Source organism: Mus caroli, unplaced genomic scaffold (assembly GCF_978045245.1).
Source record: "Mus caroli unplaced genomic scaffold, Mus_caroli_1 scaffold_19, whole genome shotgun sequence".
Classification (NCBI taxonomy): Eukaryota; Metazoa; Chordata; class Mammalia; order Rodentia; family Muridae; genus Mus; species Mus caroli.
The window spans coordinates 19,536,533-19,824,890 of NW_028227274.1; the positions used below are offsets into that span (position 1 = coordinate 19,536,533).

General features: G+C 39.0%; 1 protein-coding gene, 1 long non-coding RNA gene and 1 pseudogene across 2 annotated transcripts; 2 read left to right on the forward strand and 1 right to left on the reverse strand.

Moving 5' to 3' along the window:
• Positions 1–27,195: 27,195 nt before the first annotated feature.
• On the forward strand, positions 27,196–28,082 carry LOC110284440 (small ribosomal subunit protein uS2 pseudogene; annotated as a pseudogene).
• Positions 28,083–48,423: 20,341 nt separating this feature from the next.
• On the reverse strand, positions 48,424–53,287 carry LOC147000229 (uncharacterized). Its single transcript, XR_015046020.1, has 3 exons — positions 53,080–53,287; positions 51,234–51,303; positions 48,424–48,625 (listed from the first exon to the last, which is right to left on the reverse strand). It is a non-coding gene; the product is annotated as an uncharacterized LOC147000229 (long non-coding RNA).
• A 63,470-nt stretch (positions 53,288–116,757) lies between these two features.
• On the forward strand, positions 116,758–228,728 carry Asxl3 (ASXL transcriptional regulator 3). The gene is made up of 11 exons (XM_085833575.1): positions 116,758–116,795; positions 119,748–119,856; positions 121,325–121,433; positions 145,154–145,275; positions 156,134–156,251; positions 157,339–157,458; positions 169,018–169,181; positions 211,941–212,037; positions 214,897–215,002; positions 218,507–220,460; positions 224,348–228,728. Exons 1-11 carry the CDS (start codon positions 116,758–116,760, stop codon positions 228,110–228,112), a joined length of 6,702 nt encoding a protein of 2,233 aa, XP_085689701.1. The 3' UTR covers positions 228,113–228,728.
• Positions 228,729–288,358: the final 59,630 nt, after the last annotated feature.

Below are 288,358 nucleotides of genomic sequence, written 5' to 3' on the forward strand. Positions count from 1 at the left end.
TGATTCAAAGCTGTGTGTTTAATCATATTTATTTATTTTCTAACATGACCCTGGATTCTTTCATCTAGGAAAGTGATGGCAAAGCTGAGTGAACAATAAGATAACTGTCAGAAATAGATCTGGATGTATCACGTAGACATACACTAAGATAAATGTAAGTAGTTAAACACTTACAGTTTAGTTCTCTTCCGGTTAAGGGATGTGTTCTGAGCCTAGGACTCAAGCAGGATAATTGCAGTGCAATTACTCCACAATTACTGTTCACCATAACACTAACAATATCTAAAACTTAACTTATGTGTGTACAAAGGTAGAATTCATTCAGCTTTGTCTGGGAAACAGTCCTCTGGAAGGTGAAATCCATAAACGTCCAAAGTTCAACTCATTTCTACGACCTGGAGACTGTAGCCCATGAGAAAAGAACAATTTGTGTGGGGTTAATGTACTTGCCTGTTGTTCTTAACTCATGGGTCATAGCTATGGTCATTTTCTTACCTTTGCCTATGTTTTAAAAATAAGTGATGTGTGAGTGTCCAGTGTGACTTATTTCTTGAAGAAAAGGAAACATGTCAGTTAGGAATACTGATAAGTAAAATTCTTCCTTGGGGGGGGGGGGTTGGGATGGGAGATGCTTTGAAAGTGGTTCAGTGGCTATTGTCCTGAAGTACTGATATAATCTGGATACTGAGATTTTGATCCTTCCTAAGATGAAGCATCTGTAAAAACATACTGTCATTAATCAGTAACATTAGCTATATGTCTTTAAGAACTCAAAACTCAGCAACATTATATATATATATATATATATATATATGTATGTATCACAGAAGCATAGAAACATGATAATTATTATGTATTTCCACCAATGTTGTCTTCTCAAGCAAAAGGCTTCCTGGAAGTTAAAACACTACTTCTCAAACTGAATGTAAAAGAGAATTACATGTCAGAAGGAATTTTAACAAGAATTATGGATATTATACTTTCACATGGATGAAAAGATAAAACACTTTGTGCCACAATTTAATTGCTGAAATCAAGTGTTATATATTTCACTAAAGCATTAACATAGAAGTAATACATTAAATGATTTAGATTGTAGCATTAAAGATACTATATCCAGAATTTATAACTAATAGGAATAAATATATAATAAATAAATAAGAAATGAATAAGAAAAAGAAAATAGATTTGCTGGACTCAAAGCATACAAACAGAAAGTTCACAGGGGCAATTTATAGCACTTGATAAATATAAGAGTTCCCATCATGAATTCTGTCATTCATGTTGACAGATGCAAATGTCTGACATATGGATTGGTTAAGAAAGAGGTATATTGCCGGGCAGTGGTGGCACACAACTTTAATCCCAGCACTAGGGAGACAGAGGCAGAGAGGCAGGCAGATTTCTGAGTCTGAGGCCAGTCTGGTCTACAGAGTGAGTTCCAGGACAGCAAGGGCTATACAGAGAAACCCTGTCTCGGAAAACCAAAAAAAAAAAAAAAGAAAGAAAGAAAGAAAGAAAGGAAAGGAAAGGAAAGGAAAGGAAAGGAAAGGAAAGGAAAGGAAAGGAAAGGAAAGGAAAGGAAAGGAAAGGAAAGGAAAAGAAACAGGTATGAAAGGAGATAGGGTTGATATACAGAGAATTAGGAATTTGAACAGAGGTGTATAAAAATGGGAGATAGAGAACTGGGGGTAGCTCCCAGCAAGTCCCAGATGCCAGAAGTGCAAGAGGCTCCCTGGACCCAGTCTGGATGAGATTAGCTGAAATGTCCAACAAATGGGGGGTGGGGTGGGGAGAACCTGTATAAACTAAACCACCAACCAAAGAGTACACATGGAGGGACCCACGGCTCCAGCTGCATATGTAGCAGAGGATGGCCTTGTTGGGCATCAATAGGAGGAGAAGCTGTTGGTCCTGTGAAGGCTTGATGCCCTAGTGTAGGGGAATGCCAGGGTGGTGAGATGCGAGTAGGTGGATGGGTAGGGGCACCCTCATAAAAACAAGGGGATGAGGGCTGGAATATGGACTTTCCAGAGGGGAAACTGGGAAAGGGGATAACATTTGAAATGTAAATAAATAAAATATCTAATAAAAAATGGAAAGAAAAGAGACGAACAGAAAAGAAAAAAACTTGAATTTTTCATATGTGATACTTTGTTTAAAGCATTTACAGAATCTATCAACATAGAAAATTTGCATAATTTTCTATATTCCAAACTGTAGCTGTCCAGTAGCCATGGATCAACTGGGTTATCTGGAAATGAAAAAGGACTTGAGGGGATGTGGGGCAGGGTGTGAGAGAAGGATGAAGCCAAGACAAAGTTTGTGATCAAGGCTCAAAGTTGAATATTCAGCACTGTATTTATATTAGGTGAGTCCACAGACCCATCCTTGGTTTCAGCTGCATTATGTTTCTAAGCAAATTCAGCAGGCGGTCTGTTCCTTAGGAAATTGCAGGTACTGCAAGATGCAAGGTGGAAGGTGGTGAAAGTGCTACTGTGGCAAACACTTGAGGTCTATTTAGCCTGCTGAGGGAAGGGCACACCAAACTTTCAAAACATTTCTATTTTAATAGGAAAATATCATTTACAGTGCTAAAAAGAAATGTAAATGCATTGGTATTTGACAGCTGCTGAGAAGGGGACAGGAGGGGAGGGGAGGGGAGGGAGGGACAGAGAGAGAGAGAGAGAGAGAATGGGAGATATATCTTGGAGCAGTTGAGGGAAGCATGATGAATGATCAAAATACATTGTACTCAAAGAATAATAAAAACTGAGAGCAAATGTATTTTATTATATAATTATTTTAAACTACAAAAGCCCTAACAATTAACAGGGACATGGTTTAAAATGTGTAGATCATTAGCAGAATGGAATAATGTACAGACAGGAGTGAATTAAAATAGATTTGAAATTTGGTAAGATACATTTTAATAAAAACCAGTTGCAGAACAACTGGAAACATGGTATTTACAAATTCAAAACACTCACAAGTTATCTTTCATTTAATGGTGTACATATGCTTAAGTAAAATTACAAAATTAGAAGTAATAGAAGTTAGATTGGATTCATACTAGTCTTAAGCAGAAGGAATGAAGTTGTAGACCCTGAATTTTCCCTATTAGCCTCTTGATTTTTGCAATAGAAATTTTCGACTATACCTATGTTTTTTTTTTCTTATTGAATCAACCATCAGTGGTTATTATCTCCAGGAAGTATAAAGAGTACTTTTATTTTTCTATACTCTTTTTTTTCTGTTTTAACTCTTTTATTTTTAATTGCATTTGTATACATAAGGTGAGGTATTGAGAGTGAACGCTCCAGGACAACCATGGAGAGATCCAAGGGCAACTTGAAAGGAGCCTCCTTTCTCCTTTCCACCATGTGGGTCCAGGGACTGAAGACAGTGAATACAGAACATCTGGCTTTGCATCAAGAGCCTTTACCTGATGAACCAACCTAGCAACGCCCTGCTTAATTAATTAACTAATATTGTGTTTAATTGTAAGATTTATTTTCATATATATATATATGAAATATATATATTTATATATATTATATAAATATATATATATTTATTTATATATATAAATATATATATTTATGAAATATATATATTTATTTTCATATATATATATGAAAATAAATCTTACAATTAAATAAATCTTACAATTAATAATATATATATGTATATATATATATTGTGTGTGCGAGTGTGTGTGTCACTTATTGCACATGTACACAGGTGCTCTTGGGGCTAGAAGAGGGTTCGGTACCCTGGAACTGAAGTAAAAAGTGGTTAGGTAACATTAGTGCCAGTGACCTAACTCTAATCCTCTGAAATAATTCTTAGACATTGCACCATGTTTCTTTTTTTTTTTTGATTTTTAATATTTTTATTACATATTTTCCTCAATTACATTTCCAATGCTATCCCAAAAGTCCCCCATAGCGCCCCCCACTTCCCTACCCACCCATTCCCATTCTTTTGGCCCTGGCATTCCCCTATACTGGGGCATATAAAGTTTGCAAGTCCAATGGGCCTCTCTTTCCATTGATGGCCGACTAGGCCATCTTTCGATACATGTGCAGCTAGAGACAAGAGCTCCGGGGTTCTGGTTAGTACATCATGTTGTTCCAACAATAGGGTTGCAGATCCCTTTAGCTCCTTGGGTACTTTCTCTAGCTTCTCCATTGGGAGCCCTGTGATACATCCAATAGCTGACTGTGAACATCCACTCCTGTGTTTGCTAGGCCCTGGCATCGTCTCACAAGAGACAGCTATATTTGGGTCCTTTCAGCAAAATCTTGCTAGTGTATGCAATGGTGTCAGCGTTTAGAAGCTGCTTATGGGATGGATCCCTGGATACGGCAGTCTCTAAATGGTCCATCCTTTCATCACAGCTATGAACTTTGTCTCTGTAACTCCTTCCCTGGGTGTTTTGTTCCCAATCCTAAGAAGGTGCACAGTGTCCATACTTTGGTCTTCATTCTTCTTGAGTTTTATGCGTTTAGTAAATTGTATCTTATATCTTGGGTATCCTAAGTTTTGGGCTAATATCCACTTATCAGTGAATACATATTGTGTGAGTTCTTTTGTGATTGTGTTACTTCACTCAAGATGATGCCCTCCAGGTCCATCCATTTGGCTAGGAATTTCATAAATTCATTCTTTTTAATAGCTGAGTAGTACTCCATTGTGTAAATGTACCATAATTTCTGTATCCATTCCTCTGCTGAGGGACATCTGGGTTCTTTCCAGCTTCTGGCTATTATAAATAGGGCTGCTATGAACATAGTGGAGCATGTGTCCTTTTTACCAGTTGGGACATCTTCTGGATATATGCCCAGGAGAGGTATTGCTGGGTCCTCCAGTAGTACTATGTCCAATTTTCTGAGGAACCGCCAGACTGATTTCCAGAGTGGTTGTAACAGCTTGCAATCCCACCAACAATGGAGGAGTGTTCCTCTTTCTCCACATCCTCGCCAGCATCTGCTGTCACCTGAATTTTTGATCTTAGCCATTCTGACTGGTGTGAGGTGGAATCCCAGGGTTGTTTTGATTTGCATTTCCCTGATGATTAAGGATGTTGAACATTTTTTCAGGTGCTTCTCTGCCATTCGGTATTCCTCAGGTGAGAATTCTTTGTTCAGTTCTGAGCCCCATTTTTTAATGGGGTTATTTGACTTTCTGGAGTCCACCTTCTTGAGTTCTTTATATATATTGGATATTAGACCCTTATCTGATTTAGGATAGGTGAAGATCCTTTCCCAATCTGTTGGTGTTTTTTTTGTCTTATTGATGGTGTCTTTAGCCTTGCAGAAGCTTTGTAGTTTCATGAGGTCCCACTTGTCAATTCTCAATCTTACAGCACAAGCCATTACTGTTCTATTCAGGAATTTTTCTCCTGTGCCCATATCTTCAAGGCTTTTCCCCACTTTCTCCTCTATAAGTTTCAGTGTCTCTGGTTTTATGTGAAGTTCCTTGATCCACTTAGACTTGACCTTAGTACAAGGAGATAGGAATGGATTGATTCGCATTCTTCTACATGTTAACAACCAGTTGTGCCAGCACCATTTGTTGAAAATGCTGTCTTTCTTCCACTGGATGTTTTTAGCTCCCTTGTCGAAGATCAAGTGACTGTAGGTGTGTGGGTTCATTTCTGGGTCTTCAATTCTATTCCATTGGTCTATTTGTCTGTCACTATACCAGTACCATTCAGTTTTTATCACAATTGCTCTGTAGTAGAGCTTTAGGTCCGGCATGGTGATTCCACCAGAGGTTCTTTTATCCTTGAGAAGAGTTTTTGCTATCCTAGGTTTTTTGTTATTCCAGATGAATTTGCAGATTGCACTTTCTAATTTGTTGAAGAATTGATTTGGACTTTTGATGGGGATTGCATTGAATCTGTAGATTGCTTTTGGCAAGATAGCCATTTTTACAATGTTGATCCTGCCAATCCATGAGCATGGGAGATCTTTCCATCTTCTGAGATCTTCTATAATTTCTTTCTTCAGAGACTTGAAGTTTTTATTATACAGATCTTTCACTTCCTTAGTTAGAATCACGCCAAGATATTTTATATTATTTGTGACTATTGAGAAGGGTGTTGTTTCCCTAATTTCTTTCTCAGCCTGTTTATTCTTTGTGTAGAGAAAGGCCATTGATTTGTTTGAGTTAATTTTATATCCAGCTACTTCACCGAAGCTGTTTATCAGGCTTAGGAGTTCTCTGGTGGAATTTTTAGGGTCACTTATATATACTATCATATCATCTGCAAAAAGTGATATTTTGACTTCATCTTTTCCAATTTGTATCCCTTTGATCTCCTTTTGTTGTCGAATTGCTCTGGCTAGGACTTCAAGTACAATGTTGAATAGGTATGGAGAAAGTGGACAGCCTTGTCTAGTCCCTGATTTTAGAGGGATTGCTTCAAGCTTCTCACCATTTACTTTGATGTTGGCTACTGGTTTGCTGTAGATTGCTTTTATCATGTTTAGGTATGGGCCTTGAATTCCTGATCTTTCCAAGACTTTTATCATGAATGGGTGTTGGATCTTGTCAAATGCTTTTTCCGCATCTAAGGAGATGACCATGTGGTTTTTGTCTTTGAGTTTGTTTATATACTGGATTACGTTGATGGATTTCCGTATATTAAACCATCCCTGCATCCCTGGGATGAAACCTACTTGGTCAGGATGGATGATTGTTTTGATGTGTTCTTGGATTCGGTTAGCAAGAACTTTATTGAGGATTTTTGCATCAATATTCATAAGGGATATTGGTCTGAAGTTTTCTATCTTTGTTGGGTCTTTTTGTGGTTTAGGTATCAGAGTAATTGTGGCTTCATAGAATGAGTTGGGTAGAGTACCTTCTGTTTCTATTTTGTGGAATAGTTTGTGAAGAACTGGGATTAGATCTTCTTTGAAGGTCTGATAGAACTCTGCACTAAACCCATCTGGTCCTGGGCTTTTTTTAGTTGGGAGACTATTAATGACTGCTTCTATTTCTTTGGGGGATATAGGGCTGTTTAGATCATTAACCTGATCTTGATTCAACTTTGGTACCTGGTATCTGTCTAGGAACTTCTCCATTTCATCCAGGTTCTCCAGTTTTGTTGAGTATAGCCTTTGGTAGAAGGATCTGATGGTGTTTTGGATGTCTTCAGGATCTGTTGTTATGTCTCCTTTTTCATTTCTGATTTTGTTAATTAGGATGCTTTCCATGTGCCCTCTAGTGAGTCTGGCTACGGGTTTATCTATCTTGTTGATTTTCTCAAAGAACCAGCTCCTTGATTGGTTGATTCTTTGAATAGTTTTTCTTGTTTCCACTTGGTTGATTTCACCCCTGAGTTTGATTATTTCCTGCCGTCTACTCCTCTTGGGTGAATTTGCTTCCTTTTGTTCTAGTGCTTTTAGGTATGTTGTCAAGCTGCTAATGTGTGCTCTCTCTAGTTTCCTTTTGGAGGCACTCAGAGCTATGAGTTTTCCTCTTAGAAATAATTTCATTGCGTCCCATAAGTTTGGGTATGTTGTGGCTTCATTTTCATTGAACTCTAAAAAGTCCTTAATTTCTTTTATTCCTTCCTTGACCAAGGTATCATTGAGAAGAGTGTTGTTCAGTTTCCACGTGAAGGTTGGCTTTCTATTATTTATTTTGTTATTGAAGATCAGCTTTAGTCCATGGTGATCTGACAGGATGCATGGGACAATTTCAATATTTTTGTATCTGTTGAGGCCTGTTTTGTGACCAATTATGTGGTCAATTTTGGAGAAGGTGCCATGAGGTGCTGAGAAGAAGGTATATCCTTTTGTTTTAGGATAGAATGTTCTGTAGATATCTGCCTGATCCATTTGATTCATAATTTCTCTTAGTTTCTCTGTGTCCCTGTTTAGTTTTTGTTTCCATGATCTGTCCATTGGTAAAAGTGGTGTGTTGAAGTCTCCCACTATTATTGTATGAGGTGCAATGTGTGCTTTGAGATTTACTAAAGTTTCTTTAATGAATGTGGCTGCCTTTGTATTTGGAGCATAGATATTCAGGATTGATAGTTCCTCTTGGAGGATTTTACCTTTGATGAGTATGAAGTGTCCCTCCCTGTCTTTTTTAATGACTTTGGGTTGGAAGTCAATCTTATCAGATATTAGAATGGCTACTCCAGCTCGTTTCTTCATACCATTTGCTTGGAAAATTGTTTTCCAGCCTTTCATTCTGAGGTAGTGTCTATCTTTTTCTCTGAGATGAGTTTCCTGTAAGCAGCAAAATGTTGGGTCTTGTTTGTGTATCCAGTTTGTTTGTCTATGTCTTTTTATCGGGGAGTTGAGTCCATTGATATTAAGAGATATTAAGGAAAAGTAATTGTTGTTTCCTGTTATTTTTGTTGTTAAAGTTGGCATTCTGTTCTTGTGGCTGTCTTCTTTTAGGTTTGTTGAGGGATTACCTTCTTGTTGTTTCTAGGGCATGGTTCCTGTCCTTGTATTGGTTTTTTTCTGTTATTATCCTTTGAATGGCTGGATTCGTGGATAGATAATGTGTGAATTTGGTTTTGTCGTGGAATACTTTGGTTTCTCCATCTATGTTAATTGAGAGTTTGGCTGGGTATAGTAGCCTGGGCTGGAATTTGTGTTCTTTTAGTGTCTGTATAACATCCGTCCAGGATCTTCTGGCTTTCATAGTCTCTGGTGAAAAATCTGGTGTAATTCTGATAGGCTTGCCTTTATATGTTACTTGGCCTTTTTCTCTTACTGCTTTTAGTATTCTATCTTTATTTAGAGCATTTGTTGCTCTGATTATTATGTGTCGGGAGGTATTTCTTTTCTGGTCCAGTCTATTTGGAGTTCTGTAGGCTTCTTGTATGTTCATGGGCATCTCTTTCTTTAGATTTGGGAAGTTTTCTTCTATAATTTTGTTGAAGATGTTTGCTGGTCCTTTGAGTTGAAAATCTTCATTCTCATCCACTCCTATTATCCCTAGGTTTGGTCTTCTCATTGTGTCCTGTATTTCTTGGATGTTTTGAGTTAGGATCTTTTTGCATTTTACATTTTCCTTGATTGTTGTGCCGATGTTCTCTATGGAATCTTCTGCACCTGAGATTCTCTCTTCCATCTCTTGTATTCTGTTGCTGATGCTCGTATCTATGGTTCCAGATTTCTTTCCTAGGGTTTCTATCTCCAGTGTTGCCTCATTTTGGGTTTTCTTTATTGTGTCTACTTCCCTTTTTAGGTCTAGTATGGTTTTGTTCATTTCCATCATCTGTTTGGATGTGTTTTCCTGTTTTTCTTTAAGGACTTCTACCTGTTTGATTGTGTCATCCTGTTTTTCTTTAAGGACTTCTACCTGTTTGATTGTGTTATCCTGTTTTTCTTTAAGGACTTGTAACTCTTTAGCCATGTTCTCCTGTAATTCTTTAAGTGAGTTATTAAAGTCCTTCTTGATGTCCTCTACCATCATCATGAGTTATGCTTTTAGATCCGTGTCTAGCTTTTCCAGTGTGTTGGGGTGCCCTGGACTGGGCGAAGTGGGGGTGCTGGGTTCTGATGATGGTGAGTGGTCTTGGTTTCTGTTAGTAAGATTATTACATTTACCTTTCGCCATCTGGTAATCTCTGGGGTTAGTTGTTATCGTTGTCACTGTTTAAAGATTGGAGCAGAAGCTGTGTTCCACTCACCAGCAGTCTCTAAATCCTGTGGCGGGGGTGGTGGGTAGCTGGCGGTACCCCGGTGCTGGTCCAGCCGGAAGAGGCCTGTGGTCCTACTCAGGCCGGTTTTCTGCTTCCCTAACTAATGCAGTCTCTGGTCCCGCGCGCAATTGGATTGGAGCAGAAGCTGTGTTCCACTCACCAGAAGTCTTAAGATCCTGTGGTGGGTGTTGTGGGTAGCTGGCGAGTGTCAGCCGACCCTGCGCCCTAGCTGCCCCGGTGCTTTTCTGAGCGGAAGAGGCTTGTGGCTCTATGTAGGCCGGATTTCTTCCTCCCCATCCAAATCAGTCTCAGGTCCCGCGTGATTGGACTGGAGCAGAAGCTGTGTTCCACTCACCAGCAGTCCCAAAATCCTGTGGCGGGGGTCGTGGGTAGCTGGAGGGTGTCAGGCAACCCTGCGCTCTAGCTACCCTGGCGCTGATCTGGCCGGATGAGGCCTGTGGCCCTACTCAGGCCGGTTTCTGCTTCCCTAACTAATGCAGTCTCAGGTCCTGTGAGCAATTGGATTGGAGCAGAAGCTGTGTTCCACTCACCAGAAGTCTTAAGATCCTGTGGCGGGTGTTGTGGGTAGCTGGCGAGTGTCAGCCGACCCTGCGCCCTAGCTGCCCGGTGCTTTTCTGACCGGAAGAGGCTTGTTGCACCATGTTTCTAACAACTGCTTTGAAAACAACTGTTAAAACACGTATGGTTAGTAAATACATTCGTACTCCTATACTAAGTCCATGGGGGTGGTTTTAAAGCTTCTTGGCTTACTCTATAAAAGGGGAAAAAGCATTAAGCCATTAAAGAATCGAGGAAGGGCAGAGGGAGACATCCAGCAAATGAAGTTCTAGACACAGCAAGATGTTTACTTTCCTGTTTATCCAAACCCAAATCAAAACCAATAATCTCATTATTTTTAATGTTTTAATGTGCTTCTCTGAACAAGATTAGTCCATTTACACTAAGTACACTAATCTTCGAGATGCCTGTTTCAAGGGTGGGTCTTAAAGAGTAAACACAGGGTTCCTTAATTGGAGCCAGGCAGTGCACAGCTTAAAAACAGGGATAAAAATCAAAGAAAGAAAGAGCAGTAGAGACAGAACAGAAAGAGGTAGGAAATAGAACTTGTGCTAGTTGAGGCACAGAGAGATGGCTTTGACAAGACTCTAGGCAGACAAGAAAGAAACAGAAGTATGTGAAGAAAGAAAGATCAAAAGCAAACAAATGACGAAAACAAAAGAAAACTACTTGGATTTTACTGCACTTGATAAGTGACTAGGAAAACTGCCTTTTTAATTAATCATTCTATTTGTTTACATTGCAAATGTTATCCCCTTCCCAGTCTGCCATCCACGAACCCTCACCCCATCCCCTGCCCCTTTGCCTCTAAGAGGGTGCCCCCACCCACCCACGCCTGCCTCACCCCTCTAGCATCTCCCTTCTCTGGAGCATCAAGCCTCCACAAGACCAAGCACCTTCCCTCACACTGATGCCAGACAAGGCAGTCCTCTGTTGCATATGTAGCTGGAACCATGGACCAGCCCAAGTATACTCTTTGGTAGGTGGTTTAGTCTCTGGGAGCTCTGAAGGGTCCAGTTTAAATAGTCACATCTAATGGTGCTCAAGGGGAGCCCAATCAGATAATCACATTTAAAGCATAATTTCCTTTTTCCAAAATAATGCTCAAATACCAACAATTAGTGGCTTATGCAATATTTGGGAAATGACCAAAAAAAAAATCTTTGAGTTTGGATCCCCAAATTTAGTTTAAAATAACTAGCAGAAACTGTTAGACTGAAGACTCAGAAATTTCTGGAAATGCCCCCTGACACTTTATTGACTTACAAATAAATGTCTTTCTAGCAACCTACATTCAACTCTACCTGCACAGTGTTTAAAGTTGGAGTGCTCTGAGAGCCTCGGAGGCTTCTAGGTTGTTTCAGTGAAATGAGTTAACTCTGGAAACAATTGTAAAAGTTAATGGTTCAGAGATAGATGGCATTTGAAGATTGAAGCTAATAGAGGAAGAAAATGATGAGGAAAAAGGCCCTCTAAACAAAGACAGAACATAAAGAAACATGTTTCTAGGTAGAGAGATGGCTCAGTGGGTAAGGACACTTGCTGTTTTTCCAGAAGTCTGGAGTTTGGTTCATAGAGTCCAGAGTGAGCACACACAGTTGCCTGTAATTGTAGCATGCACATACAAATAGTCACACACAATACACATAGACATACATATATACATATACATGCACACAGACCTACACAATACACACATAACAAATAACTTTTAAAAATACTGTGAAAGAAACAGTTTGCTTATATCTCTTTCTGAAATTTGATTCAAGCCCACGCGTATACACAAACATTCAAATTCAACTTGTTATTGGTCAGCACTGAACCTGTATTAGCATGATGTGGAGAACATCTTAAAGTTTCAGATCCAGTTCAGAACAGGTACTAAGTCCTGCCCCAAACCCTGAATTTCAGGAGCTTTCAGAGTCAGATTCAGTTCCCATGGGTTCCTGTTTAGCTCTTGAGCCTTTGGACGTCACTGGACAATGAGATGCAACTGTTAAACACTGCCAGTTTTGTAATAAAAATAAAAAGAACATTACCTGGATATTTAAGCAGAATTCCCAATTCTCTTTTACCTCTGTATTTATAATTACTGTGGTATTGGGACAGGGGGTACTCCAAGGCAGGAAGGACTGTGATGTCAGAAGTATCTCCTCACTGAGAAACACATCCTAATATATCAGAGTAAGGCATCCTGAGGAAGGGAAGAGGGTAGTCTACAGAAGATTTATCCTCACACCCTTCTGGAAAAATCATCATTCCAAACCACTTGAATCACTCTGGGTCTCCACATGCACCCATCCAGGCACAGTAGGACCCAGTTTCAAGGAGGATTTATGAGCTTTAAGGAGACACTCTAGTTTACACAGCTTGGGTTACTACAGAAACATGCTTTGAACTAGTGTAATCCTGTGAAATACCAACTCCAGAGAAAAAATCAAAAGTGTTCTCTGGTTGCAGGCAATTTTTGAATTTATATAAAGAGAAATGGCAAGAAACAGGAAAGTTTGGAAATGGTTGTTCAATGGATAAGCACTTAGACCTTTCACTGAAGCATCCAGCATCAGTCCTTACTTCTATATCATTCACGTAAATCCTCCTTCCAATATAATCATAGATTTAACTCATCTTTAATCTTTTCTGATTTAAGTAACTAAGGTCTGGATTTGAGAGGGAATTCCTGTATGTGGAATACAAAGATCACCTTTGCTCACTCAGTCTCAGAAAGTACAGACTACCTTGGAACATGGATGTCAATCATATATGATATTGGCCAAATTTTCATCAGCTTACCTCAGAGTTGTGCATCTGAAAGTTTTCTGGCAAAATAGGGAAGGGGAGTGGCTGGCTGATGTACATCACTATGTGTGTATGTTCATGCAGTAGTCCAGTTATAGAGTCAATCCAAAAGCAAGTGACACAATTATTTCAGTCTAAACATATATAGACAACAAGCCTTTCCAAATGACTGTACAACAATGATGACATTCACATTACTGGGGCTGATGCTCACTGGTCCTGAGAGACCGCAGTGAGAATTGCTTTCGATCTGCATCCATACTAAAAGTGTAAAATCAGTCTTAATGTAGATATTTATGTAACAGAAAGAATGAGCCTGTAAAGTAAGATTTCTAGTTTTCTTCAGTGCCAATTTTTATTTCAAACTCATACCAACAAAACATCTCATGTTTCTAGCAAGTCTATCGAGTGTCTATCTAGACTGATTGCCATATGTTATTCTTTTCTCTCTATGCCCCAAAGACTGTGTGATCTGTTATGAAAGCACATGCAATCTCCAATTAATGTACTCTTGAGACTGAACCTCATAGACTATCTACAAAAATGTATAAAACTCTCCAGTTAAACATGGCTACTTAGTACAGATTAGTGCTCCAATATTGAGCTTAAGGACACTAATGTCAAGTGTTTGTTCTTTGCAAGACCCCAGACCTTGTAATAAATGGTATTTATAGAGTGAATGTCTCAAAAAATGTATTTTTTTCCTATCAACAAAGTCCTCTTCAGAGCCTTTGATTCTTTCAATTAAAAAAAGACAAGGATTAATATTTTGAGGTAGGAAGAATGACCCCATCCCTCAACTGGGACAAATTGTGGAACAGAAACTGAAGGAAAAAGGTCATCTAGAGACTGCTCCACCTAGGGATCCATCCCACCTGCAGATAACAAACCGAGGCACTATTGCTGATGCCAAGAAGTACTTACTGACAGGAGACTGGTATAGCTGTTCCCAGAGAGGCTCTGCCAGAGCCTGACCAGTATAGATGTAGATGTACACAGACAAACATTGCATTGAATGTGGGGACCCCAATGGAGAAGTTAGGACAGGACTGTAGGAACTGAAGAAGTTTGCAAACCCACAGGAAGAACAACAATATCAACCAACCAGACCCCCAAAGCTCCCAGGGACTAAACCACCAACCAAAGAGTACACATGGAGGGTCTCATAGCCCTTGATCCTGTGAAGGCCACAGGATGGCCCAGGATAGGAGAACACTAGGGCCCTGAGGCAGGAGTAAATGGGCAGGTAGGGAAACACCTTCATAGAGGTAGGGGGAGGGAGGAGAGGATAGGGGCCTTGTGAAGGGGAAACTGGGAAGGGGGTAACATTTGAAATGTAAATCAATAAAATTACCAATAAAAATTGAAAAAATAAAGAACCACACTCCCCATTAAAAAAAAAAGACAAGGAGAAACACCTCTCTTCTTTGTTTACCTCAAAATTGTGTCAAAGGTATCAAGGGGTAAGGCATGAGACTGCTGTGCAGCCTTTAACTAATACACATGTATTTAGAGTGCCTAGTAGTTTTCAGAAGTAGGAGCAGTAGTCATATATTTTCCCTTACCTGTGAGTTGCATTTAAGTATAACATATCTACCTCTCTGGGGAAAGAATGCAAAGTTTTATTTATATGCTTAAAGATTGTCCACATCTATCATGAGGTTTCCATAAACTGTCATATAATATTTCTATATAGTTTAAAGATACAAGTGAAATCATTTCTGGGTTTAATAAGAATTGGTAAAATAAACTTACCAATTTACTACTCAGTGATATGAGACAGAGAGGAATTTGATTAATGAAAGCAGTTTACAGTTTCACTTGAACAATTTCAAAAACATGTTATAGATGATAAAAGAACCTCTGTTTAACAGTATTTATGCTGTTTATTTTCTTCCAAGTTGCCTCATTTAATGAACTAAGTAAGCTAGTAACTACCTTCCTAAGGCACTTGATTAAATTAACTCTAAAATGTCCTGTTAAATGTAATTTAGCAGAGAAAAAGTTCAATATTCTATTCATTAACATCCATTTATTCAAACAGGCTGTGAAGAATTTACCTGCGGACTAAACCAGAATGCACAGCAGAGATACAAATGAGAGCAATAAATTGACTGGGGGATGAGGCAAGCAAATTTGCTTTTCAAAGCCCGAACCACCTGCCATTTAACGTAGATTCCAGTTGTGGACATGAATGTTGGAATCAAACGCTTCTCAGTTCACTTTGGCAACAGACAGCTTTGCCCGAAGCCCAGTAGTCTTCGGGTCTATGCCATATATAAATGCAAACCAAATAATGAAATTTTATGTCTTGTTTAAAACCACCACAAGAATGACTCTATGCAAAAGACAAGCCTTTAAACAAAGAATTCTCACCTGAGGAATACCGAATGGCTGAGAAGCACCTGAAAAAATGTTCAGCATCCTTAATCATCAGGGAAATGCAAATCAAAACAACCCTGAGATTCCACCTCACACCAGTCAGAATGGCTAAGATCAAAAATTCAGGTGACAGCAGATGCTGGTGAGGATGTGGAGAAAGAGGAACACTCCTCCATTGTTTGTGGAAATGCAAGCTTGTACAACCACTCTGGAAATCAGTCTGGCGGTTCCTCAGAAAATTGGACATAGTATTACCGGAGGATCCCGCAATACCTCTCCTGGGCATATATCCAGAAGATGTTCCAACCGGTAAGAAGAACACATGCTCCACTATGTTCATAGCAGCCTTATTTATAATAGCCAGAAGCTGGAAAGAACCCAGATGCCCCTCAACAGAGGAATGGATACAAGAAATGTGGTACATTTACACAAAGGAGTACTACTCAGCTATTAAAAAGAATGAATTTATGAAATTCCTAGGCAAATGGATGGACCTGGAGGGCATCATCCTGAGTGAGGTAACCCAATCACAAAGGAACTCACATGATATGTATTCACTGATAAGTGGATATTAGCCCAGAAACAGAATTCCCAAGATATAAGATACAATTTGCTAAATGCATGAAACTCAAGAAGAAAGAAGACCAAAGTGTGGAAACTTTGCCCCTTATTAGAATTGGGAACAAAACACCCATGGAAGGAGTTACAGAGACAAAGTTTGGAGCTGAGATGAAAGGATGGACCATCTAGATAATGCCATATCCGGGGATCCATCCCATAATCAGCCTCCAAACGCTGACATCATTGCACACACTAGGAAGGTTTTGCTAAAAGGACCCTGATATAGCTGTCTCTTGTGAGACTATGCCGGGGCCTAGCAAACACAGAAGTGGATGCTCACAGTCAGCTATTGGATGGATCACAGGGCCCCCAATGGAGGAGCTAAAGAAAGTACCCAAGGAGCTAAAGGGAAATACAACCCTATAGGTGGAACAACAATATGAACTAACCAGTACCCCCCGGAGCTCATGTCTCTTGATGCATATGTATCAGAAGATGGCCTAGTGGGCCATCAGTGGAAAGAGAGGCCCATTGGTCACACAAACTTTATATGCCTCAGTACAGAGGAACACCAGGGCCAAGAAGTGAGAGTAGGGGAGTGGTGAGGAGGGTATGGGGGACTTTTGGGACAGCACTGGAAATGTAAATGAAGAAAATACCTAATAAAAAATAAAATTAAAAAAAAAAGACAAGCCGGGTGTGGTGGTGCACGCCTTTAATCCCAGCACTCGGGAGGCAGAGGCAGGCGGACTTCTGAGTTCGAGGCCAGCCTGGTCTACAGAGTGAGTTCCAGGACAGCCATGACTACACAGAGAAACCCTGTCTCGAAAAACAAAACAACAAAAAAAACAAACAAACAAAAAAAAAAGACAAGCCTTTTTGCAAAGAAGATTCCAGAAGTGTGAGTTATTGAAACATGTCTAATTCAAGACACAATGAAGTTGTCTGCAGTTCTTCGTATGCTGGGAACATAGTCTGGAGTTGAGGAAACAGCTCAGTGGATAAGAATACCTGCTACACGTCCCAATTTTTTCTCTGTGACTGTGATAAAACATTGGCTAAAACCAACATGGGGAGAAAAGAGTTTATTACATCTCACAGATTGAAGATTGGAACTTTTTAAGTCTATCCAGGTAAATCCATTATTATGGGAAGCCAGGGCAGAAACTCAAACAGGAACATGGAGACAGTAACTGAAGCAGAGATTGTGGAGATTATAGAGTGCTGAATAATGGCTTGCTTTCTTGCTCATAGTCAGCTGGTTTTCTTATACCATCCAAGACAGCATGCCTAGGATGGCACTGCCTACAGTGGGCTAAGCCTGCCCACAATCATCTGTAAAGGAAACATCCCATTGACCCATGAGCCAATCTGATCAAGGCAATTTCCCAATTGAGGTACTTTGTTTCCTGGTGTCTCTAGTTTGTTCCAAGTTGACAAAACTGGTGTACTATAAAGACCTTGTATTAAAAGAATAAGTTGGAGAGTGATAGAGAATGACAATCAATACCCTTGGGTGACTCCTGTGTGTGCACTAATGTATGACAGAACTCTATACATGTGTATACACATTATTTATACCTGCACCACAGTCTCACACATACATGCAAATACACATAAAATATTCAGGGGGCAGTGCACTGTACAGGTTTTTCTTGTCTGTCATTTGTCTTTATATAGTCTCTCTCTCTCTCTCTCTCTCTCTCTCTCTCTCTCTCTCTCTCTCTCTCTCTCTCTCCAGAAATGTTGTCTATATATAATATATAATTTATTAGAATGACTTAAAGGCTATGGTCCATTTAATCCAGTGATGGCGGCCTTCTGGTCCAAGAATCTCGTATGTGTTTATTATAAAATACTGGATGTCTCAGCTGGTCTTCAGTATTCATTGAAATTCTAAAGAAGTATGCTCTAGTGCCTGTGAAGGAATGGACTTGCTAACAAGGCTTCCTTCTTCCATGTCCTTGTATAAATTACTAGCAGGAGGTGTAGCCCAGAATAGAGGGAGGCCTTCCCACATCAAAATTTCTGGATTAAAGGTGTATCTCCCCACCTCAAAGATCCAGATTAGAAATGGATCTTCCCACTTCAATTAAGCAAAATTCCCTCAAAGGAGTGCCCTGCCATTTTTGGTTCTAGTTCTTTTTAGATGTCAAATTGACAACCATAAATAGCCCTCACAACTAGTTGTTACAAATACCATAGAATCTGTGAGCTTTAAAAGTAATATATGTGGATATTGCCTCCAAATTAGAAACCTCTTCATCTGGGTTGCTGAGTCACACAAATTTTCTCTCATTACTTGTACGTAACCTTAATATTTCGCTCAGTGGTTCTTGTGGAGGGCATATTTTGTTATATGGTATGAGGCATAGACATTTATCTTTTCTATCATTTCTCTTTATAGCTCATACTACTCCTTTTCTTCATCATCTTGCTAATTATTCTTTTATTTTCTTTTTTAATGGTATATTTTATTTCTTTGAAAATTTAGAACAAGAATATCTTGTCAAGTAATTATATGATCTCTAATTGACCTCTTCAACCCCTCCCCAGGGCTCTTTCACATATCTTTCTTTCCCAATTTCATATCATTGACATTTCTCTTTATGCTTCAGAATTTCAAACATGTATTCAATGAAACGTGATCATCTCTCCTCCCTATTGTCTAGATCTTTTACATTCCCTCTTCCAACTCCTTGATTTATTTTAAAGAACCCACTAGGTCCAGTTAGTGAAGCCCACATATGCATGGGTGTTGAGCAATCTATTGGGGATGGACAACTTATCAGAAGCTATGCCTAACAAAATATGACTCTCCCCCACCCAGCAGCTATAAACTGTCAATAGCTCTTCAGTTAGATGTGGCTTCGGAGTGTGTTCTGGAATGAGATGTACAATAGTCATCTAAGGCCAGAGGACAGCATTTCAGAGCATTCGGGCTAATCCTCTGTCTCTTACATTCTTTGTTCTATTTCTTCTGCTGTGTTCTCTGAGCCTTGAGGGACAGGCAGACCTATATAGATGTCTCAACCTGGACTGAGCATTCATAGTCCCTTAATCTCAGCACTTGGAGGAATTACAAGTCTCTGTGTTAACTGACACTGCAGTAAGAAGCATCCCTGGCCCTGGTTGAAAGCAGCAAAACTGTATGAGCATGATCATCAGTAAAAAAGGCAAGTGGACTAGCAAACCCAAAATAGTAAGGTTCCTCCTTGGATCTGTGACCTCCATGACATTTTTTTTTGTTTGTTTGTACCAGGCACAAATTACTTTCTGTGAAGCATACCTTAAGTCCAATCAGATGAGACATTACTTACCTCAGAAAGGCCAGCTCACTATTGTACCAAGGAGCATAGTATCATGGTTACGAGCCAGGGAGGACCAATGATGGTTTTTTTCTCCTCCGACAGCCTTCACAGCAATCCAACACTGCAAAAATTAGCAGCCAGTGAGAGAGCTTATGGTCAGTTCGAGCTCTGCAACTGCAGTGTGTGCTCTCCTTTCTTTTCAGGGCCTCATGGACTTTAGACTAGCCCTGCATAGCTAAGGATGACCCTTGACTACTGTTTCCATTTCCTGAAGGCTGGGACTATCAGTGTGTACCCTATGCTTGGGTTAATCTGATACTGAGGGCTTCATGTATGCTAGGCAAATACTCTGCCAACTGAGGTATATTTTCAGCTGCTTTCTAAATGATTCTTCTGTTAGAATACCTTCACATTAAATTTAATGTGCAGTTTTCTACATGCATGGAATGAATTTAATGGCACTTTTATTGAAATGTATAAAATTTATACATTTCTTTCAGAAAAAAATGATGCTGTCCTTAGGTGGGTTTGTCTTGTTGAAGTAGATGTGTTTTCTCTGTACACAATTTTCATAGTTTCTGCTCACTTTTTTCTAGGTGTTTTTTATTTTCCTTGGCAAAAGAAAATAGAACTGTCTCTACCACTTTATCTTCTAACTGGTTATTGTTGCTATAAAGAATTATTGATTTGTATATATTATTCATATGTGTACTGTCCTACTTACTTTTTGGCAATATCATCAATTCTCTCGGTTCTCCTGGGTACTCTCTTGACCTTTGGCTAACGGATAATTTCTACTTATATTATAATTCACATGTTGTTAGTACATTGTTTTATTTAATTGACTTGAGCAAAACAATGTTAAGTACTAAAATTGCTCTGCCACATTTCCCCTGGGAACTAGCTGTCCTGTGTTAATTGTTAAGAACTTACTTAACAACTTCAAGGCTTTCCTCCTACAGAAACTGGTGTGTTAATGAATTTAATCTTTAATAGAACCAATTTTGTCGAAGAATTTTTTCTTATGAATTTATTAATTGTAACAGGGCTTTAATTGCTTTGTATAGACGTCTTAAAATTGACTTTGAAGACATTTTAAAAATAAAAGTTTCTGTTTCAATGTTGTTATTGTCATATCTTCCTTTGTATGTCAGTTTTCTTTATTAATTATGAAAAAGTGAATAGTTTTTGTTTTCTAAAGAACTTATAATTTCACTAAAAATATCCATTTTCTAGAATTTTTGCTTTTATCTTTATTATTTCCTTCTAATCCACTCTATTTTTCTTTGAATCATTATTGAGTCTGAAGTTCATTTTAGTTGAAAATTTAAAACACTTGGTTAATGTTTTATTTTGTTGAGATTCTCTTATGGCAGTTTTAAAAACATTTTTTCATGAAGTTTGCTAGATGGTATTTCCATTCTCACTGGATTTAAATATACTTTTATGATATTAGCTTTTCTTTCTCTCTCACCTGCTGAAATGGAAAGTTTCTGGATGTTCTGAAATAAAAAGCCTTTTATTATTTCAATCCCAATAATAATTTATGGTTTTGTTATATACTAACCATGTAGATTGTAAGAGTTTTATGAAAATTAATGACATGTATTTGTGGATCTATACATGGTTTATTGTGTGCAAACTATTTGTTACTTTGAGAAATTTTATTTTCTCTTATCAAGGTAAAGTGATTGCTTCATAGGCATACATTACACAAGTCATACATTACATTAAATAAGGTGTGGAGACAAGGGGTATTCTTAATCACACACCAGCCAGTCTAGATGCTGGCCACATATGGCATGATCTACATTGTTGTAAGTTATTTATTTGGTTTCTTAAATGAACACACAGAGATACTTGCACACAGGTATCTTTTGATGTTCTGGTCATAATAGCTAGAAAAGGAAATAAACCCGGATACCTATCTTCATTTCTGTTTCTGCTTCTGTGATATAAAAAAATCCTCTGACAAAAACAATGGAAAGGAAGACTAGCTCATTCCAGCTCATTGGTCAAGGGTACAGTGGAGAAATGAAGGCTGTAGGATCTTTAGACTTGGCCACATTGCATCCACAATCAGGAAGCAGGGATGCTGAATACCTGCTCCTTCTCAGATACCTCTCTCCTTATAGCCCAGGATCTCATCCAGGGAAGGATACTACCCACAGTGGGCAGGTGTTCCCATCCTCAGTTAACACAATCAAGACAATCCCCCCACCTACCCAACATGCTTGACCAGCGACCTGAGGTCTCCACAATTGACATAGTAATAATACAGAGTTTCTCAGTAGGTGATTACTTCCAGGATGAACAGATAAATTTGAAATGTGACATATTGCATAATGGATTTATATAAAGCCATAAAGAAAAATGAAATTTTCCCGTTGAATATTTTTAAAGCAGTTAACATGAGCCTTGGTTTTTCACTTTTGCTTGTGATGCGGATGAGAGACATGTTTTATCACCTCTAGTCCTGGATAGAGGGAATGTTAATTAAGCCATGTCATTTTTTCAGAAATGTTAGAGACACATGCTGCCTCCTACCAGTTTGGTCAGTGATTCAGCATAGAAATCATGTAATATTTTTCCCCCAAACCTGTGAAATAAAACTCATGTGAAGTAGATATTTGCTTTACTAAAAATTTGACATAATATGCTTTTAAATTATGAGTAGAGGGTTTAAAACTCTCTAGAATTATCATTTGTATTCACTTCCTTCCATCTTCTGCTTTCCGAAGGTGAGTGCTGTGTTATCTGAAATGTAAATCTTCCACAGTTATGTTGTAAAATATGGCCTTTAGAGGTAAAATAGACAGATTTTGCCATAATTTAATACTTTATATCTTGAATTCTGCTTTGACACAACACAGGCAGGGAAGAAATAGACCCCTTCTTTCTACTGGTACAGGGTGAATTCCTGGGCTCCCTGGTACTCTTCTCTGACAAGCGAGAGATGCGGGAACCACATCCATGCCCAGCAAGGCAAAAGTTCTCAGATGGTCTCCTTTGGGTATTTCAAATTGTGTGTGTTAAGAACTTTTAAAATACTCTCTTGAACTTAAAGCTAATATTTACAGAGACGAATCACTATCAGTTGAATCTCTCAATGATTAAACTATGTCCTTTAGTTCACACTGTCAGTAAATAGTAGCGTTTAGCTCCAAATATGGGTCAGATTCTGAAATCATGTTCATTCAGTAGCCCCATAATTATCTTTAGGAAATCAGACTCTAGTGACTAAAGATGCATTGGTCACGTTGGACTATGAAACTAGGGCCTGTAAAGTGGTTAAAAGTGCTGATCTCAAACCCAAGGACCTGAGTCCAAGCCTTCAAATACACAGTGTGGAAGAAGATGGACTCCTGAAAGTTGTCCTCAGGCCTCCACGAATAAGACATGACACGTGTTCACACACACACACACACACACACACACACACACACACACACACACACACTAAATATATTGACAAATATAAAATTTTAATGAGGGCTGAGTTAGTAGCATTCATCACAATACTATTCACATTACCTCACAAGTGTTTTTAAACAATATGTTATGAACTTTTAGTGCAAGTATCTTCCATAGCATACTTGATCCACATCTTGACTCTTGTGTTTGTGTGTGTGTGTGTGTGTGTGTGTGTATGACAGTCATAACCAAAGCCACAGATAATCCTGACAAAGGAAAGGAGTCCACAGCAAAGCCTCTAGGAAGATATACAGTGGTCTCAGATCAGTTCAACCCATGCTGAGGACCTAGTGGCTAGGGTTGTATTCTGTGCTTCTTCCTGCTCCTCAGTCCTCTCCCATCAGGTAAACCTTTGTGAGCCAAAGGCTGATTAGGAGCTGGTTTCAGCAAACTGTGCCTCATTCCTCCCATCCTGAGTCCCACCAGGATAAGACTTACAGGCATATAGTGCGGTGCTCTACTACAGCAGGAATGATAATTCCCCCACTAGTCATCTCTTTTAGAACTCATTTACTATAGTATGTGTACATGTCCTTTATGTGTGCCTCCAATAGTGTACATGTGAGGTCAGAGGATACTTTGTGCAGTGGGTTTTTCTCCTTCCATGTTTATGTGGGTAATAGGAACATATTCAAGTCATCTAGTTAGTAAAGCAAGTGTTCTTACCTGCAAAGCCATCCTCCCTCTCCTTCCTTCCTTCCTTCCTTCCTTCCTTCCTTCCTTCCTTCCTTCCTTCCTTCCTTCCTTCCTTCCTTCCTCTCTCTCTCTCTCTCTCTCTCTCTCTCTCTCTCTCTCTCTCTCTCTCTCTCTTTCTTTCTTTCTTATAGATTCTTTTCTCATATGATACATCCCAACCACAGTTTCCCCTCCTTCAACTCCTCTTAGCTCCCTCCCATCTCCCCTCTTCTTCAGAGCCACTCCCCATCCATTTCCTCTTCAGAAAAGAGCAACCCTCCCAGACAGGACAAAGCAAACCAAAACAAACTACAATAAGATAAGGCCAAAGCCCTCCTGCTGAGAGGCAACCCAATAGGAGGAAAAGAGTCTCAAGAGCAGGCAAAAGAATCCACAATAACCCTGCTCCCACCGTTAGGAGTCTCCCCAAACACCAACCTAATCACCATAGAATACATACAGAGAACCTGCTATAGATCCATGAAGGCCCTAAGCTTGCCACTCCAATGTCTGTGGGACTATTGGAACCCTGCTTAGTTTCAGCTACATTTTCCTGGTGCTCTCTATCCCTTCTGATTCCTACAGTCTTTTATCCCTTCTTCTTCCCATTCCCCAATCTCCAAGGGAGGGACCTGACGAAGACCAGCAAGATAGACGCTCTCTTTACAAAGAATCTGGGTGTGGGTTTCTTCACCTGTTCTCATCTGTGCCAGAGGAAGCTTCTCTAATAACAACTGGACAAAGTTCCAATCTGTACATATAACAAAATATCATTAGGGATCATTTTAATGATTGTTTTTACCAAGACTTTTTGGGTCTACCCTAGGTATCTGGGCTATTCAGTCTCAATTTCCTGGGCATCCACATAGCATAGGGCATGGGCTCTTTATCTCATGGGCCTTAAGTTAATCCAGATATTGGCTAACCACTCTCACAAGTTCAGGGCCACCACTGTCTCACCACATCTTGCTCCCAGACCATGCTGTCTTTAGGTGAAGGGGTTTGTGGTTGGGTTGGTGTCCAGGTTTCTCTTTCTGTAACCTGAAGAATAGAATGTAGGGGTGAATGATCTAAACCTGCACCCCTCAATCTCTTTGTGTTCAATAAGCTGTGTGGAAGTTTTCTTAACCTAAAAATGGAACCCAGCTATCAGTTCTCAGAGAATGAGTTTGATGTAAAGCTCCTTCTAGCAGACTATTACCCACTTTTTCCTGCAAGCCCTGAGCTGATCTCTAAGGAATATGCTTTCCTGGATGCTGTTTTGATATAGGGTTAAATTCCCAAGATGTTCAGGGTGTTTGCTACTACCTACGTCTCAGCAGGCTATTCTAAAAAGGATGAATGGCTGGCCCTTGGTGTACATCAGAGCCTCAAATGAGGAGCTTAAAACAAATATTGGATTTTCCACAGTTTAAACTTTCATTTTAATGGGGGAAACAAGTTCATACTTTCCTATTGTTTGGTACACAGAGAGATGCTGATACATATATCATAGAGACAGGAGGGATTATTTTGAAGAAAGAAGACAGAATTTCTAATGTATGGACTGTCCCCTGCAGCCATAGAAATCATTACACTGATTCCCATTTTTTTCCTGATGGACTAGTGAAATGTAATTTTCAGTATTGAAGGTTTTGTAACACTGTATTGAAATCAGGAATATAATAAAAATATTATTTTACTCTATATGACTTGGAAGATTATCTAAGATAAAAGTAGTTTTAAAAATCACAGAGCTTAAAAAATGAACTACATAATGCTTTTTAAAACAATAGTACATTTGTACCAACTTTCTAGACCTTTCCTATGATAGATAGATCATGGTTATCAGCAGTAGGCAGTCTACAGATATTAATACATATTCTTTGTAGAGAGATTGAGAAGTGAGCCACATTTCATAAGCATCTAGGTTGGTCAAGGAACTCCATAAGACTGTACACTGTATAATATAGAGGTGCATACTCATATGATACGCTGTAAACAAATTAGAGCTATTTAAACAAAATTCCACATCACAACTTCCCTAGGGAGGCAGAAGTAGATGCTATGGGACTTCTACAGTTCAGGTAGTGGTGTTTGTCAGCTTATCATGGTCTTGTTTTGTCTTTTTTTTTTTCATTAATATATACTTTTGTGTATTTTACTGGGTTTCATAAGAATAATTTCATTTAAAAATATAGAGTTCTACAGGGCCCCTAATAAAGGAGCTAGAGAAAGTACCCAAGGAGCTAAAAGGGTCTGCAACCCTATTAGGAGGAACAACAATATGAACTAACCAGTACCCCTCCCCGCCAGAGCTTTGTCTCTAGCTGCATATGTAGCAGAGGATGGCCTAGTCAGCCATCAATGGGAGGAAAGGTTCTTGGTCTTGTGAAGATCATATGCCCCAGTACAGGGGAATGCCAGGGACAGGAAGCGGGAGTGGATGGATTTGGGAGCAGGGTGGGGGAGGGTATAGGGGGCTTTGGGGATAACATTTGAAATGTAAATGAAGAAAAATCTAATAAAAATACTACATATATATATATATATATATATATATATATATATATATATATTTCTTTGGCCATGTTTTTCGCCATGTTCCCACTGCTTCTCCCTTCCCAAGTGCCCCACTCATCCTTTTTTTTCTGTTTTGCTTGTACTTTCATGTAATACATGCATACATGACTTAATGTATCCATACATGACTTAATGTATCTACCTAAAAGTCTGCCAGTTACAAATCTGAGAAAATGTTTTTAAAAGAATACATGTTCGAAAAATGTAGCTAAAATTATGCAATGCCTGTTGTCAAAATGAGAAGTATTTGGATTCTAAAGAGAGATTTTTGTATTTGGACAAATTACAAAACCCAGGAGACATTTTTCTAACCCTTGCATATGAATATTTTAATTTCCTTTTCAACCAGTTTGCTAACTTTATCAAAACTCAACAAGTCAGTTGGAAAAAAAAAAGTCAGCTGCCTGGCTCCAGGGATGCTAGAGATAAGGTGAACTTCAACAATTCTTTGTATCACTCTAGAGTGTGCATGAAAATATGTATCACAATTTAGTTCACCAAGGCAAAGAGACTGTAGTTAGTTGCATATATCTTGGGAAGCACCTTTTACAGCCCTAATATCTATTCTGTCTAATAAGGAACAAAATTAGCATTAATTCTAATTTACTTACTCTATTAAAAATAGCTAATTTAGAATTACATTAGCTTTATCAAAAATAAAATATTTTAATTACAATGTTCTTACTAAAATCTAATATGAAATTTTTGACAGAATTCAATGACAAGAGAAATATTTGGTATCGTTAGTAAATTAAAAAGAACTAAAGATAAATAATTATTTATGGAATTGGTAAGTTGTGGATTTTTACATTTACTAAAAGATAAACTTGCCACTGTATGGATGCTTTATGTGGTATCAAGAGAGCACACGCAGTGTGTTTGGATACACCATTTTAATTCTTTGGGATTAATAAAATAAGATGTACAGTAGCCTTTGACCCTGGTCAAAGTCTTTATAATGCTAATCATGCCCTGAAATTCCTTGTCAACATGAATAGAAAACGGGGGCGGGGGGAAGGACTTGTTTCCACAAACTTAAAACTAGTTTGTTGTATGATTTCTTGGAGAGACATAATTTACCTCACATAGAAAGGGCATTAGTCTTTCAGTACTACCCAGGGCGGGTCCATAGGGCATTGTTCTTGGGTCCCATCTTAAAGGGAAACATACACAATGTGTGGAGTCCTTGATGTCCTGCTGATGAGGAGGAATTTTTCCTCAAATTCCTTGCTGCAGGAACCCACTTAGGTGGCACCAACCCTGACTTTCAGATGGAGCAGTACATCTACAAAAGGAAAAGTGACGGTATCTACATCATAAATCTGAAGAGGACCTGGGGGAAGCTGTTGCTTGCAGCTCGAGCTATTGTTGCCACTGAGAACCCTTCTGACAGAAGTCATCACCTCCGGGAAACACTGGGCAGCGAGGTGGGTTGAAGTTTGCTGCTGCCACAGGAGCCACTCCAATTGCTGGCCGCTTCGCACCTGGGACCTTCACTAACCAGATCCAGGCAGCTTTCAGGGAGTCACGGCTTCTAGTGGTGACTGATCCCAGGACTGACCACCAGCCACTCACAGAGGCCTCTTATGTCAACCTGCCCACCATTGATTGTTCTGTGTAACACAGATTCTCCCCGGCACTATGTGGATATTGCCATCCAATGAAACAAGGGAGCTCACTCAGTGGGTCTGATGTGGTGGATGCTGGCCCCGGAAGTACTCTGCATGCAAAGTATGGGAGACTGTGAGCAGGCATGGGAGGTTATGCCCGATCTTTACTTCTACAGAGACCCAGAGGAGACTGAGAAGGAGGAGCAGGCTGTTGCTGAGAAGGCTGTGACCAAGGAGGAATTCCAGGGTGAATGGACCGCACCAGCTCCTGAGGTCACTGCTTCTCAGCCTGAGGTTGCTGACTGGTCTGAGGGTGTGCAGGTGCCCTCTGTAGCCACCCAGCAGTCCCCAAGAGAAGACTGGAGTGCCCAGCTGGCCACTGAGGACTGGTCAGCAGCTCCCACAGCGCAGGCCACTGAGTGGGTTGGGGCCACCGATGAGTGGTCCTGAGCTGCTCTGCAGACACCTGAGCAAAGGTAAAAAAACAGGTGGAAGGAAAATAAAGTTCCTAAAAGCTGGGGGGGGAGGGGGTAAGGCATTAGATAAACAAGAATGGGTGCCATCCAACTTCAACTTGGTGAAGCATTGGTTTATCAAGATTTCTTGCTAGAGCAAAAGTGACTGAATGATAGCTACAGCATTGGGCATGTGCTAGAGAGGACATAGGGAACTGAGTCACCAGAGTCCCCCTCACAGTATGGATGACTCTTGAAATCCATACCACTGAGTCCTTGAGTAACGCCTGATCAGGTACACTAGCTATACTAACTTGCCTACCAATTGATTGATTACCTTGTATATAGCCTTGGGATTTGTGGAGGCCTGTGAGCCTCTCCACTCTATCCAAGATGGAATGTTAGGGGGACAATGTCATGAGTGTCTACTAAAGTGATTCCAGATCTGTACTTCAATGTAGTCATGGTCATGTCTATGTGCAAGGAATCCAATTCACAACAGCTAATTATACATCAACACACCGATGCACACACATAGAACGACTGCATAAGTAACAATGTTTGCAATAGCCTGGAGGGTATGTGATCAGTCTTGCAGCTTTAGGCTTTGTTTAATTATATTCAAGGTAAAATATTTGAGGAAAAAAATCTCTCTGTGCACACATTTAAATTCATTTTCAGTAGTGACATGTTTCCTAAATACCATTTCTATTTAAAAAGTAAATTTGGGGCTCCTGTTAATGTGTTGACATTAAGTTGAAGGATTTTAACAATACTTACCTTGACTTTCTAATTAAATGTATTCACTTGTATGCACTCATACATGCACACACTCTTTTCCAGACACAGTCACAGACATACATGCTCTCATCTATGCACACTCACACATACAGTTCATAATTAGCATAGATCAAGAGGAATTCATAAAGAGTAAGACATATTTTATTGTGACACAGTTCTAGTATAGTAGCAATTCTAGCAGAATTTATTCTGGGAAGAATGTATTTGCAGGTGCTATAAATATTACTTCCTATTTTAATATTTCCCTTATCAACATATAAAGAGATTCTCAAATTTTATAAATATGGAAAACTCAAAAAGGCTTATGTTGTCTGGGGAAAAAGATGCAGAGTATTTTTCACCAAGAATAAAATATAAAAATGTACACAGATCTCTAAACTACCCTTTCAAATCTTGAATGCCATTAAAATTTGATTTTATAGATCTCTCCTGTATACATATTTATAAAGTGAAGATAGAGGCTATGCACAGACACGAGCCTTCTATACACATATCAAATGGTTTTGAGGCACAGTAAGCAACAGAGACAAGCCCAGGCAGTTTATGACAATTTTGGAACCTCAAGACATTTACTCTGTTATAAAATATTAACGGAACAGTTGACAGGCTCACAAAATTATAAAAGAACACATCTCATAAAAAGAGGCATTTGGTGGTATTGATCTGGACACCAAGGAGGGTTCTATGAACTCAGAGTTATAAATGTTCCTACTATTGTGTGCATTGTTCATTTAGAACAGACATGGAATGCTTTCAGAGATAGGTATCAATGTAACCTCTTTCAGTGTTCAAAACTTTTGAGATTCTGGGACAAACCAGATTTTGCATTGGTAACATCATTATTTATACTAATTTTGAAAACAATAGATTTTAGTGTTTGACTAAAAATTTGTCTTAAAATTATTAACTGTTGCAGGAATTTCTGCATATGGTACATTTATCATGAAGTGGGGATTGGGAGGATGAAGACCATGAAGTCATGATGATCAGAAACAATTTCATCCAGGAGATGGTGCAGAAGCAGAAGCTAATATAGACCCTCAGTGGAGTACAGGAAGCTGCCTCCTACTCTACACTCTGGCACTGGAGGCAGCTGCCACAGCCAGCAGTACAAATTTTGAGAGCATTTTCTCTTTATAAACAAGGAAGTGTTTCTGAAAATCAGCAGGCAGGAAAAGTCTGGAGTGCCCTACTCTTGAGAGACACACTAAGACATTGTTTATGTGGATCTATGATTTTGTTTATCTATGATTTTGTTTCAGTGATGGCATCATTATCTTTACCTTTTAAAAATTATTTCCCTTATTTTTTGAGATTATAATTACTTTTTCCTCTTTTTAATGTACTCCTTATATCTCTTCATCTTTTAGACAACTATTAATTGATATACATATGTCTTAGTCAGGTTTTCTATTCCTGCATAAATATCATGACCAAGAGACAAGTTGGGGAGGAAAGGGTTTATTCAGCTTACATTTCCACATTGCTGTTCATGACTTAAGGAAGTCAGGTCTGGAACTCAGGAAGCAGGAGCTGATGCAGAGGCCATGGAGAGATGTTACTTACTGGCTTGCATACCCTTGGTCAGCTTGCTCTCTTATAGAACCCAAGACTACCAGCTCAGAAATGGTCCCACCCACAAGGGGCCCTCCCAGCTTGATCACTAATTGAGAAAATGCCCCACAGCTGTATCTCATGGAGGCAGTTCCCCAACTGAAGATACTTTTTCTGAGATAACTCCAGTCTGTGTCAAGTTGACACACAAAACTATCCAGTACAATTGACCTCTTGTCAACTTGACACACAAACACATCACTATTAAGCCTCAACCCTTACTTTCTTACTCATCCCCAAGATCTAAATAATCTTAAAAGTCCCACAGTCTTGTATATTAAAAGTTCAATCCCTTTAAAATATCCAATATCTTCTAAAATTCAAGGTCTATTAAAAATTCTCTCTTAAATGTGGACTCCAATAAAATACCTTCTTTCTTCAAGTGGGAACAATACCAGGGTATAGTCACAATCAAAAGCAAAATCAGACTCCAAAAGTCCAATGTCAGGGATCCAACTCAAGATCTTCTGGACTCCACCAAGGGCTTGGGTCACTTCTTCAGTCCTTTGTAGCACACACCTTGTCTTTTAGGCTCCAGCTGCTTGTACTCCACTGCTGTTGCTGTCCTTGGTGTTCATCTCATGGTACTAGCATCTCCAAAACACTGCTGTCTTCCACTGTAACTAGGCTTTACTAATAGCCTCTCATAGGCTCCCTTCTTAGTGCCAAGTCTCAACTCCTTTGCATGACCCCTTCAGTCCTCGCCATCAATTGCAACTGAGGCTGTACCTTCACCAATGGCTTTCCATGGCCTCTCACAGTGCTGAGCCTCAGCGCTCTGCATGACTCCTTCCTGCCTTCAAATCTAGTACCATCTGGGTGACTCTTACACATTACCAAGTCCAGCCACAGCACAAGGTACAACTACTTTGGTTGTCTCTGGAATACAAACTCTATGCTCTCAGAAAACACCTCCCAGAAGATTTCACCTCAATGATGCTGGTCTCTTCTTAATTACCACCAATTTCTTAGCTCCAGCTAACCAGCATCAATAGTCCCAGTAAGGCCAAGTTTTTCCTTTAGTAGTTCTGGTATCTTGATAATCACAGTTGATTCTTGAACCCCAGCTAACCAGAACCACAGAATCTTCACAATCAAAATAGCAATCACCCTGATAAGAGTCTTTAAACTTCCCTCTGAAATTTCATAAGCCAGGCCTCCATCTTCTGCACTGTTCTAAACATTATCTTCCAAGCTCCTACACAGCATCCCACAGAGCTCTTAACACTGAATAGATCTTCTAGTCCAAAGTTCCAAAGTCCTTCCACTGTCCTCCCCAAAACATGGTCAGGTTGTCACAGGAATACCCCACTATGCTGGTACCTTTTTTGTGTCAACTTGACACAGACAGGAGTTATCACAGAGAAAGGAACTTCAGCTGCGGAAGTGCTGGAGGGCCCCTTGTGGGTGGTACCATCTCTGAGCTGGTAGAAAGCAGGTTGAGCAAGCCAGGGGAAGCAAGCCAGTAAAGAACATCCCTCCATGGCTTCTGCATCAGCTCCTGCTTCCTGACCTGCTTGAGTTCCAGTCCTGACTTCCTTAAGTGATGAACAGCAATGTGGAAGTGTAAGCTGAATAAACCTTTTCCTCCTCAACTTGTCTCTTGGTCATGATGTTTGTGCTGGAATAGAAACCCTGACTAAGACAACATGTTAAATCATGCTGTGTCATCATTGATTAATTGATGAAAGATGTTTCAGAGGGTAAAATAATATTTTCAACAGCTACTACTTAAGGATATGTATATGTGAGAACAGGGGTGGGAGAAGGAAGAGAAGTGGGTGGAGGGCAAACCTCTTTAAACCTTCATTGGAAGTCAATTCAAGGATGGATCATATATCAAGCTGAAAAATACAAAACTACAAAACATCAGTAAGAAAATGGAGAACCATCCATGACCTTGACTTTAAAGATGAAGGTTTAGCTATAACATAAAAGCTACAGTCCATGTAAGAAAAAAAGGCGGGTGGGGGGGTGGAGGAGGAGGTATTGGTTGAGTTAAAAGTAAAATTATGCACTCTAATGAAGACTATTAAACAAAGAGATAAAACACAGGAAAAAAAAAGACATGAAAAATGCACTTCCAGTAAAGAAAATATGAGCAAGATTTATAAAGAGTCCCAACTTCTACAAAAGAAATTCCATGAATCTGGCAAAAGATTTGCAGAAAACTTACCAACTGACCCAAGATATACAGTTGGCAAAAGGGGCTCTATATCATTTATTAAGTGAATGCAGGTTTAGTAAATTACCACACACCATTTAGAATTCCTGAATCCAGAAAAACTGACCACCATCAGTTCTTGGCAAAGATACAAACAAATACATATTTTTCTTCATAGCTAAAAGAAATGTGAAACCAGAAAGCCTCTTTGAAGACACTGTCTTACAAGTAAAGCGATTTTACCAATGGCCCGGCCAGTGTTTACCCAATGAATTAAAAATTTGTCTTCAGACAAAAATAAAATATTTATAACAGTGTTATTTATTCATTATTGCTAAAATTGAAGTGAGGATCACATTCAATAGGCAAATGAGTAAGTTGATGTGCAACTTTACAATGGAATATGATTCAACAATAAAAAGAAAATATTTATTATATCAGAAGAAGATCTGTATGAAACTGAAGTGCCTGCTTTAAGGGAGAGAAGATCATCTAAATAAGTTAAATACTTTCCATTCTGACTTATATGATGTTCTGTGAAAAGAAACATTAGAGATAATGAAAAGGTACTTTCAAGAGATTTACAAGGAAGAGGTTTGAGCACCTGAGGAAGAATGGATTTTTAAGACAAGAAAACGGCCTAGTGTGTTACTATAACAGGCAATTATAGCATAGTATGGAATGTCAAGTAGAATGCAAACTCAGCATAATTCACATTTGCTACAAATGTGTATGCCAACATCATTGTAAGAGACAGAAGGAAGCATGAATTAATGTTGTAGTTGAGTGAGATTTGTATTGCTAAAAGCAACAAGACCTGTGCATAAGTACATTAACTTTGCTGTTTCAGTCTTTTTTGATTTAATACTGTGATTGGGCTAAATGAATGTTGGAACTGAGAAGTTAAATAAATAGGTTAAAGTTGATGGAAATCTAATTTGTTTTTTATTGTTGGGGCCAGAATGACCCATTTAATACGAAGACATAATATTAGTGGAACTATTAGTATGTAGGAATTTATGTTTTATTTTATTTATACATAAATAATTAGATTTAGAAATTATTGTTAATGAATTATGAATATAAGTGTGGATCATTTAATATTAGTCTGGTCTGACCACACCTTGCAAGTTTTAGAGTCCCATCTGCAACCACACACAAGTCCCTTCTACACAGCTTTGACTGTACTACTTGGATCAGACACCTCACACCCTCCTCCAGGTTCAAGGTTGGTGAATATCCCTGATCCACAACTTTTTTGAAACCCACCAGAGTTATCCTGAGTCCCACAACTACTGTTAAAGCCTAGTGTGACAAATATGGATCTATTTTCATTTTTCTACATGCCAACTGCCAGTTAGCCCAGCACCATTTATTGAAGATGCTTTCTTTTTTCCATTGTCTTTTTTGGCTTCTTTGTCAAAGATCAAGTGTCTGTAAGTGATTGGTTTTATTTGGGGTCTTCATCTCTATTCCACTGATCTACCTGTCTGTCTCTGTACCAATACCATGCAGTTTTAATCACTATTGTTCTGTATTACAGCTAGAGGTCAGGAATGGTGATTCATCCAGTTCTTTTCTTGTTAAGAATTGTTTTAGCTCTACTGGGTTTTTTGTTTTTCCATATAAAACTGAGAATTGCTTTTGGCATGTCTTTGAAGAATTGTGTTGGAATTTTGATGTGGATTATATTAAATCTGTAAATTGCTTTTGGTTTGATGGACATTTGTACTATGTTAATCCTATCAATCCACGAGCATGAGAGATCACTCCATTTTCTGCAGTCTTCTTCAATTTCCTTCTTGAGAAACTTGGAGTTCTTGTCATACAGATATTTCACTTGTTTGGTTAGAGTTACTCCAATATATTTCATATTATTTGAATATTGTGAAGGGTGTTCTTTCCCTATTTTCTTTCTCAGCCCATTTATCATTTGTATAAAGGAGGGCTACTGATTTGTTTAAATTAATTTTATATCTGACAACTTTGCTGAAGTTGTTTATCAGCTATAGAAGTCATCTGGTAGAATGTTGGGGGTTGTTCATATATGCTATCACATCATCTGCAAATAGTGATACCCTGACTTCTTGGCCAGTTTGTACCCACCAGATCTCCTTTTGTTGTCTATTGCTCTAGCTACAATTTTGAGTACTACATTGCATAAATACAGGGAAGGTGGACATGCTTATCTTGTCCCTGATTTTAATGGGATTGCTTTAAGTATCTCTCCATTTAATTTGATATTGGCTGTATATTGCTTTTATTATGTTTAGTTATTGGCCTTGAATTCCTGATCTCTCCAATACTTTTAACATGAAGGGATGTTGTATTTTGTCAAATGCTTTTTCATCATCTAACAAGATGATCATGTGATTTATTTTTCCTTTGTGTTTGTTTATATAGTGGTTTATGTTAATGAATTTTCACATATTGAACCAACTTTGCATGCCTGGGATGAAGCTTCTTTGACCGTGGTAAAAGATGGTTTTGATGTGTTCTTGGATTCAGTTTGCTAGAATTTTATTGAATATTTTTGCATCTATGTTCATAAGAGAAATTGATCTGAAGTTTTCTTTCTTTGTTGGGTCTTTGTGTGGTTTAGGTATCAGAGAAATTGTGGTTTCATAGAATGAATTAGGTAGTGTTCCTTTTGTTTCTATTTTATGGAATAGTTTGAGGAGTGTTGGTATTAGGTCTTCTTTGAAGGTCTGGTAGAATTTTGCACTAAATTCATCTTGCCCTGGGCTTTTTTTTTTTTTTTTTTGTTGGAAGGTTTTTAATGACATCTTCTATTTCCTTAGGGAACATGGGCCTGTTTAGACAGTTTACCTCCTCTTGATTTAACTTTGGTATATGGTATCTGTCTGAAAAATCATCCATTTCATCTAGATATTCCAGTTCTGTTGAGTATTGGCTTTTATAGTAGGATCTGATGGTATTTTTAATTTCCTCAGTTTCTGTTGTTATCTCTCTGTTTTCATTTCTGATTTTGTTAATTTGGATAATATCTCTATGCCCGTTAGTTAGTTTGGCTAGGGGTTGATCTATCTTGTTGATTTTCTCAAAGAACCATCTTGAAATACACTTTCTTTGTTATGTATACCTCCTGTTTTATGGAATGTCATAAGGAGTTTCTTTTCCACTCTTGTCTATGTCATGTGGTCTGTGCTTCTTATATTCATATGGGTATGAATTTCTTTTATTCTTTTTTTTTAAAGATTTATTTATTTATTATACATAAGCACACTGTAGCTGTCTTCAGACACTCCAGAAGAGGGCGCCAGATCTCGTTACGGATGGTTGTGAGCCACCATGTGGTTGCTGGGATTTGAACTCTGGACCTTCGGAAGAGCAGTCGGGTGCTCTTACCAACTGAGCCATCTCACCAGCCCCGAATTTCTTTTATTCATGAAAGTTTTATTCTGTGATTTTGTTGAAGATCTCATCTATGTCTTTGGTTTTGTTTTGTTTTGTTTTTTTCTCCACCATTTCTGCCCATATACACAGGCTTGCTTTTTGTAAAGGCATCTCACATTTCCAGAGTGTGTCTTTCCTGTGATCTGTATTTTGCTTGATTCAGTCTCCTTCCAAGGCTTCCCTTTGAATTTTCTAAGTAGGCTACTGGGTTTTTCAGGCCTCACTTATTTCATCTTGAGTTCTCTTCAGTGTTTTTATCTGATGGTTAAATTCTTTTCTTGAGTCTTGGACTACCTTTGGCATTTCTATCAGCCTTCTTGCATGTGTTTTACTTCAGCATCACTCAGGCATTCGTTCTCCTTACACCCTTTCTTCTTGATTTCACTGAGTTGTTGTATGTGTTTTCTTTAAACTCCTTAATTTCTTTGATGAAGTCTATGATTTTTTTTTTAATTCTGATCCCTGGATTTTATCAAGGTAACATTTATTAGCATTGACAATATTTCACATGGCTGGTAGGATTTGGAGAAAAGATGTTGGCTTGATGATGTTTATATCATTGGTATTCTTGCAATGATATCTGGGCATGTGCCCTTCCATTGTGAAGTGTGAGCTTGGTAGAGGTTGAAGAAGAATAGATATGGAGACGTGTTGGGTCAAGAGGTTAGGGATTATTTCAGTGGAATAAAGTCAGATAGACAGAGATGACAGATTGATATGGTATTCAGGATGAGCTTCTCATGCCAATCCTGGGATGTGGTAGATCTTTCGAAGTAGAAAGATTGGGTATGATATGGGAGAGTTCTATGGTTTGGGGGATGAGTAGGGAAGATTCTGGCCTAAGCCTAGAACTCCTTTGCTGGGAAAGTATGGAAGGCCAGACTAGGTTTGTACAGTTGTTGTGGGACTCAGGCTAACTCTGCTGCGTTTCAAAAAAGCTGTGGATGGGAAGATCAGGTATATTCACCAACCTGGTGTGAGGTGTCTGATCCAAGTAGTACAGTAGAAGCAATGTTAAAGGGACTTGTATGTGGTTGCAGATGGGACAGGGCCCACTTGGACTCTAAAACTTCTAAAACTCTAAAACTAGGTGTGGTCAGACCAGACTAATATTAAATGATACACACTTGTATTCCTAATGCAAAAAGCTCAAGTCCAAGTGGATCAAGGACTTCAACATAAAACCAGATACACTGAATCTAATAGAAGAGAAAGTGGGTAAGAGCCTCAAACTCATTGGCACAGGGGAAATTTCCTAAAGAGAACTCCAATGGCTCAGGCTCTATGATAAAGAATTGATAAATGGAACCTCATAAACCTGGAAAGCTTCTGTAAGGCAAAGGGCATAGTCATAGGACAAATAGGACCAATCCTACAGACTGGGAAAAAGTCTTCACTAACCTCACATCCATTAGAGGGCTGATACCCAAAATATATAAAGAACTCAAGAAGCTAACCTCCAAACAGCCAAACAACCTAATCAAAAAATTGGGTGTAGAGATAAGCAGAGAATGCACAACAGAGAAATCTTGAATGTCCGGGAAACACTTAAAGAAATGTTCGAAGTCCTTAATGATCAAAGAAAGGCAGATCAAAATCTCAGGCAATAGAACATGTTGGTGAGGATGTAGAGAAAGTGCAACACTCCTCTATTGCTGGTGGGATTGCAAACTGGTACACCACTCTGGTAATCAATCTGGAGTTTTCCTCAGAAAATTGGAAATAGATCTACTTAAACACACAGTTATACCACTCTTGGGCATATACACACAAAAAGTCCCAGTATGACACAGGATCACATGCCCCACTATGTTCATAGTGGTCTTATCTGTGATAGTCAGAAGCTAGAAACAACCCAGATGTCCTACAATGGAAAAATTGATACAGAAACCTTGGTTCATTTACACGGTAGAATAGTACTTAGCTATAAAGAACGAGGACATCATGAGTTTTGCAGGCAAATTGATGGAACTAGAAAATACCATCCCGAGTGAAGTAACTCATACCCAAAAGGATAAGCATGGGCTATACTCACTAATAAGTGGATATTAGTCAAAAAAGTACAGAATACCCAGGTTATAATCCACAGAACTCAAGAAGGTCAACAAGCTGAAAGGCCCAAGTGAGGATGCCTCAGTACCACTTGAGAGGGAGAAGAAAGCAATCACAAGAGACAGAGGAAAGGAGGGACCTGGGTTGGAGAGAGGAGGGGAGGGGAAACGGTGAACATGATCAGGTATTGGTGGGGGAGGGGACAGAAGTGAAGCCCTGAAGGCCAGGAGAAAGAATGGAAACAGGCAAACTCGGGAGGTAGGAGATGGGGGTGATCCTCTAGGATGTACCAGAGACCTGGGAGGTAAAAGATGCTCAGGACTCAAAGGGACGGACCTTAGATGAAATGCCAAACAGTGGGAAGAGGGAACTTGTATATTCCACCTCCAGTAGAAAGACAAGGCATCAAGTGGAAAAATGTGGTTGCTATCCCACAGTCAAAAATTCTGACCTATAATTTTTCCTGTCTAAAATAACTACAGGGACAAAAATGGAGAAGAGTCTGAGGGAAAGCAGGTCCAGTGACCAGCCAGATTTGGGATCTGTCTCAAGGGAAGGTTCCAAGGCATGGCATTACTATTGATGCAATGGTATGCTTACAGACATGGTTGCCTTCCAAAAGGCCCAACAAGCAGCTGACTGAGACAGATTCAGGTACTTACACTCAACCAATAGACTTAAGTTTGGAACCCCTGTTGTTGAATTAGGGAAAGGCTGGAAGAAGTTGAGGAGGAGGGCAACTCCATAGGAAGACCAGCAGTCCCAAGTAACCTGGCCCCCCACCCCCACCTGAGATCTTCCAGACAATGACCCACCAACCAGGCAGCATACACTAGCCGGTAAGAGGTCCCTGACACATATAGAGCAGAGGACTGCCTTGTCTGGCCTCAGTGAGAGAAGAAGCACCTAACCCTGGAGAGACTTGAGGCCCCAGAAAGTGGGGAGGCATGGTAGTGTGGGGTGAGGTAAGGTTGGGAACATCCTCTTGGAGACAGGCGGGGAGGAGCAATGGGGTAAGGAAATGTAGGAGGACACCAGGAGGGGGATAATGACTGGATTGTAAAATAAATAAATAAATAAATAAATAAATAAATAAATAAATAAATAAATAAACAGAAACAACTGAACTGAAACTTTGAAAGGTAGAAGAACTAGGAGCAATGGATCTCAAGGCCTAAAAGACTGTGACAGTGAACCTGAAGTAATATACTCAGCAAAACTATTTGAAATAATTGAACATGATAGAAAAAACTTGAGGACATAAACAGCCTACAGAGAATTATATCCAAACCAAACCTAGAGAAATTTCAGGAAGCATTGTTTGGTACCAAAGAGAGAAATGAGCATAGTAGAGAGATTGTGAGAAAATTGTACAAAGCACAGACATTTCGACAGTAACTTTAGATATCAACAGCCCCAATTGTCCAGTCTAAAGACACAAACTGACTGAATGAATCATTAAACAAAATCTATTTTGTTGCCTATAAGAAATACACATGAGCATTAAAGGTTGACACTAACTTAAAATAAAGTGAAGGATAAAAGTACTCCAATCAAATGGGATCAAGAATCAAGCAGACTTCAATAATCTAACTCTGACAAAGTAGAGTTCAAGCTAAAACTCATCTGAAGTAAGAAAGGACACTTCATTCTAATAGCAGAAACAGCTAATAAGAAGGCATTACTATTATACATATATATGCACCAAACACAGGGATGTCTAGTTTCAGCAAAAATATTATACTGGATTTAAAGACACAGATTAACATTAATCCACTAATAGTAGATGATTAAAATACTCCATGTTCTATGACAGAGGGTTCAGCTGGAAAAACGTGAATAAAAAACAAAATAAATGGGTGACATCATAGTAGACTTAGCATAAATATTCAATTATTCTATCCAAACATGAAAAATACACATTCTCCCCAGCAGACCACATCCTAGGACACAAAACAAGTCTTTACAAAATAAAAAAGATTATAATCACACCTAATACCCTACCTGAACACAAACCTTGATATTGAAAGCAAAAACTCCTTTTGGAGATTCAACAACTCATTACTGAATGATGAGTGGGTCAAATATTAGATAGATAGATAGATAGATAGATAGACAGACAGACAGACAGATAGATAGATAGAACTAAACTCTGGAACTAAGTGAATTCAAAAATACAATACATCAAGACCTCTAGAACACATTGAAGTCAGTCTTCCAAGGAATAGTACAGCTCTAAGCAAGTGTCTAGATTAAAGAATCAGGAAGAACACGAATAAATGGCTTAATAATGAAATTCAAGAGGTTGGCAAAATAAGAACAAACCAATCCAAAACCAGTGTATGGCAAGAAATAATAAAAACCATAGCAGTAATCAAACAAAGAAACAAGGAAAACAATACAAAGAACCAACAAATCTGAGAAGGTTCTTTGAGAAGATAAACATAGTTGGCAGCCCCTTGTCCTAACTAACCAGAGGAGAGAAGATGAAAAATAACAGAGTTAGAAATTAACAGGAAAACATTTCAACAGACACCAGAGAAATTCTCACTATTATAAGGGAAATTTTTCTTTTAATTCTGTACTCCATTAAGTTTTAGAAAACCTAAAAGAAATTAGTGAATTTCTGGATTCAGCCAAACCTCCAAAATTAAACCAAGAAATCACCATTATAAACAGACCTATAAGAAATGAGATTGAAATATTAATAAAAAATCCTTCCAGCTAAAACAATGTTCAGGACTAAATGGATTCACAGCAGAATTCTATCAGACTGTCAAAGAACAATAGCCAGATTTTCTTCAACTAATCAAAACAAATTGAAACAGAATGAGCAACTCATAACATCTTCTACAAAGCCAACATCACTCTAATAAACCAAACCAGATAAAGACTCAGCAACAACATCAACAACAACAGCGACAAAAGCTATAGTTCCTATGAAAAGAACTAACAAGCAAAATGCTGTACTAATGAGTCTGTGGAGGAGTTGAAAGTGGTTCTACAAATAGGTGATAGAAGCAAGGGTCAGCTCTACAGATGAAAAAGTGGAGTTTGTCTTTTATGTGGATAGTCTCCCCCGCCAGAACAATGGTTTTCAACTTAGGGGTCACGACCCCTTTAGGTTGCATATGTGATATCCTGCACATCAGATATTTATATTACTATTTATAACAGTAGCAAAATTACAGTTATGAAGTAGCAACAAAATCATTTTCTGTTTGAGGTCACTATAATAGGAGAAACTGTGTTCAAGGACTGCAGCATTAGGAAGGTTGTGAACAACTGACCTAGAACATGCTGCATATACTTTTCTTTCTTTGAGAACGTGTACTGGGGATAAGATTGTTCGCTCAGTTTGCAGTCTTGCCATAGGCCATTTCTAATGCCAATATATAGGTAATAGCCACAGAATGGACCCAATGCCTGTCGAAGTGGGAGCCAGCTTCCTTGGCAATTAGGAGCATGGCACTGCTCCTTGTGGGCCTCAACTTGTGCTGAGAACTGCAAGATAGCTGCACAAATATAACAGAGGCAGAAAAACCAATACACAGAAGCCCTGTGGAATCATCCTAAGATGGAGAGGGCAGATGGCTTGTGGAAAATGATTGGTTTATTGATATCTATAAGAATAATATCCACTCTCCATATTATTGTTTTGAAAAAAAGATTTAAGCAATAGGAACTCTTTAAGCTGTTTAGCACTTGCTAACTTTAAAAAAATATTGACAAGCCAAATATTGTGCTATAATGAGCCTCTGGACACTGAATTCTAAAACCAATTAGCATGTTCATGGAGTCAATGACAGTAGACTTCCATATATCTAGACCACTCTCTATACAAAGACTTCATTAATATTAATTTTTGGGTCTTGTGGATTCTGCAAAGCACCGAAAAGAACAGTAAGGGCAATAGTTGGAAGACTTTGAATGAAGTGAGTGACCCATTGCATGGGTAGGAAAAGTTATCTACAGGGGCCTAAAGGTTTTCAGGTGAAGATCATTAATACAGGTAGGCCATCTCCCAGTAAGTTATGGGCCAGAGAGATTGTTGTCACACAAATAAGGGTTACTGTCAATGAAATTTCTTGAATGCCCGACTAGATGGCAAGCCTGGTTGATAGATAGGACATGCTATGGTTGAAAAACAAAGCTGGGAGTGAGCTGGAACAGTATGAGAACTGAATCACTAGCTTCCTTTTATGTGCTAGAAGATAGGCTGGTTGCAGAGAATTGGCAACAACAGTACTGTATGGTTATGGTTACCGTGTGCTATGCCACTAACATATGAGGCAAGGTGTGCCTGCTGCTACAACAGTGGCATGACTGTTAAAGTTGCAACCAAAGGATTTCTACTTACTTTTAAGGCCTCATAGAAAGGAATTCATATTTGGGATTGTAAGCCATGGTGGTGGTGGTGGGGGCACTGCAGGGGGGATGTAAAATTGATCCTGGGTGTTACCCAGAATGTAGGGGCCTCTTACTAATATAATTTTGTAGAAAGCATGTGCCTGTCTTCTAAACATTTGTGTCTGCATGATTACTGCTGTTGTCTGTCAATTAAGGAGGGAAATTTTGTAGTAAGTAGTGGTTACTGATGAAACTCAGTCCAAAATTGTTGAAAATAAGTGATTGTTGCTGTGGTTCAGTTATTAAATGCTTAGCCACAGCTGGAAGAAAGCAAACATTAATATATCACGATAAAAAAATAACATGAGCAAGTAGATTGTGGTAAATAAGAAAAATTACAAAGGCATCCAGAGATAACATGGCTCCATTTTTGAACAAAGGAAAGACAAAAAACCTGCAGTTTTCCATTACAAGCAATGTAAAGGAGAAGGCAGGGAGGGAGTTGCCAGACAATGATTACCAAAAGCTGCCATCTCCCCCTCTCTATGATAGAAACTGACAATTGATTATAACATTGAGTCAAAGATCATATATAAGAGCTGTAACAACATCAAAAGGTGGAACACAGTCAGAGATCCTACTTGGCTTCAAAATTTTAAATATTGTGAGGAGCCGCCCTCACTGTCCAAGTGTCCTTCCCTCAGGAAAAACGACACGGGACCAGACCAGGACCCCTCCGTGTGATGAGCCTGGGAGGAGGTTTTGTGTACGGCTCCTTTACCTGCACACTGGGGATTTGACCTCTATCTCCACTCTCATTAGAATGGGTGGCCTATTGCTCTTAAATAAAAGAAAAGGGGGAGATGTGAGGAGCCGCCCTCACATTCGCCATTACAAGATGGCGCTGACATCCTGTGTTCTAAGTAGTAAACAAATAATCTGCGCATGTGCCGGTTAGTTTTCCCCTCCATGTGCTCTGCCTTCCCCGTGAAGTCAACTTGGTCGATGGGCTGCAGCCAATCAGGGAGCAACACGTCCGAGGCGGAGGACAATCCTCCATAAAAGGGACGGGGTTTTGCCATTCACTCCTCTTCTCCTCTTGCTCCTGAAGAAGTAAGCAATAAAGCTTTTGCCGCAGAAGATTCCGGTTGTCCTGAGCGTGTTCTTGCCGGTGGGGACAAAAGCTCGGGATAAAATATAATACGTTAATCAAGATATTTTATATTGTTTGTGACTATTGTGAAGGATGTTGTTTCATTAATTTCTTTCTCAGCCTGTTCATCCTTTGAATATAGGAAGGTTACTGATTTGTTTGAGTTAATTTTATATTTGGCCACTTTGCTGAAGTTGTTTATCAGTTGTAGGAGTTCTTTGGTGGAGTTCTTGGGGTCACTTAAGTATACTATCATATCATCTGCAAATAGTGATCTTTTGACTTCTTCCTTTCCAATTTGTATCTCTTTGAGCCCCTTTTGTTGTCTAATTGGCTAGTATTTTAAGTACTATATTGAATAGATAGACAGAGAGAAGGCAGCTTTGTTTAGTCCCTGAATTTAGTGGGATTGCTTCAAATTTCTCTCCATTTAGTTTGATGTTGGCTATAGGTTTGCTATAAATTGCTTTTACTATGTTTAGGTATGGGCCTAAAATATGGATGTTTCAGTGTTTCTTAGAAGGGTGAACAAATTACTTACAGGAGGAAATATGGAGACAAAGTATGGAGTAGAGACTGAAGGAAAGGCCATCTTTAGACTACCCCACCTGGGAATCCATCCCATATTCAGCCACCAAACCCTGATATTATTGTAGATGCTGGGAAGTGTTTGGTGATGGAAGCCTAATATGGCTCTCTCCTGAGAGGCTCTGCCAGAACCTGACAAATACAGAAGTATATGCTAGCAGCCAATCATTGGACTGAGCTCGGGAGTCCCTGGATGGAGGAGTTGGAGAGGGACAGGAGTTGAGGGGGTTTGCAGTCCCATGGAGGGAGCAAAAGTATCAACAGGTCAGACCTGCCCAGAGCTCCCAAGGACTGGACCACCAACCAAAGAACACACATGGAGGGACCCATGGCATTGGCTGCATATATGGCAGAGGATGGCCTTGTTGGACATTAGTGGGAGGAGAGGGCCTTGGGCCCGAGGTTGATGGATGCCCAGAATGACAGAGCAGGAAGACAGGAAGATGGGAGTCAGTGGGGGAGCACCTTCATAGGAGCAGGGGGAGGAGGGATGGGATAGGGTGTTTTTGAAAGGGAGATCTGGAAAGGGGAAAACGTTTTGAATGTAAATAAAGAAAATATCCAAGAAAAAATACATTAATCAAGAAAGCATGTGATTGACATCAGAATAAACACATGGTCAATGAAACTGAGCCAATGACTTACAAAAAAAATTGAGTTTTTGTTCGTTTTTTGACAAATGTACCAAGAGATTTCTGTAAGGGGAAATCTTTTGAACAACGTATTTTGCAGTGACTGACTCTTCATATGTACAGAATAGCAAGCTGGGACTCTTAACCTCACATCATATACAAACTCCATACAATAACTCAAAACACATACACTAAGATTCCAGAAAGAAACATAGGTGAAATATGTGGCCTTGTATTAGACTGTTTTCTTAGATATGATACTGTAAACAATTTACAAAAGAGCAAGAAGGCAGTCAGATTTTATCAACATAAAAAATGATCTTTCCATTTCAAAACTACTGTCAGGAAATTAAAGATAAATCACAAAAGAGAAAATATCTTTAAATCAGATATTTGATGAAGAGCCTATGTTCAAAGAATATGAAGAATTCTGTTCAAAGTATATGAAGAATTCTTAAAACTCAATAATAAAACAACAAATTATAATAAAAAGTTAGGTAAATGTTTTAAAAATAAATTTTACTGAAGCATAAGGTATCAGTTTGGAAACATGTTTAAATGAGGTTCACCAATTTGAAAACTTAAACATACACAACATAAAACAGGAATTTCACTTGTGGGTATTTACCAAGGAAAATGAAAACATATGTCCACATAAATATTTGTGCACAAATGTTCTCAGTACTATTTATAATCATCTGAAAGTAGATACATTGTCTGGTGTTGTATAGACATATAATTATAGATAGAATACTACTTATAAATAAAAAGAAACAAACTACCAATGCCTACAATAACATTAATAAATGAAAGCTATATCAATATATTGTCTTAAGTGAATGAATTCATGTGAGGAAGACCAGTCATATGTGGTCCTGTACCCTGGTGATAGGAGCTAGTTTTGACTTCGAATAGGTTGAGGGAACTAGTTTAGAGATTGGTCAAAGAATTCTAACTCTAGATAAAATTTATAGTTGAATACATCATACATTCACATATATAATAATTACAGTATCTTAATTTGCCATATTGAATTTGTTTAAATCACAAACTACTACCAATAAAATGTACAAAGCTTTAGTGAAAAACAGATCAGAGGAGAGAGAACATTGACAGCCTTTTATATAAGAAAATTAATTTGTTGCCAAAAGCCTTTATGCACACAATTGTAATTTTACTTCTATGAAGTTTACAGCAAATTCTACTCATTATTTAAGGAAAAAATAACATTCTAGTAAAACATCATTTCAACAAAAATAGGAATAAATATTACAACTTACACAATGAATTCATTGCTATTACATTCACATATTTTACATGCATTAAAAGAAAATTAAAGTTTAGTTTTGCTTCTGAGCATGAGGATTAAACCATCAACAAAATAACAAAGACAGCAACTTCTCAAAGTATCTTTATATTAAATATGATAAATTGCATTATTGCAAACATGGTTCAACTGTAGCCTGCATATTATGTTTACAGAAGATTAGGAAAAAACCGTATCATTTGAAGAAATGCTTTTAATATAATTTAACACCTTCATGCTGAGAAGAGCAGTAAGAACTGTTAGTTTTCTTAGAAAAGAGAAACGTTTCTTCAGTCTACAGACAGCATCTTCACCACCACACAGCTAACACAATGCTTAAATAAAACACTTACTTCTTCACTCCAGAGGATAGATATTTGGATGTGGTTTTCCTTCATATGAATTCATGCTTTTTTTTTCAAAATGTTAGCTAGTGTAATAAAGCAAGAAAAATAAATAAAATGTATTAATTCAGAAAAATAATACAATACAATGCTTTCAAGTAAGTTATTGCAAATAATAAATAACACCAATAAATTAATTTGGCAAAGTTACAACATGAAAGATACTCTTTTAAAAAGTATTAATCTTATACAATATTAGTACATAAATCAAAACACAAATTAAAGTAACATTTTAGATTATAGCAATACTCAAGACTTGAATATAAATCTAATAGCCTTGTTCAAGAGTTCTACTTTTAAAATTCTAAAATATAACTGGAAAATAATAGTTCAACTTTACAAATATACCAGTTTTAGTACTTTCCATTTGAGTCCTTCAAATGATCTTTCACTTCATTAATATATTCATTCTACTTGGCTAATGTGCTATTCTTTTTAAATTGACCTCTAAATTCACGTCTATCTCTACCAAAATTGGCTAAATCTTTAATGTGTATAGAAGAGCAATCAGCTATAAAACGCATACAAAAGCAAGAAACCCTCAGAATTTATGTATTTTATTTCAACTTCCCTGCAAAGCTTCAACAATTATGATGGTTTTTCATTAGTACATGTAATATAAATCAAACAGGCAAATAGAATAAAAATGTAAAAGGCCAGAAATAGATCCAAACAGGTCCTTTCTTTGGTGTGATAACAGGGCTAAAGAAATTCAATGAATAAATGAAATAATAAATTTCGTAAAAGGTTATATCTCATCCTAGTCCCAAAAATTAATTATGTTTCTACCACAGACAGAAGTGTGGCTCTTAGGCCAGAATGATAATTGACCTTGGCTCCTAAGAGATCTTCCAGTTAGCCATGTTATTGACCTTGGGGTATACAAGGATTTCTTGGCAAATGCCCCAATCCTTAATCATAATAGAAAGTTAAATACATATAACCTATATAACCCTATATAACACTTATAGGTGTATAATACATATACACCTATATAACTTGATTAAGCACAGTAGATGCCACTACAAGCACATATAGACACGTGACTGGCAGGAGAATATCAAGAGTCTAACAGCAGGTTAAAATCAGTCTGAAAGTGCTTCTTCCTGCGGAGTCCAGGTAGTGACTGCAAACAGCAGGAAGGAAGCTCTAGGTGGTAGAAATATTTTATATGATAGTTCTGAATGATAGTTATAGCTGAATATAAAATTGTCAAACTCAGCACTTTGAACTTGAGCCTTTTGCATGTTGTAACAATTATAGATTCTAAAAGAACAGAAATTAAAAGAGTAAACAAGTTTTCCAACATGAACTAGTCCTTTGCTGCATAGAGACATAGCGAACCAGCCACAAAGACAAAGTGGGGGGAGAGTCAATCTTATGATGTGAAAACAAATGAATGCTGGCTAGACAGAAAGGTTTTGATTGACATTTGGGTGTTCTACAGTATTGATCACCTTTCGGTTTAAAAATGGGAGTCTCTCGAGAAAAGAATTTTCTGCTAAAAAATGTGCATTGATAAAAATTCTTACCAGAATATTCTTACCAGGTATTGTTAAAAGGCATGCCTCACTATTTTGACATTTGAATGTCATAACTAGCTTTGATCCCTTTCCTTGGGGACATCTTGCCTAAGTGTGACAGAGTTGTGGAAAGCCAGAGGAAGTAGATGAGCAATATCGTTTTCTGTATTTCTCTAGTGTCACAGGAAAAAATAAATATGCTTTGCTGTGCCATCACCTCCAGCCCTTGGTGGGGCTGATAAATGAAAATCCTGAGGGACTGACACAGGGAGGATCTCTCTCCCTCTGCACCCCTGAAATGCAGCTTTTCCTCTTCCCTTGGTGGTTCTCACCGGAGTGGCGGTTCCTGCAGGGTCTAACTTCTTTTCTTTCATCGCATGCTTGGTTGCAGGTTTGGATGGCATTTCCCTGCCACAATGGGCTCCTAAGAGATCTTCCAGTTATCCATACTTTTGCCGTAATCAATCAGGACACCCCATGGTTACTGGAAGTGTGTTGCCTAAGATGATCAGTGCCGTGTCCCCTGCAATAAAACTCAATGGGAAAGCAATAAGAATTCTTCTGTTACAAAAGGACTTGTATTTCCCATCCTTTCAATCCATCCTTGTAAAAGTAGCAAAATAGCTTTATATTGCCCTTTGAGCTGTCAATGCTATGGATACAATAAGGAGGAAGCTACTGTACAACTTAAAACAGCAGACAGTGGGAAAATTATCGGAATGAATTACTTGGTGATTCCTCTGAAGTTCTCTTTTGTGAAGTCTCAATCACAAAAGCTGTGCATTTGTTCAACACAGAGTGAAGCAGGCCATGACCAACATGCCATTGACCTGTGTGTAGCTTCTGAGATTTAAGTGTGAATCAGAATTCTCATCTTCTTTCTGAACTCAGAATGTTCTTTTCACACAAAGATGAATTTAGAAGCATGTGATTTTCCTTCTTAGCTAGTAAAAGTGGGATTGAATTAGAGTTTACCTAGAGAAATGTAATTTGTAGCTCTGAAAATAAGCAAAAAGCTGTTAGACTGCAGTGTTGAAACTCGAATCACATGGCATATGCATAAAAAGATACTATCAGCCAGAGCTCTATTTACATTTTCTAAGTGGTTCCTTTTTTCTTTTTTCCTTTTTTTTTTTTTTTTTTTGTTCCTTTCATTTTGTATAAACTAATGAGAGCCACTGTTAGGGAGTATGTGTAACCCTTTTGTGTAATGGATTAAGTGTGAGCCTGTTAAACACCAGGCCATAAATCACACTGTGTTCTCTATGCCTAATTAAGGGTTTAAAGGGGGAAGGTAAATTCTTGAATGAAGGGCCCTACTCAGAAGCTGGGTTTGTTATTGCCCTAAGGAAGCAGAAAGATAAAAACAGGAAAAAGGGAGACAGAGAGAGAAAGAAAGAGCAATTTAGGAAATTGCAAAAGAAGAAAGCTATGAACATATTTTAGCTTCTGTTTCCCCAATTCTCTCCCATTTAAAGAACACTTTGGCACTAAGACTCTAGAGCCATCATGAAAATGCCCTTATAATTAGTGGAGTGAAGGCTGACAGTAAAACCTGACTAGAGAATTAAAAACAAGTCTCAAACACCCCTAATTAGCTAAAAACTGAAACTGACACTGGTTAATGATGAAGATGAAATCAACTGAGGGAGAGTTTGCAGAAAAGAAAAACCTCTATTGTTCTTTGCTTTATTGCCACCTATAGTGAAAAAGACTCAAAGTATCTGAAATCCTAAACTGCTAAACTGCAACAGATCTGAAAAATAAATAATTTCAACAAATTATTAATTAATAAATAAAGTAAAAAATAAGTTCAATTAATCCACTCATTTCCTTCTAAAAGCATTATCTCGAGTCTAGACAAAATCAGTTTCTGATAGGCAGTATTGCCACTTTGTTCCCAAAGTTCATCTGATGCTTCGATTTGTAGTTTAATTTTAACCTGGCTTAAAATGGATACAGCAAGAGACATAGAATTTGTTGAAATACTACACAGGAGACCTAGTATTCAAATATTAGATACAAGTCAAAGTTCATTAGTCTTCAGGGACATTCACTCTTCAATATCTGAGTATAGATAGTTAATGAATATTGTATTTGGTTGTATATTACACCTTTTATGTTACACATAAGTGAGACCTGGAAGAGATAAAATTGTTGTTAAGGAAAAAAAGCATTGAAATAAATCTGGATTCACTGGAACTTTTATTGCATTCAGAATGAAAAGAATGATTTTAGTAAATTTCCAGTACTTTAATTCAGGAAATATTTGTTATGCCCTACGAAAAGGGCATACTTTACTTCAGGTTGGAGCTTCCATGGGCAGAGGAATAGACACAGGAAACAGGAAGATGACATGTGTGGGCTTTCCAGAGGCATTTGAGCTTTATGAATAGCAAATGGTACTTAGGAAAACAGAGTCATTAAATATTCTTATTTTAGAATTCAGAAGTCCCTACTTTGGCCATAATATATTTGTGAGACAAAGAACAAGCTATTTGAATTGTAAAGGTGACTCAGCCCTGGCTATGTGACTTGCTACTCTGGCTTAATGCTCTCATCTTGTATTGACTCCCACCCTTTCCACTCTTTCTGATGTATCTACTGTTTTTATGTGTGTTTCTTTTGGTGTGTGTTGGGTGGGGGGCACGGTGCGCGTGCTTATGTGTGTGGAATAATGGTGTTTCCATTCATTCTAGACTGTCTCCTGTGATGTCCAACTAAGGAGTCTGTAACTGTCTATACATATGCTTTAAATACCACACAGTAATTCTACTCATTCCATCCAGAAACCCAGAAACTTTTGGCAAAGTCTTTGCATAGGTCCATGATGAAGCCTTGAATTTTCCAAGAGACCAGACACATAGCTTCACTTCTGGCCCCAACATTTTTGTCTTTTTTTGTTTTTTGTTTGTTTGGTTTTTTTTTTGTTTTGTTTTTTTTGTTTTTTTTGTTTTTTTGTTTTGTTTTGTTTTTCGAGACAGGGTTTCTCTGTATAGCTCTGGCTGTCCTGGAATACACTCTGTAGACCAGGCTGGCCTCGAACTCAAAAATCCACCTGCCTCTGCCTCCCAACTCCCAAGTGCTGGGATTAAAGGTGTGCGCCACCACTGCCCGGCTGGCCCCAACTTTTTAAGTTTACTTTTGTTTGATGTTGTGCTCTCCTATGACCTTTGGCCATTTTTTTTCAGTGTACTGTTATCTCTACATTCCTGTAGATAAATGAATAGTTATTATAACTTATTTGATACTCACTGGACAATCACTGTTAAATGTGTTGCAATATTTTTACTTACATGTATGTGTGTGTCTATGCGAGTGTATATATGCCATGTCTTTGGGTATTCACGGAGGCCAGACAGGACATGGGATTTCCTAGAGCTAGAGTAACAAGTAATTGTATCTGGCTTGACTTGGGTGTTGTTCTATAGGAATGAAAATTAGATGGGGGCCACTTTATAGGCAGGCCCTTCTAGGCCCTGGCTTTGAATTATTGTTTCTCATAAGAAGGCCCTTGAGAAAACACAGGAGCTAATGAGAGTTTGGCATATTAGTATATTTGGTAGTTGTCATCTGCCTGCTTAAACATTCCCCTAGGTGTTAACTGTCCTGACTGACATTTCCTACTCTTGCTTGGAAATAGTTTCTGTTGTTGTTGTTGTAGGTTTGTTAAATTCCTTCTTGCAAACGTAAATATCCTTACATGTTGCAAATCCCACTTCTGTCTAATGAAACCCCTTTATTAAAGGTTCCCATGATTTTTCCAGTGGAGAATTATTTTCCTATTTTTCAATTAATTCTACCTGCATATTTCTTGGGAAATTTATCATATACTGTTTTAAAAGCTATCCAGAGAGGAGCTGGAGAGATGGCTCCATGGTTAATTATCAGCAGTTATTATAATTATGTTGCTTCTGCAGAGGACCTGAGTTTGGTTCCAGCATGGACCACATCAGGCAGCTTGGCTCTCCACTTCCTGTCACTCTAGCTACAGAGGCTATGACCTTTTCTGACCTCCATGTACAATGCACTCACTTTTGCATATCTTCAAACAGACACACACACATACACATATTTTAAAAATGATATTTATATTATTTACAAATAAAAGGTTTATATTTGATTCACATAAAATCTTTCCTCTTCCCGACTGCACTCAGACATTGAGAAAAATAAATGCATCTCAGGAAAGCTGATGACTAAATAGGCTGAAATACAAAATAAAGGACTAAATCAGTGACCTCTCTGAAGTGGTGGCTTTTCTTATGGTCCACATCTGAAGTATTCTAGGTTGGCATAGATACTCACGAGACTTTAAGCAGACTTACCTAGTCTGTGTCATTAAAACACAATACCCCAAAGGGAAATGGTATGCAAGAATCAGCTCTGAACTGTGCTTGCCCAAACTTCGCTGTCATCGGAGGCATGCAAGACTGATAGCTTCTTGAACATCAACTTAAATCTGCTTAAGTGGGGTGACACATAGTCTCTTAATATTAAATCAACATAATACACAAAGTAGGTTGTCTTATAATGGGCTCTCAAACTTCTTAGGAAGTACTATGTTACAGAAAAATAACAAATTCCATGCTATGATCTGCTTGCTCAAAACTTATTTCTATATAGAAGAAAAACCATTACAATTAAAAAAACCCTTGGTGTATCAATTACTGTACTCATAATGATAATTTTTGGGAATAAAGGCAGATGTGAACAAGTCTCAAATTTAATATATTTGAGATGGAAGATAAAACTGTGACACACCTGGTTAGAATTATGCAAATTGCAAGTGTAAAGTTTTTCCCAGGGGATAGTATCAGTGTGTTCTTTAAATCCTATTTTTAAACAAAAGGAGAGAGAATAAGTCTTTGGATATTTCTTTAAGCTGATGGATAGCATTTTTATTATTCAAATAAATTAATAAAACAAATATTTTAGAAGAATTAACTGTCTCGGCTTAATTGTTGGTCATCAACCAATTTTATTACCTCAGACACTTGACAGGGCTCTCAGGAGATTGCTCTGGCTGGTCTCATTTTCAAGGAAATGTGTTCTTTCTAGACTTGAGTGTTCACTCTTCAGACAGGAATTACTTGTAATCATAATAGTGCAGAATAGCACAAAGTAAAATTAGGACCAAAATCTTGCGTTCCTCCAGCCCAGTTTAGGAAGAGCGTACAGCTGTTCGGTGTTCTTGGTTTCCTTAGGTTATACAGTAGAGAGAAAAGTGTGTTAATTGCTTTGCTGAGGACAAGATGAGATGATGACCAGGAAGAAACCCACACCGTTCTATTTACATATCATTACCTTCAGGACATAACTTTAGGTAAATAATCCGGTAGGCGTGACCTTTTGTCTTTACCTACTCAAGACAAATACACGCACGATTAATGAGGGGTTCAGGCATCGTCGTCTCTTTCTCTAATTACAACTTTATCAAGCGAAACAGCTCATGAGTGGCATAAGAAGTTTTAAAAGGTTACCATAAACTTTGAAGTCTTAGTACTTTTTATGTAGTTCGCTAATAGGGATACCCCCCCAACTCTCCATATATTCAGAACCCAAAAATCAAATGTAATTTTGAAAATAGTCAAATGCTAAAGGTCCGACTGTTGTTGACACAGGCACCACCTTAGAAGCTAGCAATAATGGCTACAGAGTATTTAGAAGGTAATTATTGCCATATATACTACGGGCATAGAGAGACATGAATCTTCGAAACCTCTTTTGGTCTCGCATTGTTTCAGACCGCGTAGGTGGCTCTGTGCAGTATCAAGTTGCTCTTTCAATATTAGTTCTGTGCCAGAGGAGGCTGATTCCGTTCCGCAAGGCTCTGGGAATCCACCCCTCCAAGCAGAGGCAGGGTTAGGGGAGCGCAGAGCTGGGGGTGGGAGCAGGAGGGATTGGGTGTGTGAGTGTGTGTGTGTGTGTGTGTGTGTGTGTGTGTGTGTGTGTTGGACGCGCACGCGCGCGTTCTCAGGACCCGGCGCCCAGTTGCGGAGCGCAGAGCCCCCCAACTTCCCAAAGCCACCACGGCTGCGTGTTTTTGGCCCTGATGGGACAAGGTAGACTGGAGTGGGTCGGCCTGCCCCAAGCCTGTCCGACCAACTGCCCCGGGAAGGACCGGAGAGGAAAAGGGTCCGGTCGGGGTTTCAGGGCGTGGCCGGAGGAGGGGGCGCGCGGCGAGTGTGCGCGGGGTGCGCGCGCGAGGACGGTGTGAGCGCGTGTGAGCGCGGCGCCATTCCCCGTGACGTCAGAGTGTATTGTTGTTCGCGGGGCCGAGCGGAGCATCCCCCGAGCTGTCACCGCGGCCGCCGCGCAGCGCGAGCCCCGCACGAGCCAGCCCGGCCCGCGCCGCCCCCGCCCCCGGCCCCGCCCCCGCCTAGTCCCGCCACCCCCGCCCGGCCCCGCGCGCCGCCGCCGCGCGCCCCCACCCCCACCCGCCGCGCTCCGTCCCTCCCGCCGCCGCCCGCGCCTCCCCCCGCCGCGCGAGTGCGGGTCACCGGGTCACTGGGTCATTGTCTCGGCGCCCGCACCCCGAGCACCCGCGGAATCCCCCCCACGTCATCCTCAGCACCATCAATGAGATGCAAACATGAAAGACAAGAGGAAGAAGAAGGACCGCACCTGGGCCGAGGCTGCCCGCCTGGTACGTCCCGCCCCGCCCCGCGCCCCGCGCCGCCTCGGCCCTCGACCGGAGCCGCCGCCCGCTCCCCCGCTCCCCGGCTCTGGCTCTTTGTTATTCCGCGGGAGTGGGCTCGCCGGGGTCCCGGTGTGCGTGCGCGCGCCGAGGGGCGCAGGATTAGCTCGGGGACCCTGCGCCCTGCGCACCCGGGACCGCCCGGGACACTTCTTCACGGGACTTGGCGCTGGGAGTCCCGCGGCGCCTCCCGCGAACCGGTGAATCTTTCAACGTTTGGCGCGGGGCACTTACTTCCCTCTCTGCCGCTCCCGAGACCTTTGTGTGGCAATTACCACTCCCTCCCCGGCCCTCCACCCCCTGGAATTTCATCAATAACTCCGGGAACAGTCCGGGTGTCTGTGTGTGTGTCCCGCGTTTGTGAGTTCAGATCTTCCACACGTGCATGCCCCGTGTGTATCCGACTCGGACTTGGAAGGCGTGTGCATGTGGGCTAGGTCGCTGTGTCTGTGTGCCGTGTCGTGTGCATTCCGTGAGGACACTGTGCGAGCATGTTTTGTGTGGACCCGGTTCGCGCTGTTTGTAGGTACTGTGCTCTGCCATGGTGTCTATGCCTTATGTTTTCTGCACGTGTGCAATTCCTGTGTGTGTGTGTGTGTCTGTGTGTGTGTGTGTGTGTTTGGTGAAGTTGGTTCAGTGACATTTGTCCTGGGAGATTAGAAGTCTGCAGCTACGTGTGTTTCACCGCTGGCTTGCTGGGCAGCTTTACTGGCCTGGTATTCTTTTTCTTTAACGTTTCAGAGCTTAGGTTTTAATTATGTTAAGAATGTCTCTATAGAAATGCTGGTTGGCAGAGGGGCGTCGGCGTCCTGGTTTAGGTGAATGTGTATGTATATGTATGTGTGTGTTTATGTGTGTGTTTGCATGGGGATTCTCTTTCCCTATTTTCACCCTTTCCCCATCATTTAAAAAAGGATAGCTGTAAACGTGTGTGTGTGTGTGTGTGTGTGTGTGTGTGTGTTTAAAAGGATATTTTGTACAGAGAGTCTCATGGGAACGAAAGGCATTGCATTCGAAGCTCAGCCTTTTAGAGCTTTGACTGCATAAATTAAATATTTATTCACCAACTTGCTATCTGTTATAAATTGGCCAAAAAGAAAGCAGTTTGCATGCCTTGGGATTGGAGGGTGAGGTGTGGTGTGGAGACTCAAAGGTGGTTATTGGGTTGACTTTGTTAAAGATTGTTTAGCATAATTGTAGTCATTTTAAAAAGCTTTTGAGTAACTCTTAAGCTCAAGGAGAACATTTGTCAAAAGTAATTATGTGAGTTTCCTTGAAGGGCCTTGCTGGTATGTCTATGGATTCTAGCAAAGGGTTTAGATAATTGGCCCTATTGCCCTGCCAAGAAGTGACAAAAGTCCTTTTTAATTGCAATCTGGTCATTGGGAGCGGGAGTGGCCAGACTCTTTTATTTCTTCATCTCTTAATTTGGCCTTGGTGTATGTTATCATTTCTGCCCTTATCTGTGATTGTGTTAATCACGAAATCACTCTCTGTGGATGAATGGACAGGTGATAGCCACTCTGCAATGAACTGCCTGGGTGAGAAAACGGAGTTGTAGTGGAATATATGTGAGGAGAAGCAAGCACTGAGAGCTAAGTAGATGCCAGTTTGACTTCTCACTGGGATTTTTTGCCTAGCTTTCAAGTACATTACTTATTGTTTGCTTGGCCATTAATTCAGAATTGTGTGTGGGTGTGCAAGGCTTCTGAAAACGCATTATTCGGGTTCCTTGGAGTAGCAATCAAGGGCTATTATAGAGTTTCAGTGTATACGTTTTAAACAACCGCACAATGAGTTGATTTATAAATATTTAAAAATAACGATTCATGAATTAGCCATGCCTGCAGAGAATTATTTAATAGATATCATTATTCTGATGGAATTCAAAACCAGACATTTGTATTCCAGCAGTCTCTGCAGAATTCTCAAAAGAATTATGCTTCATTTTACTGAACGGTACAGAGATATTGACACATCTTGCAATAGATTTCATAGTCTCAGATTTTCTCTTCTTTCTTTTGTTTTGGAAAGTTGGCTGCTTCTTCTCCTTCTTCTTCTTCCTTTTTTGCAAAGTTTATTAATGGGCAAAGACACATTGGAAGTCATCAACACAAAAGATTTAATGATAAACCAGATGTCTCTATTTTAACCAGACATATTGAACTAGTAGTTATGGTAATTTTTCAATTTGGTTCGAGTTATTTTTCCCCTGGTAGTTGTACAAATGTTTCTGTGCTCAAAATGTGACAGTTGAAATAAAATACTGGATAAAATAGCAAGCAATTGTAATGGAAATATCATCTTTAGAAATTTGTGATTTGTAAAAGTGAATTATGATAATCCGTCACTTACTTAAGTGACTAAAGGAGAGAACAAGGATCCCTTTGCCCATCTCTTCTCTCAGTGATTGCATGAATGCATGTGGGCTTAAGCCATCTCCCAGGCTTACATGGTAAAGAATCTTTACTTTCATACTTAGTAGTATTACTTTACAGGGTTTAATTATTCGAGAGAAAGACACAGTCATTCAATATTTTACTACACTCCTGCTGTTTTACTGTTGTTTGGGACTTTGAGCCCTTTCTCCATCAAATTTTAAACCAGTTATCTGATTTGAAAAGTAAAGATTAAGAATGAGATGAAGAACAAGCCACAGAGTTTGTGGTTCTTCACAGTGGATAAAGATGAAATACTCCAATTAACTTTAAGGAAAGTCTTCCAGTTTGTGCCTTGTGTGCATATAATCTACTGGAGTATATGTGTGTTCTTTATGAGAGAAAACACAAGGAGAGAGACAATGCAATATAAGGTATTAAACGTGCCCCAAAGCTTTGTGTTTTAAATGTAGCTTTGCCTCCATTAGAAACAAAACATGTGCAAGATGAAGAATTCTTTCTGCAGTGAGAAAGAATTTCTAGTTGACACCAGAATTTTTGGACTGCTTTCTTTGTGAGAAAAGTGTGCAGTGCTCCGGATCTGTAACTCTTGAGTGACAGCTCCAGGGATTCTGTCTTAGATAGAGATATACTGGCCAGCTGTAGGATTTCCTCCGGGCGTGTCATGCTTGTGTGTGGTGGGCTTGCTTAGCTTTGGAGGGAAGGGATGGGGTCATAATTTGCTGCCTTCTGTTTTCAGGAATGCAGTAGTTATAAACAGACTGCCATCTTAAGACAGTAAAGCCAGCCCCCTCCCCCCTTGTTTCCCTTTCTCTGCCTGCCCCACATCAGTTGCAGAATTTCAGCCTTTAGCCTCCTCCCCTCCCCTCCCTTCCCTTACCCTCCCCTCCCCTCCCCTCCCCCAAGGCCTTCTGCAGTTGTAGTTGTTACTTTGCGCATTGCCATTTAATATGGAGTCTGCTCCCAAGCCAGATGCGTTTTCATCTGTCTCATGTGCCCTTCTGAGGTTGTAGAGTCTCAGAGGATCCCACAATCAAATGGAAGTGTTTTCTGTCTTAATATTTGCAGACCAGAATAAGGATAAAAATCAAAACCATAACCCATGTCGAGCTGGGGCTTTGACTTTAATTCTTTCGGCTTTTATCTCAACCTTTCACTCTGTTACTATAAATACAGTTTCTACCATTGTGAAAAGATCTTCCTGCTATTTTGTAAGAAATGGGGATTTGACAGGACTTTGTTTTACTGCTCTGAGGGGTTTCTTTGTTAAGGGCTTAACACAGAACATACTGTTATTTATATATTTGTTCAAGCATAATTCTTTCTTTTTGACATGCAAAAATGGAGGTGCTTTGAGGATTGCTTTTTGATAATTCCTTCTACTTTGTTTGGAGGGGAATGCTGCTTTAAAGATAATGATTCAATTTACTCATTTGTTTCAAGCGTACTCCTATTTGTTTGATTGCTTACAATCTTTGTGTAATCTCAGTGGCACCTGAAAATAGGTCTGAACTTCACAGCAGCTCTGTGTTTGGCAGCATGGCTGGACAATTTACTTATAGTTTATAATTTACTTATAATTTCATTCAGATACTGGTCAAAACCCCCCCCCCCCCGTTCTTGTAGTTCAAGGTGACCTTTGGTGACATGATTTCTTTAAATTACAAATTTACCTCATTGTTGGAAGATAACAAGCACATGCCCTAATACTGAAGGTTTTGAATATATTGAAGTTTGATAAGTCCTATCGTATTTAAAGTTGCATGGAGGGTGTTAATGTGTAACAGAACTTTATATATGAAGAGTCTTTTGGACAACATATGACATTCTAAATAACTTGTTAGTGTTCTTCTAAACTAAAACACTTAAAACAGAAGACAGCATTTTAACTGTTAAGTTGTTGGCTACTTGGTCTTTTTCCTTGGTGATATGGAAATAAATACAATTTCTCTGAGATGTGATACAGAGTGGTAACTGGTCTTGGAGTTTCTCAGTGTGCCGTTGGTGTTTGAAGTCACAGAAAAACCGTTTTGCCTTATGATGTAGGAGCATCCCCATGGGGTATGATATACACTGTATTCATAGGAGTAGGGTGACCGTGTGCTCACCAGCTCCGGGCTCATCTAGTTCTGCAAATGGAATTTTGTTTTCAATCACTGCGATGCCTCTTGGTTTGATTCAGCTGTTTTTCTGAGACTCTGCTTAGTACCACCCGTGTTTGTCTGTCTCTCATCCTCTCTTCTTTCAAATATGTAACTTAAATTTCTCACCAGAATTTAAAAGCTAGAAGAGACTATTTTTCCCTACATGCCTAGTTAGAAAGAAACCAGCTTCAACTTTACAAGAACCAAGCGTACTTAAAATTATGAGTTATGGGGAGCTCAGGCCTAGTGTTTAGGTACTCACTTTTCTTCCCCTTTGAACATAAAAGTGGGTTTTAAGAAATGATTATATTTTATATTTGTCTCTTTTTTGACAAATACTTTGGTGGCAGATGATTTATTGACTGTCAGAAATGGTCTGTCTTCTCTGTGCACCTTAGATTTGGAGAACTGGACCTGAGAGCCACTACTCCGCAGAAATACTGAGTTACACACAGCACGCAATAATACAATATTTTTTTTTAAAAAAAAAAAACTTCCCAAAATGCATTAAAATACAAAATATATCTGGCAAGTTGTATGTTATGGGCTTCTGTTTAGAAGCTTCAAATAGTGAGAGGGTTTGAAATATATATTCAAGGAGGATAAAGTTCAGTGGATGAGTAAGGGACAAAGTAACATGATGGGACAAATATGTGGGTGGCACATGAAGGAGCAGGCAGATACAGGCTGACAGGTCCACAGATGAAAGAAGTGGCGTGGTATCTGGCAGTCTTGGGGAGTTTGATGGGTTAGTTGAAACTGGGCTTGGCCATGTTCAAGACAAGCTATTCCTTATAATGTATCATCATCATCATCATCATCAATGCAATTAAAGAAGGTGCACTAGCAGCCAGGCAATTCTGCATGTACTCAATAATTGGTCCTAAAGGGGTTTGAAGAACAATATTCAATGATACAACTTTATTCTGTCATGTTTCCTTTACCAAATGAAGGAAAGTAAACTTCCATGAATAATGCGCACATGTAGACTTGCCGCTTGCTCCCTAAAGTATGCTTTCGAGATCAGTAAGGTAGCTAGAGTTATATCAACCACTGTCCAAGGACATGTTCAGTGTCACCTGTGGATCCTCAAGGGACATGGATGAGCAGCAGCATTTCAGAACTGTTCCCTTCTAACCTACATCTCTCTGATGTTGTTGTTTGACCACATGGCCATTTTAACTTATTTGCTGCTGACAGGCATGGCGAGGGTTTGTTTGAGCAGGCCAGGATGCTTCTTCCTTGTCCTTGAGAACTCCTTTTCAGTCCCTCCTCCATCTCCTTTCCCTCTCACTGGTTTACCTCCCTTCAGAGGAGTCTTCTCTTACTACATCAGAATCTGCATGAAGTTGTTGCTACTGAGGGATAGACATTTTCCTCTTTTCCTCTAAGCTGTGAGTCCAGCTCCTGACTCCTCCCTGGGCTTGTCTGCAGAACCACTGTGAGCTATTTGCCTGCACCAAGTGCCTGGATTGCTCTTCTTTTGTCCCTGCACAGTTGGTAGCAGCTGAAATCTAGCTGGGACAGAAACTTTCTCTGAAGAGTCCTTAGGGAGCAAATAGAAACATTATATGATTAGACACATTGTTTTCATTACTAAACAAATCTACACAGAAGGGTGGCAATTAACAGCTTTATCTCCTGAACCTAGACACCTTCCTCCTCTCTTCCATCAGTATTTCCACTTGAAGTGTTAACAATTAACTGTTGCTGGATTTAATGTCTGCAGCTGACAATACCAAATTGGGACTAGGCTCTTCTTTAGGTTGATTGACATATAGCCCTCTGACACATTCTTATGTCGGTTTAAGGCAGATTCATGCCCTGGGATCCGAGCCAAAGGGCCTGTCAGAACATTGACTTTAATAGCTGAAATATATAACTTAAATGACATCTGAGACCTTAGCTTTAGCAAGATTTTGGGAACTTGAATAATTCTCCAAGGCATAGCAGTTTATACTTTGTGGACAAGATTAAAAATTGTAAGAATTTGTCTAAGCATATGTACATATGCATTTAATTTATGATACAATTATTTATTACGGATTTATTTTGCACATCAAACTTACTTTAAAAATAATTCTGCAGTTGGTATTTTGGGGTTGAGTATTTTATTCTTCCCGAGCAACTGTTATACAATTATTTATTTCCAAATAAATCAGAAATCTAAGATTGAGTTCCAGTTTTCTGTGACTTAGAGGCGATTTGGTATAGACTTTGGTCACTGTAGTCTCAAGAGAGGTAGTGTGTCTAGATTTCAGTGATAAAATGCAGAACCTTTGTTAATTACAGGGAATTATAGATTAAGGTTTCATATTATTTGTCAGATTTGTCATTATGAGCTCTCAATGTAGTAAAGAGATTTCTTATTTTTCCAATTTTAATGTCTAAATAAATGCAGTGCATATGTTCTTTTTTCCTATATCAAAACTCTTTGGCCAGAACCATAGAATAAAATTATTCTCTGGGGTGTCAAAATTCTTTGAGCTTCTGTATTCCCTTCCTCCTCATCCTGAAGAGAAACTTATCTTTAAAAACTATAAGAAAAGCCCTACTCTTTAAGAAAAAAAAAGAAAGAAAGAAAACTGAAAAACAAAAAAGCATGTGGTAATATCCTCAAGCTTTTGTAAGCAGAGATTGTGATAATGTGTTTCCTATGTACTTTCCCTTCCATTTCTTTCTCTCTCTTTAACTAATTCCAGATTTTCAATTAATTTGCTTAATCAAATATTGTTGCTGCTGTCCTGGTTCTTTTCCCAACATTCTTCTTAGTTTCCCCTGCTAGACCCGTCTCTTCTATGCATTGCTCCTTTATTTATGACATGTTTGGCCAGTTTTCTTTGCCCCTATTTTATTCCTATTGTTCAGCATCTCCCAGCTTTCTCACTGGTCTCATTGGCAGGTCTCTCCTGATGGAAGTGTCAACCCTTGTCTTTTCCCTGAATTCCAGATTTATATGAACAATTCCTACTGTCTGTCCCTAGGTACTGTGGACACTTCAAATGGAATTTGTCAGATACATTGAAACGTTTGTTGAATACTTCCTGCAAATGTGTCATGCACACAAGGAGAATGTGACAACATGCTGTCTTAAAGGGACTTATATTTGTGTATGTATCTAAGCCTCAGACCTCCTTTCATTCACTATGCTTTAGGTTTACCGAGTTCTGACATTGCAAATAGTTTTTGTCTTTAATCTCTTTTCCAATCTCACTGATGCTGCATGAAAGTCTTTCTGGAACAGATCTGCTGTTATTCAGTTTTCTGCCTAAAGACTTTAATGATTAGTTTCAATCGAAAGCTGCACCAGCCATAAGGAGCCCTTTTCAGTATAGCTGGGCTGTTTTCAGAGTGATGAATGCTTGTTTTTCTTGACAATATGTAGAAATTAGCATACTCTGCCTGTTATACACCATATAAACATTTTTTTGCATTCTTTGGTTTATATCTTTTTAACAATAAAAATTAGTTTTTTGACATTGGTTATGTTTAGTAGCTTATTCTTAACTTCTGTGATCAACGTAGTCTCTGTGCTACATTTTCTCTTCTTTCTAAGCCCTTTAACGTAAGTTTTTATTCTTCTCTTAAGAATTAATCTGAAGCCTTCTGGGTCTAAACTATAATAGGTAAAGACTTAAAATATTTATTGAACGTTGTCATTTTGCTGGTTTAAAAATTAATCATTTATTTTGTGTTTATGTGTGAGTTTATATGTGTCCTCAAACATGTGTGTTCCTGTGTATGGTGACTGGAGATGAATGTATGGTATCTCTCCCTATTGCTTTCTACTTTATGTTTTTAATTACTTTTTTTAAAAAAATTGAGATTATAATATAATTACATCATATCTCATTTTCCTTTCTTCCACAAAACCCTCCTATATAGTCTCTTGCTTTCTTTCAAATACATAGTCTTTTTCATAGTTAACACACATACACACACAAACACACATATATTCTTTATATGTAAATACATCCTGATACATCTTTTTTTAAAGAAACAATCTATCACTGAGCCTGCTCCTTTCTAGTTTGACTAGATATACTTAAGTAATGGGAATTTAGCTTATGTCTTCATGCTTGTGGGGTAAACAGTTAACTAACTAACTGTTTACCCAGTTCCCTCATTTTGAGTCACAGACTCACATGACATTATAACAATTAGAAGAGAATGATTGAATGGATGCCTTCTCTTTGGATCACTCATACCTGTTTCTAAAATCCTTCCTTTCACTATAAAGTGATTTTGAATATAGCCACAATTTGACACAAATGTGGGGCAATAGGTGCTTTGAAACATTATTTCCCAAATATATGAATTGAATTGCAATTCAAAAAGAAAGGCATTGTTCTATAAAGCGCACATTGTCTCTCATTTTAAAACAGTAGAAAAACTTAGCAGATCTCATGTTTTACACTTCTGTGAGCGATAGTTCAGCTAGTTATAAAATCCAACAGTAGTTAACCTTTGTGGTAGAGATATTCCTTGTGTTCCTGAAAAACTGAATGAGATACTTGATATTTTGTGTACATGCTATGCTTTGTTAGGTAATATTCTTTTTGTATCTGATAGTTGTTCCACATTCTTTTCATGTTTTCATTTGCATTCCTTAATATTCTTCCTTTAGTGTTATTCTGTAGATTTTTTTTATTCAGTTTGGTACTTGTAATGTATTAATTATCACTAACTTCCTATGAATCATGATTTCATATATAACTTACTGAATTGTGCTCTTAGCAGAGTTTAAGTTCTTTTAAGTCTTGTAAATTTGCTCTTAACATGTAGTAAGTTTAGCATTTGTAGACTATGAGTGAAAGCTTATGTAGGAACAAAAGAAAAATGACTTTCTTAATCCTGTACAGAATGCACTGATGAATGTGTTGATTTTATCATGTGTAATTATACATTGCAAATCAATTTTGACAGTTGAGGTAGAGAAATCAGCATTGGAGGGAATATATCTCTATCTCTAATACCTGAACTACATCTTCATCTACATCTACATCTACATCTACATCTACATCTACATCTGCATCTGCATCTGCATCTGCATCTGCATCTGCATCTATCTATAGCCCAGTTAGTGCGGTATGTATGTGTGCTTAGGGCTGACCACTTAGGATTAGATCACCTGTCACAGGGATCATCACTTGAGAAGACCGATTTCTTCCCATGTCAGCAGTCATTCATTATCTCTAGTTCTGCATTTTGAAGTAGAGTATTATGAGATTTCCCCCTTCTATGCTGTCATGTCAGCTAGTGTTACCTTGTTCAAGCTATCATATTATGGAGATTTTACTAGTACAGCTTCCCTGTACTATATAGAAGGCAGAATTTCATAACAGATATCCTAAACCTTACAATCTTTCTGCCATTTCTTGAAGGTGTTGCCCTAAGCCTTAGGTGTAAGGGTTATGTTGTAAATTAACTAGGAGCTGTTGTGTACCCACAACATCTGAGGTTTTCTACATTTTGACCAAGTGTGGATTTCGGTAATAGGCCCCATCTCCTGCAAACAGTAATTTCTTAGATGTAAGGTACAGTGCCACTTATCTTTGGGAATAAGGATATAGTATTTGGAATGCAGTTAAAAATTATGTGGGTTTAGGAAACATGGCAATAGTAGTTTCTCCTTTAAGATCCATGACTTCATTAGCCACAGAGAGTTTGCTAGACTTACAGTACCAGGCATAAATTCCTGTCTGTTGAGAGGGCCTTCACTCCAATTAGACAGCTTTGGTTACCTCTAAGATATATGTATTACTATCACACCGTTGGGAATATCTTGCTAGATTATTCATTTTGGTTCATAGGCTTTACAAGTAGGTAGGAATATTGATTGCTTTCCCCCACTTGGCAGTTTTACATACTACGAGACTAGTCCTCAAGAAGGAGGCTTCTAGATCAGTTCCAGATTGATTCCTTGAGTCCTGTGTCTAGAGTAAGAGGTGGCTTCCACAAAAAAACTTCCCAGGGGCATTTACAAACATCCTTAGTATCATGTATCTCTCCTTTGTCCCTTCCATTTGTATCATCCTGCCTCCCCAGTTAAAAGCTCCCCTCATTCCCATTTCCTCCTTTATATCACTCATTTTAACATTTCAAATTATTTTTAAACGTTTCTATACTTATTAGGTATGTGTTTTATACTTACATGAACACCCATGCATGTGTATATTTTTGTGCATTGCATGCATGCAGGTGCTCATAGAAGCCAAAGAATGATGTCAGACCCTCTGGAACTGCAGTTACAGGTGGTTATAACCCATGCAATTTGTCTTTTTATTTATCAATTTTTCTCTTTTTATTTCTTAACCACTTATTTAAAGGGAAAGTTGCTTCATGGTACCTCCCTTGAGTCCAACTTAATCTCTGATTGAAATAGATGGTATTATTTTAAGGAGATATTAAGAAAGTTAGTACACAGTAGAAGAGGATAACCATGAATTGTGAACATGGGGATAGATAGCATCAGGAAGTTGTAATCCTCAGACTTTCAGGGCCAAGAAAAGTGGAGTGGTGGTGATTGACGTGAGGTGAAGTGATATCGCTAGCACAAGGCTGTGTGATGAAAACTGGGACCTTGGCTTGTAGAGCATAGCCTTCTTCATGTGAGGACGAGCTGTATAGGGGGACATTCTCTTAGTAATTCTGCAAAACTATCCAGGAGTTAGAGGGCAAGGAGACTCCACGAGAAGACATCAGGCTGCTGCTGCATAGAACTAGATAAAGAAGGGTAGACAAGGACTCTAGAAGTTGCTAATGAGGACTGCTTCCATTTCAAGGCCTTCATGTCTATCTCCTTGTACATTCCTGGTGTCATTGTTGCACCCTCTGGCCAATGGCGTTCCAATTCACTAGTGTGCAGGAACCACCAGATCTCAGAACCGGGCATGTTCTCCATAGTTCATTCTGACTTTGGTCACTTGTTTTGAAATTCTCTCCTCCCCCCTCAACATTTTTTACTTCTTTGGTAAAAATTTACAACACCTTCTTAATAGGAGAAATTCTTTCATATCCCCAATGCATTTTGTAGTTTTTATAATAGGTTGTCATTTTCTTCTTTCTACTTTCCTGTTTTTATATTTTCCCAAGTTGCTACTGGCTGAGTTGGTTTTGATCACATTTGAATTCAGTGACTAATTCAAAGAAGGTACTTCTAAAGAGCTTATAGAGTGAGCTTTTTAAGTTTCCAACAGAACTGCTGGCTCCATATAATATGTCTTCTCGTTGTGTTCCTACATGCCATGGCTGAGTTACTAGTGTAGAGAACCAACAGATCAGATCTTCCAATGACCAGTTACCTAATGTGTGGATTTAAACTGTGTCTATATTCATCCCGCTAGGAGTGATTCTTATTTCAGAATTAGTGTAACTTGATGGTTTGATAGTTTTCATCCCACCATCAGCATAATAGGTGTGATTGAATGAAATAAGCTACAGTCCATGACCATTGATTAATTGACTTAAAAAAAAAAAAGAAAATAACTTTTAGGTCTCAAATGAGATTCTTTTCTGTAAATGTAAATTTGGGCAGTTCAATTGAAATTCTGTAACCAAAACTAAAATCCTATGTGTGTTATTTTAGTAAGATACAGTTAAGTTTCCCAGCTACCCCATGACTTCTGGATGAAAATAATTGTGTAGTATATCAGATACAACATAAATTAGGAGTATTTCCAAAGTTAAAGAGAAAAACATTTTTACATGTGTAAATAAAATACCAACAACTGTAGTTTTGTGCTCTTCTTTGAGAATCTATCATTCAGATTGGAAGCAATTTCTTACTTTCAATTACTGCAAAATATTACTGTCACTATACTACGGTGCTGTTGTTTGACATAGAACATTCTCTAATGGACCGTGTATTGGAAGCGTATCCCCTAACCTACCAGGGAATGGTAGGGTTTTTAAGAAGTAGGGCCTAATGGGAGTCCTTAGTCCATGGAAAGGCATACTCTCAAACAGGACTCTGGTTCCATCCCTATTCCCTTTCTTCCTGTCACTTTAAGAGAATTCTCTGTCATGCCTACTACAATGACAGGCTACATGGTCATAGGCCCAAATGTCCCAGGGACTGACCATTGGTGGATTGAAGCCTTTAAAAAGAATGAGCCAAAATAACTCTTTTTTTTCTTTTTAATAAGTTAATAACTTCTAGAATTTCTTATAGTAATGAAAACTGAACTAACTCATGAGCCACCAGTCCACAGTAATGTTTCATGAAAACCAGTTATTATTGGGTGTTTAAAAGCAAGACACTGAAGTATACAACTTACATGTATTATAATGCTGAATCCCATAAACAAACCCAGGAGACATTTGTCATATCACTTGTAATCCAAAAGAAAAAAAGAAGCCAAAAGGAAAACAAGAGAAGCTGAAGAATTAATTGGTCTGTCATATTTTTCTGAGTTGCAACTGAAGTAAGTTTAACTCAATCTAATAATGTACCTCAGTAAGTGGCTGGATGTTGGAGGATGTCACCCATGTATTTGCCCATCTCCCAGTGTCTTGGCGAGGACCTACTGTTCTAGGTTTTCTGCACCTACATCCTTCAAGCTGAGCTGCGCTATGATTAGGCACATCTGTGTTCTTGCCCTTTCTTCTCCTTTACTTTTTCTTTTCTCCTCGTGTCACTTTAAAATGTCAATTTCAGAGAAGGTTTCATATCCTCTTTACTTGGTAGAGAGGCCAGTGGCCAAGATTAAGGTAGTCTGACTACCTGGCAGAGAGGAGAGATTGTATGCAGCAGAGAGAAATGTTCCTGGTATCAAGGAAAGGCAAGCGGCAGGCACGCGTAGGGAATGCCGTAGGAGTACCATTTCCTTAGTTACAGGGATGGTGGATGCACTCACTCCATTGGAAATGGGACAGGAGTGAATTACATGTAAAGTCTACATGACATCACTCAGGGTTTCCGGTATTGTTTCTATGATGGTAGAGTTGAGGCTTTTCTTGCAGAGACACTAAACCTCCCTCTGGTAAGTTCCTACTAAAGCCCACTTTCCTAATGTAGAGCCAAACTTTGCCATGAATGGTTTCTGTTCTATTTTCCCCACAGATGGATCGCTTTAGAGTTACCTACAAGTGGTCTCTGTATAGATTTATAGCATAATTTAAAATAGCTCAGATCTGGTCGATTTAGGTCTTAACTCACTGAAGTATGTATTACTAAAACTTCCAGGCACTTTCTGAATACAGTAAATGTTTTTATTCATTGTTGAAAATGCTGCCCTTTATTCCTGAATTGGCCGTGAGCATTAGAGGATGCTAAAATAACCACAGAGAATAGGCTCCATTTTCTCCCTGGAATGAATCTGTGCTCCTCCCTGTGCACGCTATGATGAGGTCTGATGAATCAGCGAAGGGCTTTTCATGTGGGAGTCTGTGGATCCTACACAGACTCTACACCTACAGTGTATAGCTGGCGTGTCCTACTGCTCATTTAACTACACTTCTCTTCTTCCATAGCCTAGTGAGTCAGATACAGTGTGATTCAGAACATTTCTGGCATTTCTTCACCTTCTTAGAAATTTCCCTCCGTTTGTGGAAATTTCCCATCTTCATTTTTCTCGGAGGGAGAGAGAGAGCGCGCGCCTGGAAGGGCTCAGGGTTGGTATTGATTCACCGAACTCTGGGCAGAAGTGCTTAGTATATCTAATCATGAAAACACCTTGATTCTAGATCTAACTGGATCTTTGGATGGGAACAAGAAAAAGAATCACATAAACAGCAGCATAATATGGATGAAAGTATTAGAAAACATTATCTCTGAAATTCTTACTAGCCTTGCCACTCTTTGTTCAAACCTTCGTTACCAGCCAAGTAAAAGAACTGAGGTGGAACAACATGTTTGTGGTCCTAGGAAAAAGGCAAATATTTGTGGGTAAGGGGGCTTACTGCATTGTTTTCAGTCTTTAATGAGTACACTGTTTTAGTTTTCAGAATTCACAGCTCATTGAGTTTAGTTTCTATGTATGAGATGAATTGTTGAACATTAAATACATTGTCTTTGTTCTTTGTTAAAAACTTTTGTGGACAATGAAGGCCTTCCTCCATAGACTCTAATCACTCAGTTGTTTTCATGAACTTCTATAATATTAGTGCTAGATATAAATGATAAACAGTTATAGCACAATGAGTGACTAATCTCATGTGGGTTATCATACAGAAAATAGTAATGATGCAGAAACTAGCAAAAGAGAAACATAAATTCACCATCTCATAATTTTTACCCACATGTGTTTGTGAACACACAGTTATGTTGACCAAAACTATATGAAAAAGATTATCTTCTACTAAGTCACTAGGGAAGTCTTTGTCTTTAATGCATGGGCAATGAAACCTTTTTAAGGGTCAGCAAATCAGTGTACAGTTCTTTTATTTTGCCTCCTTGGCAGCCGAGCTAGGGTTATACTTCTTTGCTGTCTTGAGGCTGGGTATGACATAAAGGTGCTTTATTAACTCTTACTTGATCTTCTAGGGCCATGTATGATTTGTCCACTTCTTCTCTAGCTAGGTTAACTGGAGGAGCCAGTGTCTATCCTGGGTCTTTGTTAGAGATAGACATATGTGCAAACTAATATTTCTTTAGAGCCACAGACAGTTGGGAGTTGGTCTTCACTGTTACATATCCTGGCCTATAATGATAGATACACAGAATTTGTAGCATACCAGTTCTTATTATAGGCCAACTTTTACCTTTGTTTAAGATACAGTAAACATTTAAGTGTGCATTTAACAAGTAGATTAGATATATAAGGCCAACCTCTTTTTTTCCTTCCTGTGTCATGTTAAAACGATTTTCAGTATTTCTGTCTAGCATTTGCACTGGGATGTTTTAAGCCAGAAAATAATAGAGAACTGTTTCTTCCTAGGAAACTGCTTCTGTGTTCCTTCTTAGATAAATATGTTTATATTTTTGCCTTATAAAATAATTGCTTGCCTTCCCATCTGTCTTTTGAAGAGGAACAGTTTTGATCCAACAAGAATAGAGCAATTATTGTTAACCAGAATTGAATTCCAAGATATTTGAGATAGAAAGGGGCTCTGGGACATTTTTAATGTATTCAGGTTTCCAAGAAAAGAGAAATTGTGTCTCATTTAAAAGGTGCAGCCAGATAGATCTTCATGCCAGAAGAAAGAGGAAAGCAAGCACTGTCAGTCTTCCCTTCCTCCCTCGCTCCCTCGCTCCCTCTCTCCTTCCCTCTCTCTGTTTTCTGTTTTCCCATATTCATCTCTCAGCCTTCCCAACACCCACTCACTTTGTCAAAGGAGAGTGCCGGTAAGAAGCGTTCCCACTAAAGGGCTTTGTTTCCTTATCAGGCTTCTTTAGAGACCCATGTCCACTGTGGCTCAGATATCTGATGAGATTCTTCCCTAGACAGTAGATAGCAACAACTAACTACTAATAGACTCCCTATTGTCCATATATATTTTAACTCAGGTGAACAGTCTCTACCCATTCAAGAGGCCCATAGCCAACCCTAGGACTCTACACCGGAAAACTTCCTTAAGTGGGGTGAAGTTATACACAACCCCTGACTTTAGTTTAAAAACTGGCATACTTTATCTGCAGAAGACATTCATTTTCAGAGCAATTTTCTTTTCTATAACAGTTTTGGCCTTTATACATCAGTGCAGGTATTTAATCATAACTCTTACAAGCAAGGCCACCTATCACTGTGGGGGAGCAGACAACGAATTTTATCTCCCCACTTATGTTTCTCATCATAAATACTTTTCACAGATATGGGCACAGATAACCATATAATATGTTCTATATGCCTGACAATCGGTACTTATGGTCTAAGCTTGAAACAAAAAAAGGTAGTTTCTATTACTAGCAGAGCTTTCCAATGGATGTCTTATACTAGGGGAACTGGTTCCTTGAGAAACCAACTCCTGCTGGTTCTAGTTGATTGTGTGTGCATAAAAGAATACTGCCTGATACCATTTACCTTTGCGTATAATTGAGTAATGCCAAGTGGCAAGCTGTAGAAGTGAGAGGAAGACATCCTGCAAGGGCTGATTTCGAGTTGGCTTATCAGTGCCTCATCTATACAGCCCCTGCTAAAGAAGATAAATATTTTGATCACATCAACACATTAATACTCTTTCTATCCTGGTGCTAAAATGAGGTCTTATAGAATAATTAGCTCTTAGTCTGGTGGTAAGGAGAACTCATCCTGTAAAATCCGTTTGGGGATACTTGGAAGCACTAAGGACTATTTGATTTCATAAGGAATCTTGTGTTGGTGAAGTTAAGTTTTGATATTTTGTTGTTCTGTTAATGAGATCCAGCCATGTTTCATATCAATAAATATTGATTGGTTGGACAATTGAACTCAACTCTGCCTGCTGTGTGCTCTGATCGATGTAGTCTTCATATTTCGAGCATACAGTTTAAACTGATGGACCAGAAAACAGCCCGGAAATCTAGGCTAGCACTGAGGTAGCGGAGGTTGCTGGTACCATATGTAGCATGCAAGCATTGTCTTCTGAAATTCCCATTGCTGACCACACTGTAGACTCATCTGCTGAGCCTCCTTTGCCCACAGAGAGAGGAACATTGCCATAAGGATCCCATTCCCTAGCCTATGACATTATTGACCAAAAAGTTTAGACTCACATAATACCATGGAGAAGGTCAATGATTGGCCCTCCTCTGGTACCCAACTCCAGCCACCTCTCTTTTCCACCATTACTCATCTCTTCAACACACAAGCATGTCTGGGAACAGGCTAGGCAGACACCGTTTTTCTACATACATGAGAGCACATTTGAGTGAAGTTGAAGGACAGACAGCTTTGTTTCTTTCCTTTGACAATCCCTTCTTTTTCTGACTCTTCTTTGGCTGGAATCAAGTGTCTGTACAGATAATGCTTTATCTTATTTCATTATGGTGTATGAATATACTTAGTAAATATTTGTTGGTGAATTGCTTGAGGGTGGTAGGGATGCAATTGTTGGGATAAAACTCACTGTGAACTGCGACATCATAAGCACTATTATCTTTGCCCTCTGTCAACATGTAAGTGGGGAGAATCACATAATTTCTATAACAGTCATTATATATAATTATCTAAAGATACATTTTACAGCTAATTCTTTCAGGCAGATAAAGCTAAATGCTGTGTCATTCAGACCAGTGCTCAGGAATAATGCTAAGAAGTTTTCTTGACGTAGATTGAATGATGATTGATGTTTGCTTTAGAGGAAGCCAGTCCATCTCTCTCTTTCCTCTATGCTGCTGTATATATAAAATATGGCATATGACTGTTTCAGTTCCAGTATTCATATCTCCTTATGTTTACAACTGAGGTCAAATTAGTTATTAGTCATAATAAAGTAAATACAATATACATAATTAGTATGGTATATGAATGATGTGATAAACTTACTTTATTATAATTTTTATCAATTATTTTATTTATTTATTTATTTATTTATTTATTTTAAATTCCAGATTTTTATTGGATATTTTCTTTATTTACATTTCAAATGTTATCCCCTTTCCTGGTTTTCCCTCTGAAAAAACCCTCCCCCATCCCCTCCCCCACCCCCTGTTCACCAATCCATCTACTTCTGCTTTCTGGCCCTGGCATTTCCCCACACTGGAGCATAGAACCTTCATAGGACAAAGGGCCTTTCCTCCCACTGATGTCCAACTAGGCCATCCTCTGCTGCATATGCAGCTAGAACCATGAGTTCCACCATGTGTGTGCTCTTTGTTTGGTGCTTTAGTCCCTGGGATCTCTAGGGGTACTGGCTCCACCCTCCAACTGTTCCACATCCCATACCTCCTCCCAGTCCCCCTGTCTCCATGAGGATGGTCCCACCCCCCACCTGACCTCTAAACTCCCTGGTGCCTCTAGTTTCTTGAGGGTTAGGTGCATCTTCTCTGACTAAACACAGTCCGGGCAGTCCTCCTCTGTATATGTGTTAGGGACCTCATATCAGCTGGTGTATGCTTCCTGGTTGGTGGTCCAGTGTTTGAGAGATCTTGGGAGTCCAGATTAATTGAGACTGCTGGTCCTCCTACAGGGCTGCCCTCCTCCTCAGATTCTTTCAGCTTTTTCCTAATTCAGCCACAGGGGTCAGTTGCTTCTGTCCATTGGTCAGATGCAAATATCCTCATCTGACTCTTTCAGCTGCTTGTTGGGTCTTTTGGGGGACAGTCATGATAGGTCCCTTTTTGTGAGTGTTTCCTAGCCTCAGTAATAGCGTCAGCCCTTGGGGACTCCCTTTGAGCTGGATCCCACTTTGTGCCTGTCACTGGACCTTATTTTCCTCAGGTTTCTCTCCATTTCAATCCCTGCAGTTCTTTCAGACAGGAACAATTATGGGTCAGAGTCTTGACTGTGGGATGGCAATACCCTCCCTCACTTGATGCCCTGACTTTCTGCTGGAGGTGGGCTCTGTAAGTTTCCTCTACCCACTGTAGAGCATCTTGTCTAAGGTCCTTCCTTTTGATTCCTGAGGGTCTTTCACCTCCTAGGTCTCGGGTACATTCTGGAGGGTCCCCCCAACCTCCTACCCTCCCCCTCCCCCATGTTGCCTGTTTCTACTCTTTCTGCTTTCCTTCAGGGCTTTAGTCCTTCCTTCCCTGCCTGTCTGCTTTCCCTCTCAGGTGCCTCCCCCTCCCCTCTTGTGGTTGCTTTCTTCTCCTACCCAAGTGGGACTGAGGCATCCTCACTTAGGCCCTTCAGCTTGTTGATCTTTTCAAGTTCTGTGGACTGTATCTTGGATAGTCTCTACTTTTTTTTTTTTTTTTTTTTTTGGCTAATATCCACTTACTAGTGAGTGCATACTATGCATATCCTTTTGGGTCTGAGTTCCCTCATTCAGGATGATATTTTATAGTTCCAACCATTTGCCTGCAAAACTCAAGATGTCCTCATTCCTAATAGCTGAGTAGTATTCCATTGTGTAAATGAACCACGTTTTCTGTATTCATTCTTCTATCCTTGGAACATCTGGGTTGTTTCCAGCTTCTGGCTATCACAAACAAGGCTGCTATGAACATAGTGGAACACATGCCCCATGGAATAGTGGGGCATCTTTTGGGTATATTCCCAAGAGTGGTATTGCTGGGTCTTCAGGTAGATCTGTTTCCAATTTTCTGAGCAACCTCCAGATGGATTTCCAAGAGCGGTATACAAATTAAAGATTTTAAGAGCCATTTGTAATTTTAAACACACAAGTCATAGTACTGGAGAAATTATTCAGTGGTTAAGAGCATTGCCTACTCTTCTAGCAGATCTGGGTTCAATTCCTAGTTTAGTGGCCTACAACTCTCTGGAATTCCAGTTCTGGGAGATCCAATGGCTTTGGGCTTCCTTGGGCATTGCATGTAAAGTGGTATACCCATTCACTTAAAATAAAAAAAAATCTTTAAAATATATTCAGAAGTCAGAGAAGACCATGCGTCTCTGCTTTCAGCTTCTTTTGTCTGCTTTCCTTGGTAGTAATGCAGGGTATTTTTATGTAGCATGAATATAGACTTGATTTATGGGTATGTGCATGTGAACACTATAAATATTTGGATGTTTGTCTGAATGCTTATTTGTGTTGAGGCCAGAGGTTAACATTGGTTAGCTTCCTTAGTTACTCTCTACTTTATTTTTGGATGTAAAGTTCGGTTTGTTTTTCTGTTGCTGTGATAAAACAGCCTTATCAAAAGCAACTTAGTGGAGAGAAGGGTTTACTTCAGCTTAAGCTCCTAGGTCACAGTCCAGTGTTGAGGGATGCAGGGCGGGAACTTGTAGAAGAAGCCACAGAACAATGCTGCTTGCTTACTGAGTCATTCTGAGCTAGCTTATAGCCCAGACATACCTGTCACCAGATAGTGCCAACCATAGTCATTTGGACATTTCCACATCACCAGTCCAGACAATCTCTCTCAGATATGGCCATTGGCCAGTCTGTGATATGGCCATTGGCCTGTCTCAATGGGACAATTCTTCATTTGAGGTTCCACTTCTCCAGATAACTATTAACTACTACTGTTAACACTAGTACATTTTAATGATTCCCAAAATACCCAGAAATTGCTGCCTCAGACTATTACTTGTCCAAGGGCTGCCTTTGAACATGGATTCCACTGTGGTCTATCTCCACAAGCACAGGGTTGCATCTCCTTGTAGGCAAACATAGTTGATAAACACCTAAGCTTGTCATCTGTGTACCTGGATTTTTATAATTATAGTTAGGAGTATAAGTTAGGAATACAGTTCAGAATGTAAGTAAAGTGTCATTAGGGAATATAGTTATCATTCAATCATATTAGATCTTGGGACAGTCTACCTGGGCTATTTCCAGTGATTATATTAAGTGTTATGGGAGAACCCATCACATGTCATCTTATATTCTGTGCCTGATTTATGAAGTATTACTGAAGATACCATTTCTACCCAAGACTCTGAATATTTTGTTATGAGGCAATTCTTCTATGTTAGAAATATAAGACATTTAGTTAGTCTGACAGACTTATTCTTTCACTCTGCTAGTTTGAGTTCTCTAACTGTACATTTTAGAATGGTCTTGATATTAGGACAAGGCTATGGCCTAGTCAGAGAAACTCCATCATCTGGCAGTATTTCTGCATTTGGACACATTCTACAGTATGTTCACTTTTTTTTGAATTGGTGAGGATTCTTTAAAAACTTGTAGGACAGAATGTGATGCTGAGAAATAAGACCCCCTCCCCCAACTGCAGAGTGAAGAAGAAACAAAGATGACGGTGCTTAGTGACAAGCCTTTGAAAAACGTCTGCACATAGGCCTGAGAAGAGAGGTTAGTTTGTGAGACAGGGTCTCTCCCTGCAACTGAAGTTCACTGACAAGACTGTATAGCCAGCAAGCCCCAGGAACCTCCGTATCACTGACTCTGCACCGGGGTTCTAAGTGCATACAACCACACTCCAAATGAAATGCTACTGGGGGTCAATCTCAGGTCCACAAGATGATTCAGTGGGCCACTTACCAATGAAAACATGTGGGATTTTCACATGCTATGTAAAAGGAAGGTTGATAATGGTCCCTGTGTGATGGAGTTATTACTATGAGGAGTAAATGTGCTTATGTACATGGTAGCATAAGACTTGATAGAGAGCAACTGATTGTCAGTATTTGCTGTTAGTTTATAAAATATATGTATCTGTCTTTCTGTTTCTCTTTGTGTTATATGTATGATATATGTGGGTATATATGACATACATGAGTATGTGTGTGTTCGTACTTATATGTGTGTATGTATAAGCTTATGGGAATGAGTACAGAATCACATGTTCCCATGTATACTTATGGAAATCAGAGAACCACCGGAGTACTGGTCCTTGCCTTTCACCTCACTTTAAGGCATGATCTCTTCATTGTTCACTGTCGTATACAAACTAGATTGTCCATAAACTTCTGCAGATTCTGCTGTCTCAGCTTCCCACCTTTCTTTAGGAACATTGGAAGGACAGACATGTATTATATCCAGAACATGGGGATTTGAACTGAGCTCCTTGGATTTGTATAGCAAACACTTTACCCACTAAGCCATCTTTCCAGACCTCTGGTACTTTTTTTTTTAAAGAAGGTAAGAGGGCCAAACCTTTAAAATCAGAACTTTTGAGCCTTATCTGAACTCTAAGTAAAATTCTAGAAATTACAAAACAGATGGCTGTAAGCATTTACAAATGGAATTAAGATCCCTGGAAGGCATGATGTATTCTTTCAGCTAATTCATGTCAAAGTAAATTAATTTACTTTTGATAGGATTATTAGACTTACACATCAGGAAGAAATGCCTGTTAGAGCTAAATTTCTGCCACTCATTTGACTTGATTCTATTGTGAAACTCTTTTAGAAGTGATGTACAATTATGAACTGGCTGATAGTATAATTAAATGACTCTGTAGCAGATTGAACATCTATAGCCAAGAATATTGATTGAGTATTCATGATCAGTTTGGAACTGGTTCCCACTGGCAGCCGCAGACTTTGTTTTCTATCACCCAATTTGAGTGTGTTGTGAAGATCGTGGAGACATGCATCAAGATCACACTTGCCAAGCATGTGGGTCTGTCAGAACCAAAAGGGATCTGAACAGCTGGACCATAGAATGACTGCAGATGAACTTTATAAGCTTAAACCAATAGACTGCAGTTAAATGGATAAAATTACCCAGGCTCACTGGCTGTTTTTATAGATTTTTGTTCTGGGCTCTGTGGAAATCTGATGAAGGAGATTTCTGGGGGTATTAAGCAATTATATTGGAAAGAAATATTTGTGACTGGCAAGATTTGAGAGGCTATGTTAAAATGGATTTAAACGTAAGTGGGGTGGAGAAAGATGTGTATGTGTGAATGCATACATTTATATATATACACATATAACACACACATATGTGTTAGTTTTGGAAAACACACCTCAGATCTCTAATTGTAGCATTAGAATTTTAGATGGAAGTGTTGAAAGTCCTGGGAGTGCTTTTATGAAGTGGCTAATAACAAGAACAGGCGTTATATTAGCTTGTTGTCATGTGCCTATAAGAGACAGACGGCAACTGATATTTTCCCTCTACTATGTACTTATTAAAGGAAACAATTTCTTTCCTATAGGATTTAGTTGATATATTTAATGAGTATCATTCTTAAAGATGTGCATTTTTGTGATGCTAGAAAACTGAAGACTGTACAATGAAGGATGATTTGTATTGTTGAAATTGAAAATCTTTTATTTGTATTTGATGAGGGAATATGAACTAAAAGCTATCGGAGATTTGCCCCCAGTCATGTTAAAAACTCAATACCACATTGTGTGACTATATAACTAACGGAAGTTATTTGTGAATTATTCAACATAGTTTATTCATTTGATACTAAATATCTTGTGTGTATACATATGAGTACAGATACCCACAGAGGCCAGAAGAGGTCATCAGATCCCCTGGATTTAGAGATAAAAGCACATGCAAGGTGGGTGGTGGGAACCAAACTTGGATCCTCAGGAAGAACAGCAAACACACTTGACCAATGAGCAATTTCTCTGCCCCATAGTTTGTTTTTATCTTATCTGTTTAGTCAAAGATTTCAATTTCACATGAGATAATCCTTGTATTTTGAAATGACTATTAAGAATATTTGGAAGTAAGAAGAAAGCACAAATTTTCCTGGATGCACAGAAGAATATGTTTCAGCAAGTAGTGGATTCTGCATGAGGTAGACTGACTACAGAGTTCTGTTACAGGAAATTCCTTCCTGTGGGATATTTATTTTTTCATGCAGACTACATATATGGGCATGTATCTATGTATATATATATATATATATATATATATATATATATATATATATATAATATATCTATATATATATATTTTATAACACTTAAGCGATGATAATCACTTTTAATTTGGGGGGTATATGTATCTCTGATGTGTCTTTACCTTTTCATTCTTTTTCTGTATAATGAAAACATCACACTTGCCAGGCCGACTGGAGGAACTATACAGTACAGGTTCTCTTGTGGAATATATTTGGCCATGGCCAGTGGATGAGGACTGGTAATATTTGGGTAGTATAATAATACCTACTGCCCATCATTGTCTTAAAGCTTCCCCTTTTTTAGTGATGGGAAGATATTGACAAGATTTGTGTTTCAAGGCTAAATACAAAGTGCTTCCCACTCAATGCTATTAGCTTATTAGCTGTCATTGCTGTAGGAAGTCATTTGGTTCATTGAGATAATAAGTTCTTCCTATTCATTTTCTCATTCAGTCCTCAGGACACATTTATGAATGATGAAGTGAAGAAATTGCGACTCAGGGTGTTAAGCATATTATCTAACATCAGACAGTGGCTTAGGGGCTCCTGGTTTATCTGACTATGAAACTCATAACCTAAAATCATTATTCTATAAAACATTCTAAATACAGAATTAATCACACTCTCTCTCCAAATTACCTTGGTCTTGATTTTTTTTTTGAAGTCCATTTAACACTGCTGCAGTCTAGGAATGTAGACATGAACGAGGGCCAAAGTCCTTGATCTCATGAGGCCTTCAGAATATTGTAAAGAATATCATTGAGCAGGTACACTAACTAATGACAGGTTCGGCAGGTAATACTGCGGAAGCATACTGTTTAAACCATTCTCCTGTAGTTCAAGGAAATGGTGGATGTTAAGTGTGAGATTTCTGGAGAAGGCTTGAGAGTTAGATCTTATATTTAATATCGCAGTTGTAATGCTTTGGTTTTGGAAAATGCTATTTGCTTGTGGGAATCTTAACTGGGTATAGAGAGTAGTCACCCGCATCTGGGTGGCTTTGTCCAGCCCCTTCCCCTTGTGGGATCTTGAGATATATTATCTTCATGCTGCTTTGGGGTGAAGTAGGGTTGATTCTCAGGGATGTTATCATTATATTTTCCGTGTTTTTAAAGTCACATTCTCATGAATACTGCTGCAGCATGTAATTTTCCCATAAAACACATTCAACTAGGACAGAAAATTGTAAGCATCATCTTTAAACCCTTAATTAGGAACCAAATATTCTAGGAGCTGAGAACAACCTAGTTTAACTGTGGAGATCAGGCATTTGGCAGAGATCTGTGATGTTTGATATGATTTATTTTATCATATGAATAGTGCCACAGATCTAAATCCTAGTTAAAACAAAATCATTGGTACCTCTGAGCTTTGGAGCAGTATAAATAGGAAAAGACTGGAAGTCTTTCTGGGGTCTGTTGTTACAGAATGAAGGATCCCTTGAGAATCTAGCACACAGGTGTTCTTTGGTAAGTTTAGCTGCCTTTACTAAATCAGTCACTTTTGTTATTACTGTTACTGTGCATGCTCTGTTCTTCCAAATGGTAGTCGTATGGCCCTGTTAATGCATCATATCAAAGAATGTAAAAATGAACCAAATAGTATATGCTATGTGAAAGTAGCCTATAGCTCCAGCTCCATAGTCCTTTATCCTTTACCAGGATGCAAGGCCTCTAACATCTAACCCCTGTGATGAGCTTCCAGATTGGAGCAGAGGAAGATGCCTGAATGTTAGTAAAAGTAAAGTAGCTTGGCCACTGATACCCATTCAGGTTCACACAAAAGTCAACTCTGAAATGACTTTTAGACTGTGAAGCTTTGTCTCTCTTCAGTCAAAGAAATAATGGCTCTCAGAACATTTTTATGTAGGGATCAAAGGGTCAAAATGTTAACCTTCAAGTGGACACTGGTCTAATGTGTTTATCTTAGATACATTTAGGATGAGTTTTCTATTTGAGAGGCACTAAATAATTCTGGAGGAAACCTTTCAATGGTGGACTTGGGATCCAGGATCAGGAAAGTAATTAAGCACAGTTTTGTATAGCTCATGCCTTTAGTGGATGTCATCCTCCTGCTCCTTCAATATAGAGGTGCCCTTTCTTGAAGGTGCATTTCTACTGGATCCTGAGGGGTCATTGCTGGGTTGAGATTGTCTTGCCTTGGCGTTGCATGAGCTTAGGGGGAGTCCAATGGCATAACTTCCAGTTCTGTGAATTTGTTTACTTCTGGTGAAAAATAAAGAGAAAGTGTAATTAGAAATGATGGATAATGCTGTGTGCGTGCTTGTGTGTGTGTGTGTTTGTGTCCTATATTTCTTGTCATGGAGGGCATGGAGAGTCACTTTTCTGAAAAACCATTCTGTATTTGGAACTTTTCGTGCTTAGCCATGTGGACAGAGGGGCTGAGGAGTAAAAAGATTCTAGAGAGAGGCATGTTAACTAAGCAAACTGGAATCTCAAATATAGCTTCACTATGGGCCCAACGTCCACTTCACAGAGAATTAGAAGAACACGGATCTAAACATCGACCACTGAAACATAGTCTGATTCCTACAGAGGAGATGGGGCATCTGGCTAAATTTTTTCTGTCCTTTCTTGCAGGGCTGATTCTAATAATTTTTGGTACAGGTTTCCCAAGTAGAAATGTAGTGATATCAAGATTTTAGGACATGTTGTTTTGGAATGGATTATAAAGGTTCACTTTCTAGCCAGGGTAAGCAGTGTTGGAGAGAGAAATAAAACAGAAGCATTCAAAAGAAGAACAATTAATATTATTTATAAAACACAAACAAACAAACAAACCCAATCCATTTCTGTTATACTGTTGGAGCTATTAGGAGTTCAATTACCTGTTCATATTGATAATAATTAACACTATTCAGTGGCTTATGTAGTATTAACAGTAAAATATGAAAATAGTTTAGAAGAGTTACTTATAGTTGTAGCTGAAAAATAAGCCAATAGAAAGGCTATTAATGGTTTTAAGGTAAATACCAAATAAAATACTGGGCCTTAACTATTTTCAATGTTTAATAGTGTTTCAATTTCAATCTCAGTTTCCCCTAAAGAGGTGAGCCGTTAGGCACTTAGAAGAGATCAGAAGCTTCTAGTGCTCTGTGACACCAAAGTCTCTTGAAGTGTTACAGCTCTTCCAGCAAATTCATGGGTTACTGGAACCAGCATCAACCCTGGATGAGCCCCAGAGCACTGGTTTCGTTATAGGCCTTCAGGATTCTAAAATCTATGAGTGAGCATGAGACTGTCATTGCTTCTGTCCAGCCTATCACGTACATGTGTGTATGTTTGTGTGTGTGTGTGTTTTATACAGGATGTCTATGTTGGAAATATACTGTTCCACATGCTACATGGTAGAGGATGTCTTACTATAACCATGTGCGTTATGAAATAGATCAAATTGGAAAAACAGGGATGACTAATAATAAATGGTGGAAGAGGTAAAGTTGGAATTTTACCTCCACGCCATACTAAAATGTGAATTGGCTTGATCGTGTGCTGGTCTTGCATAGGCAACAATAGTTGCTATGTAGTCACAAGCACATTGGTACTGTCGTGTGCAGAAGACACTGGTTTGCTCCAGTCCTCCCCACCCAACCACAGATGTTTCAGAATTCTGTCCATCTTCAAAGATGGTCACTGAACTTTAGAGAGTGGTTGTAATAAAAATGTTTTTATTGTGGCTGAGCACCTCACAGTCACTTATTCTCAGTCATTCTCCACTGGACACCCCCATACCTTTGACTATATAGAGACAGCACAAATTGGAATAGATAAGTTATTAGAACAAGAAGAAAAGAAGATTGGAGATAAGAGATGGGAGGTGCACCTGGGAGGAGATAAGTGGAGGAGTTGGAGGTTAATACGATGAAAATGCTCTGAATGGAATTTTCAAAGAATTAATAAAATAATTATTAAAAGGAAATCAAACAGAAAGTATGCTTTTATGAACTAATAAGAAGACAAGGAGTACCCCAATGCCAAGGGCCTGTGGGGTAATGGGCTGCTTATACAGTACACTGTGTGGGCCTGAGATCTTGGGATGGACTTGCATTCTGTGTAAGGCCTCCCCAACTCTTACGTACAGCCATCTTGCCTGTGAGTCTGAGTGTGTCTCTGTGATGTGATACAACATTTAGATGATGCCAATGTTGGGCTCTGTGACGGAAATTTCTCCCTATCTTGGGCTGATATTCAGTAAAACTTGTTCACACACAGGAACAGTGTGTTCTCCCGTCTCCTCTTTCAGGGATAGAGGGTGGCTTCTAAGTTCTCTGTGGCTTCATCTCCTTCCTGTTCCTCTTCAACTTCCTGATGTAATCTTTGGCACTTTTCCTTTCTTTCTACAGTAGGAAGTGACATCATAGAGAAGGGAGCAGGGCTATCCAATTTTTCTCAGTTTCTTGGAGGAGATGCCCATGTATGTGGAGGGTCCTGTACTCAGGAAGACAAGTCCTCCACAGTGAGTCAACCACACTTGCAAATGCACCCACATTTCAGCTAAGACATTGTCTAGGACAGGATGGCTTCTTCTTCAGTCCTTTACCAGACTGAATGAGCTTGCCTTTACATGATGCCAGTTCAGCTCAGTTTTCCTCCCTCCTACCTTTCTGCCTTTCCTCCTTTCTCCCCATTCTGTCCTCTCTGTTTTCCTTCAAATATGTGTGATTACTGTTGCTCTGCCCATATCTATTGTGACATCTCATTAATGTTCCCAGCATCACATGGCATGTGGGATGACTCCACCCTTTGCAGAGTTCCTATGACCTCAGCATGTCCTTTCAGTAATTGATAGTTCCACACTGTTCTGCTTATAATTACTGTTTTTTTTTTTGTATCTATTTACTCTCTCCACTTTCTGTATGATCAAGTCCCCCTTTTAGCTTTGTCATGTAGTTTCCTTATTGCCTTTTCTCCTAACGTTTCTCTACTTTACTCTTCCTCTTGTATAGCTTCCCCTAAGGCCCCTTTCTCATGCTCAGTTTCTCATGCTCAGGGCTGGCTCTCCAGTACAAACCCTCATGGGGTCGATTTCCCTTGCTATTGTCATACTGGTTTCCTTTGCTAAGCATAGCTAATATTTCTTTATCCTTTCAATGGCTTATCAGCTGTTAGCAAGATGATCAAGAAATAGGTGATGGGAAACTTGAGAAATACAAATAGCAGACTGGGGAGAGGCTCGAGTATGAAGAAGGACCATCTGTTTACCATGCACTGATTAGTCTTTGCTAGTGGGATAATGAAAATTTGGTCATTGATAGGAGAAGAAATTACTATTTTGAAAAGATTAGGAAGGCTGTTAGTGCAAACCTATTATTTTTAGTAACCATGATCCATCTATTAAATAATAAGAAATGAGAGAATTTTAGTATCATTAAGCTGCATGGGGCCATGGCTTATGCATGAAGCTCCAGTGTAAGAGTTTTAAATGGCTGTCATCTTCCCTTGGAAAGAAGGTCATTGTAAGGTTATGCATTTCCAAATATGGTCCCTATGGTTTCTGAGGAGTGAGCAGCATTCATTCTGCTATATCCCAGTCTCCCCTTCATGGACCCAAACCCCTGAATAAATAGAAGAACTTGCTTAGCACACTGGTGCCTATGAACTAATCAGGGGCCTCAATGTGTTTTCTGCCTCCTTGCTTAAGACAGGAAATTCCCCAAAGATAGAGTATGGCAGAAGAAGAGGGAATGAGAATGGCACTGAGCTCATAAGGCCAAAGGGGGCTTGATGGAAGGCGGGAGAGGCTCACTTGACATTAATTGGAACAATGGCAAAGACAAGGAAAGTGAGCTGAGCCAGGGTGTCCCATGGCAAGGAGGGGCATTAGAACCATTAGGTTTTATCTTTTCCTCTGTAAAATCCTATGAAGGTTTGCCAAACTGAATCTCATATGGTTGTTTTCTGACTGTCATTTTATACTTTGTATTACATCTGGGCTGTATATTTCCGTGGCTCTAGGAATGGAGCAAACACTTTATCATCTTAAATATGTCTTTCACCATAGCACAACTGATATTAGGAAATGTTAGTAGTTTTGTTCAAAAGTCGAGCATCACATGCTTTGATTGCCTTGTTTTCTTCCGGTATGGACTCGCTTTTTATGACATGTATGCTTTTGTGACATTTTAAAAAAGGATTCCTCTACCTCCCAGTCTTACAGAAGTTGTTGATTTAATAGTCCAAGTGGAACAGAAATTCTCCCTTTGTTCTCCTGAGTTGTGCAGTGAGGGCTGACTTGGCCTGAAATTCTCTTCTTTACAAGTTAAGGAGGAGAGCATGTGATTCAGGCTAGCTTTAATTCTGCATGCTTCCATGTATTAATCTGAGAGTCTCATGCTCATTTTCATTTCTTTTAGGCACTAGAAAAACACCCCAACTCCCCAATGACAGCAAAGCAGATTCTGGAGGTCATTCAGAAGGAAGGCTTAAAAGAGACAAGGTTAGTAGCCATTTTCAAGTCGTCTTTTTGTTTGCTGGCATTAGTAACCTCCGCTAGTGGAGCCAGAAGCATTTCTATAGTTAACACTATAGTTGATGGTGAACTAACTCCCCCCAAATTCTCTGATGATTGCAAAACACTGTGTGACCTAAGTTCTCCTCTGAGCTGCCTGTTAACATAATGCATCACCTTTGGTGGATTGATAAAGGATGGTCTTTGGTAACAAAGAAAGCCCTTGTGGTTTAGCCCACAGCAGAGTTACTCCTCTTTCCCTCAAGAGGAGATAATGTTTCTGAAATTAAGTAATAGAAGAGAAACACTTTTACAGGCTTAATAGATCCTGGGATATAAAGATGAGCAGACTCTGATAAAATTCAAAGGGCCAATAAAATGTGGCTGAAAATTTAGTCCTCTTATATTGAAGGCTTCTACCCTGAGTGACTTTTATCAGATAGTGAGCCTTTCTATTTATTTTTAAATGGTGGCTTTATTAAGATAGAAGTCGCATATAATAAAATTTGCCCTTTGGTGGCGTGTATCTGCAGTCATCCTCACTACTGTAAAACATTCCCATCATCCTAAAATGATGCCTTGTACTTACATCCTAAAATGATGCCAGTCTCCACCTGCCCCCCCCCCACTGCTTTAGCCACTAATATTAAATGTCTCTATCAATTTGCTATTCTGGCATTTTTCTATAGATAGAACTCATGTAAGTAAATATAGCCTTCTAGCTTCCCCTCCAGTGTTATGATTTCAGTAATGATGGTTATTGTAAAATATACTAAGAATTCATTCCTTTTTGTTGTCAAATAATTTTCTGTTGTATAAACATACAACAGTTTGTTTACAATGTGACCATTTATAGGTATGTATTAATTTTATAGCTTTGGCTTTGGCCAGCTGTTGGGGACCGTACAAATGGCACCCCTCAATAAAAAACAAAGGATATTTGTCATATGACGTGGTAGTCATGTTGATGTATATGTCTGTCGTCAGCCATCTTATATCAGATAGACATCTGGGCGAGTCAGCCATCTGAAAGCTATGGAACTAACAACATTATAGTCACAACAGTTATAAGTTGATTGGAATTAAACCTACTGAGATACCTTTTAATGCTCTGATGTTAAGATAGACAGGCAAAGAGGACTGAGTATCCCTGAGTTCAGCTTTTCTTCCACATGGGTTTCACCTATGATGCCTATTAATTCTGAAGTGTAAGTACTATTAGTCTGCAGCTGAATGAATGGCATCTTTTTCACGTTAGCTCTATAGACATCACAAGTCAGTGGGATACAGGATACCAGTGCTCAATTTTCCATTTCACTTTGATGGATTTTTTCTGGCCTCCATGAAGAAGTAGAATGAGATGTTATAAGTACACTGTGTTGCCAGTCTGTTTCCACAGTGGAAACCATGGGAGTCCATTTGCTCACAGTGCCCGGAAGCCCCTCAGTAGGAAATCTGAGCTTATGCTGGATTTCAGCATGAGAAATTAGAGACTATGAGGAGGAAAATTGACAGTTTTCTGTTTGCCAACCTGTCAATAATCCTAAAACTACTTCTGTTATCAAGAAAACATCGAAAATGTTCATGCCACAGTCAAAGGGAATAGAGGGAGTCACCATCTAAACATTTTAAATGCATGAGCCTTGTTCCAGGGAAATCTGCTAAAACAGTTAAGAATTGTATTCCTAAAAGGAGGTGTTTGAAATGCATCCACTAACACATATATATATATATGTCAGGGCTGGGGAGAGGGCTCCATGGGTAAAGTGCTTATGGCACAATCATGATGAATGGAGTTTGTATTCTCAAGAAACATATACAAGCCTGGCATGGTGGTATGTGCCTATCATCCCTGTGCCAGGGAAATTGAAACAGGAGGATCCTTCAAATTCACTGGCCATAGAGCCTAGCTTATTCCTCTCTTCAGAGAGAGATGATTTAAAAATATAGAGAACAGCAGAAGAAACTCAAAATTGACCTTTGGATTCCACATGCATATTCACTCATAAATGCATTCATTCATGAGCATGTACACGCGTGTACACCACACACACACACACACATATTCTCACACACACATTCACATACACACATTCTCTCTGTCTCTGTCTCTGTCTCTGTCTCTGTCTCTGTCTCTCTCTCTCTCTCTCTCTCTCTCTCACACACACACACACACACACACACACACACACACACAGATATTCTTATCCAAAGGCATGACTGCCACTGTTATTTTGAGCTTGCTGTACATGGTTACTGCAGTGTGGGTCTCAACAGTATTTTAATTGCCATTATGATCATAATACTAACATGTCATGTTTTCAAAATGCTCCTTTTTGCAGTTGTGCTCAAACATATTCCTACATTTAGGCAGTTAGCAAAACCAGTCAAAACTGTAAAGCAAAATTGTCTTTAAAGAGTAATTAAGAACTCTGACACGGAACACACGACTTCCGATGTCCCTAAATTCATCTTCCCTTAGTGCATCATTAGTGTATCCTTTTGTGTGAAAATTATTGTGTTATAAGTCCTAATAGACTGGTCCTATTATTAAAAGGACTCTGACAGGCAGCTCCCAGGTTGGCTAGGAAGGGAAAGGCAAGGAGGGAGACTGCCATGGTTGATCATCTATAAGTCCAGCTCTGTTTTGAATGGCTTCAGACCTGCATTTTATGTTTCCATTTATTTCTTCTGTTTCTTTCCATCTCTGCTTTTCTGTCAATCGTGTTCTGTTACTGACTGCCCACGTGTTTCTGTCCAATCTTCCCTTGATTTCTAGTTTTAGTTTGCCTGTTAGAATAACCTCTAAAGCAAACCTATGTAGACACTTTATGTGTGTTCTTTTAGGGAGCAGGTGCTGACATTTATTTTATCTGCTTAATGAACCATTTTGCTACTTTTGAAGTTCTTAGATGTTTCTAAATATTTGAAGTAGCTGATTAAATGAAGTGTAGCTGTATGTATTTTTCTTAGGTAAAGTTTACAAATTCCATCATCAGAAGGTCAACCTTGGGTGATTACTTCTTGTTATTTATTAATGATGTGTTTTCCATGAAACACAAACAGGTTACATATGCCTGATACAGTTCAGGGAGGTGATCCTGGGGTTTCTGATGTGTCTGTAGTGCCCCAAGGGTTACAGGTAATGCTAACGTTCCCTGCACTGTCCTCCACTGTCCCACACATTTTCAAGGAAGTGTCTGCAGGGTCTCTCCCACATCCTGAGCACTTAGTTAAGAACATTCATATAAGGCTCTATGGGGTCTTTCCATGTCTCTGAGCCAGGCTCACCTCTGCAACTGGTCTAGCTGTTCTGCAGTTTTGCACTGGGGTTTTCATTGGGCCTCCTGAGCTGATTAAGGGCAGAGAAAGATCCCAACTCTCGTGGCTCACAGAAGATTCTCAATAAATAGTTGTTGAGTAAATAGTCTTCTCCCCCAAGATGTTCACTTGCTGGCTCCCAGCGGCGACTTTGGCTTACAGTCAGCATGCGAAGCTTCTTGCAAAGCAGCATGCTGTGGTTTAGTCCTATTCAATATTGTTTTGAAATCAAAAAGAGGGTGCCTAGTCTGCAGCAACCATTCAATACGTGTGCATCCTGACAGTCTGCAGATGATCACCTGTAAACAAGGGAAGGAAGCAGGGCTCTGTGGCTTCCTCTTGGATATTGTAAGGACCACTGGTTTAAGGAAACTGGAAAAGGGGAATAACAGTTGAGATGTAAATAAATAAACTATCCCATAAAATTTTTAAAAGTGTAATTTAAACAAAATATCAAAGCCAGCTATTCTGACACAGCTAATGTGGATATTAGAATAGATTTAACAGATGAAATAGTGTTACCTTGACACTTGTGACATTTTTATACTGACTTTCCCTCTTTGCAAGCTACACTTTAAATTATATATTTTTATATAATTATGATACAAGCTACACAGATTTTGTGTGTCATCTCCATGTTATTTATGAAATATGTAGACTGTGATTAGATTCTAACTGGAAAAGCCTGAATGAAATACTCCATGTGTGAGGGATTTTTTTTTTTTTTTGGTTTGTCAAGACAGGGTGTCTCTGTATCGCTCTGGCTGTCCTGGAACTCACTTTGTAGACTAGGTTGGCCTTGAACTCAGAATTCCGCCTGCCTCTGCCTCCCGAGTGCTGGGATTAAATGTGTGCGCCACCATGCCCGGCTCAATGAGTTTATTTTTTAAAATCTGCAGATAATAAATTGCCATTCTGTTGTTGAGAAGTTGGTACTGTGATTGATCACAGTGCAGTTTCTGTAGACCAGGTTGTCTTTTCGAGGACGATATCTTTGGGAACCTTTCCTCTCCCGTCATATACTGGTCTGAAGGAACGTATGGTATTGTTTTGCTTTTGTAAAACATCTGGTCCATCTGTGCTTATGTTTTACTGAGTCTGATGATGCTTAGACTTCAAGTCTTTCTGGCCTATTGGTTGTCACAATCGATCGGTCATAATTGTTTGGATGGCTGTTCTGACGGTCGGTCTTATAATCAAATAGTCATGCTGTTTGGATAGGGGGGACAGTGGGCACATTCTACTGTGCTGTGCTGTGGATGGATATGGGATACTCTTTGAGTTCCTCGGCTGGGCATTTCCTGGTCATCAGGACAGAAGGCTGATGGGCTTTCATCTGCAGTCAGAAGTAACATTTGTATCCAACCCACATGTTTGGAAAGGTGGCAGACAATCTGACTGATGACTTTCTGTATTTGACTTGCTTATTCAGAAGTTGCTTCTGTAGAAGGAACACGGAGGGAGTTTTGGTACCTCAAGAGGTTTCTTGTCCTTTCTCATCTAACTTTAAAGGTGATGCTCAATAAGTAAATAAATGCTCTGTTTGCACAACATAGACAGAAGCTCCAAGGTCACAAGGTCATGGATTTAGGCTTGTCACCCAACAGGAGCCAAAAAAAAAAAAAAGCAACCATTCACCATGAGTCCCAGTGATGTTCTGAGCATCACTGTTTTAAGATTCCAGTAATTAATGTGACAAAGGCTTTAATGTAGTTTTGTTATTATTTAAGTGATTAGGTAAATAATTTCTAATAAGGACAATAGGGTCATAAAGGATCTACAGAAGGATATGGACATACATGTGTATTCATATACCCATATATACATACACACACGTACACACACACATACACCAAAAAACAATACATTCATACCTTCCAAACGACACACACACACTCACTCCCACACAAAGAAAGTATCAACTTAGTGTCTTGAGGGTTAGAGACAGGATAGTATTTATAAATATGTGTTTTACAATGCTATAGATGTAAATGCCTTACTATATAAAAATGTGTTTAAGATTTCAACAAAATTTTACCAAATAGCAGCCTGTAATCCCACATCCCAGCAGGGGCACTTACACAATTTCCTAAACAATGTCTGTTTGTTTTAGTGTTCCTCATAAGGCAGAAACATTCTAGAATTTTCAATGTGAAATATTCATTTGACAAATGAAGGTTTTGTAATTATTCTAGCATGTATGAGACTCCTTTTATCGCCACTGATCATTCTCTGAATAAATTTGTTTTTACCTCCTACTTTAAATGCATTTTATGTTTTTCTGTCTGTGAGTCTTGGTGATGATATGTGGAAATTGGGATCTCCACTTTAAACTGTGGTTTATTAAAGATTTTGCATTTTTAAAGGATAAACTGTCAGAAATTCAATTACCACATTTAGTGACAAACAATAAAGTCTTTTGACATTGCTCTCGGTGAGATTTATGTTGCTAATTAGCACTATAGGAGGTGATTCTTCCTGGGTGCAGAAATGTTTTGTCTAGAGATAAGAAACACAAATAATTTCTATTGCAAAATCAATTCTTATCTCCAGTGGACACGTTAGCAGTCTTCCCTTCATGCTGAAATGGCGGTACAGTTTGTTTGTGTCGGAACATTCTTGGAATTACAGTGTTAGTGCACGGTGTCAGCCCCACCATTTGTCAACATCTAATTCTCTCATTGTGGAAATGCTGTGCACAGTCAGCCACCGAGAGAGGGATGTGTGCGACAATGGCGTGATTAGACAGAAACACAGCCCAATTTGCATATGGTTATGTGCATGCAGTTGTGTATAGGCAAGCATTTAGAGTAATCTAGTTCTTGGTTGGTGTGTAATTTTTCTTACTCATTGCTCAAACCAGACATTTGCATGAGAGTATTCCTTGCCTTTCTCCCACCCTCTATGCCAGGTTGCTTCATGAGGCAAATCAGCCTTGCTTTCTGATTACAACTCTCTTTGTTTGTGTTCCAGCTTTTCCATTATTCAAACAGTTATTTTTGATATAGATTATTGTACCATTTTCTTATCTAGACACTAGATCCCAGAAAACACCCTTTCAAATCTATTTTTCCCTCCAACAGTTACTGTCCTCTAGAATAGCATTTCTTACCTGATACTGCAAATTATTCCGGGGCCAGTATGGGCCAGTTTGTGAGATAATGAAGTAATAAGAACTAAGTCTGATTCTGTGATAATTACATGAAATTAGGTACAGCACTTCATTTCTAATAATATGTCATTGAGATAAAGCCATGGCATTCTGAAATATAACTCTTAGGCATGAAAGGAGAAAGCAAATTTTATATTTTACTAGTAAGTAAAAATTTGAATTTTGAAAATTTATATATATGTACGCTGATTTCCAAAAATATATCAATTTAAAAGTTTTGTTGACATTTTAGGTTTTATGCATGAAAATAAATTTTCTATTAAGTGATAAGAATATGGATTATGTATGCAGCTTAAGCATGAATATCACTATTTTAATATGACTATAGTCTATCAAAACAAACAACAAAATTGCTTAGTGATAGAATGATTGAAAAGATTCTTTAAATTTTAATTCCACTTATTTACTTATTTATTGTGTATGTGCATTTGCATGCGCGCACACACGTGTGTGCGTGCACATGCCACAGTGTACATGTGGAATAGAGAGCAACTTGCGAGAATCAATTCTCTCTTCCTGCCAGGAGGGACCCAGGGACCAAACTTAGGTCATTAGGATTGGCAGCAATTGCTTTTACACACTGAGCCATCTCACTAGCTCATGAAATGATTCCCAAGAGAGACATATTACATATTACTGGTAAAACACTTTGCAAGTTAACACACAATTATGTGGAATGTTTCTCTGTATGCTCAGAGCTTCTCTGAATAATTCTAACCAACTTGGACTTGGGGACTTGTGAAGCCTTCAGAGCAGGCATCTGATATTGCTACTACAGTTAATTGTTTACCTTTTATTATGTAATTTCCTCCAGTGTTCCTTTAGATTTAGAAGATAGGGTTAGAGACCAGGAGTATCTTGGCCTATATAATGAGGGCCTTACATATTCATATATATTCATAAATACATATTCATATTTATATATGAATATAAAGCCCACAAGGTGTTCATAAAGTTCAGAGTGTTCATGTATGTATTTGTATGACATGTTTTCATCTCCATATATGTGTGTGAGTATATGGTAAATGAATTTATGTATATAGCATGGGTTCATGCATGCATATGTGTGTCATGTAAATGTGTATATGATATACATGTGAGCATATGTGTGCATGCATCACATGCATGTATATGCTCATATGTGTGTATATGTATTCAGTGTTCATGTGTGCCTTGTGTGTATATGTGTATGCTTTGTGCATGTGTGTATATATCTGTGGTTGTGTGTGTGTGTGATGTATATGTCTTATACCCACACACCCACATGTTCCTCTGTCATCTTTCACATTGGTGCTATGTAATTGGCCTTCTATACCTGTCACAGGCTGTGCTGCACACTGATGCAGTAAGTTTCCAAGCTAACTTTTCCTATTCCAAGATGAAGTTGTATCCAGAGTAATTCCGAGTCTGCTGTTGCTGCCAAGTCCCAAGTCGAAGTCTGGTGATCTCTTTTCTGGAGACCTCTATGTCTTGCATTTTCTCACATTTTTGCTGGTCTTCACCTAGCCTTTCTTCATGAAAGCCACACAGAAAGCCACATACTCTTCAGTTACTCTTTACAAAGATAACTACCAATGCTATCAGATCAGAACTCCTCGATCATTTGCCCTTACTACTCTCAAAGAGTTGTAGTCACACTGAGGTCAAAGGTTTCGTCCTATGAATTTCTGGGAGGCAGAAACATTCAATAAGTAACAGTGATTCAGAATTTGGAACATTAGCAGAATCTCTGAGACACACTATGGCTGTTTCCAAAGGCTTGATTATCCGCTTGCTTTAGAAAGAATCCATAAGCACAAGTTTAAGCATAATGCTGCATCTCCATCGAATGCACTGCGAATGTGTGTATTCCTGTGCTATTCCTAACCAATGAAATACTCAGCTTAAGAAGGTTCGTATTCAGTATAATATGTATATTTAAATAATATGAATTGATTTGGATCTTATTTGAAGATTTTGGTAAAAAAATAGCTATGGTGACTGCCTGCAACCCTGAAGGCATCAATATCCACTAAGCTGTGCAATTACAGCTATGAAATGGCCGTTGCTTAATACATCGTTTTATTCTGTCAAGCTTTCGTTCTCCATTCTTCCAAGTAATTGAACAAAAAAAGGTAATTTAAGTGATTTCAGCTTTACCAAGATCTAGGTATAATTTACTCCAGAAACACTGAATACCCTATAAATATTTCAGTGCAGAAATAGAACCAGAAATGGATGTAAAAATTACTCTGTTCATGAGTCTTTCCAAGTATCCTGTTCAAGTAAAAATCTGTAGGAAGGAGATGACATTTACCTGGGATATCTTATTTAATTCTTTTGTAACTGTGTTTTTGTCTTCATCTCTCATTTCATCACACTCCATTCTTAACTGTCACATGTCAAATGGAGTTTCAGTTTTGCTTCAGTGTTTTGAACTTGATGGTACAATTCAAATGCAAAACACTTGGTATGCTGACATACAGACTTCTTTTTAGCATTGATTTGTTTTTACAGGCAATAAAAAGGAAGAGAATTTTGTGGAGCAATGATTTCTAAAAGCTACAGTAAATTATTCCTAGTAAGTCTTAGTCTTTTAGGTAATAAGACTATCATATACGCTCTCCTATATAATTAAGCAAAATCAAATTGATACTTGTTGTCTAGAGTTCTGGCTCAAATTCAGGACATTAGCACATACATGCATGTCTGTATACGTGTGTGTGTGTGTGTACTACATGCAATGAAGTCCAAAGTTCAATTTGTCATTAATCCTCTGCCCCATGGGCTGCTTCTTAGTCTGCAGTTATGTGCGACTATAGTTCTTAGATGTCAGACTGGAAGGATATTATAGTGAGAGAACAGAGGAACATCACAGGGCAACAGAGAAAAGAAATTCACAGAGACACAGATCATCATACAAGATGATTCAAGCGAGAGTAGTATTTACTTTAAATGTGCATAGAATTTGAGGACATTTTAAGACAAAAATTGGTTCTGTTCACACTTCTTAGGCTATTGCTGTGTTCTCGAGCCTGTAACTGTTGTGGTAAACAGATGAGCAAAATAAAGGTCTATTCTCTAAGAGTCATCCTTTGTAAAGAAACCTCTGTTTTTGCAAGTAACTCAGAAACACATTGCATGCTATCTTTTAAGTTTTAATGTTTGGGAACTTTTAATTTTCAAACTCTTCATAAATGTATGATATTTCAACATACCAGTAGGTATTATCTAACTTCTGCATTTATCAGATCACTAAGTGAAGGCACTCCCATGTTTGTATCTATTGTTTGTTTTAGCATAGGACTGAGATGGCTCTGTTTCATGTAGTTGTTGCAAGAAAATTAATGTTAGGTGTTCAATAATGAAATGAATATTAACATTTATTAGGCTTTCCTGTTATGCCTAATGCTAAGAACATTTTACACAAGTTATTAATCACTTCTTAAAGTAAGCTGTGATTGGGTAGATAGACTGCCACTTCCCATTTTGGCAATAAAGAACTAGAAGCAGATGAAGAAACTTCAGAACATTTATTCAGTAACAAGTGATAAACATGGGTTTTGAGTCACAGACACATTCCTTTAACCCCTTTAGACACTTGGAGTCTGACTCCAAAGTGTAGTTTTTTTGTTTTTTTGGGTTTTTTTTTTTGTTGTTGTTGTTTTTAAATCTGGTCTACAGACATAATTCAGTGGATAAAGTGCTGAACATGCAATAGTTAATACTAGACGTCAGATCTTCAGAAATAAGTAAGCCAGGCAGGGACGGTAGCCTGCCTGTAACCCCAGAGCTTAGGGATGGAGCTAGGATTCCCATGGCCCAGTTGGCTAGGTAGACTAGGCAAGTAAGCTCCAGGTTCATCAAGACTCCGCCTCAGGAAATAGAGTAGAGAATAATTGAGGAAGACCAGGCAATCAACCTCTGGGAACACCCATACACACTTTTGCAAATATACCCACATATGCGCATATCCAAATATACAAATGCACGTGCATGTGTGCACACAATACCACACATACACATTCAGATGTTGTCAATGATTTGATTTGATTCTATTTTGCACACACACACACACACACACACACACACGGTTCTATTACATACACACACACACACATATATATGTATGTACACACCCATGAATACATATACATACATACAAACATACCATCCTTGGAGGCAGTTTAATGCAAGAAATATGCCTTATACATATTAGATTATATATAACAATGATATTTATCACTAATTTTAAAGTCTGGCTTGAAATAAGCATGTTCAGATAACTTCATAAGTTAATGGCTTTATTATTATTCTGGTAGAGGGATGGAGGATGGACAGTTAATGGCTCATATAGATTTGGTGGATGCTCAAGCTGTGGGCGTGTGCTAAATGCCATTCTTGATGGAGGCGAAGGTGGTGACTAACACTGGAGATCTGGGCTACAGAACCAGAGTACACATTCCAGATACAGCTTCTTACTGTTTTAGAAAAATAATGCTGCAAAGGTGTAAAATATGCTAGAACTCTGTGAAACAATCACCTTTTCCTCTTAGAATTGTTTCTAGGGAATGGGCAAATTACGGGCAAAGCCTGGTTGCTAACAAAATGTATATATAATGTAAAAATGATCTTAGGTGATTGTAGTCTATATTATTGTGCAGGAAAATGAATGAAAAAGGGTGATTCTTATTTGAACCACATGTAAGTGGAAGTATAAAGGGATGAGTTCTTATGTTTTCTTCTCAGGGCTGTGGATAGGAAAAGAAAAGAAGTCCCAAGTGAACAATGAGTATAATCGTAGAAGTGACACCACTGCCTTCTTCAAGACAATTCCTTATTCAAAGAATCATCGTAGTTTCTAGTTTTATAATCTAAATTAGGACCATTTGGCAATGCTCCTGCTGCCACCCATTTACTTTCTGTGGTTATCTAGGATTCATGTCTGTGTTGTTCATTACCATTCCTACATGAAATATAACCATTTGTGTAATGAATTTTGTTCAGTTTGCTATCCAGTGTGTGCTCATTGAAGGTGACTTGCTAAATACTAGAAATAGAATAACAACATTCACTAAGAGTCACTGAAACAGCTTGTCGCTAATGAGTAGTCAAGAGAGTGGCTCAAATCTGAAGTTGTTCTCTGCTGGAGTTGGCACTGAAGCTCCCTTTGGAATCCCCAACCCCCTCCTTCTAAGAAGGGAAATGATGAGTCAGGAACACAGAAGTTCTGTTAGGAGTTACTAAATTCACTATCACTGCTCACTTTTGATTTCAATTTTTGGCTTTTCCTTGTGTTTATTTGATTATTATTATTATTATTATTATTTTAGTTTTGTTCTGTTTCTTTTGATGAGTCCACAGTGGCTTCAAGCTTGATCTGTAGCCAAGGCTCACCTTGTATTCCTTTTTCTTCTCTATCTCTATGCCAAATGCTGAGGTTAGCAGGTGTGTGCCACCACTCCTAGCTTATTGCTCCCAATTGAAGCCCAACTGTAGTATTGGATATGTTAGCTTGATTACTGAGATTAATATTAATTTATTGTCTTCCTGAATACCATATTACAAAAACCAATTATAATTTTGCATTTTCAGCATCTCATAAATTACCTTGTATAATAGGGTAGTTATACAATACTTTTCAGTATTGTGTGTAACAGAGGAGAGATTTTGAAAAAGTTCTCAGAGACATTTCTGAACAACCTTAAATAATAATTGCCTAGAATTTAAAAGCCACTATTCCCTGTTCACCTACTCAAGTAATGTCTAGCCTTTTTTAGAAACTGTCCCCCTCACCCTGAGGATGTAGGGGAGACTGTTTCTGGATGATGGAGTTGTGTCTCTATATGAGAGAGGAAATTAGGACTGATTTCTACAGAAGGCCATTTACTGAGGTCAGCACTTTTACAGCATGAAAACAGCTTGGGAACTTAATGTAAGCACAGCCTTCCCTTTAGTCAGATCATTCAAAGTTCCCCTGCTTCAGGACAAACTAAGCTGTGAGTGGATTTTCAGTTGGAATTATAGTGTTTTGTTTCTTGTCTTGACATATCATATAGCCTTTGGCTCTTGTGTTTACAGACAAGTAAACTTGGCCTTGTAAAAAGTATATGCTCTGTCTCTTCTGACAAAGTTGGTGAATGTTCAGATTTTCTCTCCACCTCAAAGACACTGATCATTTTGGAGTAGGAGGCCATTCTAAAACATCTCTCTAGTGGAGACAGGGAAGAACTGTTCAAGGAAGAAAAGACAAATTATTAAGTTCTGGTTGGACAGATGTGCCCTTCTCATGTTTTGCTTCCACTGATTTGTTTCCATTGACAAGCCACACTGACCTGCAGCTCATTGGATTGACCTCCAGCAGAACATGCTTGTGAACTGGTTGACAGCAGCTAAGATAAAAGAGATGTAGCATTGAAAATTTATATGTGTAACTAAATTCTTGAGTTGGTTTTGTGGGCTCTTCTTTGGCTTCAAGATCTAACCCAAGGGAGATTCAAAACCAATGTGGATGGTCCTATGTTTCCTCCACGAGCTTACTGGAGAGTCGGATGACCCAGCCAGTGTCAGTGAGTCTACAGAATGGAAAGAACATTTTTCTGACCATCCTTAGCCCATTTTTCAAGAATGTAAGATAAGATACACAATGCCCTATGGGGATAAGATACATGAGGCGAGGGACAGAACATGGTCTTGCAGAGTGATGGATTCCAAAGTGTTCTACTGCACACATATTTTTCTTTTTCTCAGATCTTCCCAACAAATGTTTGTGATTTTTATGTATTCATGTTTTAAAATATAGTGCTGTTATTTTGTTTTACTTATATCTCCTCCTTACTGGCATATAAACAAACTGAAGACCAATTACATATTAGATAAATTGCATATATTAGATATGATTATACTAAAATATTGTGTGTTTATAATATGACATGAAGAGCCTAAAAGGTGGATGGAAGTTTGTCACCTACTAACAACTGAAGAAAAATCATTTATCAGGTTTTCCCAGTAACAATAATCATTTGAGTCATCTTATGAGTGGATTTTTAATCATCAATGTGGCAATGGGGCATAGGTGTGTGTGTGTGTGTGTGTAATTTGATTAAATATGGTTAAATTCAGTTTCATTTGAGGCTATCAAATCTCACTCATAACTAATTTGTCATATACTGTTTAGTTCCTCAATTTTAGAATAGTTATCTATAGTCAATATAAATTGAAATTTGAAAATAAATTTTGAAGCATATTCTAAAGATGCATCTCTGAGTTTGTGAAGACATCTATATTTAGTTGTTACTTTCAGATGGTTTTTCTTGAGTTTTGAGAATTGAGACCAAACAAATGACTTCTGACTGCTTTAAACTATAACTAAGCAAATGCATAGGCTTTTTATGCTATTGTGGGCAACTAGAACAAATGGGTTAGTCACATTTAAATTCATTTCTCAGGTCAATATCTACAGAGGGAATGCAAGGAGCAATGAGATGGATAGCTCTGCTCTTTCTGAATACAATGCAGCCAGGCCCTTGCATTGTGTCTCTTTTCCATCTCTTTTAAGACCAATAGTCTGAGAGGACCTACAGCTGAAAATAGGAAATATCTCAAAAAGCATGTTCTGGAAGCATATATCCATTTCCCTTTGCCCCATTAGCCTGATCCACATTTGTATTGATCTAAAAGGGAAGCTGGGGGATATATTTCCCTGCACCCAGGAGGGAGATAGGTGTGTTTCCAGATAAAAATGATGGCGAGGAGAGGAGGGAGTCTTAAGGAAAGACCCTAAAGTAGGAATAGCACCAGCTGTGCTTACATCTTACTTTTGATTCAAATTTACTTTTCAGGTTTGATTTCTATTAGACATGTATCAACATTTAACATTTAAAAAGTCACCATTACACATGACATGCACTTCCACCCCTTTTAGGTCTATCTGGCTCTTCTTGGCTTGTGAGAGTCCTTTCTATCTCCACCTTCAAGGCCCTATTCAAATGTGATGTTTTTTGTCACTAGCCTCCATTTATCATTTTATCTTTGCTGTTTCATGCTAATGTGATGTGAGTGTTCCTCTGCTGTGGTGTCTAATAAGCTCTTAAATTTCCCATGTTGTAATAGGACTGCCATTTCACTCATGCAGGAATTTATGTCTCATTGATTTTTCTTTCTCCCGTGATTCCCTTCATATAATAGGCTGATGAAATTTTCTGATTGACTGAATGGAAATGTGAATTCTAGCTCTATTTCTGCTTCAAACATAATGTGTTATCCTAGATAAGTCACTCAGTATTTTTCTCTTGTCTTTTCAGTAAAATAGGTTAAATTCAACTTTATTTGCATCATAAGGCTGTTACGAAGATAAAGTAATTTGGAAAACCTTGGAAAATGTGCCGCCAAGTTTAAGATATTTAGTACAGAAAATTTCACTGTTGGCTGCTTTGTTTCTAACTTGGAAACAGTTAATCATGATGGAATGGGGTCCAACTTGTGTTCTGAAATAGTATGCAGTAGCATTTTGGCAGCAAATGCCTCAATTTTCAAAAAGAAAATATAATAGTTTATACAGCCTATTTTACATAAAATTTTGTTAGCATTTAAAAGGGGGATGCTATTTAGTTTGTATTCTTAATTAAGATTCCACAACAACATTTGAAACAATTGTTTCTTCATGGAACAGAAGCCAAGTGCTTTGAATTCTAGGAGAAGGGATTTCCCTGATGGGCAACTTAATGACAAGGACATCTTGCTTTGAACCAGATTTTTAGAGTCATCCAAGTTTTATTAGAGATTTGAACATAAAGCTTTAAACACAGAAAGTGAAATTTAGGAGTATAGATTTCAAGAGTAAACCAGAACAGCATCTTAAGAAGTCTACCTCTATATGTGTAAGGAATCATTACTTAGTAAATCTATCCAGTTACCTGTGTTCTGTCATTTTGTCTCACATGCTAATATTTACTGAATGTTCACAATGTGTTAAGTGTTTTTCTTGATACTGAAGTAGATTTATTGCCCAGGAAACTGCACATAGCATAGAAAATGTTTTAGTTATGTGCAATGCCTTTTAAAGTTCTTGTTAGTTGTATAGATCTAATGCTTTGGCTGGCTGTTGTGGCCATTAACAGCATAATTCCTGTTTGCCATTTAAGGTCCAGGTTGTCACCTCCTCTGGGATATCTTTTCCATAGGACCTTGGCAGAAATTAATAATCTTTTTTTCTGTCCAATGAGAAGTCTTTAAAGTGTTGTTGTTATAGTTGTTATTATTTTATTTGCATGTCTTTCTAAACCCAGCTGATATATGACTTTTAGAAAGTTGCTGACACACCCTTTCATAATTGCAATTCTCCTTGCTATTCCCAGATCATGGGGTCATTATAGCAGACACTTATTTGATGAAATATCTCTTACTCATAGGCACCTATAACAGGTATCTGCCTATGAGATGTTCAGAACCCTGGGTTGTGCAGCCAGAAATCAGTGATAGATCACACAGAGGATATGCAATGTGAGTGACATGTTGCTAAGTTCCCACTTTATTGTAATTTTGACCTATGCCACTAATAGATTATTCCTTTATTTTTATATCTCTATGAATATAAAATAATATTTTATGAATTTTTTCCATCTAGAGGAGCCAGTAATTCTTGACATGAATCTTAATGAAAGATATATCACTTCCTATGAGATGTCATGATGTTTCTGAAGAACATGTAGACAAATATAATGAGTATTATGTTTGGTAGAAATCTCAGGCCCAGATAATGTCTAAAAGATATCTGGATATTCAACATATACAGGACACTGAGCTATGAGTGAATGCATATATGAAGTGGGCAGCAGAGGCAGTATAGCAGATGGTCATTTTTAAGCTCTTTCATCTTAATGTAAACTGAATATTACTCAAATGACTGAGATGAGCCTGGCCAGTAGAGGAAGTAAAATGGAGACAGAGAGTCAGGATTTTATTAGCTTTAAATGGAATTGTTTATAACAGACAGTTTGTTCATCACAATTTATTTTATGTTTAAAAAAAATGTAGGGTAAACACATAGACACTGAAGCTGAGGTGATCCATATCATTTAAGTTTCTTTTGAACATATCCTAGGAAGATAGAGATTGAAAAATTCTTGTGGTGGGATTGAAAATTATAGGTAGTAGTTAATATTGCATGATTTTAGGCTAAGGGACATGGTAGAAAAGAGACAGTCTTCTGTCTTTCAACAAAGGACCCAAGAAAATATGACTAGATGGCTCTGGCTAATCCTTGAGAATTCATGTAATGTCTTTCATATTGTTTCAGAGAAATTTATTCAGTAAGGAGAAAAATAGATTTTGTTTTAGTTTTAGATTTAGTTCCTTTTAATTTTTAAGATGAAATGGCTCTTGGGGTAGCCCTCAGTCATTTATGCCTCTGAATCTCTTGCTCAGTCTAAGATTCTAAGCTCTGTGCCCATGATAAGTCTAAAGCTCTTCAAAGTGGACAGTCTAGGAGTGCCATTGAATGAGAGGCTGCTAGGATTATGACCGAGTTGCTCACAAGGTGAGATTCAGTGCAAGTTAAGAGATGCTTAGTAAAAAAATGGAGCCTCAAGAATTAATCTGCCATGGCTATTTCCTGGGAAAGCTAAGACTTCTGAAAACTATATAAGCATAGTTTGATCCTGTTTAACAAATTTAGAAGAGCAGGCTTGGAAACCTACATTGTGTTTTCTCTCTTCCCTTCAGGACAAAGTATGTTCCATTTGGGATCACCTCAAGAACCTTACCAGGCAGCACCAGGTCTTCCTGGGCTTATTGCTTCCCTTCTACTGGAAAGAACCTTTCCTTGAATGTTCATATCTCCACCCTGAAAAGGCGATACATAGAGATGGGTTCAGTGGCTATAAAGAAATATGACAAAGTAGAAGAGTGGTTTGTGGGAGTTTTACTATATATACACATATATAATATTTTCCAGTCTGGTTTCAGACCCCGGCATGGCTTGGAGACAGCGTTGGTGTGTATGAAGGCTCTTCCTGGAATGAAGGATTTGGGACACCTTTCCATGATGATTGTATTAGAGCCTCAGCTGCTTTCGTGGTGGTCATGAGGTGATGCTGAACCGAATGCTTGAACTAGCAGGAGTGGCTGGGATTGCATTGGAGTGGTTCCGTTCATTCCTTCCGGGTAGGTACCAGGTAGCATTGTGGGTGAAATGGACATTGAGGGACTTCCTGTATGGAACCCCACAGCAGTCACTCACTTCCCCTTTTTATATATAGTGGACATGAGAGAGTCACAGGGTGCCCAAAGGCCAGGCAGTGAGAGCTGAGTGATTGGATCAAAAGGTGATGAGAGAGATTCCTCAACATAAGTCACTCATATCTGTAATTTCTGCTTCTCCAGTGTGACAATGCGGACTAGCATGGAAAGTCAGAAAGTGGGATGTGTTGGGAAGTGAAAATATGAAAAGCTATAGTGTACTTTTTAATATCTCTGCTCGAATTATATCTTTGTCAACTATGTGTGGCCCTATGTTATACACAAATTTATCTAATCATGAAAATCATACTGTAATATTAGGTACAAATATTTATTCTTCTCTCTGGAATTATCTCCACATCTTCTTCCCTGTAAATAGTGACTATATCGCCATGGTCTTCTTTGTATAATTGTAGTCTGCTCATTTCCCATTTGTTTAGGACTCTTTGTAGGATAGTAACCTGAATACATTAATAATTACCATAGAGGCTAAGGGTACATGTATTGTTTTTCTCTTCACTAAAAGCACATCATTATTCTGGCTGCTATATTAAGAACCAAATTTAATTTGTACCTCTAAGGTATATTGTAGCATACATCCTGCCTTTAATATGTCTTGTGTTGCTCAAACACTGTAAGTTTTTACAAAGAATGTTCTAGAATTTCTTCCACATCAGATATGTTCCTCAGAAACTCAGTGCTTCTTTTTGGTTGTTATTTATGCACATAATATTATTTTGGTTATTTTCATTTAGAGTATGACATGTGTGTTGAGTGTTGAACATCGGGGAAGTTCAGGTAGAGACATGAAAGGAAACACAGATGTGTGTGTCTGTAAATATCATTAGAGCCGCTGGTTGAATGTCATCCTGGCAAAAGGGCAGGAAACTCACATTTGTGCAGTGACTGATCAGTGTTGGGAGGAGGGCCAAGTCTTTCTATTTTTTAGTTCATTAAATCTTCACAGAAGCGTGGAGGAGGAGGGTGCTGGTTCTTCATTTTATAGATGAGGAAGTTGAAGCTAAGCAAAGTCAGGTATGTGACCCAGCTTCTCACAATTTCACTAGGAAGAGATGGTATGTGAGCCTTGGCTTGTTTTTCCCATCACAATAGGCTACAATCTAATGTTGGATTTCAAGTCCAGATCCCCAGAGAGGGGGAAAAGAGAAAAACATGCCTATTAGGAGGCAAGAACAAACTAAAGAGGAAATGGGAGACACAGGAATGTACGAGCTTACTGTTTATTCTGAAAACTTCCAGAGCTTGCTTAAAACTCCCTTTTGACAAGCCCTGACAAAAGGAACCATTTTAGGTTCAGCAAATGTTTCCCTTTTGAGAGGAACAGGTTTAGAATTTGGATTTATGGCTTTGCTCTGACACTTGTTCACTCTGTGTCCATTGAAAATGAAGTAATGATGCTGTAGGTTGTATCCTAGGAAACTAATAATCAATGTGTAAAGTCATTATTTAAGCCAATGCAGTGCTTGAAGGCAAACACCAGGTGTTTACAGTTATAATAGAAGTTTTTTTTTTTTTTTAAAAAAAAACCTATCTGCACATTTTTTTCCCATGTAGAGCTATGTGGAACAAAGTATAGAGATTTTGGATATTCTGTTTGCAGTTATTATGATGGTTCTTTCCATTCCCATGAAGTTTGGGGCTCTCCAGGTAGTTTCTGTTTTGATATGGCTGGAGCTCTCAGCATCAAAATGGATTTACCAACCTCCTCACCTGATAAACCCAGACCTGATACCCCCCTATACTTATTTATAAGCTGTCATTTGGCGTTAGAAAGGTACACAGAGGGTATTTAAGTTGTTGCAGTTAGCCACTCACAATATGCTGATGCTGCGTGTACTACTGGCACCTGAAGGTACAATTGATTCACCCCAAAGCTCTTTAAACTGAGATCTGCGCAGTATCTATAGTATCTTGGCAACCTAAGAAGTGGTGTTTAGAGATGGACACAGCACCTTGAGACATCCTGACTTAACTGTAGTGAAATATTGATTTCGTGGAAGTGGGTGGCAAGTGCATAAAGGAACTATTTCCTGAAAGCTTAAGTAACTGGCAGTGTGAAGCCTCTGAGATATTAATTCACGTTCAGTGAGTACAGTGGATCTTACTGTACTCAATGTCTGACAAATAGCCAAAAGCCATGACATCCCAAGTTCAAGTGTTTAGGAAGATTACAAGATCAAGGCATATAAGAACATTTATCCTACATTTATATAAGGAGGTAGTAGTCTAGAACATTCACAGCTATTAAATCAGCTGCCAACGGTCACTGAAGTGGAAGTGCAGGTATGCTGTGGTTTTTCTTGCATTCGCACCTCAGCCTGTCATTCTCTTGCTTTCTGCACATTCTCTCCCTCATCCTGGCTGGAGTGAGTTAGCCTCTTGGGAAATTCTTTGTGAACCTGGTTGGAATGGTATTGCTGTCAAATTCAACATTCAAAAGTTTGTGTGTATACATACATATGTGTGTATATATATATATATATATACATATGTATGTATACACACACAGTTATACCCTCACAATTACCAATTACACACACACTCATACACACATATCCGTGTACACCTGCACATGTATACACACACACATACACAATTACACACACACACACACACACACACACACACACACACACACACACACACAGTATTTGTACTGATCTTCTCCATTCTCCTCTTTGTCTTACTGGGTACCCATTCTCCACCTCTCAGTTAAGATTATTCCTTTGGTTTGTGCCATGCCTATTAGGCAACTTCTGTCTCTTCTGTATCTCTTTTTCACAATGATAGACTTAAAGCAAGAATCATGTGAACTATACCTTATTTAGATCTGAACTTAATTGCTGTGTTTATGTGTTACATACTAAGACTGAGGAAGGGAAAGGACACTTGACTTCACATGTTTTTGGATTAATACTTCCTTTTCAGAAGGTAATTTTCATAAGAAACCTTATCCTGAAGTTAGCACTTTTGTAAAATAGTTATTATACAATTCTATTCAATTTTTACAGATGTATTTTATACCAGCATAATGCTATGACACTTAAATTTTATCAAGAATTTTGTTAAGGTATGTTTATTAAATACATCTAATAAAAATTAGGTCAGTAAACAAAGTATCTTGAAAATAATTGGTCATAAAAAGAAAAAAAACTAACTTAAATCATTGCTATAAATGCCAGTCTTAAACAGCAATGGCTGTTCTAATTATTTTTAGCTGTTTCCTTTATCAAACATTTAAAGGTAAAAATTTTCTCATAGCCAGCAAAATTCTGAGCTGAGTTCTCCTGACATTCTGCTGATGAAGGAATTTTAGATGAGGACAGCCAGAGAGAGAATGCTAGGAGGGAACAGATGGGAAGAAATGGACAGGGGAGCGCCTCTCTTCCTTTCTGAACTTGAGAGCCATGACAAATAATACATTCTTATTGAACTATTGTACTAGTGTGTTTGATGTTGGCAAAGATACAAATATGGTAGAAAATTGAGATACCAGGAAGCCATACTATTGGTGAAGAATTATAAAATATGTCTTTGATAGGGGAATGACTTTTAATGACTGTGAAGTATAAACAGAAGGACAAACATCCCCAGGCTTCTCATGCATTAGTGTATAAAGAATTGCAACAAATGGCAATTTACTCATTAGGAAGACCTACTGATGATATTCTACATGTGTTGGAAGAAATTATTAAGATAATAAGGAAGAACACAATGACCATGGAACTTCATGGCCCAGACACATCATGCACAAAGGTATTCTAATGTATAATACATAGGAGTAAACAGGTATGTGGGTCACCATTTGGTATTACTACTACTAATAAAAATTAGATAAAGCCATCTTTGGCTATTTTTTGTTTGTTTATGTGTTTAATTAGTTAATCCATTAATTAATCTAATTAATTATTCTATCCATACACTTTTATCTGCAAATGATACTTCATTCATTTGTTATTGGTAAAGGTGGAACAAAATAATCCTCTTTAAAACTTCTTGGTACTTTTCACAGAAGAATCTTTACATAATTTATATCCTTATGAGTTAATTATTTCATATCTACAAAAATTAAGAACATCAGATTAGTTATAACAAAAAATGAAGATTGAGCGATTCCAGTCATCACTTATTTCAATGGTGTATACATTTAAATGTTCACAGGTGTCATAAGTGGAATAATTAACTGTATGCAAAGGTCATTTAGAAAGGTCAGAGAGAACACTAATTCTTGGAACTCACTGGTATTTTGTTGTTGCCATGGTATAGTATATATAGAGCCCTTAAGTTGGCATTTTAAAATTCTCCTAAAATTCTAATGTATAGAAAGGTTGAAGACTACTGAATGAGAAACAAGCAGATAGGATATTTAACCAATCAGTATTTTAACATTTAATTTATGTTGCTTTACAGAAAGAGTGTGTTTTAAAAGTGAAATATTCTTGTGCAGTACTTAGGTAAAGTATGACTTTAAAATGGGAGAAAACAAAATAGGCTAGAAGAAAGTTTGCGAAATGCAAAGTTTAAAATATTTGAGGTATTGTTGTCTGGAGTGATTTTTCTCTTTTATCCATTGGCAAATGCTTAGCTACATGCTCGTATTATTATGAAACCAAAATGATATTAATATCTTACTGGCAAGATCTTCTCTGTTACTTCCTATGCATAGGAAGTAACTGTACTGGCAAATTGAGATTTATTCCAGCTTCTAAAATGACTGTGTATTTGATTAGGTATATTTAATAATTTTTAATGAAGTCTTTATATTATTTTCCATTTTCTTTGTTGCCAGGAAAATTTTAAATTTGTTTTTTGAATTTTGGAATATAATTAATGCAAGTGAATAATTTTTCTCCTTTTTCCTCTATCTGAAATGCCCTCAGGTGTCCCCATCTTAAATGCCTTCTGTATGTCGATGTCCAATCTATAATTCCAGCATCAACTCTGATGTGTATTTATAAATTTTGTTTGCCTATTCTTAAAATTCAGAAGTAATTTCCCATTGCTTCAAAACTTCCTCTTCTGTGTTGTCCACCTTAATTAATAATACTGCAGTTTTCCTACAGTACTGGAAACAATCCTAAATCTCACCCCTAACATTTATCTTGTCGGAACCTTTTGCTGAAGATACAATCCAGGGCCTCATTCTTGCTAGGTATGTACTCTAGCACAGAGCAAAATGCCCTCTCTAGCCACGAGTTCTTTGAGTTGTCCTCCAAATCTCTGCCCTAATACATCTCTACCATGGTTGTGGTGGTGAAATTCTTTGCCATCTCTAATGCATTCCAATAGTATGGGTTCCTCATTTATCTATCTTCTTCTAGGTTTATCTAAGTTGAAATCTGTCCTCATGCTGAAATCCTCTCAGTTATACTGTCATCTTCTGCAATAAGAGGAGACTGTTTTCCATGATTTTAAAAAGATTACATCATCTTAGTTGGGCAGGGTGGATCATAACTTTTATCCCAGCACTTGGAAGCAGAGGCAGACAGATCTCTGAGTTCAAGACACCCTGGTCTACAAAGTAAGTTTCAGGACAGACAGGGATATACAGGAAAAAATGTCTTTGAAAAAAACCAAAATAAAACAAAATAAAAAGATTATACCATATCTTCATGAGCCCCTGGTTGGCTAAGTTTCCACACTAAGTCAAAGTGCTTCATGGGTATTCTGTCCTATCTGTTTGTTTCTCCCTTATGTTTTTCCATTTCTCTGGAGCAACCTCTCATTCCCACTCTTTATTATGTTAGCATAGTCTTAAAGATTGATATTAGCCATCTTGACTAGGTACTTTTGTTAGAAGGGAGCTTCCCAAATTTTTAATGGACACTTCAAATAAAAAACTCAACTTTTGAAATTTGTTTCTGAAAGAAATCTATACAATAATCGTCAGTGTTTGCAAATCTCTTTTTCACTATGTGAATGGTTAAGATGAAAATGCACACTAAGTATTCTATATTATTTTACTGTTTAAGTGTTCTATGGTAAATGCTTAAAATGTTACTCACTCTGTCTACATAATAAGATATTTTAAAACCACCAAAGATTCTATTACTTATTAAATCCCCAAAATAAGACATTTCTATTGGAAAATCTCCCAGTCACAACAAAAAGACAAGCCTGTTAAAAGGCAATAACTAGAAGAGATCCCTATTCCATAGTCCTGACTGATTGTATGGATTTCAATAAAAAGATGTTGTACTCAGTCCTCCTGGAACAATGTGTGGAATTTATTTTGGGGGTTTGGAAGTTTTGAGAGGAATTTTAATTGTTTATAATGAACTACCTATATACTTCCCACAGCAATAAATACTTATTTTCTTGTATAAAATAACCGTTAAGATAACATCAACGGAGAATATATGATATAATTTTAGGAAAATTTTTGAATAACAATAAAATCAGACGTTTTCTATTTTGAAAATAAGTAGATGCTTCTGTACTAAAAACAAACAAACAAAAAACCCAAAAATCCTGATTTGTAATTCACATGTTGACATGTTTTCATGCTTGCTTCTGATCTGATTCATTACAGAAATTCCAATTGAAACAGCTGACTTCTCTTTGATTTTTTCTTTTCTCCTCAGAGGCAACTTATATCAAAGATTTGCTAAGTAGTAGTATACTGTAGACTCCATATTTTTCTGTGATTACCTATATAAATATTTATCTACATTCATAATTATATGTACTAAACATTTAGATTATTTATAATTTTTGTCCTGCAGCTACTCTCAGTAAAAATACGATTTTTTTCTAGAGCTTATACAAAAATATAGGATTGTTGATCTATAGAACATGTAGATTCTTTTCACTGGATATTGCCAAACGTTTTTCCAAATTAGGTTATACCAGCTTATATTCTCAGAAGAATGTTTCACAGTCTCCATGTCTGGATAGCCTCAACCAATTTTTGGAATCTCTAAGCTTCCAAATTTGTTCTTCTCTGTAAATTGTGAAATGTTATCTTATCAACAATTCCTGAATGTGCAAGGAGCATAGAGAATTGTTAATAGAGTCAGACTGCCAGCAGCAGCAATGTAGTGTCAGACTGGCCAGAAGCTGACACTGTCAGATCAGCTTAAGCTGTAATGCCTGTAGTGGGCAGGAAGATCATGATAGACAGGAGAAGCCATTAGTACTTTTGCTAACAAAGAACACTGACATGAGAGAAACATACAGTCAAGTAGCCAGTTGGAATACACTTTGAAAAGCTAGCAGTATAACAGTTACAGGTTGATTTAAAACGTTAGCTATACATATATTAAGTGATCCTTAAAGCACTGGTTGAGCTAGTGAGATGTCTCAGTGGGTAACGACACTTCCAACCAATCCTGATGCCCTGAGTTCAGTTCCCAGGACTACCATGGTGGAAAGAGAAAACCCACTCTTAACAATCATCCTCTGACTTCCACACTTGTTTAATGGCACACATTCACACACATATACCTATGCAGAAGAAGTTAAAAGTAAACGCAGTAAACTAATTTAAAAGACCCCACACCTGTGTTCTTTTATGTGAAAGATAAGGAAGTCATAGATTGGGTGAAGTTATCTTGTCTGAGGCTTTCTGTTATTCAGGTAAAGATGTAAGCAAGCCAATTTTGCTTATTTAACTTAGTCATTCCATGGTTCATCTTCAATGTTTGATGTAGGGGATTTTGGGAACTTCATTTTCTACCCTTCTCTAATTCCAGGATTGGTTTCATTTTTGCTCTGGCTAGTTTTATTCTCAGCAGGCTCTGAGGAGGCTAAGCATATACGAGTTATTTCTGTTTTTTCTGTTTTCACTGCTAATATTCCAACTGAAAGTTACTTATGTTGTCTCTATATTTATATATTAATGTTGCAAAAAGTATGCAAAAACTCCCAGTCACTATGACCACAGAGATAGATGGTTTCATCCAGCTGTCCTTCCTGGTGAGGAAACCAAGACTGTCTTCATGGATTGCTGTGCTGGAATCACATTAATAAGACGTAGGCCAACCTTCTACATAGCAAGCAGACTAGGGTAGATATGTTAGGTTTATATGTATAGCAGTACTTTCTTTTAGGCTCTATATGAGATTTTCACACTGGTTGGAAGTGATGAGGCTGGGAAGGTAAGCTGTGTAAACAGCTTTGGAAGACAAAGCATGAGAACAAAAGAAAGCTTTGAGACTGTCCCAAAGGAAGGGGGATCTCCTTGGAGCACAAAATTATCACTATGTTTGTGGTGGTTTGATTCTCCTTTAGAATTTGTATTTTGAATGCAAAAACTAAGCATTGTTGATGAGAATGAGGATTCCCAACAAATGGCTTCCTATGGACCAAAGCATATGGAGAGCCACAGAAGCACAGTAAACTCCTGAGCATAATTGAGCAGTTGGAGAGGTGGAACAGATGAACCTGAGATAGGTGTGAAGTGCATCATATGAGACTCAATTGTATTTTGTACTCAATTGGTATTTCCTCTAGTACGGAAGGGAAAGTCACCAATTAGCAAAATCAGTCCCTGATTGCTATGGCTGCAGGAGGAGAACAATTGCATTGACATTGAGAGACAATGGAATGTTCCTCTTGTGAGTGAGGGATGGAGTGATTAGAATGTGTGAAAGTAAAGAATGTGAATTTAAGATGAGCTTTAGTAAGGCTTCCTACAGGGGAAAGGAATTAAATAACCCCACACCTTAGTTACGGGTGGTGAGAAGGGACCATCAGGAATCAGGAGAAGGGGGTTTCCTTGCCCAGTATATCTTCTGTAAAGGTAAGTCTGTAAACATGCCATGCTCTGTTTTGAATAGGTAAGCTTTTCAAAAAGTTCTTGGTCATATCTATCTTGATTTTTAAAATCTGCACAGGGAGAAATCATCACATTGCATCATGTTTTGTGATAAAATAGATGTTTTAGGGAGTGGAAACACTGCTCATTGGCTAGAGTGTAGAGGTGGCTGAAAGGTTAGGGTTGGAGAGGTGGCTCAGTGGTTAGAGATAGAGAGATGGCTCAGTGATAAATTGCAGTTGTTGCCCTTGAAGAGGATCCAAGTATGGTTCCCAGCACATACATGGAGATTTACAACTATCCCAAACTTTAGAATTAATAGACCTGACATTGTCCTCTGGTCTCCATAGGCACTAGGTACACATGTAGTGCATATGCATAGTTTTTATTTTTTTAATTGGATATTTTATTTATTTACATTTCAAATGTTATCCTCTTTCCTGGTTTCCCCTCCACAAACTACCTTCTGCTTCTATGGGGGTGTTCCCCACCCACCCATCCACTCCCACATCACCACCCTGGCATTCTCCTACACTGGAGCATCAAGCCTTCACAGGGCCAAGGGGCTCTTCTTCTATTGATGCCAGACAATGCCATCCTCTGCTACATATGCAGTCATTGGTCCCTCCTTGTGAACTCTTTGGTTGGTGTTTTAGTCCCTGGGAGCTCTAGGGGCTCTGGTTGGTTGATATTGTTGGCCTTCGTAGGGGGTTGCAAACCCCCTCAGCTCTTTCAGTCCTTTCCATACCTTCTCCATTGAAGTCATACACATAAACTTTTTAAAAATGCATCTTTTAAAATAGATGTTTTACATGCTTTTAAAAAATAGTATTGTTTTGGCAATAAAACTAAATGTTCCTGTTAGTAAATATTCCTAAGTACTTTTCCTAGTGATTTCAATCATGTAAATATAGATATACATAGAATAGCTCATGTTTTGTCATCCCAAAATGTTTTGAGTATTCTTTTATTATATGGGTAGAAACAATGGTAAAATGTATTTTTTTTGTAACTTTGATGTGTATTGTTGATTTATTTGATTAATTTCAAAGAAATAACATAAAAAGTCATGTTCTCTATTACCATTTTTCAGTATTTTTGGAGCACGGCTTAGTATACCATAGATGGACATGGGGTTGTTGCTGTGTTAGCCATTTGTCACAGTCTGAAAGGATGAGAACTATGGGTGGAGCATAGTATGTTTACTATGACACCAGTCTATCATGCTGGCTTTAATGTCTGCCCACTGGTATATGGATTCAATATTTTATTTTTCGAAGACCCAGTTTTATAAATCTGTCTTTGAGAACATGGCATTTGGCCTGTCATGAATGGAAAACGGTACAAAGTGTCCGTGGGCTGATTGTAGGGTGCATTTGGATTAAGGGCAGTCATCCCTTTGGAATACACTAAAGGCAGTATTTAAATTCCAAATGATTTTCCTTCTCTTTGAAACATGCCTTAAGGCTGCCTCTCTTGAGTCTCCTGTCCTTTCATATGTACTCAGAAAATTCATCTCAGCTCAGCATACATTTCTATTATGTGCAAAGCACTGTCAAAGTGTAAATTTATTTGAGGATTAGCTTGACTTATATAGGGTTTGTGTAAATGTTTGTTCAGTGAATAGAATTTTTTTCTTTAATGATCTAGTTCTACAGAGGCATCTCAATTATGGGTCTGGATTCTCTACTCTGTTTTCCCAAAGCCTTTTCTTCCTTAATTTTCATGACTAGCATTACCTAAGGAAGACAAGCAGCCATTACCTCCTACAGGCCGGCTCATTATAACATCTGAAATGAACCCTTGGGAAATGGTTGTCATATGCAGTGTTAAGTGAAGACAGGCTCAGCTAACTTAACATCCACAGTATTTGGCTTTTGTTTGTGTCTTTCCTTTTTCCTTTCCGTATTTTAGGGAAGGGGTAATTCTGTGGTTTGAGCACCAGATGGTTCAGAGAGCATGGGCCTGGGAATGAAGTCAGAATTTTGGTCTAGTACTTGGCTGTTATGTGATGTCTTTCTTAGTTTTCAGGCCTCAGGTCACAGCTGTAAAGCTGAGAATTGTGTTGACACTCTATTGTGACTGTAAGGAATATGGAGAATAATTGGAAAGGCCTAGACATACTATAGATGCTATGACTATATGATAGTTATAATAATAGATATCCATTTCTATCTTCTCATTTATTTTCTATATTATGTAGAATAAGCTATTCACCAAGTTCCCCGTGTGTGTGTGTATGTGTGTGTGTGTGTGTGTGTGTGTGTGTGTGTGTTTTACCTTAATTTTTACTATGACGGTAAAAAAATAGAAGTTGAATAAAAATTTACCAGGCCAAGTTTCTACATGAGCTCTGAAATGTCAATTTCTTCCCAGTTGATATTGTTTAAACATTAAGCAGTTGCTCACTTTTAGTAGTAATGGTAGGCTATATAGTAAATAGCTCAGATAGCCCTTGGATACTTACAGTTTACCCACATAGTCCTCAAATCTATCTATGCTTTAGCTCAGTCTCAGAGTAGTCCTTATGATATAGTAACTTTTGCCAATTCCATTTTGTATTTGAAGGACCTAGATCAAAAGAGTCTGATTAAATATGATACATTTAGCAAATAGTCCAACTTCAGTTGTACCTCAACTGACTATCTCTGGAGTCTTATGTGTTATGTTTGACTAGTTTTTTATAGCAGTCCTGGTGACATGGCAGTGTGTAGCAGTTGTATGAGAGTTGTATGAGTATCAATTTGCCCTTGTGGAATATACCCCACAAAATGTCTGTCATTGGTAGGAACAACCTTGCCTTATGTTAGGCAGAGTCTTTGAAATTTATGGAATAGATTGTATCCTCTTTTATATTTAGAATGAATTTAGAAGATTTCTTGCTGTCAATATAGATACTAAGTTAAAATAGTAAGTAACCTCTTGTCCTGCCACAGAAGAGTCTGCTTTCCATGATGACACATTAGCGCAGTAGCTGTCGCTATGGATTTCTGCACTCCATCAGCCAGTGACTTGTAGGCTTTATAAAGTGGAGAAAATTCTAGCTTTCAGTACTAAGAATAACAAATACTCTAAGAAGACATCTTTCCATATAAGCCAACAGGCAATCAGAGCTGGGTGTTGAAATTTTAAATATGAAGTGTCTTCCTAAAATGTATGCATTAAGTTGGAACACAGTTAATTCACACTATTTGATAGTTGTCCCTTGCCCCAGTGACTCTACTTGATAAAGGAGCATTAAGACTATATTTGTAACTTTTCTTTAGAGATATAATGAATACTGAAATTCATGGAAGAGCTGGAAATGTAACTCAGTGGTGGAATCCTTGCCTAAAATGCACAGAGCTCTGGGCTTGATGTCTTACACTGAAAAATTATGATGTAGATATGTTCCCATATAAATTTACAACATGTCTTCCTTTGAGCCATCTCACTTTGGTTCCTATTTATTTTATACTTTTTTAAATTCCAGTCTTGTTATTCCCCACCTCTCAGACTCCACTGAGCTCCCTGGAGACTTTCTTCCACAAATCATGTAGATTCTGTTCTCAAAATCCAAATGTCAGGGTTATTGCAGTCCTCTGAAATGCACATTCTGTGGTGGGGTTATTCATCTGTCATTGCCTAGATATTTTACATGCATACATTAGTCACATAATGTATTCACAGGTATCTAGTTTTGAAAGTATTTCAGTTTTTACTGACAGTAATATTTCACAGCTGCAAGTTAGTGTGTTATTGATTTTCTAGGGTATTTTCAATCATCTATGTTACTGATGTATCACCAACATGCCCTGTGTTAGTCAGGGTGCCTACAAGGCAACTCATTCACTGGCAGTACGACCAATTCTTCTCCATCGGCAGGCCTATGTCTAGTAAGCATACAAATAGCCAAAATAACCAAAGATGTGTTATTCATTCTTTAATATTTCATGAATATGATTTGTAAAATGTAACATGGAGTTAACTGTATACTTTCTGAGCATAAACAGTTCAGTTTTCACCAAGTAAGCCAAAAGAACCCCTATCTACGTTTAAACTCTAACATGTATCAACAGATATAGCTTCACTTATTCTTAAAAATGTTCTTTATAAGATGATGATATTTTCTCAAACCTTACAGTGGACATATTTATAAGAAGTTATTATTCATTCATTTCTGAAAGCAGAGTGAGCATATAATTATTTATATTAATGGCACTTAGCATACTTTCTTTCCAATAACTGCTTATTGAAGTTCTTGAGTTTTTAGAGTTGTTGCATAGCATTGATTTTTCATAGTCATATATTTGAAAATTGAAATTTAAAAACATTTACCAGAAGCAGATTCTATCATTTTATCAAAAAACATATTAATATAATAAAATAGTTTAAGATTTGTGTGATTTAAATATTCTTTTGAAATAGTATTTTTATGCGTGAAGGAGTGGACACCTCTGATTGAGATAGTCTTTGTCAGAGCTGTTAATATTCTTTCAATCACACTTCTCAGCATCCTTCCTGGTTTTTAACATTACTTCAATAGACAAGCTGGTGCCCATTCTTAGCACTCAGAATTCACTGTTAGTAAATTTTATGTGTTCCATCAGCAATTCGATGATAGAAAGAAAACGGTTTTTCTGTATTTCACATAGCACTGGAGCTCTGCAAAGTGTCTCTGGGGGGTTCTTTGATGTCTAGACAGTTTAAATTATGCCTGCTCCCTCCCTCCAAATTCCACCTCTGTTCTGCTTCAGGGGTTGTGGGAAATGAAACAAACCAGAAGGGTTCCACAAGCCTTTAGTCCAGGGGGAAAAGCTAGCAAGTCGAGTAGGTCTACTCTGGCAGGTGCATAGGAAACAGCCCAGTTACAGGCCTGTAAGGCAGAGGCGGGGAGCAAACACCCTGCTTATTTATCTCTTCTTATATTTTCCATATGGAAATAGATGCACATTGTTAGTAAAATGGAAACATCTTAGAAATAGCGAAGGAGTCACAGTCATCCTATAGCCTAATGTTTCTATTTTTCTTCCCAACCTCCCCCAGGCAGCCAAAGACATAGTCGCACTCTCAAACATTGTCTTACTTACTGGCATGGTGAAATAAATCATTCTTTGTTTGATAAAACTAATTTTATTTTCTTTTTTGTCCTTTGTTTCCCTCTCACAAATGGATCTTGCCGTTCCTCCAACCTGTCCTGTTAGAAAGTAAGTAGCTCCTGTTATTTCTGAGCTATTTGGTTAAAATGTTGATGCGTTATGATTGATTCCACCCACAATATATGTTCTATTTTGGAGTTCATGTGTTCAATTATGATGGTCAAGATTAATGTTTGTCTCAACTGTACAGAAACATCTGGGGATGCAGATGTGTTTTAACATCCTTCATAGCCATAGTTGTGTGTGTGTGTGTGATACTCTATAAGTTTTATGAATATAAAATAATAAAATTGTACAAAAAAGGCTTTCATTTATTTCTTTTGTACAGCAGTTAAGTGAGATGACACACATGTTTTTCAAGAAAAGAAGGCTAAGTTATCTAGAATATTGAATTAAGATGAAAAGTCATAAATAAAGATGTAGGCTAGAATACTTTAACCATGTATTTTCCAATGAATATATTACATTGGGTTTATTGCTTTCCTTTAAGAAACATTGGTACCTTTAGATGAAAACATTTTATTGTTTTAAAATGAGATAGACCAAAATAGTGATATATAGATCAAAATAATGATATATAGATAATATTTTATATTGAAATGCAATTAGAACCTTAAATAGGGATGACTAATCAGATTGACTTGAGTTGCAAGAATATTTTAATTCATCCAGAATGTGAATGTAATTTTAAATCAAAACATTTTATTTGTTTCTTTTGGGAAATTTTTGGGGAAATTAAAACAGTTGTTGAAACCTTTAGAGTGCTATTATCTTACAATTGTGAATTATATATTTTAAATTTTTTCCACAGTAAATCTTGAGCTTATTAAGTTAGTAAATAATATAACTTACTAATGTACTTGTGTGTTTGTTGAAGCTTATTGTCTGTGTGAGATGAAGTCCTTAGCTGATATTAAGTGTAGCATGAAGCTGTTACTAAACAGCCAATTTATCATCTGCAATCATGTTTACCTTAGAAAATGTAAACTGTAGTAGTGTCATATTTGTCCTGTATTCTCAGTTGCCTTTAAATCTACATTCCTCTTAAATGTTCTAAATCTACATACTTGGAGTTGAGTAATTAGTAATGTCATATGAAGAACAGGAAGGCTATTGTGGAGTTCAGTGTTAGCTGGACAATTCTATTAAGTTATGGTTTTCAAGATCGGCAGTATGTAATTTTTCTGGATTGCATTCTATGTGACTTGTCATGTTAACATCTTGTCATGTCACTGCAGAAAGTCTGCATTTCTGACAGTTTTGCTAATTTAAAACTCCTGAAATCTGGCACAGTCATTCCCAGCATCAATTTTTTCTGTGCTTTTTGTCTGGAGAGCTGAATATAAAAATTACATATTTTGCAGTGTTCGGTATAACATGTTGCATTATTTATCTGGAATTCATTTGTAGAGAGAGAGTTCTAGGGAGTTGAATCTATTTTGTCATTATAGCTATGGCTGGGCCCACTTACACATGAGCAAACCTCGTTCATCAGGGAAAATAATGAAATGAGGCCAGTGATGTAGCATCTTCATGAGGAGAGACCTTACGTAAGGCCATAGTGCTGTTCCCACATGAGTCAACTGTTACAGCTACATTGTCCTCCGACCAAATTTATATTAGGACTCTTGTTTCCTGTCAAACCCAATGGAATTATGTTTATACATTGGCACAGAAAAACGGCTTCCTAAAATAATAAAGAAAAACTCACATTATTATAATGTTTCTAAACCTTCAGGACACAATGCATATCCATGCTGACTTGCAATAATGTGTTCCTGCAATTCAGCAATTTTGGCTTTTTTATTTTTACCAGCAACCTTCATAGTAAATAAGAGATTTGATCATCTTGGCTTTTAGAAAAAGTTAGAAGCATACAACTTTTGTTTAACCTAATAATTCCAAATTTGAAAGTTCATATCTTAAAATGCTCCTTTGTTTCAAAATATTAGAGGTTAATACCTTGTCTTAAGGGGCCTATGGCGTAGGGCAGGGCAGTTCTAATAAACACTGATTTGACCAAATACTGATCTTTTGGTATAATGGGAAATAAAATGCACATAGTCACATACTCTGTGTACACATAGACATTAAACCAAAGCAGTGTTTATATCTTTCACTTATAGCTTGCAAAGGCATTGACTTGCAAGCAAACTGCAATACATGCACAGTACATTTTATTAGCATCTTTGTAAGGAACTGAATACAATTCACAAATGTCTGTGCGTGTGTATGCTAATATTTTCAATTATAAATGTAACATTGTTTTCTTTTAAATATTGCTGTAACAACGCCTTTTATCACATCATTAGTACAGAGGTAATTGTTTCTTGCTCAGAATGCTCAAACACACATTTCTTTACTCCACATATGACATTGTAGAAGCTATAGGAGAGAGATGAACATAGATGCAAATTCTTCATTTGCCATGTGAACAATTTGATGCTAGGAGCAGCCTAAATACTTATAATTTCAAATCAGTTCTCTGCTGCTTTCTTATTATTCTTTTGTTATTTTTCAGGCTCTGAGAAGGTGCAGGCCTTGATTTTTTTTTTTTTTTTTGATTGTTCAAGTGTAACGACTAAGTTATCTGAAATATTTTAAAACTGAGGCTTCATCGTGCTATTTTACAAAAATAGCACTGCATAAAAGTTTGAGACTTGGTTTCTTTAAAGTACAATGTTGGTTGCCTTGTGAATAAAAACAAAATTTGCGTTTAGGAGACATTTTGCCTGAAGCTTGTAAAACAGATGAATCTGATTAACTTTGGGGAAACTGGCCTGGCCCTTCATTGTAATGTAGATGTTTCAAGGGTGGGAAGATATTTTAGGAAGGCCTGTAAAGAGATTTCTTTCTGTTTTTCTTTTCCTTTCTTATTTCTTTTTCTCTTTTCTTTTTTAAAATTATTTTATTTTATTTTTTTGACTCAGAGAATGCTTTTGCTTATTAATCAGTTGTGTCTCAGCTGGGCTCATGTTTTGCATGCTTTTCTTTTTCCAGTGGCACCTCTCCCTTAGCCTGTCTGAATGCCATGCTTCACACTAACACGCGCATAGGGGATGGAACATTCTTCAGAGTCCCGGGGAAGTCGGGCCTCTATGCTCTCAAAGTAAGTTCCATGGCTTTGCACACTTCGTGTCACACAGATTTTGAAATATCTGAAGGTAAATACGATTGGATTTTTATGAATGACCTCTGTGCCCAGAACGTTTTCAGATGCCACAGAAAGGGTTTTGTACGAATAATAAACGGTGACAGATTTCTCTAAGGAAAACCTCAGAGTTTATGTTATAACATGGGGGAATGGAAAGAGCTGTGGCTTCCGCGGAACCTCTCCATTCTGTGAGAATTACAGGGAGGAAAGTCCCAGAGCTTCAGTTGTGTGAGATGAGGAAGGTTGCCAGGCGCCTCTTGACCTACTGCATCATTTCTGTACACTTCACACCTGTATGAAATTACAGTGATTAAAATCAGGTATTCAATGTGGTAGCAAATGATAAGCTGGAGAAAGTCAGGGGTTTTGTTTTGTTTGTTTTTGTTTGTACCAATCATGAATGTGTGTGTATAACATATATGTATAGAAAATAAAAATTTAAACTATGAGGTATGTAGATAAATATTAGAAGAAGCTTTGGATGAATGCTTTTTAATTATTTAGTGGACTCCATATTGCTTTTGAGAATGGAAAGTGATGTATGAAATAGAAAATTCCCCAGGACAGCAGCTTTTGCCAAAATAATTAAGAATATGATCTACCAGGATAATAATAATCCAGTATAATAATTGGGTTTAGTGTGTTCTACTAGATTGGCTAAGTTAAAAACAAGTTATTGCTTTAATAACTGATGGGTTGTTTTTAAAGTTCATTAATTTCCTTTGAGAAGTTTGTTTTTAATGTCAAGAGTTATACCTGGCAAAGTAATTCTTCCTTAACTAGTAACTCCTCCAATTTTTCTTACACTGTATGTTATAAAAACAACACAAGAATGTTAAAATTACTTGTATTTTTCCAGTTGTTTTTTATAGCGTTCTGGTGTTTCATTTATTGGTCAGAGTTCTGAGATGTTTTCCATTGGTCTTCATCAGATGGAACATAGGATTGAAAAGTGGAAACTATATATCTCAAGAGGAAATCTTGTGTCTAGATTTCTTTCATATTTATGTATGTGTTTGTTTTATGTATATAGGTGTGTTATCTGCATGCACACACAACAGAAGAGGGCATAGGATTCCATAGGACTACGTTATGGGCAGTTGTGTGCCACTGTGTGGGTGCTGGAAATGGAATCGGGACGTCTGGAATAGGAGGCAATGCTCTTAACTGCTGACTCATCCCTCCTTCCTGTGTATAGATTTTAGAGACATTTACCACAGTGACGGTGCTTTTTCAATGCTTTACTTTTTGCCTTCTTTTATCCTAAGGACTAATTTTTCCTTTAAAAGTCAACTGATACGATAGTTCCTACACATAACTCTGATGGTACCTCAGGACTCTGAAAACATTATTCAGTTGTATTCAGTTGCTAAAACATTTGTAAATCATTTTCGTTGTTGCTGTTGTTTTCAAAATCATACAGAAAGAGGAGTCATCATGCCCAGTGGATGGAACATTGGATCTAGTCTGTGACCCAGACCTGGATGGCGCTGAGATGGCAGAGGCCAGTGCCAATGGAGAAGAGAACAGGGGTGAGTGTACCTGACTCCAGCATACACACCTTCGCTCTTTTAAAAGTAGCATCATTTAAATGTTAAGATACTACTTGGTTTACTCTGCCATTAGAGATGCAATTTTATGCTACATTTTTAGCACTTAAGACTTATTGTCAGTCATTTTTGTTTTAAAAGCTTAGCACCCAAGAAAACTATGACACTCTTTCCCCTTATGCTTATTTTGAACAATATTTTTCCCTGAATAATTTTCTTGGGGCTCACCAGAATCTGTATACTCCTCCCATGTAGTAAGAGAGGGGTCCTGGGTTCTGCTTCTACTTTTATTTCTGTGGTGGACTAAGATCCGCATTGTTTTATGCCTAATGGCTCTAGTTTTTGGTATTTCTTTTTTTCTTGTAAGTTAAGGTTAGTGTTGCTATTCCTCAAAGAATCAAGACGATGTAAGGTAGATTTTCAATCCACAGAAGCTACTATGCTGAATCTCAGCCAACTCTCTGGTCCCACAAATGGCCACAGATCATTCCTGGGGAGGAAGACTATCACGTTAAATTCTCATCTGTGTACTCATGGGAACTAGTAAATTATCTTTCAGCAAGCAAGCCTTGCAGAAATAAAGCATTTTAGGAATAATTCTGAGTCATCCATTTAGCTCCTAGCACAGTGAAGACCCCGGCCTTTTACTGTTATGTACTCTTCATAGCCTGAGAAGCCAAGTGCTACTTCATTCCTAGTTGAATGGTAAACAAGTTTGTGAGCTCAACATTTGAAATAGATTCTGTCTTTACTAGAATGGCTACAGTGTTTAATACATGTTCACTGTGGTGCACTTGACTTAGTGTCCACGTTCCTCTCTTTTTGGAACCCTCCTTCTGCCACTGGCATAGTATTTTGGCTGGGTAGAGAGACAAAGCATTCTAAATGGACTGGCTAGTAGGGCCTCCTTTTGTCTTTGTACACATTGGAGGAGTGTCTACTTGGGTCAGTCTTGATGTTATGCTGACTGTATGTGTGAGTAGTCAGTACTCTCTCTCTCTCTCTCTCTCTCTCTCTCTCTCTCTCTCTCTCTCTCTCTCCCTCTCTCTCTCTCAACATATGCTCTCGTCTTCTGTGAGCCAAATACTACAAATACTGTTCTCATCAACATGAAACAGAAAAAACTTTCTAGTGAAAATTGAGTAATCTGACAGACAAGTACACAAGAAATATGTAAAGATTGTTGCTTATTCAGTGGTGACAACTAATATGAAGAAGTGAAATAAACAAGTTTCTACTGGGGAATGAATAATCTCCTTCATAGGATGAGGGAATAGGGTTTAAGGACAGAGAAGTCTGTAGAGGGAACAACAATTATAAAGACCTAGAGGTAGCAGAGTACTGGGAATATTACAGAAATAACAAGAGATGGATACACAAGGGAGATTTTAGTAAGATACAAAGTCATACAGGCCTATTACATAGCATCTTGAGGTATCCAGATATTATTTTAAATGAGATACTAAACCATCACACGGTTTTCAGATAGAAAGAAAATGGCCTCTTTGGGATTCTACTAAACTCACCAAGTATAAAGAAAGTGAGATACAAGTACAAACACCAGGGAGGCGAGCTAGAGAGCTTTGGTCATGATCTAGTGGGAAGGGGACAGCGCTGACACGGAAAGAAAAGCAGTGGGTGGGATGGCCATGCCTAGTTTCTGGATATATTTGAGGGATAATCCAATGGAGTTGCTGACAAATGTAGAGTTAAAGGTGAAGGGCTTGAGTTTGAATCTAGACTTTGGGTGGTGTGGGTAATCACAGAATAGCATTGTTCTCAATACCATAGCTTATGGATTAGTTACCTTTCTTGTTGCTGGAACAAAATACTCAACAAAAGGTTAGGGGCCTTTTGGAACACAGTTTGAGTGAACAGTTCGCCAAGGCAGGAGAGCATGGTAACCGGATTCTGAAGCAGCTACCACATGGCACCTGCTTTCAGGAAGCAGATGAGGTTTGGCTTGCTTTCTGCTTTTATTCAGCCTGAGACTCTAGCCCCATGGGATAGTTTGAGCCATTGATTTGAATGGGTTCTCTCACCTCAATTAAGGTAATCAAGAGACTTCCTCTCATACATGCCCAGAGCCATGCCTCTGAGGTGGTTCTAGACCCTGTCAGCTTCATGATAAATAGTAACTGTCCCAGCTAGAATGCTGAATTTCCTAATGAGGATTGGTTTGGGGAAGGTTTTGTGAGTAGGAGTTCAAGTTAGGGTGTGGACCATGAGATTGTGTTTGTGACCCCAGATGGGTTAAATGGTTACTGACATGAATGGGAAACCCAGGGCCAAGAATGGACACCTGGAGATTTTTTGTTTACTGGAATCATTTGTAGACATGAAATTGGTTGAGGTCACTAAAGGTAAATTACAAAGAAAAGACAGTCAAAGACAGCCTGAGGTTAGTTGACTTTCAAGAGGTTGAAGAGACTCTAACAAAAGGTGAGTGAGATTACAAATAGATGGATCTAGGGTAAGTTTTTTGTATAGGAAGCTGAAAGAACAATGTGTTTCTCTGAAGAGAGATTGAAAAATGACAATACTTCCTCTCATGTAAGAACTAACCAGTCTAACCCTGCATAGCTCTGGACTCAGACAAGAACAGGTGCATTGTCATCCTTATCTGCACAGGATGTTTGATGCCAGTCTGGGTTGGCAACCTTGTCCCAAGATGGGAGGAGGTGTACAGGGAGAAGGGGAGAGAGAGGTGGGAACAATGGGGGAGTCAGTGCCTACTGGGCTTATGTCTTTTTGATGAACATAATAAGGAAAGAGACAGCTTTGAGGTCTTCAAGCATAGCTTGCATGTGATGGGCATATGAAAGTTAGAGAAAAGAAATCAGAGAGGAATACAGACAATTTCAAAGATTTAAGAATTTTGGAGGTGGAGAAAAAGAAGTGGGAAATGCTTAGGAGTGGGGTGTAATCGAAACAGTTGTTTGTGCTTAATGAAGACCAATTATTAGAACCATTATTTGTTTACTGGTAGGAAAATTCCAGTAGAGGATAAGCAGACACCATGAGAAGGATGTTGTACTGCCATGTGCCTAGTAAGGTGCATGAGTGATATCTAGGCAGATGAGGAGGCTGGCTTGGTTAAGGGCACAGGCATGATGGAAAGCAATCAGCAGGAAACTCAGACTTTTCCAGTAGAAAGGGAGGTGGCTGTGTAAACATGTATAGAATGAACCTAAAGAAGTTGACTTTTCCTGTTTCAGCATTTTCTATCAAGAGGATGTCAGTTTAGTAGCCAAAGTTTGGATAGGAAAAGCACTCTCACAGAAGAATAATTAAGTCTGCCTATGCATCTGAAACCATTAAGGCCATACTCCTACATTTATCAATGTTGGGTATGATAGAACGGCAGCCATACTGTGGTTTCTCCAGAGTTAACATTCTGGACCACAGGTAGATTCAATGGCTGTTGGGTCTTGCTAAATGTGGCTGACAGTGCAACATAAGAATGAAGGAATGGTCATCCCTTTGATCTCTGCTCCAAACTTTGTCTCCTTAACTCCTTCCATGAGTATGGAATGACCTGCCAGAGACTGCCCCACTTGGGGATCCATCCCATAAACAACCACTAAACCCAGACACTATGGCAGATGCCAACAAGAGCTTGTGAACATGAGTCTTATATAGCTGACTCCTGTGAGGCTCTGCCAGTGCCTGGCAAATACAGAAGTGGATGCTCACAATCATCCATTGGATAGAGCACAAGGTCCCCAATGAAGGAACTAGAGAAAGTATCCAAGGAGCTGAAGGGGTTTGAAGCCCCATAGGAGAAACAACAATATCAACTAACCAGTACCCTCAGAGCTCCTTGGAACTAAACCACCAATCAAAAAAAAAACAAAACAAAAACAAAAACAACAACAACAACAACAAAACACATGGTGGAACTTGTGGCTCTAGCTGTATATGTAACAGAGGATGGCCTAGTTGGTCATCAATGGGAGGAGAGGCCCTAGGTCCTGTGAAGGCTCTATGCCTCAGAATAGGGGAATGCCAGGACCAGGAATGGGAGTGGGAGGGTTGGGGAGCAGGAGGGGGGGGGGGGAAGTGAATAGGGAATTTTTGGAGGGGAAACCAGGAAAGGGAATAACATTTGAAATGTAAATAAAGAAAAGAATGAAGGAGTGGAGAATGTATGGAAGGGGGATTTATAGTTTGCACAGTGGTTAAGCTAGATGTTGCTAGTACATTTGATGGATGGCTTTACCTAGAACAAAGATTACTGTTTTTAACTTGAAGAAAGATTTAAAAACTGACAGAGACCCTGGATATGGAATTCAAGAGTGATCTTCATGAATATTGAAGCTGAAAAATATAATAGAAATAATATTAATAAAGATTACCAGGTAAGAGCTAAAACCTTCCAGAAATGGAGGGTAACCCAAGAGTTGGACAGAAAGTACAAAGCACAGCTAGGGACAGAAATGTGTAACTAAGCACGCTTGCCTTACCTGGATTGGGCAGAGGCAAGGGTGCCTGGAAGTAGAACAGCTGGGATAACACCATGAGCGATGCCCACCAGCTTAAGCATAGTCACAGGAGAGAGAGGGGGCTGATAATGGCCCCTCTCTCTGAGAGTCTGGCAGCCACTAAGAGGAAAATGACTCACTGGGAGGCAATTGTTCTGTGGTCTAGCTGCCTTTGGGTCATGTGTGTTCTTGTAATGGATTACAGTAAACTTATTGGTTCACCAACTTGGATATGGACTGATCCATGAGTAAATGAACCTTTTTATGTCCCCAGAGTAAGTCACACTGATAAATATGCTCTAATGACACAAAACACAATACTGGGGCATCCAATGATCAGGGACAAAAATTGGTCCAAAGGGACAGTGAGGTTGCATATATCACCTACAACCTACTACCAGGCCCAAAAGTACAAGATGTATGCAAAAGACAAAGTCTGCCACGTGGCAGTATCTTTGGGTCCTGATACACATGGGAGAGAGCCAATATTTGTCAATCGGGATGCAAAGTAATGATTCAGAGAAAATGTTGAGATTGTAGAAGGTTTGCTAATGACTGACCCTGAATTCCAGGGAAGACAAGGATTTAACTGATTGGGCAGGGATAGAAGATAGGGGAGAAGCCCTCAACCAGTAATTAACCCAAAGCAGGGATAAGCAGACTTCCCTAATTTGACATGTGATTACTTACTTCACAGAATAACTCAGACCCACACATATCCAGCAAATGTGACCCAAATTAGATTTCCTGGCATAGCCTTTGAAGTTGCATTAGGGAAATTGCTTTGGGGAAATCACTGAAAGAATAGTAAATAGCTTATTTCCTTGAGTACTCCTTGGCTCACCCTCTTTTGTATCTTATTGCAAACTATAATTGCTTCTTGCAGGACAAGCATATTTCCTATCCAAAAAAGTGCCATGTATAGTGTGGAAAACCTAGAGAGTGAAAAATCTATTGAGTGTGGGTTATGTTCAACCTTTGCAAACAGCCCACCTTGCATGTACTTCCACATATTAAAATATTTTAAAATTTACAGCTTTTCCTTGATGCAGACAGTCATTAAGGTTTTGTTACTTGATTTGATCTCAAAGAAGAAACAGTCTTAGGAACCTCTCTCTCTTCTTACTGTATCCAAGCCCAGGTGTATATCTGACACCACAAGCCAGTTTCAAAGGTGTTCTGAAACTCGGACTGAAACAGCAGAGAACAGTTTTCAGCTAGTGACAAAGATAATTTGCCCTTCCAATGTGAGCACTGATGTGTTCCCATCCTCTTCCTCCTGAGAAAGTTTTCTACGTGTGTGTGTGTGTGTGTGTGTGTGTGTGTGTGGATGTGAGGGAGAAGTGGGAAAGAAAAGCAAAGAAGGATGAGGAGAGATGGGCCTACAATCTCTTCTTGTCTGTAGCCTCTCATATTGCCTCTTTGGTATAGAGACTAAAAGGATCTAGGCAGATAATTATCAGTAATTGGTAAGATACCCTTAGCACAATTGAAAGAATCAGCCTAGCGTCACTGAGTTATTTAAAGTTAATAAGGATAAATTGGCATTTGTTATTCTGTCAGAGAGAGAAGCAAAGATGTATAGGAAACAACAGTGTCTGCCATTGCCTGATAGTGAACTGGGCCTAGAGAGGTGGCTAACTGCTTAAGAGTGCCTATTGATCTTCAAGAGTTCTTGTCTCAGTTTTCCTGAGTCCAGCTTCAGGAGATCTGACCCCTTCTTCTTGCCTGAATTAACATGAATAGATATACACACATATGCTTACCTTTAAAATAAAGTAAATCCTAAGGATAAAGCTATGTCAACCAATATATATATATATATATATATATATATATATATATATATATATTGCTATAATATCTGAATGCCAGTCTTTTAGTAGAATTCAAAGCACTGAAGGCCTTCCTTAACCTTCTCTTGGAGTCAACTGACCACAAGAACCAATTCTTAGAAAATGTCAGCTTCCTTTCCAAAATACGTTTATTAAAGTTTTGTTGAAACGGTCTACAGTGTGGAAAAAGAGATATATTTTTGACAGTAGAATTTATGTGACAAAGAACTATAGCTGTGTCCATGTTTCTTTGACTTCTGTGCAGTCTTTGAAGTGAGCAAGTATTGAACACATAGACTTGAAAAATTAAACTGCTCAAATTTTATAAGCTAAGCTCTGGAGATCAAAGAGTGATTTAGGTGGATCGGCTGATATATCTGTGTTGACAAGCCATGACAAGTTATGCCTATATAAGTATAGATCTGTGTCACACAAAGAAAATATTACAAATTTTATGGTCTAGTTTAAGCAGAGATTTATGAGTGTGTTTGTGTCTGAGTTGTTTTTTGAGCATAATACACAGGTATATCATGGTTTTTCTCACATACTAAGTTGGTTTACAATTCATTACTCTCTTGCAGAACTCATAATATTTTATATTAAGTAACACCATCAGTATACAGTCTTTACCCTCTTCATCCTCTACTTAAAAATTGTTATTAATGAGGAAAAAATGTCACTTTTATAGCCATAATACATTTCATGCTTAAGATAAACAGTAAAGCACTCCCTTTAATGAAGAAACTGGAAAATATAGAATTTTCATCTATAGAGATCAAAAGAGGAGTGGGGGAAAGAAAAGAAAAAGGTTCTGCTTGCTATTAACCCTAATGGCTACAGGGAGGAAGCCACACTCAAGCCAGGGAATTAGTATTTTTGAAGTTTCCATTTACAGAAAGGGAGAGGAGAGGGCAGGGGAAGATAGGAGAGGGAACAAACAGGGTGAGAGAAAGAGAAAAAGAGAAGAATGGTGGACAGAGGGATAGAGAGAAACAAACACTTATCCATTATTTAGACCTTAAATCCCAGTATGTATAATGATTTCACCATTTCAAGAATTTTATTTGACCCTTTTTCATTATTCTTTATGGCTAGTTTTATAAGTGGGTTTTTGGTTGTGTGATTCTTGGCAGGGTTGTGTTAATGTAATGAAACATTATTCAAGTCACTATTTTCTTTGGCTCAGAGGTTACACGTTGAGGGTGTGTGTGTGTGTGTGTGTGTGTGTGTGTGTGTGTGTAAAATGAAACTATTAAAAGTGAAAGGTGCTTTCAGATGGCTCAAGTGTATGGGTAATATCTCTGCTAATACATCAATTACACAGAAACCAAGAGCTTCATGGATTATGTGCAACCTTTCTAATGAAAGCTCGGGCTCCCTGCAGGCATGCTCACAATGTGTACTTATTCAATAGCGTATTCATGTTGGAAGGGGTAGGGATAGAGGTAGAAGGTTATAAAGGGGATTATGACTTGAGCTCACTACATCAGTTACCCTTTCCTACTGCTGTGGCAAAAATACCTGGAAAGGGCAACTTAAGGAAGGAAGGTTTTAGTTTTTTCCTCCCGGTTTGAGCAAGCGAGTGCATAGCACAAAGCAGTGTTTCATGTTCCCCTCTGTCAGGCAGCAGAGAGAGAAATGCTGGTGCTCAGCTCAGTTTTCCCTTTTTATTTCACTCCAGATTTCAGTCCTTGAGATGGCCCAGCCCACATTCAAGGTAGTTTGTCCTTCTTAGTTAATCTCCTTGGAAACAGTCATACAAATTACACTCATATGTCTGTCTCCTAGGGGAGTCTAAATTAAGTCAGGTTGACACTCAAGATGAGCCACCATAGCGTCTTGTTTTGCTATTTACTTGCAGTGCCCCAGTGTGACATGTTTAGAGGTGCTACATGTCCACACAAATGTGTTTGGGGTGGGATATGTAGGATGTTTTAAGCAGGCTTCCAGTTGCCCATTGAGGAAGAGATAGCATGGTTATGATCTATCTGGCATCACTTCCTAAGAACTTTGTGGGCATGTAAAAGAAATTCCTTCTGGGTTTGTAGCAGGCCACCTGTTTTTTTTTTTTTGGGGGGGGTGTTAAATAAATTTGTCCCTTTTCTAGCAACTCTGCATTTTAGTCAGCAGCTTGTTAACTAATGGAGACACCTGCTCTACTTTGGTGGGCTCCAGGAACTTATGTGAAATTTTGTTGTGTTAGTTACATATGGAAGAGAGTGCAGAGGAAAGAGAATACTTTAAAGAAATGACCATGGGTGGGATGGAAAACTTCCTCTGCCCACGCCTTCCCATTCCTCTGGCTTTCATCTCTGCCCACGGATTTCATAGTTCATGAAGAAATAAAAGAGGTTTCCAAAGAGCATTGTGCTCTGACTTGTCTTAAACACAATCCATTTAGGAAAAGGTTGGTTTTTGGTTTTGTTTTGTCTTTCTTTTTTTTCAACATATCCAGGGAGAAAAAGAATCTTCCAGTCAGTCCTTACGTTTTTTGCTCTGTGCTTTTGATAACCTTTATAGCAAAGAAGGCTTTCCTTATGCTGAGTCTCTTGTGCTTTTAATTAAAGCAGTTTTCTCCTTCCTTCTGCTGCCCTGTGATGGAGAACAGCTGGTTACCATCTCCTCCCCACCCCCCTTGTCTTCTCCAAATGACTCACTCCCCCTCTTTCAAACATGATTTAAATATTCCTTCCAGTTCTTTCATCCATCAGGGGCCTCTTTTTCCTAAATCTCCCTCCTTGAACTCTGAACTCTGTTCATGTATAAATGGGTTTTAGTCAGTTTTAACAGCTCAGAGCCATGGAGGAAGAGAAAGTTTGCTTTTCAGTGCAGATAAAGTTCTCCCATTACATATCATTTCCCAACCTCTCTTGTGTTACAAGAGGGAAATTTTCATAAAACAAGAAAGATGAGGAATGTGATCACATAAGAAAAACAAGCTCCCTCAAATAAAAATACAATTAAAGGTATCCCCCAATTACTCATCTTAACGAGCTAATTTTGATTTATATTGTCTGAGACATACATCAGAATAAGGCAGCCATGCTCTTTAAAGATTCTATTCTCCCTGGTGCCAGATAATCCATTTTCTGTCTGTAAAGTGACTCTTTATACGTGTTTCTCAAACAGCTATCTGTATGCCTTGCCTGATTCTTTACATACTGACATTCAAGGTGATTAGCAATAAGCTCCTTAGTGAAGTCTTGCCTTTAGCCCACACTCGCCCTTTGCTCTTATATTTTCTGTGGACTTTCCTGTGTTTGATTTTTCTGGCCTATTGTTTTATGCAGCTATGCCAAGAAACTGAGTAGCATGGAATTCTGAGGGTATCATGCCAATATAAAAGAAATAATTGGGGAGGCGGGGTGATAGCTCAGGTGGTAAAGTATCTGCCCCACAAGTGTGAGGACCTGAGTTTGACTCCCATCACTCACATGGAAATCTGTGTGCAGTGACAAATACTTACCATTCCAGCATTGGGAAGGTAGATTTGGGGGAATCGCTGGTCAGCAAGCCTGGCAGAATCACTGGATCCCATGTCCTGGTAAGATACTTGTCTCAAGAAACAGGTGAGTGGGCATTCTCTGAGGAAAGACATTAGAGATGTACATACAAATGCATTTAAACACATACATGTACACACACACACACACACACACACACACACACACACACATTCATACCTTGACAGAGGACAGTCTAAAGTGAGTTTACCCCATACAAACAGAATCTGCTGTTTCTTTCTATTCTGAGAAATTCTTCCTCTTTGTATGATAGCTTGAGAGTAATACAGAGAGAAACTGGAACTTCTTAGGTATGCTTTTCTTGTTAAATATGTCATTTTAGGTTGATGCTTTTTCTTTGTCTAATCCATGTTTAAAGGGATGCTTTGACAGATGCTCAGAGATATTAGCAGAATTAAAGTTGGAATGGCAGACTAATCAGTACTTGAAAGGAATGATTCCTGTCGCCACATCTGTGTGGGAAATATTTAGTTACCATTGGAGCTTCAGTGTTTTGTTCAGTACAAACCAAAGTGTTTATTGGCCATTGTTTGACATTTGGAATCAGTTGTAGTATACCCAGTTCTGTGATGGGCAGCTGCAATTTGCTAGTTGATATCAGTCACAAAATCATGAAGGAGAATGAGGCATTTGTCTTTTATGATAATCATGCAGGTAAATACACACATGAAACAACTTATGAATATACACTCATATACAATATATGCATGCAATCACACATATGCACAGTGTATGCATGCACAAACATGCACAGAGGTATACATGCGTACACACACATGGACACGTGTAGGTCCTTATTAGATTTTATCATTAATTTTTATTAATTTGTCACATCTGGGAAGAAAGAACCTTAAATGAAGAATTGCCTCTTTTGGATTGTATGTGTATGAGGCATTTTCTCGATTGCTAATTGACATAGGGAAGTCCAGACCACTGTAGGTGGTGCCATCCCTAGCAGGTGCTCTAAGCCTGAACAAAAAAGATGTCTGAAATAGCGGGAGAACAAGCCAGGAAAACAACATACTTTCATAGTTGCTGCTCCAGATTTCTGCCTGTAGTCGATGCCCAGACTTCCTTCAGTGATGAATTATGACCTGGAAGTATAAGATACAAAAATCCTTTCCTCCTTGGGTTACTTTTAGACACGAGTTTATCACAGCAATAGAAAAGCAAAGTAGGAAAATATATTAACATCTTATTCACCATTACTTTTGGTTTATTATGTTGTTTCTTTTTTCCTGTTTTTGTTTTGTTTTGTTTTGCTTTGTTTTGTTTTCTGAGATAAGGCCCCATAGAGTCAATGAAACAGATTTTGAAAACATAGTAAGAATTTCTTTCTCTAAGCTATATTTTATTCATACACATTATTATGTTGAACAATATCAAGATTCTCAATAGTTAAAGTGTTGAGACTTCTAAAGGCTTCTTTGGAAATTTGCTATTTCTGTTACTTTATTGCTAGCAGTCTTCTGTTGCTAGTTTGTTTTGGCATAGCATATCTTTGGAGTGTTTTTTTTTTCAACAAGAAAGCTTGCTTAGGTCCAGTTGACTTCCCCTACCTTGGCACAGGATTCATTTAGAGCAGACTTCTCTCCATAGGCTGGATCCAAAAAGGATTAAGGAATTACCTTTCTCTGAAAGAATTGGAGTCCAGGAAATTTTTAATTGGGGTCAACTGAGTTGCCTGTTCTTTTATATGTCAGTTTTTATACTTTCTGGCATGCATTTAGTTGCTGCATCGATCCAGAATATCTGCTTACACAATTTCAAATGTAAGTATTATGCACAGAATACATTGTAATCCACCCTGAGACTATTGGGCAATTTCCCATGTGGCTGCTACTCTGGAATCACTCACTTATTGATCTGTCAAGACAAAGTATAGTTATCACTATTATGTTTCCACTGGCAGAGCTATCATTTGAATTAGTTATTCTACACCATTGTTCTTTGAACAAAAGTATTTCTTTTTTATAACAAAAGCACTTTGGTTTTATAATGTGTACATATATGTTTGATCAGCTGTATGTGTGGATAAAATCTATAGATCTAGAAAGGAGATCAAGAAGAACAAGAGTAGGTGATAAGGAGGGGTGGGGTAGGCATCGGAGCCCATGGGACATGAGAGAAGAAAAGTGTCTATCTGTGTAGAGCCATGAGTGGATGATAGGTGCAGGAGAGATGAAGGACAGGTAAAGGAACGATAAACACATATGACATAATGGCATCTCACGCATTTTATGATGATTTAAATAAAGATAAACCTCATGCTCCCACAATAGAATCATGGACATTTTTTTTTATGTCTATTAGCTCCTTGTTCATCTTTTGAGAATGGTTTATAGTTACAAATAGAGGTTATCATATCAAGCAAATTAAATGTATTCAGGAAACAAATATCTCTCCATTTTCAATCCTACCATACATACCATACATACATACAGCTAGCCATCAAAATAGAAACATTACTATTTGGAGAGCAAAGAGAGCTAACAGCAAGGGCTAAAGGTGGGGAAAGAAAGGGGAGTTTAAGGGTGTGAGGAGGATCTGCTCAAAGGCTAATGTGTGTGCATGGCAGTCAATATGAAACCATCACTATCATAGCTGTTTACTGTGTTCTTTTCTGCATCTCATATCATTCTGCATATGAAGAAAAGTGTTTAGTAAAAGCTGAATGACTGAACTAACAATTAATAAATAAACAATAAGACCTTATAAGACCCAACTCACTTTTAGAGAACTACTGAGACCACGTGGGTGGCACAGTATTGTCTTCATTTCTCTGGTATCTTTTCATTGCAGTCTTTTTCAGCTGACGTATCAGTGGCTTTTCTATAGGAACATGCTGGTAGTTGAGGGTATCAACACTGGTTGTTTTAGGAAACTAATAGGAAGCGTTAGAAGAAAATGAATAGAAATGAAAATGGTTGAGGTCAGCACCCTTTCCTGTAGGAAGTGTTTGAAGTCAGATCTCTCAAATGGGCTGTTGCTTGTGGAGGTGGTCTAGTGGGACATATGGCAGTGACAAAAATGAAAGGCTTGCATGACAATGGCTGAATACAATCCAGGAACCAGCATGCACTGTGGTTTGTACCCACACCACTCTGCCATTTTGTACAGCTTAATGACTTTAGCTTTGAATTTGAAATTTTGATTTTATTTTCTTATATAAATAAATAAATAAATAAATAAATCCCTCTTAAAGTAAGGCACTGAGTAAGGACAGCACAGGGAAATGCATCTGTGCTTAGTGCCTGTCTGTGGAACTTCCAAGCCTTTTGCAGGGCACATTTTTTTGAGTTTGCTTTCTTATGTGTCTTAATTGACTTTAATATACATATTTTTTCCAAAGACTTGTTAATTAAAATGTTTTATATATAAATTTCTATCATACAAACTACCTTTGTTTTCCTCTCCTTCAGTTCTTGATAAGCACAGCAATTAAAAGCTAACTGTAAAAATAGATACCTTGAATGAATTTAATGAAAATGAAATTTAAAAATCCAATGTAATAAGCTTGTAAATTAGCCCTGAATTGCTGAGCTCAGTCAGGGCTGCTGTGGCAAGCATGAGAACACATCCCATCTCTGCAGGAACCAAGAACTGTGTCCACTGACTTCCAAGGATGTATGGTAGGAAGAAGCAAGGCTGCCTCAGAGGCAGTAAGGGAATTTATGGAGAACCTGTTGGAGTTTGATCTTCTAAGATAAGCTTACCTGACAGCATAATGAAGAACACTCTTTAGGGAGGATGCAGTGAAAGCCAGAGCAGCAAGTAGTGGAAAAGTTGTGTTCTTGCCCTCTTGACTACTTAGAGGTGTTGGGAGTTGTAGAAGCCAGTGAAATGTGAGACCAGAAATACATGCAAATTGAGCCTACTTTCTAATTCCTCCCTCATTTGTGTCTTGGGTTGAAGATCAAAGCTAGCTTTATGGGCCTCTTGTTCCTCTGTCAGTGAACTAACATGTGGATTAGAAGGGAATAGTCATGGTCCCATTCAACTGTAAAGGAATGACATCAGTTATTACAATAGCATGTTCAAGGTCAATGGAATGACAAAGAGGCTAGAGGACAACTTGGAGACACCTAGAAAAAGAGTGAAATCCAGTTTGTTGTCAGATTGTCACCTTGTCTCTGGGTGTTAAGAATACTTTATGGTTCGCTATAATATTTGCTCTCAGCGCTTTTTAAGGAAGGAGTGGGAAGCTTGTGTGTGGAATGATGGTTGAGGAGGAAGTTTAAGAGTAGATCTAACTTAAACCATGCTTTCAATTTGCTTAATTTGGGGAGGAAAGCAACATGTTGCAAAATGCAACAAAATGCGGCAACATGTAGCAAAATATAGCAGCATGTAATGAAATGCAGCAAAATGCAGACACAGTAGTATCCCTGTTCCTCCTTTTCTGTGTGCTCATCGATGCCATCATGAGATTTGGCATACAAAGATCTGCTCGTAATTCTATGACCATACTGATGTAGTTTTTTTTAAAAAAGAAAATTCCCTGCTCCCACTCTGTCTTAAATGCCAAGAAGGTATCAGGTTCTAAGCTCTGTGTCAAGGTTTAATATTTATTGGTTAAATCATCTGTCCCAGTTGTTCGATTTTCTACCTCCTGTTGTAATTCCACTTACAGGGAATTCCCTGTGATCTCTCCTCTAACATTAACTTACCCTCAATTTGCAGTTCACAAAACAAGCTACACGTCCTAGATGAATATTTACACCTCCAATTATACATCACATCTACTCTTAGGACAGCTATAAAATAAGTATAACAGATGAAAGCCTTGTGTTTTGTCAGAATATGAATCTGTATAATGGATGGGCATTTTCAATTCTATGACCCTCCTGTCATATATTTGGCAAAAGTATGAGCAAACTAATTGAGATGTTCATATAAACTTTGTGTTTATATTTAACCATACTTTAAAATAATATATGTTTACTATAAGCCACTGCTTAGAGTCTATGGATGAATATGTCCATATCAAAGTCAAGATACACTCATTTATTTATTTTTTATTGGATATTTTCTTTATTTACATTTCAAATGATATCCTTTTTTCCTGGTTTCCCCCTGGAAACTCCCTATCCCATCCCCACCCCTGCTTCTATAACTGTGTTCCCCTACCTACCCACCAACTCCCACCTCTTCACCCTGGCATTTCCCTACACTGGGGCATCGAGCCTTCACAGGACCAAGGGCCTCTCCTCCCATTGATGCCAAACAATATACTACATATGTGACAGGAGCCATGGGTCCCTCCCTGTGTAAATTTTGGCTGGTGGTTTAGTCCCTGGGATCTCTGGGGAGTCTAGTTTGCTGACATTGTTCTTGTTCCTATGGGGTTGCAAACCCCTTTAGCTCCTTCAGTTCTTTCTCTAACTCCTCAACTGGGGAACCTGCACTCAGTCCAGTGGTTGGCTGTGAGCATCTGCCTCTGTATTTGTCAGGCTCTGGCAGAGCCTCTCAAGAGACAGCTATATCAGGCTCCTGTCAGCAAGCACTTCTTGGCAACCACAATAGTTTCTGGGTTTGGTGACTGTATGTGAGATGGGTCTCTAGGTACGGCAGTTTCTGGATGACCTTTCCTTCAGTCTCTGCTCCATACTTTGTCTCCATATTTCCTCCTGTGAGTATTTTGTTCCCCCTTCTAAGAAGCACCTAAGCATCCACACTTTGGTCTTCCTTATTCTTGAGCTTTTAATTTTTTTATTTTTATTTATTTTTTTATTTTTTCTTCATTTACATTTCAAATGCTATCCTGAAAGTTCCCTAACCCTCCCCCAACCCTGTTCCCCAACCCACCCACTACTGCTCCCTGTGCCTGGCATTCCCCTGTACTGGTGCATATAATCTTTACAAGATCAAGGGCCTCTCCTTCCATTGATGACCTACTAGGCCATCCTCTGATATGCAACTAGAGACACAAGCTCTGGGAGGTACTGGTTAGTTCATATTATTGTTCCTCCTATAGGGTTGCATACCCCTTTAGCTACTTGGGTATTTTCTCTAGCTCCTTCATTCGGGACCTTGTGTTCCATCCAATAGATGACTCTGAGCATCCACTTCTGAATTTGCCAGGCAGAGGCATAGCCTCACAAGAGATAGCTATGTCAGGGTTCTGTCAGCAAAATCTTGCTGGCATATGCAATAGTGTCTGGGTTTGGTGGTTGTATATGGGATAGATCTCTGGGTGGGGCAGTCTCTGGTTGGTCCTTCCTTCCTTCTCAGCTCTGAACTTTGACTCTGTAACTCCTCCCATGGGTATTTTGTTCCCCATTCTAAGAAGGAGTGAAATATCCACACTTTGGTCTTCCTTCTTCCTGAATTTCATGTGTTTTGCAAATTGTGTCTTGGGTATTCTAAGTTTCTGAGCTAATATCCGCTTATCAATGAGTGCATATCATGTGTGTTCTTTTGTGATTGGGTTACCTCAATCAAGATAATATCCTCCAGATACCTCCATTTGCCAAAGAATTTCATGAATTCATTGTTTTTAATTGTTGAGTAACACTCCATTATCTAAATGTACCACATTTTCTGTATCCATTCCTCTGTTGAGGGACATCTGGGTTCTTTCCAGCTTCTGGCTATTATAAATAAGGCTGCTATGAACATAGTGGAACATGTCCTTATTACAAGTTGGGACATCTTCTGGATATATGCCCAGGAGAGGAATTGTTGGATCTTCCCGTAGTACTATGTCCAATTTTCTGAGGAACCTCCAGACTGATTTCCAGAGTGGTTGTACCAGCTTGCAATCCCACCAACAATGGAGGAGTGTTCCTCTTTCTCCACATCCTCCCCAGCATCTGCTGTCACCTGAATTTTTTATCTTAGCCATTCTGACTGGTGTAAGGTGGAATCTCAGGGTTGCTTTGATTTGCATTTCCCTGATAATTAAGGATGTTGAACATTTTTTCAGGTGCTTCTTAGCTGTTCGGTATTCCTCATTTGAGAATTCTTTGTTTAGCTCCATTTTTAATAGGGTTATTTGATTTTCTGGAGTCCATCTTTTGAGTTCTTTATATATATTGGATATCAGTCCCCTTTCATATTTAGGATTGGTAAAGATTCTTTCCCAATCTGCTGGTGGCCTTTTTGTCTATTGACAGTGTCTTTTGCCTTACAGAAGCTTTGCAATTTTATGAGGTCCCATTAGTAAATTCTCGATCTTACAGCACAAGCCATTGCTTTTCTGTTCAGGAATTTATCCACTGTGCCCATATCTTCGAAACTTTTCCCCACTTTTTCCTCTATAAGTTTTAGTGTCTCTGGTTTTATATGGAGTTCCTTGATCCACTTAGACTTGTGCAAGGAAATAAGAACAGACCAATTCACATTTTTCTATATGATTACTGCCATTTGTGCAAGCACAATTTGTTGAAAATACTGTCTTTTTTCCACTGGATGATTTTAGATCCCTTGTCAAAGATCAAGTGACCATGGGTGTGTGGATTCATTTCTGGGTCTTCAATTCTATGCCAGTGGTCTACCTGTCTGTAGCGGAACCAGTACCATGCAGTTTTTATCACAATTCCTCTGTAGTACAGCTTGAGGTCAGGGCATGGTGATTCCACCAGAGGTTCTTTTATCAGTGAGAATAGTTTTTCCTATTCTAGGTTTTTTGTTATTCCAGATGAATTTGCAAATTGCCCTTTCTAACTCAGTGAAGAATTGAGTTGGAACTTTGATGGTGATTGCATTGAACCTGTAGATTGCTTTTGGCAGGATAGCCATTTTTACTATATTTATCCTGCCAATCCATGAGCATGGGAAATCTTTCCATCTTTGATTTCTTTGATTTCTTTGTTCAAAGACTTGAAGTTCTTATCATACAGATCTTTCACTTCTTTAGTTAGAGTCACACCAAGGTATTTAATATTATTTGCAACTATTGTGAAGGGTATTGTTTTCCTAATTTCTTTCTCAGTCTGTTTATCCTTTATATAGAGAAAGGCCACTGATTTGTTTGATATCCAGCTACTCCACTGATAAACCTGTTTATCAGGTTTAGAAGTTCTCTGGTGAAATTTTTATGATCACTTATATATACTATCATATCATCTGCAAATAGTGATATTTTGACTTATTCCTTTCCAATTTGTATCCCTTTGACCTCCTTTTGTTGTCTAATTGTTCTGGCTAGGACTTCGGGTATTATACTGAATAGGTAGGGAGAAAGTGGGCAGCCTTGTATAATCCCTGATATTAGTGGGATTGCTTCTAGCCTCTTTCCATTTAGTTTGATGTTGGCTAGTGGTTTGCTGTATATTGCTTTTATTATGTTTAGGTATGGGCCTTGAATTCCTGATCTTTTCAAGACTTTTATCATGAAGGGGATGTTGGATTTTGTCAAATGCTTTCTTAGCATATAATGAGATGATCATGTGGTTTTTGTCTTTGAGTTTGTTTATATAGTCGATTACATTGATGGATTTCCATATATTAAACTATCCCTGCTTCCCTGGAATGAAGCCTACTTGATCATGATGGATGATCATTTTGATGTGTTCTTGGATTCAGTTTGCGAGAATTTTAATGAGAATTTTTGTATCGATATTCTTAAGGGAAATTGGTCTGAAGATCTGTTTCTTTGTTGGGTCTTTGTGTGGTTTAGGTATCAGAGTAATTGTGGCTTTATAGAATGAATTGGGTAGAATACCTTTTGCTTCTATTTTGTGGAATAGTTTGAGGAGAATTGGTATTAGGTCTTCTTGAAGGTCTGCTAGAACTCTGCACTAAACCCATCTGGTCCTGGGCTTTTTTTGGTTGGGAGAATATTAATGACTGCTTCTATTTCTTTAGGGGATATGGGACTGTTTACATCATTAATCTGATCCTAATTTAACTTTGGTACCTGGTATCTGTGTAGCAATTTGTCCATTTCATCCAGGTTTTCAAGTTTTGTTGAGTATAGGCTTTTGTAGTAGGATCTGATGATGTTTTGGATTTCCTCAGGTTCTGTTGTTATGTCTCCTTTCCATTTCTGATTTTGTTAATTAGGTTACTGTCCCTGTACCCGCTAGTTAGTCTGACTAATGTTTTGTCTTTCTTGTTGATTTTCTCAAAGAATCAGCTCCTGGTTGGGTTGATTCTTTGAATAGTTCTTTTTGTTTCCACTTGGTTGATTTCAGCACCAATTCTGATTATTTCCTGCCATCTACTCCTCATGGGTGAATTTGTTTCCTTTTGTTCTAGAGCTTTTAGGTATGCTGTCAAGCTGGTAGTGTATGCTCTCTCTAGTTTCTTTTTGGAGGCTCTCAGAGCTATGAGATTCCCTCTTAGAAATGCTTTCATTGTGTCCCATAAGTGTGGGTATGTTGTGGCTTCATTTTCATTAAACTCTAAAAAGTCCTTAATTTCTTTCTTGATTTCTTCCTTGACCAAGTTTTCATTGAGTAGAGTGTTGTTCAGCTTCCATGTGAATATTGGCTTTGTATTATTTATGTTGTTATTGAAGATCAGCCTTAGTCTGTGGTGATCTGATAAGATGCATTGGATAATTTCAATATTTTTGTATCTGATGAGTCCTGTTTTGTGACCAATTATATGGTCAGTTTTGGAGAAGGTACCATGAGGTGCTGAGAAGAAGGTATATCCTTTTGTTTTAGGATTAAATGTTCTGTAGATATCTGTTAAATCCATTTGTTTCATAACTTCTGTTAGTTTCACTGTGTCTCTGTTTAGTTTCTGTTTCCAGGATCTGTCCATTGATGAGAGTGGAGTGTTGAAGTCTCCTACTATTATTGTTTGAGGTGCAATGTGTGCTTTGAGCTTTACTATAGTTTCTTTAATGAATGATGATACCCTTGCATTTGGAGCATAAATATTCAGAATTGAGAGTTCATCTTGGAAGATTTTACCTTTGATGCATATGAAGTGCCCCTTCTTGTATTTTTTGATAACTTTGGGTTGGAAGTAGATTTTATTTGATATTACAATGGTTACTCCAGCTTGATTCTTCAGACCATTTGCTTGGAAAATTATTTTCCAGCTTTTTACTCTGAGGTAGTGTCTGTCTTTTCCCTTTAGATGGGTTTCCTGTAAGCGTCAAAAAGTTGGGTCCTGTTTATGCAGCCAGTTTGTTAGTCTATGTCTTTTTATTTGGGAATTGAGTCCATTGATATTAAGAAATATTAAGGAAAAATAATTGTTGCTTCCTGTTTTTTTTTAATTATTATTATTAGTTTTGCGATTCTGTTCTTACTGCTATCTTCTTTTAGGTTTGTTGAAGGATTACTGTCTTGCTTTTTCTAGGGAGTAATTTCCCTCCTTGTGTTGGTGTTTTCCCTTTGTTATCCTTTGAAGGGTTGGATTCATGGAGAGATATTGTGTGAATTTGGTTTTGTCATGGAATACTTTGGTTTCTCTATCTATGGTAATTGAGAGTTTTGCTGTGTATAGTAGTCTGGGCTACTTATATGTTCATGGGCATCTCTTTCTTTAAGTTAGGGAAGTTTTCTTCTATAATTTTGTTGAAGATATTTACTGGCCCTTTAATTTGAAAATCTTAATTCTCATCTATATCAATTATCCTCTAGGTTTGATCTTCTCATTGTATCCTGGATTTCCTGGATGCTTAGGGTTAGGATCTTTTTGCATTTTGCATTTTCTTTGATTATTGTGTCCATGTTCTCTATGGAATCTTCTGCACCTGAGATTCTCTCTTCTATCTCTTGTATTCTGTTGCTGATGCTCACATGTATGATTCCTGATTTTTTTTTTCTTTTTTTTTTGGTTTTTAGAGACAGGGTTTCTCTGTATAGCCCTGGCTGTCCTGGAACTCAATTTGTAGATCAGGCTGGCCTCAAACTCAGAAATCCACCTGCCTCTGCCTCCCGAGTGCTGGGATTAAAGGTGTGTCCCCCACACCCGGCCTGATTCCCAATTTCTTTCCTAGTGTTTCTCTCTCCAGAGTTGTCTCCCTTTGAGTTTTCTTCATTGTTTCTACTTCCATTTTTATATCTTGGATGGTTTTGTTCAATTATTTCCCTGTTTGGTTTTGTTTTCCTGTAATTGTTTAAGGGATTTTTGTGTTTCCTCTTTAAGGACTTCTACCTGTTTAGCAGTGTTTTCTTGTAATTCTTTAAGGACTTGTATATGTTAACAGTGTTCTCCTGTGTCATTAAATGAGTTATTGATGCCCTTCTTAAAATCCTCTACCAGTATCAGGAGATATGATTTTAAATCCAAATCTTGCTTTTCTGGTGTGTTGGGGTATCCAGGACTCGTTGTGTTGGGCATACTGGGTTCTTATGATGCTGAGTGGTCTTCCTTTCTGTTAGTAAGATTTATATGTTTGCCTTTCGCCATCTGGTAATCTCTGGTATTAAATATTCTAGCTGTCTCTGGCTGGAGCTTGTTCCTCCTGTGATTATGTTAGCCTCTGTCAGCACTCCTGGGAGTCCAACTCTCTCCTGAGTCCCAGTGGTCAGAGCACTCTCTGGAGGCAAGCTCTCCTCTTGAAGGGAAGGTGCACAGAAGTCTGGAGCTAGAATCTGCCTCCTGAGTCCACGGGTCAGAGACCTCCCTAGAGGCCAACTCTCCTCTGTCGGGGAAGGTGCCCAGGGTTCTGGGTCTCAGCTCTGCCTCCTGGCTGAGGATGAAAGCCTGAAGGGACCCTTTCCAAGAAGCTCTGTTGCTTCTGCTGCCCACATGTTCTCCTGTGTAAACTGGTCTCAGTGATCCCAAGATCCTGGGTGTGCTAGGGCTGGGTGGTGTTGCTGCAAGCCTTTAATCCCAGCATTTGGGAGGCAGATGCAGGCAGATTTCTGAGTTCGAGGCCAGCCTGGTCTACAAAGAGAGTCATTAGAATACAAATTGATCTATCTTTGGAGTATGATCCGATGAATATTTATTGGTAAAGAAGCTTTTGTGAAATGTTAGCAATCATACCAGGAAAGAAACCTGGTGACCATTATACAAAGGAGTCTCTGCTGGAAAATTTAGACTGTCTTAATGAAAACTGTCACATCATATCAGGTGGAAAGAAAGCCATCTGACCTTTAATTCAAAGACTCTGTCCCTATATGTGCATCCAAATCTTTTTTGTTTTGTTTTGTTATTATTTGTGTGTGTGTGTCTGTGTCTGTGTGTGTATTAACATGCATGAACACTTGTCGGTAAGGATAAGAATAGGTCATCAAATCCCAGATGCTGGAAACCAAACTTGGGTCCTTTACAGAGCAAAAAGAACTCTTAAGCACTGAGTGATCTTTCCAAGAACATGTCAAAATACGTTTACTGTAGCCCTTCCATTGCTCTGTTACTGAATACCCTAATCCTTTAAGCTCTATGAACTTCCCACTTAGTACATCCAAACTCATATTGCTAAATGATACTTATTAAAATGTGGAAATTTCTGTATCAGATCTTCACTTTTGGGACCAGTACTTTCTGTGGAAGACAGTCAGTCACACTTGGCTAGCCTGGGATCCCCAGTGTGAGGTCATTATCTGTAACACTGTGTGACTTTCTTAGCCTTTCTGGGCTCTACTTTTCTTTCTTCCTTACACCAAGATAATGCTTTTCCCTTCTTACAATAATCAAACTGTAAGAGCTGATATCCCATATGTAAAATTTCTAGAAAAATAATTAACAGTAATTAACATTTTTGCTAAATATGTTCATTTGGCTTCCAAATTACTTTCTGTATTAAAACAAAACTTAATTAACACTGATTTAAACAAAACTTTCCAATGCATTACATGTTCATTTGTAGGTGAAATGTGCTAAAGTCTTTCAAAAGCAAATATTATATAAAGACTCTATACATTTTGCAGTAGCTATTTCTTTTATTGGGGGTATGTTTTGGTTATTGATAACTGAACAGTCTCTATTCTGTAGTTTTCTTAAAACGTCTATGCAGAACCTCCTCCCCCAAGTTGCCTTCACTTGGAAAATAGTCTTGACTTATCTTGTACCCAGTGCCCTTAAAAAGCTTTGTTTTGAGCTTTGACAATATGTTCTCAAGTTATTTTCTTCCATGAAACTTCCTCTGCCTCCTGCCTTTGACATATGCCTCCATTCTGTGACTTGTCTTGCTACTTTCTCCTCACTTTGCTTCTGCAAATCTCACTCCTTCCTCTGGATAGCAGGGTCTTCTCTGTATCCCTGGCCAGAGCCTCCTAGCTAGGAGAGGGCTGTAGGAGGAACTCCCAAACAAATGCGTCACAGAGCAGTGGACTCTGTGCTTCTGGATCACTCACTTCAGAAAGACATCAGTTCTCAGCAGCAGTGTTTGGAAATAAAACTTTCCATGTGCGACAAGCCAAAGGAAAGCACACATCTGACAAAGTGGACAGAACACATTGCTATCTGCAGAGCAGACAAATTGTTTGACAAAACAGTTATCTTGAGTTGATAGCAAGAATAAGAGATCTTAGCCCATAGAAAAAGAAATTCAGCCTGGGCCTCCATGAATTCTCTAGGGACCAGTTATTGAGTCCAAGAGTCATTTTTAGTCTATGGACCTGGGTTTGTTTAAGACAATGTTATTCACTAAGATTGTTCCAATTTAGGATCTGCATATGCAGATAGACATAGTGTTTATTGACCCCCAACTTGTATGGCACTTACATGGCTGTTTGTATGTGGTCCACTTGCCCTAGGGCACAGACCCAGTTGTCAGTGGGAATGGAAGCTGGGATGTATACAGTAGTCAAGTGGAACTGCGGCACAGTTACTAACTGATCCCTTCTCTTGGAATCCAGATATGCTTCCTCACACTGTGCTATTTTGCTGTATTTTAAGTATCCATTTTCAACTGGAGAAAAGCTCCAAGTGAGTTAATTACAGTGGGTGTAAAAAAAGGAATTCAAATTAGTAATATCATTATCTCTCTCTGCTTCTAGTGTGTACGAAGCAGGTAACGGATGAAGTAACTTCCACTCGAGATTGCAGCCTTACGAACACGGCAGTGCAAAGCAAGCTGGTATCTTCCTTCCAGCAGCACACCAAAAAGGCCCTGAAGCAGGTAAGAGGCCTCCTTCTGCACTTACCCTTTCAGTTCTGCCTACAGAAGGTTAAGGGTTTGGTGGGGACCAAGTAACATAACTAGGAACCTAAACTCAGAAAATAACAGGGGTACGGTTTCTGTAATATTTGATAGAATAATTTTACTCTATATTGAAATTAGGCAAGAATTAAACTGAGAACTCTGTTGCAAAACAGAATAAGAAATGGGTTTAGACTTATGCAAGAACATGCATGCGTGTGTGTGTGTGTGTGTGTGTGTGTGTGTGTGTGTGCTTGTGTTCCTTATAGTAAATCAAGTTAAGGTCACAATTGTGGTAAATAATTTGAACATTATATCTTGGTTTATGCTGTGTATGTTCATCCTGTTTGTCTGGGTCTTACCACATTATCTATCAGTGGATATTGTTTGATGCTGAATGGAATCTCCTTTTTATATCATAAAAGGTACTTGACCTTGGTAGCCTTGACCTATTCGGACTTGTGTTTGGATGGTGGTGGAGGTAATTGTTTTAATATTGGGTTTGGGCACTGACACAGCCTGATTTAAATAATTGTCATTCTGAGAATCTGGGCAAACCACGTTTGTCTCTGAATCTCTTAAATCTCATTGACACTGGCTTAGTGAGAATACTTTTCAAGTAGGATTGACCTCGGGAATAGTCAAGGTAACCTATAGGAAGCTGTGATGGAGAATGGCTGCCTCACAATCCTCACTAAGTGAGTGTGAGCTGCCTGCCATCACCACATCAGCAAGTGCTGGACTATGCAGAGAAGGAAAGGTACCATGGTTACATGGGGCTGTGAATAATGGTTATACTGTGTAAGCGGCACCCTGCACTCCTGTATGACCCATCCATGGTCAATGCATTCTAGCAGTTACATCAAGTCAGGAACAAAGTTCCCCTTCCTGTAATGTGTTTATAACTAAGAAAAGAGAAACCATCTTTTCCAACTGTCCCCATCAGCCAAGGCCCCCCTGGATGATCTTGTGACTTCTTCCTCCCTTTCATCCTCTCTTCACCATGCTCACTCTGGTTGATTTGTTTTGTTTTGAGATAGAATCTCACAATTTACACTAGGCTAGCCTAGCAACCCTCCTCCTCCTGCTGGCTTAACATATGGGATCATCATAACCACTCAAGCTCACATGCACTCGGAGATTTCACATGCTTCTACTCACCTTCTCTGTCTCAAACCAGGAAATACTAGAAGGAAGTTGAACATCTTAATATTGAGCTATGTTACTTATCTGTTCTGTATTAATTATTGAAGTTATGGTGCTTCCATCCATATTTAAGGTATTAACAGTGCTTTTTCCTGTGTAGATTCAATCTCCTTTGGATACTTACCATTCATATCATGATTTTTGTGAAGCATTTTTAGATGCTGTAGAGCACAATTGTGATTTGCATTGATATCCCTTTTTAATTTAGGAAATAAAAGATGGAGTGGGTAGGTAAGCCCAAGCAAATGCTCATTCAAGCAGCAAATAGGAAATAGAATGTAGGCAATAAAATACTAAACAGCACAGAACAAAGGGTACAAAATTAGACACTTGTAGCTGTGGCATTTAAGAAGCATAAATGGGATCATAAATGAAATGCATGCTTCCAAAGTGTGTGGTCTGGAGGATGTGCAAACGGTGAGGCCTGCTGGGCATGAATGGGAAGAGACTGATTCCGATGGCTCTGGTGCTTAGTGACAGTTTTTTCTCACTTTCTTTACACCTCTGAACCCTATACAATTATTAATGCTATACAAACTTGACTCAGCAGGGAGTTGCTGGGCACTTTTCTCTCTCGCTCTCTTTCTCTCTCTTTCTTTCTTTCTTTCTTTCTTTCTTTCTTTCTTTCTTTCTTTCTTTCTTTCTTTTTTTCTTTCTTTCTTTCCCTTCCTCCCTCCCTTGCTCCCTCCCTCCTTTATTTCCTTTTCTTCTTTCTTTTCTCTTCTTCTTTCTCTTTCTCTCTCTCTCTCTCTCTCTCTCTCTCTCTCTCTCTCTCTCTCTCTCTCTCTCCCTCTCCCTCTCTCCCTTTCCTTTCCTTTCTTTTCTTTTCCTTTCCTTTCCTTTCCTTTCCTTTCCTCTCCTTTCCTTTCCTTTCCTTTCCTTTCCTTTCTTTCTGTTTTTGTACTGGATCATGCATCCATGAGAAACATAACTTCATTGCATGTAGCTTAAAGCTTGTTTATAGAAGTGTGTCATGTGAGCGTCTCAATTACAGGACAGAGTTGTTTATTCCTTTCTTTTAACTTCTGTCTTGTAACCAAGTAGCAAACTAGTAACCAAGTAGATGCAACTCAATAGAGATCAGATATGCTAATGTTCCTTTAATAACTAATTCATATTGTATATAATATTCAGGAGAATGCACCCTCTACAGAATTTTACCTGGATCCCTGGTTATTGATTGCTGGATGCATTAAGATAGCAGTTAGAAACTTGCCTGAACCAAATGCATTTATGTTATAACTCTAGCAATGTGCACCTTCATTGTTTTTTGCACATTGATGAGTATGATTAGATATAACTTTTATCAATGATTGCCATGCAAACATGTACATATATGCCTATACATGATTTCATGTGTGAATATATGTTCCTTGTGTTTGTATATACACATAAATCATAATCATAGCCCCTAAGCCAGCCAAATCACTTGAATGATGGTTGCATACGCTGATGTTTACATTATGACATATCCTTTAAACTATGAAAACACTCAATGTCCATTTTTGTTTTTCTTTATTGCTGCTGTTTGTGAAAGGGTCTCATACAGTCTGAGCTGAGTTTGAGCTTAGCTGGTAGCTAAGGATGACCTTGACCTCCTCATTCTCCTGCGTCTGTGTCTCACATGTGTCACCATCCCCAGCTATATTGCCTGTTTTTCAAGTAAACCAAGGAATAAAGAATCAGCATAACTTGTACAAGACCATCAAGCCAATGACTCTCAGAGAGGACATTTGAATCTAAAATTGCAGTTTTAGATTCTATCTTCATCATTAATACCTCTTTTTAGCATGGAGTATATCATGCTGCTTTGTAACTGTGGAAAATTTCAAAAACAATTTTATTGGTTATTTTATTTATTTACATTTCAAATGTTATACTCATTCCTAGTTTCCCCTCCCAAAATTCCCTATCCCACCTCCTTCTCCAAGCTTCTATGAGGGTCCTCCCCTACCCACCCATCCACTTCCACCTCACCACCCTAGCATTCACCTATCCTCTGGCATCAAACCTTCATAGGACCAAGGGCCTCCCCTCCCATTGATGCCAGATAAGGCCGTCCTCTGCTACATATGCAGCTGGAGCCACAGATACCTCAATATGTACTCTTTGGTTGGTTGTTCAGCCCCTGGGAGCTTTGGGAGGGTGTGTGTCTGGTTGGTTGATATTGTTGCTCTTCCTGTGGGGTTGCAAACTCCTTCAGCTCCTTCAGTCCTTCCCTTTACTCTTCCATTGGGGTCCCCATGCTCAGTCGATGTTTGGCTGCAAGCATCTACATCTTTATTGGTAAGAATGTTGGCAAGCACTTCTTAGCATCTGCAATAGTGACTGGTTTTGGTGGCTGCATATGGGATGAATCCCCATGTGGGGCAGTCTCTGGATGGTCTGCCCTTCAGTCTCTGCTCTACTCTTTGTCCCTGTATTTCTTTTAGACAGAAGCTATTCTGGGTTAAAATTTTGAGAATGGTGGGTGGCCCCATCCCTCAACTGGGAGCTGTGCCTTACCTCTGAATATGTTCTCTACAGGTTCTCTCTTCCTTTGTGGAGTATTTCAGCTAATGTCATCCCTGTTAGGTCCTGGGAGCATCTTGCTTTCCTGGCATCTGGGACTTTCTGTTGGCTACCCCCAGTTCCCCATCCCCCATTGCTACACACCTCCGATCAATTTCCTGACCCTCTGTACATTTCCCCCATCTCCTCCACACCTGATCCTACCCCCATTTATTCCTCTCCCCTTCCTCTCTTCTTCCCAAGTACATCCCACCCTCTACCTCCCATGATTATTTTGTTCCCCCTTCTAACTAGGACTGAAGCATCCACACTTCTTTTTGGTCTTCCTTCTTCTTAAGCTTCATTGGTCTGTAATTTGAATCATGGGCATTCTGAGCTTTTTTCCTAATATCCACTTATCAGTGAGTACCTATCATGTGTGTTCTTTTGTCCCTGTGTTACCTCAGTCAGGATTATATTTTCTAGTTTCATCCATTTGCCTGTGAATTTCATGAAGTCATGGAAATTTACAGACTTGAGCCTTCTATTACATCAGGAAGGCAACAAAGTATGCTCCCTAGGATACCATTCCCAAAACAGATTGCTTTTGTTACCTGCTTGTATTGGTGGCTCATGCTCAGTTGCATTCACCACTACAAACTTATTACAACTACATTCTCATCCTTGCCCGCTATGGTAAAGCATCTCTGAAACTGCAGTTAGTTTTCCCAGCTTTATTAGAAACCCAGGTGCCAGGGGACTTTATCCATCATCACACATATGTACTAAAAACAGTCCGAATCCTCAGAGGACCCCGGCTTTATTATGTCATTTGCATTATGGTTTAGGTCTTCCTTATAGGCTTTTCAAGAGGATAATGGGATAAAATGCCCTAAAATAGAGTCTGTTCTACCATGATTTGGGAGAGACGATTACCTTATCTCCATGAATATCTATCCACTTCATAAATATTCATGTAAACTTAAAACAATCCCATAACACTACCCAATGTGCTGCTAGTGCCTCCTTGGGTCAGCATGTTCCAATAGCTCTCTGGGTATATGAATATACTTTTAATTTGCTTTTTTAATAAACCTCTTCTGAGAGAGAGAGAGAGAGAGAGAGAGAGAGAGAGAGAGTTCTGATTCAATATAACTATGATAGAAAGTATGTAGAAAGAAGCAAGTGAAAACAAATTCCTAAGAACACAGACACCTTTGCATCACAAATATATAAAAACAATAATTAAAACAAAGTTCTCATAAACAAAGTCAGATATAACATCCCAGGTCTAAGCTCAGACTCTTTGGTACAGGATAGTACTATAGCAAGCATACTTTCTGACCTAAAAACTGCTGATCACAACTGTAGGCTGAACTATAGAGAAGCTGTATTGCCATAGCTATTGGGTAGAACCTTTTCATTTTTCCAAAATATCTGAATTCTTTTTACCTTTAAATCATCACAGGATTAGTTAATGAGATGGACTTAATTTTATGGATAGCATTTTATGTCCTTGAAATTTCATTGTTGTTCTGCATAAGCATTCTCAGAATTGTCTAGTGATTCTTACCTTGTGCCCTGTCTCTTTTCTACTGTGGTATAGTTGGTAAGATCCTAAGACCATGTGGAATGATTATATTTTTGAACTTTTGAAGAAGCTAAGCAAGGATTTTGGAATCTTAACCTGCAGAAGAAAGTGATAGGCAAAAGAAGCGTGTGTTGTGTTCTTGAAGTGGTGTGGTACTGACCATAGCTGCATGATGCTTCTGCTGCTTTGACTTCTCTCAGTCTCCTTAGCATGGTTGTAGATCCTTCACCCTTGGGCCATAGCAGAACAGATGCAGTCTTGATACTTTCTTGTGTTGTGGTGGTGGTAGTAGTTTCCTATCACTGACTTTGACATTTAGTGTTCCAGTCACAGTGCTTGCTGTTGGTCCCTGATGCAGAAAGCTGTCCCCCATGTGTGCTTACATTTCTATTTATTTTAATGTTAGCATTCATTGTCTGTGATATTTTCATATTTTCAATAAAGGGATTACTGTATTCTGCACATTCTTAAGTTACATTGTTGCTGTTGTGTCTCAATTAAAATACAGTGAACATTTATTGTTTAATGTGCCAAGTCAACACAAAAGCTCCTGGTTTTCAGCTTCATTTCATTTGCTCCCATTAGAGTAGAGAGGAGGAGGATCCCTCCCCACTTTTAGAGAGAGAATTGTCTGGAAAGCTTTCTATCTAAAATGAAATATTTATACATAAGTTTTTCCTTTCTTTTTAATAAGAAAACATCACAGTATTTCTCTGTAGAGAAAGCTTGTTCAGTCAGCAATTTCCATTCCCTTTCATAGAAAGACACAGCTATCTTGAAACTGGTATGATATTATTTTTACTTTGTACAGAGACATTTTTATTTAATTTTGTATTTATGTATATTAATATTGTGCCTACATGTATGTATGTGCACCAGTTGTATGTCTCGTGCCCCTGGAGTCCCATATTAGAGTTACAAATGTTTATGTGCCACCATGTAGATCCTGGGAATTGAACCAGCACCTCTGGAAAATGTAACAAATGGTCTTAACCATTGCTGTATCTCTCCAGCCTGTTATGTCACATCTTGACCCAAAAGCATGAAGCAAAGAGAGTAACTAGACACATTACAAGGCATCTAGTGATACACTTCCTCCAGCCAGGCTGCAGCACCCAAGGCTCCCCAACAGTGCCACCAGATGTTGGCCAAGTGTTCAAATGCCTAAGAATAAAATCAGTTCTCATTCAAGCCACTGCACCTCCTATCATTGACACTGTGAGCCAGATGTAGAACTTTGTACATAGCACCAGCTAGAAGGCACATTTAGTGCTAGGCTGTTCTAGACTTGCCGTCTCCTTATTTGTTGAGGTTCTAGCTTTGCTTCCTTCTGGATTTAAAAATGAGAGGATGTAGAGTTGTTCAATAAAATAATCTGCTTGCATTCCAGAGGAGCATCTAGCCTGACAATGAGAGGTACATCATTGGTACTATACTCCTAAAATGGATGTAGACTAAAGATGTAAGACCAAGAAGCAAACACTGAGGTCTGAATCTTGAATATAGATGAATAATTAGGGTCACCCCTGAGCTAATGGAGAACAAAACAATGTCCCCAAGATGTCCCAATGGAAAAGCATTTTCCATCATTTAGAGAACATATATATGTGTGCATACACACACACACACACACACACACACACACACACACACACACATACACACACACACACACACACACACTTATAGGCACCAAAACCAGTTTCCTGATCCCTTTCCCATGATCAATCACATAGATGTATTTTTCAAGTTAAGGGAGATTCATATTTCAATAAATTAAATGAAAAAATAAATTCTATCTTTAGGCTACATCTTCTTTTATTTTTCCTTTTTCCCCCCAAAATTCCAAGAAGCTTGCTCTTTGAGCAAACACTCCTGATTTGAATGAGAACCACCAAGACCTCAGAGGACTGAGTGATCCTGATGAATTTATGGAGACTCTTAGTGCATATCACATGCTGCTGACCTCAAAGCCTCAACTTGGATGGAGTCTGTTCCTTTTTTTTTTTTTTGAAAGATTTATTTATTTATTATATGTAAGTACACTGTAGCTGTCTTCAGACACTCCAGAAGAGGGCGCCAGATCTCGTTGTGGATGGTTGTGAGCCACCATGTGGTTGCTGGGATTTGAACTCTGGACCTTCGGAAGAGCAGTCGGGTACTCTTACCCACTGAGCCATCTCACCAGCCCCTGTTCCTTTTTTAACACACTATTTAAAACACAAAAGCAAGACTTAAAAATTAATTTGAGTCACACATTGTTAACAGGCGGATTACAAGTCTGAGATCAACCTGGGAAATGTAGTCACACCTTGTATCAAAATATAATCTACAAAGGGGTGGAATGTGGCACAGTATTAATTTGTATAGACTGTGTAGAGGGCCCTGGGTTTAATCCCAAGCACTTACAGAGATAAGCAAACAGGAAATAGATTTGCTGAGGCAGCTTTGGGACCTTCAGTGGAGTATGTTGGTACTTATTCACTTCAATCTCTTCCTCTCTTCTTCTCTTGCATTTCTATATCGCCAATGTTCTTCAGAGAACTGGGAAGAGTTGACACACAGCCAGTTTGAGTTTCTGGCTCTAACATAACTGCAGACACTTACATCCTGATTCTTTACCAAAAGTCAATCTGTGTTTCCCTGCAGGGTATAAATTGTGCCACCAGAGTCCCAAGTGCCGAGTCGATATGAGGCATGGCCAAGTGCTCTTACAGACATCTGAAATATCTAATGATTCAAGATGGAATCAAATTGTTTGATCTTCTTTTGTTAATGTTGTGTTCTGGGTGGAAGGTACCCAGTGTCCACCATCAAATAAACTCTTGCTCCTGGAGAGTAAGTTGGATTCTTCAGGACAGCCACTGATGGGGTCTAAAGAGATGTGTTGTATTTTGTGACATCAGCTCTCCAGTTTATAATCTGATGCTAAAGGAAACAGATGTGATCTCCTCTTTGTTATCTGCCCATCCTAGTGTTGCTTGGAAGTAAATACAATTGTGTGTGTGTGGGGGGGTGTGTGTGGGTGTGTGTTATACAGGGCATGTGCCTGTGTGCATGCATATGAAGGCCAAGGGGAAATGGTTTCCCTAGTGTTCTCTGCTTTCATCCTTTACAAATACATCTCTACCATACAACACTGGGTTATTGGCACGTGTGTGGTCATGACTGGCTTTTTATCGGTGTTAAGGATTCAAACTCAGGTCTTTACACTTGCATAGCAAGTACTCCTACTTACTGAGTCATCCCTCCAGCCCAATAGTTGTTTTGCAAGAGCAGAGCAAACGACCACTTATGCTTCAATTCTACTTAAAACAATTTTGTTTCTTGTGTGGTGGGTATCTAATTTGTGTTGCCTGCAGTACATAGTAGTGCATTTCCTCATTTTTTAAAGTGTTGGGTTGAGAGGTATTGCTCAAACTTACATATTTTTGAAATATTATTTGAATAGACTATTTTAGTATTTTCTTAATTCTTACCTGACAGTACTTCACAGTAGTTAAGGTTTTTATTCTTGTATTTTATAATTTCTACCCAATTGTTAAATCTTTAGTTGTAGCATCCTTTCAGCTCTAGAAACTGGGGGTAAAAGTTTATCATCGCCATCACCATCACCATCACCATCACCATCACCATCACCATCACCATCATCATCAACCACAGATATTAAAAAGAAGCAGGACATCATTGACTTTCTAATTGAAGGTCTAGGCCATTAGTTAGTTGTTTCTTTTGAAGTTAATCAACACTTTCCATAAGCTCGTACTTTCACATGCACCACACACACACACACACAGAGGGGGGGGGAAGGAGAGAGAGAGAGAGAGAGAGAGAGAGAGAGAGAGAGGGAGGGAGAGAGAGAGAGAGGATATCTTAAAAGGTTAATATTTTGCCAGGAGGAATTGAAATTGGTGGTACACGGACTTGTAGAGATTCATTGCTATATTTACTGGCTGCCTTTATTCTTTTATGGAGATTTACACAGTGGGTGAAGAAGGCTTTAGTTATAATTAGAAGCGCTGCTTTGCCTGATTCACTTGTATTGTTAAGTTAATGTCAATAGAGTGCTTTGAGTTCTTATATAAAAGATGAGAAAGATTTATGCAAGTATGTTAGACAATTTATGTCTAATTATATATACACGGCTTGAAGAAAGAGAAAATTCTTAAATACTTTATAGCACATGTGGCCTCATTAAATATAATATTGACAGCAGGCTAACAGTGAGAAGCATGACAGACTATTAATCTTTCTATCTCAGGTTCCTCAGCAGTGCTGGGGACGTCACAAAAACTCTATACATATAAGAATCCTAGCATGTTATCTGTAGTAAATGTATCATTTATAATAAATTCCTCAACTACTCCTTCTGTCATGTAGCTTTAAATTTCATCTGAATTTGCCAGCTCTCCCCTAAACGAGGGTTAGATTTTCATTCCTCTAATTAGATGACTTCTAAATCTTATGGTCAACAAGCCAAACATACAGCTCATAGCCTGTGTAAATAGAATCACACTGTTTCTGACAGCCAAGTAATATGCAGTCAATGCATTATTTTGGAGATTGTAACAACTGTTGCTCAAAGCACATTAATCATATGACTGAGACATTGTAAAATGAGTAGAAAATGCACAGAATCCAGGAATAAAAAGGTTTGAGACAGTCCATGACCAGCCTTTTAACCTTTTGAGGAATGTCAGCATTCTCGCGGCTTCAGGTTTTAATGGTTCTTCCTGTTTCGTGTGCTTAAAACCCTTTTTATTATGGGTAATTTTCTGCATAAAGTGATCCACTAGATAAAACTGTATTTCAAACTTTTAAATACCTTTTATTATATCATCGTCGCCATGGCAGATTCATTTATGAAACACAAAGCATTCCCATTTGAAGAGATTTATTCTTCTATCTATTTTTTTCTTGGATTTGCCCAAACCCCGTCCTGTTCGTGTTCTGAAGGTTAATGCCAAAGTCAAGCAGACAGAAGCCAAGGGCTGCAAGCTTTCCAAGATTAGGACTGATTCCCTTCACAGAAATAAATGATTCCTGCCATGTTCGGTGATTTTGTGCAGCGCTCCCCACGGCTGAGTGAATGCATCAATACAGTAGTTCTTACATGCCTTACATACTGATGACACCCGGTGTTAACTGATTGACTGAGCAGCGCACTGGAGACGAAGCACCTGCGAGAGAATTGCAGACATATATATTTTTATCCTGGTTTCGAAACATTTATTTTACATTTATTTTACTTGGGAGCCCTAGTATCAAGTTCCAACGGCTTTCAAGCCACTCTGCTAAGGTAGAATAAACCACTCTGTGGTGTTTTGTTATCAGAATTAGACCGAAAATGGTCTCAGGCTTAAACCCCTTTGCCAAAGCTCAATTTTATGCTTTTGAGGGAAAATGGACAAAGGTGATTACCAAGAATCCTAACAGATCAGGGGCTCTGTGGAATTGAAGATAGTCATAAGCAAGTGGATCATGTAATTCAATCACCAGAAAACATTGTGGATACGTTTTTATGTTATATTTTATTATCGTGTTTTATAGGCTTTGAGGCAGCAGCAGAAAAGAAGAAATGGAGTCTCAATGATGGTGAACAAGACTGTCCCTCGTGTTGTTTTGACACCATTAAAGGTGTCTGATGAGCAGTCGGATTCGCCTTCAGGTAAAGAGCTATAATATTGTATGCTTGGCCACTGTCTCCCCCAGAGATGACTTCCTCACGAACTGAGAAGGCTTCATGGTTTGCTTTTTTTATTCTTTTTAATCTCTTGAAATTGAAAAGATACTCTCATGTGAGGTTCTGTTTTGTACATATGTACATATATTTATAATGTATATATGTATTCTATATGTGTACCCGCCTTTGTTTCTTTCATTGATTTAAAAACCAGTATTTCCCGGTTACTGTGTTTAAGAAACCAGCCTATTCATCCTGAAATGACTTAATTTGCTAATGTCAGTATGTGTGAGGAAGTGAATGCTGATGCTGGTGCTGGTGCTGGTGCTGGTGCTGGTGCTGGTGCTGGTGCTGATGCTGATGGGTTTGTTTTCCTTGCTTTAGCTTTTCCTTGAACGTTGAACTTGAGTTCTGGACCACATGCTGGTGCTTAACACCATCGAAAGCAGTTTTTCTCTGTGTGTGAGTTTGCTTTTCAGCACTTGCTGCAAAGCCCAGAATCCTTTATGAGTGTTTGTGTTCCTGCAATATTCCTCTCACCTCCATGCAGTGCTGGCCTGCTCTTCTAAATTACCTCCTGTCACTGTGTCAGCTGTGAACTGTTGAATTCATTGTGGATTAGTGTTTGCATTTTCTGTTCCTGTTTCAGCATAAAGCTATTGATTTCTTTTTCTTCTCTCTCTCTCTCTCTCTCTCTCTCTCTCTCTGTCTCTCTCTCTTGAGTGTGCGCTCTCTCATCTCTGATATTGTCTCTGAATGGTATTGTAGTGTTGAAGCTTATTCATGTATTTTTACAAAAGATCCAATTCCTTTATTTAAAAGCTATTCGACCAGTGACTGCATGTCAAACTCTGCTATTAGGCCATCTGCTCTTGCTTTCTCTCCAAGCTGATTGATTTATTGGCCTTTTCTCCTTATATCCAATAAGGGAATCAGATTGTGGGTATGGTAGTATATTAACTCGGGAAAAGATAAAGGAGATTATATCTGTGGTTCTTAAAACAATTTTAGATGTTTCTTGTCAAGGACATGGAGAGAAAGATAATGGCATAATAACTATTTCCTTTTTTAGGATCCGAGTCTAAAAATGGGGAAGCAGACAGTTCAGATAAAGAAATGAAACACGGGCAAAAATCTCCCACTGGAAAACAAACAAGTCAGCACTTAAAACGCTTAAAAACGTCTGGTTTAGGTGAGTACCAGTTCACATTTTAGAGATGTGTGTCTTTAAAAAAAAAAAAAAACAGAACTTTTTCTTTTTAGCATTTAAACAAGGAAAAAGAAAATATCCTTCATTTCTCTAAGAAAAAAAAAATGCTGACTTGGGAACCCTTGTTGTAGTTGAGTCTCAAGCTTATGCTAGAATGTGATAATGTTGGATAAAGCAGAGATAACAAGCAAGACTAACATGAAATGTCTACTCCAGTAATTACCTGTCTAGTTAGGATGCTGTCTGGTGTGCAGTATTGTCTTGTGAACTCCCTTTACTGGAATATTCTACATGAGGGTAGGGTGGGGATAAGGCTCTTAGGAAGGATGCATTGAATTGGAGAATTGGATAATTGGGGCTGCTGCATTGGGGCTGTCCTGCCTTGATTTTTGTCTGAGATACTTGAAATATTCAGTAGTATCTGTCTATAAAACAGAAAGAGTATACAATCTCTAAAAGGTTTGGGAAACACTGTCCAAAAATCTTGCTGTTAACAGTGGATTTTATTCTGAATACTTTGATTTAGTAAGGACCTGCTGGTAGGGTGGGGATAAGGGTATGAGGAAGGATGCATTGAATTAGAGAATGAGTAAAAGTACGAGAATTGAGACAAGCATGACTGTTTCCTGGGCTCACTACTGTAGCTTGCTCACCCATGAACACCTTGTTTAGAGACATGGACCCAATGAGTTCATCTATAAATAGAGATAATGATAATATAACCTATAGCATAGGAATATATGACAGATGGACGAAGTGCATAAGTTTCTCGGTAGCTAAAGTTCCCAGCACAAAAGGATAAGGATCCGAGTTTAGATCTCCAGTGGCTACATTAGGTCTGGTCATGGTTGTGCATGTCTGTAACAATAGAACTGTGGGGTGGAGGGCGAGGATAGAGACAGATACATCAGAAACTTGCTGGTCACCCTGAACTTTTACTGTCCCTGCCACCTCTTTGGCAGTGTAGGATTCTTTATTTGCAGATATTTTTTTTTCTTTTTTGTTAAAGCAGACAATATTTATCTGGTTGATTGTTTGGTTTTGGTACTTTTATTAATTGCCTACTGTATGGTAGGAATTTTGCTAAATGCTAGAACATGCTTTCACTAAAGAGCATTGGAATAGGACTGGTGGATTCTTAGATAAAATGTGTATGGGAAAGAAATAGCAATTTTTAATTTAACTCTTTAATATTGCATGGTTATTTATTTTCCATCATTTCTAAGACTTTTATAGTTATTCTCTCTAACCCCAAATACACCTCTGTGTGTTGGGTAATTACCATACATGCATACACACTGATAGTTTCTCCTGTCTGAGGGTTTTAACTCTTAAAATGAGGATGACTTGTTCAGAATGGCATCTGTGCTATATCTACACACAAGTTATTCATCCAGTCTCATGACCAACCCAGTTATGATTTAAAGATGAGTGATATTTCATTGAGAGGAGTGTGCGAGTCAGGAAGGGTGACCCACCTATGCAATCCCTGCACTCAGGATTGCAAGTCTGGAGCTTTGCCAGGAACTCAACTCTAAATGAGAACCTAGCCATCCATGACTACCTGAACAAGACCATCTCCCCAAACCTAATTATCCATGGCTACATGGCAAGACCATTTCCCCAAATCTAGCCATCCATGACTACCTGACAAGACCATCTCCCCAATCCTAGCCATCCATGACTACATGGCAACACCATCTCCCCAAACCTAGCTATCCATGACTCACCTGACAAGACCATCTCCCCAAACGTAGCCATCCATGACTACCTGACAAGACCATCTCCCTAAACCTAGCCATCCATGACTACCTGGCAAGTCCATCTCCCCAAACCTAGCCATCCATGACTACCTGGCAAGGCCATTTCCCCAAACAATGCAAAGCTGGGTGTGAAAAGAGAAGGACTCTGATCCCAGTACTACTGAAACAGAGGCAGGTAGATCTTTGTGAGTTTGAGGCCAGCCTGAGCTGCATAGTTCATAGTAAGACATTGTCTCAAAATTAACTACTTGGTAATTAATAATCGACTACAACCTCAGGAACTAAATGACATGCAAGGACAGTGTGCCGCCTGAAGGCCCAGAATACTCTTGGCATGCCCAGCTTTGGTCATGCTGTGGTATCAACAGCTCCAGGCCTGGATTTTTGTTATCTGGATCTCATGTGTTATAGTCATTACCTTGAGGTCCACACTGAATTCGTGAGAATCAGAATTGCTTTGATGTTTATTTATTTTTTTATTCTGAGGGTCACCTGAAAGATAGGGTAACAGGAGGCGTCTCTAGATAATCCTGCACACCACGGGCTATCTCACAGGTTCAAACTTAGGCTGGAGTAGTGTTGTAGATGGTTTTCTGGCCTGCAAGGACAAATTAGTAGAAATAATGATGCTGATTTTTAGGAGGAATGCAGAGAGTCAAAGTTCATGTTAATGGATTGGAGGCCAGGTGTGTCAACCCTTGAATGCTAAGACAGGGCATTGTCCTCTACAGAGTTTAAACTTGAGAACTTCATATTCAAGGATCAAAAAATATTCATAATATTTTAACTGACTTTATGATTTCGTGTTGGGCTACATTGAAAGTGCACCTGGACTTCAAGTATCCTCATGTGGACCTTTTACTTGGACTCATCTGGCTAAATCTTGATATAATTTGTGTCACTTAATTCTTTAATTTTTAATTTTTTATTAGATATTTTCTTTATTTACATTTCAAATGCTATCTCGAAAGTTCCCTATACTCTCCCCCAACCCTGTTCCCCTACCCACCCACTCCCACTTCTTGGTCCTAGCATTCCCTTAATTTTATAGAATAAAATGATTTCCATTTTACAGTTAAAAAAATCAGTGTGAAGCCCAGAAAGTAAGAAGGCCCCTCGTAAATATCGCAGCCAAGATACAGGCTAAGGCATGGATGTGTCTAATTTGAACCACTTGTCTTAGTCAGAAAGTGAGCAGCAGATTGTCTAACCTGCATCCAATGTATGTCATTCTCACTGGAGAACAAGCTCCTTGTATATAATATTTAGAGTCTGCCTAAGTGTTAAAGTGCAGGCACTCTGGCTGCATGTGGAAGGAGAGCTAGAATTTCTAAGGACTCTGGGCCAGCCCTCTATCAAACAAAAGAAAAAAGTAGTGGGATTTAAAATGAGTTTGCTAAAGCAAAAACCTGTAAAATGCCAATAGTCGGTGGTGACTGGGAAGGAACTCGGACTGACTAAGGTAGTAAGCAGCTAAATAGTAGCTTATTTTGTGCAAATGAAGTTGACAGTGCTCACCAACCTTTTAATATATGCCAATGATATAAATGAAAAATGGGGAGACATGGAGGAGAAAACCTCCAACCTAACCATCTGCAGACAAACCAGCTCATCCAGTATTTTAAAAATATATTTTAAATTTTTGTCTTATATTTATTAGTTTGTTGGGGGATGGTGGGTATGTGCACACAAGCCATGATGTGCTTGTGGAGGTCAGAGGACAACTTCTAGTAGTTGGTTCTCTTCCAGTTGGTGGTTCCTGGAGCTTGAACTTAGGCCTTTAGGAATGTTGGCAAGCATCCTGACTTGCAGAGTCATTTTCCCAGTTCAGATACTGATTTTTAAAAATATTCCCAAAGAGTCGGGATATTTGGTGCTCTCCTTGTCATGGTGCTGTTGGGTAACTGAGGATAGAGATTGTACTACCCATCCTTGTCGTCACCTTGCACCTTTTGTATAACTTCTGTTTGTCAGCTGCTGTCAGAATACTGGATAAAGGAATGAGTGAGTCTGTCAACTGAACATCTCAACTGACTAAGTCAGTCAGTTGAGATAAAGAAGTAATTTCTGTATGACTTGAGTCTCCCTGGATGAGTCTGTGTCTTTAGAGAAGAGCATTCTTTATGAACCCCAATATGAGTGTATGCAGTAAGAAGATGACAGGTTCCACTGCCCTTCTAATAGATGCCAGCAGGATAAAGGAAAATGAGAAGATGTGAAAGAAAGACCTCAAGACCAAGCATCTTCAGATAAACCGCAGCCCTTCAGATTTTAAGAAGATGTTTCTTAAATTTGTTTACAATTATTTACTTGTTGCATGGTGGTGTATGGATGAACACAAGCTCTCACATGCACAGGGAGGTCAGAGGGGAGGAGTGATTCTCCCCACTTCCCGAAAGCCCTAGGCCAGCCAGCTGGGTGCACTGTATGGCTCTGGCTCTTAATCATTTCTCTCACCTGACTCAGATGCACTTCAGTCTCAGAACTGGTTTGAACTTACTTCACCTTCTCTCAGTAGGGGTGGCATTATACAAGTCCTTATGTGCTGAAACCATTCTAAATTAGAACATATACCATAAGTCTCTTCTAATTTAAATTAGTAATGCTGAAACAAAATGCAGTCAAAATTAGACTTCATAGCATAAGCCTAAATTTCCATTCTCATGACAAGATTTTCCTGGTGGGATAAAGAGTCACTTCTAATTATCTCCCATGTGCTTTCTCTGATTCTGTTGCAATTACATATATATAATTATACATATATATGTATATATATAATTAAATGATAATCGCCCTGTTGAAGGTATGGAATCTAATGAGTTAGCCACATTGCACCCATGCACCTTTTTCTAAGAATTCTGAAGTAAAGGATCCAGTACAGGTCCGGGTGTCACATCCTATTTTCACGGACCCTGGGAGAGGGTTTGGATTACATAATTAGATCACAGTGCCAGCAATAAACAATAGCTATGGGCTTTGACAGTCCTCAATAGTCTTAGCACTTGAGAGAGTTGTGACGTCATTATGGCTACCCACTACTGTTGACACAGCTCTCTTGTTGCGTGACTTTGCTCTTGGCATGGGTTATATATGCGTGAAGACTGTGAGTATTTCTCTGTGAAGTCTCTCTGACCAAATCTGTCTGGGAACATGGTGTAAGTCAGTGCAACTAAAAAGAATAATGGTCGAACTCCTGTTTTCCTGATGATGTTATAGTCAAGACAAAGCAAAGCTATGTTGATTCTTCTGCTATTTCTAAACCAAGCATGGTAGAGAACAGGTGTCTGATATACTTTGAGCTAAGTGTTATCAGTATCTGCAAGAGCTGTTTCAGTGTTGTGGGCCTTGATGCTGATTGGGACAGTTCATGGTAGGCTAACAAATGTCCTTTCCCTGTCTCAGCAAAGGATAAACTCACTTCTAGCCTCTCCTGTGAGTCTTCGGAGACTACTGTAACATGTCAGCTTACTGCCTTGGTACCCATTAAATCAAGTCACTGCATAGTACACTCTCTTGCTGCTTCTTTTGTGTTTCTTTTAGTTAATAAACAATTTCAGAGGCGTTTGGGGTTCACAGGTGAACCAGTGGAAACATTCACCCCCTGACACTTATGCCACCCTCTTCAGCATTGCATGGATCATAGTTGTCTATCACAGGTGGGATCAGTGAAGCTGGGTGTGTGGTTACTGTCCCCCAGTTCTCTCTGGCTGCCCCAAGATGAAATGATGTTCTTCTACCAATATCATATTCTATGGAGTGTGCTCCAGCTGGCCTATCTTACACGTTGGTTTTTATCCTTTCTCTCCTTTGTGTTTCTTAATTTCTGACATCTTCCCCCTAGCTAAAACATAAGTGCTTAAATTCAGGGTCACTGACCTAAACCAGTTTTTAATTGTTCCCTCCTACCCAGTCACACAGTAGGAGTTTAAAACTGTTTGCTAAACAAGCCCAAGCTTTTAGTGGATGTCTCTGAGGGAGTTTTAATAATGTCCTCATTGAGCCCAAAGTCTGGGATTCATTCCAACATTATGTTTTTTGTTTAACTTTTTGTAATAAAGAACTAAAACTCTGCTATTTTAGAAAATGTTCCATATTTTAAAAAATAAATTTATGCAGAAAGTAAAATTGAAAATTGGATAATAATTCTATATCTCATTCAAAATATTATCAGTGTTTTCTGAGGGTTATTTGGCATTGCTTAATACTACCTATTTTTCCAGAGACTATATATACCAAGACTCTATTTTAATTAAAAGTACTAAGTATAAATAATTTTAAGATAAATAAGAAATAGAAGATGTTTTCATTCTTTCATTAAAATTAGATTTTTTTCAGACAATATATCTTGATTATGGTTTTCCCTCCCCCAACTCCTCCAAGATTTCTCTCTGCTCGCCTCTCATAGGAATCCATACCCTCTCTGTTACCAGACAGTTATTTACAGAATTACGATAAAATAAAACAAAACAAATTGCAATTAGGACAAAACATACAAGTGAGTGGAAGAAATAGAGCCAAAGAAAAAGCAGAAGACACACTTGTTCTTACATACTTGTTCTTACACACAGGAACTCCTCAAAACACAAAATCAGAAGCTATAACATGTATGAAAGAGACCATAAGGTTTAAATTTTTTTTCTTTTTGCTCTGTCAAAACCTTATGAGACAAAGAAACTGCCAGTGAGTTTGTTTTGTGTTGGTCATCCACTGCTGGGCATGGAGTCTGGCCTCGAGGGGTTTGTATCTCTGTTGGAGAGAACGGAGTTTTCCTTTTGGAGTGTTTATCAATTAGACATAGCTTGGAAGGAAGGAAGGAAGGAAGGAAGGAAGGAAGGAAGGAAGGAAGGAAGGAAGGAAGGAAGGAAGGGAGGGTTAAACACTGCCTTAAGATTTATCTGTAGTTCCCCAAAGTCATTAGAACTGTGAAAATCTGGGCCATCAAGATGGCTGAGCAAATCAATTAGGCTTTTGCAAAGGATGGTGGCCTGAGTTCAGTCCTGGGAACCCACATACGACAAGGGAAGAACTGACTACTAAAGATTTGGTTATAAGGCCTGTACTTCTTAAACCCTGGCTCCTCATTCAGTGGGTTTGTAGCTCCCCATTAGATTATTCATACAGTTCATTTATATAGGCTTTGTTGGTTTGGAGTTTTTCTTACTCTATTTATGTCACCAATTATAGTGTTTTCTGTAAAACTATACTCTTTGAAAAAGGACCTTTCTCCTCAGAGGCTGTTTTGAGGTTTATTTAGACATAGGATGCACTAGAATTGATTTTGAGTGTGTGTGTTTCCTCCCTGTGTCTTTCTCTTTCTTGGAATATTTGACACCTACTTATTGTGTATGTTCCTCCCAGGAAATATGAGTCCTAAAGCCAGCACACTCCTCCTGATACACAAATGCATATATCAAGGTGGGATGTGGCTGTAGACCTCTTTGAATGCATTACAACAGAGGACTAATTATGAGGACTTGGCTGGACACATGCCTGTGACTTTTATCATGGAATGGACCATCTCGTGTCATCTTACTATGGCTTCACCTGTCTTCTCTGCCTGTCTCTGCTGCCACAACTCTCTAGGCTAAGTGTCTGGGAATTAGGCACTAAAGCGACTTCATACTTTTCCTTCTGTGGGCACTGTAGGGAGATGTTCAGCGCCGGCTTTAATGAGATAAGACAATCATATATAATTGGATTGTTCTTAAGCCAATTAAGAGTACATGTGTAAGGATAATTACAATGGAATTAAATATTCTCTGTAAGAGCAAATGTAGTTAATGTGTTCAGTCTATTCTTGAGAATTATAAAACATAGCTTTGTCTTCGGTGGACAATTTGGACACACATCTTTATTTGATTTAGTCATAAATGACTGTGTGCCACTGGGGATGGTGGTGGTTCCTCCTCCCCTTTTTCTCCTTTCATTAAGAGAGTTCAGGACAAAGGTAGAGTTATCTATAGCTACATTAAATTAGTTATTAAATTATTTATATTTTGTTTCTATGTATGTGAAAGAAAGCTTACTGATAACATTTTCTTTTTGCTTAACTTTGTTTTCTATCTTAAAGTTAACTTAGGAAATTTATAAACTTAACATAGTTTAGGGGATTTGGTTGAGTAGATATAATACTTCTTGCACCAGCCTGAGGACCTGAGTTTGGTTTCCAACACTCACGTTAAAAGCTAGCCATGAAGGCATACACATGCAATCCCAGTTCCCAGAAGCGTCTGTGGGACTCACTGTCATGGAGTCTGGCCAATTACTGATTCCTTTTCCTCATTGAGAGACTCTGTCCTAGAACAATTAGGTGAGAGCAGTCGAGGACTCCCTGCGTCACCTCTAGCTACCCACAGATGCACTTGACCTGCACACATGCACCCACGTACATTCTTACCCCCCCCTACACAGAAATATGTGCATACAACAAATCAGTTTATCTTTATTTAGTGAGGATCAAACATTCAAAATACTCTATTTTTCCTTTAAAAATCTGCTTTTAATTTTATCTGCCCATTAAATGAGATATGTATCAAGAACCATGTCCCTGTTTTTTTTTATTACTATTTATGTATATGCAGTTTCTTCTCAGGAATTCCTGATTTCATTAGCTTAATTTTAAGAAAAAAATATCTTTTTTTATATTGATAGATATCATTGCTCTTTCTAACACATTGATCTCTTCTTATTTTTTAATTAATTAACTCTTTTGTTGAGTTTTTATTCAATGATTGATTTTTTTTAATTCATGACTTGAGCTTTAAACTCATAAATTTTCAAACTTTTTTTCTCTCCCACTCTAAAATAGGAAATTTAATTATTAAATCAGTTGAGAAGCATTTTTATAAACACTGGCATTATTTTACTTTGAATTCTGAAGTACCATGGAGCCCTGGGAACGTCTAAACATATACTAGATATGTGGATGGTTAAACTTTTTCCCTTTGGACAGAAAGATGTGGCGTATGATAATAGATCAGTATTTAGTGAGACTCACTACCCCGTTGTGGTGTAGTCCCTTGGTATTTCTTGAATAACAAATAGCACAATGCCTGCATTTAACAGTTTAGTGCAGTTCCCTGTGTTCAATTTATTGCAAGAGAGTGGGTGTTGCTTTGTGAAAGCTTTCTGTGCTTTTTAATTAAGTTTATAATTTAGGTTTTAGCCACATCGCTTGAGACATCTCCTACCATTGTGAGGATGGTCTATTTTCTTATTTCTCTCAGCTTTATGTTTTGAGGCTGTCTTGTGTATTCAGAAGCTCAGGTCATAATTTCTTACACATGGACTAGATGGTCAGTTTTATTCTTTTTGTTGTTGTTTTAAATCTGTTATTAGTAAATATTTTTCAACTTATCTGGGTGAATTTTTAACTATCTCTTGAAAAGAGTAGATATCTGGACTTTTTCCATTTTAAGTCTAATATAAAATTTTGGTTATGTTGATTGTGATTTTCTTGGTCTTAATTTTAATTTTTCTTTCTTCTTCTTCAATGCCTGCTCTTTGGCTGATATTTCTCTTCTGTGCACTAATTTGGAAATGTGTTTGCTTTGTGCTCTTCTGAGGCTACTTATAGAGTCTTTAAAAATATTATTCTCAGTGACCACATTTTGTTCATATTCTCGTTTCCCATGCACCTTCTTAGATTCATACATGTAATTTATTTCTATGTTGCTTTAACTTCTATTAGTTCTTGACATTATTCTCTACAATTAGCACTTATATAGAAGTAGCCATGATTACACAACTTTTAGTTCACCATTGCTGCTACAGTTTATTCCCTTCTTTGGTAGAAACTCTTAGTCAATAACAACTTGTAGTAGCTTGATGAGCAAGATTTTCTTAGGAATAGAATTTCTCTTTGGGATATTTAAACATTCTTAGATGTTGACATTTGAAAATCCCAGCTAGGATGCAATTTCAAGTTTGTCTTTGTCTTCTCTTGGTCCTGTGAGGATACCACACTGTGTCTGTTACTCATTACAAAGTTTTTACGCATCCTGTCACTGTTCCTGATGATTAGTTCTTGGACAAAATGGCTGCAAAGAATTCTTATTTTTTTGATGTTTGGACAGATTTCAACTCAGATGGAAATTGGAATGAGTACATATCTTTCATGACATTTGGTGTTTTGCTTTAGCTGAGAGCACTTATTTTAAACATATTACCCTCAATGGTTTTAGATATTGCATCTCTGCCGTCCACATTCTTAAACCACCGTAGATGAGCATTCTGACTGTGTATAAGAGTTCCTGTATTTCTTAGTTTTAAATTTATTCCTTGAGAATTTTAATATATGTATCATTGTTTGATTAAATCCATTCAGATCCTTCCATCTACCTTCAATGTGCCCCATACAACATTACTACCACTTCGCCTTCCCAATTCGTAGGCTCTCTTTTAAACCTGTTGGGTATACTTAGTGTTGCCTACGTACATATGGTTCTAAGGCCATCCATGGGAACATTAAAAGCCTATTAATGGTTACAACCATTAAAAGAAAGAAAGCAAAAAGCAAAACAAACAAAACAAACACAAAAACTTTCTTCTCAACAGCCATCAATTGCCAGTAGCTTTTCAGCCCAATCCACAAAACAGAATTCACATGTAGTATTGTCAGTTGTGCTAATCACCTATGGCTGGGTAGTCATAGGTGCTGCTACTATTATTTGCTATATTAACATAATATTAGACTGCCTTCTAAATGCTTGTCTTTATACCCATAGATTATTTCTGTTCTCAACCTCTGTCAGAGAACTTTTTGTAGGCCTGACTAATGCTGAGACTCACAACTGACCAACATTACTTGCATTTTTGTCTTTAGCCTTACTTTTGTTTTTAATCATTTAAAACAATGATCAGCACATTGTTCATTTGTTTTCTGTAAACGACCAGTAAATAAATGGTAGCAGTTTTACACTACCATTCTGCTACAGCTCTTCTCTAAGCATCATGTTACAGAAGTAGAACAGAACAATCGAGAAAGCACTGGGAATGTTGTGTTCTAGCAAAACTTTATTCAGCAGCACAGGCATTGGACTACGAGTAGCTTAGAGACTATAGCACACTGACCTTTGAGTCAAAGTGTACTCTATAATCATAGGTAGCTCAAGTTCCAGACAGTTGTCCTGTTGTAAATATCAGCTGTCAATGCCTAGAGTGTGTTTCCTGTGTTCTGATTGCCAGTTAAGAAGCCTGCACATGGATTGCAGTGGACACCAGAGTGCCTTGAATTGGGGAATGGTTTGGAACAGTATACTTGCCCCTCAGATCTTACATCTGGAATTTTTATCAGTATTTGTTTATTAAATTACCATTCTAAAAATATACCTTGAATGGAAATCTTATAGAACTATCTGTTCTCACTATACTGCCTGAAACGTGGTGGGAACACACAACTGATATTGCTGTCATCTGCTTGTTAAAATTATGAGTCCTAGGCATGAGGATTGCCACAAGTTCATGGCCAGTTTGAATTCAAAGTGAGCTTCAGGCATGCCTGCATTGCAGTGTAAGATTCTGTTGTGGAAAAACAAAACCAATAAAAAAAAAATCCTGGTACTGATTTGACTCAAATAAATATTGATTGAAATATAACTAAGGTAGACATAAACCTTACTAATGAAGATTTTATTTTCTAATTTCTTCTTCAGAAATCATTTTAGAAGTGGTAAAAATAAACACATGACTGGATATATATGTTCAGTGATCACATGTTCACATGTATGTGTTTCTTCACTCTGTAGTAAACTCCTAACCCTTGCTTTATTCATCACAGGACACTTGAAATGGACCAAAGCTGAGGATATTGACATAGAAACCCCTGGCTCTATTCTTGTCAACACTAACCTGAGGGCACTAATCAACAAGCACACCTTTGCCTCCTTCCCTCAGCACTTCCAGCAGTATCTCCTGCTTCTGCTCCCAGAAGTGGACAGGCAGGTAAGTGACTTCCCACCCAGCCCCTACCAGACAGAGCAGTGGCTGGTCCGTTGTCAAGGCGACTGCTCAGAGCAATGTAGTATATAATTTATTTAATCTGTTTAGTGATGGCTGCTGTTGGTTAAGTTCTTTAGTCTGCCAAAATAGAACTATTATTTTTTAAATTCATAGTAATGAGCCTATTCAAAATTCCCATCACAGTACACACTGGTAGAATAAAAACTCACATTGGGAAAGAAAAAGTAGAAATCAAACATTTCACTATCAAATAAATCTTTAAAGTAGCTGCTCCTTTGCCTGGAGGGAATATTGAAATTTGGTAATAAAAAAAGCCAGGGTTTCTGAGAAATTATGTTAATGTTTTTACTCTGATTCTTTCCAAAAGGCATTTAAAATTTATGTTTGCATTTTCTTTCTGCAAGCCTGTCATCAATAATATGATGTCTAAAAATAATCACCTTTTATCTTCCTGGTATAACTACAGATGTCCTAAATATAATTTTAGAAAGCTTTTAAAGTAAAGAAACACAAATAGAGATATGTAAAAGGAGGCATCAATCAACGTCCAAACTGTTCTGTCAGGGAAGAGAAGGGGAAAACTCTTCATATAAACTCTTATTAAATGTCACAAAAATTATTATATGCTATCTTTAAAACATTTTTCTGTAATTCTTTTTTATTGGCATAAAATATTCATTGCTCTGTAATTCATATCTCAGTAAACTCTAAGACAGTGCATTTTTCAGTTCATTGTTCAACTAGCATATGTGTGCTTATGAATTCACATGTTCCAGGTCCATCTGTGAATTGAATTAAGCAGCATTGATTCCATACTTCTGTACCACTCTGCATAATTTTGATAGCTTTCTGAATGGTTTAAATTTCTACTAGCTTCCCCATCTTTTTTATATAAATTTCATTATGGTAACTAATAGTTTGTTAAAATTCTTACATAGCTCTTTAATATATTTATCTTTCCAAAAAGATTAATTTGACTACAGATACATTTCATTGGGGAGTTTGCCACTATCTAACAAAAAAAGTTCATAATCTTTTATGGTAAATCTAATAGGTTTTAGAAGCTTTATGAGTGTAGACAGTAAATTCTTAATCAATGACTATGTCATGAGTGATTAAATACACTCTACTTGGATCATGTACTTTTTACAAATTCCCAAAGCACAGAGAGAAATGGACAAGCTGAGATGGATAAACGCCCACAGTGCTTCTCTAAGCACAGATGCAAATGAAAATATCAGAGACAAATTTAAGATTCTTCCTTTAACCTGCCGATGCAGGCAGAATTGGAATCAAATGGGTAGAAAAATACCAGGAGAAGGGAGATGCAGAATTACAAAAATTGAGAGACTGGTGGGACTTCCTATTACAGGAAGAACAGTAGAAATGATTGTGTAAAGACACCAGGAATGCATTCTGGAAGATTTCTAAGTATCAAATCAGGGTCTGAACTTTTTTCTGGGGTGTAGGCTGTGAAAACTGAGGTCTTTGAGTAGAGTGTAGTCTAGCTTTTAAAGAATTTTCCATGTAATTGACTTTGTTAGATAACATTTCCTTCCACCTCATTCCTAGTTTATACTGACTTATAGAATGATAAAAGTTTGTTTCCTTATGAAATTTTTATACACACGTGTAATATTGCTTATCATATTCATGCCCCTGCCTCTGCCAGATTCTTACCTCGTACTGGTGGGCTTCCTCTTCCCAAAGAGTGTCCCTTCACTGTCATGTCATTTGAAGAACACTGTTTTTTTAAGACAGTAATTTCCCAGTACTGAGAAAGAACCCCAAGCATGCATGGGGAACATGAAAGCAGGAGTCATCAGTATATGATGGTCAGGAAGAATCAGTTCCCAGAGTTTAAGAATGGAGGGTTTGAGAGGGATAGGCACGGAAATTAAAAATGAAAATACAGTCATCATTCTCATCCTCTCCCTCATACTCCTCCTTACTCTTCTTCCTGCTCTTCTTCCTCTTCTTCTCTCTTGCCCTCATCCTTTTCCTCTTCCTCCTAAAATATATATAATTTCAGATTTGCTTCATAACCTTTGAAGGAAGATAAAGGGACTAGCCATGGATAGTGTTTTTATTTGTTTAACTGAGAATTCAAGAGTCAAGAAAAACTCTGGAGATTCATTTAGTGGCATGTACAGTTGTTTTCTACACTTTGACATGCATGTGATTTATCTTGTTTACACTGAGATGCTACATACTCAGTAAGTACTAGTGGAATGAAGAAATAACAAATTGTCCTAGATTTACCCAAGGATGCAGTAACCCAAGAGACCATGGTGTGAGCCTGATATTTTATTCAAACTGCAGCAGCAGTTTCTATTACTCCATTTTTTTTAGCTACTGTAAGAAAGAAATATAAATACATTTGGCACAATACCTATTCTTGAATAACATTTAGCCCTTTGGGAGATTATTTATTCAAGAAATACAGAGCATGCATTGGATGTTGTTTGCTTGATGAATGCAGAAACTGGGAGAGAATCAGTTGTGTGGCTTTCTTTATAATTAGGGAATAAGATTAATGCCTGCATAGGTGCACACTAAATTTAGTAAGATGACTGGGTCGCATAAGTGTCAAAACAGAAGCACAAGGTCCTTTGAAATCATTGCAACTGAAAACAGTCCATCCAAACGCAGCTTTAGAGGTAGCTCTGTAGTGAGGAAGCATTAGGGAGCTAAGCCTGAAAGCACCGGACCGTGCTTTTTAAGTAAAGAGCATCTTTCAGAAAGAACATATGACATTACAAACTGCACACAGGAAGGTCCAGTCCTTCTGTGTGATTAATATCATCTCCAGAGAAATTCTAAGACACTCTGAAGGAGAGCACTTTGCCCAGCAAACTTCAAGACCTGGTTGCAGGCTACACAGACTCTTAGAACTTTGTGTGAACCATTGGGAACCATATAAGATTTTTCAAATGAGAAGCAAAACTCATGTACAATTACTTACTTAGATATTTTAGTGCCTCGACCTAGAGGAGGACAAGAGGGCTAATAAACTAATTGCAATGTGTATTTCCCTTAAGGATCTAGTAGCCCTTTGTGTGACTGACAGGACAGGCAGAAAAGTGAGACAAGGGGGACTGGGCTGCAGACAGCGCAGCTGTGGGGATAAGAGATAGTGGCCTGACCTTGCCCATTAAACTTAGAAACACAGAGGACAGAATTCTATTCATATTTTCACCCTATAATGAGTAGGTTTAAATGGCAGATTGCCTGTGATGTGGGGTTCTTTAAAGCACTTAAAACAACTGAGATTTCATCTTCAGGAATTTGGAAGGACCAAATTGGCTTTGTCAGCATTTGGAAGAGAGAAATCTGCCTTCTCCTCTTCTTTCTTTCTTTCTTTCTTTCTTTCTTTCTTTCTTTCTTTCTTTCTTTCTTTCTTTCTTTCTTTCTTTCTTCTGATCTCCCTCTCCTTCTCTCCTTTCTCTTCTAAACCAATTGGGCTTTACACTGTCCACTGGGAGGCTAATGTACAGGTGACTTGATACAAGCTGCCTAAGGTACTGCTGTCTGAGTATAGCTAATAAGTTTCCAGATTGCTGCAACCACCAGTTTCCTGGCCTAACAGGAGTAGGGAAGGCCTGGGGATATGCTCTGGTTGCATCTGTTTATTTGAGCCCATGGAAGGGTCATAATTATATGAAACCCCTGGGAGGTTTACTGGGTTAAAAACTTCCACCCAAAGCTTGACATTCCTAACTCTCATGTTTTTCTTCTCCAAATATTCCAAGTGTCTTCCTTTTTACTAGCCTAAAACAACCTTGTAGGATCCTTAACTTCAGATATCTGAAAAGTGGAGGTCATTGCATGATTGCATCCTTAAATACAAAAGCAGCATCTCTCCACTCATCTTGCTACTGCCAGCTGCTGGGAAGATAAGCTCTCCACCCTGTTCTGCCTTTTCTCCACTCTGTTCACAGGCCTGTTTGCCTCCAATCATGAATTATTTACTGCTAATTGTTTGATTACACTGTTATATCTGGTTGGACATTTGAAGTGACTCTTCATATATTATACAGCAGGTAACAGAAAATCCATCTAAAACTGACTAAAGCCTAAAAGTGATTTATTGGTTCAGGTAGCTAATGTGACAGGGGTCAGTTTATTAGCATATGTCTTTGGTTGTTCGTTTTGAGATTGTTACTGTGAAGGAGCTGTTCCATTATTTGGCCTAGTGGATTTGTAAGTGAGTTGAGGTTTTTAATATGAGTCCCTTTGTGGTAGGTTCACTCTAATCAAGACCTTTACCTCTGGCCTCACCTTCATGACGAAAATGAATCTCTCTCCGTATTCACATGCATGGCTCCTGCTGAGCTCGCCTGCACTCGGATCACACCATGATTCTAGCCTAGAGAATGGAAGCCACAGACAGGATTAAGTCAATGAAGTCCTGCTCTTGGAAAGGTGTTCTCTTTCAGTTCTCCTGCCATGAAGCTGTACGCTTATATTAGGGTCAGAGTCACTTTGAAGTTTTTTTTTTTCTGAGAAGTTTTGTTTGAGGGTGCACAGTCAGGATGAATGGATGGTTCCTAGTATACCTTCAGAAGAGAGGGTAAATTGAGTTTCACAGATCGCCACTGCTACCCACAGCAGCCCAAGGGTTTCCCCTGGAGTTTTAAGAGAATTTACTCTGGACAAACTGGATTTTGTGGTGTGGACTGTGAAAAGACCTCAGAATTAGCTGGTTTATTAGAAAGAGTTGGGGATTATATTAAAGATACCTAGATACCATAATGCGAATGTAAGCAGGCTGCGCTCAGAATAAAACAGGACGCAGAGCAGAGGTCATTGCTTTCACTGTGGTCATTCATAGGAATAGACAGGAGTGTGGTGGACTTTGAGCACTGTCTTATCACTGAGTAACTCCTAAGTAATTGATAAGATGAAAGGGCTCTTTAAAGATCACTTACCTTTACTCTAAACAAAATGAAGTTTGAGATTCTCAGGACACCTCTATAAGAAGTGAGGCCCAGCCTAAATCATGCACCTCAAGCCTCGAGCTTGAGTCATTGCCACTTTAGCATAAATATCTATATAGGAAAGGAATCTTAGTTCTGCGTGGGCAGCCTTTGCGGCAGATGTTAATCATGCTAGCGTTCTTGTTTCAGCCGATGAGAGGTCTCAGTTGGACTCTGGGTTAAGGGACTTCCTTTCCCTTCTCACATGTGTTTTCAGTGATGAACCCCATGTGAGCTCAATCCTGGCCTTTTTCATAAGCCTGTCCTTTCCCTGGCTTTCTATCCTACATCAGGACCAACTAGTTAGTCTTTGGATTGACCTTCAGATTGGCACCTCAACCTCCTTTACTCTGATTTGTTTCATAAATAAATGAGAGCAGAGACACTGCAGTTCTCAGGGGCTGTCACTCACTCCTCCTCTTCCTCTTCTTCCTCTTCCTCCTCTTTGTCCTCTCCTCTATCTCCCCCTTTGCACCCTTCTACAATGTTCTCTTGGTTTTTTTCTTCCTCCCCTTCTTCCTCCTTCTTATTCTCCCTCTCCTCCTCTTCCTGTTTTCTAAAATTGCCATAAACTTCTAAAACCTATAAAACTTGCATTTCCCAGTGTTTCTGACCTAGCAATTTACTCTTCTTCCCACCACATATATTAGCATATTAGAGATAGTGGAATATGTGCCACAGAAAAACAGAAAGAGAACTACTTAGGTAAAGGAAGAAGGGTAGTGAGAGACAAGGAGGAGGAATGTAGAGGCCAGTGGAGACTGATAAAAATAACCATGACATATCTGTATGATAAAACACAGAAGCTACGGCCTTCCTTTCCATAAGCGTAAAACAGTGGATACCAAAGACGAGAAGTAATGGTTTCTTTATGATCTGAGAGCCAGCCAAATTTAACCATGAGTCCCAGCAAGATCCCTTTGATCAACAAGGTCATATACAGATCTGTGACTCTATTCAATGTTGTTGCTGCTAATAGACATTAGTCTTACCATGACACCTTTGAAGACTGTAAGCCAATCTGGGTTCGTATAGTATTTTCCTGGTCAGAATCAAATTATGGACCTTGGGGAGGAGGATGGTAAATGAATCTGTGTCCTTGCATGTTGCTGCTCAATTTCACTAATGAAAAGCTACTCCTTCCCTCTTTGAAATTAAATAGTATTTTTAGGAAGTTAATTTTAGCCATGTAAATATCTTGTTAATCTTCAAACATCCCACTTACTAATTTATATTTGTTTTTAATAGGTTATTATGCTTACATTGTCCCACACCAGGCAGCAGGAGACCATTAAAGGTGGCTCCTACACATAAAGACTTGTCCTGAGCTTTCTCTTCTTTACCATGAGGCACACCAAGGTCAAGGTATTCTGATCTTGTTTTGTACATTCTTGGTACCAGTCCAGGATGAACCATTTCATCAAGAAACTAGGACATTCTTTTTGTTTGTTTGTTTGTTTGTTTGTTTGTTTGTTTGTTTTCTTTTTTCGAGACAGGGTTTCTCTGTGTAGCCCTGGCTGCCCTGGAACTCACTCTGTAAACCAGGCTGGCCTTGAACTCAGAAATCTGCCTGCCTCTGCCTCCCAAGTGCTGGGATTAAAGGCATGTGCCACCACCGCCCGACTCAGGATATTCTTTAGTGTAGTTTGGAACCCAGAAATCCAGACTTCATGAAAGATGTGTTCTTCACTCTTGGGGTATTGCTTCTTCCAGGTCTATGACAGATTTGGGAAATACATGTTGTCACAAAATGCACCTGCCCCTACACATGTGTGTACACAGTTCTTTAAGGCTGTATTGGCTTCAATGAGCATCACGTAGAGAATGATGAATCTGGTTTGTAATCAGTACACAGCACATAGCAACATCTGTCTCTAGATGTTGCTGTCTACCTTATAAACAATGAATTCAAACCGGATCTATGTGTTGTGAGTCACTTCTAGTGTTATTCTTTCAACCTGTCTCTTCTCTAATTCTTCTGAGAAAAATTGGCTTCCATTACACTTAATATATTTAAATACTTGACATAATCTCTCAATAGGCAGCCAGTAAGCTTCTCCTGTGTGGATGAATCCTCATCACATTCAGGCCCTGACTAGAGAGGACAGACCCCACCTAGTCACCCACCTCTCTGAGGCTCCTTCTCTCTCCTAGCCAACTGCACACCGGGACATACCCCCATGCAAGTGCTTCTTCACCAGTCCCAAAATTGACATTTCTGTCCAAGTGCTTCTATTGACTGCTGCCTTACTGTGCATTAACCTGTAATTCTGTGCTATGCCACACAGACCCCTCACCTCACTACACACACACACACACACACACATGTGGGGTAGGGGTAGGGGTAGGGATCTTATATCAATCTAAACTTCAGACCTGAATTATTCAGAAGCAAAAGAGGAGGCCCTCTGCTTTCTGATTGTTTGGGATCCACAGCTGTGGCATAAGGAAAGAAAGAAAAGTGACTCTAATCTCCATACTGTCCCTCTGTGGCCAGTGCAGGCGGGATCCCTTGAACACTTCTGCAGGGAGGCCCTCCCCACAGAGGTTTTTCTCTGCAGAATTCTGTTCTGGAAGCATTCTTCTTACCACATCAAGTCATATACTACTTTGTACTATTAGTCCTGGCTTACTGTACCTTCTTTTTTTTTTCAGTTTTCTCCCTCTTGGCTACAGCTTTTATAAATTGTAGCTTCAATCTTCTCTCCTCTTATGATCCAACTTGAATAAGCTGTCTATGCTTGTTGGCACTCTTGACTGACCAAACTCTTAAGTATATGGGTTGCTGGCTATTGAGCCCAGGGCCTCACACATGCGAGACAGATGTGCAACCACTGAGCTGTATTTTCAGGCTCTTGACAGGCTTTTTTTGTGAAGTTGAATCATTTGGCCATAAGCCAATCATAATTTTTGGAGTAGGAATAGGATATATATTTCAAATAATTATTCATACAGTTTTAATTTGATATTTATTTATGTAAAATGCTCTGCTAAGCTCTGGTAATATAATGTTTAAAATTTACACTTCCTGTCATCCTGGACTCAGGCTGTAGTGGTGTTGTTTTTTTCCCTGCTCTGGGGACCTAAAGGAACTAATTATGGTCTGAGGGCAGAGAGCTCTAGAAAGTATCAGGACATGTACCAAAGAATCCTGGAGGATGACCTAAGTAGAGGCAGCACTGTATGTCAACGATAACGCTGATCACTCACAGTGTCTAGCTTTCCCTCTGTGTAATCATTAACCTTTGCAATAAAGGGTCTGTGTCTTTTATCCACAGTTCCTATGCATGTAACTCAAGACCAAGGGCAAGACCCAGATCAATCTAACTTCTTCCAAGTACAATCAAGGGAGTCAGAAGTTGAACACCAGATAATGCACTTCAAGTTCATGCTATATCCCCTCAGCATCTTCCTCACCCCTAGTACACAAAGGCAGAGAAGGCTGAGAAATCTAGCTGTGCCCAGGAAGGTTGAGATATCAGGTGAGGACACAGAGGCTACAAGGGTGAATTGGGAAACTCTTGAGAAAGATCTCAGGACCCCTAAGCAGCTTAAATTTGACAAGGATATTTTAGTGGAGGTATGGCATGGATAGGCTCATGTTTTATAAAGAGCTGTGGTCGAAAACTGAAGTCTGAGGATAGAGGACAGAGGTTCTTAGCCTTGCTGTGGTCAGCCATTCTCTCTTCCTTCTGATCCTCTGGCAGTAAGCCTGTGTACCCTGTCTTCAACCCTGGCCTTTGTTTGCTGCTACACTTGGCAAGAGCAGTTCACTCTCACCCATGAGAACCCAAAGATATTGTTTCGCAAAGGTCTTTCTTTTTTATTTATTTAAATTTGTTCTTTGACAATTTCCCTCACTACATCATGCATTCTGGTGACTCACATTTTCTTATCTCTTTCATATCTGTTTTATTGTATGTTTCTTATCTGTCTTACCTATGGGTCTGTCTCTTCCCCATGATCATGACTTTTTGTCTGTTTTGTAACCCAACCCACTGAGTTTCTCTAGTGTCTTGAGTAGTCACAGGTGTGGCCTATAAAGCCTCCCCTTCCCAGAGAGCCATCAGTAGACAATAATTTAGCAGGCAGAAGTTTAGCCTTTTAAGCTCTTCCTTTACCCATGACTGGCTGTTAGGTATAACCTTAAGCAGACCCAGCATGGGCAATCACATCTGCTGTGAGTTCATGGGTTTTTTTTGTTTTTGTTTTTTGTTTTTTGTTTTTGTTTTTGTTTTTTTTTTTTTTTTTTTTTTTTTTTTTTTTTTTTTTTTTTTGCCTAGAAGATAACATTTTTCAACTACAGGCCTTTCTTAATTCATCTGCCTTTTAAGGTGCTCCCTTTAGTTATTCTGTCATGTTTCTATTTATTTTTGCATATATGCATTGTTTGCCTTCATTTGCATAAAGATATCAGAGTATGACTTTATTTGTTCAATGTGTGTGGTAAATAAGAAGAGGGTCAATAAATTAGGATGGAGGGTTGGATGAATGGATGGATAGAAGGAAGGAAGAATGGATGGATGGATGGATGGATGGGCAGATGAGTGAATAAACTGGATGAATTAATGTAAAAATAAATAGATGTATAAATAAGTGGGCTAATGAATAAATAAATGAAGGGATGATGTGAAGAACTTTAGCCAGAGACATTGTAGAATTTAAAAAAGGCCAGATTCACGAGGTTTTGAATTAAGTGGTTGCTTTGCTCTACTACAAACCAACAGACCAAGAGTCTCAAGGAATGACAACATCTTAGTCATGGTTCTGGAGACTGCAATCCATGGCCAAGGTACTGGTATAAATGATTCTCCTAATGCCTTGGTGCACACATAGGCCTACATGGTGAGAGTGCACCCCAGAATTTCTCCTCCAGTGATCCCAGGCTAGAACATCTCTGTGGTGACCTCATTGTTCCTTAAAGACATGTCTTTAAATAATAGTCACATTGCAGAGCTGGAGAAATGACTCCATGGTTATAAGTGCTTACTTCTCCTCCAGAGCACTTGGGTTCAAATCCCAACACTCTCATTGGGTAGCAATACTAGGGTATCCAATGCCACCTGCTCTCCTCTGTAAGCACTGCACACATGAAAGACACATATATACATTTGCACAAATAAGAATAAACATCTTTAGTTTTAACATAGTCACACTGTAGTTACAACCTCAGCATTTTTAGAAATAAAATCATGAGCATTTGATAATCAAGTTTAGAGAAGAAGATGTATATCAGATGTGACCTCTTGTCTGTTTGAGAAAGTAAACTTCCACATGTTTTAGCCTAAAAATTGAGGCTATTTGTGAGCCCTCTTCCATCATTCCATATGCATTCTCTCCAGACTTCCTTTATTTATTTATTTTTGAGACAGTCTTGTTTGCTGTATAGTGTAGGCTGGCTTTGGATCTGTGTTCCTTCTGCTTTAACCTCCTTGTAACTGAGATTATAGCCCAGAATGCAGAGCAGCTAAAAAGAAGGCTCTTGCTAATGAAAGTAAATGCATATGTGTGTCGGGGTGGGTGGGTTGGGTGTGTGCATATACTGATTCCAAAGCTCAAGGGGGAGCAACAAAAGAGTGAGAACATAGTTAAGTGTGGAAGAGCAGAGCAAACTGAGTCAGTTTGCTCAGAAAATGAAGACAGTCTGGAAGGCAGCATGAAGGACCAGGATAAGAACTCATTATACAGAAGGAAGTGACAGCTGAGTCTTGTTGATGAGGTTAAATGATGGTTGACAAAGCTCCTCTCCTTACCTGTTTACACCCTAACAATGCTAAGGATTTTTTTTGTGCTGTTACCTTGGTAGCAGGTAAGCTGAAACTTAGTTTTCTCAGGAGGAAGATAATTTTCTAAGTCTTAAGCAATGGATTTGCAGAAGACTAGAGGAGCTTTGTGAGAGGCTTCTGGGCTGACTGTAGGATGCAGGCTCGTAAGGTTGAATGGATGGAGCTGCCCCAAATGGAGGTTTGGAAAGAAGTAGGTATAGGTCTCAAGGAAGAAAAGTATCTTACCTGTGCAGTGTTAATGTCCAGCAGAGCACAGTTTGAACATGCTCAGCTAGGAAAACATGAAACAAAATTCTTTTCAGTTACAGAACTTTGATTCTGACTTCAAGTGAGAAACCCCCCCCCCAAAAAAAAAAAAGAGAAAGCCGGGCGTGGTGGCGCACGCCTTTAATCCCAGCACTCGGGAGGCAGAGGCAGGCGGATTTCTGAGTTCGAGGCCAGCCTGGTCTACAAAGTGAGTTCCAGGACAGCCAAGGCTACACAGAGAAACCCTGCCTCGAAAAACAAACAAACAAACAAAAAACAAAAAAAAACAAAAACAAAAAAAAAAAAAAAAAAAGAGAAAACCCCAGAGGATCAGGGTCAGGGTAGTACTGACCAGGGCAAGTGAGGAGGTAGAAATCACCCACCCTTTTTCAAGTCTCCACATGAAGAAGAAAAAAAAAATGCCTCCAAAATTTCAGCACTTGGCTGTTGGCCAGCTGTGCGGTTGTGCCTCTCTGCAGATGTGCTGGTTGTGCGGTTGTGCCTTTCTGCAGATGTGCTGGTTGTTTGTTTCTCTGCAGATGTGCTGGCTGTGAGGTTGTGCCTTTCTGCAGATGTGCTGGTTGTTTGTTTCTCTGCAGATGTGCTGGCTGTGAGGTTGTGCCTCTCTGCAGATGTGCTGGTTGTTTGTTTCTCTGCAGATGTGCTGGTTGTGCGGTTGTGCCTTTCTGCAGATGTGCTGGTTGTTTGTTTCTCTGCAGATGTGCTGGCTGTGAGGTTGTGCCTCTCTGCAGATGTGCTGGTTGTTTGTTTCTCTGCAGATGTGCTGGTTGTGCGGTTGTGCCTCTCTGCAGATGTGCTGGTTGTTTGTTTCTCTGCAGATGTGCTGGTTGTGCGGTTGTGCCTCTCTGCAGATGTGCTGGTTGTTTGTTTCTCTGCAGATGTGCTGGCTGTGAGGTTGTGCCTTTCTCTGCAGATGTGCTGGCTGTGCGGTTGTGCCTCTCTGCACATGTGCTGGCTGTGCGGTTGTTCCTTTCTCTACAGATGTGCTGGCTGTGCGGTTGTACCTTTCTCTGCAGATGTGCTGGCAGAATTTTAGAGGCTCCCTGATGATGCACGGCAAATCTTCCTTTAAGAATTTGCACTTTATCAACGTGTCTACATAGAACAATTTTGTGACCTTTTAAAATATATGGCAGCTGGTGGAATAAATGTCACCTAAAGTAGAGTCATATTTAGGCTTTTATTACACTTTCAAATTGAACCTCACTGATGAATATGTTGTTGCCATGCCTGTCACCTGAATCATTTTTAAGTGATGATCTTCACCACCTCCATTTGGTGGCATCGGGGCAAACAGGGCTGTCTGCAAACGTTTATCAGACCATCCCCCAACAGCATCTCAATAAATGATACCTTTTATTTTTGGCCAAGTGGTAATTGCAGCATTTCAGACCATTCTGTCTCCTTGCAGGTTTTTTTCTGGGTCTGTATTCAGTGTCTATGGTCTGCTGAATGGCTAGCTGCTGAAGGATATGTACAGTGTAGGCACTTTAAAAACCTATCTGCACTCACTGGCAGTAATGCACATAATTTTAACTGTGGAGAATGTCATTAAACTAAAATGGAACATTTACACAGTCCTTTTACAGCGAATTTTGGACCAGGAAAATGAATGTGTGTGTCAGGCATTTACTACAGCCGCGAATGTGATTTATTGATTTCTGATGGCTACGTTGGCATCAGTGTATATATTTAAAGAAGCCTTTATAAATGCAAATGGGAAAGGGCTTTTGGTTCTTTTTCCTCCATGGAAATAGCTCATACATTTTCAATAAGCCAGGCTCCTCTTAGAGATCATTCCATGTACTGTATATATTGATTTAAAAATTATACTGTTATTTTATTCTACAAATAGCATATATAATGAAATATCAATTTACCTAAAAGATGATAAAATTCAAATTTATAAAAGATATGAAAAGTACTAGTATCTTAAGCCTTTAGGTAAAAGTAAGTGTGTACTTGAAATGTAATTATTTTAATGGAATGGACATGTTGGCTTTTCCCCTGCTTCTGAAAGCGTATCTTAAAGTACTTAAGAAATCCATTATTCCTTCTTGCCTAAGTCACTTACTGGCGCTACTAAATCATACATACCCAATAATATCTTTGCAATCTGAGCCTTGTCATTTCCATGCTTGCCATGCAGACTGTAGGGGAAGCATGCAAGTATACATAGCTTATTTAATAATATGGAAATGACTTATGGAAATAACAGATTTTATCTAAATTATTCACCTCATAGCTCACTCATGGTTAACATCAAATTGTATTAATCAGTATCTAGTCTCAACTTATGTCAGATAATGTATAGGTTAGACTGACTTACAAATAATGGGCAATTCAACAAATCAAGCTTCTTTTCTTCCTATGGTTAATGGAGGAACACAAACTCATTCAGCCTGAAAAACATGGCTCCTTATCATAAACCATGCTCCTTTTCTTACATACAACTGCTATATGGCAACTGCACAGCCTGCAAGGGCATTCTTGACCATGTATAATTCACTACCGCTACCGTACTTTACTACTGATGTTTTATGTTGCCATGTGAGATTTACATATCTGCCTTTTGCTTTCTAATTCCTTTAATAAAATATTCATGGATACATGTTTAACTTCTAGATTTTTCAGGAAGGAAGAATGGGAGTCTTCTATGAAGAATAGACTTCCCCTAGCTCTTTTACAGAGTTTTGGAAAGGAACTGCACTGTGGTGTGATGGTGAGAGTTAATTCAGATGGCAGGTTACCAATTGTTTTAATGGGTAGGAGCATTGTCTAAGAACACTAGTGTTCTCAAGCATAAAGCACAGCAAATACACTCCAGGAGGGAAGTACATCCACCTAAACTTAGATAGGGAACTCATGAATTTTGCACCTAGTGCTGTTGCTCATTCCTATGAATTCTGGTTACCTGACACCATCATTCTTTGTGTTTCCCAGTGAATGAGTGAATGATGCAGCTTTCTGTGATAGGTAAACTTGGGAGAGAAGTGTGTGCTCTGTTTGAAGTGTATGTGTCCATCCAAGTCCATACATTTAAACCTGAACTCCATGATAACAATGGTCTTGTGAAAGAAGTGTCACAGAGCTTATCTACCCTCACATCTCTTCTACCAAGGAACTACAGAACAACAAAGTGCCATCTTGGAAGCAGTACTGTCTTTGCTGATGCCTGGTAGAACACTTCTAGATTCCATAACTATAACTACACTTATATTCTTTATATATTACCTAGTCTCCTGTAGTTTGTTACAGAAACACCAATGGATGAAGAGAGGTGGTTTTCAAATTTGAACATAGGTCTGAGTTGCTTTTGGGAAGTCTATGTAGAGTTTGGGAATAACAAATTAGATATAGACATTTAGATGCTAAGCTATAGTTACAAGGTAGAATTTAAAATAATTGGTACAAGTGATAGATGTTCATTAATTAAAACCATAGATCATGTCTGGGGTTATAATTCAGTAATAGGCTATTTGCTTTGCTTGCATTAGAATTTGAGTTCAGCCCCTAGAACTAAACAGATACATTTGGATGTAAATGATATAGGTTATAATGTAAGAAGTCAGGAAGATTATAACCTGAGTCTTCTATATCTTAATGACTGAATAAAGGTAAATTGCCTTTCAAAGAAGACTGAACAGCAACAGCCAGTTAAGTGAGGAGGAGAAAAACCAAAGAGGCCATCATTGAAGCCAAGAGAGATGGCATATATTCAGGAGGGCATGTCCTCATTCCTATGCAAACTGTCTACTGAATGTGGTGAGGTCCAAGAACTAGCTATCAGCTCTCACATACAGCTTGCTGGAGATATGAACTAGTAAGAGCAAATTGGAGTTATTAAAAGGGGAAATAGAATATTTTGAATAAGACTCTTTAATATTCCCCATGTAAAGAAAAATACGAGCATGAAGTAATAGACTCTAGATTTCTTATTGAGGCTATTGGGGTGTGTGTGTGTGTGTGTGTGTGTGTGTGTGAATTGCTATTACAAAGGAACCTTTCTTCCATATTATGTTATATTTGAAGTATGTTTTTATTATATTTGAAGTATATTTTTTAGGCATTTTGTTATATTATTGATAATTCATTACTTTTTATTTTATATACCCAAGCTTCAAGATAAAGAAATAACCACATAATTAACTTACGAAGGATTATAATTTTTATGTATTTCTTTTTAATATGTGTATGTTTTCAAAGACATTTAATTTATTTGATAGGAGAGAAATCACATGAGTGTTCAATGAGATAAAAGCATTATTTAGGGTAGATCCCTCATGACAAGTCACCTTTTACAAAGACTACCTCTTGGGTGTTAGAGAGGTGTCCCAAAGGATAAAAATACTGGTTGTTCTTGCAGGGACTCCAGGTTCTATTCCCAGCACCCACATGGTGGCTCACAATTGCCTATAACTCCAGTTCCACAGGATCCAATACTTTCTTCTGGCCTACATGCGACATAGTACATACACAAGATGCCCATAAATGTGACAAAGCACCCTTACACATAAAAAGGACATAAAATGTAAAAGCTACCACCTCCTAGTATCACAGCAACAAATTCAGCGTGAGGTTTTGTTTGTTTGCTTATGTGTTTGTTTTGTTTTGTCCTGGGGGGGAGGTGGCCCAGCCCGAGTACATGCATAGTACCCATTGTTCTGTCTCCAGTGTTACTATTTCTTCTATCAGACTGTTCACATTTAATATTGAGCTCCTACAGAAAATTTTTCATTTTGCTTATATTACATTCCAGTCTAAGATTTCTATTTGGTTATTCATCATAGGCTCTGTCTCAGTATGACTATTTTGTATATATTTATGAGACTCAATTATTGTGGCTCACATAGTTAAACATGACTTGCTTTAGTTATGTAAAATTTTTAATTTATTTTATATGTATGGTATCTTGCCCACATGTATGTGTACCACATGCATGCCTGGTATACACAGAAACTAGAAGATGGCATCAGATCCCCTGGAACTAGAGTTACAGATGGGTGTGAGCTATTATGTGTGTGCTAAGACTAGAACCGAGATCCTCCAGAAAAGCAGCCCAGGCTCTGAACTTCTGAGACATCTTTCCAGTCTCTATTTTAAAAGAGAAAAGAAAATAACATTCAAAATGCTTGTTTCAGTGCTCTGGTAAGTCCCACGGCAAGGCTATTCACACTTTTCTTGCCTGGTTGTTTTCTTATCCTGAGAACTTCCTATTTCTGCCTCCTTTCCTCTCAGCCTCTTATCCCAGCTCTCATGGCCTCACTTCTTTATCTTTTTGTCCCATATTTGTTTTTAACAGTAAGCATTTAACATTATATCTCATAGCCCATGTGTATATTGATGTCTGACCCCTCTCAGGGCTTGTGGTCATTGCTATCCTCTTATTATTTTTTTCCTCTAAAGATTTGTTTTAGTTTTATGTGTACATGTGTGTTTGTGTGAACACATGGCACATGTGTGAAGATTCTGACAAAAAGCAGGCAAGAGGTCCAGGTCCTCTGGAGCTGGTGTTATAAGCAATTGTAAGCCACCCTGTGTGGGTGCTGGGAATTGAACTCTGGTCTTCTGCAGAAGTGCCCTTAGCCTGTAAGCCCTTATTTCTGAAGATGCAGTTGGAGTAATTTCGTGCAGTGGGTTTCTCTGCTGCGTGAGCCTGGGCCACTGCCTCTACTTCTTAGCAATTACATCATCCATAGCCCTGGCCATTAGCATGGTCATCCTCACATTCTTTCTCCTTTTATCTGATGTCCTGTTAAATAATTAGCAACAATTATGATAGATGTAATGACTACTTAAGTTCCCCCTTCCTCACAAGAGGGGGATGTTTCTTTTGATTTTAACTTTATCCTTATTTAGAAGACATTTTAGGAGTTTGATTATATTTGTTTGGGGAAGTGGAACGATTAATTGATGTGAGGATGTCAGTAGCCCCAGTGTCATTTCATCTGTACTTCACAAACATTGCAACCCTGCTGTCAATCATTCTCCTTCCTTGGCAGGGAGTGGGGATAAATTACTGGGTTGATAGGACTGGGCTCAAGATTTTATTTTAATTCTTCTTTGATACCATACCCAGCTCTTAGGGTCCATTAATTGCTTTCTGCTTTCAACATGCTGTGCTTCACACTCTCATTCCCTTAAATTAGGGCTCTTTTGCTAGATGACTCTGGGGCCCATTTTGAGGTGGCTCCAATCCCAGAAGATTTCTTCTGGATCCTCTTTAACAGTCTCTGGAATGTAGCTTAGGTCTCTGCTCTAAGCACTCTGGCAACCTCGTGCTGAATGTCTCTTACTATAGCAACCACTATATGAAGAGCACACTTTGTCACCAACTTCCAGCATGCTAAGAACTAGCTTCTGGGGGGACCAAAGAAACTGTTAGTAAGGACACCTTCTTTTTTAATTGGATCACTGAGAGTGACAGCAGTACTTTAGAGAGGGGGCTTTCAGTGGGAGAGATAACCTTGACTTTGCTCAGTGTGACTTTCCTGTCGTATTAGAGCCTCCACTCAGTGAACAGGTTAGGGTTCTAGAATGAAAGGAACTCCCCGCTACTTGGCTGAAACAGCTTTTAGCTTCTGTGACCATAAACTGGAGTTGATAGAAGGGCTCTGGAGGCCTTTCTCACTTGCTCCCTCTCTTCACTGTAACGGAGAGGAGCCCTCCCAGACACAGAGGTCTACAGCAGACCTGTCCTTGGGAATCTGCCTGACAGAGGGTGTGGCCTAGGATTTGTGGACATGGACTGTAGTGGTTACCAAAATGTAGCTGATTCTTTGGCTCTCTTTCTTCACTTGCTGCATGCCAGCAGCACACATCTATAACCTCTAAGTGCTTATTCCTTAAAATAGATCTCACCACTCAGTGGTTTGCCTGAGGCACCTCAGCTTAGAGTTCCTCAAGCCACAAATCAGTGAGATTTGTCATGTTACATTTTATTTTTGGTAAAAAATATTGGTTTAACTTTTTATAAAAGTACACCAAAGCCATTTGCTAAATAAACCACTCTTTTCCCAAAAGCAACATATTAATAATGAGTGCTTATCTTCTATATATGCAGTAATATAGTCAGTAGTCAATATTATTTTTGAAAGATACTCAGAATAACATCTTATTTATAGTAAATCCACCCAAAGCTGCTCTATATTCTTCACATCATTTTAGATGATAGTTTTCATTCAGATGTCACAAAGGGGCACTTCAGTTTCACTAATATATTTTATATCACAGAAACCTCTAATGTCAGTTATTAAAGGGAGGGTGATGTGCAAACCATCTCACGAGTGTGATGCTTCCCATGATAAGTACCTGTATGAATGCTGTGCTAGTTTTGTCGAGAAGAACATTTTTTTTAATTGTATGTTTATTGTGTCATCAGTGGCAATGATTTTGAGAGGAAATTTCTATTTTTTCTTTCTTACAGCTTAATAGTTCTGTTAGATTTTCAGTAGTCACAACATAATTGCACATTGCTAATGATAACTATTCAGCCTGTTAGTTTTGTGGTTTCTTTGCTCTCAATGGGTAGAAAATTAATAACACATCTGGAAGGAGAGCCAGAAGCTGGTGTGGTAACTTATGAGAGGGAAGCATGCTGCCTCTGGTGATAAACCACATCAGAAAGGCTAATGGTGCTGAGCCGGGTTTCCTTGGGACGTTTTGAATCTGGCCTCTACAGTTTATTACTTGGGTGTTAATGCCAATGCTTTGCTTCAGTCTTGTGTGTTGTTTAAGGAGCTATGAAATAAAGGCTAAGTGAATGAAAGGCAGGGTGTATTGACAGGGAAATGCTTTCAGGACTTAGATTCCCCAATTTCTTTAATCTTTCTTGGGAGCGTTTCCAGAATGGCACTTTCTGTACTCTGTGTTTTCATTTCAGTTCTTCCCATAATGCTTTATCCGTTGAGAGATTCCACTAAAAGGGAAATTGTTTTTAAAAAGAATATATTAAAAAGGATCAAATGAACTATTACCAGTGCCAAGGTTACGTGGTAAGGCCCATGCTTCTATAACATTAATAAAAATAATTTACTTTTATATATGAATACATTTGATTCTTAAAAAGACAGATTTTTTTATTTCGGAATATTTTAAAATACTTGTGAAACTTTTATACCACAGAGAACAAGGTCAGTTTATAACAACGCTATGAGTACTATGGTTTCAGATGTCCAGCTTAGATATATTTCTTTGAGAAAGGGGGATTCTAGGATATCATCTGATTCTACCAACTTTAGACAGACTTATTTCCCAAACTAGAGAATATATTACAATAGATTTTTATTTAATTAAAAGTGCTTTCTTGCTGGCTGAGCTGGTACACACATTTAAAGGAAGCACTCAGAAGGAGGTAAGTAGATCTTTGTGACTTTAAGGCCACCCTGGTGTATATAGTAAGTTCCAAGACAGCAACAGTTACATAGTGAATACATACCCTGTCTCAAAACAAATGGCAACCACCAAAAAGAAAAAAAGAGGAAAATATTTTCTACCTATGTGATATATATGGTAACTTTATTAAATTTAAATCATGATCAATTGTGTTTTATAAGCCTTCCACTTATATTAATGAGCTATATTAACACCTAAAACAATTTTAGATGTTTAACATATGCCAAAGTACAAATGAATGCATCATACATTAGAAAAACTTAAGTTTTCCTTTTGTTCATCCATGTATTTGTGAGTATGTCTGGACCTGTACCACATGTGTGAGAGTGCCTATAGAGGTCAACAGATCTGCTGAAATTCAAGTTACAGGGAGTTGCAAACCACCTGGTATTGGTGATAGGACCCAAATTCAGTAAGACAAGCAAGGGATCTTAACCACAAGCTTTCTTCATAGCAGCAGAAACGTGTTATTTAAAGTGTACACTGTGTAAAAGTAGAACCTTCTTTTCTTCTTCCTCCTCCTCCTCTTCCTCTCCTACCCCCTCCTCCTCTTCTGTCTCCTAAAATAATGATCCAGTTCTCCCACCAGAACATTCTGTCAGTCTTGTCTAAACACAACTGACCCGGTACTCATGCTTGCATTTGTTGACACCATTTATTATTATACCAGAGTCCATATTGGAAGCTTGTGGTCATGTAGAGAGAGCTCACCTGTTCTGCTTGCTTTGTCTGACTAGTAGTCTTTAGTGTTTTCATGGAACCTTTGGGATAATTTAAAATTGTTCTATACAAACACACTGGTCTTAGAAAAACCATCAACATAGAATTTTAGGGGGACAATTTAAACTTAGGCCCAGTGCATCTATGAAGCCATGAATGTAAATTGCCTTTCCATTTATTGAGATTTCTCTTCATTTCTCTCTGTGATACTCCATAGTTCCCTTGGGGTAAAGTCTTGGGAATCTTACAACATCTGTCCTAATGGATTTGCTGTTTCCTTATTGTTACTCCATGTTGTTCCTTGTTTTTCTTACTGGAGTCACTAATTTTTGTACATTTATTGTTTCCTAGGGAATTTTTAAATCCATTTACTTTAATAGTACATATTTTGGTTAGAAATTCTCTCAGGAGATCATTGTAACTGCGATAATTGTAATTTTATTCATAGTCTGTATTCAATACAGTGTTAAGTAGAAGTATTGAATCCTAAAATCCCTCAAACATTTAAATTTTTTATTATTGTTGCTGTTTGCTTGTACATGTGAGTATGTATGATTGCAAGTTCAGGTGTGCTTTGCATCCAGGGAGGCATCAGAGACAGCTACTGAAATTTTCCGTACAGAATATGGATCCTGGAGCTTTAACTTATACTGTCAGCCTTAGCTTCAAGTGGCCTTACCTCTTGGACTTTTCACTGGATTCTGACCACAAACTTAAGTCTCTGATATAAGTAGCCATATAATCATTTTGACGTGCTATTCTGAAATCAAGCTCTATTAATAGAAACTTTATATTATTAATTTTTATCCTATTCCTAGTCAGTTTTTCGCATCTAAGCATAAATATTTCATGCATCTGTTTGGATGGTTTTGTCCTTTATTATAAACGTTAAGAAGGTGTAGTTGTTTTTAGGTGTTGAGCGAACCTCTGGTTCTTCAGAATAAGGAACAGTCTACCTCTATATGTGATCTGATAATATTTTGTTCATGGGTTTTATGTTTTTAATGGAAGAAAGATTAGTCCGTAATATTTTCTTATGTCCTTCCTAGTTTCTGGCAATGAAAATGTTGACTTCTTTCCATTTTCAATTATTTTCTTTCAGTTCCTGGCGATTAACCTAGGTCTCAATGAATGCTAGATAAGTTTTCTGCCACTGGGCTAGAAACCACACTCTCTTTGAATTTTTTTAAATTTTGAAACCATTCTGAGCACATTCTGTAGGGTGGCTTTGAACTCCCCTCAACTTTCTGTATTCCTGCTTCATCCACTCAGACTGTGGGGATTACAGGCCTAGGCTACCGACCTTAAAATGAGTTATAATATATTATATTTGGTGGTTACATTTATATAATATTTATATCATAGCCTTTAAAAATCTTAGAAGAAATATCACTTGAACCATCACCAAGATCTATATTTTCTGAGAACTTGAAGATGCAGATCCAACAATATTGGCAGAACTTTGATATCTTTTGTTACATTTAGTTCATTTAAAAATAATTTTGTGTGATGTAACCCAATCACAAAAGAAGTCATTAGATATGTACTCATTGATAAGTGGATATTAGCCCAGAAACATAGGACACCAAGATACAATTTATAAAACATAAGAAAATCAAGAGGAGGAAGACCAATGGGTGGATACTTCATTCCTCCTTAGAATAGGGAAAAAAAATACCCATGAAAGGAGTTACAGAGACAAAGTTTAGAGCTAAGACAAAAGGATAAACTATCCAGAGACTACCCCACCGGGGGATCCATTCCATAATCAGCCACCAAACCCAGACACTATTGCACAATGCCAGGAAGATTTTGATGAAGGGACCCTGATGGCTCGTATGAGGCTATGGCAGTGCCTGGCAAATACAGAAGTGGATGCTCATAGTCATCTATAAGATGGAACACAGGGCCCCCAATGGAGAAGCTAGAAAAAGTGCCCAAGGAACTGAAGGGGTCTGCAACCCTATAGGTGGAACAACAATATGAACTAACCAGTACCCCCAGAGCTCGTGTCTCTAGCTGCCTATGTAGCAGAAGATGGCCTAGTCGGCCATCACTGGGAAGAGACACCCCTTGGTATTGCAAAGTTTATATGCCCCAGTACAGGGGAATGCCAGGGCCAAGAAGCGGGAGTGGGTGGGTAGGGGAGTAGGGCAGGGGGAAGTGTATAGGGAACTTTCAGGATAGCATTTGAAATTTGAAATGTATAAAAAGAAAGTATCTAATAAAAATAATAAAAAATAATAATTTTGCAGAATTGAAAAGTAGCCCTATTGATAAATAAACCTTCTTGTCTAACTTTACAGTTTTATGAGGTTTGTAGGCATTTTACCCTCAGCACAAGCACTTTGTTCCAGGGATTTCTTTGGTGTAGGTTTGGGCTCACTCATCTGTGTGTGGCAGGATACATACTAGTATAGTTGTGTTCTCCCTACCAGATGACCACAGTATCCCCTTCCTGTGTCCCTAACAGCCCAACATGTTTCCCAAACACCTCCACATGCACTCAGGAGGTTACAAATTCCCAGAGCTGAATGGTTAAGAACCACTCGTAAGTATTTATGCTTTACATCATTTTCATTTCAACTCATTAATTCACAGCTATTTTGTACTATAATGTATAATATCTTACTCAAATTTCATTTCCTGTGGATACTGACATTTCTCAAATGAAACCTAAATGAAATCACAATGTGTTGGGCAACTTCCTAGGCAGGTGGGATGGATGTTGTGGAAGCATGTCATTGTAGGGGTACCAGTGAAAGGGACAGAACTCACAAGCAGGTCAGGGTCATGGGAGCTTTGCAAGCGCTTTGCAGTGTTTACTACAGTGGAGCTTTCTCATGCCCACACGAATCATATACATCAAAAGAGTCAAGCAACATTGTACCATACATACCAATGTTGTAGGCAAAACTTGAAACTCCCCAAATGCCCATGATCATCAAACCAGATAAACACCATCTGTAGAATATTTCTTTACTTGCATTTGCCACAATAACAATGAGTAGGCTCATCTAGGCAGCACAGTGGAGCCATCTCACAAACACAATGAGGACGTTCATGTTGGCTCTAAACATGTATGTGCCACAGAATTACTTTACTAAGGTTTAAAAGGATCAAAACATATATGTGTCTAAATATATAAATGCAAGCTGCTCAGGCTTTTTAGTGTTAATATAAAATTGTATTTGTATGATTTCAGGATTAACTATTTGGTTTTGGATAACCAACTAGGTGCTCATCTCTGGAGAAGGCTATTTCTCCTATACTGTCAGCACACCTGGGTTGATGGTAGTTCTTTACATAAGTCCCCCGAGTTTTACCCCCTTCCATATTAGCATGTCTATTGGTGTTGTACTTCTTCAGGTCTTGTTTCAAAAGCCCTACCATTAAAATTTTCAAGTTTTATTCCATTTAGATTTTCCATTTGTTTTCTGGTATTTTTGCCTAACAGAGCAATTGTGTCAATGTAAAATGAATGCAGATATAATGGTTTCCCTTGAACTGATTTCTAAATAGCTAAATTACATTTAATTTTGTTAACAGATGTTTATATTTCTTTTATTGATATGACTTTTCTACTCCTTTGAGGACATAAATTAGTTTTTATTTCTAATGTCCATGGCAGACATTCACAGTTGCTATCCTTTTTATACTTTATATGCAAATTTGATGAATATTTTTTCATTATAATATTTCTTTGATTCTGTGCCATATGCCTAAAACCTGCTTTCAAAATATATACAATCTTCCAAAAGTTCATTGGCCTCCCAATTATGCATATTGTTTATATTAATTGCATTATATTCATATTACACGATGAATGTCATACTACGGAAAATTCAAATTCCCAAATGATGAATGTTTTACTTGTCTGAACATGGTTATTATTTAATTAAATGGATGCAGTTTTTAGTTATTGTGATAATGAATTGTGGTCTGGTAACTGATTTTTAAACAGCTTGGATTCTAACAGCCATCCCCCAACTTGATTGTTTGAACAAAATGAGATGTTGACTTGCTTGCTTGCACAGTCAGGTTATTGTGTGTGTTCTGTGGGTGAGAGCACATGGCATGGTTAGATACCTCCAGCCCTCAATCAGGGAGTGAACTGAGTATCAGGGCAGGACTGCATTGTTCAGAGATCCCTGACCCAGGAGGTCCTCTGAGGACTCACACTACCACATTTGCAGTGCAAAACTTCTGTCAAAAAGATTAAAATTCTACACATTCCTGCAGCTGCGGGAAAGACCGGCAGAGAAGGCAGAGCAGACGCCACCCCCACATCCTTACATTTTTATTCTCTGTGAAATAAAGCTCTCTCCACTTCTCAGATTTCTATTATGTATGTGATAGATGATTCTTTAGATATCTTTTGCTTATTAAACTGAGATATATAATTAAAATGGAAATATACAATATTTTGGCCAGAACATAAGACTCACTGGTAAGCCTACAGTCACCATCTTCTTAGTAGAATTTTCATATTCCTTAGACATATTTTCATGGTATTTAATCATAAAGAATGTCTGTGTCTTTTGTTTTACATATCATCCATTTCTTATAAAAAATGTTGGCTTTAGAAAGCTACTTTTTAATTAATGACAGAAATAGAATATGAATAATGGTATTTAACAATTTCTTTCATTTACAGGCAAATAGCATTATAGTTTTAGAGTCTAAATGATTGTTGCCCCTGGTATTTACAGCGACACACTTAAATAAGCTTTGACATTCATTAAGATTGCTTGCTTGCAGGCCTAAGAATGGAGATGGAAATATGAAAGGATCTAGGTCACTGGGGAAAAAGCCACTCATTTAATCATGTTCCATACTATACAGTGCTCCCCTGTTCCACCTGTGTGTTATAATCTTAGCTGACAAAATGAGGTTCCTTGTGACTGCTTCAAAACAAAAGCCCCTTTCCTGAGACATGCTAACTTACTCAGATTACCATAAAATGTTTATTTCTGAGTATTAAGAAATAATTCAGAGCTTCAAAAAACTTCTGAAATGGTAACCAGTGTGTGTGTGTGTATGTGTGTGTTTGTGTATGTGTGCATGTGTGTGTGTATGTGTGTGTGTTTGTGTGTATGTGTGTTTATGTGTGTGTATGTGTGAGTATGTATGAGTTCTATGTGTGTGTGTGTGTGTATGTGTTTGTGTGTATGTGTGTGTGTATACATTTACTTGATGGTTTGTTTTCTGAGTGCATTTAGTTAAACTGCAGATTATGTTGCTATAGCAGAGTCCTCTCAAAACCTGTCTAAAATGTAGCAACAATTTTCCTCTCACTTTTAGCGCACAAGTAGACAGCATGGCCATGGTGCTTTTGTACCTTACCTCTTAGAACATAGACTTCTAAGTCTTCTCTCTTAGTAGCTCATCATCAGCTACACTGTTGTCCTCTAGAATTCCATTAGAAGTGCCACCACCTGGGCTAGGGAGATGGTTTACTGGGACAAGTGCCTCTTCTAAAAGAGTGGTGCCTGCTTTTGGACCCCTGTACCCATGTGAAAGCTGGGTGTTGTAACAAACATGTGTAATTGCTGTGCTGGGAATGCAGTCATGGCAAATCCTTGAAGTTTACTGGTCAGAAGGTTCATCTGACCTTGCAAGCACCAGAATCAGGAAGAGACCCTGTATTAAAAACTGAGGTTGAGAAAGTTGGAGGGGACCCCTAATGTAGACCTCTGGCCTCCACATGTGCATGCATAGGTGAGTGCACTTGGACACACATATGCACATGAATTCATATAGAACATGCACACATAGATACACAGACAGACAGACAGGCACACAGAAACATATACCTATAATGTTACAATGGTGTTTACTGCAGGTACATTATTATCCATGAACTTTTGTGCAAAGTTTCTGAACATATGGCAAAATACATTTAAAAAAACTACAGATTACATTCATTCCTACCATAAAAATTCAGTATATATCAAACTCATGCAAAACTATAGATTCTATTCTAGTTTCTAACCACAGCAGGCACTTAACTTGCATGCATATCTCCTGAGTCATTTGGAAGGCATATGGTGCATGAAGCAATTCCCCCTGGTATGTGACTGTGTGCTAAACACAAGTCCTCTCTCGCCTTTCTCTTTACCCACCTTAACCCTGGAAACTGAGCCCTCCCACAAATACCTCTAAGTGGCATTTCTCATTTTTCTAAAGCTTTTTTTCCTCAAGGTAATTGCCTTTTGGGTTTTCAGTAGAAATTCATTTTGGAGGCTTGCTATAGCAATGTGCATTGCATGTTTTAGTATAAGAACCAACTAAGGTCACATTTCTTTTCATCGGGTCACCGAATCACCTGAGTTACGCACTTGGCTTTGACCCTGTGCATAGCCAGTTCTGTTCACCATTTCTGTTAGTACTTCTTTGGACCAAAGGGTTCTCATTCGTCAGTCTCCCTACATCTTAGGACTTTGGATCTGGAAGAAATATTAGGGCCTTGTATTTTAATTTCTTCCATATTGCCAGAACAACATGCTTAAGGAGACATGGTTGGTGCTAGCTCTTATTACTCCAATATTTCCCTTGAAAAACAGACAAACATTTCACTCTGTCCAAGTTGCCCTGCCCTTTCTTTCAAGACAGTAGTCCACTCTGGAAGCATGACAGACAATGCCCCTGGCACCCTCTTCACTCTTCTCTTCCCTCCTCTTTACTGGCCTTTCTACCCATATGGTATACAATAGACTCAAGAGACACACCCCTGTTTATTTCAATTGTCTTTGTTTCTGTTGCCTTGAGTCAGTTTTATTCTAGGAAGATGGGAACCTTTTTGAATATGTTTTTAATCATTGTATTATTTAGGGTTTCTACTGCTATAAAAAGACACCATGATCATGGCCATTCTTAAAACAAAACAAAACAAAACAAAACAAAACAAAACACCCAGCATTTAATTGGGGCTAGCTTACAGTTCAGAAGTTTAGTCCATTATTGTCATAGTGAGGAAACATGGTGGCATGCAGGTTGACAGGGTGCTAGAGCAGTAGCAGTAGCTGAGAGTTTTACATCTGTATCAGCAGGCAGCAGCAAGAGAGTGCCACACTGGCTTGAGTATGTGAGTCCCCAAAGCCCACCCCCAGTGACTCACTTCCTCCAACAAGACCACACCTCCTAAAAGTACGATTCCCTATGAGCCTGTGGGAGCCATTTTCTTTCAAACCACCACAGTCATCCTAGGTCTGTTTGAGCCTACAGAGACTTCCTAAGTTCTTGTTTTTATTATTATTAAAAACACATTCTTTGAAAAACATCTCAGGCAGCTCAGGTTGTTCTAAACCTGCAATGTTGCCTAGGATCACCTTAAGGTGTTGTTTTTTTGAGTCTTTCCGTGTAAACCTGGCTGGCCTTAAACTCACTGGTAAGTGTTCCAGACAAGCTTTGAATTCACAGATCCACCTGCCTCTGCCTCCTGAGTGCTAGGAGTAAAAAAACAACACATGAGCAATTCTGCCTAATCTAAGGATGGCCTCAAAGTGAGCCTCCTGCCTCCCTCCATCCTACAGCTACTGGGAATATGGATATATACCACCATGCTAGTTGAAGAAGAATTTTATAGAAGATTTTTGCAGATCAGAAGTAGGAAAGAACAACAACAACAAAAAAAAATTCCTCTAAAACCTTTCTTAGATGAGTTTTTTTCTTTCTCCTGCTTTTGAAACTTTAAGTTCCCTGAAGATACTCAATTCCCTGACACATTGGCTTGCCCAGTTCCACCACCCCACAGGAACATGCATGTATTAAAAGAGCCTCAGCAACACTTCTTTCCTGTCACATTACAATTTAAATGACATGTATAGATTAGTCCCATCTTCTGCAGCCTTCAGTTATAGTTGAAGCCATAGCATCTGGATAGAAGGGTGATCTTGTTAGAGAGGGTAGTCCATATGCTGACTTGTAATTATTGCAAACCTTAGTGTGCCTTATGATTACTCACTTTTGTTCAATACAAATTGTAATTTTCTATTATTATCTTTTTAAGAACAATAATTTTTAGCTAAATTTCAAAGAGCTACATGTACCCTCTTGACTCTGTGTCTCAGGTGCTGGGATTGCACACATGCTACCATGTCCAGGTTTTTTGTTTTGTTTTGTTTGTGTGTTTGTTTTGTATTTTTGTTTTTTAATGAACTTGGGTGATTTATTTATTTTCATTAATTTATTCTTCTCTCATACATTACATCCCTTCCTTCTTTTTCCCTAAAGACAGGCAAAAGAGTCAGGGTCAACTGTGCTTCCACTGTTATGAGTCCCACAAAACCATAAGGCCACTCAACTGTAACATATATGCAGAGGGCCTAGGCCAGACCCATGCAGGCTCCCCAATTGTCTCTTCAGTCTCTGAGAGCTCCTATGAGCCCTGCTTAATTGGTTCTGTGGGTTCTCTTGTGGTGTCCTTGATTCCTCTGCCTCTGTTCTTTCCTCTTCTGCAGGATCCCCACGTTCACCTTATGTTAGGTCACCATGACCAGGTTTTTGACATGGGTGGTAAGACATCTGCTTGACCCAACTTTGGGATATGCTATCAGTGACATTTGTCATGAAAGTTCCTTATCTCTTGGGAGTATCTCTCCTGTATGCAGTTCCAGAATCAGTTTGGAGAAATGGGGAAGTGAAGGAACAATGGCCTGACAACATGTTATCATTGTGTTAATTGTGACATAGTATCAAATCAGGTATTTCTATTCCCAATGAAAGCAGAGCTTATTACACATGAAAGCCACCCATTAGATGCTTGTTGCTGGCATGTTTGGCATTTCATTTTGTGACTTTAAAAACGTATTTTGAGACAGAATGTTTGTGTCTATAAGATTCTTAGGTCCTTGGTTTGTTGTTAGTCTGTAGTCCAAATTTTTTGTGGTTGTGAGTTTTCTTTGCAAATGTAATTCCTTACTCCAGTGAGCTGTGCACTGTCTTTAAAGTGGTAAGCTTCGAATAGCTTATTTGTTGTACCCCTTACTGGTTGTGTTACTTTGGTCTGGCCAAATTGCAGGAAAGAAACTTGCTGAGAGGGAAGGTTCTAGAAGTGCACTAGCCTCTGCTCTGCAGCTGTCCAGTTTTAGGACCTCACTATTGCTCTCCTGACCTGTGTTCTGGTATTGAGACCCTGTCACTTTCTCCAGCACATGGGGGAGGTAACTACCTGGTAACCTAATATTATAGAGTTCCTCTCTAGAATAACTTTGTCCTGAAAACTGACATCAATGCCAGTCCAGTTCGTTGTAGCATGAGTGGTAGGACAGAGTTACTCAAAGTTAAGGAGTTTAAAACGTAACAGCAGAAATCATGATACCAGGCAACATTATGTCAGTAAGTGTTTATGGAGGTGTTCAACCCACAGATACTGCCATAACCGCCACTGCCATAGCCAAAAACAAAATAATAAATCCACCTTCAATGTTTAAAAAAAAAGTGATTTTTTTCATTGTTACTCAGTTATACAGTTCCTAAATGTGAACCTTGTACTTGATAATATTGTGTATCAATGTCAAAGTTAGAAACATTTGATAGACTCTCTGGCTGTACTCTTTAGATCCATATAGTTTCTTACAGTGTTGGTTGTTTACATAGTATTACATCTCTGTTGAGATTCATAGACATATTTAAGAATTACGAGATTTAAGGAAAACAGACTACCTCAGTGTGGTCGTGCACGCCTGTGATCTTGGCATGCTAGAGACTGACTGACCCTGGAGAGTTACTGGGAGAGGATGGCTTGTCCAGGCTATAAGGTGAGTTCAAAACCAGCCTGTGATACATGTAACAATGTTGTTGTTTTAAGAAAGGAAAGACCTGAATGTGGTGCACATGCATTTAATCCAAGCACTTGGGAAGCAGAGGCAGGAAGATCTCTGTGAATTTGAGGTCAGCCAAACCTATAAAGGACATTGCCCTTGGGGAAAGAGGGGAGTTAGAGAGAGATAGAGTGACAAAGACAAAAAGACAGAGACAGGGAGATGGAGACAGAGAGACAGAGATAGAAAGACAAACCAACAGTTATTCATTCAATGAGTCAGACAGACAGAAGAAAGAAAGAAAAGGAAGGCAGGCAGGTACATTATAAAAACAAATATTGTTCATATCAATATGTCAGTTCTGTATCTGCTGCTATGACAAAATGACTGACAGAAATGACATAAAGAAGGGAGGTTGTTTGGGCTCAGAGTTCAGGTGATCATGAAATTATGGCAGCTGAGGCACCTGCAGTGGCTCCATTCCTAAGTTAAAATACATTTAAAGGAAAAAGAAAAAAGACAGAGATCACAAAGCAAGCCTTTGCTAAATGACTACTAGTGATTTTGCTAGTATAAAATTTAATACTGGTGTGTTATTTATTGGACAGGATGCTAAATTCTTTTATGTTTATTAATATTAATTCAAACTAATTAACTTTGGAGTTGTGTATGTTTCAATAATGAAACAAGGACTAAAACCTTGTCTTAGTTAGGGTTTTACTGCTGTGAACAGACACCATGACCAAGGCAACTGTTATAAGAACATTGGATTGGGGCTGGCTTACAGGTTTCAGAGGTTCAGTCCATTATCATCAAGGCAGGAACATGGCAGCATCCAGACAGGCATGGTGCAGGAGGAGCTGAGAGTTCTACATCTTCATCTGAAGGCTGATAGTGGAAGACTGACTTCCAGGCAGGTAGGGTGAGGGTCTAAAGCCTGTGCCCACAGTGACACACCTACTCCAACAAGGCCACACCTCCTAATAGTGTCATCCTCTGGGCCAAGCATATACAAGCCATCACAAACCTGTTAAGAAACTGGGTCTTCTTATGGTGAAAATATAGGAGTGGGTTTGGCAGCACATGTTCCTGACTTTAAACCCAACTCCAGTGTGACAGCTGAGTGACTAAGCTGTGGAGAACACAGTGGGGTTGGAGTGGCTCAAATACGTCAGAATTTGTTCTCCCTCTCCTCTCCCCTCCCCTCCCCTCCCCTCCCCTCCCCTCCCCTCCCCTCCCCTCCCCTCCCCTCCCCTCCCCTCCCCTCCCCTCCCCTCCCCTCCCCTCCCCTCCCCTCCCCTCCCCTCCCCTCCCCTCCCCTCCCCTCCCCTCCCCTCCCCTCCTTTCCTTCCCTCCCTTCCCCTCCCCTCCCTTCCTCTCTCTCTCTCTCCTTTCTCTCTCTCTCTCTCTCTCTCTCTCTCTCTCTCTCTCTCTCTCTCTTTCTTTCTCTCTCTTTCTTATTTTTTAGAAGATTAGAGGAACTCTCTGGTACATAACAATTAAATTGTTCTAGGCTTAATAGAAGGAATGGTGCCTTCCAATTTCAAGATTGGCTGTTGTATTAGTTAGGTTTTTACTGCTGTGAACAGACACTATGACCAAGGCAAGTCTTATAAAAAACAACAACATTTAATTGGGGCTGGCTTACAGGTTCAGAGGTTCAGTCCATTATCATCAAGGTGGGAGCATGGCAGTATCCAGGCAGGCATGGCGCAGGAGGAGCTGAGAGTTCTATGTCTTCATCCAAAGGCTGCTAGTGGAAGACTGACTTCCAGGCAACTAGGGTGAGGATCTTATACCCACACCCACAGTGACACACCCATTCCAACCAGGTCACACCTATTCCAACAAGGCCACACCTTCAGATGGTGCCACTCCCTGGTCCAAGGATATACAAACCATCACAGCTGTAGCTCATTGACCTACTTTGAAGACATGGATGCTCCATGGAGGAAGGTTGTACACAACAGCAGCAGCAAGTGTTGATGATGGAGGCAGAAGCTAAACCTCATTTTCCCTTTTTTCTTTCTTATTAAACATAAAGGGCAGTAGGTAATAGTATCATGGTATCTGGATGTTCTTTATGGGATCATTTAACCAAAGTACCCAGTAGGCAGGATTGCACAAACACTGGGTTATATCACATGATGTATCAGACAATAACACATTTTAAACACACCAAAGTGAATTTATTGAATGATATTGTTAAAGCAGCTAACCTTCTAGAGATTAAAACCTGCTGTTCATAACCCATAGGTCATGACATCCTATATTCTCTCTCTGCATTCTTTAAACTGAAGCATGTGTGCCCCCAAACAGACTGGTTTTCAACAAATAGCGTGTGCTCACTGAAAAAGAAGTAATCACCCGAGTTTTCCTCACCTGCCTAGAGTTTTGCCTTGTATGCCACAGCATATGAAACTGGACAGCCTAAATGAGCGTATGTTAGTTTCTGTAGGGCTCAGAATTTAGGCTGTGTCTCTGGCTCAGGAGAGAACTGAGGCCACTGTGCAGCATTTACCAGGCAAGCTCCTTTCCCCCTTGAGCTTCTGCCCCTGAGTTTGCCTGTTTTATTCTCCCTCCAGTTGTCCTATTACAGGTATTTGCCCTCTGTTTCCCTCCTCTTCTAAGATCTCTCACTCACTTTCATGTCCTATACACACACACACACACACACACACACACACTTCAAATCTAGATTCCTTACATGATACTAGATGTGCACTCTTTGTTTTTCTGAGTCTATGAAACCCTCAACACTTAAATGGCCACTCCTCTCCCTAGGAATTTAATAGTATGTGTGGGTTTACTTACAGTAATTAAAATAATTTTATGTCTGGGGTCACCATAACATGAGAAACTGTATTAAAGGGTCACAGCATTAGGAAAGTTGACAACCACTGTTTTAGAGGCACTTTACAGTGGTACAGAGGTCTTTCACATCCTCACACAAATATTAATTAATTAATAGACAAGGTCTCATTATGTAGCCAGTGGACTCACATTCATACTTCTCCTGCCTACCCTCCCACTAAATAGTTATTATTACCCTGAACTGATACATCAGGATTGATGGTATACATACAAATAAAAGAAAGCAGGTCGAATCTCCACAGGCTGACTGCTCTTTAATCGGGACAATGAGTGAGTGGTACCAGTCTGACCTCAGGAGTTGTCACATGTGGTACAGGGGACTTGGGTTTTATAGGACAAAAAAGTTCTGCTAAAGGATCCAGATGCTTTCTGGATACTGACAGTTTCCACAGGTGTGGTCAGTGACATCAACTCTCCTGTCCCGAGCTCCTCAGTGTGCCTGAAGCTTTTATATCGTTGGCCCTTCATCAGCTTCCTAAGTGTGGTGTCTGTTCCATTTGATGGAATAAACCAGTACTATTTGGTGCATTTTGTGTGTATTTATTCATTTACTCCTCACTAAAACTCTTGAAGTAAATTACTAGTAATTCCAAATTTACTGATGATGGAATTGAACTGTGGAGAGATGCGCTTCATGGGCTAAAAATGTCCAGCCAAGAAGAATTAAAGGAACAGCAGAAGCATGGCTGCATCCTTTCTCTGAATGACCAGAGTCCTCAGCTCCCTGCCATGTCCGACTGCTTATTCCCAGATCCTAGCACATCCATCCTCAACCAAAGGAATACCTACAATACTACATGGTGACCGAAAAGAGCTCTTGAGTATAATACAAAAGGAAGCTTTTTGGGACTAGATCCTGCCTTGATGCTTGGACTGAACGTTTGCATCCCTCCTGTACATTTATGTTATATAGCATATATGTATATGTCAAATGTGTGTGCGTGTGTGTGTTCACATATATAGCATACATGTTGAAACCCAAACTCCAATAATGACGGCATTAGGCGTGGCCTTTGAATGCTGATAGGAGGATAATCAAGTTAGCTTGACTGATGTTAGATAGCAAGGTAATGCAATCTGTGAACCCAGAAATGGTTCTTTCTAGACCCCACATCTACAGACACTGCATACTTAGACTTGCGGCCTCCAAAACTGAGAAATCAGTTTTGGTTGTTTATAAGCTCCCATGGGATTTTGTTATAGGCATGAATACAAAATGAGACTGGGGTTGTTGCCTGCATTAAATTAATGTCAATTGTTATATTATTGGTTCTTGGTTTTATTAAACAATAAAGAGACAGGGACATCATTAAATGGGCATAGGCTGAAACAGATTCTGTAGGGAGAAAATGGTTTAAAAGCCTCAAAGAAGGAAATATGGGCAGAGCAGAATCAACGTCGGGAGCTTCTTCTAACATCCATTCTGCTCCAAGGACTTCTCTTGTACTGCCAACATCGAATCCTTTCCTCCTCTCCTCCCAGGCCCAGGCGCTTGTGGAAACAGAAGCCGTCTGTCCATTTCATGGTTCCTGGCACGTAGTTGATGCTTATGAAGTGTTTGCTAAAGAAAGGAGTGACTAATAGATAGTCCCTTAAACACAGCTGTTCAGAGCATTACAAATAGAAACAGTGACTCACTGGTTCTCACTACATTATAACATAACCTTATTTTATCTCTGGGAGAACATGAGCTTACGTTTCACCAGTTAGAACACTCGTGTTCAGTTTAATGGCTGAGTGCATTGAACATCTGCTTTTTCTCCATCTCCTCCAACAGAGGGAACACTGGAAAAAATTAAAAGGGATATCGCCTTTTAGTAAATATGCACAAGCTACGTGTGGTTATGTAGCCTGTAATCTTAGAACTCTGGAGATGGAGGCAGAAGAAGCAAGATCATCCTTGGTTATATATGGGATTCAAGGCCAGCCTGGACTACATAAGAAACCCTATCTCAAAAACTAAATAGAAAAAAGTTATATGTATACATTTTCACATTTGCTAAGACTTGTTCAGATTTTGTTATCTGCCTTTAGGTTATTTTGAAAACACCACTTCTCATAAATGCTTGTCAGATGTCCCCAAGGTGTGGGCAACAACTGCCTACAAATTTGTTGTGAAGTGGATGTTCCATGAATAGCAAAGCTTACTATTCTAATTTACGGCTAATGCTTCATCTGTCGGAGGATTTATGTTTGTCTTTAGTTGCCTTTATTTTATTTTATTTTTCACTGATTCTCCCATAGGCGACTTTTCATCTAAACTGGCTGCTGAGGTACTATTGAAATTAGCACACTCTGTGTGGCAAATCGAGGGCAGACAACTTATTTAAAGGGGGCTCAGAATATTAAAAATATAGGACCGTGTACTAGGCAGTATTTGTTGTTTCTGATAGTATTGCTGCGGAGAGTAGCTAAACCTCATGCAGGCATCTTAGTTCAGTAACTGAGCTTCTTTACAAGGCAATCGTGAGCTTTTCCTTTGCCATTGACTTTCTGTAAGTTCCTATGTTCTTCAGATAATCATCTCCCTATTACATATGTGCTGAAATTTAAAATTGAAATTATGAGAAAAACTTTTGATAGTCCTGTTAGAAAAAAAATCCATTTTCCTTGTCACTAAGGCCACAAATTGCTACCCCACGTGTCTTATTCTATGGGAAAGCTTCCCCAATATCTGGTTGATCATCATAAGAGAGTTGAATGCATGGATTGGATGCCATAATTTTATCAAGGTGCTTAAGTTGTTTACAAAGTTGAATTTCAAAGGGAAAATAGGTATGTGTGTATCCATATAATATATGTTTATAAATGCATGCACACATATAATACACACACACACACACACACACACACACACACACGTTGTTTATTATAAGGAAAATCATTTTCCACAGGTCTCGTTGCCATTATGCCACCTGAGAATCTTTGTCTGTTTCAGAGCTCCTTTTCAATGCATTTATTCAGATATCACTAGTCAGATGCCCTGTACTGCTGCCCACTCCCCTGCTGGAATTCCTTCTGGTTCAAAATGACATGTGGCCTCCTCCTGGGCACAGCAGATCTAGCTCCCAACCGACTCTGATGAACTTTGTACCTTGTGAGTTCTTCCTGGTGGTTAGTGCCTATCACAAGAGCAGCAGGCTGTGGGAAGAAAAGAAATCATCTAGGCAGGGAACAGGGGAGGCTTTTATTATGAAAATCAGCTTTGAAACTCTGTCATAACAATTATGACACAAAGCCTTCCACTTTTCCATTTACATGTTGATTTTTTTCATAATATTTTCTCTCCAAAGTCTCTCTTTTGTTCATTTTAGTTTGACTCTGTGCATTATTTTTAAATTGGGTAACAGGATGAAAATTACATAACTTAAAAAATTCTTCTCTATCTTTATGTCTGTATAATGAAATTTTCATTTAAAAAAAAGTTGTTTGTGCACATAAAGATTGGAAAAATAGAAAATAATTGAGTTGCCTGCAATGAAATTTAAGTATTTTTATTTATATGTTGAGAATTTCATACATATGTACAATGTCTTTTTATCCCATCCACCTCCTAACCCCTCCTCTGTCTCCTCCACAACCCTCTCTCCAACATCCCTCCCTCCTAACTTCCTCTTCCCTTTATGTATAACCTGCTGAGTCCACTTACTGCTGCCTATATGTGCACGAGTTGGAGACTACCCAGTAGAGCATGGGTGGCCTACTAGGGCTCACATCCCTGAAGAAAAGTGACTCTCCACACTGTACCTGTATACCCATCAACTGCCTCTGTGTATAGGGGTGGAGCTTTGTGACCCCTTCCCCTGCCCATGCTAAAATGTTGATTGCCTTGATGTTATGCAAGTCTTATAGTCTTCCCCTCTAGTCTTCAACACTGTTCTGAGCCTGGGGACAGGGATGACTAGTTTGAATATGAGAACTCACTAGCTCTTACTCTCAGTGCTCTGACAAGTTGGGACCATGGGAGCTTCCATCTGCAGAGGGATTTTAACTTGATATTCTTTGGTGAATAGAGTAAGGATTATTATATCATTTTTTCCAGATTCTATTTTCTGTTTCATATAATTACTTTGGTTATTAAATCCTGACATTCTGGTAATACCTTGAACATTATTCCAAGTCCAGATCTTAAAATGTTTTCATTTATTTGCTAAATAAATTCATATGGGATTTCATATGAAGCATGAACATATTCATTAGACTTCAATGGTTTGCTCCTGACTGTTCTCATACATAGCCTTGTGTGACTGTATCCACAAAGAATAATTGTTCCATAAGCTACTGATAATTGCCGTGTGAGAGGATTGCAGGCCAATAAGTTTTGTAGACAGTGCATAATTCTTTCTTATAAGAAATTCCAGTATATTACAAAATGCTTATAGTAAAAAAATAATAAAATTTAATAGTAGGCACAAACTGTATTTGTTGGAAGAAAAGGTTTTTTTTAAAGATTCATTTCCCTAAAGTCATCTAATATATTATTGCTTTGGGATGCACAGTTTGGGGAATAATGACTTAGTCTAATTTTGAAAATCATTCTCAAACATCACTTTCAAAGCATTCTTTAGCACATTCTTATCCTATTCCTGGATCCTATTTCTTTTACTGATTCCTGCTCTCAGTCTTTCAACAGCCTCCTTTCACTCGTATGCCTCTTTATGTAATTTGGAAGAAAAAGCTCCCTCTTGCAAGTGAAACCTGAACATATCTAGTCAGTCTCCCGACCTGTCTGTCTACTAGATTGCTTGGGTTTAAAACTGAAAACTCACTTTTTAGAGAAAACTGAGTGCTCTCACTTTAATACATACACCAGAGTTCTTAACTAAATCAGATATAAGGGAGTCAGTACAACAGCGCATCAGAGCTGGCCACTTTCCATTATGACCCTGTATTAGAATCTTACTGTCCCGCGGTCTGTGCTGCCTTTCCTCTAAAGAGCATATTGATTATTTTTAATGGAAGCAACAGCTTGCACAGTGTTCTGCATACTATGTTGACCTAAGTAATTCTAAGTGGTTTGATGGGTGTTACCACATGTACAATACAACATCACTTCCCCAAAATTCCCCCTTACGTCTGTGGTAGCACATTGTTTCCCCAAGGCTCCCCTTAAGACAGCCATGGTGCTGTTTGCTCTGATTTTCTGACTTCACTGTAACTTTGTTTCATCCCCCAGCAGTATCTCCTACCCTCCTCACTTTTTATCACAAGTGCTCTTCAGAAGCCCTCGTTTATTTTTTGTAATCTTCCTTGGATATTCTCATACCTAACTGTTTAAAATTAAGGCTTCCTTGTTTAAAAATCTCCAATCTAATTGCTTTCTAACTACTGAGCTTTTATACATTTGTGTGTATCTGTGCATGTGTGTGTGTGTGTGTGTGTGTGTCTTTTATCCTGGAAACAAAGTCACTCACGGAACCTGGGTTAGTTAGGTTGGCAACAAGCCCTAGTGACCCTTTTGTCTGTGGGGTAGGGGTTGGGGTGGGATTATAGGTGTGGACAACTACACCATTTATCATATCGAGTCACAGCTTTTATCATCATTCTCATGAATTATAGCAATCACTACATATTAATGATTCTGAGTAGTCCTTGTCTAAAGCTCCACTGTTCGTTATAGTGGCCAATAGCCAGTCACACAGCTGCTCATAACTGGAGATGTGGCTGCTTTGTGTTGTGTGTATGTGTTTTATATGTAGACCGTGAACCAATGAATAAATGAATAGCAAATAATTTTCAGGGAGAATATAAAACATCTCAAGAATAATATTTGAAATTAGATGTTAAAATGACATTTTAGATAGATCAAAATAAATAAAATGCATTCTTAGAAATAACTTCATGTTTCTTTTTTCTTTTCCAATGCAGAGACAAAAATTAAATTCACACAGGAAAGTTGTTTTTATTGCTGTCAGTTCTGCTCTAACATATTTACACACACAAAAAAAGTCTGACCAGTTCCTTTGAAATATCAGATGTTATCCTGATTAGCTTTCTGACTCCATCGGTGAGCAGTTTTGTTGCCCAACATCCTGCCCATGATGTTGGACTGCCTCTTTCCTGCTTCCCTAGCTCACTAAGTTATCTTTTATTCGTTGGCTTGCTCTTCCTCACTTCCTCCACATGTGACCACAGTTAGTTCCTTATTAATAGTGAGTTCCAAGGAGACTACCTTGACACTGTCTAAACAAGCACACTACTTACCTACAGACACTAACTTGGTTCTTTTCATCACGTTTTGACTTTACGTTGAACCACTCTCTGCTGTCTGTTGAATGGCATCTAAGTTGATTGTGTTTCTAGATGCAATGCTGTTGCTTGGCCAGTTTCCACTCTCAGCATACTCTTCTCTCTTCTGATAATACATGTGCATACTATGTAGGGAAACCACCTGGAAGAGATACAAAATCAGAAAAAAAGAAAAAGAAGATAATGTGAAAGACTGTGTTAAGTTTGGTAGTCTATGGTGTCATCACCTGGATATTGAAGGAGGAAGAACAGGAATTTAAATTCAGCATTAGCTACAACTTGAGGCCTGCCTTGACTATATGAGATGCTGCCTTACCCCCACTTCCCCCTGCCCCCTCTGTGTGTGTGTGTATTTCTCTGTGTATGTGTCTCTCACACACAAATAAATTAAAAGATTATTTGATCAGATATGAGTTTGAATATTAGTTTATATTGCAGTGTTTGTTTAATGCTTTGAATTCTACTTGCCACATACCCATTCCTAAATATCTTTGTCACTGTTTTAAGTGGAGTTATTTTGTTTGTTTTGCTTTTCTTTTTGTTTGTTTGTTTGTTTGTTTGTTTGTTTGTTTTTTAAATGGACTCTCACTTTGGCAAAGAGGCTGACCTAAAATTCACTGTGTAGCTTAGCCTGTCCTCAAACTCACAGTAATCCTCCTGCCTTTCAAGAGTGTGATTACACAACCAGCTAAAGTGTTTTAATAACCAATGGTAAATTCATCAAGAAAGAATTTAAATCTTTGCATCATCCCAGGATCTGTACACAAATACATTTCTCTTTACTCTTATTATTTTCCCTTGAGAAATCATTTTGGTCAGGTTTTTTTTTTTTCTTGATAATTTAAAGGGAAGCACAGCTGATCAATAGCTTAGCTAGACATTTCATCATGAGAGAAGATTTTTCAGAATGAATGTTTCTATCATGGCTAATAAAAAACAAAATTTATAGCCCATCAATAAATAACTAACCTTTCAGAAATGTTTATTGTTCTAGTTCATTAAAGCGTTATATCTTTCAAACAGTATTTTTAAAGGCCATAAAATTAATAGTGTATTTTAAAAGTTTTATTGGCACATATTTCTTAAGTCTATTTTAGCTACAGTGTTTAATTGTGCTGTCTCACATAGGTTGGGAACCTTAATTTTCATGTTCTTTCTATTTGAAAAGAAGATGATTTTCCTCCGGGGCTAGCTTCCATGGTCTACAGTGTGTTTATAGCACACTTGGATTTTCATGTGCTCAGATCTTGGGAGTCTGTCAGAGTTAATCTGGATCTGCTGTTTCTTTATGTCTTAAAATTAGTAACCAAGCCCCCAGCCTGGCAGAATATGTGAAACAGAAATTCTGTATATTAGCTGTCAGAGAGAAATTTCAAATCTTTTCGCTAACCAAAATAAGGGTAGCAAGGAAACCGTTATGGAGAACACTGGAGACTCTGTGTGTTGTGTAGGCTGTTGCTGCATCAGCTGCATTTGTGTTCCTAAACACAGAACACCTCCTACCTTTCCCACTGTGCCTAATGCACACGGACCCCTCACTACACAGGTTCTTTTGCTTTGTGGGGAACTTGCCCTGAACCTGCTAAATTTGTTTTAAATCCACCTGTGAAGCAAACGTCCCACTTCCATTCTCATCTCTCTCCATGCAGTAGCTTTTCTCCGACAACCTGGAGATCCTCTTTCAGCCTTTGCCCACATTCCAGGTTTAGAGACACATCACTGACCATACTTGGAAACTTACCTGGAAGATGTGCTTGGCGACAAGGGCAGACTTCTTTAACCTACTCTGGGGAATTGGGCTATGCACAGACAGGCTGGTCTCCAGTTGAGCTGAACCCAGAAGGATGATAATTCATCTACATGACACAGTAGGTGTTCCCTCATGCTCCTGGAACTCTGGCTTCTGCCTAAGTTATCGACCCCCACCAGCCCCCACAAGAGAAGCATGGCTAGAAGTCCCGTAGGCAATGGCCCAAGCTTCTGACCTTCAGGCTAAACTCCTCCCCAATTACCTAGACCATAAAAGGGGCTGTTAGTCCCCCACCTTACTCTCTTACTTCTTGCTCTCTTACTTCTTACTCCTCACTCTCACCCTCTCTCTCCTCTTCCCTTCCTCTTTGTCTTCTCTCCACTCTCCTCTCCTCTCTCCCTCTTACTCTCTTTCTCTAGCTCTCTCTCTCTCTCTCTCTCTCTCTCTCTCTCTCTCTCTCTCTCTCTCTCTCTCTCTCTCTCCTTCTCTCTTTCCTCCTGCCTTTTTACAATAAAGCTCTAAAACCATAGAGAGTCTCTGCTCATCAAGACCCGCTGCACTCACTCTCACTGGTGTTGGGAACCTCTCTTCCCTCATCCCTCTCTCCTATGACCCCTGGTGGCTTTAGCAAAGTAGAACTGGTGCTCCCCGGGGCTCTCCCCAGGCTTTAGGAAAGTAGCTCCGGGACTCCCAGGTAGGGCTGCCCCTTGCCACCACCCTTCCCCAAGAGTGGGTCAGAGGCTTAGATGCCCACCCTGGATGAGTGGAAGGTAGATAGCAGCCCTCCCAAGCCTGACAGACGTGGAACTCTGGTGGGGTATGGGTCTTCCCTTCCCCCTTTTCCCCAGGCCCCCCTTTTTAGTTCCCAACAACCTACACCTGCTAGAATGATTCTGGGATGTACTAGGGCTTCTTCAGACATGTTCACAGTGTATTTGCCGCCTTGACCCCAAAGACCTTCATCAGTCCTGAAGAGCACCATGAATTATGTCCCTTTAATCATCTGTCCCCTAAATCTTCCAATACCATTCAATGATTCCACATCTTCCTTTCCTTTTCACCTTTACACATTCCTTAGATCACCTTTGCAGGTGATCCTAGGCTATCTTTAAAACTCTTCTGTTTAGAGAGTTCTCTTTTACCTAGAAAATTAACTCTTTAATGCTTACTATTTATATGGCTGAAGATAAATAGATAGAGTGTGGAAAGAAGAATAAAAGTATAGATATATCATATCTAAATATGTAAGGTAAGATGCTCCCAGAAGTAAAAACACTTGTTGATGCCATGGGTTTGATCACCAGGATCCACATAGGGGAAGCAGGGAAACAACCATGCAAAGCATTCACTGACTGTGACATCCATACCACAGTATTCACACATGTACATACAAGTACAAATACACACATGTACATACACACATACACTCACACAAACTATTTGACAGATTTTTGTTTTGTCACCTATATGAACTTCCATGCTTGCTCCTTGTATGGGTGCTGGCAATATGGAGAAAGACCCCATACTTAGGTTGTTCACACCACAGCCCTTCCACTTCTTGCACAGGTTTGTCCTTCACTACTCATGCTTAACTATGCATTCCCTCAGCCTTCATTTTTCAGACTTCTTCGTACCCAGCCACTTAATGCTTAGCTGCCTGACACTGCTTTATCTTTTTATCTTCTATAGTCAGCCCACAATTACAGTCAGGGACAGCACTCATTGTCTCTGCAGAAAGTCAGCAAGCAGAATGCATGTGATTGATACCCAAGAGTCACCTTTTGCTGAGTTCCTTTTCCTTTCCTTCCTCCTTTATCAGTCCTTAATACACACACACACACACACACACACACACACACACACACACACACACTACTGATCAATTTTTGTTTCTCTTTTGCATGCTTTTACTTTGAATTATCTCTGATGGAATATTGTTTTGTCGGCTTATTTCCTAGATGGGAAGTGATGGAATTTTACGCCTCAGTACTTCAGCTCTAAATAATGAATTCTTTGCATACGCAGCACAAGGGTGGAAACAGCGACTGGCAGAAGGTAATTTTCAGTTTCCTGTTATTATGTGACATGCTAGAGCGTGTATAGAGTATTAGTACACGGGTTCTGCATTAGCGTGTACAGACTGTGCTAGAGCAGCTGGCGTATTCTAGAGTACACACACTTTACTACAACACACTATCCTGAGTGCATGTGCTCTGCTAGGGCACATGCATGATATTAGAAAAACCCACATTTCTACAGTGTCTATATTATGTTAGTATAGACATGCTCTGTGGGAACACAATACTCACACTGCTACAGTACATATACTACTGTCTTATTAGTTAGGGTCTTATTGCTGTGAGACACCATAGCCAAGGCAATTCTCATAGAGGGCAAAGATTTCATTAAGGCTGGCTTGCAGTTTCAAAGGTTTAATCCATTATCAACATGGTGGGATGCTTAGCAGCATGCAGGCAGACATGGTACTGGAGAAGGAGCTAAAATGTTTACATCTTGATCTGAAAGCAGGCAGAAGGAGACCCATCTTCAGCAGGCAGCCAAGAGGAGGCTCTCTCCCACACTGAGTGGGACTTGAGCACAGGAACTCAAAGCCCATCCCCACAATGACACATTTCCTTGAACAAGGCCACACCTACACCAACAGGGCTACACCCCTAATAGTGTCACTTCCCTTGGGCCAAGCATATTCAAACCACCACAACTATGTACGGCATATGTACTGCATTAGAATTTATGTACTGTGCAAGAGAAGACATGCTATGCTAGAGTGCATATACTGCACTAGAGGACATATGGCAGTGATGGACTTTGTTAAGGAACACATACTGCAGACACAGCTAGAGTGCACATATACTGCTAGAATACACACACACACTGTGCTAAAATACATAAACCATGATGGAGTAAATGTGCTATTCTAGAGCACACACACTCTAGTGTGTACACACTCTGGAGTATACACACCAGAGAGTACACACTGTAGAGCACACACACTCTGTAGAGCACACAACACTGTGGCGTTCTCACACACTGTAGAGCATGCACACTATAGAGTACATACAGTGTAGAGAACACACACTGTAGAATGCACACCCTTTGTGGAGTGTACCTGTAATGAACTTTATATATTTCTCTGACTTCCAGGTCTTCTCCCCTCCCCTCTGAGACATGTTTTCACTTATTACAATTCCCCCCCTTTTCTGTTTTTTTGAGAGCATTTCTTTTTATTTTTTTTTAAACTACCCCCCTTTTCTAAAGCAACACAGTAATTCTTTGATGAGGAGGAGTGCTTTTAGTATGGGACATTTTTGAAGAATGTGTGACATACCATAGATTTTGCATATACATGTTCATATATAATTTCATTGAAATTACAGTAGTTTGAACCATTGTGTTTTTCCATGCTCTGGATTCTAAGGAAACTTGGACCCCCTTATGCCCCAGAGCTTCTGTCATCATTTCCTTCCTTTGAACTCAACCCAGGGTTTTGGATAGACTAAGATCCCAATGTAGCACATGACTCCCTCACTTGGAGTTGCTGGCCCTGGTTGCAAACCTGAGCTTCTCCTGGGACTGTGATCCCTCCAGCTCATATGTTCTCAGTCCTCACGGGTCACATCCGTTTCTCATACTGCCATTTATTCTTAGTATATTTGTACTTTTTGAATACTATTTTATACCAAACAACATGCCTAAGTGGTCTGTAGCATATTTCAGATTATTCCTTAAGCCTGTATTCTCACAGTCTTCTCATAGCTTCCATTGGGATCTCCTTTTTATAGTAAATAATGGCATTTTTAACATAACATTTTCTTTCCAACAGTACATTTTTCCAAGCAGCCTTGTTCAACCCAGATCTGTGCTACCATCTATAAGCTTCAGGTTCTGACTGGTCCCTTCCCTTCACCCCTGGTCTTTTTAAACCGTTTATAAATCTCACTAGCTTGTTCTACACATTCTAAATTCCAAATGCTACGTACTAAACCTAGAATTTCCCCCTTGCTTTTCTCTTCTTCCTTTGGCTGTCTCTGAACTGCCATCCTACCCTCACACTTGGGGACTCTAAAACTTGGACAGTACATGTGACTCTACTTTTAATCTGATACCTGTTAGCATCCCCACTGTTGCTGGCCCACTTGTAACCTGCATCTTTCTCTCCATGCTGTTCAGCAGCTTTCAGGCAGGAGACCTTTGGTTTCTCCACCACTTTATCACCTGTCCTTCCCGACGATTTTCCTGTCTCTGCTCTTTCCTCATGGGATACCATGAGGTACTCATCTATCTCCTGAAGGAAATTTTTATCTCTCTTTAGAGTGTGCATTGGGTAATTAGCTTCAGCCTTCCTTTCTTACTTAATTTCATCCTATATTCTGCTAAGAATTGGCCACTCAAAAGGACATAAATATGCATATTCATGTCTCTGTGCCTTGTGATTTAATCACTTACATAAGCCTGATCATCCTTTAAAAGCTAACTCAAGAGCCAACTCCTAAATGTAATCCTCTTTAATTGACTTAGGGAAAATTAAGTGCTGTCCTGTCTCTACGTTTGATGCATATATTTTTATTATGGCCTGTACAGGGCTTTGGACAATATTTCATAGTCCGCTATGCACCTTCTACTTCCATCAGGATGATTTCCTCCAGGACAGTAGGTATGCAGTTTCATTTCCAGCCCATAGTATGTAATAGCTATGCCAAATTTTTAGAGTTGGTCTAACGTGAAATGAGCATTTGAGCGATGTTCATAAAATGGACAATATTAAAAATGTGATCATTATACTTCTTGCTTTTAACATCTAGTGAAGTTTACTCAACTGAATGGCACGTGGTCTTTCCGAATTGACAGAAGACATGAGCATTTTAATTCAATTTATTGCCAATTTCTTTCTAGGAGAGTTTACCCCAGAAATGCAATTACGAATAAGGCAAGAAATTGAGAAGGAAAAGAAAACAGAACCTTGGAAAGAAAAATTCTTTGAGAGGTTTTATGGAGAGAGGTAAGTACTAGAGATTTTCTCTTATTTCTCTTAGAAGGAAATGAAAATGTAATTCTCTGCTTCCCATGGCGCCCTCAGATGCTGTAAAACTTAATAAACCTGTGAGAAAAGGCAATGGTCTCCCAGTGAACGAAATTGAAGGTAAAATTATAGTGGCATATCAGCACTTAAATCTTAAAAATGCGCTATCAGGGTCTATAACATGTAGATGAAAATTCATCTTAGGTCTAAAATTACAGGTGAAATCTTGAAGAAGTCAATTGTGGTTTTCTTAAGTGGATTTTGATAAAATTACCTTAGTTTTTAATCCAAGTATTTTCATTAATAAATATTCTGAAGACATGTAATCGAGGCACATTTAATTCACATGCTTGTCCCCTGCAAATATTGAATTGAGGTGTCCATTCTAGTGTGTGCTTAGTTCTTGTGTTGGAGAGAGCCTGAGATATCATCTTCCACTCTATATGTATAGAGTACAGTTTGACTTAACATTTTTAGTCAGCATGCATGTTGGTTTACTTTTTTCAACTAAGTGTGTATATGTGTATGATGTGTATGTTCATGATGAACGTCCTGATGCAGCACCTGTGTAGAGGTCAGAGAACAACTATTGGGTATCATCCAGGGTCTCTGCCATTGTACTGTATACTCTAGGCTAGCTGGACCTGCAGCCTTCATCTGAGTCTCCTGTCTTTACCTCCCATCTCACTGTAGGAAGGTTGGGATTACAGGTGCTCCCCATTCTGTCTAGCTTTCTGTGTGGGTCTTTGGTTATCATGCATGTCTGGCTAGGGCTTTTACCTGCTGGCTAGGGCCTTCTCTCTGACTATGCTTTTCAAAAGTAAGCAATAGCAACCGTATGTATATATGGTAGAAACTGAGCCTGAAAGCAGTTATGTCTGCATCCTGTTTAGCAGGCAGACATTGTCTAGGAAGAATCTCAGTCTCAGACAACCAGATTTCTAGAAATGGAGATCAAGAAGCTATTAATTTGTAGCTCCAGGTCTTTGTAGAGAAAAATGTGCTGACTAATATTTTTATAAAAGGTACAGAGATGGTTCCAGGGAATTTCTTCTGTTTCACTCAGTTTCATTTCATGAACATCTCCTGTTAGTGGTTAAATAAACTCTAGAAATCTCACTTGAGCTTTTCTGGAAGTTCAAGGAATATGTCTTAAAGGGGCTGTCTGTATATGTGCAAAGGGGGATAGCCTGGTTCATAAAGTGCTTCCTGTGCACACAGGAAGAACCCAGTGAAGCTCCAGAACCAATATTGTTTGCAATGGCACATTTATAATCTTAGCACTGGGAAGGCGGGACAGTTGGTCAGCTGGCCTTACTTGTTTGATAAGCTCAAAGGTTAGTGAAAAAAAATCAGTATCAAAACCCAAGTTACATGCATACACAGCTTACAAACACACCACCAGGGGGACACGGGAGTCAGACAGATGGCTCAGCCATTAAAAGCACTTTCTGTGTAAACATAAGGATCCTAACAACCACATGACAAAAAACACATCCTGAAGACACCTGTAACTCAAGCTCCAAGGGATCAGATGTATTTTCCTGGCTTTTATATAAGTATGTTCTTATTGTCCTCATTCACAGGACTCCTAAGCAGTGAGGTCTTTGATTTCTCTAGCTGGGTTCTTTGATGCACATACACATATGGCAAACTAAATAGAGATAAAGTATTATAATTTATTTAAGCGTGCACACAGATTTGAATATCCACTTGAAATGTATTGATGGAGCATCTCTAGGAGTTGAACCCAGAAATTTACTTTGTTGGAAGATTTCTACGTTATCCTGAAGCTTGGAAGCATGAAAAAGTGTGAACTACATGCCTGAAGCCTACATTGATGTTATAAAAGGTTAGGTAGGTAGCAGGAAACATGAAGATCAATGTTATGGTCTATATTATAAAGTTCAGTAAGTTGTTTAAAATATTAATTCCACAAATAATTCTCATAAAAATTCATAAACATGCACATTTTATCCAAGAAGTTTGGATACTCCCAGATTCCCAAGCACATTAGATAGAGAGGCATTGTCACTGAAGATGACAACTACCATACCACAAGTAACAACTTTCTACAACCCTTATCACACTCTGAAACACAAGATCATATCCTAGAGACTTTTCTTGTTGTAGTCTGGTGAGTCTCAACTTGTGGGTCATAACTCCTTTGGTGGTCAAATGACCCTTATAGGGCGGTCGAATAGCAGATATCCTGTGTATCAAATATTTACATTATGATTCATAACAGTAGAGAAACTACAGTTATGAAGTAGCAATGAAAATGATTTTATGGGTGGGGATCACTGCAGCATGAGAAACTGTATTAAAGGGTCATAGCATAAGGATGACTGAGAACCAGTGCTGTAGACTAGATTGATTTTTTTGTTGTTTTGTTTCTTGTTGTTTTTTTTTTTTAACTTCATGACATCATGTAACTTGTCCTTTGATCTTTACTATCTTATTAATTCGTATTGGAGAGCTGACACACAACAGTAGCAGCTTCTACTATTTTGCAATTCCTGTGTTACTTAGACTCCCCACTATTTGGGAGATCCACCAGAGCACCAGACCTCCTCTCAGGTGACTGACACCATTTGTCTTTTCATTGCTCTGAGGTTTCCTTAGAATATTGCTACCCAAACCTTTTCCTTGCCTGCATCCTAATTTGGATTCATTTATGATGTTTTTCTCTGCTATCTGCTGCTGCAATGTAATATGAAGAAAACAGTAACTCACTGCATATTTCCCTGTGTCTACTCACTTCATATTTCCCTGTGTCTACTTAGCCTTGCTTGGGCATTCAGCATTAAGAAAAATAATCTTGCAAATACTCTGTTATCCTATATGGAACATCTTCATAGTAAAGCATGCACACACATTTGATTGACACCAGTATCATCTGGTAGAATAACTTTAATAATGCAAATTATTTTATTATCTTCATATTTAATTAGACACTTAGATAGTAAGATAAAGATTAAGTGCATTTCTTAGATTGTTTCTAAGATTCCCATTCTTTGAACATCATTTCAATTTTAAAATTTGATATATTTATCTAAACTCCCATTTATTTAATTATTTCCATTCTATGCTTTAAAGTCTCCATAATTTTTATATTACAAAGACATATTTTTGCTTGATTTTAAAAAAACTTAGGTTTTGTTTATTCTTTGATTTTTCTATCCATATTCTCTGATTCATTGTTTTTTGTAACATTTAAATTCTCTTTACTAATACTTGGTAAGATCCATAACTCATTACTTATAAAACAAAAAATGCCTTTCTTAATTAGCTATAGCTTCTTTTAGGCATAATGGTAGCACTAAGGCTATATGAAGAACTACTTAACATAAATTAATCACATAGCTTAGTGGTTGTATGATTAAATTGATACATTTACTTTTATTGAATACTGAACTTGTAAGAGCCAATCTGAGCCTTTTATTTCATGACTATACAATGATGTCTCTACTTCTTCCTCAGATCGGGCATGTCCAGAGAAGAATCTCTGAAGCTTACTTCTGAACCAAACCATGAAGGAGCTGAAGGGAGTTCCTCACATGGGGACTCTGGCATTCCTGGTCCTTCTGCTCAGAATGCATTAGAAGAACAGCAACCAAAAATCATGAAAAGCTCAGCTTCCTTGGAGCCTGAGTTCTGCACTACCGTTTGCCCTATGTTAGAGGTCCCAGTGAAGGATGTAATGACAGAATCAGAAACAGAAGACATATTTATCCCGGAGGAATCTGTGATTCAGGAGGAAGTGGCAGAGGAGGTAGAGACAAGTATCTACGAATGCCAAGATGAAAATCTTAAGACAATTCCTGAGTTTTCTGAGGAGTCTGAAAGTCCTGCCACCTCTTGTGAAGAACCCCAGGTAGCAGCCCCTGAAGATAGCTTGGAGTCCTGTGTTGTAATGAATGATATTTTAGACACTTTACCTCACATCGAAGTGAAGATAGTTGAGAAATTAGAATGTCCACAGGAAGAAATGTCAGTTGTTATTGACCAACTAGAAATCTGTGACTCTCTTCTTCCTTGCCCTTCATCGGTCACCCATGTCCTTGAGGTGGAACAGAAGGAGCAAGAAACCACCATAGAAACCAGTGCCATGGCCCTGAGAGAAGGGCCATCTTCTCTAGAAAGCCAACTTCCAAATGAGGGAATTGCTGTAGATATGGAGCTGCAGAGTGACCCTGAAGAACAGCTCTCAGAAAACGCTTGCATCTCTGAGACTTCTTTCTCCTCTGAAAGTCCAGAGGGAGCATGTGCCAGCCTTCCATCCCCAGGTGGGGAAATACAGTCCACATCTGAAGAGTCATGCACTCCAGCCTCTCTGGAAACAACATTCTGTTCTGAGGTGTCCAGCACTGAGAATACAGATAAGTACAACCAGAGAAACCCCACTGGTGAGAGCCTTCATGCATCTCTGGTGTCAGAAGTATCTCCACTGGCCACCTCACCTGAAATCTCAGAAGCATCTCTTATGTCCAACTTGCCTCTGACGTCTGAGGCATCACCAGTATCCAACTTACCTCTAACATCTGAAGCATCTCCAATGTCTGATTTACCACCGACATCAGAAACTTCCTCAGTGTCTTCCATGCCTCTGACCTCTGAGACACCTTTTGTATCCAGTTTGCCAATTCCTGCAGAGACTTCTCCAATTTCTAATTCTTCCATGAATGAAAGAATGGTGCATCAACAGAGAAAGTCACCTTCAGGATCTGAAGAAGCTATCTCTCCACAGAAAGAGGAACCTTCCATCCCCACCAAGCCTCTGGGAGAGAGCCTTGTCTCCCACCCAAAGCCTTTATCCACCATTACAGAACCCATCAACATGAGTTCTGCCATGGTGCCTGAAGCACTTCCACCTGAAGGATCGCATAGTCAGACTCTGAGTCAGGAGCCTTGTAACGCTCATGTTGAAATGGAAAAGCTCTATGCCTCTTCCATCCCAGAACTTCCTTCTACAGAGATGACAAAAGTTAAAAACCATAGTGTTCTGCAAAGAACTGAAAAGAAAGGGGTGTCTTCACCATTGGAAGTCCCTGTTTTTTCTGAGGAAACGGAGACCAAGGGAATCGAGCTTCCTCCAGCTAAACTACAGGACAAGCAATATGTGCCATCAGTAGATAAGGCTACATTTTTAGAAGGCTCAAGAAATAAAATACATAAACAGAGCAGTACACTAAATCGATTGGAGACCTCACATACTTCCAAAGTATCAGAGCCCTCCAAGTCCCCCGATGGGATAAGAAATGACAATAGAGAGTCAGAGATATCAAAAAGGAAAACCGTGGAACACAGCTTTGGAATATGTAAAGAAAAAAGAGCCAGGATAGAAGATGATCAGTCAGCCCGCAGCCTAGCATCCAGCAGTCCTCCTGAGAAAGAGCAGCCACCACGGGAGGAGCCCAGGGTTCCCCCTCTAAAGGTATGGTATTTTACATTTTAAAACAGGAAAAATTATATATATATATATATATATATATATATATATATATATATATATCCCCTTATTTAGAAACTTAATTTCCAAAAGTTAGGTGCTTCTCTTTTAGGGCTTCACATAGCAAACTGTAATCTAATCTACTTATATTCACTCTAACATTAAATTGTCTTTAAAAAACTGCATAGAGGAGACTTCAGAGATGGATGAATGGTTAAGAAAACTTACCACTCTGGCAGACGACCCATATTCAGTTCCAGCATCCATATCAGGTGGCTCAACAGCACCTTTAACTATAGTTTCAGAGGCTCTGTAGCTTTCTGATGTTCATGGTACTTGCAAGCACATTGCAACACACATACATACACACACATTTTTAAAAATCTTAATAAGCTATACAATGAGTCCATGAAAGAAGATCTGAATTATCCATGTTTAAAAGCAGTATTTAGGAACAATGTAGAGAAGGGTGGGGCCTGGCAGACCCTATACAACATGGAGAGGTCAGGAATTTTGTGGATATCATGATACGGACGAGGAACTTGGGAAGCTGTAAAAGATGAAATTTTACAGGTTTGAGTCAGGAGCAGAGCTAGCACTGAGAGATGAAGACCCAGCAAACATTGAACATCCACTGCCACAGATAAAGAACATGACTTATGGGGCACCTTTGAATATTTCTTAAGCAAACTTAAAAAAATTCATTATAAACGGAGAGAGAATACAGTAGATGTATCAATAAATCAAAGATTTTGTTTCCAAGATATTAAAGAGGCCTCAGATGTCACCAAATTATAAAGCTTTTTGGACAGATAATCCTCTTTAGATACTTAGATTTTATCCTGGATCAGTGTATCTTTTAAGAAGATGCTTATGTTAAATAAGTTGTAGGTAGGTAAGAAAAATGAAAATTAAGGTTGTTTCAAAAGAAATCTCTGATTATAAATTTTACTATGCTGTGTCATTTATTTGTGTCCTTTGTCTAGTTCATAGATCACTGTAGAATTAAAAATCATCTTAAGCTTTTTAAAAGACAGCTTTTTTTTTATTTTGCTCTGTTATACCCATTTTTATAGGTGATTCAGGATCTTTACAAGGCTGAGTTTTAAGAGTGTGGTTTTAGTTATTTTACTTAATAAAGCAGTGCCTATTAAATAAGATTCTAATATGTAAAGGTCTGTTGCAAACACCAATTAATAAATCACTCTCCTGTCTAATTTATAAATATAGAAAAAATGCATAAATATCCTTTTTACATCTTGTTAGCGATGCCAGCGTTATTTTTCTAATCCAAAGCTGATGTTCAGACTGCTGTGCACTTTAGTTACATACATATTAGTAGGTCAAGTAGATACGTATGTGATAGATATGTGTTTTTAGGAAGTCAGAAAGCAATTTATACCCTTAGTTTTTGCCTTGAATTTATATCTTGGTTAAGCTGACTTAGATAGAATTTTATTATTTTAATTATTTAGACTAAGGGAAATATTAGATATAAAAATGCAATCCCTCTGGAAGATAGGTGATTCTTGGATATGGATTGGAGGACATGATTTATAAGCAGGTTTTACATAAGAACAAAAAATTGCTCAAAGAGAAGAGAAGTTATCTAGAGGCCCAGAAACTCATCCCAGGTGGGAAGATTCTGTAGCCATCCAGGAATTATAATGCCAATATACATATATGTTTTGGACAAATATATAAATATTCTGGTGCAGTTTTGTTCTAAATGGAGAGGGTAAGGACACAGAGCATATACTCTGAATAGCCAAATTAGGTATTTACAGACTCTCTGCCACTATATGATTGTCAAATCCCTGGGCAGGTAACTTCCAAGTTTGAAATGAGGACAGAAACCAGAGCCCTGCCAGCCCCTAAACTGTGACTCTGAGGGTGTTCTTAGTGACTGGTTTATCAGAGCCTTACCATGGGAGGCTGCACACTAGCTCTTGTGCCTCCCACATGAGATGATGACTTTTTGAGCTATTGACCTGTATTGATTTTTTGTCTTATTAAATAGCATGACTAGCATTATAGACTGGACTGGGACAGGTACAATGTCCCTGTAGATGACCAATGTTAAAAGAAATCACCCAACTCATTTGTTTTGAAATGCAAAAGTAGTCAAGTCACCTATCCCTGCTTCTATTAAAATACCAGGGTAATACACAGCTTAAGTACAGCATCCTCTATCTACATGAAGCTGCTGACCAGAAATAACTGACTTTCTGAACAGTAATAGTATTCTTACTGCACACATTAGGCAACATGCCAAACGTTTATGAGAATCCACCAAAACCATACCACCCTCTGATCACAGAGCCACTGAGGCACACAGTGATCTTCCACAAGGCCAGGATGAGAACTGTGGTTTCCATGCTTCTTGGCCACAACTGTTTGCTTTGGATTAAATGAAGGAAGATTAAACTGAGAGTAAACGTCTCAGTTGGTTTGTCTTTCTCTAACAGGGAAGATAATTTTAAAAGTAAGTATCTATAAGTCTTTCCAACTTTCTATCTATCTATCTATCATCTATTCTCCCTCTGTGTATATATATATATATATATATAAAATCCATCTATCATCTATTATCTATCTATATATGTATCATCTATCTATCATATATCTGTCTGTCTGTCTGTCTATCTCTATTTTGTGTGTGTATTTATACATACACACAGAATAGAGATAGATAGATTTATATATATATTATATATATAATAGAGATAGATATATAGATATTATATATATAAAACACCTATCATCTATCTATATATGCATCATCTATGTAACTATCTATCATCTATTTTTAAAACATGGTCTTTCTGTATTGCCCATGCTGACCCAGAACTCACTGTGTAGCCCAGGCTAACCTCAGATTCTCACTGGCCTCCTGATTACAAGAGTGCCCCACCATAAGCTAATCTCATCCTAAGAAGCATGAGGTTTGCCTTTATTCATATGTGTATTTAAGAGTAGTGTCTTAGTCAGGGTTTCTATTCCTGCACAAACTTCATGGCCAAGAAGCAAGTTGGGGAGGAAAGGGTTTATTCGGCTTATACTTTCATACTGCTGTTCATCACCAAGGAAGTCAGGACTGGAACTCAAGCAGGTCAGGAAGCAGGAGCTGATGCAGAGGCTATGGAGGGATGTTCCTTACTGGCTTGCTTCCCCTGGCTTGCTCAGCCTTCTCTCTTATAGAACCAAGACTACCAGCCCAGAGATGGTCCCACCCACAAGGGGCCTTTCCACCTTGATCACTAATTGAGAAAATGCCTTACAGTTGGATCTCATGGAGGCATTTCCTCAACTGAAGCTCCTTTCTCTGTGATAACTCCAGCTGTGTCAAGTTGACAGGCAAAACCAGCCAGTACAAATAGTCTTCATATTTTGCTAAATGAAATTATTAGTTGATGCCTTCATAGGTTAAAAACTTCATTGTCACATTCACACTGCACATTTTTTTATGTCCTAAATGTACATGCAGGCATTGGGACATATTTCAATCCACATTATAACTGAATGCAGCATACTCCCATCCCACTAACCACTTTTTATTAAGGCAGATGTTGTCATGGAGTTCCAACCTGCTTCAAGCTCAGTAGATAGCCTAAGATGAGATCAGTTCTCACTGTGTAGCCTGAAGCTAGTTTTGTAGGCCAGATTGGATCCAAGATCATAGAGAATTGCCTGCCTTTATTTCCTGTTAGTATTACTACTACAGAGATATAACCCAGGACTTCATGCATGTTAGACAAGCTCTGAACCGACTGAATTCTATCCATAGTCCTTATCCTCCCCTTAAGTTACTATGATCCATCACCCTCCTCACTGGTTGTATGCTAATATCTTTTTATTCTTTCCTCTTACAGATACAGCTTTCTAAAATTGGGCCACCTTTTATCATTAAGAGCCAGCCAGTCTCCAAAGCAGAGTCCAGGGCATCCACTAGTACATCAGTCAGCAGTGGGAGGAACACAGGAGCCAGGACCCTTGCAGACATCAAGGCCCGTGCTCAACAAGCCCGAGCCCAGCGTGAGGCTGCTGCAGCTGCTGCAGTTGCAGCTGCAGCGAGCATTGTCTCAGGAGCCATGGGAAGCCCAGGAGAAGGTGGGAAGGCAAGAACCCTAGCCCACATCAAAGAGCAGACCAAAGCTAAGCTCTTTGCAAAACATCAGTCCAGAGTCCACCTCTTCCAGACCTCCAAGGAGACCCGGTTACCTTCTGTCAGCACAAAGGAAGACTCTCTCAATATGGAAGCCTCTCCTACCCCTGAGACAAAAATGGAAGGCTCTACAGGAGTCATCATCATCAATCCAAACTGCAGATCTCCTAGCAGCAAGCCTACACACATCCGGGAGATCACCACTGTACTACAGCAGCCTCTGAACCCACCTCAGATTCCAGAAACTGCCACTGACTTGTCTGTGCATAGTTCTGATGACAACATACCTGTTTCACATTTAACTGAGAAAATTGTTTCATCTACCTCTTCAGAAAATAGCAGTGTACCCATACTTCATAATAAAAGTCCCATCAACCCCATCCCTATGTCTGTCTGCAGCACTGCTATGTCAGGAGCAATTAAAGAGCATCCCTTTGTGAGTCCTGTTGACAAATCTTCTGTCCTCATGTCTGTTGACAGTGCAAACAGTACAATTTCTGCTTGTAATATAAGCATGTTGAAATCCATCCAGGGATCTGATGCTCCATGCATAGCCCTTGTACCAAAATGTATCAACAGGACTCCTATACCAGCTGCTCCAGAAGGTACTGGACAGTCAAACTCCATGGATGGGAAGGCCCTGCTTGTACCCAGCAGCAAGGCTGTTAATGTAATGTCCAGTCAGTACACTTCTGTGCCAGCTCCCACCATTGCAAGTAATTTGCCAAACCATCTCTGCACTAGCTCTGTCTTGATTCCCCCCACAGGGATTAATAACAGATTTGTTTCTGAGAAGATAGCCATGCCTGGGAGTGAAGAACAGGCCACCGTGTCCATGGGTGCCACCGTGTCCATGGATGCCACCGTAAGAACAGCCCTCAGCTGTGGCAATTCAGTGGCTGTCACTGATTCACTGGTTCCACGCTCGCCCATCGCAATGTTTGCAGGAAACATGCTCACTGTAAACTCTTACAACTGTCCACCCAAACTAAGTGGGGAAAACTTGGACAACAATTCAGGGCCTCTAAACAGAACAGACAATTCTGAGAAACCTCAGCAGCCACCAGGGGGCTTTGTCCCAGCAACCATAAACAGATCAATTCCGTGTAAAGTCATAGTGGACCACAGCACCACACTGACCTCCAATTTGTCTCTGACTGTCTCCATTGAAAGTGGAGACTCAAGTTTGGATTCCCAGACTAGGTCGGTGAGGACAGACGTATCCATCCAGCCCGTGGCATGTCCTCAGGTGTCTGTCATCAGTAGACCTGAGCAGGCCACAAGTGAAGGGCTTGACCATGGTTCTGTTTTCATTGCTGCTCCTACGGCCAAACAGGACTGTAAGACACTGCAGTCCACTTGCACCAGTCTCCGAGAATTGCCCCTTACTCTTCCAGATAAACTAAATGAAGTGACCGTACCTAGTCATGGCTTTGCTGAGCAAGCACGAAACTCAAGTACTTTCAAGAAAGAAACAGACACAGCCTGTAGCAATCAGTATAACCCAGGAAACCGGATTTGCTGGAGTGAAGACCCAATGAGAAACACAGCACCGCCTGTGGTTAGTCATTCAAGCTCAAGTAAACAGAAAGAACATCCAGAGCAGATTGGCCTGAAGGCTGTGAAGACAGAGCATGTCAGCTATACACACGTGTCAGATCTCCACCCTAGGAATCTCATCACGAATGTCAGTCTTCCTGTGAAGCCCGAACCTCATGAAGTAGACAAGGGCTTTAGAATGGACACTGAGGACTTTCCTGGTCCCGAGCGTCCTCCTCCAGTCACAGAGGTGACAAGCAGTGCCAGTGTGCAACCAACACAGACCATGAAGCCTTCCACCACAAGCCCTGTGGAAGAAGCTATTTCCTTGGCTCCAGACACCCTGAAAAGAATTCCAAGTGCAAGCAGCTCAAGCTGCCGCCTGTCTTCCGTGGAAGCTAATAACCCACTGGTGACCCAGTTACTGCAGGGCAACCTGCCTCTGGAAAAGGTGTTGCCACAGCCAAGATTGGGAGCCAAACTTGAAATCAACAGACTCCCTCTGCCCCTTCAAACTACCTCAGTGGGTAAGACAGGGCTGGAAAGAAACATGGTTGAAATGCCATCCAGCTCTCCAAATCCAGACGGGAAGGGCTATTTGGCAGGGACTCTAGCACCAGTCCAAATGAGAAAGCGAGAAAACCATCCCAAAAAGAGAGCAGCCAGGACAGTGGGAGACCATGCTCAAGTTAAATGTGAACCAGGGAAGATGGTGATGGAGCCCGATGTCAAAGCGGTACCCTGCGTCATCAGTCCCGGCATAAGTCAGCTAGGACACAACCAGCCATTTAAGCAGGAACGGCTTAATAAGCCCTCCATGGCCAACAGGATCATGCCCAGCCCTGAGGTCAAACAACAAAAGCGGCTGTTGCCTGCATGTAGCTTCCAGCCGAGCCTGTTCCATGTGAACAAAAATGAAGGCTTCCACGCTGACACTGGTACCTCACATAGACAGCAGTTCTACCAAATGCCCATGGCTGCCAGGGGACCCCTTCCCACTGCTGCTCTGTTACAGAACTCTCCCAAGACCCCAGTGGGCTGTAATGCATTTGCCTTCAATAGGCATCTTGAACAAAAAGCATTGGGAGATGTGAATCTTCCCACAGCACCTCACCAGCTAAGACTAGCCAATATGTTGTCCCCCAACATGCCTATAAAAGAAGGCGAGGATGGGGGAGGCACCACACACACAATGCCAAGCAAAGCAGTGGTCCATGCTCCACTGCCACCTCCACCACCCCCACCACCACCACCTCCTCCACCCTTGGCCTTGCCCCCGCCACCCCCTCCACCCCCTCCACTACCTCCACCTCTTCCCACTGTAGAAGTCCCATCCGATCAAAAGCAACCACCAGTTACCATGGAAACCACTAAGCGACTTAGTTGGCCCCAGTCCACGGGCATATGTAGCAATATCAAATCAGAACCTCTTTCTTTTGAGGAAAGTTTAAGCAGCAGCTGTGAACTGGGCATGAAACAGGTTCCCTATGACCAGAACGAAGTGAAAGAGCAGCTGAAGGCATTTGCATTAAAAAATGCAGATTTTTCTTCCTACTTGCTCTCTGAGCCCCAAAAGCCTTTTACCCAATTAGCTGCTCAAAAACTACCAGTACCCCAGCAACAACCGCTCTGTGGAAGTTACCCGACGATTCACTTTGGGAGCACAAATTTCAAAAGGGCAGCATCTGCCATTGAAAAGTCCATTGGGATTCTGGGAAGTGGCTCCAGCCCCGCCACCAGCACGGGTCTGACAGGTCAAAACACTCAGATGCCGGTTCAGAACTTTGCAGACAACAGCAATGCAGATGAGTTAGAGCTGAAATGTTCTTGCCGGCTCAAAGCCATGATTGTGTGCAAAGGCTGTGGGGCCTTCTGCCACGATGACTGCATAGGTCCATCCAAACTTTGTGTAGCTTGCCTGGTTGTCCGATAAGAGCTGGGTGAAGGATTCAGTACCCCCACCCTGCAGCCCAAATTTTAACATGAAAAAGTCTTAACATAATTAGCAAGGAGTCAATTAGAGCATTGGCTTCCATGCCAACATATTTTCATTGAAAAGTAAATCATCTTGGGTTTTTCTAGGTGATTATTTTCTTACGTTTCTCACACAGGGGATGAGGCAAAGCACGGGGATGAATGGCTTTTGCCTGTTCAGTCACGATTCACAGCGTGGTGTGTTTCTGTGTATACAGGTCACTGCCTCTTTTTTTCATTTTGTCATTTTTTTTTCAGTTAGCGCATCATGAGTTGTCTAATCAGCAGATATGCAGCTGTTGAAAACCTAGGATAAGCATGATGTGGCCTAGCCATGTGTCCCTCCATAGTTTTGATATCACAGCAAGCATTTCTGCAGTGATTCAGGGGGGCGCCTACCCTTACCCACTGGTTCAAGTCATAATAGGAATGGGAGCCTGCTTTAAAAATGTGATTCCTTCTGGTGCCTCTAATCACAGAAGGTGCACGAAGGATGTGTCTGTGGAGTCTACTGTCCTAGCTCTCTTTCCTCCCTTCTTACTCTTTCTCAGAGACTGGCAGAAACCCTAAGTTGGCTTTGGATTTTGCCCACAAATTGTGATTGAATATATGTTGCATCTGAATTGACAACTGGGCTTCGTGCGATAGGTAGTCTGACGGTAGCCCTTGGATAGTCAATAATGTAAGATCCTTTGACTGATAGTCATGGGCCAAGTGTTGTGGTGTTCCACATGTGGCTTTTCAGAGAAAATCTGAAAATCTGTGCCCTACCTAATATTAAAAGCAAACAATAAAGTCCTGTACATGCATTATTGTGAGTTGATGAGATAGAATATTAGCCATTCTACTCACTCTGTTCCAAATACCACATGGAAATTGGGGACACGTGGAGTGGATGCAGCCCTCAGTCATGCCAGGGTACCCTGGCCTTTCCAGAGACTGGCCACCTCTTTTCACAGGTGTCATATATGACAGTGACTGCAGAAGGCAGTATGAATGGTGACCTTTTTCAGAACCATTTATTCCCTCTTGATTCACAGTCTATACAGTTGTCTTTGACTCTGAAATAACTCTTATTTTTTTAAAAAAAGTGCTCCCTCCTGCATGTGTTGCTGTTTCATTCCTCATACCTAAGAGAGTGGAACTGGAAAGGGGATATTGCATCTCACACAGTTCCCTTCGAAGTTCATCCAGTACATACTGAGGATTTAAGCTCCTTCCATATGCTGACTCCTTGCATTCCAGAGACAGCTGTGCTTGAGGAGAGGCTTGGTTCCCAAAAGCAAGCTCTAAAGCACAGGCTCACAACTGGAAGATGAAAGGAAGGAAAAGTACACCCATTTAACTCCAGTTTCAGAGCACAAAACGCAGTGCCATTAGCCTATTGGTTGTGCCTATAGAATTAAAAGAATTCAGAGTGGAAGAAAATTACGTGTCCAGGGTAAGAGTGAAAGATATTTTCACGTGGGATCACCTTTTCAATGCAAACTCTTTCTGACATTCCTTGAAAATGCATCTTAAAAATTAACCAGAATGAGTAGAAAATACATTCCTGAAAGAAACAAAAGTCACGTTTAAAAAAACATAACCAACTATGGTGGGGATTTTTTTCCCCTTCTAAATTTATTATTGTGATGTTGCCAAATTTCTTTAGGTGACAAAGACATTGTTTTAACAAATCACTGAACGTGAAAGATCCTTTATCTTAAGACAAGAAAGCAAAGAAAGGCCTGCCTACAGCTGATTCAGGCCTCTGGTCCTGTTTCTGCCTTTCCATATTAAATAAAGCTAACAGAATTGACAATGGAGAAAGCCAGCGGTGGGCTTAGCCAGCTACACCCCAGGACTGCAGTCTTAAGGCTGGGATGGTGAGCTGCCTGCCTTGCCAGGGTGTATATGCATGCTGTGCTTATCAGTGATGCCCTTATGGTCTGCTTGGGTATGATATCATCTTAATTTTGAAGACTGTGCTCTTAGCCTCACAGCTGGGCACCCCAATACACAATGACACTTGCATGCCAACCCCATTCCTATTTAATCGCTGCTATTCCAGCGTCAGATACTGTCTACACCAGCAGATTCTGAACTACAACGTCAGTACCTGACACCTATTAAAGAAACCCAAGTCTACGAAGCCTTTGCACTCTGTATGAGAGGAACAGTTGAGGCTGAAGGGATGTTGAGCTCACTGTCAGTTGCACCTTTGTTGAGTACTGCCTGCCAATTGCTTCCTGGGAATAAAGAAAAGTGTCCTTCTGTATGTTTGGATTTTTCACATAGTAAGTTTGGAAATTCAAATGTTGATAGTGCATGGATTCTGTCACCCAGGTCCAAAGATCATAATTTTTCTACAGCCTCCTCTTATCTGCCCCAATTCAAATTCTCGATGTTCTCTTATAGCTTATTTTCCCGAGTCATTATCTTTGGGTGAATATAATAATGAAATTCAGAAGCAAAATGTCGGCTAGGTATTTTGTAGGTATGCATTTCACCTTTATATGAAAGCCAGCATATCTGAATTAAGCGAGCAGCTTCTCAGCTTCCTTATTCTACATGTTTCTCCGTGTGTGCAACTTGACAATGTTATTGACTATGCGATTATGGTGATGTAATGTGCAAACTTCATATGTGCGGTTTCCTGATCATTGGACATTATTAGTCCCCTATCAGGAACAGAACTTGCACATGTAACATGTATTTATTTTTAATCACAAAGGATGTATTTCTCAAAATAGCACTTTTGGAGCAGGGGAGAGGGAACTGCCGTGCTCTATTCCCCTCCATGGGATATGCATATGCCTGAGGTGTATAGAACATTTAGCTAGTTAATGGGCATGTTAATAAAAAGCATTCTGATGCAAAATTCATTTTCAAAATGAAAAAAAATATTTATCCTTCCCCAAAGTAAGATTGCAAAATCCAGTGACCAGAGCACCACAGTTATGTAGAATATTTCCATGTGAAGGCCTAACATTAATGAAACAAACTTGAAAACCTATGAGGCTGAGCCAGGTTCCTAGAAAGACTTCATAGCGATGTCTCTTTCCGAGGTGAGTTACAGAGGCATAGCTTACTTCTGGTTCCTGGATATTCCTACTCAGTTCAAAATAAGCATACAGAACTCGCCTGTAACCTGTGGTGCTTTATAATGTAGTCAGAAATGTTGTTTTGTAAAGTACACGATGCTGCAAGCCTGTTTCCTTTACAAACACTCGCACAATTTCGAAAGAGGGATTTGCTGTGGCCAGTCTCCCTGCTTCTCCAGGTGGGCTCTGATGCTGAAGCCAAGCTTAGCCCTGTATGGTCCTAGTCTGGTGTAGAAGCTCAGTGCCCTAATAGCTGCCTGGGGATACCTACCCCACCGAACACACACAGCTCAGACTCCAGTCCATCTGTGTTCCCCGAGAACAATGTGAAGAGTCCTGGAACAGAACTCATCAACTGTCAGGGGCCTATATAGCCAAAATGTCACTGTAAGAATTGTGTTGCCTCCTGCTCTCATGTTTGTCACAGTAAGGCAAGCAAACGGCATTTCTACTATAATTTAAAGGAGCTGCTTTTTTTTAATAGCATACAGTATTTAGCTTTGAACTATATTTTATAGTTACAAAATAATCTAGACTGTAGAGAGAATTCGTTGTGTTTATACTATTCACGAATGTTCTAGCAAAGTGCTTTCCCTGGTTCCTCTCACTTCCTGGCTCTGCTGTATTCCCTCCTTGCTTTGCAGAAATCCGATCTCATTTATGTTTTCAGTACCATTTATTTTTTTAAAACGTGTTCGTGTGTATTGTTCCTTCTTTGGGTCAGTATTCTACATGTTTACATCTGTTTGACATTAGCCGTGTAATGCCTTTTTTTTTTCAAAGGCGGAATTTACTCCTCCAGCATGACAGCAAAATGTGAAGTCAACCAGAACACACCACACATGGCACACGCAGACTGGGGGCCAAGGCCCTGATTGTACACAGACATTTGCTATCAGCATAGAGAAAAGTGAAACCCTCCTTCAGTCCTCTACCAAAGAATATATTATTCCCACAGGAAAAACTCAGAAAGGTGTGTAAAACCCTCAGGAGGAGGTGCAGTTGATCCATGAGACTGCTACAGCGGAATAGCGGTATGCTTGCTTTGATACCTGACTAAATGTGACTGGCTGCAACAAGCATTTCAAAAGAAAGTTTTAGGCAGTGTTTGGTTTAGAATTCAGGGATCATGCATTCTTTAATGGTGCTGTTTGTTTTTTTATTTCTTCTTTTCTACAAAGAATAAAAAGTGTTGCCTACAAAAGTGACTGCTCATGATGATGTAAGTGAAATGGAACATCCGTCTCTATGTTTCTATGTTTCTCCCTTTCTCCAAGTAAGAATTTGGTTTCAGTATCAAAATATTCTGGAGAAAATAAAGAAATGAAAACACGAAACACTTGTCGTTTTCATTTGTGGATGTTATGAGGTTTGAACGTTCTATTTGGGAAAACGTGCATATAGTGTTGAATTATCTACTCTTATTCTTGGTATAAGGAACTGTCAACATACAATTGTAACCATTGTTAACAGAGTAAAATCAGCAATTGATGATGTCTGCTGAGCATACAGCCTACAGCAATATTTGGCCCTTGTCACGAGCATCTTAATTTCTTACATCAGAAGCATTCATGTAAATAGATGGTTCCTGCAAGAATTAACTTACATTACAAAATGAAAGCAATCTTAAAAGAATTGTTCTGGTGAATATTGTATCCGAGCTGAACGATTGGAGCTGTAGTTATTTGTATCCAGTGCTATGAACAATTAGAACAAAACTACCCCAGTCATGTTTATCAAGGTAAGAAAATATGTCTATCTTTCTGGTCAAATGAATCAGAAACCATTAAATGTAATTGGCTATTCAGTCTGAGTGCCAGGGAAATTACGCACATAGAAATCGTTGTGTTTCACCACCAGAGGGCAAAAGAGGATGCTTGCTTTTGGAGCTCGGGTCTAAATTGCACTTCATTATTTTCAGCAACTGTTAAACCAGTTAACATAATTCATTTTACTTACAATCATGGCCCTTTGTAAGTGCTTCTGTTGCAGTTCTCTACAGACCTAATCTAGTTCAAAATCCACTATATCAAATTAAACAAACTATGGGGCTGGAGAGACAACTCAACTGTTCAGAGTCCTCCATGTTCTTGCAGGGGAACAGGGCCTTTCTTCACCTCTCTTCACCCATACTGCGTGACTCACAACCACTTGTAACTCAAGTTTCAGCAGACCCAACACATCTTTTGGTTTCCAAGGGCACATAAACATGCACACACGCACACTTCCTTAGAAATTGAACTGCTTATTTCTTAGGTTGACATTTATTTAAAACAACTTGAATGTTTACATAATTTAACTTATTCATTCTCATAAGATGGATATGAATGCACAGTTTTGTGTAAACATTCCCTTATTTTAATTATTAATGGGCCTGATTTTAGTAACGATCTTTCTTAGGATGTAAATTATTTGTGTCAAATCATGGCCTTTATCTGTGTCTGGTGGTTCCTTAGTTATAATGTGCCTATCTCACTATAATCAAAGGTAATTAAGACTCCTAGAAGCATACTCACAGCGTTAGAAAAATTGCTCAGTGTCTAAGAATATTTTGTTCTGCAGAGGACCCAGGTTGATAACCAGCAATTATAATCAAAACAAAGTGTAGCTTAGAACCAGGGAATCTCACCCTCACTGGCATCCACAGGCACTGCACACATGTGATACACAAACACTCATGAAGGCTAAACAGTTGTACACACAAAATATAAATGCATTTTTTTAAAAAACAGAAGCACCCTCACTAGGTATGTGTTTAGTACAATGATTTGTGAGCTCTCTTCTATATAAAACAATTGGATAGAACGCCGAATGGATGTTTTTCAGTCCACAGAAGTAATTGGAGTCTTTTTGTCCTAAATTACTTAGATCTCAACTTCCAAACACACAGTTATTCAGAATGATTAGAAAAACGAAAAGTTGTGGTCAACAAATGTCTAATGCAGAAACTTAAGGTGAGCGGTGACTGTTAGTTCCACAAAACACTTTTATCCAAGTTTCTCATGTAATTAAATATTTGGCCATTTTACTTCAAATAAAGTTTTGTAGCTATATTGAGCGATCTCCCATCATGGTACAAGTTCATAAGGAAAACTGATGGGAAACGTAACCATTAATCCTGAAAGGAATTGATTAATCCTAGGACGTCTCAAAAAAATTTAAAAATCAATGTCTCTGAGATAACAAACCTGTGTGATTGGCTGGGAATCTGTGTAGACAAAGCTGTCCCTGTGTCTACACTTCTCAGTAAGGAGACCTTATGCTGTGTGCATTGTATGTTTTAATGGAAAAGTTAATGTCTATACTATTATTTTAAGTAACAATTACCATTTACTATCTCACAACACAGATGTCTTTCACACACAAAGGCACACATATGAGAGAGAGAAGTACATATGTGTGTGATATGTATGTCTGTGTACCATTTTTTTGCATGTGTGGAGTCATGTGTATGTAAGTATACACATATGTACATGTACTAGTGGAAGCCCAAGCAATTATACGAGTCCTGAGGAACTAGACTTGGGGCCTCATGCTCTCAGACTAAGCCCTCACTTCTGAAGGAAATCATGTCTGCATGATTCAAAGTAAACTTCCTAAACCATAATGGTATGTTTTGAAACTTCTCCTTGGGCTTTTTGTAAATAGAACAGTGGGCACCCTCATAAGAACAAGAATACTGGCTACTTTCAGAAAACATCATGGACACTTGAACGTGACATATGGTTCACCTATTTTTCTAAATTTACCACAGGCTTCTTAGTTGAAAACAGATTCCACTTGTGACCCAAATATCCATCTCTGATTCCAAGACATACTCTTACTTGAGGAACACGGTGTTGAGAATTCCTACTCCTCATTAATAAAGGAATACAGGGAAATCCAAGCAGGACCAAGACTCTACTAAGATTTTGCTTAATGTTTTGGTGTCTGGTATCAAATTCTTCCTGACCTAAGAAAGTGGGGTCACCTGAGTAATGAGGAAATAGGAACTTCTTCTGAATGGACCTAACCCATGAAACCTGCAATGATTGTGTGCTTCCAATTAGACAGAAGTGTTAAACATTGCGAAGATCTGCCTATCATTTCAAATCTTAAAATAAATGAAAGGCCTGGGATAGTTCCCCAAGCAGCTACTAAGGTGAGCCCCTATAGTATTTCATACCCTTTCTTCCTTTAAAAGACTGCTTCCTGTGTAGACTCAACATAAATATTTGTGTTTGCTTTCAGTGCTATACATTTTAATATAAAATCTATCTCAAAGATTTCTCTGTGGAGAAAGGGCTATGGGAAATCAGTTGGTAACTTGAAACAGAAACATTCAACATTAAAAATAAAAACTTTAAAACTTTTTGAAAAATCTTACCATTCGAGTGCTATTTGCATAATAGTTCTCCTTACCTTATTGCATGTCAGACAAGCACCAGGAAGACAGGGTGGGGCTGAGAGTTGGCTCATTTGGTGAAGCTCTTGCCTTGGATGTATGAAGAACTTAGTTAGATTCCCAGAACGTATGCCTTTAAAAGGTCAGGCATGGGAAAGTACCCTTGTAATCCCAGTGCTGCAGAGACAGAGAAAGATCCCTGGAAGCTCACTCGCCAGCAAATCTAACCTACTTACTGACATTCTGGACCAGTGAGATGCCCCTTCTCTTCTTCCAGCTTCTCTGCACTTTCCACCTAGCCCCCATCGCCTCTCCCTCTCCTTCATCATCCCTCTTTTTTTATTTCTTCTAACTTCATGGTAAAAGAAAGATGTTTTTGTGCAAACTTTTCTTTACAAAAGCTTCGCTTCAGAAGCATTGGGACTTATCAAGGATCTGGTTTCACAGGCAACTGAGTAAAGCTGGCAGCAGGTGATGAAGTGGCCAGGGTAGAGCACATCAGTTCATTGTCCCGGGCTATTGTAAATGGCCAGGACTGAAAACTTACACACGATCCTATGGACACAATAGGTTATAATTAGGGATGTATATGTTGTATATGCATATACAAATATACATATGTACTCAATAACAATCCTAAAAAAATAAAAGAGGCCGGGGACCCTTATGGAAGACTTAGAAAGAACTGAAGAAGCTGAAGGGGATTGCAACCCAATAGGAAGAACAACAGTATCAGTTAACCCAGACCCCTCAGAACTCCCAAAGGTTAAGCCACCAACCAAAGAGCATACATGACCTTGTCTATGGCTCCGACTACATATGTAGCAGAGGACTGCCTTGTCTGGCTTCAGTGGGAGGGGATGCACCTAATCCTATAGAAACTTGATACCCCAGGGAAGGGGGATGCTAGTGGGGTGAGGTAGAAGAAGTTGAATGGGTGGGGGAGCACTCACTCAGAGGCAGGGATGCGGTGACAAACTTGAGGAGGAGGGACCAAAAAGGGGGACAACATTTGGAATGTAAATAAATAGAATAACAAATAAAAATTAATTTAGTGTATGAAAAAAAGAAAGAGAGACCAGGAATTTGAAGGAAGGCAGAAAGGCGTATATAAGGATGCTTGGAGAGAGGAGAGAGAGAGAAGAAATATTGTAATTAAAATACAGTCTCAAAAATAAATAAATCTTATTCTCTACCCATAGATATTTATCTTTGTATAAATTTTTGAAGTTTTATCTACATACACTAACAAACACAGTAATTTCTCAAGATTACTCCTACAGAGCAAACTCCATTTTATTTTACTTTTAATTTTTAAAGGAAAATACTTTTAATGCCCCTTCGAACTATATTCATCATGTTATAAATAAAATCGTGGAAACCCGATCTTTAGGCTGATATGTGATCAATTACCCAGAATTTTATGCTTTACATTAAGAAGAGAAGTAACATACAAGGCACTTACTGACTGAGATCCAGTCACCATGTTAAGCACTCGGTAGATATCGATACATTAATGCAGCAGCCCTATGGGAAAGCTGCTGCTATTCATACTATTTCTAAATAAATGAACTAAAGACACAAAGAAATTAAGTTGACAATGATACATAGCCTTTAAATACACGGCAGATAGTATGACTTTGAAAACCATGCTTTTAGTGAACATTGTTTAGTCGATACTATCTATTAGTAGAAAATATTTAGGAAAAGATACTTCATTTTAAATTCCAAGAGAATGACGTCAGGATGCTGTTTGGAAAGACAGTGCCAGCTCTGACTCTTTTACACACTGAGTATATAAATATCTCATTTAAGAATCTCAAAGTTAGAATTGAAGACCCAGAAATGAACCCACACACCTACGGTCACTTGATCTTCCACAAGGGAGCTAAAAACATCCAGTGGAAGAAAGACAGCATTTTCAACAAATGGTGCTGGCACAACTGGTTGTTAACATGTAGAAGAATGCGAATCGATCCATTCCTATCTCCTTGTACTAAGGTCAAGTCTAAGTGGATCAAGGAACTTCACATAAAACCAGAGACACTGAAACTTATAGAGGAGAAAGTGGGAAAAAGCCTTGAAGATATGGGCACAGGGGAAAAATTCTTGAATAGATCAGCAATGGCTTGTGCTGTAAGATCGAGAATTGACAAGTGGGACCTCATGAAACTGCAAAGCTTCTGCAAGGCAAAAGACACCATCAATAAGACAAAAAAACCACCAACAGATTGGGAAAGGATCTTTAACTATCCTAAATCAGGTAAGGGACTAATATCCAATATATATAAAGAACTCAAGAAGGTGGACTCCAGAAAGTCAAATAACCCCATAAAAAAATGGGGCTCAGAACTGAACAAAGAATTCTCACCTGAAGAATACCGAATGGCAGAGAAGCACCTGAAAAAATGTTCAACATCCTTAATCATCAGGGAAATGCAAATCAAAACAACCCTGGGATTCCACCTCACACCAGTCAGAATGGCTAAGATCAAAAATTCAGGTGACAGCAGATGCTGGCGAGGATGTGGAGAAAGAGGAACACTCCTCCATTGTTGGTGGGATTGCAAGCTTGTACAACCACTCTGGAAATCAGTCTGGCGGTTCCTCAGAAAATTGGACATAGTACTACTGGAGGATCCAGCAATACCTCTCCTGGGCATATATCCAGAAGATGTCCCAACCGGTAAGAAGGACACATGCTCCACTATGTTCATAGCAGCCCTATTTATAATAGCCAGAAGCTGGAAAGAACCCAGATGCCCCTCAACAGAGGAATGGATACAGAAATTATGGTACATTTACACAATGGAGTACTACTCAGCTATTAAAAAAATGAATTTATGAAATTCCTAGCCAAATGGATGGACCTGGAGGGCATCATCTTGAGTGAGGTAACACAATCACAAAGGAACTCACACAATAAGTACTCACTGATAAGTGGATATTAGCCCAAAACTTAGGATACCCAAGATATAAGACACAATTTGCTAAACGCATGAAATTCAAGAAGAATGAAGACCAAAATGTGGACACTGTGCCCCTTCTTAGAATTGGGAACAAAACACCCAGGGAAGGAGTTACAGAGACAAAGTTTGGAGCTGTGATGAAAGGATGGACCATCTAGAGACTGCCATATCCAGGGATCCATCCCATAATCAGCTTCTAAATGCGGACACCATTGCATACACTAGCAAGATTTTGCTGAAAGGACCCAAATATAGCTGTCTCTTTTGAGACTATGCAGGGGCCTAGCAAACACAGGAGTGGATGCTCACAGTCAGCTATTGGATGTATCACAGGGCTCCCAATGGAGAAGCTAGAGAAAGTACCCAAGGAGCTAAAGGGATCTGCAACCCTATAGTTGGAACAACATGATGAACTAACCAGTACCCCGGAGCTCTTGCCTCTAGCAGCATATGTATCGAAAGATGGCCTAGTCGGCCATCACTGGAAAGAGAGGCCCATTGGACTTGCAAACTTTATATGCCACAATATAGGGGTATGCCAGGGCCAAAAGAATGGGAATGGGTGGGTAGGGAAGTGGGGGGCGCTATGGGGGATTTTTGGGATAGCATTGGAAATGTAATTGAGGAAAATATGTAATAAAAAATATTAAAAATTAAAAAAAAAAGAATCTCAAAGTTAGAAGGCCTTGCAAGTTCAAGGGCAGAGGAAAACCTGTGAGCTCCAAGCCAGGTTCTCACTCATTGTGCTGGTGAGGGCTTTTTCTTTTTTTCTTTTACTTTTTATTATTTAAAACATTTTTAAATTTTAAATGTGTATTTTTATCATATTCAAATATATTTTCATATTCTTCCCTTCCCCAAAGCCCTTCCAGATCCTCTCCTCTTCTCTATCCACTCAACATTAAAATCAATACAACCAAACCCCCAGTTCAAGAAAAGAAAAAAAAAAAAAACCCTGCAAATTAGAATTAAAGAACTGTGACAAAATAAAAGAGTATAAACACACACACACACACACACACACACGATCTGTGGAATCCATCATATGTTAGTCAAATGTTGGTTGCTCCTGAATATGAGGTCTGCCCAGAAATAATTGATATGCCCTGTGTTACTCTATTGGAGAAAACAGATTTTCTCTCTGCCAGAAGTTATATTTGACTGTTGAGTTATTAAACTTTTCCCCACTGTCTAGATTTTCTTTTTTGCATTCATTCATTCATTCATTCATTCATTCATTCATTCATTTAAAAAATAACAAAATAAAATATAAGATAAAACAAAAACTATCACATTGAGGTAGGACAGACTAATAGAAGAAAAGGAGCCCGACAGAAGACACGGGAATCAGAGACTCACTTGTTTGCTCATTCAAGAATCTCATATAAACATCAAACTGGAAGCCATAATAGATACAGTGATGCCGTGGTGCTGACCTGTGTGGCCCCTGCATGCTGCTTCTTTCGCTGTGAGCTCATATCAGCTTTGCTCATGCTGACGTAGAGGGCCTTGTTTTCATGGTGTGCTCCTTCCTCTCTGGTCCTTACATTCTCTCTACTTCTGTGCTCAGGAGAGGAATTTGATGAAAGTATTCCTGTAAGGTCTGGGTATCCCAATGACTTTTTGTCTCTACATAGTGTCTCAGTCTTAGTCTCTATATTTGTTTCCCTCTGCTGCTTAACAAACCTTCTCCAATGGTGGCTGAACAGACACTGATTTAGGTATAGCAGAATGCCATGAGGAGTCATTTTATCACTGTGGATTTATTTCTTCTTCGTACATGAGGATTGTTTGGCTCTGCACTAGGTCTCTGGGCTGTGTTGATTTAGAGGGCTCAGTCTTAGGTTGTGGTTCACCCAAGCAGTGTCAGGTATGGGTTCCATCTTGCAAAGAGTATTTTCTTTTTTTAGTGGAGAACTTTTTAAATTATTATTACTATGTGAAGAGTGTCTTAAGTCAAACAGGAAACTGGTTGGTTGACCCCACAAGCTTTCTACCACTATTGTCCTAGTGCCAGGAGCCATGGCCTCAGCCATGGCATTGTGGAAAATTTCTAGCTTATATAAACATTCCTGAGAGAATATTCGTGGTCATAACAGTAAAAATGTTTGTGGGTAAAGAGGACACTGTGACCATTGGTCCCAGGAGCTGAAGATTCCCACCTGACCTTCAGAGATCCCCCTGGCTCTTCCCCCACCCTCCCTTGAAGCCTTCTCTCACTTATGCTTATATTGCCAGTCCTGAATAAAGTTTTTCAGAGCTTGATCAGTATGATTGACTTGCTTTCATTCTTCATGTCTCTTTTCCCTCCCACTCTCTCACTCCCTTTCCCTGAGTTCCCACTGATTAACCCTGCAGGTCGGGGCACGCTGGCATATCTTGCAGGCAGGATATGTGGTAGATCAAAGGTTTTGTGGCTGAGTTGGTGTTTATGTTTCTCTTTGGTAGCTTGCAGTACTTTTGCTACCTTTCTGTACCAAAAAAATGCTAGACCATAGTGGTGGAGGCTCTATTAGGCACGTGCTCCACATCTTCATCTCCAGCAAGTTGTGTGTTATGTCTCTCTCTAGCAATAGTCCCTTGCCATGAGTTTGTAGAGGACAACCTATTGTCTTGCCAACAGCTTAGGTTGTTTGGACATTTCTTTCTTTTTTACTTTCTTGAATATTTTCTTTATTTACATTTCAAATGTTTTCCCCTTTCCAGGTCTCCCCTTCAGAAACTCTCTATCCCACCCCACCCCCCATGAGAGTGCTCCCCCACCTACCCACTCCTATCCTCCCTCCTTGACATTCCCCTCCTCAGCTGGGGCATTGAACACCCTCAGGCTTGAGGGCCTCTCCTCCAACTGATATCCAATAAGGCCATCTTCTGCCACATATGTGGCCAGGGCCATGGATCATTCCATGTGTATTCTTTGGTTGGTAGTCCAGACCCCGGGACCTCTGGGGTGTCTGGCCTCTTGACACTATTGCTCCCTCCATAGGGCTGTAAACCTCCTCAGCTCCTTCTGTCCCTTCTCCATCTCCTGCATCAGGGACCCCCGAGCTCAGTCCAGTGGTTGGCTGCTAGAATCCTCCTCTGTATTTGTCAGGCTCTGGCAAAGCTTCTCAGGGGACAACCATATCAAGTTTCTATCAGCAAGCACTTCCAGGCATCCACAATAGCGTCCAGGTTTAGTGGCTGTATATGGTATGGATCCCCAGGTGGGGCAGTCTCTGGATGGCCTTTCCTTCAGTCTTTGCTCCACACTTTGTCTCCATATTTCCTCTTGTGTGTATTTTGTTCACCCTTCTAGAAAGCACTGAAACATCCACATTTTGATCTTCCTTCTTCTTAGACTTCATATGGTCTGTGAATTGAATCTTGGGTATTTCAAACTTATGGGCTAATACCCACTTATCAGTGAGTACATACTGTGTTTGTCCCTTTGTGACTGAGCCACCTCAGTCAGGATGATATTCTCAAGTTCCATCCACTTTCCTGCGAATTTTATGAAGTCATTGTTTTTAATAGCTGAGTAGTACTCAATTGTGCAAATGTACCACATTTTCTGTACCCATTCCTCTGTTGAGGGACATCTGGGATATTTCCAGCTTCTAGCTATTATAAATAAGCCTGCTATGAACATAGTGGAGCATGTGTCCTTATTACATATTGTAGCATCTTCTTGGTATATGCCCAGGAGTGGTATAGCTGGATCCTCAGGTAATACTATGTACAATTTTCTGAGGTACTGCCAGACTGATTTCCAGAGTGGTTGTAGCAGCTTGCAATCCCACCAGCAATGGAGGAGTGTTTGGGCATTTCAATGGGATCCCTTTGGACAACAACTTAATTAGATGTAACCTAATCTTAGTACTAGAAATTTCCTTTGGTGACAAGAGGTGGCCACTTGGAACTTTCTCTCCCTTATTATGTGAGAATGTCATTTAGATCACTCCCATAGATGCGCATAATTTAGAAAGTTTCTACTGTATTCGTTTTCTATATGACCCTTAGTTGTCTCTCCCCTCATCTCACCTAAAACCCCCTCTCCTCTCTTCTCTGCATTTGATCCTCCTATTCCAAGCTCCCCTATCCATAATTATCTATTTAATTTTCCTTTCCTAATGAGATGTCTCTGTATTTTTTCTAGTCCCTTACTCTATAATTACCATCTGTTGTTCTACAGATTTTACATTGCTTATCGTTGAATTAATAGCTAGTATGCACATATAAGTGAAATTTGCCATATTTGTCTTTCTGGGTCTTGGTTACCTCACACAATATGATTTTTTTCCTAATCCCATCCATTTGCCTGCAAATGTTATAATATCATCTCTGAGCCATACTTCATTGTGTTCTTTTTAAATGCATTTTTTGTCTATTGAAGGACATCTAAATTGTTTTCAGTTTCTGGCTATTATGAATGAAGCAGCAATCAGCATGGTTGAACACATATCCTTGTGTTAGTTTAGGCCAACTTTTGCCTATATACTCAAGAGAAGTATAGCTGGTTCTTGAGGTTAATCTATTTCCAATTTTCTGAGGAACTGCCATATTTCTTTCCATAGTGGCTATAAATGTTTGCACCTCCACCAACAATGAGAAGTGTTCCCCTTACTCCACTTACTTGTCAGCATGAGCTGAGTTGCTGATCTTCACCATTCTGACAACAGTAAGATGGAATCTCAAAGTAGTTTTGAGTTGCATTTCGTGATGCTGAAGGATGTTAAGCATGTATTTGTTTCTCAATCATTTGATTTTCTCTGTTGATAATTCTCTGTTTAGATCTCTACCCCATTTTAATTGTATTATTTGTTTTTAATAGTTAGATTCTTTAGTTTTTTATATATTTTGGCTATAAATCCTGGATCAAATGTGGAGTTGGTAAAAATTACTTTCCATTTTATAAACTGCTATTTTGTTCTTTCTACCATGTCCTTTGCCTCATTACATGAGGTTCCAATTTCTAATTATTGATCTGAGTGCCAGTGTTCTCAATTTTCTGTTCAGAAAGTCATCTTGGCCAATGTGTTCAAGGCTCTTCTCCTCTTTCTCTTCTATAAGGTTCATTTCGTCTGGTTTTGTTTTGAAGTTTTGAACCATTTGGATCTGTGGTAAAATATGGATCTATTTGTATTTTTCTACATTCATGCACCCAGTTTGATAAGTACCACATGTTTAAGATGTTCACTGTTCTCCCATGTGTATTTCTGACTTTTTATCAAATGTCTACAGATACATGGATTTATGTGTGCATCTTCAATTTCATTGATCAATGTTTCTGGTTTTGTGACAATACTATGCTGTTTTCATTACTATATCTTTGTAGTGTAACTTAAAATCAAGGAAAGTAATATTTCTAGGAGTTCTTTTATTATTTAGGATTGCTTTTATTATTTAGGATTATTTAGCATTTTGTGTGTCCAAATTAAGAAGAGAATTGTTGATGCAAGTTCTCTGAAGAATTGTGTTGAGAGTTTAATGGAGATTATTTTGAATCTGTAGATTGTTTTTGGTAGGATAGCCACTTTTAGTCTATGAATACTCCCTATGCATACACACAGGAGATTTTCACACTTCTGTTATCTTCTTCAATTTCTTTCTTCAATGACTTGAGGGATTTATCATATAAGATTTCACTTCCTTGGTTAGAGTTACCCCAAGATATTTTATATTATTCAAGGTTATTGTGAAAAGTGTTAATTTTTTTTTCAGTCTGCATGTCATTTATATATAGGAATTTTATGCATCAATCTTATTTTCAGCCACTTTGCTGAAGGTATATATTAGCTATAGGAATTCCCTTGTGAATAAATTTGGTAACTTTTGTATACTATCATATCATCTGAAAATAGTGATACTTTGATTTCTTCTTTCCAATTTGTATCCTCTTGATCTCTTTCATTTGCCTTATTGCTCTATCTAAAACTTCAAGTGATACTGAATTGATTCTGAATAGATGTGGAAAGAGTAGATAACCTTGTCTTGTTTATAATTTTAGTGGTGTTGCTTTAAGGTTGTTTTTTTTTTTTTTTTCAGTTTAATTAGATGTTCATTATCAGCTTCTTGTGGCCTGCTTTTCTTATGTTTAGCTATGTTTGTGGTATCACTACTATCTCCACGACTTTGATCAGGAAGGGGTGTTGGATTTTGTCAAAGGCCTTTTCAGCATCTAATTAGATAATCATGCTTTTTCTTTTCTTTCAGCTTGTTTTATATGGTAGATTACATTTTTTGATTTTCATATATTGAACTATCAGTGTATCTCTGGAATGAAACCTACTTGATAATGGTGGATGATCTTTTTGATTATTTCTTGTTTGGATTCCATTTATAAGTATTTTATTGAAATTGTTTACATCTATGTTTGTAAGGGAAATTGGTCTATAATTCTCTTTCTTTGATAGACCTTTATGTAGTTCAGGTATCAGGTAACTATGGCCTCATAAAATGAATTTGGCAATGTTTCTTCTGTCTTTACTTTGTGGAACAATTTTAGGAATATTGGCTTTGAAGCTTCTTGAAAATCTGGTTGAATTCTGCCCCAAAACAGTGTTTGGAGTTTTTTGTTTGTTTATTTTTGTTGTTTGTTCTTTTGTTTTGTTTTGAAATACATTTAATGAATGTTTCTATTTCATTAAGGGATATAGGCTTACCTGATCCAGCTTTAACTTTGGTTAGTAGTATATATCAAGAAAATTTTTTTTAAGTGTTAGTTTTTCCAATTGTACAATTTTATAATTCTCTATATTTCATTGCTTTCTGTTTTTATGTCCCGTTTCATTTCTGATTTTGTTAATTTGGATTTCTTTCTCTGATTTTAAATTAGTTTAGGTAGGGTTTAGTCAATCTTTTGATTGATTTTTTTTTTTTGAAGAACCAACTCTTTTTGACATTGAATTGGTAAAGAGGAAAAAATGGGGAAGGGGCACATCGATTTTCCTGGGAGGCAAAATTAAAATAGATTTTACGTGGGGGCTGGAAGCTGGGCAGAAGGAAAACGCAAAAGGATCAGAGGAGGAGGAGGGGAGGCAATAGGTTTAAGGGAAGGATTGTAGCTAGAGACAGCTAGAATTGAAGGCCATTGGAGGGATGATATGGAAACCTAGTGCAGTAGAATCTTCCTAAAATATATGAAGGTGATACAATGAGGTCTTCTAGTAATGGGGTAACAGAACCCCATTTCTTGTTATATCTTTCTGTCCATAACGTGTCACCAAAGGATTCTTCCAGTATTGGGACTGGGTTGCATTTAATTGAGTCATTGGCCAAGGGAGTCCTAGATAAATCCTCAAATAACTCAGGCTGTTCCTAAGACAATGGTTTGCTCTCTGCTCTCTGTTAACTCTGAGGCTTCATTGCTAAGAACAATACCTACACAACTCATTGAACATGGAAGTGTACATGGAGTCTTCACCCCCATGTTCTAGTGTCTTTGGTGTTGGGAACTGCTCTGCAGGCTACCAAAAGATAAATTTAAATACCAACCCATCCATAAAACCTTTGACCTACAGTATGTCCTGCCCACACACTATGCTAGAGCAATGATAACACAGAACTTGTGGGAGTAGCCAACCAATGTCTGTTTTGATTTACAGCATACTCTTTGAGATAGAACCCATGCCCAACACTATTTGGGTGATCAAGAACCAAGATTAGAGAGCCCAGAGACCTAGAATAAAATCAAATACTACCAAGAAAAAGGCAACAATAAAATGACTCCTAATGATATTCATAGATGGCCTTATTCCCCCATCATCAGAGAAAACACAACCATTATCTTTCTGTGGCATATAGGGATCAATTACAGAGATTCACAGCCAGACATTGATTGTTGAGAGAGAGAATTCAGCAGAAGAGGATGGAGAAAGAGTATATGAGTCAGAAGGAATGAAGGATACCAGAAAAACAAGGCCATCTAAGTCAACTGAGCAAGGCTCATATGAACCCCAGAAAAGGAAACAGCAAGAGCAGAGCCTCCATGTGCTCTGCACCAGGTCCTCTGCACATATACTGCAGCTTTCACATTAGTATTTTTATGAAACCCCTAACTATGGGAAAAAGTGGATTTCTGATTCTTGTGATTCCTCTTGGGGACTTTTCTGTCGAGTTGCATATCCCAGGCTTGATATGATTTTTTTGTTTTGTTTTGTTTTATCTTGTTATAATGTATTTTGTCATGTTTAGTTGCTATTTCTTAGAAACCTTTTCTAATGGGAGACAGAAAGGGATTAAGAGAAAGGGGGAATTTAGAGTAACTGAGAGGAGTAGAAGGAGGGGAACTGTATTTAAGATATTTTGTATAAGAATCTGTTTTCAATACATGAAAAAATTCAAGACAAGTAGACAGACAGCATGAAAGGTGAAAGAAAGGCAGAAAAACAGAAAGTTGGGTGAAATTCTAGTAGGACTGCATTTATGTTACTTGAAGTGTTTCTCCTTTTGAAGTGTTTAATATTCTTTGTTCTGTACATTTAGTGTTTTGACTGTTATGTGCCAAGGAGACTTTCTTTTCTGGTCCAATCTATTTAGTGATCTGTATCCTTTGTGTTCTTTGATAGGCATCTATCTCCTTTTTAGATTAGAAAATTTTTCTTCTATGATTTTGTTAAAAATATTTTCTGGTTTTTTGATCTGGTTTTCCTGTGATTCTTAGCTGTGGTCTTTTCTTACTGTTTTCAGATTTCCTGGATGTTTTGTGCCAGGAATTTTTTTAGACTTGATTTTCTTTGACAGATGTATCATTTTCTTCTATTTTGTTTTCAACTCCTGAGATTCTCTCTTCCATTCCTTGCATTCTGTTGGCAAAGCTTGCCTCTGTGGTTCATTTTTGAGTTCATACGTATTACATTTTTAGATTTTCCTGACTTTGTGTTTTCTTTATTGATACTGTCTTAGTTAGGGCTTCCATTGTTGTGAAGAGACACATAAGGCAATTCTAATAAAGGAAAAGATTTAATTGGGCTGGCTTACAGTTTCAGAGGTTCATTCTGTTAACATTATGGCAGGAAGAATGGCAGAAACCATAGCAGCAGGCAGGCAGACATAGTTCTGGAGGAGGTGAAAGTTCAATATTTTGATCTAGAGGCATCCAGAAGAAGACTGACTCTTCTGCAAGCAGCTAGCAAGAAGGTCTCTTAAGCACAGGGTGGAACTTGAGCATAGGACCACAAAGTCTGCCCCCATGGTGACACACTTCACCCAAGAAAGACCATATCTATTACAAAAGGCCACACCTCCCAATAGTGTGGGCCAAGCATTCAAACACTACATGGGGGCCAAATCTATTCAAAACACTCCAGATACTATTTCTATTTTCAGGTCTTAAGTGCTTTTATTAATTTTCTGCCATTGTTTGTGTTTTTACATATTTCTTTAAGGTAGTCATACATCTTCTCTTTAAGGACACTCTCATATTCATAAATGCTGGTTGAAGCTGTTTCTTGTGTTTCAATTATGTTGCAAAGTTCAGGGACTCTGTGGCAGGGTTGTTGGACTTCAGTGGAGGAATATTGTCCTTGCTGGTTTGATTGTAGTTTTTTGCTGGTATCCAGGCATCTGGGATTGGGAAGATTTTACCACAGTAGGAGATATGCTACAGTAGAAGGTAAGGCCACAGTAGAAAGTATGCTAAAGATCTGGGGGGGGGGATTGCTGGACTTAGACAAATGAAGGGAGGTATGAAGATCTACAGCTAGCCTACTTGCTGGTCCTAGTAGCCTGTGGATTCCCATGGAGTGTCTGCTGATGTTAGGGTCTGGGACAAAGCAATGGGCATGGGTGTGGATGTTTGAAGGGAAGAAATGTGTGATCTACTGGAGATGGGAGTAAGGGGGATGAAATAGAAGCTATGGTAGATATTCTGTTGCAGACCTTGGAATGAGACTGTGAGATTGTATTTAGAGAAGCACAAGTCATAAAGGCCCTTAGATAGACTCCCTACTTCCCTGGCTGGAGTAGACTGTGTATTTTCATAGAACCAATCATATTTTACTTTTTAAAACCAAATACTGAAGGGGTGGCCTGAAGGAAGATACCCAAATACCCAACCTGACCTAAAGGGTATGAACTCAGGAGAGCTGGCCCTGTCCTTCACTTGGGCAGTACAGTAGAGCTAACCCCATTGGCTTGTGTGTAGGTGAGCCTGCCCTGGGGCATTAGAAAGAGTTGGCCCCACCATGGGATAACATGGGTGAGAGGGAGATGGCCCCTTTGCCCCTTTGCCTAGGGCAGTTAGCTAAGATGGCCCCAAGGTCATGAGAGCAGGAGTGCTGACCCCTTCATCTCACTGGCTGCAGTACTAGGGAGATTGAGCTCTGAACCTTACCTGGCAGCACAGTAGAACTGGCCCTCCTGGCAAAGGTGCAGATGAGCCAGCTCTAATGATATGAGAGTAGGAGAGCTGACACTATCCCTTGCCTGCTGTGACATTTGGTGAACTAGCCAGGAATAGTGCTGGAGAGCTCAGACTGATGGTGTATGAAGCCAGAAAGCTGTCTGACTAGGGGAGCCAGTCAGAACAAAAGTGAGGTCAGGATGTGTCCAAACACCAAATATCTTATCCTGAGACCAACAGGAGTCTTCCTCCTTGCTTCTTCCCCCTCCATATCCCAATCTAGGTATGCCTTACAACCCCTACCTCTACCATGCTTGAGATAGCCATGTAGCTTGGTGGCCAAATTACAGGTTATACATCCTCTTTCCTTATAAGGACATGCCCAGCAAGCACCTAAAATTCTTCTTCATGCAAATGAAACATTCTCTAGAGAAGGCTGATTCTCCCACACTCATGCTGGCCAAAAAAACCTGGGAACCCACCCACCAGGATAAGCTTTATTTCTTCCAGACTGGCCCAGTGCACAATGATGCCTGGATATCCCAAGGACAGAAGCAGAATATAGTTAACAATTGTGCTAGCACTGGTGAGCATATCAACCCAGCATCTTCAAAGCCCACATCCAGCACTTTGAGTTGGCCCACTCCAACATCTATGATCTGCAGGATAATATAAAAGAACAGGTCCTGCAGATGCAAAGATCCAGGATTTCCATGACACAGGACAACAACAAGATATCTAAGAAATGTCCCTGTGAGATCCAGTATAGTGTAGCAGAAACCAGAGGCCTTGAAACAGACCAAGGACTCATTGCAGTTAACATTTTGCAAGTAAAGATGTGTGACAAACTGTGACATGCTACAGCATCCATAAAAATATTTTTTGTTTGTTTTTGGTTTTGTCTATAATTAAAACTTTTATTTTGTAGGGGAGGTTGCAAGGGTGGAAGATAGATATGAAGAGACAGGAGGATGAGTGTGATTGGGGTGCATGAGGTGAAATTAAACAAGAATCAATAAAATGTGAAAAAAAAAAGAAAAAAGAAAAGAAACAGAGGTACTATATAGGCACATGTTTTTTAATTATTTTATTATTTATTATAATTATTTATAATATTATTATATTATAATTATATTATAAATTATATTATTATTTAATATATTTAATATATATTTAATATATATTATATAATTATATTATAAATTATATTATTATAATATTATTATAATATTTATAAATATTATAAATTATATTATTATTATATTATAATATTATTATATTATAATATAATATATAATATATTATATTATAAATAATTAATATAATAATATTAATTATTTATAATATTATTATTATAAATAATATTTTATTTACTTACATTTAAGATATTATCCCCTTTCCCACTTTCCCTCCAAAACTCCCTACCCCATCCCCCCTACTCCGGCTTCTATGAGGGTGCTCCCCTACCCATCCCCCTACACACACTCCCACCTTACCTCCCTGGCATCCCCCTACACTGGTGCATCAAGCCTTCACAGAACCAAGGGCCTCTACTCCCATTGATGTCATACAAGGCCATCCTCTGCTACATATGTGTCTGGAGCCATGGGTCCCCCCATGTGTACTCTCTGGTTGGTGTTTTAGTCCCTGGGAACTTGAGGGGGAGGGGAACATGTCTTTAATATCATCATTTGGAAGGCAGAGCTGGGCAGATTTTTGAGTTTGATGCCAGCCTGGTCTTCAGAGTGAGTTCTAGTACAGGCAAGGCTACAAAAAGAAACACTGTCTTCAGGGTTTGGGGAGGAGAGGTGGAGAAGAATCTCTGATTGTGTGTAAGTTTAACTCTGTAGTTGTCTACCATGGTACTCCCAGAGACAAACATATAACAAAAGTTCTGATTGATCTATTGACAAATCTCCCAATGAGTTCAAGAGTTTGGCAGCATTATTGGGAATTGTTGAAAGGGAGGAGGTGTGGCCAACTTTGTGAAAATAAGCCACTAAGGTAATAACCTCTTTCCTTGGCCCCTTTATATGTTCCCTATTTTTCTGCTTCCCATCCACCCAGGAGTTAAGTGATGCGTCAACAAGCTACCATTACCATGATGCTCTTCCCAAGCACTAGAGTCTAAACAACCACAATAACAATCCCAGACACTGAGACAAACAAATCCTCTTGCAAGTTTTCTCTCCAATGTTCAGTTAGTGGACATAGGCACAACTACTGTGATGAATCTGCTTGAGGTTACTATTCAATTTCCAGGTTCAAAGGGAAAATAGCAATATAGTATAAGAAAGAAATTTCTTCAACATCTCATATTTAAGGAAACTGCACTTTTCTTATTTAAAATCGAAAAATGAAAAGAGAGAAAACCCCTGAGTATAGGGAATGGTTTTATCATTTCTTTCAACCCATCTGGAGCAAACAGCACAGATGGCCAGGCTTGCTTCAGGACTACAGTTGCATGCCATGCATGATACACCAGAGAAGGTAAGCCAGCATCTGCCTGCTCCATTTTATGTTCACTATTGTACTAGCAGGCAGCAATATGAATTAGAACTCTTTTTAGTTAGACCCCACAGAAGAATATTAATGTTTCTTTCTAAATAAAGATTCTATCCATGCCCTCCATAATTCTCCCTTTAAATTAAAAAGAGGATGCCAGTAAAACCTAAAAACAAGCAAACAAAAACCCATTACCAAGTCAATTAAATGTGATACTTCTGGACTTAGAAATCTCTACGGCCAAAACTTAAATATTTTTGAAAAGTATATCAAACTAATACATCAGAAAGGAAATGCAGGACTGAGTAGGGGATTATTCGTAGCATAGCTCTGTATTAAACTGTTGTCATAGGGATGGGTGCTATTTACCTCATCCCTGTGGTGATGAATGTTTGAAATATACTTCAATACAAAGATTTATTCTTTTCTTCCTGGTTTGAAGTTGGCTTGTATATATATTGCCAAAAATGTACAATAATTTTTATGGAAGCTCTGATTTCCTGAGTTGTAGTTCAACAAATAGGATTATGCAAATCTGATGAGCTTTGCATGGGAAGTAAATGTCTCTCTGGATTGTACATAATAGAGACCATACTTTTCTCTTTGATCATCCCCTGAGTCATATTTTGTTGTTTTAGAGTTCTATCATTGTTTATAGTGACACATAAATGTCAGTAGACTGAAAGCACCCAGAAACAGGCATGAAATCTCATGTAATTTGATATCTCAACCTGATTTCATCAGGTACAACCCAGCATTAATTCACATAGAAAATATTGATGCTATGTTGTCTTCAGTGTCAGTCTCCATCAAAAAATGCCACAAATACTGCAATGAAGAGAAAAAAGCAGTGATTTTTGAGTTTACTAAAGAAGAGCAAAGCAATGAGTGTTTTATTAAGTACCTAACATAGCTAGAGAGGACGGGAAAGTACAATGAGGGAGGGCCCAGCAGATCTTATACCAGAGTTTATAGAGGGTTCTCAAAGCAGAGCTCACTGAGAAGTTTCTTGGGACTGAATTGTTTCTTTCTCTACCCAACAGTGTAACTGTATCTGGAGTGGAAACCTATAGGAAGCAATGACCATTTGCTAGGTGTTAAGGATTAGATTCACGTAGCAGAACTGTAAATCTGATAAAAAGAAGACAGGATACACATCTGCTTCTCTGGATGAGCAGGAAGGACCAGTCATATCAGGATGCATTGAGAAGATCTTCATCTACAAGTCAGGGAGAGTTGCCTCATTAGAACCCTTGGAACCTAGCACTTGAATGACCACCCTCGAGGACTATGAAAATATAATTTTCATTTCTTGAATCCACATGGTCCAAGAGACTGTTATGATACACCTAGAATTATATATTCACTACTTTTATGTTGCTATGATAAAACATTATGACCAAGGGAACTAAAGGAAAAATAATTTATTTTGGTTTATGATTCTGAAACAGTAAGAGTCCATCACAGTGGAGAGGCATGGCAGCCAGCAGAAAGCTTGGTGACAGAAGGAAGCCAGTCAATTATATTTTTACCTGCAAGCATAAGGGTACCTGGGCTTTTCAAGAATACAAGAGTTACCAAAAAGACACAGCACATACAATGTCTCACTCAAGAGATTTATTAAACTAAGACACAAAATGGCAGCCTCTGAGTAGGAAACAAGAATCATCAGTGAGCCAGGATAGGAGTTAAAGTAAGCAGAAGCATGCACACATGGTAGAAAAGTACAGAGATCATGGTTAAGTCATCAAGGGCTTAACCCCTTTAAGTGGAAGGACACACTCGGTGAAACCTAGTTCTGGCATTAAGCAAAGATCAGGGCCTTAGTAATTTCCCATTTTCCCAACATTCCTTCTCTTTTTGCTTCTCAATTAGAAGAGAAAAGTCAAAATTAAGGCTGGCTAGGATGAGGCAGGGCACTGTGTACTGGTTGAGCTACTTTCTGTTGTTTAAGAACTTTGGATATAATTAGAGTAAGGTTAGCCACACCTTCTGGGGTCAGAGCAATCTAGGAATTCTGGTGTTGTGAGTTGCCATGGTGCTGAGTACTTGGTGATCTTACTGAAATTTCTCCCCATTCTGATTCTTCAAATAAAGGTTAGACCTGATAATTGGAAAGTAGAAGGAAAAGGGAGTATTGGAGGTCTCAGAGAGAGAAGAGGAGAGACAAAAGAACAGAGGAGGAGGTTGTGGAAGGAAGATGGAACAGAACATCATAGCCTGGAGAAGCAGCAAGTACCAAGGAGTCTCATAGCTGGGGTATACATTAGTATAGTGATAGAACTGCCCAATCTAGGCATAGAGCTCATAAATATAGTAACTGAGTTATATGTTTTTTATACAGGCTTATTGGAATAAGAAATTGCCAAACACTGTGGGCTTCTCTTTTGATAGAGAGGGGTTAGTAGGCAATGGATAGTATGAAAGGACAGGGACTAGAGAAACCTTTTGCTTAGGGGGTCTGTGGAAGGTCAGTTGGTGTAAACAGTAGTCTTATTGGAGGACTAAGCAAAGACTTCCCTATTCAGGGGTTAATAGATATAGTCCTCTCCAGTTTTGTAAAGCCATATGAGTGAGAGAGTCTATCTGATTTGAAGAGTAAAAATGGTATGGTCAGGCTGGTGAAGTGGCTCAGCAATTAAGAGCACTGACTGCTCTGAGTTAAATTTCTAGCCACCACATGGTAGCTCACAACCATCTGTAATGATATCTGATGACCTCTTCTACTGGCCTCTGGCTTCCTTAGTTGAATGTTTTTATTCTCCTGAAAAGACAAAAGCAAAACCCTCTCTCAACCATAATTCTGGGCTTTCATTTTTTGGAAGGTTATATCTTTCCTAGGGTAAAATATGGTTTTGGCAACAGAAAAAGTATTATCTTTCAATTGAAAATTTAAAATTTCTTATGAAATTTTGAGATTAAATACACCTTAGTATCTGTGGATGAATGCCACTATATGTCTCTTTATCATTATATATAAAATCAAGCTTTAAGTATGTTTCTTTTTAAATCACAAAAGACATTCAATTTGAATTCCAGCCTGACTCTGGCAAGATGCTTTTAAATTTAAATTATTGCAATTCTTAGGTACCTACTTCTGCCTCCCAAGAGTTAGAATTACAGGTTTGAGCCTCCCAAGTGCTGGGACTAAAGGCATAAACAAATGCCTGGCTATGGATTTCTTATAATGTTATTCACATGGGGTAACTTTTTGATAACATTGCTAAAATTCCTTCCCCAGCAGAATATATATCTCAATTTCTATTCTGAGATCAACACATCTTTAAAATAACAGGCTAATTTAATTCTCTAGGTTTATCTACTATACAGTGTCCATCCACAACTGATTTTCCTTTCTCATTAACATTTAAATTTTTTAAGTTAATCAAGCACTGTGTGTAATCTATCTGTGTGAGTCTTCTTTACCCTTTTCTGTTTATTAAGCATATATTTTAAAGTGTGTTTGGATTTTTCTTTTTTTTTAATTTTTAATATTTTTATTACATATTTTCCTCAATTACATTTCCAATGCTATCCCAAAAATCCCCCATAGCGCCCCCCACTTCTCTACACACCCATTCCCATTCTTTTGGCCCTGGCATTCCCCTATATTGGGGCATATAAAGTTTGCAAGTCCAATGGGCCTCTCTTTCCATTGATGGCCGACTAGGCCATCTTTCGATACATATGCAGCTAGAGACAAGAGCTCCGGGGTTCTGGTTAGTACATCATGTTGTTCCAACAATAGGGTTGCAGATCCCTTTAGCTCCTTGGGTACTTTCTCTAGCTTCTCCATTGGGAGCCCTGTGATACATCCAATAGCTGACTGTGAACATCCACTCCTGTGTTTGCTAGGCCCCAGCATCGTCTCACAAGAGACAGCTATATTTGGGTCCTTTCAGCAAAATCTTACTAGTGTATGCAATGGTGTCAGCGTTTAGAAGCTGCTTATGGGATGGATCCCTGGATATGGCAGTCTCTAAATGGTCCATCCTTTCATCACAGCTACGAACTTTGTCTCTGTAACTCCTTCCCTGGGTGTTTTGTTCCCAATTCTAAGAAGGGGCACAGTGTCCACACTTTGGTCTTCATTCTTCTTGAGTTTCATGTGTTTAGCAAATTGTATCTTATATCTTGGGTATCCTAAGTTTTGGGCTAATATCCACTTATCAGTGAATACATATTGTGTGAGTTCTTTTGTGATTGTGTTACTTCACTCAAGATGATGCCCTCCAGGTCCATCCATTTGGCTAGGAATTTCATAAATTCATTCTTTTTAATAGCTGAGTAGTACTCCATTGTGTAAATGTACCATAATTTCTGTATCCATTCCTCTGTTGAGGGACATCTGGGTTCTTTCCAGCTTCTGGCTATTATAAATAGGGCTGCTATGAACATAGTGGAGCATGTGTCCTTTTTACCGGTTGGGACATCTTCTGGATATATGCCCAGCAGAGGTATTGCTGGATCCTCCGGTAGTTCTATGTCCAATTTTCTGAGGAACCGCCAGACTGATTTCCAGAGTGGTTGTACAAGCTTGCAATCCCACCACCAATGGAGGAGTGTTCCTCTTTCTCCACATCCTCGCCAGCATCTGCTGTCACCTGAATTTTTGATCTTAGCCCTTCTGACTGGTGTGAGGTGGAATCTCAGGGTTGTTTTGAATTGCATTTCCCTGATGATTAAGGATGTTGAACATTTTTTCAGGTGCTTCTCTGCCATTCGGTATTCCTCAGGTGAGAATTCTTTGTTAAGTTCTGAGCCCCATTTTTTAATGGGGTTATTTGACTTTCTGGAGTCCACCTTCTTGAGTTCTTTATATATATTGGATATTAGTCCCTTATCTGATTTAGGATAGGTGAAGATCCTTTCCCAATCTGTTGGTGGTTTTTTTGTCTTATTGATGGTGTCTTTAGCCTTGCAGAAGCTTTGCAGTTTCATGAGGTCCCACTTGTCAATTCTAGATCTTACAGCACAAGCCATTACAGTTCTATTCAGGAATTTTTCCCCTGTGCCCATATCTTCAAGGCTTTTCCCCACTTTCTCCTCTATAAGTTTCAGTGTCTCTGGTTTTATGTGAAGTTCCTTGATCCACTTAGACTTGACCTTAGTACAAGGAGATAGGAATGGATCGATTCCCATTCTTCTACATGTTAACAACCAGTTGTGCCAGCACCATTTGTTGAAAATGCTGTCTTTCTTCCACTGGATGTTTTTAGCTCCCTTGTCGAAGATCAAGTGACCGTAGGTGTGTGGGTTCATTTCTGGGTCTTCAATTCTATTCCATTGGTCTATTTGTCTGTCACTATACCAGTACCATGCAGTTTTTATCACAATTGCTCTGTAGTAGAGCTTTAGGTCCGGCATGGTGATTCCACCAGAGGTTCTTTTATCCTTGAGAAGAGTTTTTGCTATCCTAGGTTTTTTGTTATTCCAGATGAATTTGCAGATTGCACTTTCTAATTCGTTGAAGAATTGATTTGGAATTTTGATGGGGATTGCATTGAATCTGTAGATTGATTTTGGCAAGATAGCCATTTTTACAATGTTGATCCTGCCAATCCATGAGCATGGGAGATCTTTCCATCTTCTGAGATCTTCTATAATTTCTTTCTTCAGAGACTTGAAGTTTTTATTATACAGATCTTTCACTTCCTTAGAGTCACGCCAAGATATTTTATATTATATGTGACTATTGAGAAGGGTGTTGTTTCCCTAATTTCTTTCTCAGCCTGTTTATTCTTTGTGTAGAGAAAGGCCATTGATTTGTTTGAGTTAATTTTATATCCAGCTACTTCACCGAAGCTGTTTATCAGGCTTAGGAGTTCTCTGGTGGAATTTTTAGGGTCACTTATATATACTATCATATCATCTGCAAAAAGTGATATTTTGACTTCATCTTTTCCAATTTGTATCCCTTTGATCTCCTTTTGTTGTCGAATTGCTCTGGCTAGGACTTCAAGTACAATGTTGAATAGGTATGGAGAAAGTGGACAGCCTTGTCTAGTCCCTGATTTTAGAGGGATTGCTTCAAGGTTCTCACCATTTACTTTGATATTGGCTACTGGTTTGCTGTAGATTGCTTTTATCATGTTTAGGTATGGGCCTTGAATTCCTGATCTTTCCAAGACTTTTATCATGAATGGGTGTTGGATCTTGTCAAATGCTTTTTCCGCATCTAAGGAGATGACCATGTGGTTTTTGTCTTTGAGTTTGTTTATATACTGGATTACATTAATGGATTTCCGTATATTGAACCATCCCTGCATCCCTGGGATGAAACCTACTTGTTCAGGATGGATGATTGTTTTGATGTGTTCTTGGATTCGGTTAGCAAGAACTTTATTGAGGATTTTTACATCAATATTCATAAGGGATATTGGTCTGAAGTTTTCTATCTTTGTTGGGTCTTTTTGTGGTTTAGGTATCAGAGTAATTGTGGCTTCATAGAATGAGTTGGGTAGAGTACCTTCTGTTTCTATTTTGTGGAATAGTTTGTGAAGAACTGGGATTAGATCTTCTTTGAAGGTCTGATAGAACTCTGCACTAAACCCATCTGGTCCTGGGCTTTTTTTAGTTGGGAGACTATTAATGACTGCTTCTATTTCTTTGGGGGATATAGGGCTGTTTAGATCATTAACCTGATCTTGATTCAACTTTGGTACCTGGTATCTGTCTAGGAACTTCTCCATTTCATCCGGGTTCTCCAGTTTTGTTGAGTATAGCCTTTGGTAGAAGGATCTGATGGTGTTTTGGATGTCTTCAGGATCTGTTGTTATGTCTCCTTTTTCATTTCTGATTTTGTTAATTAGGATGCTTTCCCTGTGCCCTCTAGTGAGTCTGGCTAAGGGTTTATCTATCTTGTTGATTTTCTCAAAGAACCAGCTCCTTGATTGGTTGATTCTTTGAGTAGTTCTTCTTGTTTCCACTTGGTTGATTTCACCCCTGAGTTTGATTATTTCCTGCCGTCTACTCCTCTTGGGTGAATTTGCTTCCTTTTGTTCTAGAGCTTTTAGGTATGTTGTCAAGCTGCTAATGTGTGCTCTCTCTAGTTTCCTTTTGGAGGCACTCAGAGCTATGAGTTTTCCTCTTAGAAATGCTTTCATTGCGTCCCATAAGTTTGGGTATGTTGTGGCTTCATTTTCATTGAACTCTAAAAAGTCCTTAATTTCTTTCTTTATTCCTTCCTTGACCAAGGTATCATTGAGAAGAGTGTTGTTCAGTTTCCACGTGAAGGTTGGCTTTCTATTATTTATTTTGTTATTGAAGATCAGCCTTAGTCCATGGTGATCTGATAGGATGCATGGGACAATTTCAATATTTTTGTATCTGTTGAGGCCTGTTTTGTGACCAATTATGTGGTCAATTTTGGAGAAGGTACCATGAGGTGCTGAGAAGAAGGTATATCCTTTTGTTTTAGGATAGAATGTTCTGTAGATATCTGCCAGATCCATTTGATTTATAATTTCTCTTAGTTTCTCTGTGTCCCTGTTTAGTTTCTGTTTCCATGATCTGTCCATTGGTGAAAGTGGTGTGTTGAAGTCTCCCACTATTATTGTATGAGGTGCAATGTGTGCTTTGAGATTTACTAAAGTTTCTTTAATGAATGTGGTTGCCTTTGTATTTGGAGCATAGATATTCAGGATTGATAGTTCCTCTTGGAGGATTTTACCTTTGATGAGTATGAAGTGTCCCTCCCTGTCTTTTTTAATGACTTTGGGTTGGAAGTCAATCTTATCAGATATTAGAATGGCTACTCCAGCTTGTTTCTTCATACCATTTGCTTGGAAAATTGTTTTCCAGCCTTTCATTCTGAGGTAGTGTCTATCTTTTTCTCTGAGATGAGTTTCCTGTAAGCAGCAAAATGTTGGGTCTTGTTTGTGTAGCCAGTTTGTTAGTCTATGTCTTTTTATAGGGGAGTTGAGTCCATTGATATTAAGAGATATTAAGGAAAAGTAATTGTTGTTTCCTGTTATTTTTGTTGTTAAAGTTGGCATTCTGTTCTTGTGGCTGTCTTCTTTTAGGTTTGTTGAGGGATTACCTTCTTGTTGTTTCTAGGGCGTGGTTCCTGTCCTTGTATTGGTTTTTTTCTGTTATTATCCTTTGAAGGGCTGGATTGGTGGAGAGATAATGTGTGAATTTGGTTTTGTCGTGGAATACTTTGGTTTCTCCATCTATGTTAATTGAGAGTTTGGCTGGGTATAGTAGCCTTGGCTGGAATTTGTGTTCTTTTAGTGTCTGTATAACATCTGTCCAGGATCTTCTGGCTTTCATTGTCTCTGGTGAAAAATCTGGTGTAATTCTGATAGGCTTGCCTTTATATGTTACTTGGCCTTTTTCTCTTACTGCTTTTAGTATTCTATCTTTATTTAGAGCATTTGTTGTTCTGATTATTATGTGTCGGGAGGTATTTCTTTTCTGGTCCAGTCTATTTGGAGTTCTGTAGGCTTCTTGTATGTTCATGGGCATCTCTTTCTTTAGATTTGGGGAGTTTTCTTCTATAATTTTGTTGAAGATGTTTGCTGGTCCTTTGAGTTGAAAATCTTCATTCTCATCCACTCCTATTATCCGTAGGTTTGGTCTTCTCGTTGTGTCCTGTATTTCTTGGATGTTTTGAGTTAGGATCTTTTTGCATTTTACATTTTCCTTGATTGTTGTGCCGATGTTCCCTATGGAATCTTCTGCACCTGAGATTCTCTCTTCCATCTCTTGTATTCTGTTGCTGATGCTGGTATCTATGGTTCCAGGTTTCTTTCCTAGGGTTTCTGTCTCCAGTGTTGCCTCATTTTGGGTTTTCTTTATTGTGTCTACTTCCCTTTTTAGGTCTAGTATGGTTTTGTTTATTTCCATCATCTGTTTGGATGTGTTTTCCTGTTTTTCATTAAGGACTTCTACCTGTTTGATTATGTTATCCTGTTTTTCTTTAAGGATTTGTAACTCTTTAGCAGTGTTCTCCTGCAATTCTTTAAGGGATTTTTGTGCTTCCTCTTTACTGTCTTCTACCTGTTTAGCAGTGTTCTCCTGTATTTCTTTAAGTGTGTTATTAAAGTCCTTCTTGAAGTCCTCTACCATCATCAGGAGATATGCTTTTAGATCCGTGTCTAGCTTTTCCAGTGTGTTGGGGTGCCCTGGACTGGGCGAAGTGGGAGTGCTGGGTTCTGATGATGGTGAGTGGTCTTGGTTTCTGTTAGTAAGATTATTACGTTTACCTTTCGCCATCTGGTAATCTCTGGGGTTAGTTGTTGTCGTTGTCACTCACTGTTTAAAGATTGGAGCAGAAGCTGTGTTCCATTCACCAGCAATCTCAAAATCCTGTGGCGGGGGTCGTGGGTAGCTGGCGGGTGTCAGCAGACCCTGCGCTCTAGCTACCCCAGTCCTGGTCCGGCCGGATGAGGCCTGTGGCCCTACTCAGGCAGGTTTCTGCTTCCCTAACTAATGCAGTCTCAGGTCCCGCGCACAATTGGATTGGAGCAGAAGCTGTGTTCCACTCACCAGAAGTCTTAAGATCCTGTGGCGGGTGTTGTGGGTAGCTGGCGAGTGTCAGCCGACCCTGCACCCTAGCTACCCTGGTGCTTTTCTGACCGGAAGAGCTTGGATTTTTCTATAACTGTTAAATGTGCACTAGTTGTCCTAGTTTAATTTGGTTCTTCATTTTCCCTTAATTTTTAGTGTTATGGGTTCTCAAGTTTTTTAAATGTGTAACTTATCATTCTTGATGATTTATTCTGAATTTGTTCCCAGGAAAATTTTAATATTTTACTCTTTATTAAACATGATGCTAATTTGTTCACTATTTCATTATTTTCAGATGTTTGTCTGTCTTGCCTGTATTAGCTGCATAAACTTTAATGTCTTTGCTAAGTTTTGCTAGGTTTTGCCATTTCCATTCATGCCTCACACGGCAAGATGTCTTTGCCATTTATCTGCCAAGTAGTGGTTTTCTATTTTGATGGTCATATAAATATATCATTGTACACACACCATGAATTGAAGTAGAGATTTTCCCTTTGCTTCCCTAGTTGTTTGTCTTATAGCCAATAGTGCTGTGCTGATTCTGTGGTTCCTTCCTCAGTGTTGGCCATTCCATGAGTTTTGGTTTCGTCAGTGATTGATGATTAATAAACCATGTGTTAGCCAAATGTTGTGACTCTTGTGTCAGTTCATCAGGCACCTCTTTTGGGGAAGGGTGGACAGATGAGGCCATTGAGCTATTTCTTCAGTGTGGGAAGGCACAAAGTCCTTTGCTACCACATCCTGGTTACAAATGAATTAAAATATGTACCAGGTCCACTGCAATAACTTTCCTTCCATGGCTAAGTTTGCGAAGGACTCTGGCTTTGGACAGATCCAATCCATCATTATAATGGGTGTCCTTATGAGCATAGGGTGATTGATTGACAATGACCCAGTATGGGGTTCCCCATGCTTTGGAAAACGTCCAGATTTGTTTCTCAAAGACAGAAAATTTTATTACCTGTATAAAAAAAAGCATTTGCAATAGATGCTAACAGGCAAATGTTGGTAGACAACTTTTGCTTTATGAAGAATTCCCAGTTGCCAAATTACCAGTAAATACAATATTCATAAACAGGCGATCATTAGGCTATCATCTGATTCAGTAGTGGTTAGGGTTGTGTGCATAGAGATGGGCTTACCTACAGTTGCAAAAGCTTCTCTTTGTTCCTGCCTCCCACTGGAAATCACATGCCTTTCTAGTTGTTGAAGCCTGCTCTCCCTGCATTGTGGGACTCTGAAAGGCAGCCTGGTTCCTTGTTGAGCTATGGTTAGAACCCCTAGTGACCCTGAAGGAATGGTAGGTGCTCCACCTGATTCCCGGGTACCAGGCCTCTGTCACCAGCCAAAGCCCTCCATAGATTTGTGGCCATCAGTCACTTAAGGGCAATGCCCCAAACCCCTATACAGGTAGAGGATGGGACCTGTGGTCATGTAGACTCAAGACATCTCTATTTTAATGATGTACCTAAAGTAAGAAAGCCAATAAGCTTTCTTTCCCAGACACTCCTCCCTGCGAAAAGGTAGTTAACTTCAGGCCTGCTCTTGAAAGACCCACAACGTGAGGACTCCCCCATGTTCTGACACAGGAGAGGCGACACCCCAAAATCACCCACAAGAAACGGTCTTGCTGCAAATTGCAAGAGGATTTTTATTCAAGAGTGCTCTCGGGCCCATGGTCATACACCATGCAGGGGTAGAGGACCGTGGCGCCCCGAGTAGCTGTATAAGGGGGTATTTAAAGGAAGAAACCACAACTCAAGGAAGTAGGGAGGGCTTTGTCGGAAAATACCAAAGATACCAGTTAAGAGTCCCAAGGAAGTGTAAAGTCACAAGAGTCACAAGGAATACCTGGTAATTGTTCCGGTTAACTCTCAATTTCTAAGAGCCTCTAACAATAGCACATTTGCATAGCAGGTTCCAGCAATGGTCAGGGTGGGTCAGGGTGACTTTCTTTGAATGAACACTCTTTGAACCCAGGAAGCTGGTGGGTGGAGGAATGTTGCTATCTGATTAGCATACCTTGGAACATTAACGTCACAGAGGTCACATTCCCAAGCCTGGGCCTAAAGGCCTAGAATTTTGTTTTTATGTTATACTTTCACTCTGAGAATTGGCCATGGTTTTATTCATCCTTTTTCTGCCATGACAATAAATGCCCTAACACGATGGACTGCCTCTTCTCATCAAGATTCATCTTGGAAAGCCATGGAGAAGGCCTTCACGTAGAGAGCCGAAGTCTAATCTCCCATAGAAGGCCTCTCAGTGCTTCCAGCCACAGCTGCCAGCAAACCAAGCTCAAGCCAACCACCATCAAGTCAAGGACTTCCCCCATGGGACCAGCCAGAGCTCCCTCCTCCCCACTCCTCCCCCCCACCACCCCAGCCCCAGGCTAGATCAGTTTTCAACTCTTCTGCATCTCCCAGCGGTGCCTGAGTGTCTGAGAACCTGAGAACCAGACAGCCCGGGGACCCTCAAGCCAGCGCCAGCTGTCCTGCACCTCAAGACTGTGCTTCCCAAACCCCAAGCCATGTCCTGAGGCTTCCCTCCCGCCAAACAGCAGCTCTGGGATAGCATGGAGTAAGCTCAGTCAAACTTCCCTCATAACGGTACACTGCATAGCTGTAGTCTTTTTGTTCCATGCCTGCTAGTCATATTGTTACTGACACAGAAAAATAGTTTGACTAAAAGCAGGATGAAGCCGATGACATACCTTGTTATGTTCTGAGGTTTGTTAATCTTAAGAAATTCCACAACCATAAGTTCTATTTGGAACCAATCATAATAAAGGTCAGTTAGAACGGTTCTGTCTAGCTAGCTAAAATAGCTTGAGTCAGAGCAGACCACTAGGCAACACTTCCTGCACCTGCACATGAGCTCATTGTGGGTTTTGCCTATATAAACTGGCCCTGAGAAATATTCAGGGTCACAGTTCAGCTCCCAGGTTTAGACTGCATCTCTGATTTATCGATCAGTCTTGGGCTGTGCATTCAATGAACCAGCCCTGTTTAACGAGATCAGTGTTTGAGTGGTTTATGCAGTGATTCCCAGAACTCAACACTACTAACCCTGGAGAGGGATTTTATATGTAAACATGGTATGTGATTTCTGTAGTGTGCAAACATACCATCGAGGAGCTGTACCTGAATTTTGCTCCTGGATGATGGGATTAAAGGCATGCATCAGCACTACCTTTGTTGACTATAACTCTAGAATTTAGAAAATCACTAATTTATAGACATTTGCCTCTCTCTAATGGGATTAATGGTATAGCCTTCCACCACCCTACTCAAATATTTTCTCTTAGCGCCACATCCCTCCAACTCTTAGAGATTAGAAATTGATTTTGAACAGTCGTTACCCTTTGAATTTGCTTAAAACATTTTAAACATTGTAACTGTGTTTTTAATACAAAACAAGAAAAAAATCCTCTTTACGAAGAAAACTCAAAGTTAATGTCCAAGATGGTATGGGCCACATGGCAATCTACTGTCTGACATTCTAACATAAAATTGAGACACCTGGTTTAAGAAAATTCATTTTCAATTCATGCCAGTAAGGCAGGTACGTCTCTGGTAAATTATCATTGAAAGATATTATTACTTTTGTTGTTATTTTTTCATGCCTGATCAAACAAAAGGCATTTGTTATTCTTTAGAAATTAGTTTGGACTGAGTGATCAAGTCGTCTAATGAACTATCATATCTCCATATTCAGGATGTTTCTCTTTTTGAAATATAATCTTTAGCAATCTTCATGGTATCTATAGCTTTTCTTCTCCTATGGAAACAAAGACAAAACCTTTTCCCAAACATTACACATGTTCTGGTTTCTCTTCTGAGAACAACGTATCTTTAAAGTATACAGGATGATTTAATTCTCTAGTTTTTCATACTATCCAGTGACTCTCCCGAGCTGTTGTTCCTTTTTTATTAGCACTTTAAAAACTGTAAAGTTAATAAAGCACTATGTAATCTATCTCTGGGGGGTCTTTTTTTTTTTACCCATTTCTGTTTTAAGTATACCTTTTAAAGTGCAATTAGATCTTCATACAACTGCTTGTTGTATTGTAGGATTGTGTGATATAACTGTAATATGCTTTATTTTGTAATATACAACTCCCTTTTTCATTTACCAGAGACATATGCTGAAACATTGTTATTCTTAATCTGTACAGGTATCTCCATAATTGCCATAACTTCTCATAAACAAATAAATACTGAGTCAGCCTTTTAAGAACTTGAAACAGTTGCCCATTGAAATCCTGAATATGTATCTGTGTTATGGTGCACATATTTTAATTTTCCACTCTGTAAAAGAAAACATTCATTTTCCAAATTCATTTTTAGGGGGTTACTTTTGGGTTACTTCTTGAAGGTAATGGAGTTTGGCTATACAAAGAACAAGTAGGCTATTTCTATATAATACCCTTGGTTTATTGCCAAGTGATAGAAAATCATTCTTCAAACTTTTGGAGTTAACATGGTGCATTTTATGAAACTGTGAAGCTTCAAGCACATTAACTATTAATAACTGATTGGTTTCATCATTACCTTGTGACAGAGGGTCTGGTAAACCTGTATGGGTTATGATATATGTTATATTCAATGGGTGATTTCTATTTCTGATTATTTGTTGTAGTTGAATAAATAATGAAGTTAATTCTGCATTAACTGCAAAAGGTTTAGCACTTTCCGTATGTAAAACAAACTCTGTATATGAGAGTCAGTTACTATATTAAGAGATTCTTGAAAAATCTAATATTACTATAAAAATTTCATAAGCTCTGTTTTTTTTTTTTAAACTGACCCATAAGGGCTTTGAGCCACATTAATTATTTTTTCTGACTTACATACAGCCTGGCTTCCCTGATTTATTTGCATCAGTTTAGAATATAGGGGCTCCAGAATTGATGTTCGTTTTACTGTATAAAGAAGCTCTTTTTATAAACTATTAGCTCTTTTTTTCATAAACTATTAGCTCTTTTTATAAACTAAAGTCACTTGATTTGGAGGTGTTTGTTGTTAATCTTTCTTTAAAAATAATTAGTACAAGCTCTTTTCCAATATTCATTTCTTGCCTATAATGAGTCAATTTCATCATTAGTAAAAGGAATTGCAATTTCTGCTGAATCTCTTCCTTCTAATTGATGAAGTCTCATTTTTTCCTTTCAGAATCAATTCAGAAAGCTTTTCTACATAGATCTTTAATTTTTACTCTGTGTGCTATAAAAATATCCCTTCTAAGATATTGTCTTCTTTCTGCATAATAATTCATATTGGAGAATGCATTGAAGGAAAAAATCACTAAAACACAATCAAAATTTGGGTCAAAGCAGTCCACATGTGCATTGCATAATTTCTTTTTTTAACCAGAGTCAATTAACACTCAGCCTCAGCTGATAATTTTCTTGGACTCTTTAAGTCCTTATCACCCTGAAGGTTTGAAATAAATTACTTAGCTCCTAAGTAGTTAATTCTATTATGGTTTATAGCCATAAAATATCTCCCAGATGTTTTTGAAAATCATTGAGATCTTAATGGATCTCTCCTGAATTGTACTTTCTGTGGTCAAATTTTATATAAACCTATTTTATATCCTATATAATTGATAGAATCTCCACTTTGTATTTTTTCAGGAACAATTTGTAATCCTCACACAGCAAAATTCTCTTTAGTTCGTTAAACATTTTTCCTAGGGTATCTTTTTCTTAATTAATCAATAAAATATAATTTATATAATGATAAATTTTAGTTTAAAAACTGTGAATTATTTCTAATAGCTGTTTTACAAAATATGGACACAGTGTTGTACTATTTAACATTCCTTCTGGAAAAATTCTTCAATGATGTGTTTTAACAAGTTGACCTTTCCAAAGTATTATTATATTATTATAAGTAGGTACTTTTTCTTTATCTTGTTCTTTTTAATGTATAGTAAAACAGCAGTCTCTTATATCAATCATTATAATAGACTGGCTCTTACATAATAGAAAAGGCAATAGAATTTCAGGATGTAAAAAGCCCATTGGTTGAATTATCTCATGCCTCTCAAATCTGTTCTCCATTTTCCAAATTTCTTTTTAATGACACAATTTCAAGGCCTTGTTGAGTCTTCTATATGTTGAGCATTTAGCTGCTCCTGTACCAGCTATCCTAGTGACTATAATTTTTCTGATGTCAAAGACCATTGTCCCGTCCACATGGGGTTATCAATTAATCATTTTAAAGGTAGGGTGATTGGTACTTTGGAAAGGCCAATAGCTGTTATGTCCTGTTTGTGTACAGCCTTAATGATCTGTGACTGTTCTTGATATCTTTTAATATTTTTCTCAGAAGCATTCTTTATTTTATGGTTTGTTTCTGAGATTGGAGGAATGTTAATCTGTCTTTTCCATTGCTGTAACAAACCACCTCTCCATAAATTCATAGCTGTATTAGGCACATATAGCTTTAATTCTCCTATTTGTCCTTCTGGCCATATGAACACAATCAATCTTGCACTTTGCTTCATCTCAGATTAACTTCCTTCCAATCCCTAGAAGTTGAATATTTACTTCCCAAAGACGTCAATCTAGATGTCAAGATTTTGGTGATATTATTGTTTCATCTCCTTTTCTGTCTTGACTTTCGATTCACTTCAATTTCAATGCTGTTTATTTGTATTTTTAGCTTTGACCTCTGATCATTTATAATATTTTTCTGGTCTCTCCTGATTATTTTGTTTTATCTATTGAAAATGTTCTGTCCTTGATTACATCCAGAGCAGTGCTGTTTGTAACAACATACCTTAAATCTGTGAATTGCTATGTGGATGAGTTGCTCCAAAGTTGACAAGGAATTATTGAATTAAATTTAATATTAAAGCCTGCAGTAGGCTCCCTAGAGCACTTACAAATGCCAAAGTGTGACCTTGACTGTCCCTTCTTGATAATAATTCATTACGCAAGTGTCAGCTTTTGAAACACCTACATACTCAAGAAAGCTGAGGCCTTCTTTTTTGATAATCTCTAGAAAACACATTGTTTCTAGGAATACCTTGCCTACAATTGCTTTTTTTGTTTTGTTTTGTTCTGTTTTGTTTGTGTATGTTTCTATTTTTTAGTTTTTTGTTTTCTGTTATTTTGAATTTATTAGGTAATTTCTTCATTTACATTTCCAATGCTATCCCAAAAGTCCCTCAACCCTCCCCTACACTCCCCTACCCACCCACTCACACTTCTTGGCCTTAGCGTTCCCTTGTACTGAGGCATATAAGTTGGCAAGACCAATGGGCCTCTCTTTCCAATGATGGCCAAAGGCCATTTTCTGATACATAAGCAGCTAGAGACAAGAGCTCCGGGGGTACTGGTTAGTTCATATTGTTGTTCCACCTATAGGGTTGCAGACCCCTTTAGCTCCTTGGGTACTTAGTCTAGCTCCTCCATTGGGGGCCCTGTGATCCATCCAATAGCTGACTGTAAGCATCCACTTCTATGTTTGCTAGGCCCTGGCATAGCCTTACAAGAGACAGCTATATCTGGGTCCTTTCAGCAAAATCTTGCTAGTGTATGCAATGGTGTCAGCATTTGGAGGCTGATTATGGGATGGATGCCAGGGTATGGCAGTCTCTAGATGGTCCATCCTTTCGTCTCAGCTCCAAATTTTGTCTCTGTAACTCCTTCCCTAGGTGTTTTGTTCCCAATTCTAAGAAGGGGCAAAGAGTCCACACTTTGGTCTTTGTTCTTCTTGAGTTTCATGAGTTTTGCACATTGTATCTTGTATCTTGGATATTCTAAGTTTCTGGGCTAATATCCACTTATCAGTGAGTACATATCATGTGAGTTCTTTTGTGATTGGGTTACCTCACTCAAGATGATGCCCTCCAGGTCCATCCATTTGGCTAGGAATTTCATAAATTCATTGTTTTTAATAGCTGAGTAGTACTCCATTGTGTAAATGTACCACATTTTTTGTATCCATTCCTCTATTGAGGGGCATCTGGGTTCTTTCCAGCTTCTGGCTATTATAAATAAGGCTGCTATGAACATAGTGGAGGATGTGTCCTTCTTACCAGTTGGAACATATTCTGCATATATGCCCAGAAGAGGTATTGCAGGATCCCTCAGTAGTACTATGTCCAATTTTCTGAGGAACCACCAGACTGATTTCCAGAGTAGTTGTACAGGCTTGCAATCCCACCAACAATGGAGGAGTGTTCCTATTTCTCCACATCTTCACCAGTATCTGCTGTCACATGAATTTTTGATCTTAGCCACTGACTGGTGTGAGGTGGAATCTCAGTGTTGTTTTGATTTGCATTTCCCTCATGATTAAAGATGCAGAACATTTTTTTAGGTGTTTCTCAGACATTCGGTATTCCTCAGGTGAGAGTTCTTTGTTTAGCTCTGAGCCCCATTTTTTAATGGGGTTATTTGATTTTCTGGAGTCCACCTTCTTGAGTTCTTTGTATATATTGGATATTAGTCCACTATCTGATTTAGGAAGGGAAAGACCCTTTCCCAATCTGTTGGTGGCCTTTTTGTCTTATTGACGGTGTCTTTTGCCTTGCAGAAGCTTTGCAGTTTCATGAGGTCCCATTTGTCAATTCTCGATCTGACAGCACAAGCCATTGCTGTTCTATTCAGAAAATTTCCCCCTGTGCCCATATCTTTGAGGCTTTTCCCTCACTTTCTCCTCTATGAGTATCACTGTCTCTGGTTTTATGTGGAGTTCCTTGATCCACATAAATTTGACCTTAGTACAAGGAGATAAGAATGGATCAATTCACATTCTTCTACATGATAACCACCAGTTGTGCCAGCACCATTTGTTGAAAATGCTGTCTTTTTTCCACTGGATGGTTTTAGCTCCCTTGTCAAAGATCAAGTGACCATAGGTGTGTGGGTTAATTACTGGGTCTTCAATTCTATTCCATTAGTCTACTTGTCTGTCTCTCTACCAGTACCATGCAGTTTTTATCACAATTGCTCTGTAGTGCAGCTTAATGTCAGGCATGGTGATTCCACCAGAGGTTCTTTTATCCTTGAGAAGAGTTTTTGCTATCCTAGGTTTTTTGTTATTCCAGATGAATTTGCAGATTGCTCTTTCTAATTCGTTGAAGAATTGAGTTGGAATTTTGATGGAGATTGCATTGAATCTGTAGATTGCTTTTGGCAAGATAGCCTTTTTACTATATTGATCCTGACAATCCATGAGCATGGGAGATCTTTTCATCTTCTGAAATATTTAATTTCTTTCTTCAGAGACTTGAAGTTCTTATCATACAGATCTTTCACTTCCTTAGTTAGAGTCTCATCAAGGTATTTTATATTATTTGTGATGATTGAGAAGGGTGTTGTTTCCCTAATTTCTTTCTCAGCCTGTTTATCCTTGGTGTAGAGAAAGGACATTGACTTGTTTGAGTTAACTATATATCCAGCTACTTCACTGAAGCTGTTTATCAGGTTTAGGAGTTTTCTGGTGGAATTTTTAGGGTCACTTATTTATACTATCATATCATCTGCAAAAAGTGATATTTTGACTTCTTCCTTTCCAATTTGTATCCCCTTGATCTCCTTTTGTTGTTGAATTGCTCTGGCTAGGCCATACAAATACTATGTTGAAGATGTATGGAGAAAGTGGGCAGCCTTGTCTAGTCCCTGATTTTAGTGGGATTGCTTCTAGCTTCTCACCACTTACTTTGATGTTGGTTGCTGGTTTGCTGTAAACTGCTTTTATCATGTTTAGGTATGGGCCTTGAATTCCTGATCTTTCCAAGACTTTTATCATGAATGGGTGTTGGATTTTGTCAAATGCTTTCTCCGCATCTAAAGAGATGATCCCGTGGTTTTTATCTTTGAGTTTGTTTATATAGTGGATTACGTTGATGGATTTCAGTATATTAAACCATCCCTGCATTCCTGGAATGAAACCTACTTGGTCAGGATGGATGATTGTTTTGATGTGTTCTTGGATTCGGTTTGTGAGAATTTTATTGAGGATTTTTGCATCGATATTCATAGGGAAATTAGTTTGATGTTCTCTATCTTTGTTGGGTCTTTCTGTGGTTTAGGTATCAGAGTAATTGTGGCTTCATAGAATGAATTGGGTAGCATGCCTTCTGTTTCTATTTTGTGGAATAGCTTGTGAAGAACTGGAAGTAGATCTTCTTTGAATGTCTGATAAAATTCTGCACTAAACCCATTTGGTCCTGGGGTTTTTTTGATTGGGAGACTGTTAATGACTGCTTCTATTTCTTAGGGGATATGGGACTGTTTAGATCATTAACCTGATCCTGATTTACTTTGGTACCTTGTATCTGTCTAGAAACTTGTCCATTTCATCAAGGTTTTCCAGTTTTGTTGAATATAGCTGTTTGTAGAATGATCTGATGGTGTTTTGGATTTCTTCGGGATCTGTTTTTATGTTTCCCTTTTCATTTCTGATTTTGCTAATTAGGATGCTGTCCCTGTGCCCTCTAATGTGTCTGGCTAAGGATTTATCTATCTTGTTGATTTTCTCAAAGAACCAGCTCCTCGTTTGCTTGATTCTTTGAATAGTTCTTCTTGTTTCCACTTGGTTGATTTCACCCCTGAGTTTGATTATTTCCTGCCATCTACTCTTCTTGGGAGAATCTGCTTCCTTTTGTTCTAGAGCTTTTAGGTGTGTTGTCAAGCTGCTAGTGTGTGCTCTCTCTAGTTTCTTTCTGGAGGTACTCAGAGCTATGAGTTTTCCTCTTAGAAATGCTTTCATTGTGTCCTATAAGTTTAGGTATGTTGTGGCTTCATTTTCATTAAACTCTAAAAAGTCTTTAATTTCTTTCTTTATTCCTTCCCTGACCAAGGTATCATTGAGAAGAGTGTTGTTCAGTTTCAAAGTGAATGTTGGCTTTCTATTATTTATGTTGTTATTGAAGTTCAGCCTTAGTCCATTGTGATCTAATAGGATGCATGGGACAATTTCAATATTTTTGTATCTGTTGAGGCCTGTTTTGTGACCAATTATATGGTCAGTTTTGGAGAAGGTACCATGAGTGGCTGAGAAGAAGGTATATCCTTTTGTTTTAGGATAAAATGTTCTGTAGATATCTGTTAAATCCATTTGTTTCATAACTTCTGTTAGTTTCACTGTGTCCTTGTTTAGCTTTTGTTTCCATGATCTGTCCATTGATGAAAGTGGTGTGCTGATGTCTCCCACTATTATTGTGTGAGGTGCAATGTGTTCTTTGAGCTTTACTAAAGTTTCTTTAATGAATGTGGCTGCCCTTGCCTTTGGAACATAGATATTCAGAATTGAGAGTTCCTCTTGGAATATTTTACCTTTGATGAGTATGAAGTGTCCTTCCTTGTCTTATTTGATAACTTTGGGTTGGAAATCGATTTTATTCTGTATTAGAATGGAGACTCCAGCTTGTTTCTGCAGACCATTTGCTTGGAAAATTGTTTTCCAGCCTTTCATTATGAGGTAGTGTCTGTCTTTTTCCCTGAGATGGGTTTCTTGTAAGCAGCAAATTGTTGTTTCCTGTTTGTGTAGCCAGTTTGTTAAGTCTTTTTATTGGGGAATTGGTTCCATTGATATTAAAAGATATTAAGGAAAAGTAATTTTTGCTTCCTATGGTTTTTGTTGTTAGAGTTGGCATTCTGTTCTTGTGGCTGTCTTCTTTTAGGTTTGTTGAAGGATTACTTTCTTGCTATTTCTAGGGCATTGTTTCTGTCCTTGTATTTTTTTTTCTGTTATTATCCTTTGAAGGGCTGGATTCATGGAAAGATAATGTGTGGATTTGGGTTTTTTGTGGAATACTGTGGTTTCTCCATCTATGGTAATTGAAAGTTTGGCTGGGTATAGTAACCTGGGCTGGCATTTGTGTTCTCTTAGTGTTTGTACAACATCTGTCCAGGATCTTCTGGCTTTCATAGTCTCTGGTGAGAAGTCTTGTTTAATTCTGATAGGTCTACCTTTATATGTTACTTGACCTTTTTCCCTTACTGCTTTTAATATTCTATCTTTATTCAGTGCATTTGTTGTTCTGATTATTATGTGTTGGGAGGAATTTCTTTTCTGGTCCAGTCTATTTGGAGTTCCGTAGGCTTCTTGTATGTTTATGGGCATCTCTTTCTTTAGGTTTGGGAAGTTTTCTTCTATAATTTTGTTGAATATATTTGCTGGCCCTTTAAGTTGAAAATCTTCATTCTCATTTACTCCTATTATCTGTAGGTTTGGTCTTCTCATTGTGTCCTGTATTTCCTGGATGTTTCGAGTTAGGATCTTTTTTGCATTTTGCATTTTCTTTGATTGTTGTGCCAATGTTCTCTGTGGAATCTTGTGTACCTGAGATTCTCTCTTCTATCTCTTGTATTCTGTTGCTGATGCTCGAATCTATGGTTTCACATTTCTTTTCTAGGGTTTCTATCTCCAGCATTGCCTTACTTTGGGTTTTCTTTATTGTGTCTACTTTCCTTTTTAGGTCTAGTATGGTTTTGTTCATTTCCTTCACCTGTTTGGTTGTGTTTTCCTGTTTTTCTTTAAGGACTTATAACTCTTTAGCGTGTTCTCCTGTATTTCTTTAAGTGAGTTATTAAAGTCCTTCTTGATGTCCTCTACCATCATTATGAGATATGCTTTTAAGTCCTGGTCTAGGTTTTTGGGTGTGTTGGGGTCCCCAGGACTGGATGAGGTGGGATTACTGTGTTTTGATGATGGTGATTGGTCTTGGTTTCTGTTACTAAGATTCTTACATTTGCCTTTCTCCATCTGGTAATATCTGGAGTTAGTTGTTATAGTTGTCTCTAGTTAGAGCTTGTTCCTCTCATATTAAGTTAGCCTCTATCAGCAGACATGGGAGACTAGCTCTCTCCTGAGTTTCAGTGGTCAGAGCACTCTCTGCAGGCAAGCTCTCCTCTTGCAAGGAAGGTGCACAGATATCTAGCTCTCAGACCTGCGTCCTGGCAGATGATGAAGCCCTGAAACAGGGCCTGTCCCAGAAGCTGTTAGCTTCACTAGTCCACACTCTCACCTGTGCAGACTAGTCTTGGAGGGATCTGGGAACCAAGGTGGCTCCCCCAGTTGCTCCAACAAAGCCCCCCTGGGCAGGGCGGACACCTCTCCTCTGGCAGGGAAGGTTCCCGGATGTCTGGAGTCCGAAATGGGGTCTGCCTCAGAAGCTGTCCTCTAGGGACCTTGCGGGTGTCTGCTGACTCCATGCCCAAGGTAACCTGGTGCTGGCACTGACCAGAAGGGATTTGTGTCCCTGGTCAGGCCGGGTTTTCTGTTTCCCTAATGCTGTCTCAGGTCCTGCTTGATTGGAATGGAACAGAAGTTGTGTTCCACTCACTGGTGATCCTAAGACATCGTGGAGAGTCCTCTACGAACCATGGGGGTGTCTGCCGACTCCGTGCCCAAGGTTACCCTGTGCTGGCACCCTGCAATTGCTTTTTAAATGACTTTTCTTACCACAAAAAAAAACATCTGGTATTTTGATTTTTCTTCAAACTTTTAGAAATTTCTTCTTTTATCAGAGTAGAAATCCAATATTGAGATCCAATATCATCCATATTTCTAATCCATTTATTTATTGGTACTGACCTTGCCTTTAAAGGCCTAATTACCCCTTCGCATTATGAATTAGCATTTTAAAAAGCCAAGGATTTGATTAATATTTCTCTGACATCTGAATCTGATACTATTCTATTTATATCTGAAGTCATTCTTTGAAAAGAATCAGTAAAGGCTTCTCTTGGTCCTTGTATAATTTTTGTAAATGACTCAGACCTCTTTTCTATTTCTTTAAACTTGTTCCAAGCATTTAAACCTACTAAATGATGTAGCATCAATGTGTATATAGCATCATGCTCACATTGCCTTTGTAACTTAGAATATTGACCTTTACCCAGCAAGAGATGCTGGGAATTATTAATACCTTTAGCCCTATTTGATTGTTCTATGGTCCTAGATTCCTCTTTAAACCATGTTCATCATTGTAATTGTGGACCAACTTCCAATATTGATGTTGCTAAATTTTTCTAGTCTTGGGGAATAATTCTGTTCTGAGTTGCCTATGAATTTAACATCTGCAATACATAGGGTGAATGTATACCATATGAAATGACCACTCCCTTGAGTCTCCTCAAATCTACTATGTCTATAGGATTCCATGTCATTTTTTCATAACTTTATGGGTGACTATCTTCTGCTGGTAGTTCTTGTATAGTAACTGGATAAACTAAGATTGGTTTTCTAACAAACTTGGTTTGCCTCTCTTTGTAATGTCATGGTAGGTTTTATCTGAATTTCTCTGTCTGTGTCTGAGTATTTTTCATATTTTCATCTATAACTCTTTCTAGGGTTTGTATTTTATCAACCTACTTTTCATATTTGACACAATTACCAAACCATTTTTCATATTTAGCACAAAAACCCAATATGGCTATTTGGAATAAAATAAGTATTACCTGACTTAATAATTATAATTAGTATTATGTTCATTTTAATTATGTCATTTTCTGCTTCTACTTCCAAGCCAATATATGGGGTCTAAAGCCCTATATTATATTTTCCATTCTTAATGTGGGAAAGATTTTTCCTTTTAATATTACTTAACTCTATCCTTGAGAATTTTCCATGTGTCTTATCAAATCTAATGACTTCTCAGTTAGTTGGCAGCTAGAGTGATTTTTCTCTTCATGTGGCCATGCCCTGCATTGGAGTACCAAATGTATTTTAGCAAACTCTCAATAGTTCAATGTTACCAATAAAGACTTGGGAGCCAGATGCTGGGGAGAAAGCCTGCTAGCTCAGAATTGTTGGCATCCACAATAGTGTCTGGTTTTGGTGATTGTATATGGGATAGATCTCCAGGTGGGGCAGTCTCTGGATGGCGTACTATTTCTTAAACTGATTTAATGATCCTATGCAATCAATTTGGAGTGTGTGATTAAAATGTAGTCTATGAGTGCCTATTCCATGGTAATTATGTTTCAATCTGGCTTTAGTTGTTGGGACATAGGGGAATGCCAAAGAACACGTCTGTTAGGTCTACTGTGTCTAACCATTTAGGTGGCACCTGTGTGATTCAAAGGAATATATCTTCTACATCTGGTGATTGACCAGGCATCTGTTCTGACAGGTTATTTATGTTCCTGTAGTCTACTGTGAATCTCTATTTGCCATTGGGTTTCTTTACTGGTCAAATGGGGGCTGTTGTAGTTAAAGCTTTGTGTTGGTTCTATAATAGCTTCTTTTAATAATGTTTGTATGGTGTTCTTTACTTCCTCCATCCCACCTTTTATAGGGTATTGTGGTGTGAAGGAGGGTGGTATTTTAGGTAGTTCTACCTGTGGAATTTTGACTGTAGCCAATAGTATCTTTGGTATTCTTTGAAATTTCAAAAATTTCAAAAATAATTTGTGTATTATGGATAGTCCTATGTTATTTTCTGGGGCACTCTACAGAGAGAAATCTAGTTCATAATTTTTATTATATACATGCAATTTTAGTTTAGTTATAGGGGTTCTGACTTTGCCTTCAACTCTACTTCTATTTATCCTTTAATCTTGCCTGTATTCATATCTGTCCTTCATCTAGTATATATGTATATTTCACTATCAGTATCCAACAGCCATTTGACCACTTTGGCACTTTGGTAGTGCTGTTGGGTAGTATAATCAGTAGTACTATTCTGGGTTTTAGATATTATTTCCCTGAGGTTGAAAGGGACATCCTTGTCCTCTTAGGTTTTTCCTGAGTGGCAGCCTGTTCATAGGTCTTGCCTCTGTGCTTAGCCTTTGGTTGTTGAACCCTAGGTGAGGAGGCCCTCAGCTGTTGGGTGTTGCCCTAAACAAGGTCAGCAAGGAGCTTGCCCAAACAAGCTTCTGGTGGGATTCCATGATTGGCTTGGTCCTGATCTAATTGGGAGGTTGGTATTCTGTCTTCCAAATGGTCTTATATTTTTGAACCGTCTACTCACTCCATTCTATTTCTTACTTTTAATGGGTAGGGATACTACCTTCCCTGAGTCTAACTTTCTGTATGATTTTAAGAAATCTATGGCATCTGCCACAGCCTGACATCCTTGCAATGGTCCAGCTATGGTCATCCTGACACATTGTGGAGCTCCTTTTAACAGGATTTTTCTAAATTGGGACAACATTGGTGCTGTTTCTGGGGTGAGTACCTGGTTGTAAATGAAATAGAGCACTCCTAATTTTCTTGCTAACTGAATTGCTTCCTGTAAACTATTCCACTTTTCTGAGGCCTCAAACTGAGTTAAATCTAAGGAGGGGGATGCATGCCTCCAAGCTGCAGTTATCCAATCAAGCAGTGGGCCCGTGTCTCCCCGGGAGCTGTCTAACACTTGCTCTAGAACATCAAACACGGTGGGATTTTCCACCATGTTCCTTATTTTGCACATCTCTTGTTCTGATAACATTATTGTATCTGCTTCTTTCTCCCAAGTTTCACTATGTAGGATGCATCCTTCATGCCATTCTGGGCATAGCCTTTTCTAAGTTCATTAAATTCCTGTGGGAATTTGCTTTGGTTTCCATTATCACCTCCGTGGGGCTAGTATGTCCACAACCCCTTACCAGCACCTGAAACTGGGAGGCTATCACTGGTAGTGACAGTACTGGTCCTAACTCTAGGGTATTTTTGGAAGGATTGGAGTCCTTCCATCCTTTTGTGATATTCATGGCTAGCCTTTTGCCCATAACTCTATCCTTATCCAAATCAACTATAGTCTTCATGAGTATTCTAGGTATTTCTTTTTGTGATGGTCTCTCTATGATAAGTTCCACCTGCTGTGGTGCTGTTAATGGGACATCAATTTTAATTTCCTTGTATTTAGTCTTATTCTTAACTATGTGGTTAGTATCTTGCCAAACTCTTTAAAATGAGTCAGAGGTCTCTTCTTCCTCCAATTTTCTTTTCATACCCTTGATGAGCCTTTTTAGTATGCTCATGGTGTTAATTTGTAGACTACATGGTACAGTGCCTTCATTGCTTTCTTTTTAAAGTATGAAGTGATATTACTTCTTGGTAGGTTTTTCAATAATTCATTAAATAATTTATCCACCCATCTCACTTGTCTTTTTGCCAGCCACTCTCTCATTAGGCTTGGAGGTTTCTCACCTTTGCTCTTCCTCCAACATGGCTCTCCCTTTGGAGCTGCTTGCTGGAGTTGGCTTTTAGGGTGGTGGGCTCTGCCCCCCCCCCATCCTTGTCTACACTCTACCCACTGCTCTTCCTCATCACTTTTCAGATCAGAGTTGGCTTCGAGTCATCATCCAACTTCAAGGCCAGAGGTTCTCAGACTAGGAGTATATCTGAATTCTATCACCTTGTAAATGGCTTGCAAATTAAATCACAGCTTCAAGGTGGTACTTCATCAAGACTAAGTAAGTGACCTCAGTTTTCAGAATGAAGAAGATAGGTCTCCATAATACAATGATGACTATTCTGGGCTCCTTGTAAGAGATGATGGTGTTTGGACCAAGGAAGCCCAGACTCCCTCAGTCCATGGCCAGATCTAGGAATTCAGAGGAAGGGCAACATGGGCCTGATTTACCCAAACTATGAGGGACACATAGTCATTCAGTGGCTCAGTGTACCTCTTGATGGCACGTTAGACATGATAAGGATAGTCTACATGGCTTAGGGCATACCCTGGCCCAGTTACTCTCTTGACCACATCTGAAGCAGGGACACAGTAGTTTTAGGGCTTGGGAGACAAAGGAACCTGGGTTGTGGCCTCCCTTCCCCCAGCCTGGAACCTGCCTGCTCTAGGGTGGAGCTACCGGCTCATTCGTCCTGCCACGCCCACTGCTGGAACCTGACTTTGCTGCCTGGAGGCACACACGTGTTCGTCCTGCTACTGGACCCTGAGTTACTTGGCGGGAAATTGGGTTCCCTCCCCCTTCCTTTATAAACTGAGTGTCTGGAAATATTAAATTGAGTCTTGATCCGAATGTTGTCTTGACTCCATTGTTTCTTCCGCCCTATCTAGTTACCTCTCTTTGCAGGGAACTGCCATTCTCAGTTGAACCGTTCGTGTTGTGGACCGCGGGCGGGCCGCAACAGTTGGCGCCAGAACTGGGACCTGAAGAATGGCAGAGGGATGTTAAGAGAAACGACTGCTGTGTGGAGCTCCACAAGAAAGGAAAGAATCTTCGTATCGGAGGAGGAGCATCGGAGCAACGGACAGGTACACATGCTAGCGCTAGCCTAAAAAATTTCAGTTTTGAAAGTGTTGCGGGGATGCAGTAGGATACGAAGCAAGTTTGAAGCAGTGCTGACCCAGCACTGGTTCTACTTGGGGTCAGCAGTTCGTAAATCGGAACTAGATACGGAGACAGGCGGTGTGCCGCAGTTTTTTTTTTTTAGAAAACTGCTTAGGTGGAAGAAAGAAGGGTTCTAAAACATGGATCAGGCAATTGTGTTTAGTTTTCAGGAGTTGCTTAAGGAAAAAGGAGTAAGGCTTGAAGTACAATTAGTAAGAAATTTTTTAGATAAGATAGATAGCTGTTGTCCATGGTTCAAAGAAGAAGAAACGATAGATTGTGGAACCTGGGAAAAAGTTGGTGAGGCCCTGAATATCGCTCAGACAGATAATTTTACCCTAGGTCTCTGGGCGCTTGTAAATGATGCTATGAAAAATGCAACTTCCCCAGGGCTAAATTGCCCTCAGGCGGAGCTTGTGGTATCTCAGGAGGAGTGCCTATCAGAGAAGGCCTCCTCAGGAAAAGATCTTCTTAACTCAAAAATTGATAATTGTGGAAACTCTGATGATGGACTGAATTTTAACAAAAATCACTCAGATAGAGGAATGGCCCATTACCCTAATGAGAATTGGTCCTCTTGCGAATCTCCCGCTCCACCCACAGTCACCACTTCGGGAGGTGCTACGCATAGGGACACACGGCTAATTGAGTTAGAATTTGAAATTAAGCTTCAGAGGCTGACTAATGAGCTTCGGGAACTAAAAAAGATCTCAGAAGCGGAGAAGAGTAACTCTTCTGTACTTCACCAGGTGCCGCTAGAAAGAGTTGTTAGTCAGACTCGTGGGAAAGGACAGAATTCGTCTAATACGCTGGCCTTTCCTGTGGTCGAGGCAGTTGATCAGCAAGATGCTAGGACCAGACATTACCAGATCTTGGATTTCAAGTTGTTAAAAGAGTTAAAGGCAGCTGTTGTGCAATATGGTCCTTCAGCCCCATTCACTCAAGCATTACTGGACACAGTGGCGGAGTCAAACTTAACCCCCTCAGATTGGAAGACTCTGTCCAAGGCTACCCTGTCAGGAGGAGATTTCTTGCTTTGGGATTCTGAATGGCGAGACGCCAGTAAGAAAACTGCTGCTTCTAATGCTCACGCTGGTAACCCAGACTGGGATACCAACATGCTTTTAGGAGAGGGTCCATATGAGGGACAGACAAATCAGATTGATTTTCCCGTTGCAGTGTACGTGCAAGTTGCGACAGCCGCACGCCGTGCTTGGGGAAAGTTGCCAGTTAAAGGAGATGCTAGTGGAAGTTTAGCTAGCATTCGGCAGGGTTCTGATGAACCATATCAGGACTTTGTGGACAGGCTGTTGATCTCCGCTAGTAGAATCCTTGGAAGTCCAGACACAGGTAGTCCCTTTGTTATGCAGCTGGCTTATGAGAATGCTAACGCAGCTTGCCGAGCTGCAATTCAACCGCATAAGGGACAGACAGATTTGGCGGGATATGTCCGTCTTTGCGCAGACATCGGGCCTTCCTGCGAGTTCTCGCAGGGAACCCACGCGCAAGCAATGTTCTCGAGGAAACGAGAAAATAATGCATGCTTTAATTGTGGAGGTTTGGATCATTTTAGAAGTAATTGTCCTAAGAACAAGGGCGCCAAGGGTAGACAAACAGGCCGTACCCCAGGAATTTGTCCCAAGTGTGGGAAAGGCCGCCACTGGGCAAAAGATTGTAAGCATAAACCAAGGGTTTTGAGCCGCCCGGTGCCGGGAAACGAGGAAAGGGGTCAGCCCCAGGCCCCGAGTTACTCAAAGAGGACAGCTTATGGGGCCATAAATCTGCTGCCCAGCCAACAAGATCAGTTCTTGAACTTGTCAGGTCAAACCCAGGAAATGCAAGACTGGACCTCTGTTCCACTGTCCACGCAGTATTAACCCCAGAAATGGGAGTCCAAACTCTGCCTACCGGAGTCTTTGGACCACTGCCCACAGAAACCTGTGGCTTTCTCTTGGGACGAAGCAGTTCTATTGTAGAAGGCCTGCAGATTTTTCCAGGTGTTATAAATAATGATTATGAGGGAGAACTTAAAATCATAGCCGCTTGCTCTCGTGGTGTTATAACTATACCTGCTAATCAAAAAATTGCTCAACTTACTTTGATCCCTTTACGCCAGTTACTGTATAGATTCCTTAAAAGTGAGGAAGGACAAAATAATTTTGACTCCTCGGGCGTAAATTGGGTGAAATCCATCACAAATCAGAGACCTAACCTTAAATTGACTCTTGATGGAAAAGGCTTTGAAGGATTAATAGATACCGGGGCCGACGTAACAATTATTAGAGGGCAGGACTGGCCCTCAAACTGGCCCTTGACTGCTTCCTTGACTCATCTTCAAGGAATTGGGTACGCCAGTAACCCAAAACGTAGTTCCAAATTGCTAACCTGGAGAGATGAGGAAGGGAAATCAGGAAAGATTCAGCCGTATGTTATGTCAAATTTGCCTGTGATCCTGTGGGGAAGAGATCTGTTGTCACAGATGGGTGTTGTTCTGTGCAGTTCTAAGGAGATGGTGACTGGACAGACATTCAGGCAGGGACACCTGCCTGCTCGTGAACTAGTAAAAAAAGGACAGGGAATTGAGACCTTTAAGGATCTTAAACCCCACTCTAACATGAGAGGTTTAAAGTATTTTCAATAGCGACCACTATCTTGCCTGCATCCCACGCGGAAAAAATTCAATGGCGTAATGATATTCCGGTGTGGGTAGATCAGTGGTCTTTACCTAAAGAGAAAATAGAGGCCGCTTCTTTGCTAGTGCAGGAGCAGTTAGAAGCAGGACATTTGGTAGAGTCTCACTCTCCCTGGAATACACCCATTTTCATTATCAGAAAGAAATCTGGAAAATGGAGACTGTTACAAGATTTAAGAAAAGTTAATGAGACCATGGTACTTATGGGAACCTTACAACCAGGGCTCCCCTCCCCAGTGGCCATTCCTAAGGGATATTATAAGATTGTTATAGATTTGAAAGATTGTTTCTTTACCATCCCTTTGCATCCAAAGGATTGTGAGAGGTTTGCTTTTAGTGTTCCTTCTGTAAATTTCAAGGAACCCATGAAAAGATATCAATGGACAGTCCTTCCGCAGGGGATGGCTAATAGTCCCACATTATGTCAAAGGTTTGTGGCGAAGGCAATTCAGCCTGTTAGACAACAATGGCCAAATATTTACATCGTTCATTTCACAGACGATGTCTTGATGGCGGGAAAGGACCCCCAAGAATTGCTTTTGTGTTATAAAGGTTTACAAAAAGCCCTAGCTGATAAGGGATTGCAAATTGCTTCTGAAAAGGTACAAACTCAGGATCCTTATAATTATTTGGGTTTTAGACTCACTGATCAAGCTGTTTTTCCCCAAAAGATCGTTATTCGTAGAGATAACTTAAAGACCTTAAATGATTTTCAAAAATTGTTGGGTGATATTAATTGGCTTCGCCCCTATTTAAAGCTTACTACAGGGGAGTTAAAACCTTTATTTGATATTCTTAAAGGGAGTTCTGATCCCACTTCCCCTAGATCCCTAACCTCAGAAGGATTGCTGGCCTTACAACTAGTGGAAAAGTCTATTGAAGAGCAATTCGTTACCTATATAGATTACTCCCTGCCGCTGCACCTGTTAATTTTTAATACAACTCATGTGCCTACGGGACTGCTATGGCAAAAATTTCCTATAATGTGGATACATTCAAGGATTTCTCCCAAACGTAATATCTTGCCATATCACGAAGCAGTGGCTCAGATGATTATCACTGGAAGAAGGCAGGCATTGACTTATTTCGGAAAAGAGCCAGATATCATTGTTCAGCCTTACAGCGTAAGTCAAGACACTTGGCTGAAACAGCATAGTACAGATTGGTTGCTTGCACAAATAGGGTTTAGTGGAATTATAGACAACCACTACCCTCAAGATAGGTTAATAAAATTTTTAAATGTACATGATATGGTATTTCCTAAGATGACTTCTTTACAGCCTTTAAATAATGCTCTATTGATTTTTACTGATGGCTCCTCTAAAGGGCGAGCTGGATATCTTATTAATGATCAACAGGTTATTGTAGAGACTCCTGGTCTCTCGGCTCAGCTAGCCGAATTAACAGCAGTGCTAAAGGTCTTTCAGTCTGTACATGAGGCTTTTAATATTTTTACTGACAGTTTATATGTTGCTCAATCAGTACCCTTATTAGAAACCTGTGGCACGTTTAACTTCAATACGCCATCAGGATCCTTATTTTCAGAATTGCAAAACATCATTCTTGCCCGGAAAAATCCGTTTTATATTGGCCACATACGGTCTCACTCTGGTCTTCCTGGGCCTCTGGCCGAGGGTAATGATCGCATTGACAGGGCTCTAATAGGAGAAGCCTTAGTTTCAAATCCTGTGGCTCTGGCCCAACGTGATCATGAAAGGTTTCACCTCTCTAGCCACACCCTAAGGCTCCGACATAAAATCACTAAGGAGCAAGCAAGAATGATTGTAAAACAATGTCCTAAATGTATTACATTATCCCCAGTGCCACATCTAGGAGTCAATCCTAGAGGCCTTATGCCTAATCATATTTGGCAAATGGATATAACCCATTATGCAGAATTTGGAAAACTAAAATATATACATGTTTGCATTGATACCTGTTCAGGATTTCTCTTTGCTTCCCTGCATACAGGGGAGGCTTCAAAAAACATAATTGATCATTGCCTACAAGCCTTTAATACCATGGGGTTGCCTAAGCTTATTAAGACAGATAACGGGCCATCTTATTCTAGTAAAAACTTTAGTACATTCTGTAAAGAATTCGGTATCAAACATAAAACTGGAATTCCTTACAACCCCATGGGACAAGGAATAGTTGAACGTGCTCATAGCACCTTAAAAAATTGGCTTTTTAAAACAAAAGAGGGGCATCTATATCCCCCAAGGTCACCAAAGGCTCACCTTGCCTTTACCTTATTTTTCCTAAACTTTTTGCAAACTGACATTAAAGGTCAGTCTGCAGCGGAACGCCACTGGCACCCAGTTACTTCTAATTCTTATGCATTGGCAAAATGGAAGGACCCCCTGACTAATAAATGGAAGGGTCCAGATCCAGTCCTAATTTGGGGAAGAGGGTCGGTTTGTGTTTTTTCACGAGATGAAGATGAAGCACGGTGGCTACCAGAGAGATTAATTCGTCAGGTAAACACAGATTCTGTCTCTCCTCGTAAGTATCACCTTGAGGACTAAAATTCCTCTTGAGCTGGGAGTGGAAGCTCTCAAAAAACACTGTTTCCTCTGAGCCAATTCCCCTACAAAAGGCCGGAGATAAACTTTAGCTTTACAATTTGCATCTAAATAAAGTACCTTGACTTCTCCAAACAGAAAATTTACATTGCTACACTCTCATTGTTTAGTATTCTTCCTTCTCTCAAGCAGGTCAATCTACATTCTCCGGTTCTCCGCCCAGCCCCTAAGAGCAAACAGGTGGTTCTGCTAATCTCCCTTCCAGGGACATCCCAGCATGTGGCTTTTCAGTCTAAGATAAGATTTAGATTTACCAGGAGAGCTAGGGAAGTAGAAATTTCATATATATTTACAAAGATTAGTTCTTATTTTGATAGATATAGGCTTAGTCCCTTAGCTGGCCTCTGGCTTTTCACCCTTGCTGTTACTGCAAGGTGTCCTTAGTTCCTCAGGCTACTGGGAATAACAGAGATGAAGAGAAAAGACCTTCAGCTCCTAGTTTAACCAAAATTAACGGTGTTAATACTGACATAATTCTTGTCTAGGCCTTGCTAAATCTGAGGTTGACAAGTCTCACATAGAGGCCTCGCAATAACTCAGAATTGCGATACTGATTCATAATCATATGAATACGGTATGGGTACCGCTTGGCGCAGGAGATTACTGCGGAGGGAAGGTCCAGTTTGACCGTTTCTGAGTTCCCTGTGCGACACACCTGATTTGAAAGAGGTTGGTATCTGACTCCAGCTAAAAACCAAAATACTTACGGCTCTGCCTCCCCTCCCCAAAAGATACCAAGAGCCACAGATGTGAGTTGTTACGATACTCACGGGAGGAATCAGGTTAATGTCCACCCAAGTCAAGGTTAAAGGCCCACTCATCTACGGATGAGAAAATCATTTGATCACCTCTGTTAAGCATTGCCTATTTAAACTTAATTAACAGGGGGGAGAGAGATTGGAGACCTTGCTGTTGTAAGAGCAGGCCCTTCACTGCCTCCCACCCAAAAAATAAAAAAGCCAATTGGCCTTGTACTAGGAGCCAGCCAGTCTTAATCGCTTCTCACTGTTTCCCCTGCCTGTCACCCAAAATTGTGGATAATTATCAGTTCAGTGTTATTCTAAAATTGTTTAGCTAAACTCAGCCAGGGTTCCAACGCCCTACTTAAAAGGCAAACAGGTAGCTACCTATTCAGCACTAATTAGCATTATAAAGTCAGAGCCTACAGCCTTAGCCAGATACAGTTTACCATTAGAAAAGTTAGGGAATCCCACGGAAATAGGTTTTTTCTTTAGCCCTAGGAATTCAGGCAGAACTATTGAACATAGATAATCTTTCTGCCACAGGCCACCCCTTTTTTATTTTTATTTTTGTTATCTAATGGGGGGAAATGTGGCCTCCCTTCCCCCAGCCTGGAACCTGCCTGCTCTAGGGTGGAGCTACCGGCTCATTCGTCCTGCCACGCCCACTGCTGGAACCTGACTTTGCTGCCTGGAGGCACACACGTGTTCGTCCTGCTACTGGACCCTGAGTTACTTGGCGGGAAATTGGGTTCCCTCCCCCTTCCTTTATAAACTGAGTGTCTGGAAATATTAAATTGAGTCTTGATCCGAATGTTGTCTTGACTCCATTGTTTCTTCCGCCCTATCTAGTTACCTCTCTTTGCAGGGAACTGCCATTCTCAGTTGAACCGTTCGTGTTGTGGACCGCGGGCGGGCCGCAACACTGGGTAGTTGCTGTGTCCACTGAAAGGCCTTAGCCAGCAGTTAGTATTTTGGAGCTATTTCATCTTGCCCTTGAAGGCCAACACCAGTACTTATACCTGTAGAGTTGGAGGTACCCTCTCTAAATGTTTAAGTTTGGCACTAAAGTCAGGGGAGCTTTGGGAACAGAGTATGACATGAGGAGCTGTTTTCCATCTTGGATCATGGGTTCCTGAATGGTATGTTGGAAGAGGGCCTTTGTAAAGTGGTCTAGGAATTGAGACAGGTTTTCATGTTTGTTTTAGATGACTTCCTGGATTTAAAAAAAAATAGTTTACTGCTTTAAGGGCAGTCTTATAGAGACCAGCCAAGAAGTAGGCCTTAAATCTATCTCTACCTAGGATAATCCCTGTGGTACTATAGTTCCAATTAGTTAGTACCAAGTTTGTTTGGAATATCCCATCTCCATGTGCTCTAGCCTGTTCCTAGACTCACTTGAATTTGTCAGAGAAAAAATTGTCAGTAAGAATCACTCAGATGCCATGTAAGGTAAGGTTATAAGACTGTTGATATATTGGAACTCTTTGATGAAAGTAGAGGAGTTGGCATTATAAGGCCCGAGTCCTTTTTCAGTTTGGGAGAGTATATTCCCAGAAAAGCGCATGAACCCTGACTAGACTGTCAGCTTGGCCATATAATGAAAGAGAAGAGAAGAACCTTGAGCAGATTTAGAAGAAAGGCTTAGAGCAGTAAAGGAGTGGGTAGTTGTAGGGCTATATTATGGTGATGAGGATGGTAATAAGGAGAGAACCGTAGGTTGAAGTAAGTAAAAGGAGGCTTGCCAACCTGCTCAAAAGTAGTATAAGAAAAGTAAGTCAGAGGTCTGGACTTTGGGAAACAGCCAGTCCAGAGTAAGGGCTTAGCTGTTGGGGTGAAACCTATCAGGTGACAATTATGCTAGGCTTTTGTCTGCAAGTATAATAGCATACAATTAACAGTATCAGGGGTAGGCTTCCTCTCATGGCATGGGTCTCAAGTTGAATCAATCACTGGTTGTCCATTCCCTCAAATTCTCTTCCCTCTTTATTCCTGTACAGCATGTAGGAAGGGAAAATTGTGCATCAAAGGTTTCATACCTGAGTTGGTGTCCTCATCTCTCCATTGGAAGTCTTGTCTGATTACAGGAGGTGGCCATTCCAGGTTCCATATAACCTATTGCTACAAGTCTTAGCTAGGGTCACCTTTATAGATTCCTGGGAGATGAAATTTTTCTAGGTTTCCAGTAAGTCCCAAAGATGCCCTACCATCAGCAACCACAGTTTCCAGTTCTCTCTTCCAGTTTCCCCTCTGTCCTTCCCAACCTTGATCTCTCCTTTTCCCTTCCTCACCCTCTCTTCCATCCAGTTCCCTCCCTCTATCCACCCACAATCTCTATTTTGTTTTTCCTTCTCAGTGGGATTCAAACATCCTCCCTTGAACTGACCTTATTTTTTAGCTTCTTTCGATTTGTGGATTTTAGCATGGTTATCCTGTACCTTATAGCTAATATCCACTTATTCATAAGTACATACTATGCACTTTTTGTCTTTTTAGGTCTGGGTTACCTCAATCCCTGTGATCATTTCTAGATTCCTTCCATTTGCTGACAAATTTCATGTCATGTGTTTTGATGATTGAGTAATACTTCATAGTGTAATTCACATATAATTTGTCCATTTGTTGAGTTATTTATTTAATTACTAAATTCCAGCAGTGGGATTGCTACCAACTGCAGGTTTATGTTCATGAAAGAATTACACACAGTCAGCCTTTATATTTGAATATGCAGTAAGCAGCTCAATAGCTGGGCTACTGCCTAACTTCCATGTGGTTAATTACAAGTTACTGCTTACTGATTCTATGTCCTATCTTGGCTACTCTGGACCACGAAGACTGCCCAAGTGGGCTGTACTCTCACTCTTCCCATGGTGGCCGTGCCTCTCTTTTCTGCACTATTCTTGAGCATGGCATCTCTCCTGTACTCCTTTCTCTTGCAGTATGGTGGTTCTCCCTTCTCTTTCCTCCTTCTCCAGGTCCTAAGCCCAAGAAATCCCCCAAAATCTGCCTCTGTCTGTCCTGCCCAGATATTGGCTGCTGGCATTTTTATTTACTAATCATAACCAACTAGGAGCAGGTTCCCAGAAGCTATGTACAGACACATGTTTAAGCAATTCTGTGGGAAATATAATTATAATTCAAATTATAAGCAGCT

Bases quoted from the DNA above. Each gene is read 5' to 3' on its own strand.
- Asxl3 (XM_085833575.1), top strand. From the start codon at position 116,758: ATGGATCTTGCCGTTCCTCCAACCTGTCCTGTTAGAAA. The intron at 157,459-169,017 runs GTGAGTACCAGT...TATTCATCACAG, and splicing joins CTTAAAAACGTCTGGTTTAG to GACACTTGAAATGGACCAAA. The intron at 220,461-224,347 runs GTATGGTATTTT...TTCCTCTTACAG, and splicing joins CCAGGGTTCCCCCTCTAAAG to ATACAGCTTTCTAAAATTGG.